Source organism: Leopardus geoffroyi, chromosome C2 (genome assembly GCF_018350155.1).
Source record: "Leopardus geoffroyi isolate Oge1 chromosome C2, O.geoffroyi_Oge1_pat1.0, whole genome shotgun sequence".
NCBI classification, from domain to species: Eukaryota; Metazoa; Chordata; class Mammalia; order Carnivora; family Felidae; genus Leopardus; species Leopardus geoffroyi.
In genome coordinates, this window is record NC_059333.1 from 146,767,410 (window position 1) to 147,055,767 (window position 288,358).

A 288,358-nucleotide genomic window follows, 5' to 3' on the forward strand; every position below is an offset into this window, starting at 1 on the left:
ACTTGTTCAAATAAACTTCAAAATTTTAATATGCTTCAGTTTATCGTTTAATACACATAAATATACCGCAATCTTTTCATTTACCTTGCTCAAATACCCTGGGTTTTGGGGTTTTTTTTTCCAGTTTTTTTCCAATTACAAAAGGCTGAGTAGACAGTATTGATCTATTTTTATTAGAAAAGAAATGATAACAAAATTAATTAAAAGAAGTAAAATAATTTAAAGTATGAAATTCATCAGAAAATATACAGACTGAGCATAACTAGTGAGAAATAGAATAAGGAGAAATTAGCGTAATTATGACCCCCTCCCCCAAGGTGAGAAAAGGTCTACCAGTTTAAATGCTAACAAAATACGTGCAGGAGCTGTATGCTACAAACTATAATAAATTGATAAAAGGAATATAAAAGACTGGTGAGGAGGAAAACATTTTACTCTGTCCTTCAACATTCCTCTAGCTGGTCTAAGAATCAAATGGACACAAAACAGACTAACGGGAAAATCAAACAAAAGTTTAACAACATTGATATCTCCTGTATTCACAGCAAAGACCCAGGAAAACTGAATAACCCCTCAAAATGACTGAGACAATCACCTTAAATACCATCTCCAACTAAAGACAAAAGATGACGATGTTGGGGGTGGGAAGTCAGTTATGAGAGGTCACCAAGAGAAGCACAGTAAACACAGGTAAGGATACTGTGCAGATTAAGTCCTTGCCTTTCCCACAGATCAGGGTTTCTAGATTTAGAGTCATCCCCCTCTTCCTGGCACCGAGGGAGACACCCTTACAAATGAAGATTTCCCTTATCCATGTAAATGTCTCTTATAAAAAAATGTAACTTCTGTTTGGTTTCTAGAGCTTCGCTTTTGTCTACAGTTGCTTAAAAATAACCAGCTAAAAATAATCAATATGCCAAAGAGGTATATCTTGAAATACCAACATTTGCTCCCTACAAGACAAAAATAATTGGAGCACTATGCTGGGATCATGAATTGGCAGACTCAGTATCATTAAGACATCAGTACTCCCCAATTTGATCTGTAGATTCCACACAATCCAATCAAAATCCTAGTGCCCCCCCTCCCCTTTTCAGTAAACATCAGCAAGAAGATTCTAGAATTTATATAGAAATGCAAAGGAACCAGGACAACCCAAACGCTTGTGAAAACAAACTAGGTTGAAGGGTAGACGATCTATTTTGAAGACATACTATAAAGCGATCGTCATCAGAATACACAGCCCAGAAATAGACTACACAAATATAGGCAACTGATTCTTGATAATTGGTGGGGAAATCTAATAATATAAATAAAATCTCTTGCCAGCCCATACAAACCTATCCACAAGGGAGAAGAGGGGGAAAAAAAAAAACAGTTTTATTATTGAATAAGCATTAACTCAGAGTGTAAGACACATCTAAAGAGATTATAAAGACAGAAATCACATCTCTTTATATAGCAAAGCAGATACAATTCGTTACATACATGTTAATTGTCTTTATCAAAAAGGAAAAATAAAACTTCTCATATCTCTGTGACAAACAGAAATTTACAACTTGAAGTCAAGCACTGAAGCTGAAACTCCCACAGAGGCAGGGAGACAAGGTCATCCTTCTTGATCTTTGCATTTCAAAGAGATAGCCCATGCTTCTCAAGAAAGAAATCTCTGGAACATAAAACTGGCAAGAGGCTCATTTAGCTTTTAAAAGGACGAAAATGCATTTCAAAGAAAACAGAGAGAGCATTTATAATTTCATATTTTCTCAAGGAAAGGCTAAAGAGAAAGGAGAGGAACAAGTTCTCTTCCCCTTTTGGTATGAGGGAGGATTTATTTATTTATATTCGTATTTGCCCTAACAAATGTACAAAGGCACTTCAATGGAGAAAAGATAGTCCTTTCAACAAATGGTATTAGAAAGACTGGATGTCGTTACGCAACATAAATAAACTTCAGTATATACCACACAGGTTATAGAAAAATTAACTCAAAATGGATCATAAATGTAAATGTAAAATTATAAAAGTTCTAAGAGAAAAAAATCTGTGTGACTTTAAGTTTGACACTGAATTCCTTTAGACGTGATACCAAAGGCATGACCCATAAAAGAAAAACGGACAAATTGCAGTTGGTCAGAATTTAAACTTTTGTTTTCTGAAAGTTATTGGTAAGGAAATGAAAAGATAAACTGAGAGTATGGAGAAAATATTTTTAAATCATATTTATGAGAGACAACTTGTATTCAGAACATATAAAGAATACTTAACACTCAACAATAAGAAAGCAAACAAAACAACAACAACTACAAAACACTCTAAAAACTGGGAAAAAAACTGAATCGGAAATTCACCAAATAGAATAGATGGATGATATATAAGCATATAAAAAAGCTCAACATTATCAGTCATTAGGGAAATGCAAATTAAAACCTCAAAGAGACATCACTATATAAGCATTGAAGTAGCTAACTCAAGGGGCACCTGGGTGGCGCAGTCGGTTAAGTGTCCGACTTCAGCTAGGTCACGATCTCGCGGTCCATGAGTTTGAGCCCCGCGTCAGGCTCTGGGCTGATGGCTCAGAGCCTGGAGCCTGTTTCCGATTCTGTGTCTCCCTCTCTCTCTGCCCCTCCCCCGTTCATGCTCTGTCTCTCTCTGTTCCAAAAATGAATAAACGTTGAAAAAAAAAAAAAAAAAAAAAAAGAAATAGCTAACTCAAGGGATCAAAATATGCCACCCCAAAATATGCCACTTTGGCATAAGGGTAATTTTGAGCTGAAGGCAATTAAGAAATAGCAAACATAGGGGGAATTCTCCGACCTTTTACTTTCTGCCAGAAGAAGGGCATAATTTTCCCTTCTGTAAAGGAAATATATCAACTGAAAAGCTTTGAGTCTGTGTAACAAAACTCACTGAATAATCCTTATTTACTGTACATTTTGTAGTCGCCTTCTAGCCATTTACCCTTCCCTCCCCAGGAAGTCCAAACTTCCATTTCCTTTGTCTAATCTCTTCTCCACACTTTATCACCCTTTGTTAAAATTGTCTATAGACCTCTGGGTCAAACTACTTCTTTTCTATGAAGCCTCCACATGCATGCAAAATAAACCTTTCTCCTGCTAATCTCTTTTCAATTTAATTCACAGGTTCCAGTACTGAACATAAGAGGGTAGGGGAAATATTTTTTCCCTCCTTTACACAAATACAAAACTGAAATCACTAAGTGGTAGTAAGACTATTGAGAACAGAAAGTTGTACACATTGCTGGTGGAATGTGAAATGGTATAGTCACTTTGGAAAATCATTTAGGAGTTTCTTGTAAAGCTAAACATATACTTAGCATATTACCCAGCAATCCCCTCCTAAGCATTTACTCAAGTAAATGGAAAATTTATGTTCACACAAAAACCTGGACACAATATTTATAGAAGCTTTATTCATAATTTCCCCAAACTGGAAATAACCCAGAGATCTTTCAACAGATAAACAGGTTAACAAATCATGGTATATGCATACCAAGGACTACTACTCAGCAATAAAAATGCATGAACTATTGGTTAACATAACAACATGAGTGAATCTTCAGTGCATTTTGCCAGATAAAAGTTGCTAGACTCTAAACGCAACATTCATATAATTCCATTTATACAACATTATGGTAAAGGGAAGAATATGAGATTACTGGTTGCTGAAATTTGAAGGTAGAGGAACTGATAAGAAAGGGACTACACAAATAAATTTTTAGGGTGGTGGAATTCTATTATAGTTTCAGATATTTGACTATATTTATTTTTTCAAAACCATAGAAAAGTAAACTACAAAGGGAGAAATTTACAATATGCAAATTTTAAACTCAAGTAGGATGTCAGGATAACATTAAAGAAAAAAATTATTCTGATCCTTGTTAAAATGGTAAGGAAGACTTTATTCAAGACTATGGCAATATGAATATTTCAAAAGGGGAAATATTAGGTTCAACTTTGAATTGAAAGGTAGCTATGGATTTATAGCCAATGAACAGAGTGAGGGGGGTCAGCGGACAGAAAATTACTAAGTGCAGACATCAAGGGTAGCATGATTCTTGCCTCCTGACCTAACAAAATTCTTGCTAACAGCAGATCAAGACTTAGATATCAAAGGTAGGGGATGAAGAACTTGGTCAGCTATCAAGTTGGGGAATTCTCTGTAAACCTAAGTCCAAAGTCAAAGCCTACTTGAGGGGCTCAGAGTGTCTATCGAAAGTTTGGGCAAAGAGAGATTTTTTTTTTGCAGCAACGAGAAGGGAATGTCGACTATGACAAATAAATCTAACAGTCTTGCAACTATGCAACATGACCTCACGGAAGGAAATGGAGAAAAAAAGGAGCTAACTTAAGTGACTTTGAAGAATAATTTTTTGGCTGGATACTATAAAGCTAAAGAAAAAAAGAAAACAGTCCACAAATACCATACTCGAGTTGGTACGTTTGTTTCTCTCAGGGGCACAATAATGCAGGTTAGCAATCTTGAGATTAATTTATGTGTAGAATACAGTTGAACAAATAAGTAAATATATTATAAATAAAGAGAGCCAGATGTCTTACTGTTAGAGAAATAGGTTATAAATAAGCACGTCAGGGAATGCTAGAAAGAACCCTGCAGTGTTGGATTAGAATTGGTGATAACAGTGTGAATTCATGTTCACACACACACACACACACACACACACACACACACACACGTATACATATGCATTATGCATGTGTGTATAGGTAATATATATAAATTGTGTGTGTGTGTGTGTGTGTGTGTGTGCGCACGTGTACTTGGGTTAGGGTGGGTACATGCATATATTTCCTAGCTCTGTCTTCTGAGATGGCCTAGATGCAATGACAGCCCAATTACAACCAGCACCCTTAGCGTCTACACATTGGCTTCTACCATTTTCCAAAGAAAGGAGGTAGGACTTCATGGAGAAACGGCTATCTCTAGATATGAGCAATGAAAGTTAAGCCTATGGCATCTGGTTGTGCTGAAGGGAATAAAGTGCTTAAGAAAAAGAGATGGGAACATGTCAAAAGGACATAGGAACCAACCTGTAAAAGCTCCCAATGGTCTAAACTGGATCAATCTGAGCACCAAAATAAATAGCAATGGTGCTAGATTCTGACTAAGAGAAAATGAGTATCTGTGAGTCCATGCTGACATAAGTAAGTGACTAAATAAATACGTAAGGAGGAAAAGAGACAAGACTTTCTTACAAAATAATCCCACTTAGTAAATATAGAAGGCATGAGGAAAATAGAAAATCACTGTTAGAACACCAAAGTAATAATTCCCATAAGGCAATATGCTCTAATGAATGATCAAACCTGTGGGTAAAACTTTAAGGAGAAAGATATTTAAGATATTTACATAGCCTTAACATATCTTCCCCCCACCCCCCAAATATTTAGTAATTACCGTGGGTGTTTTTAACATGTATCTACAAATTCTTTGACACGCCTTTTTCCAGAAATCAGAGTTAATTCTCTTCCATTTGAGAGTGGCTTGGATTAAGTAACTCACTTTTAAAGAATAGTATATGAAAAGGAAGAAAAGAGTAACTTCGTAGTGGAGAAGCCTGGTAGGTTAAAGGTTAAAAACGTTAAAAAGACTACAAAGAAAGCAGGAAACAATCCGGATGTCTGAATGTAGGACTAATCTTGTTCCATCATTGAGGCAAGGCCCTTCTGAGTATTTTACTCAGTGTCCTCTGAGTCGTAAGGTTTTCCAGTGTGGCTAATAGGAGGAGGCATTACTATTCCAGGCCCTGTCAAAGCACTGGTTACTGTTTCCTCCAGTCTCTTAAGAGGGTTCTGCTTCCAGCCACAGGTCATTTCTTCACAGACACATGCTGATCGGTACTCTGTTAAAATATTCAAGGGAGACAAAACCTTTGTGGATCTCCAGAATTTTCTATCTCTGCAGCTCTTGCCTATTCAATATGCTTGACCTTTGAACAACACAGGGATTAGACCTGCCAAACCCCGCAGTCAAAAATCCCCCTATAGGGGCGCCTGGGTGGCGCAGTCGGTTAAGCGTCCGACTTCAGCCAGGTCACGATCTCGCGGTCCATGAGTTCGAGCCCCGCGTCGGGCTCTGGGCTGATGGCTCGGAGCCTGGAGCCTGTTTCCGATTCTGTGTCTCCCTCTCTCTCTGCCCCTCCCCCGTTCATGCTCTGTCTCTCTCTGTCCCAAAAATAAATAAACGTTGAAAAAAAAAATTAAAAAAATCCCCCTATAACGTCTGAATCCCCTAAAACCTAGCTAATAAGAGCCTACTGCGGATCAGAAGCCTTACCCATAACAATTAATACACACTTTGTATATGCATTATAGACTGTATTACAAAAAAGTGAGGCGGAGAAAAGAAAATGTTAAGAAAATCATAAGGAAGGGGCACCTGGGTGGCTCAGTCGGGTAAGCATCCAACTTCGGCTCAGGTCATGATCTCATAGTTTTTGAGTTTGAGCCCCACATTGGGTTCTGTGCTGACTGCTCAGAGCTTGGAGTCTGCTTCGGATTCTGTGTTTCCCTCTCTTTCTACCCTTCCCCCATTCCCACTCTGTCTCTGTCTCTATCTCAAAAATACACACTAAAAATAAGTTTAAAAAAAAAGAAAATCATAAGGAAGAGAAAATACATTTACAGTACCATACTGTAAAAAAAAAAAAAAAAATCTCTGTATGGGCAGTGTGCCCAGTGGTCCCATGGATCTGCCTCTTGTTTCCATGGTGTTTGGACAGAACAGACCCAGGGACACCCCTGGGTGTCCTAGTCACAATCTCCGGGGACCATCTTCTGAGCCATCCTCTATCCTCCAGACCAGCCAACACCAGTTTTTGAGCTTAGCTCCTTATTGCCAATCAACCGTGAATTCCCAGATTGCTCAGAATTAATCCACTGAGGTGGAGACCATCCCTATCGACTGCTTGGTCAGCCTCCATCTGAAAGCTTTCTCCACCTACCTCTCTCTGGCCTTCTATTTCATCTGCCATGATGTGGATCAGGAGGGTATTAGCCTCTTCCTTGAGTTTGGAGAAAAGAAGCATGAGGGCATGGGGTCTTAGAGATGCAAAACCAGCACAGCTGCTGTACCCTCTCTTTCAGGACATGCAGAAGCTGTCCCAGAATAAGTGGCATAAAACTTTGGATGCCATGGAGGTCACCATGGTCCTGGAGAAGAATCTGGACCCTTTTGGACCTGCCTGCCCTGGGTTCTGCCCACAAAGACCTGCATCTCTGGGACTTCCTGGAGAACCACTTCTTAGATGAGGAGGTGAAACTCATCAAGAAGATGGCAACCATGTGATTAACCGCTGTAGGTTGGCTGGCCCCCAGGCTGGGCTGGACAAGTATCTCTTCAAAAAGCTCACTCTCCAGGCACCTAGGTGGCTCAGTCAGTTAAGCATCTGACTCTTGATCTCGGCTCAGGTCATGATCTCGTGGTTCATGAGCTCAAGCCCCACATCGGTCTCTGCACTAACAGTGCAGAGCCTGCTTGGATTCGGTCTCCCTCTCGCATGTTTTGTTCAGTTGTGTTTTGTTCAGTTGTTTGGTTGTTCCTTATGGACGAGTACATCTGGTTCCTTGGACCAGGTGAACCTGATGCTGCTCTTCAGCACTGAAACTCACCGGGGTCGACTTTTCACCAAGAAAGAAATTGATATGGAATCTAACTAAGTCTAGAATACACTTGACTCCTATCATTGAGAGTAACTGTTGCTGAGTATTTGTTTTATTTTCAGGATTTAATGGTTATTTTAGACAGAAAAGACAGACAAGAGATTTCAGGGATAATTACTCTTCAAATTAGGGAAAGTCATCAGCACTCAATCAAACTCACAATGGAGTCAAAAGTCATCCAAACACACAGCTCCTGTTCTCAATTCAGCAAAATCTTCGATGAATATTCATTGGATCTTTTCTTCTTTTGAAAATAAGAACCAAAGGCAATCCATTTAGATAGGATGAGGCCCAAGACGTGAAGCCATTCAATGATCACTACAGCAAGCAGCATTACACAACACTCAGCATGGAATTTGAGATCGGCCACAGCATCACAAATGCCAGTCCTTGGTCTCTAATTACCAGGCACTTTTTAGAAGGTGGGTTGACACAGGGGCTGATAACCCAGTTTTTCTTCAGTTTTCATAAGTAATGGCAATTTATGATGGTTAGCTTGTTTCCATTTTCTGAATTGTAATACATCCCCATTATTGCAAGCTACGTATCAAAAATCAGATTCACCCACTTGTCTGCCAAACTAGCCCCTCTTCAAATTTCCCTGGTAACGACAACTATTTAAGCATCTACTCAAAATCAAAGACTTGTGTTAATCTTCCACAAATGCCTTCATTCATAATAGTGCACCCTGACTTTGGCCCTTCAGGGTAGTGCGATCTGTACACACATCACATATGCGGAACCACTGACTTGGAAGGGTGCAATTCAAACATCAGCTAGTATTCAGTCGGGAACGTTGGTACCAATTTGATCTCATTTAGAAGTCAGGCTTTCACAGCTCTGTCAGGCTCTGTTAAGTCTACCTTACTCCCCGTCGTCGGTATCTGGATTTTGTTATTTAGGCTTGACCTCTCCAGGATTCAATCCATGCTTTCCCCAAGGTGTAGAGCATGGGGATTCTGCTAAATCACTGCATTCCAGTTAAAAATATCCTATTCCCTTTGTGGCTTTAGATAACCCAGACCTGCTGACAGCAGCTGACCAGCATCCTGGTCAAGCCAGTCTGAGCCCTATAACTAACCACATGCCTTCAACCTAAAACTGAGCCCTGGTCTATAACCACACACACACACACACACACACACACACACACACACACACACACACGGTCTTATGGGTAGTCTCCAGGATCATCTAGCTCTTCGTCCTTGATTGCTCCCATTAGGAGATGTGATGCAGAAATTCCCACCTAGACTTTATTTTTATTTTTTTTTTATCTATTTTTGAGGGAGGGAGGGAGAGAGAGAGAGAGAGAGAGAGAGAGAAAGCAAGCAGGCACGAACAGGGGAGGGGCAGACAGAGAGGGAGAGAAGGAATCCCAAGCAGGCTCTTGTGCAATCTGTGCAGAGCCTGATCTCATGATTCCTGACATCATGACCGGAGCCAAAATCAGAAGTCAGACACTTAACCCACTGAGCCCCCCAGGCGCCCCTACCTAGACTTTACTATGTGGCTACAACTATAATGGGCATCCAGACCTTACAGATACCGAAGAATTTTTACAATTTTCACACGAGAATAAGAGGAACCTGAGTGCTCTCGCCTGGTAGACCAGCAAGTGTCTATAACATGTGTGCACAACCTCCCTGGAAGCCATGCAGGTTGGGATGTGTCTTTCTTCCCTAAGGATATGAGAAATACCAGAATTGATCCACAGGTTCCAGGGCAACAGGCAGTAAACACTCAGTTGTGGCTGTAGGTCTCAGGATAAGAAGATTCCTCTCTAGTGGACCCAAGTCCGAGAGACCTTAGGGAAACATGTGTTTGGGTTTTTGAACACTTGACCTAATCATTCACCTAAAACCCCAACTCACATGTTGATTTAGGTATGATATGAAAGGTATATTTTTATAATTAGCATGGGTTCCCCACTGTGATAATAGGGTCCTATTCTAAAAGCAGGGAGAGGAGGAGGTAATAAAGTGTCCCCCAAAGCTCAACCCCCATCGCTCATCTTCTTCCTCACCCAGCCTACCCGCAGCAAGAGACACCCCCCTTGCAGAGAGAACAGCTGTGTTTCCAGAATGGCGTAACACCCTTCTGTCCCTTTGGTCTCCAGCAGAATACGATCTACCCCAAGAAACCTTAAAGCCTCCATCCAGATAACAGAATAAAAATTGTCCGGGACTCACCATTCACTTGAGGGACAGTTGGTAACTCTTTGTATCCTACATTGTTCTCGGCAATCAGGCAGAATTGCAGAATATTGCTAACGTGAGCTGGTATTAGGCAGCGTTAGGGAAATATTAACCAAACCATAACTTGTGATGCCTTAAGGTAGATGTGGCTTTAGTCCCTCACTCTCGTGAGAAAATGTCTAGAAATCAAAACTATTCTTATTCCAATAAGAAAGTTTTTCTGAGATAAGTCAAGTCTAAGTTTATTTTTCAGAGGAAACTTGGCTCCTTTTCTGCAGGAGCACATACGCTAACACATTTCGGTTACACACTGTGTGTGTCAGTAACACACTGACATTTCAATTCATAGCATGTGGGTTTTTTTTGTTTTTAAATCTTTTAAAACGTTTATTTATTTTTGAGAGAGAGAGTGTGTGCACGCAAGCGGGGGAGGAGGAAAAGAGAGAGGAGGACAGAGGATGTAAAGCAGGCTCTGTGCTGACAGCAGGGAGCCCGATGTGGGGCTCAAACTCACAAACCTCGAGATCATGACCTGAGCCAAAGCAGGACGTTCAACTGAGCCACCCAGGTGTCCCTCAAAGCAATGTGTTTTAAGATTAACGGGTGACTTAAGAGTTTTCTCTAAGGCATAGGTTAATTGTTTTACACTTAGGTATCCAAACATCCCCTAAATAAAAAAGTTATCTCTGAAAGCATATTATTGCACTTACCTGCCAACCTTCCTCACTGCCACAATTATTTATTGAGCAATTACTATGTCCCAATCCCCCTCTGTATATCATAGTCTAATTTTTAAAGTATACAGAAATACATGATTACAAATAGTGATACATTCAGTTTAAGAAAATTATAGAGAAGGGGAGCCTAGGTGGCTCAGTTGTTTGGGTATCTGACTTCAGCTCAGGTCATGATCTCTCAGTTCATGAGTTTGAGCCCTGCATCGGGCTCTGTGCTGACAGCTCAGAGCCTGGAGCCTGCTTTGGATTCTGTTTCTCTGTCTCTCTCTGCTCCTCCCCAACTCATGATCTATCTTTCTCTCTCTCTCTCTCTCTCTCTCTCTCTCTCTCTCTCTCTCTCTCTCTCAAATAAATAAACATTAAAAATTAAAAACAAGACAATTATTTATATTGATGCAGATCCCCTTTCGGGCAGGGAGAGATGTTATTCTAAGAAACCGAGAATCAAGCTGAGATCTGAACTGTGTGCAGAAATTCAGTTAGGAGAAGGGAGGAACAGCATTTTAGGAAGAGAATGTACTACATCCCAAAGTTTTGACACGAAGGATCTGGAAGAACACTGACTTTTCTGGCTCTCAGCAGGATGGAGGCAATGCAACACAAAGTTGAGACTGTATGGGAATTGGAAGGAGGAAGAGCCTTGGCAGCCACTGCCAGAACTTGATCTTTATCCTGAGAACTGAAATCACTTGCTTCCGTGTAGCTTAACCACCAGGACCGAGAACCAAGATGACTATCGTCAGCATGATTTAAATGTTCGTTTCAGGAGATTCTCGCTCAGAAAGTTAAGGTTGTAAATCAGAGAATAACTTCCCTGTTTGCTTTAGGAAACCCTGCCAACCAATTTATCCAGACAAACATTTGAGCCATCTCTCCCATCAGGACAAAAGAGTGCTCCCTGCAGAAACAGCTTGCTTATCACACAACAGACTTACATCAAGTATCTCACCTTGCTGTGCCCACCAAGCCTAAATGATCCCATGATTAACTGTATCCCAATCAGTTTGCCTTGGAAGAGCCATCGGAGCACAGACCTGAAGCTTGTAAATACCATCCTCCAACTTCTCCCTTCTGAGACACCACTAAGACTCTCGCAAGGCAGTGTTCCCTGTAGAGGAACACTGTACAGAGCCAATAAACTTAGCTTTGCTTGATCAACAGGTTTTCTAAAGGTCTTTGGCAGAGTTGGTAGTTGTCAATCCTAAGACCAAACAGAAAGTGAGAGATAGGACCAGTTCCCTGTTCTAATCTAGTTGCAGTTTGGTTAAGTAGATTAGACAGAGCCCGGAACCAATGCATGGATACACCAAGGAGGTTATTGCTATAGTCCGGAGGAGAGGTGAAAGAAAGATGTCTGGAATTTGGACATCTTGGATAAATGGATGGATCGGGGACATGTCTTGGAGGGAAACCCAAGAAGGCTTGCTAAGTCATTGGACAGTGGGGGGAGAGAGACCCACAAGGTATCAAGCCTGAATTATACATTTTGGTTTGCTACACTAGATAGGAAGTTGTGTCATTCACTGAAATGGAAACACAGACGAAAAAACAGGTTTGAAGACGAATGTAGGGTTGGGGTAGGAAATCATGAGTCAGTTTTGGGCTTGCTGAGTTTGAGTGAGACACCCTGGTGGAGTTTTCGAGTAAGCATTAGCACAGTGGTCCAGGAACTCAAAAAGGTCCGAGAAACAAAGCAATGACCAAATACTCAGAAAATATTTATTTTCACCTCCACTCTGGTCCCTATAAACATTTCTTATTTTTGAATTTTTTTTTAACATTTATTCATTTTTGAGAGACAAAGCGTGAGTGGGAGAGGGGCAGAGAGAGGGAGACACAGAATCTGAAGCAGGCTCCAGGCTCCGAGCTATCAGCACAGAGCCTGATGCGGGGCTCAAGCTCACGAACCACGAGATCACGACCTGAGCCAAAGTCGGACACTCGACCAACTGAGCCACTCAGAAGCCCCTAAACATTTCTTAATATTTCAAGTCAAAAGACCCTCTCTACGGCTGCCCTCCAACTTCCAAGGCAAAAAGGAGACAGGAAAATTCCTAATCTAAAAAAAAATTAAAATTCCTAATCTACTTTGAGAAAGGTGCCATGACAGTATGAGATAATTATTGCCTTCTGAGACCAAGCTGGTTCTCGGTGCTTTTGTTCGCCAAGTAACTGTGGGATGCCAGGCATAGTCAGATTGCTAGGGTTGGTCCACGATGACTCTTTCCTCTCCGTACAGCTACAGAAAGTGAAGACATTTTTTTCTAATTTTTAGCTACGGCGCTCCACCTACACCTGTCCCCACATGGGCCTTCATTTTCAGGGTCAGGGTGCTTCACGTAACCAGTCTCATGCCAGGAAAGAAGGGAGTGGAAAATAGAATAGAGACGGAGAGGTCCCATTTTTCCCCATGTGTGATTCCAATTGAACCTGGGGTTGTCCTTTGTGCTGTGAGATTATTTTTCTCTGAAGAGCCGGTCAGGTGTCCCTTACTGTAATGCTGCTATTTGAATGGGTTCCCTAAAGCCAGGGGCTTCCTGAAAAGGGGGCTTTTTTAATGCATCCCGTTGGATTAAGCAAGTGTAATCCAATTTTTCTTGAACTAAACCATGTAAAATAAATCTCAAACAAATCAAAACAAAATCAAACCATTTCTAATTTGCTGGAATGAATTCCCACAAGATCAAGCTAGCTCAAATGGAATGTGATCAAGGTAGAGAGACGTAAAATTGCTTCAAACTGGAATCAGGCCAGCTCCGATTATATTAGGTGAGTTCAGACCGGTTTAGATTAAGAGAAATAAAACTGGTCCTGAAGAGGTTAAATTGAATCTAAAAAAAATTTTTTTTTCCCAGTTCAAAATTGGCTCTAATTGAGTTAAGGGGATTAGGACATTTCAAGTTGTATCAACCCATTTCCGGTTGGATTAGGTAAATGTGAGCGGGGCAAGGCTGACTCTGCTTAGCTTGGACCAACCAGACCAGATTCCAGTTAAAATGGAATCAAACCTTATCAACCTAGGTTATTTCCGAGCTCTCTGGAAAAATAATGCTTTCAGAACTGGTGCCACTCAGTGAATGTGTCAGAGTGGCAAAAACCAAAAGTCGCCTGTCAGTACCCGTCCTCATATTTTTCTTCACTACTAACAGAACTACTTATATGGCTGTGGGCATCAACATATGTAGAGCTTTAAAACACCCACAAACACAAGCAGACGAAAAATACTGTATTTCCCATTCTTTCCCGAAGAGAAAGTGTGTCACATGAAGAGGGGCGGGGGGTGGGTAGCTCCTGGGAAAGTTTCTTTCTGCTTCATGCTGCTCCGACTTGAAAGTTGGAGAAGATGGCTGGAACCACAGTGCACAAATTACACCCATGAGTAAAACTTGATGAATGAATCCATCTCTAAGGATGGCAGAGTGAAAATATGGAAGGATCTGGGGTCCCTGACAATAGGGTGGAGGTACCATCCAGCCGTCAGCACCCCTCCCAAGTCTCCCCAACATTCACCAGTCTCGCTCAAGGCTTGGGTAGTAAGCACCTGTATTCTCTGCTTGAAAACCTCTTAGGGCCATGGAAGTATGATCAGGATGGTCAGGGAGCTAATACTCCTGGGATCAGCTCTCATTCAATTAATTCCCCAATGCATTAAATACCCCATCTTCTTTACCCCTCGGATGGAACACCTCTGAGGTACGTTCTACACTCTTTGCCAGAGGTCATGGACAGTCGTCACAGCATTCATTTGCTCACTAGCATTCACTATACTGGTTTCCTTCTTCACTCCACTGGCTCCCAAACAGTGCTTCCTGGGTTCACCAAGTGATCAGGCTTCTTGCTCTCAAATCCTTATCTGTGTCTTCTTACTGGGTAACCCAATGTAAGATACCAACTCCAGGTTATCTATGTTGGAACCTCCTTTGAATAGAGAAAAATAAACCCCTCCAATGAAACCACAATTAATTGGGGTTTCATGTGCATGCTACTAAATCTCATCCTCTTTGATCCAGTTAGCAACGAGAGACTTCTTGAAGTTCAAATCCCTTTATGTTACCAGATCTTTTTTTTTTAATAAAGAACTATTGTTAAATGTCAAAAGTCAAAACAGGAATTTTAAAGTGTCTATGCCAACCAGTTGAACAGTTTTCAACCAACTGAATCAAGTCTACTAACTGCTAAAGGAAATACTGAAAATTATATTTTAAATGCTTATTTTTAGAAAATAAAATTTCAGTGAGACATTTTAACAATGGCCGGTAATAATGAATAGATTGCCAATTCTAAAGGAAATCTGTTTTCACTTGACCCATCCCCAGCATTTGATATGGTTGGGCATTCCCTCCTCCCCACAAAATGTTTCTTTACTTGGCCTGTGGGTGACCACTCCCTTGGTTCTTCCTCTGCCTCACTGGCTGCTCCGCTGGTCCTCTCCATCTTGTGCTCAAGTCCCAGGGCTCAGTCCTTGCCCTGCCTCTCCTTTTATATCTCTGATCTAGACCTTTAGATGATCTCACCCAGTCCCATAATTTGAATTAACATCCCTATGCTGGTGGTTCTCAAACTTGTAGCTTTAGCCCCAACTTCCCCCCTGAAATTGAGACTCAAGAGTAATTCCTTACATCAGATCTGGTTGTCTGGCATAGACACCTCAAATTTTACATGACCCCAAACAGGTTAAACTACTCTCCTCAGAGTCCTTCTCTCAGCAGATGGCAATTCCTTTCTTATAGTTGCCCAGACTAAAAGTGTATGAAACTCTCCTGAATCCCCCATTTCTCCTGAAATACTCCACTCCATCAGCCAACCTTATCAATTCTACCTGCAAATGCCTCCAGGGTCAGACCCCTTTTCGTCACTTCCCTCATTGCGACTAGTATAAACTATCATCATTTCTTGTTTGAACTCTTGCGGTTGCCTCCTGTTTGGTCTCCCCGAATCCACGCCTGACCACAGACATCCTATTCTCCAAACGGTAATCAAAGTGATCCTTCTAGGGGCACCTAGGGTGGCTCAGTTGGTTGAATCTCTGACTCTTGATTTCAGCTCAGTTCATGTTCCCAGGGTCATGGGATCAAGCCCCGGATCAGGCTCCATGTTGACAGTGGAGCCTGCTTAAGATTCTCTCTGTCTCTCTCTCACTCTCCCTCTGCCCTTCCCTCCCCATCTCTCTCTCTCTCTCTCTCTCTCTCTCTCTCTCTCTCTCAAATTAAAAAAAAAGTGACCCTTCTAAAATAGAAGTTGAATCACATCAATACCCTGTTCAGATTGTCCAATGTTATTTCTGCCTGAATCTAAGTCCCCACCCACAGGGCCCAGTGTACCGACTCCCAGATACTTCTGTGATGTAATCATCTACCACTCACTCCATAATTCCCTCTGCTTCAGCCTCGCTTACCTCCACAGTGGTCCTTGAACATACTAAGAATATTGCTCCTCAGGCCTTTCACTGACCATATCCTCAATCTAGAATACCCTTCCCCCAGACATCCAGATGGTCCCCTCCCTCACTTCCTTAGTCTCCCCTCAAATGTCACCTTATTAGAGAGGCCCTACCCCAACCAATAGCACATGCTTCTCTCCTCTCCATACTCTTCACCTCTATTCTCCTTAATTTTTCTTCAAAATTCTTATTACCACCTGACTTGTTACATATTTACTTGGTGTCTGCCTCAACTAGACTGAAAGCCTCAGAGAAGCGGGCACTTTGTCTCATTCACTGCATATCCCTGGCACCTAGATAGTAAGTTGCCCAGGATGTACTAGGCACACCATCTATATGTTCAAGGAGTGAATGAATTACAATTAACCTTTTGTTGGAAAATTATTCTTGACCATTCAGTCAAATACATGATTGGGGGTGGTGTATCTGAATATGTGAAGGATCAAAGAATGGACTTTTTAAAGTATCTGGTAACAGTTATTCTTTTCATTGATCAAGGAACTATCATCTCTCAAGAAAAGGTCCAACGGGAGCTGAGCCATGGCTATCGGGTTCCCGATAGAAGACAAAACAAGAGGCAAATCCCCACTTTCTATAACTGCTTTTTCCATTTTACTCAAGGTGTTGGCTAAAAAACAGACAGCTTCCAACCGACTCATTCAATCATTTAGCTAAAATCCCAGCGGAACTCAATTCACTTCTAAAATGCACTGAGAAAACCCAGTAAAGAGGAGATGACAGGAATAGAAAAGTCGGTAACATTCAGTGGGCGCTAATGTTGCTTTTTATTTCATGAAACCTGAGTTATTGCAACTATCAATTTCAGGAACATTTTATGTAGACATTAAAACAAAGAAGCAACAAGATATGTAAAACACACATGCGCGCGCACACACACACACACACACACACACACACACACACACAAATAGTTATCACCAGAGAATAAAGTGATTCAGAGAAAGATTAAAATATTCTTTGACTGATGGAGATATTGAGAAAGCACACACCCTGAAGTGAAAACATGGGATAGAGCAATAGTACACATCTGCTTTTTACTCTTCAAAATGTAATCAACACAGTTGACGATATCGTATGGAAGCTTATTGAATATGCAAAGTCTAGTACTCTTCAATCTTTTTTGCCTCCCAAATCAGAGTTCTAATCAGATTCACAACCTTACCTGTGGAACTCTGCACCCACACCTCTGAATTCTGTTTATTTCTTAGTCAAATAGAATTCTCCTAGAAACCCAGGACCAGGATCAGAGACAGAATTACAATCACCTGCTCCCAAGAGGAACAGAGGAGGTGTCTGCACTGAAAAGGCCTCCAATTCCCAGATTCTCTGCCTAATATAAACCACTTAATAGTCTACACTGACATTTCAAAGCTTGATAAAGGGAATGTTGTATAACCCTGGACTTCATTCTGGTTATTTCCTACACGCAGAGAATAAGATAAGAAATGGGTCCTTCACGCCGAGAGAGATACATAGCTGGAGACATCTGTATCTAATGTCTACTCCAAGCTAATGGCACAAGCGCTTTGGGAAGTGAATTAGTACCATCGCTTTCATTAAAAAGGCCATGCTACAAAGTGTCTGTCCTTATCCTTATCTCTAATTTAAGTAATTTAGAATAGATAACGGTTAATTTTAACTTTTGAGAATAAACATTCAGCTGCATAAAAGATACATCTTTGTAAAGTAAACATCTTAAACAGTTCCTCTGTTCAAAAATATATATACTTCTGATGCCCCTAAACACTTGTGCTACAGATGCCATGGCCGTGTTTTCAAACTGACTCAGGGGTCGCTGAAATATTAGCTATCTCTTTGCTGGCAAAACATCGGAGTTATTATTCAGTCTTCACAAGGTTGTGCTAAACCACTGGTTTCAGATTTCGCCTTGCCTCAGAATCACCTGGAAAGCTACTTCAAATATAGAATGTTGAGTCGCACTTGAAATATAAAGGGTCTGATTCAGTAGGTCTGGGCGGGGCTGAGAACCTGTATTTCTAACAAGTTCCATGGCAATCTTGATGCTGCTAGTGGAGGGACCACCAATTCAAGAACCACTGCTTTCAACTATTAATTTATATGTTCTTGAAAAGGGCAATCGAAGCTTAGAACCCAGGCCCTGTGTGGTACTTACTAAATAAACTCTCTTCGAGGCTGTGTCCTAAAGACAATTTTTGAGCAAATCCATTTTTTCACTTCCTCCTTTCTAGCAACACTAGTGCCCAGGCAGCTAAAGAGTCCTTAACACTATTTGCTTAGCATTTCCGCTTTGACAGGCCAGACCAGGCCACCTTTCCTATTTCTCACCAGAAGGGCCACAGTCTCCGTGTCCCCAGATGCCCTGGATCTGAAAGCCTCCCCAGGACCCGTGCCTCTGGGGAACCAAAAGCCACAGCTACATGTCTCTCCCCAGTAGGTCTATCTCGTCCAGGAGGAAGTCCATGTCCTCCCGGCTCACTTGAGGGCTGATCACCACCTGGCGGAAGAAGTTGACCTTCCCCCGGTGGGGCTGGTAGCCCAGCATCAGGCTTCCCTTCTTCATCATCCGCTCCTTAATGGTTGGGGCCACCTGCACGGGCGAGAGGAGGGAGGCGGTGAAAGACAGAGCGCATTCCTGCTGCATTCCAACCAGGCATCTGATACTCAGTGGCATCCACTGTGGACCCCGTTCGCTTGCGCACAACAAGGTCAACGTTCATAATGATCTACTGAGAACCTGCAGCATATGAAGGCTGACCCAATGGCTTTAGATCAGTTAATTCATTTAACCTTCACAGTGACTGCATGAGGGAGATACAGATATCCCCATTTTTGGATGAGGAAATTGAGGTACAAGGTGATCAGACAGTCTGAGGTCCCATGTTCAGAAAAAGTCAGTGAAAGAGAAGGCAGCCTCACCTAAGCCCACACTCTGAACCCTAAATCATTAGGCACTGCTGTCTCTTTCAAAACAACCCAGTGTCCCCAGAGAGCACAGACTTAAAAGTATCAAATGTCACATTCCCAACTTTGAACTAAAAACTCTTCCAGTTCAGGCATGTTTTTATTTTTTTAAGTTTTATTTAAGTTTGAGAGAGAGAGAAAGAGAGTGAGGCGGGAGGAGGAGAGAGAAAGAATCCCAAGCAGGCTACAGACTGTCAGTGTGGAGCCTGATGAGGGGCTCAAACTCACAAACCCTGAGATCATGACCTGAGCCGAAATCAAGTTTGGGATGCTTAACCGACTGAGCCACCCAAATGCCCCTCCAGTTCAGGCATCTTAAATAAAGAAAATTAGCCTTGGGTGGGAAAACACACACACACACACACACACACACACACACACACACACACACACACACAATATAACAGTCTTGCATTGATTGTCTACAAAGGAAAACATGAATACAGATATTATGCACAGTTCTGCTTTGAAGACTAATATTTTATTAGTTTATTAATAGTATGCATGAAACATAAACACTCTTTTATTAAGAGGTGTAAAGGCAGGAATAAAACAGGAAGACCCTAGTTTAAAGATTTCCAGGTAACACAGGGAAAATGGGACCTGATAGTCCAACTGTACAAATTTTTCTAAAAGTTTAATGTTTGAAGAAATTAGTCCAATTTAAGAACCAAATGGAAAAATCAGCCCATTTTCATATCGGTAGTGTGACCACCCAAGCACTAGGTTATAAACTTTTAAAAGAGCAAAGCTGCTCTTTGAAATACCAAGTCAAACAATTTAAAAGAGCGCACTCTTCCTGGCTTGGAAAGGCAAGCAAAGGTTTTCCGTTTTCCTTTTAACTGTTTCAAAATTTGAGTGCGCCTACATGAACATATGATGAAAATATAATGAGTTTACGTTCTCATCTCCTCAGAAAGATGAGACTTACTTAACCCAGAAGGGAAGAAAGCATACATGAATAACACCAAGCATGATGTGCTTTGAAATTCCTTACGTTAGGGGCAAAATTCTCTGTTCCCGCAAGCCTATTTCAGGGTGTGACCATCCCACACCGTTCTAGTCTTTTTAAACATACCTATGTTTTGTCAGATATCCCCCTGAAAACAAGCCAAACTACTTTATCTGACATTCAACGTCATCTTGAGCTATTGCAAAGCTTATGGAAAAATTGGGGGTTTTAGACCTCTATTGGCAAGATGTGTTAGACTCACCCACAGAGCCTTCCAGGGGTGTGTAAGGATAATTTTAACTAAGTACTTTTTCCCCATATGTGCTAATTTTAGAACCTAAATCTTGCATAACCTGGACTACTCTTAAGCCTACGACAGCAAAAACAAACATCCATTAAGCACAACCACATTGCCATTCTAGCAAAGTATTGGTGTTCTCTCACCGTATAATGAGACATGAAAAGAAAATCTATGAGCATGAAAGAAAAAAAATATAGAAAAAGAAGATGAAGTCAGAGGTCAAGTTAGTGAAAAAATATGAACGATCAAGTTCTACAGATTGCTGGAAGTATGTCACAAATTTTATCTGAGCTCTTTAGAGATTAGGAAAGCAGGGTTAAATAAACATCGTCTCCAATCTCTGCAAAATTTAGTGACAAATGTTCAGTGGATGCTAAAAGGAAGCAAGTAGGGAAATTCTACGTACCTATGCTCTACGTATATCTGTTTGAAACTCTTAAATATGAATGCTCCAAGCATCCACTGAGTTTTCTTGCAAAGCTCTGTATTTAAGTATCATTTGTTATTGGAATTATAAAAATCTTGTGAAATGATATATAAGCAAATGAAAGGTGAATGCAAAAAAGAGAGTGCTTTCCATAAAAACTAATTTGAATCCTTTGGAAAGGCTGGATGAAGTCGGGGGCGGGGGGGCGGGTTGCTAAACATCCCCGCAAGTCAGGTGCAGGAACAGAACTGGAAAAGCCTTCAAGCAGAATCTAGAGTCTAGACTGATTCTGCACACAGATGGCCACACAGCTGCCACACACCCTCACTCTGCTTACAGAAACAGGGGCTGGACGGGACAGATGACTCCTGTAGTTTACGTAAGAACGGTAAAGGCCCTTTGACCATCGGATCCCGACTCAAGAAAAACCTCACTTACTTTTGGAAAGCTTTTAGAAAAAATCCTCATTTGACAGGGAAAAGAAAACAACAGCCCCCCACTGAAAGATGGGGGAAATAAATACACATAGATATATTTTAAGTTAAAATGTTTAAGTCACGTATGCATCACATTTTCTTCTAGGAGTATCTGCTGTAACTGACCAATCCTCACCACCTTGGGTAGGAGGGTTTCTTGTGTGACTATGGATGTGAATGTGTGCGTGTGCATGTAGGTATGTGTGTGTGTGCACATGTCTGTGCACAAGCACATGTACATTACACTTTTTAACCCACCGTTTGTCATTTAGTGCTCTCAAAAACCTTCCTGTTTTGTCACAAAGCAACGAGGAACCATGGTTTGACTCAGGTTCATGACAAAGGCACATTTAGTTTTATTTCAGACAAGTGGCCTCTTGATGTAAATGGAAGGTATGAGGGAAAAATACAATAGCACCATTGCTGATAACTATAGGAAGACGTGGGTCACATAACACACCTATCTGGCCAGGAGAGTCACAGACTATCAGTTTTAGAGCTTATGGATTGTGTTCTGCCGACTTTTTTTTTAAATAAAAATTCCTTTCATATTCATCTCTTTCTTCCTCTTGGTACCCAGGGACATATAACAGGCTCTGGACTATAGCCAATTTTAAATTTAAAACAGGCATGCTCTTGGCTCAAGTCTAGTCTTCATTGTCTATTCCTGTTTACTTTTCAATAACCCTATTTCCCCCTTCCCAGTAATATTTTATTCCTTCCCTTTGGAGAGCATTAGAATTTGGATCCCAGCTCATAAAGTGTCAGAGGCTCACACGAGGCAATTATCAAAATGAATCTGTCAGTTTTGCCTTTCTTGTGAGCAAACCAAAAATATTCTCGAATGTGTGCAAGAAAGATAAAAGAGGACCCGTCGGCTCTTTTAATATAAAGATATTTTGGGTCTTTACAATTCTTGCCATTGTAGAATGGGCCTCCGTGGCTAAATACACATATACATGGGAACCAAACTTCTAAGCCACCTTTTGCCACTGATGTTCAAAAAATTATAAATAAATGACTAAATATCTATGTGACTCAGAGAACAAACTAAGCAAGGGTTTAGCAGTACCACACTTATTCATGTGCCCATGCATATATGATTAATTCCTAGAGGTGATTAATCACTCCTAGGCAAGAAGGGAAGATCTCCTTTATCTATGAACGCTTTGTGGGGAAAAGCAAGCCATAAGCCACACCAGGGCTGATACTCACTAAATCTCTGTCACAAATTATAATTGTAGCAGTGGGACTGGTTTACCCTTGTTGCCAACAAATATTTTACCAACTCTTCACAATCTCCAATGTGCTTTCACATATCTGATTCCCACGAACTCACATTAAAGCTTATTTGAAAGGAACCTGTGTTTTGCAATTTAGAGACCAAGAATGGTCTCATTAACAGCCAGCTTATCATATTTGCACCTAAAAAAAAATCACCTATTTTCTATTTATAAAACTCCACGCACAACCCAATGCTGGATAACCTGGATATTCTCTTTTGCTGATCGAAGCACAGAAATAGTCCTAATCCGACAGGATGGGATATTCACAGGGGAAAGAAAATATGCACAAACTAAATGTAAGTATCTGAATATCGCCCCTAAATGGAGCATGCATGGAGGAAAGCAATTTGGTAGGAGTGAGATTGCTTTCCAGCTCTCAATTATTTTACTGCTGGTTTTCCTTCAAATTGTAAATCAAATTCTTTTCGCATGCCTCAGTGCCCTGGTCCCTGCATCTTAAGTGGAGGAAGATCCTGACATTTCTATTTGGTTGCACAGAAACTTAATCGACACGTTTCTGTAGGATTGCTGTCCCCCCACCCCCGCCACCTTAAATTATGTTCCAGCAATGATTTAGTCATTTAAACAGAATTCTGTTGTCACAGTCCTGCAGCATAAAATAGCACTTGATACTTAAAAGTTGCTTAAACCCAAGGGAAAAATAGAAAACGAAACTCTCTCATTCTGGCCAACTACAGTAATTTGATAACAAGTAACTGACCAGACACTAGCATCGCCTTTCAAGAAAATAAAATTTCATGTCCCTTAAGTGGTATTTCTTCTTAAAAATTTGTAACATATTTAAGGTTGACAGTAACACATTTTCGATACACAAAGTGTCTCTCAAACTCGGGGAGGAGGTTTATTTTTTCCAATGCATTGCAGAAATACTTTTGTGAAATGCAACAAATGCGAACTATTGATTGAAAATGAATTACTAAATAAAAATGTGGTAAAAGACAGAATAACTACAAGCCCCATTAAAAACATTTTTTTTTAATTCAACAGTAAAGTTAATCTGCTAACGTGTCGTCAAAGTTTCTAAGCAGGAGCTCTTGAGTTCCATATTTTTCTTATCGCAGACTGGGAATATTCAGTTCATGGATCTGCAAAGGGCTAGAGATGACCTTTTGAAGTCTCTGCTGCTCTGTTTGAACTCCCTTGGCTCCTTGTGGGTATAGGTTATGTTAGTTATGAATCTTGATGTTATTTTGCATGTTTATTTACGCCTCTTGCCATGGTCTCCGTGCCATTTTGAATGCTGTCTTGTATTCCATCACAACACTATGCCTTAGTTTACCTAAATCATTTCCCAGTTGTTAAATCTTGGGCCTGCTTCAGTCATAATGGCATTTCAGTGAAACCATGGACCCAATCATGACACCTCTACATCAGTGTTTCAAAAGCTCGTGCAAAGATTATAATAGTAAATGGCTCAAAACGGTCTAAACTTCAGGACCCACGTACGCCTATTCCCATTATCTGCTGTGCAGGTGCAATCAAGTCACATTTTTTTCACCTGTAGAATACGCAGCATCACAACACCTAGGGTGGCCGTGAAGACAAATCCATAATTAAAAGAGATGATGCTTTTGCAGCTAATATGAGGGACAAATACTATATAAGCTTCTACTCTGACTCTAGACAACAATACCACCCAGAGCTTCTAATAAATCCAGACAGACTTGTAGTTTTGCTAAATTCTCCCACAAACCATGAACAAATCAATGCTCCTCAAACTCCAGATTTTTAGAGCTATTGTCTCAATTTCAATTTAATTAACCTACATTCCATTTTCTCCAAGGAAGCAAAGATTCTTTGGAGGTAGGAGGCTTAACTCACAATAATTTGCAGATATTGTGGGTAGCACATACAGTGGGCAGGCAAGCTAATAAACTGAAGAGTAAATTATGAGACTAGTATTGTAATTAACATCTTGTTCTAAGATTACCTTGCCTGAAAGAAACTTATGTCAAATGCGGAAAATTACCTACAATATTTTTCTCTCTATAAAAAGTCACTTGAGGGGCGCCTGGGTAGCTCAGTCGGTTGGGCGTCCGACTCTGGCTCAGGTCATGATCTCACGGTTTGTGGGTTTGAGCTCCGCATCAGGCTCTGTGCTGACAGCTCAGAGCCTGGAGCCTGCTTTGGATTCTGTGTCTCCCTCCCTCCCAGCCCCTCCCTCGCTCATGCTGTGCTCCTCTCCCTCTCTCAGAAATAGACATTAAAAAAAAAAGAAAGAAAAAGTCACTTGAAAGAGTTTTAAATTTCCCTCTATCTACACTAGACTCCATACCTCCTTGGCCTCTTCTGTATTCCCCACTACAGTTTATGGACATACCGAGACCACACGTCTCCATACATGGTTAAGCAAAGAAACACGAAGAAAGGAATAAAAGGGAGGCTAATGTTCAGCTGCTATACTTGAATGTTAGTTATTTTAGATCTGAGAGACGAACTTTTTTCTTTAAAGGGTTAGCTAGTAACTATTTTAGGTTTTGTTAGCCATGCAACCTCTGTTGCAAATACTCAACTCCCCCATCACTAGCATGAAAGCAGCTCTAGACAATATGTAAACAAATGAGCAACGCTGTGTTCTGTTAAAACTTTATGTAGGGACAATGAAATTTAACATATGGTTTTCACATATCAGGAAATACTAAGCTGCTCGTGATGACCTTTCAACCAGTTCAAAATGTTAAAGCCATTCGTAGTTCCTGGGCTATAAATCAATAGGTGATGAGCTAGATTTGGTCGTGGACATATGAACCGACTCCCTGGTCAAAATGGAAAGATACGCGATGATATGTAAAATCTACCCTTTCAAAGGAAAAAGCACATAGAAACTTATATTCATTGGTTTTTTTCTTTGTGTTTTGTTTTGTTTTCAGAAATTCTACATTGAGTCAGGAAATGCCAACAGTCTTCTTGACTGTCCTTCTCCAGCAGAGGATGAAACCAGTACCACAGATGGGTGGACAGGCTTTGGTCGCTCTGACTTTCTTCCAGCAGTTATCCCTGACCAATCCCGAAAAGTAACTTGCTTTATACTTTCTTCTCAAATAATCTGGGTTCCAATACAAAGCCTTGCCAGTAACTAACGTTATACATTTGTCAAAACCCATAGAACTATATACTTTAAGAGGTGAGCTCTATCTGTATGTAAATTTTTAAATTAATAAATGAATTCCTTTAAAAATAAAAGAGGCTCGGGGCGCCTGGGTGGCTCAGTCGGTTGAGCGTCCAACTTAGGCTCAAGTCATGATCTCGCGGTTTGTGAGTTCGGGCCCCGCGTCAGGCTCTGTGCTGACAGCTCAGAGCCTGGAGCCTGCTTCGGATTCTGTGTCTCCCTCTCTCTCTGCCCCTCCCCAGCTCGCACTCTGTCTCTGTCAAAAATAAGTTAAAAAAAAAAAAACTAAAAAAAAATAAAAATAAGACAGGCTCTAAGGAGACACGGAGCTATAAGAGATTAGGCAAGGGGCGCCTGGGTGGCGCAGTCGGTTAAGCGTCCGACTTCAGCCAGGTCACGATCTCGCGGTCCGTGAGTTCAAGCCCCGCGTCGGGCTCTGGGCTGATGGCTCAGAGCCTGGAGCCTGTTTCCGATTCTGTGTCTCCCTCTCTCTCTGCCCTTCCCCCGTTCATGCTCTGTCTCTCTCTGTCCCAAAAATGAATAAACGTTGAAAAAAAAAAAATTAAAAAAAAAAAAAAAAAGAGATTAGGCAAATAACTTTAATTCCCAAAGCCCAGTTTCCTCATCTCTAGGCAGGAGGTGATAATAGGATAGTGCCCCTTCATTCAACTGATAAAATATGGAATATGATACTGTACTGCAGCATATAATGCGAACAGACGGTACATGATGAAGATTAATATTCTTATTCAAACAAAGTCTAGAGCACAAACTCTAGAAAGGAAACGGAGATCTAAATTGGGGTGTTTCTTTCCAGTTCTGTCACTCACCGCATGTCCTTAAGCAAATCACGTAATTTCCCCATAGCCCTGAAATGAGAAGGGTCATGGTAACCACTTTTGGGCGCACAAGATAAAACTATTTTGGACACAGGGGCACTTGAAGTTTTTCTTCATGGTGAGCAGTGCGGCCTAGTGGAAATTGACTGGCTCAAGGTTTTTATAGAGGCTCTACAGCACATTACATCAAACATTTAAATGTACCCACTGTGCTTATTAAATGTGATTCACACACGATAATGGAAGATTTCAGGTGAGTTGTGGGTGACTAAGCTAACATAATCTTTTGTTTGATGTCTGATTTTCCACTTTCTCTTTTGTATTTTGAGGCGATTTTTAAAAAACAGCAAATATTTTTATATATCCCTGTACAATTCCTCTGTCCCCGCCCTAATTTTTCCTGATGGCTAAATAAACTGGAGTTTACTGAGTGACCGATTTTCCTGTTTCCTCAGGACAGATCAATTTATACCTGTAATTATTAATACATGCCTTTCATTATTATAAGTGAGTCTAGATGCTGAGTTATAGGTTTAGAATAACCATACATAAACCAAGAGGCTAGTTTAGACTGACCTGGGACCTAATTCCTGAAATTCGATGTGGCTTTGGACCAACATTTAACTCCTCTGGGACTCACCTTCTTCTGTCAAGACCTGATAATCCCTTGTAGGATTGTCAGGTGGACTGAATGAAATAATACATTTGAACGCATCAAGAATAGAATCTGGCACCTTCTAGACACTAGTATTATTAGTTTCTTAAAATGAATTTGTTTTTAATCAATTTACATTCATACCTGGTCTTTTATCACGTTCTTTCATTATCATCTCTTGAGAGATGAGCATTTGAAAGTTATGTGAAAACACGATTTGTAATTTATTCTTTCTCCCCAAAGCATGTAAACTGTATTTAAATGATTCTGAGATGTTGTGAGTTAGGAGTTTTAGAAATTAAATCTCGCACCTCATGTATGCCACTTCTGCATTAATCTTCCATTTAAGTTCCAAGTTTTTCCCAACATTTAGCAAAGTAAACTTCTTTTTCTTTTAAAAAGTAAGACAGTAGTTGACCATCTTGGCAGTTTGGTGGTGGGGGTGGGCAGTGGGCAGGGAAAGAAGCTTTCCACTGAAATGTATTGTGGGCAGGGATGAGTTTCTATTGTACGTTAGAAATTTCCACGTGTCGTATAAGTATTTTGCAGGAAGCAGAAATACTTTCTAAGTAAAAATTTACTTCTTCTTTGGACACGTGGAAAAGTCGTAAACTGAAAAGGTCATCTGTCCCCATATCCATGAGCTTGTGCCCAAAATTGTACGGTCTCCTTGTGCTGTCCCACCACTTGTATTTTTATCAAAGGAAGACCAAAGAGAAGTATTAGGTGTTCCCCAAACGTGTCTGGAGATACAAATCAACTGGATCAGGGGGTCCCAGTCCAGAGCATCTGAATTTGAATCTCAGTGTGTTAGACCTGGTCGTCTTCATATTTACCAGGCACTTCAAATGCTTGTTATCATGACGCAAGTTTGAGAACACGGCGAATGACAGTCCTTTCCCTAGGACCCCGGGAGAGGTGATGATGGGATGAGAGGTGAGAGATGTTTGGGACCAGAAAAACAACTTTAAGAGAGGAGGGGAGAGGAGATTGGGAATCTCCCCCTCCTGAATTTCTTATGTCAATTTTATAATAAAATACGACTTAGCTGGCAGGAGATACCGTGATCCTGAAAAATAGAAAATAAAGAAATAATACGCCAGTCACCTTCAAAGAAATTGCTGGCCAACTTTTCTATTAATCGTAAAACCTGATAAAGTGTTCAAAACACTTAACCGTGGCCCAGGAAACAATAAAGCTCTTTGTCTTGATTGCTAGGAGAATCAATTTGCCTCTTTCCATATATTTTCTGCCATTCCTTACCTGTCCAATTCTCTTCTTACTCCTGCACACAACGCTCACTCAATCCCCTGGTATCTGCCCCCCTGTAATTTAGGTCTGAGTTACATCGGTATAAATCTCCCGAGCTTAAATTATGTAACATTGGTGGCCTATAGCCCATGAAATCAGATGCATCTAAAGGATCATTTCAGCTTGGCAGAACACGGAGAAATAGGCCACACTCAGAGTGGACATACCTCTTCTCAAATAGGGATTTTTATACATATTTTCCTCCAGGGTATATCTCAAAATCAGACTTGCACAAAATGAAAAAGTGTTTCGACTTCAAAGCACTGTCCTGTTCATGCCCTTTCCAATACAGAGGAGCTAAGCCACGAAAACAGAGTTTAGAATCCTGGAAAGGCCGAAGGACACAGTTAGCTTCACATTTGGTGTTTACAACGTGGAAATGACAATGACGGCAATTCCAATAAACCTAATGTCAGTCATATATTCGAGGCAGCTGAAATGAACAGTCATAAAAATAAACCAAACTGAACTGAAAGCGTTATATGAAGAATGGACACAATAAACGTTTTACACACTCTATAAAGCAAAAACTTAATCCTCAATTGTGTCACAGGAGCCATGTGAGCTAATAGCTGCTCGGTAACTGTTGTGGGCCAACCCCCAACTTTTCGCCCATTTTGGGAGATCCCTGTCTCGTTCCTTAATTTGACAAGTTATCCGGTAATTCTTTCCTTAAAATGACAGCCGCCCTGGGGTCCTAGCCCCTCGCAAGGGGCTTCTGTGTCTAAGTGTTTTGGGTGGCTTGCCAAGACTCTGCATTTCACGTCTGAAGGTCAAGGGTGCTCAACACCTCCCAGTGCTTCAACTAAACCTGCCCAAGGAAGAGTCACGGTGCCCAAAGTGCCAACGATGCCCCTGTTGAGAAACATGGGTCATGAGCCCCTTGTGCTCCAGGGATACCTCCCACACTCTCTCTTGACACCTCCGGGTCCTTTTGGTTTCTCTCAAGAGTTCTGACCCTTGCTTTGGTCCAGAACACAGGACTCAACTGATGACTCGGCAAAGGGAATGGGATCTTCAGGGGCCAACGGTACTTTCTGTTGGCTCCCTTAGGCCCTTTTTATTTTAATTTTTCCCTGCTTTACTGAGGTATAATCGACCACGAAAAACCGTGTGTAATTACAGTGTACAACGTGACTTTTTGCTGTACATATACATTGTGAAGGGATGGCTCAAAGATTCTTAACATACTCCAAGAGTATCACCCCACGCGAGAGGATAAGATGAGTATGGTCCAGGTTCCTCCCTAGGTCCTCTGGGCGGTGGTCCATATTTCTAAATGCTGCATCTGGCAGGGCAGGGACACAGCTTGGAAGCCTCCAGCTAGTTCCAGCACGACTGCCTTCTAGAGCCAGGGGCTCAGACTCACCAGCTTTTTGCGACAGGGAGGTACCTTCATATCCTTCCCACACACTCATGAGGTAAGGAGCGCCCAGTACGCCTTCTAAAGTGGATGAGAGTCTGATTCCTTTCCCAACAGGTTTTCCCAGGGTAACTTTCCCTGAGAAGTCTTTTCCCCTTGGACAACTGGCAAAGGGCAACCGGCAGCTGAAATTCTGTCTTCTGACGCAGCCATTACCAACAAGCCTCTAACTGCCAGTGAGGCTGTTTGAGGCATAAATGCCAAACCCCTACCCCGCGGCAGCGCAGGCACAGATGTGGGAGGCGGTCCTGTGTTGGCACAGCAATAATTTTAAGGTGCAGAACCTGCATTTAGGCTCAGGAGGCTAAGCTTCCTGAACTGCAGAATTATGGGCTTTTAGAGTAGATTCTGGGCCTGACAGGCAGGGAGTAAAACAGGAAGTGATCCCATGATGTTACGCTGCTCTGAACGGAGAGACATCTTACTCTGCCCAGCCTGCCGACACGTCCGAATTATGCCTCGGTGAGGTGCTCACTGGCCCGAACCCACCTACCTGCAGCCACTCCCCTGTATCCTCATCTCGCTTAGAGGTTGTTTTGTTTTGTTTGCACTGATATTTGCTTCTGGAGTAAACTGAAGTCCAAATTGTCTTTTTGACCTTTTCTGGTTTGGTAGAATACAGCTGTCCACTGACCACCCCCAAGTTAGTTACACACACAAGATACACTCTCACCTCTTCCTATGGCTTGTCTTTGCATGTCTATTTATAAGTGCTTTGCATATCATTTCACTGCACTTAATTTACCGAGCTCTAGTGTATCCTAAAATGCCTGGTGTTTCGACCTCAGAGGCAAAACCCGAACTTTTAAAGACAGATGTTTTACGTACCTCACTTTTCTTTCTTTCTTTCTTTACTAAATCAAAGAGAGCTACCATGAGGGTATTTAAAAATAATTATTGTTCCTGTATTACTCATAAAAATATTGAGAAAATAAGTGTTATGTTCCTTGCTGAAATCTTTATAAATGCTCATAAAGGATTTTTTTTTTTTTTTTTTTTTTACAATTAGTGCTGTAAGTAGCAAGCAACAGCTTTTAACAGCAACCCAGACCGCTTACTTAAGTAACAAAATGCTTTAGGTTTGCACATTTTGTGCCAATTAACAAAAGTGATTATGCATTCTTCCTTATGGAGCTCACTCAACACTCTTTAAGTGCTTAAAATTGGACGTTGCCTCTTCCTCAAAGTCATGAGGGTCCAGTTGGTTCCAGGGGGCTACAGGCTAGAGAGGGCTGCCGAAGGGGAGCAGGGATGCCAGAGGGGCAGGAAGAAGGCCCAGAGCAGACAGGGCCCTTCTTGGCCTAAAGCAAGCCCCACCTTAGCTGTCTTTAATATATTAGAGTTCTATGTGAGAGTTTGTGGGACAACAAGGACTCCGCCAGTTAAAAAAAAAAACAAAAAACAAAAAAAAAAAACAAAAAAACAAGTTTGAACTTGATTGGCAATGTATTTGTTATTATTATTCAAGACTGACCGTTTTGAGATATCCAAAAAATACCCCTCAAGATGTTAGCTAAAGGGATGCCTCGTTACATGCTGAATCTAAGGGGAGAGGGGGGCTCTTGGTTGACATTCTTGACCAAGTTGGGGAAACTGAGCAAAGTCACAGAGAAACAGGTTGCAGAGTTGAGGATATGTCACACACGGCCAAGCTGTGTCCAAAGGTAGCAACAATGAATAATTATTGGCCGTTTCACATAACTGAACCTCAAGTATATCCTAGTATAGCTGCACTACGGAGCTGTATCACCTCCCATCTAAGGGCCGGTTTGTTTCTCCCACGTGATCGTCATTCCATTCCTGTGTTTTTACTCTCTCATAATCACCCCAGAGTTTCAACTTATCCATTTGCCATTTGAATGGCTTCCATTTGTAAACCACTTGTTCATGTTCCTTGACCGTTTTGTGTGATGGTCTTTCACTGATTTAGAAGAACGCTTTATTACTAAGAACATCAACTATCTGATTGCTTCACATGGTGCAAGTTGTTTATCTGCTTTTAAATTTTGTTTTGGTTATTTCATGTACAGTTTTATTACGTATACAGTCAGACCTATCAACTACATCTGTATTTTTTTTTCCAACACTCATTTTACCCTAGGCCAGTTAAATAAATATGGTTTTCTGATTTGATTGTGATGCTTAAAACCTTTAATCCATTTGAACGTTCCATTTGCACCTTACATAAGTTAGAGATGCACTCCTTGTATTTAACCAGGAGTCACAACATCACTGAGGGAACAAGCCTGCCTTTCCCCAGCATGTATTGGGAATACATATGAATACTTAGGTCTGAGCTTTCTATTCTGTAAGATTGATATGTCTATTCTTAGAATAATCAAGCTGTTTTATTTATTGCAGTCCATAAAATATCAAACGCCCCTTTCAGCATTCACCCTTCTCAAAATGTTCTTACCTATAACTACCCACCTGCTCTCTTAGATGATATTGAAAAACACTGTGACAAGTTAAAAACAAAAACAAAAACCTTTCCATGATTATGATTAGAATTATATTCACGCTGCATATGAATTAGGGAAAAGTCAATCTTCTTATGTAGACTTTTGGTGTTTTTCAGTTTCTAAATGAGGTAGTTTTGTTTTTGTTTTTTTAAATATGGCTGCATGGTTTTTGGCATTCCTCTCAAAGAGATTTCCCAACCTGGAGAGGATTGGTGGCAGGCTAGGCACCAGTAATGTGGTAGATGTTGCACACCTCCAAGGTGAGGTTAGGAGAGGCACAGCAGTGTCCAGCTGATTCTCAGGGACCCTGGCGTCTTGAAGTCTAACTATCCCGAGCCCACCCCCTATGATGAACCCCAAGCCACCCGGAGAGGCGTCAGGTAGGGCTCTGGCTGACAGGCCCAAATGAGGTCCCAGCCAAGGGCCGGCATTAACCATCAAGTATGAGTGAATACGCTTCCAGAATATTCCAGCTCCAGCCACCGAATCACCCTCAGCTATTTTAGTTCTCCCACGTGAGGCTCCCGACATCCCACCCCCTCTGTGCTCTGTCTGAATTCTTAACCTCCGAAAGCCATGAGCACAATAAAATGGCTGTTTAAAGCTGCTTCATGTGGCATAATTTGTAAAACAGAAATTGTTACTGGGAACATTAAAGTTTTGGGGGGGGTGTCCTTAAAGTTTCGTACTTTTGCAATTTTCTTCTATAGGTACTATAATTATTTAACTCTTAGAGACTTAATGTATTTTTTGCTATTGTGGTTGAGAAAAATTATTCTAAAAGGCTCCCTTCTGATATAAATTTCAATTCTCCAGCTCCTAGGTTCTTACTCTTTGTGCAAGGAAAAGCTTTTTTAGATATTCAACTTCGTACGTCTATGGTAGCCAATTTCTCAAAGCTTTTTATTTGATGTCCTTGGGTGTTATAGATACAGAATCGCACAATCTAAAACGAACACATTTGAGTCTTCTCCTCTGAAATATTTTAAAGCCCATGTCTTTTTCTGGTTATCACAGTGGTTAGCACTCTCAGAACAACATCGACGCGCAGCAGCGAGGGGCAGATGTTCCTAATTTGTTAGTGAGCCTAACGAGAAGGCTTTTCACGTTCGGTAGATATTACTCGAAGACATCATACAAGCAAACAAAGGACACAACCGTGAGACTACCTGCAAGGCTTAACATTAATTTTGGTCATTCAGCCTATGTTTTTTGTGTTTTGGGGTTTTTTTTTTCTCTTGCTTCATTTTAAGTGGGAGAAATAATTTTGGAATACTTTCGTAATTGACTTGGCCAGAGACAGGGAGAAGATGATGAAATTGCTTTTTTAAAGCCCGCATTTGCTTAGCTTTTGAAACAACGGGCGTCCTGCTGAATGGAGCAGTAAAAACGGAATGTGCGCGGCAACACCGTGTGCGAGGCTGGCTAATCAATCAGACAGGTTCGCGGGCTCCAAAACCACGACATAAATTAAGTTCTTCAACCTGTGTGAGTGGATTCCTGTGCAGCTCCCTGAAATAATCCTCCCGTCTTTGAACGCTGTCCTGACCCAGTTTGGGGAAGTATCTTTAATATCTGGTTCTACTCCGCTGACCTCCAGGCAGAAGAGCCAGACCCGACCTGCATTTAACAGGCAACTTTCACCTGCAGGCCCACAAAAGGGTCAGCTTTCTTTAAACAGGAAATTGAAACTCCTATCACACGGCCAGCTTTTTAGGTGATTTTACTTTCTATTTTATCACCCCGACAAATGGGAGGAAGGCAAGGCTGTGGAATAACTTAAGTGCCTCAGAACGGCGCGGACCTACTGATGCAAGTAAATCAAAATCCGTTGACTGGACCTGCTTTTACTCACCGCTGATTATTTGTCAAGTCGCGGGCCCTCACCCCAGAAAGAAAAGCAGAAACACACGTGTAGGAGACGAGCCTGAGTCCGGGTTGCTAGAACAAAACACGGAACAATAAGCCACCCGGACGAGGAGTGGGCCTGTGAAGTCACAGGAAGCAGTAACCGGGAGATTTCACAGCACACTCTGGTTACCTAAGTGATGGGCAGGAGGACGGATGACTGGGAGACTGGGAGGGGGCGCTCACTCATTGCTATAGTACAACTAAGTGAAACCTAAGGAATACAGCTCAAACTAAGGTGCATTAGGTTAGATCCAGGATGAATCCCGCTTTAGAGGAACCCAGGTAATTCTTGCTTAGCTCTAGTTTTCCCTGCATTAGACAGGGCACTAAAGCCCTCACACCCCGAGGATACTACGCACTTAGATTTCCGTAGGCAAAGTCCAGGCAACTGCTGGATGATTCTAAGCGACTGTTCAATGAGTATCTACCATCATAAAAGTGGTTTGGTCAGATAGAAAGATGGCGTCAATCTCCAGCACAGGGGTTGGCAAATGTTTTCCGGAAAGGGCCAGACGGTAAATAGTTTAGGTTTTGGAGGCTATATAGTTTCTGTCACGACTACTCCGGTTGTAAGTGAAAGTAACCACGGATAACAGAAAACCCATGAGGGTGGCTGTGTTCCAATGAAACTTTATTTATAGAAATAGGCAATGGGCTGAATTTGGTCTGCAGGCCAACCCCAGCTATAGCATAAGAAAACTTAAAAAAAACACACATATAAAGAAATAAAAACATGTTAAAACAAACCTAATGTTTTACAATCAGGTTTATATTGTTTTAACACTAAAAGCTACCCAGTGGTCACTGAAGGACACTGATAATTTGTTGGCTTTCCCATATTTAAAGGACAGATGGTATAAACCACTTCACAAGGTTTTTGTAGGAATTAATTAAGATGACATATAAAGTACCAGTGACTAGGCACTCAATGAATTTCAGTTTCTTTCAGCTTTCATCTCTCTTTTTTCATCTTTGTCCACTCCGAGTGGATTCCCACTGAAGGGCTATTTAATGCATGCCAAGTTAATGAATGAGGTCCAACAGTAATGAGGTGAAACAGACATCTGCTGAGCTATTGGTTTGATAAGATAAACTTATGATAACCAAGAATAACTACTAATACATGCCGTGATTTACATGTCCATTAATTAGACTTCCAATTATATTGACCTGACATAGAAACGCTTTCTTCCCAATTCAGGTGTATATTTTGAGTGACAGGTAATAATTCTGTGTTTTATACCAAAGTCATACAATTCCTAACGTCTTGAATTAGAGCTCTGTCCTACAAGGGTAGAAGCCAAAATCTCAGTGCTATCTGCTCAAATAAAAATAAGTCCATTTTATCATTTATTGAACTCAGACTAGGAGGTCAAGTTTTCTTTTAAAAAGCAATGAATCTTAATATGGTTCTCTATGTTCTTTAAATGTCTTTAATCATAAATAATCAGAGTCAAATGTGCTCAGGAGCTGATGGCCAATATTTACCATCTTTGGCACGTGGGCTATAGTGACAATTGTTGAGATAATTGAACCACTTTTTCTCCCTATAAATTTAAATGCCACCAGAGAAAAGTACTACTTTTTTTTTAAGGACATTTTCTGCCTGATTTAACATTTTAAATTTATCTTCCAATTCTCCTCTTGGAGTTCATCCTGTTTCCAAATACTAAAATCACCTCTCCTCTGTTCTTTCTACTTCTTCTACTGCCAAAATAATGACCAATATCATTAACAACCACGGTGTCTGTTCTGTCCACGAGGTGGATAACCTGACACGTATCGTATCTATCACAATCGCTCCTAAGACACCAAGGCAGGTATAAACACCTTCCTCCTGAAGCAGTATAAAAAAGAAAGGTAGAAATATTCTTCTGTAAAATTGGGGTATATGCTTATGGAGACTCCTACCTTATTCACAGAGCAGGGGAGATTTTTTTTAATGTTTATTTATTTTTGAGGGGGGGCCAGAAACAGAGGGGGACAGAAGATCTGAAGCAGGCTCTGCACTGACAGCAGAGAGCCCAATGCGGGGCTTGAACTCACGGACCATGAGATTATGCCCTGAGCCATGCTCAACTGACTGAGCCACCCAGACGCCCTAGTAGGGGAAATTTTTAAGGTAAGTGAAACTGCTCTGAGCTGACAGCATAGTTGTATGCTTAAATAAACATGGGAAGGGAGCATAGTACAGGAAAATGACTTAATATCCATTTACTCCTGATGTTAATATAATTCAAGGATAGTGGTGGGTGGAGACAGTAGCCTTTGCACCAGGGCCTAAATCACCCTGCCTCGTGTGACTAGAACATGCAAAAATTGCCTCAGAATCATTTGGAGGTGCTTGTTAAAAGTACAGATTTTAGGGTCCCACTCTCTGTATGCCTAGTAAACCTCCATTCTTTAAGAAATTAAGCCTGGAGGGCACCTGGGTGGTTCAGTCAGTTGAGCAGCAGACTCCTGATTTTGGCTCAGGTGATGATCCCAGGGTCATGGGATCGAGCCCCAAGTTGGGCTCCATGCTGAGCACGGAACTTGCATAAGATTCTCTCTCTCTTTCTCCCCCTCCCCCTCTGCCCTTCGACCCGCTCACACTCTCTTGCATGCACGTTTTCTCTCTCTAAAACAAAACTAAATTCAATTTTTTGAAAGTTTAGGGGCGCCTGAGTGGCTCAATCGTTTGAGCATTCGACTTCGCCTCGGGTTGTGATCTTGCAGTTTGTGAGTTTTAGCCCCGCATGGGGCTCTGTACTGACAGCTCAGAGCCTGGAGCCAGCTTCGGATTCTGTGTGTGTGTGTGTGTGTGTGTGTGTGTGTGTGTGTGTGTGTCTGCCCCTCCCCCGCTCATGCTCTCTCTCACTCTCAAAAATAAACATTAATTTTTTTTTTAAATAAAAAAGTTTTTAAGTTTAAAAATAAGAAAAGCAATTGAGCCTGGAAAACTGATTTTTACCAAAATTTCCCTATGATTTTCATGTAAAGCCAAGTAAAGGAACAGAGAGATCATGAGAAATGCAAATAGTCACCACTCTCAGTATTTAAATCGAGGCACAGAAAATGACACCAGGGCCATAGCTCATTGGGCAATGAGCTGAAGGGTGGGCTATCACTCCCTCGGAGAAGCTTCTTTCTCTTCCTACTTTGTACTTTTCTCTCAGACGACAACAGCATCTAATCCTGTGTCATTGGTCATCTCACACTGAGGAACATCAACAAATAAAACTCAAGTATAATTTGGGGATACGAAACAAAAAAAACCTGTCATCCATATAATCGTCCATAAAAATCACCATCGGCGTATTTGAAAAAATGAGCCAGATCTATCACAGGTACAAAAATCCTTTTCCACAAAATCAGTGTGGTATTTTAGTGTTTCTGAGGGAAATCAATGCAGGGGAGCAAAACCGAAACAGTGTGTTTGAGTGTTTAAAGGGCAGAAGTAGGGCACCTGGGTGGCTCAGTCGGTTAAGTGTCCGACTCTTGATTTCAGCTCAGGTCATGATCTCGTGGTTCGTGGGTTTGGGCCCCATGTGGGGCTTTGTGCTGACAGTGTGGAGCCTGCTTGAGAGTCTCACTCTTCCTCTCTCCCTGCCCCTATCCTGCGCGCTCGCTCTCTCTCTCTCTCTCTCTAAAAGAATAAAATAAAATAAAATATAAAATAAAATAAAATAAAATAAAATAAAATAAAATAAAATAAAATATAAAATAAAATAAAATAAAATAAAATAAAAAATGTAAAGGGCAGAAGTATACTGAAAAATCCCTCTGTGAAAGAAAGCAATTCAGGTCAGGAATTTTCCATCCTTCATCCTCACAGGCCTTTTTGCACCGTGTAACGTTACAGCAACTATATACGGATGGCTCTAAAACATGGCGCCTTTCAGGTTCCGCCATTTTTCTCTTTGCCCCTCAGGTGATACTCATTACCGTAGGCCTGCGCCAAGCCTTCCACATAAAGCATATCATGAGACCAGTCAGACGCAGGCTCTGCTCTGTTTATGTTGACAACCAAATGATCACAAGTGGAACCCAGCCATTGTTCCCTCCCAGGGATTTCAGCATCCAACCTACTGGGCTGTCTAAAAGTTCTTTTTTTCTCACAGAGCTGGCTCAGACCTCAAAACGTATAATGAAAAAATTCAGTCTCCTTGACTACTGACAATAATGAATCAACTGCGTATATAGCTGTCAAAATGATGGCATGTTTTGCTATCTGAATAATCAAGCAAGGAGAAGAAGGCGAGGGAGAGAACTGTGGAACTAAGTAGAGTCTGAAACTAAACACAGTGATAAGATAGAAACAGAAAGGGAGGCAAACCATAGGAGATTCTTAAATACAGAAAACAAACTGAGGGTTGCTAGAGAGGAGGTGCGTGGGAGATGAGCTAAATGCGCGATGGGCATTAAGAAGGCCACTTGTTGGGCCTTCTTAATGAACCACTGGCTGTTCTATGTAAGTGATGAATCACTGGGTTCTACTCCTGAAACCAGTATTATACTGTGTGTTAACTAAGTTGAATTTAAATAACTAAATTAAAAAAATAATAAACACAATAATTCTGGAGAAGGATGGATTCATATCTATACATACAGCTTATTGGACAGTTTTTACAGAATCCTCAAATCCAGTTTCTTTTTGAAACATAGACCCCAATATCTTTTGTGAATCAAATGAATGTCTTATTTTTTTTTTAAAAAACAACAGTAATTTATCATTTCCTTTGAAAGGAAGACTCTAGTCATAGCCACATCTGAGCGAACATGGACCAAAGATTTACATAGGAGGGCATGAGGATTATACGTTTCCACTGGTCTACCATAGTCTGTATTTTCTCTTCATTACTCAACTGTCCACCCACTCATCAAATCTGGATTTCAGTTCCTGTCAGGATTGGGGCCTGTGGTTTGAACTGTCTTCAGGGAGTTAAAATGAGTTTGTTCCTCACTCACAGCACCAGCTAGATCTCCGGGGCCACAGAAAACGCTTCTAGTCAGAGTCACCCCCAACACATTGACAGGTCCGTACCTGCAGAAGTTCAACAGTACGCAGACCTAACCACTTATCAGATAGTGGGGAAAGGTCCAATCATGCTTGAAGGCAGAGGAAGGGAGTTAGGTCAGTCGCAGAGAGCTTTGTGTTTTTCCCCTTCTTCCAGGACCAAAGCAATGGTGTCTAGACTATGGGTTGATTTGGGACACCATCTAGTGAAGGATTTGAGGAAGTGCATGAACACAGAAAGAAAAATCCCAAGCCAAATTATGTTTCCATTGATTAAATACTTTCTGCCGGACTATTTTAAATGGTTCTGAAATGAACAATGGTGTGATTTTTTTTTTAAGTTAGGGCAAAAGCAAAACAGAATGACCAGTGACTGCGGCAAAGACCAGATTCGACTGATTATCCCACCTGCCTCTTGAGATACAATGGATAGTTTCCTCTCTTAGCACTTTCCCATTGACCAAGGTAAGAGCCTAAGAAATGCCTCATGGAGTCAGTTCAATCAATAGCCTACTTCTGCCAGAAAGTCAGCATCTGGGAATGGCCCCAAAGGGTTTGGAAAGAATGATGCCAGGGCACCAGATTTTCAAACATGCATCTATCACCTGCAGTGTTTTTCAGTTAAACAGTATATATGTAGAGGCTTTAGCTATCAAAAATATTGTCTTTTTTCTAGAACTCAACAGCTTTTATTGCCAGAAAATCAGTACTAACAGTACCTATTTCACAGTGCACTGCACACAAAAAGCACTCAATAAATGTAACATTGTTCAATAACTAAAATTGGCAGCTAGAATTTTTAACCGGGGAAGAGAGTTGAATATAATTCAGCTATTATATTTTGAATTCTTCTATATAAAGCCATGCTCTTGGCATTGAATAAATGTTATGTCACTGCTTCTAAGCTTCCCATGGGGGTGGGGGAGGAGAAATAAAGCAAAACAACAACAAACCTCCCGAGCTCAATATTGTGATACTTTTATTATAACTATCAAGAGTTACTAACGATTCTTCATTCATCTACTCTGTCTTAAAAAAAAAAACCCTCATTCCCCATTCATGACGGGAAGCTTGCTGTCTCATTTCTAGCAGTTGCTCTGAAGTTACATGGTCAGATCGCCAGGGGGACATCAGTTTCTAGGAGTAACTGATTCTAGCTACTCTCAATGGAAACAAATGTTGTATTCATGTTGCTTATGTTGTTGGCTTCTCCTTTTTAGGCGAAGAAATAAAGCCTCTGACAGGTCTCCAAGCCTCCATGAGAGGCCACTGGGAAGATATGGACCTTCCCTCAGAATCTTGGACTTCTCTCTCTAATCAGAAGAAAAGAAGACTGTCCAGAATGCTGGATGGCTCTCTCACTTTCCCTTTCCAGGTCTTCCACTGTTTGACAGATGGCTAAATAGCTATTATCTTAATCCAGCCATGCACCAACTAACCCGTGCTTATTTTGGGCAACAGGTGACTCTGGGAACATTTCTTCTAGAAGCCAACACTTTCAGCCAATTGGACTTACTTTGAACTTAGAGAACAGAGCAGTTTTTGAACATTTCAACTGCGCTTCCCTTATATTTATTTGTGGCCCCCGAAACTAATAGGAAGGGAAGGTTTTGAGCGGGCAACAAATTCTCAATCTGCATGACAATACCCAAAAAGCACCTGCAGGCAGGCAGAATGGGGAATGAGAGATGCCCCTACTCAGTGGTTTAGGACAATGGCACAGCCCACCCTTTGTCACTGGGTCTAGGTCAGCTCCTCACGCAGACAAGCCGCTGAGGGACTCTTATAGTGAATGGCTAGAAAAACATATTCCCTCTCAGGGAGGGGTCAGAAAACATGAAAATGACTATCACATGAAGCAAAATGGGCTACATACCATAACTGAAGGACAAACTGTGATGGAGAGTTAAGTCAGAGTGTTTTATCGCCAGCAATGAGGGATGATGGAGAAAAAGGCTTTGGGTAGGAGATTTCTTCGTCCTTTTGACAGGAGTCCAGATTGATTGCTGGCACTCAATCAGCTGTGTGGTATGTAGGCAACCTATTATTTATCAGGGTAAAGGACAGGAATCCTCCTCTTCCTCCTTGTCCTTCAAAGCAAGTTAAGAGCATTTCAGATTATCCGCATATAACATCCCTCTGACTCCTGCTCTGACATGCTTTCACGAACGGGAAAGAAGGAGTTAAAATTACAAGAAAAAAGAGCACATAACTAGGGACGCCAGTTTGCTCAGAGGAGTGCTGATTTTATGTATGTCTTTTTTTTTTTTTCTGGTATAATTATTAATAGCATCCACTTCACTTTCAAAAGTGTCCTGAGTTAGGCAATACGTTCTCTGGTCACCAGACACATACCGATAGTCTAGATCGTAAATGCTGTGTAAGCGGATGGAGGAGCACAAGCATTACCAGCACGCCCTGGCCTCCCTCTGCTCGGGCCTCCTGTCTCCCTCTGCTCGGGCCTCCAGAAGGCCAGGCCCACTGAGATACCCAAGCGACATTCCAAAGGTGATGCTGCGTGAGAGGTCACAGTGGCCACTGAGAAGCTCCCAATTTGCTTCCAAATGATGCAAAAGCCTAAGGATAAAAATTCCCACCTCTCCATCCCTTTCCCCCTGATGCCAATCACCGGCCACAACTGCTACAACTACTGCCAATAGTAACAATGCGCGCGCGCGCGCGCACACACACACACACACACACACACACACACACACAGTATGTACACATGCATATCTGCAATTTGTTCTGTGGTTTCTTATTGCTTGATTTAAGTTAGTGTCTTCTTCAAACTAATTTCTCTTCAGCGGACTCAAAATAAGTGCCAATTCATTTGCCTGACTTAGAAGCTCATTTTTTTCTTTTAATTTTCAGCACGCATCAGGACCTGCTAGGGTCTACAATAAACAGGACATTATATATTTTACATGTTTCTGGAAGACACAGGACATCATCTCCAATACAAGATACAGATGTAAAAGGACGTGTGTTTGGTAGACAAAGAAGTAAAAAGCTCTTTCTTTGGCAAACCGAATAAACCAAGCAGAACAGAGAGGAAAAAAAAAAAAAAAAAAAAAAAAAAAGCCCTCCAGATTTTGAATGGCGGTATTATAGGCTAATAGGAAAACTTAACAACAGATGATTTGAGGGATTATCTTCTGCCCCTCCCCAGTCTATTTTTACTCCCCTGGTGTCCCATAGACACAGACAGATGGACTGAGAAACTCAATTAGATTTCTGCTGCACTGGCGCCCCCCAATGGTCTTACCATTTCTCACAGCTCATACGTTTAGAGGAAAGCCCTATGTATGGAACCCTTTCACAGGCTTTTTTTTTTTTTTTTTTTTTTTGTCAAAGGCTGGAGTAGGATTAAGTGGCAAGGCTAAATCCAGCTTTCCACTCTATCCCCAACCAATTTTGTTCCCCTGTCTTTCCAACAAGTGAATGGCAAAGGGTAATGAGGCCAAGGATGAAAAGAGAAAAAAAGGGAGGCTTACGGATGGCCGTCAGAATAAGATAGGCCGAGATTCTGAAATTAAACCCAGCAGGCAGAAGGCTTTCCAAAGGCCGCCCAGCCCGGCTGCTGAAACCCATTTCATTAAAGCGCTGTTGTGGTTTCTCACTCGACACACAAAAAGGGACCTGACTGAGTACTTCACTGAGAAGCTTGAGCAAAGATGCCACCCCGATGTGGCGCTGCTCACCAGGCTTTCTCAGGTAATTTCGGGGTTATTACCAATGGCTTTTTTCCTGCTTTTAAAATTCAATGGAGGCAGATTCACAAACTGAGTACTAGCCCAGGCTGGCATGAGACAAAGCCTCAGTTTCTTTCATTTCAGACACTATAGGGCCTACCTCTGCCTGGCTGACAGTCACAAGCTGCAGTTTAAGCACAAAATCCATTTAAGTGGAGCGCTCTACACGGAGGTGTAGAAATTTGTGGTAAAAGATGACGGGAACAACAGTGAAATCTGTGTCCCAGCCAACCTCAGCTTTTACATAATGCCCTGCACCCAATGGTTACAATAGCTAACATAAATTTACCGTAGCCCTGGAGATGAGGAGGACATGGGACACTATTTGCTTCTTAAATCACCAGAACCACTCAGAAACCCAGCCTGGAGGAGTCCTAAGTGACTCCTTCCCTGTCCTCTCTCTCAACCTCTTCCCCTTAAACATCTGACAGCTGCAGGAAAGTGATCTGTGGAGCAAATGCCACAGCAAGACGACCGAAGTGAAAGGGCAGCATGGATTGTTCTAGAAGAAACTTCCCCCATCTCTCAATTCACCTGGGGCTTCTAGAGAGTGTTGGAATCCAAGGATTGGTTTGTTAGTGCTTAAAAGATGTCAATTATGAAGGGGGGATAGAATTTGCCACCCCAAAATATGACTCTTTTAGCATAGGAGTTAGTTCAGGCTGATTATTTTTTAAAAATCAAAACCAAAAAACAGCAGACATAGGAAAACCAGTAGGCTTTAGAAGTTACCTTTTGTTGGGGCGCCTGGGTGGCTCAGTTGGTTGTGTCCTACTTTGGCTCGGGTCATGATCTCACGGCTCGTGACTTTGAGCCCAGCGTCAGGGTCTCTGCTGACAGCTCAGAGCCTGGAGCCTGCTTTGGATTCTCTCTCTCTCTCTCTCTCTCTCTCTCTGCCCCTAAATGATGTTTTACAGCTTAAAGGGAAATCTCCATGTGTAAGGATGTCTCCCTCTCTTTAGCAGGAAAAGAAAGGTGATTCTAAATCTCTAGAACTCTTATCAATAGTAAAGCAAGGACTTAAATCTGTATAACAACGTTACCCTTGTTTACTGTGCTTTTCCTGATAACCTCCCAAAACTGGTCTCCCTGCCTCCCAAACACCTTTGATCTTTAGCTGAAGACAGTATTTAAAGTGATGGCTTGGGCCATTGCAGGGAGTTACTCAGTTTCCCTGGGTCTCTCTCATAGATACAGGAGGTATACATGTTACTAAACTTCTGCTTGTTTTAGTCCTGTTAATGCCTTTATTGTAAGGGTGTCTCAGCCAAGAACCTAGAAAGGTAGAAGGAAAATCATTTTTCCTCCTCTACAACGATATCTTAAAATGATCCAACTCTTTGGATACCAGTGTTTGTTCTATTTAACTTTTAATAGGGTAATTATTTCCTAATGTATCAAAAAAGTAACCGCTCACAAAAGTCGATGGAAGTCAAACCAGTGTAACTGGGTGATGACAAACTGGGAACTACTACTTTGAACTGAACTTGAACTCAGTTGAAAACTAAGAATCTGCATTCTCAACAACCTCAATCAGTTAAGAACACTCCATTATCAGTACATATTACTTAAGCATTAAATTTTAAGTATATTTAGATTCTAAAGTAAAGTATAATAGGCACCTTAAACCAACTTCCCTTTACAAACAACTGCCAACAACAAATTCACTAATTCACCTTACTGGTGAGACAGCGATTTGCTGCCTCTGTGATATCAATCTGCTAAGTTACCTTGTGGAATATTAACCGCATTCGAAAGACCCCGCCCGTGACTGCATGCAAGCAGAAGAAAATTGCCTTCACACTGTGTGAGTGGAGACAGCCCAATTTACATTACATGCTCTATACACAACAGCCTTTCTTTCCCTGGCATTTATTCCTTCAATTCAGAAGTCCTTCCTCAAAAGCAGCCTTCCTAGTTCCAAGTACATCTTTAAAAACACCAGTGACAGGTTTGCATACAGTATTTTGCATATTTATCTTGGTCATGGGGCGGGGGGTTGCTTAGTGTTTATTTTTAAATTTTCTTAATTTTAATTTTAAGGGAAAAGAAAATGTAATCCTCTCTCAGGTCGTCATTTTTGCAAAGAAACCAAACTGCTGCTTTCAAGAAAGGATGGTTTCTTACAGAAGGGTGACTAATGGGAGACCCTTTTGCCCACCCACCACCACTGAGCTTGTCCAACAGAACAACCAAAGACCAACAGACCTTAAAGGACAACATGTTAGTCCTTTTCCTGGACAATGCTTAAATGCACCCTCCTAACCCTATATTTACCTGGGGGATGAGGCTTACAAAAGGCCCCAGCTGACATTTGGGTAATGTTATGAGGAAACCAGTGTGAATCTAGTAGCCCAAATATAAACTCCCACTCATTTGCTTCTTAACAATTAAACCTGTAAAGGCTTTAGCTAATTCATCAAATGGAAGGTTCCTTATCCATTTTAATCCACTTATGAGGTTCCTCACTCAGCACCTAATTTTAGTGGGCCCTGTGAAAAACGTAACTAGAACCTTGACTAATTAGAGAAGAGGAAGCAATTATTTAAAATGATATTATTATTCCGTTTAGAGCACACTAAAAGTCATGGCCACCCACAGGATTTCTCCAGGGGGACTGAGGGACAGCTGCATCGCCAGTTTTGTTCTATACCTTCTATCTTCAAGTCATAAACTCAATTATCGACACAGAGGTTCCTGTGACGAGCCATCAGGTTGATATGCGGACGTCAGAGAAGTAAAGATCCTCTCAATAAAAAGAGAAAAGAAGGTATACGGGTTTGCCTTTAAAGTAGGACTCTGTCTATGTTTGCTTCCTCCCTGGGTGACAATTTCAGTATAGTGCCATGGGCACAAAGTCCACCATTTGTTTTTATCAAGATATGTAAAGAGGGCCCTACATGCTGGCCTTTTGGGGAACAAACGATAAGTTTGTCCAACTAATGAAATACAAGTTATCAAATCATATCATCTGACAGACCCCTTCAGGAAAGAAAACAGAGGGTGTTGTGACTGAACTTTGAGAGTAGATTCAGCCACAATGAGAAGCATAATAAAGCCTAAATCCTAGAGGGATATGGAAAAGGATAACTCCATAGGAATGCCAACGACAAACTTTTTGATTCTACAGGAGCCTGGGAATGTCAAGAACATGAAGTCCAGATTCTACAGCTAAGCTGACAGATGATAAAGAGTGTATTACCTCAATGGCTAAATATTTAAGCTTCATGGAGTGGAAGATATTTGACTGTAAATGAGCCAAGAATACAAAATTAGGGAGAAAAAAAAAAACCTGCCTGTGAAATTATACTGCAGACATAAAATCTCAACTGCCTGAGAGCTCTAGTTTTTTGAAAAGCCGTGGTTGACAGAGCAAATTAAGCAGTGAGATGTTTACTGTGTTTAACAGAGATAAACTGGCAAATGTAGAAGATGTAATTACCAGCATGTTTTTCTAAAAATGAATCTTAGCTCTGCTATGAAGGAGCAACACTGGGGGGGCACTGGGTTCTTTTTCTTTTCTTTCTATATTTTTTCCTAAAAAAAAAAAAAAAAGTCTCTCGCATGCTTGGAAAGAATTAAATTTTTTTTCCCGCAGCTAATAAGATGGTCAAATATCAAGAAACCAAGAGAAAGCAGACAAAATGGGAACCCCTTTAACATTACAGCATCTCTGAAAAGGATTCCCTGCAGGAAGAATACTGTTTGACCTAGCCGGATACCTTGAGGATTCATATTTATACCAAGGACTAGCCCTTACCTTACTGTAAATTATATCCCAACTAGATTTGTCCTGTATATAATAGGAGATAATAATTATTTACTGACTTGAAAGCAGTACACAGAGATGTTCCATGCTGAAACCACCAGCCTGGTTTGTTAAAGAATCTGGGTGTTTCTTCTCGTTATTGAATAGCAACAGTAAAAGAAGACAGTTCCAATCCAGCCCTTGGAAGAAGATCACCGCTATAAACAATTTACAATTTTTCACAGAGTACAACTTTTTTGTTTGTTTGTTTGTTTGTTTTTGAGAGACAGAGCATGAGAGGGGGAGGGGCAGAAAGAGAGGGAGACACAGCAGGCTCCAGGCTCCCAGCTGTCAGCACAGAGCCCGACTTGGGGCCTCAACTCTTGAACCGTGAGATCATGACCTGAGCCAAAGCTGGATGCTTTTCACCTCATCCTTTGACATAATCATCTTTCTGTAGCCCACGAAACAATATGGAGCTTGGTGATAATAAAAACTAAATTTAAGCAACCTCTACCTAGTTAGCTACCTAATTAGCTGATCAGAGCCTCCATTTTCTTAAAATGGGGATGGTCATAAGAATAAACGACTTTATAGGAAGGATTCATAGGCAAATCGGGTGAGACTATGGATGTGGAAACACTTGTCAAGCCTCAAAACACTCTGTGAAGTATGCTACATAGAAAAGTGTCTTTGTAGAATGCTTGCAAACATAACACTAATTCTCTGTACCTCTACCAGTCTTTAATGGACTTGGAAGTCCCTCCTGTCCTGAGTCTATTCATCTACGATGCCTCCTCTCTGATCTGGCTGGTCTTGCGATTTGCTCTGGTTTATAAGAAACAGCAGAAGGGATGGTGGGCTAGTTCCAAGGCAAGGCCTCAAGTAGTCTTTCAAATTGCTGTTTGCTGTCTTGGAACCCCTACCACTGCCAGGAGAGTGAGCCCAGAATAGCCTGGTGGAGGACTGAACACCATGCAGAACGTGGCTCAGTTATCCAACCCAGCCTATGGCAGCAAACACAACCATGAGCAGCAGAGCTGACTACCTGACCCAAAGCTCACTGTAGGTATAACCCTGAGCTCAGCCAGGACCAGCAGAACCATCTAGATCATCTGTAGGTTCATGAAGAGTGATAAAAAAATGAATATTTTCAACCACTGGGTTTGTAATGTAGCAATAGCTAACTGACACAGCGTTGTAGCCTCCAATTAAGAGTCCCTGGGGAAATGTCCAGAAAGAAAAGCTAACATAGGCAGGCTGTATGAGGTCTTGGAAATCAATGACAATTTTATCTTTCAGCTTTTCCCTTCAGCTTCCTTCAGCATCTCCAGGGTGGTGGGAGCCACAGTTCCTAGCTGACCTCAGAATGAAGGCTGAAAGCTTCTGCTCTCAGCAAAAAGACTGCCCTTCAATCACAGAACACAGTGTGAACGGCTGTGTTTCTGCTTCCAAGACATGATCCAAAAAGAAAGACAGAAATGGCTTCCCGGATCCTATCCAATCCCTCTTTAAGTATGCTGCCCCAATAAAGAGCCAAATATGCAGGCAGGTCTCTTTTTAAATATAGCTTCTGAAATCAACCTACCCAACCTGACATTTAAAAATCAGCTGATGCAGGAAAGCAGGAAGGGATTAGTTAGCAAAAGTGGAAAAGGGAATAGATCAGAGGCTAGATCACCAGAAGTCTATAAAAACCATAAATGCTCAGGAGAAATGGCACAGAGAGTAGAAAGATAATTGTAGAAGAAATGAAAGGGTAACCCATCAATGCCTTCTGTGACCATGTAGTCTCTGCTCACAGAGCGCCTGCCATGTACAACCAGGACGAATGTTATACCGTTACTGAATATTCTGAGGATAATTACAGGCTCATGCGTTAATGTTTCCCTTTATTTCCGCTTTGTTGTTTGCATTTTGTTTCTCTGTCAGGGCTTACCCCCTCCACGGAGTGTGCATAAGCACAGGATGATGTCCTAGAAATCCAATCATCCAAATATTTCTCATGACTAATAGATCAGAGTCACAACAGGAGAACTTGAAGGGATGCTACAACTTGTGGAAATATATTACCACCCTCGCTTCAAGGGTTCTCTGTTTACAGTATACCTTCTGGATGCCTAGACTTCCTTCTTTCCTCCTATTAACAGAATACACCAGCAGCAAATTTATCCAAACTATCAGCAGATCAGCAAAAACTAAGAAATAGCATCTGAGCTTAAGATGGGAAGGCCGAGTGCCCATCAACAATGCTGCAATATCATTTATTGAGCGTGTTTTCCCATACTGTGCATCCTAGTGTTTATTCACAGTCTCAGAGTTGTCTTCTCAACAATTCCATGAGTCAGGTGTTATTAAACCCATTCTACCCATGAGGCTGGGACACAGTAACTTGTCCCAACAGCCAGTTATAGCTACTTATTGGCAGAGCCGAGAGCAAGACGAGGTCTGGATGATACCCAAGAACCATCTGAACCCTAAAATTTGGCTCCCTCCCACATTCTTTGCTTTTGAAGCTACTGCTTGTACACCATGTCACAATCTGCCAAGTGTTGTCACACATACAGTTACATGGACCAAATGTCTCACCTTTCTTAGTTTCTTTCCTTGGCAGGGCTTGGTCCACCTCCCTGCACAGCCCCTCCTAGGCTGATGATGTTTCTCCTGGCCACTCTTTGAAGCCTTTCCCAGCTCTGCCTTTTGTCAGCTCTCCGTTACCTATGCTTTTCCTTTCATCCCGCCCCCTTCCTTCCCTTTACGGAGAACCACAATGCCTGGGCTTAAGAACTAAAGGCTAAAGATTCTAAAGGATCAGACCGGTTCTGCCACTAACTAACTGACTAGCTAATTAACATGAGATGTTGGGCAACTAACTGACCCTCTCTGAGGGGAATAATAGAATCTGCTTCATAGAACTAAATACAATTATGTACGTACTGGGCTTAGCACACTGTAAGGGAATACAGTAAATGCTCAAAACATGTTACGAAATAATAAATACAGCCCCTTCGCGTAACACACCGATTTGGCAGAGGGAGAGAGTTGAAACTACTCATAGACTCTCATTACTGAGAAAAAAAGATCTCCATGATGACCCCATTCAGGAGGGCTGCATTGCATGTCAACAAAGCAAGCCTTCTTTAGATTTGCTGCTTTCCAATTGTTTTTTAAGTTTTTATTTATTTTGATGCTTTGACGCTGTACAAATTGTAAAGCACTTTCATAAGTAGAACCCTAGGCCATCCTTGCCCTAAGGCAGCACTTTCAAAGAACCAGGACAGATGCTTGCCTCTTGATGGGAGTCTTCCCTAAGCTTCCTGTAGAAGACAGCAGGGGCTCAGCATCAAAACAACCCTTCCAAATAAAGTCCCTTCCTATACTGCAGAGGCCGATGCATTCCCAGGGCCCCCTTGCAGCTAAGGGGTCTGGTGTGACTGAGAGTTAGCCCATCAGGGGCACCTGTATGAGCCATGATTTCAGTGGGAGAAGCGGTCTAGTGACAGGGATCCGTTTTTGCCGGGCAGATCACAGTACAGGCAGCTGGTGCCAGTGTGGGGCATCTCTCGTGGCAGAGTCACAGTTCAGCAGGCTACTTCAGACAGGGGCAGGGGCAGCAGCACCCGAGGCAGCCTGGCTCTGGGGCACGGCTTTGAACGTCTTTTTAGCCCTCCAGTGATTATGTCTTTGATTCTCTAGAAATTCTTTTCTTGTTAAATTAGCCAGAGTATATTCTATGACATGCGCTTGACCCCTAAGCAATCACTTAGAAGAGGAATTCTTCCTGTCCTTCTTTCTGTACCCAAAGTACTTGGCTCTGCCCGTAATTCTTGTTACACTTGACTTTTCATTACAGCAATTTTTAGACAGGTTTCTCTCTTCTTCCAATTGAAAGCTGCCTGAAAGAAGATGTGATGTCATTTTCATCTTTGATTTTTCCCGTAGTGCTTTGCAAAATATGTGCTGAACTGAACTGAGGCAGGTTCCCACAATAACACCGTGGCAGGGCAAAAGACTGATTTCGAATGATCACTGCATTTTATTCTTCCATATTCTATCTCTTGTTAAATTATGTCTAAATTGCTAAATTCAAACTAACCATCCATGTTTGTGATAGATGAGGTAACTCTTCAGAAATATTTACTCATAATATCTTAAGACTTGACTCATCAGTGGAATTTAAGAAACACAACAGATGAACATAGGGGAAGGGAAGGAAAACTAAGATAAAAACAGAGAGGGAGGCAAACCATAAGAGACTCTTAAATACAGAGAACAAACTGAGGGTTGCTGGAGGGGCGTTGGATGGGGGATGGGCTAAATGGGTGATGGGCATTGAGGAGAGCACTAGTTGGGAGGAGTACTGGGTGCTATATGTAAGTGATGAATCACTAAAGTCTAGTCCTGAAACCATTATTACACTGAATGTTAACTGATTTGAATTTAAATAAAATTTGAAAGAAAGAAATATTTATTCTTACCTCCTCACTTCCATAGGAGTAACATATTTCCCTGACCCCTTGAGACTGATTTTGGCCATATGGTTTGATACGGATTTACACTGAGGTATAGTCTCCACCATTTTTAATATTGGGTTCAGTTATGTGACTTGGTCAACCCTACGCTAGCAGACATGATGTGACAGAGACTCCTGAAATTGTTCTTGTGAAGTTGGGCTTGTGCTCTTGGGCCTCTGTCATTGCTATAAGGACATGCCCCCAGATAATCCACTGATGCAAGGAAGAGAATAAGAGACTCCTGGAGTGGAGCCGGCCCCAGCTGAAGAGAGCCGAAATTAGCCACCTAACATCTCCCCCTGCCCCCGCTGATCTGTAGATGCGTGAAATGCCTACTGTTTTATATCAGTAAGGTCTGTGATTATTTGTTACACAGTATTTTCGTAGCGATAAGTCACGTTCCTGGGAAGGCAGAAAGGAAATTCTGCCTTTCAAAGACGATTGGATACACTAGAAAAAGAAAGTGCATCTTGCATGAAGTTTGATTCCTCCCTGGAACACATCCCCTTCCTCTAACACCCTTCTCAAGCCTCTCCTCCTTCATTTCCGGAACAATCTACATTATTAGGGCTCTAGCTACTTTCTCACTGTACCTTACCACCCTCACTCTCCTTGTGTGCTATCAACAGATACTACTCAAAATGTTGCTTCTCTTAACATTAAGTCCTCTTCTGTCTTTTCAGTATCATTTTCAGGGACCTGTATCACTCCCTGTGGAAAACTCGTCACACTCTATCCCCAGTCGTGAAGGTTTCCTTGGGTCATAGCCACGGAGTTCTAGCTGCCCGCCGGCTGTGTCCAGTGGGCATTCCCCAAATACCTCTCACGTGCTATTCCCCAAACCACGGGCAGCAACTTCTTCTAACTTACTCTGCTCTTTCCCCTCTCTTTTCTTGACCATCTGTCTCCTGGCCATCCATCCACAAAAAACCTCGGGCTTAAATAGTTATCTATCTCTCACCGAAGCACACTCCAAATACCTTGCCGGTAAGATATATGCGGCTTTGATACGCACTCAGAGGGAGTTATTTAGATCCATGGAGCCTCTCAGGTAAAGGTATAAGATTGGGAATAATTTTGTAAAGCAAAGAGTGACTTTGGTGACGTGACTTTGCCCTGAATGTGTTCTCTAATTTCAGAATTTTTATCATACGCATTTTTCTTGAATTAGGAGCAGAGCGGTGACAGACAGGTGGTGGAGCCTCATCTGTACAAAGACTGAGGGACTCGGTGAGGGTTCTGGTGGGGGAGAAAGCACATAGGAAAACTGCAGCCATTCCCACTCTGATTATCAAAATTAAAGGCGGTCCCATCCTGTGCTGTCCCATTAAAAAACCAATGACCAAGAAAAAAATCTAAGTAGTATCAACTCAGATTGGCCAAACAAGGATTAAAATTTACCAAGCAGAACAGAGCCCATAAAATTTTTGCAACTAGATTTCTTTTTCATTTCAAGAGAGTATCACACTACCAGTTTTTATCCAGGCATTTAACGAAGGACCTCTGAGGAGACCCTGGGTGTAAGTCTCACAGCATCTGCCATATTTACTCATTTAATAAAATTTCAGGTTTCCTTCATATCTGGCTGAATTTCCATCCCCTGGTACATTACTGAGAAATGCCGTATCATGGTTAGCCATGAGAATTCTAAGCACAGCCTCCAGGAAGAAGGTAGCTAGAAACTATCAGGGCCCCTTACCAAGTTGCTGGGGTAAAACGGACTCAGAAGATATTTATTTGGCAAATTCTAGGAATGAGTGACGACTTGTTTACGGAGCGTATGTGGAGTTTATTGACAAAGTAAGTGGCTACGGTTTCTTCCAGGCACTGAGTGTCATTCGCGCACACACATTTTCACATTCCATTAACTGCAGAGTCTGGGGTTTTATATGTTTATTTTTACTGCATGGTATATTTTAGCTCCTAAGCTATTCAAGTCTTTTGTGCAAATGGAAATTGGTTAAGCCCTCTTCCTGACTTTCTTCCTAACTAGTTGCCCCTAGTTCTTTACCCAAAAAAATCTTTGAGTCAAGACCAAACTTTATTTATTTCAAAATACCAATACTTAGCAGACCATAATGATGGGGATTGGAAGGAGATTTTCAGAAATATGTACGGGGTGTGGGAGAATGGGCAGAGGGAAAATGACTTTACTGCATGAGCATTAAGCTGAAAAACCATACAGGAACAGTTACTCTATACTATACCCATAAGATAGCACCCTCCCTCACACACCAATTGGGGTCAAAACTAAGGTTAATATTTTTAAGGCAGTATTTAAACTGGATAGCACACCAATTGTTGTATTTTATATTATATGTAATATAATATACAATTATATTATATTGTAATTAATGCAATTAATGTAATTGGAATGCAAAGTGGGGCAGCCACTGTGGAAGACAGGATGGAGGTTCCTCAAAATATTAAAAATAGAAATACATATGATCCAGGAATACCCAAAGAATACAAAAACACTAACTGGAAAAGATAAATGCACCCCTTTGTTAATTGCATTATTTACAATAGCCAAGTTACGGAAGCAACCTGAGCATCCATCAACAGATGCATGGATAAAGAAGACGTGGTATATGTGTAGGAGGGTATATTACTCAGCCGTGAAAAAAATGAGATCTCGCCATTTTCGACAACATGGATGGATGTGTGAGGGCTGAGCTTAGGAATCCCCCGGACTTATGCCAATGAGTTGACAAGGCATAAAGAGATACAAAGTCATAAAATGCTCACACCTGAGTTTGGGTAAACCAGATTGGCATTGCAAGAATAGGGGGGTGCAGGGCCCCCAGAATAGAGAGGGAGAGGCAAAGGCCTGAAACAGAAACAGTGCAAAGGTGCCCAATACATAGGTATGTGAAATTAACAAGATTAGATGTTCAGGATGGAAGCACCCCAATTAGTCCTATGGCAGAAAAGCTGCTTTCACAGGAGGATAGGGCCAGGTTAGGTAAATTGGTGAATTGGACTATGGACCCCTGCGCTGCAGGCAAAGCAGCCCAGAGCGGAGATGATTAACAAAAGAAAAGGTGCCTTGTCAATCCTGAGGTTATTTCCCCAGATGTATCCCTGAGGCTGAGACAAACAGAGGTGCTGCCTCTGTAAACAACCTTCCTCCCAACTCCCCTTCGCCCGGGGATTTTGTTTTGTATTAACCCACACCGCTATCCACAAATATCCTCAAGACCCCCTTTCCCTCACGTCCACAAGTTAATGCTCACAGATTCATTGTCCCTTTGTGCACATCCATCGCCATATTTGTAAGCCTTCTGATCCTAATAAAAACAGGGCAAGGACCCTTACTCGGGGCTCTTGTCTTTTCCCGGACATTAGCCATCTCTCGCTTTAATCCTGCGTCCGCTCTTTTGCTAGACGAGAGAGAACTTTAGACTTAAGAGTCTATGACATGGATGTAGGGGGCATTATAGTAAGTGAAATAAGTCAGACTGAGAAAAGACAAATACCACATGATTTGACTTCTATGTGGAATCTAAAAAACAAAACAAAAAACCAAAAGGCAGGAAGGGACCAAGGATTACAGGGAAGAAACTAGTGGTTGCCAGAGAGGAGGGGGTGGAGGTTGGTCAAAATGGGTGAGGGGGATCGGGAGGTACAGGGTTGAAAGTTACAGCATAGGGAATATAGTCAATAGTATTGTAAGAGTGTTGTGTGGTGACATATGGTAGTTATACTTGCAGTGTGCTATACAAAGATTGAGGGACTCGGTAAGGGTTTAGGTGGGGGAGAAATAGAAATGGCATAGCACTCTAACACAGAGTGGTGCAATCACTATGTCCTACACCTGAGACGAACGTAATGTGTGCCAACAATAGTTCAGTTAAATAAAAAAAAAAAAAGCTGGCTGATTGTTTAAAAAAAAAAAGGTGACTGGCTGATTGTTTAAATAGAGGGAAAAAATACAACGTACCAGTTCCAGCTGGGTTTTTTTTCCTGTGATTTAAATATATTTAAGATAAAAAAAAAATTGCTCCTTTTTCTACCCAGTACTTCAATACAAGGCTCCTTTGGAAAGCAATATCCAAAGTTTTCATGTGATTTTTCTGAATTGCCATTACATAAAAAAAAAAATACACGAAGCATACCGGAGTCCTTTCCATCCCCTGACTTACATTAAAAAAACATACACATATAGGGGCGTCTGGGTGGCTCAGTCGGTTAAGCGTCTTGCTTTGGCTCAGGTCATGATCACAAAGTTCGTGGGTTTGAGCTCCGTGTCGGGCTCTGGGCTGACAGCTCAGAGCCTGGAGCCTGCTTTGGATTCTGTGTCTCCCTCTCTCTCTGCCCCTACCCCACTCGCTCTCTGTCTCTCTCTCAAAAATAAATAAACATTAAAAAATTTTTTTAAGAACATACACAAATTAGATATGTGTGTGTATGTTTGTTTATATGTCTGTGTGTTTGTGTGGTATCTTATATATATGAATCATATATATATATATATATGTATATATATATATATATAATCTTTAATCAGCTTTTGACAAGAAAATTTTAAATTATGTGACAGAGTTAATATACCTATAAAATGAAGAAAAGTGCAGGTATCAGAAAATACCTTTTTTGAAATGATGTAGAATGTGGCTATCTGTATTTGGAAAATATAGCTTCATAAAAAAGTTCAATAATACAAAAGAAAGTATCTTTCCATTGATTTCTTTTGTTATAAAAAGAACCAAAATTTAATAGGGTATTCCTATTAAGTTAATTTTAAACCCCTGAATGAAGATACCAGGCAATAAAATATTTTATTCAATATTACTTTTATGATAACAGCATAGACAATTTTAATATAAGTATTTTACAAAGATGTAAATTTCTATTTAACGTATGCATGTATATTCATATTTAATATGTTCATATTTATCTTTAATAAAGTAATTAGTAAAGCCATTTTAAAGTTAAGCTTCATATCCAAAAATAAAAAATAAACTGCTTAAAGAAATTTTCAAAATTTAGTTCTCTTACATAATAACTAAGGATATGAAGGGGGAGGAAAAAAAATGTCTTAATAGAGTTATAGATGAGATTTTTAGATCCAAGGCATTTTCTCTGTTCAAACTGTAAGAAGATACACAGCAGAAGCTAGTTTCCAAGACATGGTCTGATAGATTCCGGTGTTTAGACTATAACAGAAATCATAACTCACTTTTGCAACATTTCTGTTAGATTACACTCACAATGTATGAGTGTAAGAAAAATAAAACCGCAGGACCACAGCATTAGGAACTAAAGTCCAAGCTGAGTTTGCTCTTGTACAAACTGAGGAGCATTTCTGTTTTAATCATTTTTTAATCTGTCCTGTTATCCTTCACGAAACCCTCAGTCTCTAATTATCATTTTCCTACACCCTTTGATCAGCATGTTAATTCCAGAAAGGACTGAACGAAAAAGAAGCGGGCAGTCTAAGCCCCCAGATGAGGGCTGGACTCCGAGTAGGTGCTCAATACCCATTTTTGAATGAATGAGCAGATTCAAATGAAAATTCTGACTCCCTGATTGTCATCTTACAGTCCCGCATGGCTAACATCCGCAGCAGACATGGTTAGGACCCAATTCTCCAGCTACAATATTCTGGCCCACCTTAGTACCACCTGGCAATCGGCTCCCCCAGGGGGCAGACGGAAAGACCATCTCCATTCAGAGTTAGGCAGGTGATGGTACAATTGATGAAAGCAAGATCTGCTCCTGTACCTCCGGCATTGGAACCATCCCAGCCCCCGAAAGAGTGCGGTGCTATCCTTTCTAAGACATCCTAGATAGGAAGACACTTCCATCAGAAGCAGAGCATGATGCCAAGATAGACAGTCGGAAAAGTCGGACCTGAAGTCAAGAGAGGCTTCGCCATCGGAAGTCAGACCTGTAAATGCAGACCTCAAAAATCTTTCTCTGCATTCTGAACGGATGACGACTTGGCCGGCAGGACACAACTAGACAGCAACTCTCAGCACCAACTCTGTCGACTTCCGCGGAGCCAGAGAAGCTGACTTCCAGACAAAATGAGAAGACCGACTAAAATGTTCATCTCCCCTAGAATGCTCCTCGCTCCCTGCAATGTCCTCCTTATCAAGACGCGATGCCTTTGTGCTGAGAAAACCCCACACGGATCATTCATAGATCTGAGGGCTCTCAGTCCCTCCTGCGCATCAGAAGCCAAGTAAGAAAGATGCTCCCAGGACATGACTCCAGACAAAGCCCAATCACAGTCTCTGGAAACGCAGTTGATGTTTTAAAATCCTCTAGGGGCTCACCGATGGGCAAAGAAGGTGAGAATAACTATGTCTCTAGCAAACCGCTGTAAGCATAGAAATAAGTCACTCCAAAGGGTGACACGTTAGTCCATGCCTTTATTCACTGATCCGTTCATTCAGCAAACATTTATTGTGCATCTCCCCCTGTGATAGTAGCCATGTGAGAAAAATGCAAAGCAATAAGAATATAAACAATCACCCCCGTTATTAACACTCAGTACAGTACCAGAGCTGGCTTGATGGGTGTGCAACCTACACAGCTGTACGGGGCCCTGTGCTTAGAAGAGCCTCATGCTTGGTTTCATATTGTGCTGTCACCACATTAGAATTCTTGATAATTTTGGAGTAAGAGGCTTATCGTTGTTATTTTGCACCGGGCTCTCTACTTGCCAGGCCTTAAGTAAACATTAAATTTGTTTTTAAAAATTAAAAACAAATGAGGAAATCTTAGTTGATAACAGAGGGTTTCTTTTTTTTTTTTATGTTTTATTTTTATTTTTGAGAGAGAGAGAGACACAGACCGACGGAGAGCGAGGGGGGGAGGGGCAAGAGAGAGAGAGGGAGACACAGAACCTGAAGCAGGCTCCAGGCTCCGAGCTGGGTTTGAAGCCACAAACCGTGAGATCATGACCTGAGCAGACGTCAGACGTTTAACCGCCTGAGCCGCCCAGGCGACGCCCCTGATGGAAGGTTTCGATGCCTCATCCCCATGTTAAAGTTCATCAGCCATTCCCCACTGCGGGTAACTTCTCATGGCCTGCTCCTCTCTTCCCAAGCTTACCACCACCACCTCCAACCGCCGAAAAGGTTTCTATCGGAGAGTAACTGCCGAGATGGTATAGCCAAGCATCGTCCGCGTGTTTGGGAAGGGTACTTACACTTGAGTGCCAGGAAACGGTTCCAGTGCCAGCTGGGGGGCCGACAGCCTGATCTTAAGAGGGAGTCACGCACAAAATTTCCCCGTGTATCAGGCTGAAGGCTACAAGTGGCCTAGACAAGACTAGATCATAGCCACAGTCTCTCAAAGGAGGAAACAAGGGGCCCCTGGGTGGCTCAGTCGGTTGAGCCTCCGACTTCGGCTCAGGTCATGATCTCACGGTCCGTGAGTTCGAGCCCCATGTTGGGCTCTGGGCTGATGATGGCTCAGAGCCTGGAGCCTGTTTCAGATTCTGTGTCTCCCTCTCTCTCTGACCCTCCCCTGTTCATGCTCTGTCTCTCCCTGTCTCAAAAATAAATAAATATTAAAAAAAATTTTTTTAAAAAGGAGGAAACAAGTGTGTATCTCGGGGGCTTCGGGGAGGAGACTGCACATAAGGTAAGCCACGGGGCGGGGGGTGGGGAGGCAGGAGGGCATAGGAGCAAGACACCAGGGACAGAGGGAGCAGCTTGAGAAAACACAAGGCGGTCAGAATGCTAACATTCCCTGCCGTCATCAAATACTGTGGACTGGGGCTGGCTTCAAAGCTCTGTGGCCTGTGCAGTCACCTGGTACCCCAAACTAGAGAAGGGCCTCATACTTAGTTTAATTCCCTAGTGTCATGGTCTTGAAATTCTTGACAATTTCTGGAAAAAAAAAAAGTCGGGGGGGGGGGCTCATATTTTCATTTTGCACTGGGCTCTGCAAATGAGGTAGCCGGTCCTACTCAGCACGGTGAAAATGGCTTGCATGCACTATCTCATTTAATCTACGCAAAGCCCTATCATCATCAGTGTGATTTTATAGATGAGGAAACTGAGGCATGGGGTGGCAATGTCCTCTACCAGAAGGTACACGCAAAGAATGATGAAGCCAGGTTTGAACCTGAGCTTTTGAGTGCTGAGCCCATGTGCTTAGCGACAGTGATATAGGCTGGCTTCCCAAGTGAACACAGGAGCAGGTGGTCCAGTTGGCTGGAGAGCAGGGTACATGAGGAGGATGAGCCGGGGACCGTGCAAGGAGGCTGAAACAGATTAGATCACTGAGGTCCCTGAATGATTATGGACCCTCTCCCTCTGGAACAAAGAAAGCACGAAGGAGCGACGTGACGATCAGAGTTGTATTTTAGAAAGTTTATTATGATAAGAGTGTAGACGGCAATTTGGAAAGGGGCACACAGAAAGGCACGAAGAAGACATTCGAGGCTCATACTTCAAACAGGGGGTAACAGGATTAATAATGAAAAGTAATGTTCAATAAGCACTTACTCTGTGCCAGACTGTACCCGAGTCATGCCATTCAATCCCTGTCAAAATCCTTTAAGGTGGATATTTTTATCATCCCCATGCCATCGATGGAAAATAAGAGGTAAAGAGACCTTAAGTAAGTTGTCCGTGGTTACACAGCCAATGAGCAACAAAGGCGTTATTTATTTAGCTCCAGATCTAGTGATATAAGCTCCAATAAAAAACCTAACAAGCTGTCTTTTTTTTTTTTTTTTTTTTACTAAAAAACAGTTCTGAAATACGTATGAAAACATTGAACCTACTGAGACTGAGCCACCCAGATGCCCCCCGCCTTTTTTATGTTTATTTATTTATTTATTTTGAGAGAGAGAGAGATGTGAAGGGCAGAAAGAAGGGGGAGGGAGGGAGGGAGGGAGGGAGGGAGAGGGAGAGAGAGAGAGAGACAGGCTCCCAAGCAGATTCTGCACTGACAGTGCAGAGCCTGATATGGGGCTCAAACCCACAACCAGTGAGATGGTCACCTGAGCCAAAACCAAGAGTCAGATGCTTAACCCATATGAAAACATTTAAAACACAGCATTCAAGAATGCTATGTTTTAAATGTTTATTTATTTTTAAGATAGAGAGAGTAGGGGAGAGGCAGAGAGAGAGAGAAGGAGACAAAGAATGTCAAGCAGGTGCAGAGCCCAACAGGGGGCTCAAACTCACGAACGGTGAGATCATGACTTGAACCTAAGCAAAGAGCCGGACGCTTCACCGACTGAGGCACCCAGGGGCCCCTGAAGAATGCTGTTTTAAACAAGAACCAGAAGGATGGAGTTTTAGCAGCTTTGGGGGCCCATTAGGAAGCAATGCCACCTAAAACCTTTGTCCCTGGCTCAAAAACGGAAACACAGATCAATACAACAGATTGGAAAATCCAGAAATAGAAGAAAGTGTTTTTAAAAATGTAACCCTTGATAACACAAGCTTCCGTAATGAAAAGTGGTAAGAAGAATTACTTAGTAAGTCAAACTGGAATAAGTAGATAACCATTTGGGGAACTTTCCAAGTTAGATTCATAGTTTACACAAGATACAAAAATAGCCTCCACCTGGATTAAGGAGTTAAATACAAAAAAAATTGAATGACAGAAAAACCGGCAGGAGATGGGATAGAATATTTATCAGATTTGTGAAAGACAGTAACTTCAGCTTTGAAGCAGTGGAATAAATCATGAAGGAGAAGACTGACAGATTTGAATACATAAAAAATTTAAAACTTCTGTACAATGAAAAAACAGCAAGACTAAAATAAAAAGGACATTATACTGAGGACAATATTTGCATTCTATCTGACAAAGAGGGCCTTAAACTCACACTATATATGTTCTTATTCAAATTCATAAGGAAAACATCAGACCTCAAAATATGGAAAATATGGGGGAAAAAAACAACAAACACACAGGGAAGCATAATCGGTGAAGAAAAAAAAAAACCAGAAAATGGTTCAGCCCACCAACAATTAATACAATAAAAGGTACAGCAAATGTGAGATATGATTTCTCATCCTTCTCTGAGTAGGATTCCCACCCCCCACCCCTCCCATCGGCAGCATCCAATGTTGCCGTAGTTGGATTGTGCCTGGGAACGCATTCCTTGCTGGTGGCATTGTAAGTGGTTACAACCTTCTTAAAAGTCAGTATCACAACACACAGCCAGAGTCTGGCTCAAAACCACATTGATTTTCATAATCAGCAATTACATACGGGGCACTTTATCTTCTGGACAGAATGAAAGCAAAAGCGGGCAGTATGAGCACAGACGTGTTCATCCGTTATCATTTACAACGGCAACGCGCTGGAGGCAAGCTGAATGCCCAAAATCACGGGGATGGTTTCATAAGCTATGACACAGGGTGTTCCACGGGCTAAGACACTTTAAGTTTTTCTTCTCAGCAGTTTAGTCCAAAGGGATGGAGAAAGAGACAGGAAGTAATTTGAAGGGAAGCAATTTGCTAAAAGCAAATCATACAATGATGTCCTCCAAGGCTGTCAGAGCCTGGACGTGTGTATTGATGGAGGGCAGCAATACAATAGAGAAAAAGAAAGGATGCGAATGTGAGAAGGACAGAGAATGAGAAGGGAGAGAAGGGGGTGGAACAGAAGGGACGCCGCGGGGAAGAGAGACTGTCTGGGATGACGCCCCAGAAGCAGGACCCAAAGGTAGACAGGGAGGAGTCTGCTGTGCAAATAGGCAAGTCCTTCCTCTGGAGTCGAGGTGAAGAGAGACCATCAGAAACACGTTTGACGTGAAGACAAGGATCAATTTGATCCTTCTAGAATTTCTTCTTCAGGTGAGCCTTTCCGGGAGGCTGAAATCCTGTACCATGGTGTTAAAAGCATTGCTTCGGTCAGGGGCTACTGTGGCACTTCCCAGCTAGTAAAGGAAAAAATGAGCAAAAATGCCACCAGGGGGCAGGTCTGGTCTGGCAAAGGGAGTTTAAGGATCTTCTGGGGGAAAAAAAATTTTTTTTTTTTTTCCTTTCAGCTCTGGGTCCATTCTTTGTTTTGCAACTATAAATACTGCATTGGGTCCGGAGCAATTTCTTTAATGGTTGTGTTGTGGGTATGAATTTTGCTCCAGAAACTCAGGTGTGTGTGAAATGTCACAGTACTTTACATCCTTTGAATAAAATTAAATCCAGCCTCAAGTGGAGATCCTACAAGCCTGATTAAAAGTCAGCCTCTGTCATGATTATGGCTCCCACAGCCCCCAGAGGTCCCCCGGAGGTTCAGTGTTAGTGCTTAGGTGACTGGTCCAGTACATGAAATGCTTACGACCCGAACCAACGTGATCCCCTGATACACTGTGGCAGGGCCATTTCCTTCCCTGTTAGAAATGAGCAGACATTCCAACATCTGGAACGAACACACACACACACACACACACACACGCACACACACGCACACACACACACCACCTTAGGGTGCTTACAGAGGGGAGCCAGGAGTCATCCCTATCTGGGGATGCCCCCACCACCCCTCCTTTTAGCCCCTTGCTCTCCTAGGCCTGCATCTCTGCCTCTAAACTTCTTGCCTTCCTCTAGGGGTTCACTGGCCAGCTGAGGCTTTCAGAAAACCTAGGAAGACAGATACCATCAGGGCTACGCAAGCCTCAAAGGAGGCATGGACCCCAGGGGTGCTACGCCTTTCTCAGGATCAGGAAAGGAGAAGAACACCAGAACAGAAGCCACCCATATACCCTAAATGTGCCGCCACATTTGCCTCAAGGTTACCATTTTTAAAAGCCCCGTGTTTACAAGTCTGACATCACGTGACCGTGCGTGTTCTTTTTCCGGTAGATGACACAGCACTCGGGCAGCCCTCGTAGCCGACGGTGGGTTGAGGATTCACCATCATGGTAGGTGCCATGGAGGAACCAACACAAAGAAGGGATACGTCCCCCTCCAAGGAGCTCCCAGTGTCTCATGCACAGAAACAGGTCATTAAGACATGGTGAACTTAGGGAAGAGTTGCAAACTAAAAGCCAGAAGGCCAGATCCCACTGACAAAGGTACGTTGGAAATTTTTAAGTCATTGGCCAACATTGAAAATATCAAGACCAAAGGATAGTTCACGTCAGCACCTGTATATGTAGCATCTCTTGAAAAATAAGACCCAGCACTGAGTGTTGTATGGAAACCAGTTTGTCAATAAATTATATTTAAAAAAAAAAAAGAAAAGAAAGAAAGAAAAATAAGGCCTGGGACACAGCCCTGCGTTCCTGCATGGCAGCCGCCATTATTTGTGGAGTAGGGGCTGCTCCCTTAGCTGAGGCCGCCCTTCTCTGCTTTATCACAGTCCCCACCACGCCCTAGAGTATTATGCCCAGTCCGCCTCCCTTATTTATGCTACCTGTCTAGCTTCTATAAGCATTTGAGCTTTAACCTCTGAGTAAACTAAATATAATCATACTCAGGATACAGGATTGTGCTCCAGACTGATTAAGACTAAGCGTCTGCCTTTCCTCACTGCTCACACTGATTTATCTGGAAATTCAGAATTATTTCAGATGGCCTTAAGATTTGAGCACAGACTAAAGACACTGGCATATTTCAGGTACCGACTTGGTTCCTATGCAATTGTGACAGATGAGGCCAGGGGTAGCCCTGGCATACAGCACAGTATACCCATGCTTGTGTGAGGAACAGCAAACCCAAAGTACAAAGAGATACTTGTGGAAATGCAGCTTTAGCTCCACTGTTGGGCCTCAGTTTCCATCACTGCTATTGAGAGTGCCCAGTGGAGGCGCTCCTGGGTGGCTCAGTCGGTTGAGCGTCCAACTTGGGCTCAGGTCATGATCTCGCGGTCTGTGAGTTCGAGCCCCGCATCTGGTTCTGTGCTGACAGCTCAGAGCCTGGGGTCTGCTTCGGATTCTGTGTCTCCCTCTCTCTGCCTCTCTGCCCCTTCTCAAAAATAAACATTAAAAAAAAAAAAGAGCGCCCAGTGGATCAGCCAGTCCCAGTGAGCAGGCATACACTGGTGTGAACAGGCTACAGGAGGCCACACACATGCATGTTCCCCACTCAGAACCCATCTTTGTCCTGACCTCAGCCCATGAGCTCAGCCTCAGCCTGCAGAGACGCCCAGCTTAATTTTGCTCAATTTTAATTTTCAACAGACAGTCCAAGCTCAGAGCTTTTTCCACGGTAAATGAGAAGAGTCCAACAGAAACAAGAGGGGAACCTGCTAAACTCCGGACAGAAAAATAAAAGGAAAGAAAAAATAATTTTCTAATGAGGTCTTCTGCACTCGTCTGGCTTTCCCGGGGAGCTCAGGTTACTATCCACGAAAAATCCTCTGGATGGGTCTGAAAATAATGTTTTAAGTCCACAAGATCTAAATGCAATATAAGTTAATATAAATTAATAACACAACAATTTAAAAAATGTGTTCTGTGTGTTCCGAAGGAGAACTCACTGTGAACTCCCCTGTTGCACAAGAATATCCAACAGGAATGTTGTTCGAGTCTTTTGCTGGAGGGCGCCTGGGTGGCTCAGTCGGTTAAGCGTCTGACTCTTGGTTTCGGCTCGGGTCATGATCTCACGGTTCGTGAGGTCAAGCCCCGCATCGGGTTCCATGCTAATAGCGTAGAGCCTGCTTTGGATTCTCTCTCTCTCTCTCTCTCTCTCTCTCTCTCAATCTGCCTCTCCCCTGCTCATGCTTTCTCTCTCAAAATAAATAAACTGAAAAAAAATTAAAAAACAATCTTTTGCTGGTTGCAATTTTATCAATACAGTGGAGTACAGCTATCTAGAAAGGCTGTGATTTAAACTAGGGAAACGCAACGAGCACAAACCCATAAAACATTCAGAGCATCCAACATCCTTTAGCAGAAGGGACACCCCACCCTCACCAGCCGATTTCTGAAGAAGGCCATGCTTACGCGGGACATATCTAAGTGGCTCCTTGTGGTGCCCTGACCCTTAACTCAGAATGACAAAGAACGATCTGACTTCAGCTAGTAGGGTATCTGACAAACAGTAGATAAAACAGCTCCACCTGAGAGAATACATAGGACAGGATTGTATCTCGGCTCTTAATAGTTTAGGGAAAGAGAACACATTACCTACAAGACATAGGAACTTCATGAGTTAAGCTTTTCCAAAATCCACATCCCAGCCACTATCAGAAAGAGAATCTCTCAAGTCACATTGAGAAATACTTCACTTAAAGGGCACATCTATATTAGATTCTCCTTAAATATAAATTGTAAACAAAGCGCAGCTTTAAGATGAGTTCTAACCACTAGGAAACAGGAGTTTTGAAGAATATATTGTAAATTCTGTATCCCATTGTTAAAATAGAAACTCATCCTGAACATTAAAAACAAAACACTGTTGCATCTTTAAAGAAACGGGTGTTTTTAGTTCATGATCTAAAAACGAGTGATTGGATATACCAATGTCACAGATGGTGATGGAAAGAAAATTAGGATCAGCATCCTCAAAAATATACAGAAGCTCTCAAAATGTATACAAACTCTTACATGCATACATACGTGAACACACACACACACACACACACACACACACACACACACACACACAGGAATTAAATGCAGCACACCCAGGGGGGTGCCTGAAGCCCTGCCTGCCTACCTAGGAAGTGGCCTTTGGGGTGTCTCACTGTGAGGCTTCCATAGAAACACATCACCCCACCCAGACTATGCAGTTCCTTCAAGTGTTGTTCATCAGAAACCTGCCAGGGAGAATACTCGATTCCCTCTAAAGATATCTGGAATATCATATCAAGTGGTATCACCAAATAAGCAATAAAACAACACACCCATCAAATAGGTTCTAAAAGATTTATTTCTCTTCTACTGTTGAGGAGAAAGGAGCCGGTAATAAATGACTAACATTAGTCACAAATCTGCAGGTCAGCAAACAAAAATAAAGGTTGAAATGACCATGCGTGAGTACAAAAAGACAACTTGTTAATTACTTTTAAGAATGTAAATTTGGCTGGCGCGATGCAGAATTATTTATGAAATGTTGACCAAAGAGGAAATCTGCATTAGAACATTGAGTAATGATGAGGCAAAGCAAACTGACAGGATTTTCAATTATATTCTCTGGGTCTCGGGCTTCTGCAGCCTTGCCCAACTCCCTTGCCCTCCACATCTGATCACTAGGGTGAAGCTTCCGAAGAAACAAACAGACATAAACTTATTTTAGGCGGTCACTTTAGAGAGCAGAGTATAACTCTACCACGATGCTGGAAGCTCCTGGGGAGCCCTGGAAAGCCTTTCGAAGAACTCAACTGAGACCACGGGCAATGCCCTTGAACTTAAAATCAGTGCAGATGGTGTGGGTGTTTTAGTAAGGACAGAGATAGAGATGGGAAGGGAAGACAAATGACATACTACATCTGGGAACAAGTCACGAGAGAAAATAGTTTGCAAACTAATTGACTGAATATTGTATAATCATGCTCTCCAAACAAGTCAATCCCCTGTGATGTAAGGAGAAGAGATTAGAACATCTCTACATAATTTAAAATTTAAAATTCATCCTTAAAAATGATGATGTGTATTTTTAAATGTGCATACTATATTTAAAAGTAATACATGTAGATGATTTTAAAAGAATAAAAACATATTGGGGTGAATGAATGCTCAGTTTATTTTCGATGTTTTTAACTGTTAGCAGATTGCGGTCAATTCCTAGATAGCCTTTGTGTAGGCAAGCAAGCAAGGAACCCGATGGCATCACTAGGTCAATTACTCTCTACTTAGGTTTATTATTATTGTCTTATTATGATTTTTAAAAAATTTTTTTCATGTTTATTTATTTTTGAGAGAGAGCGCAGAGGCGGGGGCAGAAAGAGAGGGAGAGAGAAAATCCCAAGCAGGCTCCGCACTGCCAGTGCAGAGCCTGATGTGGGGCTCAATCTCACTAGCCTAACGGTGAGATCATGACCTGAGCCAAAATCAAGAGTCGGATGCCTAACTGACTGAGCCACCCAGGGGCCCCGCTCTTATTATGATTTTCACAAAAATTATATGTTAATGGAGAAAAGACATTTCAGAGGAATACTAAAGAGAAAAAAACACCTACAAATATCTCTAAAATATTTTGGTGCCTGTTATCTTCCCCTTATCTAACCATATATACAACATTTTGTACGTATATAAGTATCTAGGCATATATACATAATAAACACATGGTTTTTCAAAATTGATATACTATAGTGGCTGTTTGTATAACTCATTTTTTTCAGTTAATAATAAATTATGAATATGTTATTTTGGAACAGAATTTTAAGTGTCTATACACTAGAAATTTGCATATAAATTAGGTACTAAAATTTAACCAATTCCCTATAGTTGAATACTTAGATTCTTTTACATTTCTTGTTTTAATACTTGAAGTTTGGACATGAAGGCCTTCGGATGCCAAGCAGAATGGGCTAGATTTTATCCTATGGACCAGTCACTCTCAAGGGAATGGCAGTATATTTCTAGGGAATATTTTGGAAATCTGGGCAGATGTTTTGGTTTTCTTTTTTTTTTTTTTAATTTTTTTAATGTTTATTTATTTTTGAGACAGAGAGAGACAGAGCATGAACGGGGGAGGGGCAGAGAGAGAGGCAGACACAGAATCGGAAGCAGGCTCCAGCCTCTGAGCCATCAGCACAGAGCCCGACGCGGGGCTCGAACTCACGGACTGAGAGATCGTGACCTGAGCTGAAGTCAAACGCTTAACCGACTGAGCCACCCAGGCGCCCCAGATGTTTTGGTTTTCAAGATGGGTGGAGACTTCTACTGGTGTTTAGTGAGGACCAGAGAGGCTGCTAGCTCTACAATGTATAGAGTGGTCCTGAGCAATAAGGAGCACTGTCCTGTGTCCTGCCCAACTTTCAAACGTCCTCCCGGAAATGTAGCAGGTGAGAAGCCCGGTTACAAGGCTCCAAGCCCATACCCTAACTCTGTTTTACATACAAATGCAAAAGATTCTGTGCCCATTTTTAAGAAACACTAAGTTTTTTTTTATTACTCGGGTAAATGAAGGGAAACAGGTTTTCTTCAAAGCTTTACTAAGAGTTGTGCACCGTTTTGGAAAATTATTTCACTAATACCACACCACACCTGCTATTTGCATCAGCAACGTCACCTACTGACAAAAGTCTGCATTTGTATATGGCTTACAATCACTGTGATTCTAAAAGTATGTGTGAGAATTGTACCACTCACTTCCTCCTGTCTTCTAGTGCAGTCACGCCCACGCATGTTGTAGTGAAATACGTATCTATATTATGAAGATTAGCTCTCCTTCATGTTACACGCAAGGTCTCGTGTTACCTTTTACCAAGTCAGGTGTAGGTATTGGTCTCATTTTAGGAGAGCAAAGGGGACATTGACAATATTTATTATAAGCAGGGGTCATTGGGTCTCTAGGGGTGAATATTGCTACTGCAAAGCACAGGAAGCCATTAGAGGCTTCCGGCAGGAGAGCAACATGATGACACAGAGCTGGAGGTATGGATCCGCAGAGAGCCAAGAAAACAAATGGGGAAAAGAGATGGCAAGAGACAAAGAGACCATAAAGGAGGCAAACGCAATCTGGGCAGGGAAATAACGCACACCTACAATATCACAATGCCTGCAAGCATCAGAAAGAAGAACATTTTACAGAAGGCATCTTAAAAAGGAAGTGACTAGAACTCAGTGATTGAATATGGTGTCAGAGTGACTACAGAGTGACGGAGTCCTCAAAAGTAGCCTCACACACACGCACACACATTTGCAAGCACACACACAGACACACGCTTACATGCTCTGAAACTCGCGATTCATCACCAAGTAATCCCTCTCCCGCTCCTGCTGCCAAAGGAAAGACTTATCACACCACTGATTCTGTGATCTGACAGCTCAACCTGACAATAGCCTGAACTGGAGGGGCAAAGCCTGATTCGGCTTATTTATTTGTTTGTGATTCTGCATCCAAGATAAACCCCCAAATAAATTTTAAGTGTGCTTCAAGTACACTCCAGGTTATAAATCATATACTTGCATTCTCATACTACAGTAAGCAGAAAACTACAAAGATCAAGTGCGTATATATATATATATATGTGTGTGTGTGTGTGTGTGTGTGTGTGTGTCCCTTCCTTGCCAAATCCATGCACACACACAAAGAGAGACAATAAAAGGAAACTAAGAACCTGTGAACCAATGATTATGTGTCAGCACTAGTCACATTTACTAATCAGAAGCAACCCTGCCAATTCAAATAGTATGCTATTAGACTGGGCAAGAAAACCATGGTACTAAATAGAAAAAAAAAAAAAACACTGCAAAATGAAGGAATAGAGAATCATAGATATTAACCATAAGAGAATCAGCACTACAAAATACTAGGTATAGAAAAGAATGTCCCAATTAATATTCAATTTCCAGTTAAGATTAAAAGTATATTACATGCTGATTATCTGACTTTAGCATGTATATCCATTCTTGATTTCAGCTGTTTTTGAGAATAGGTAATATGATTGTTTCTTTCAATAAAGGAAGAGCGAGTCAACAATATATAATAATGGGGCTATTTAGTTTTCCTGATCCATGAATTGAACTGTAATGAGTCAGCAAAACACAAATATCACATCCTTGGTTGCTTTTCTTAACAATGGAAAAGTGAGGAAAACGGTAACCACATCTTTCTCAACCCTGAGCAATTATTCCCCCACACCACCAAAAAGTGTCCGTTGTATTCCATCAAAGTAGACAATATCCCTAGAAACCTCACTATTAAATTCTCACATTGTCCAGTTCTCTTTTCCTTTTATGGGTTACTTAGCATCTGAAATTCTTTAGCACTCTTCTATTTGCCTTGTGTGACAAAAATGCAAGACAAAGCCCGAGGACCATGTGCACGGCCTGAAATGGGTAAGGGCGGGCTTTTCTAGGCAAAGGCACAGAGAACATCACCCCTCTCTCCCCATCTCTACTGCCTGATCTCAGGTTTGACAAGGGGTAGAATATGGATGTATCGGGTACATATTATGCTACAGTGTAGGAGGTTTAATGAGCCATGAAAAAAACCAGAGAATAACTTGCAGCTAAGAGGAGATGCTGTAGGTGAGGTTATCTGTGGTTATGGCTTAAAGGCCATGGCCCTCCCTCTTCTTCTTCATTAGCCCCAAGTTCCAAGCTCCTTGTCATGAAAGACAAGTACCCCAAGACTGCCCCTTTGCACCTCTGTCATCCTTGAATCACACCTTTTCTTCTTAAGTCCCTGGATCATCATGCTGTGGTTCTTCCTGGAACCTGCTTCTTTACAACCGTCCCCTAACTGGCTTCTACTGATTGTTCAAGACTTAGCTCTAGCGTCACCCACTGAGGAAGATATCCTCTCTCTCTCTGCTCTCAGTGCAAACAGGGTTTATCTCCATCCGGGTCCTCACTAGTTACCTTGCGATCATCTCTTTACTCATTTGTCTCCCCACTTACGAACTTCTCAAAGGCAGGAACCAAGTCTTTTTGATATTTGTATCTCCAGGGCACGGCACAGCAAGTGCTCCATAAAGGTTTGTTGCTTGCCTGCCTGGGAAGAAGCTTGCCTATAACAGCTATTAATAGTAACACCGATTTTCCCACTGAAGGTAGGAAGGGGTTTGCAAGTCGGCGGTTTTACTAACCAGGGTCATGGACGTAGCTGAGCTTGAGGGAGAAGATCCCAGGGGTAGACCATCACCCAAATTACCCAACTTCGATGTTTGCAACGTGTTGTGAACTCTGTTCTACCTGTCATGGCCTCGGGGCGACTCATTGGTTCACATCCCTATACATGATGTCTGTGCAGCCCGGGAGGGGGAGCAAGTAAGTAGTGTTGACTCAGGACTTCCCTGTTCTTCAAAATCTAATTTGGAGGCAGAAATTTAACCGGCAGGAGCATGCTAGGAGAGGGGCAGGTGAGACACAAGGAGTCTCTCTCTAGAGCCCGGGGGCTTCTTCTCACTCAGGACTGTCAGCCCTCACCAACTGTGTGGAGACACTTTCAAGCACATTTTGTTCTATGATCAGTTGAAACCCACTGCTGGCATCTCTTCGTTTTTTATCACACAAGCCCCTTGGGCATAAGATGCTTTTGTTGGTGGAAAGAACAGAAGGTTTCACACTCACAAAGGGTACCGGATTTAGACTTTTAACATTATCTCCAGGAGAGGTGACGCCAACACGGACATGTGCTGGCAGAGTTGGAGGAAAGAAGCCATTCATCATACGATTTTACCTTGTGTTCTGTTACCAGATCATACTTTCAGAAATACACTGTGAGAACTTTTCATAAATCTTAGAACGATCTCGCAAACAGCACTTTATTTCGAGTTTGTGTGTAGGTCAAGTATGTTAATTTGTTAAGTGTAAACAACGTTTATACTGTTTGGTATGTCATTAGCTTGTAATATACCAGGAACTACTTCTCTACACCTTCAGGAGGACTTACAAGCACAGAATTATTTATAGGATCAACAGACAATGGGCATCGAATCATTTCATCAAAAGGAGAAATGCAATTTTACGTATTACTTACCACATTAAGTTTTTCCCAGAACTCAGGTCCTTCTTCCATCTCTCGAAGGCTCGGCGGAATGTACCAAAAGCAAATATTGGCATATTCAGGCTGGGGGTTTAAAAAGTTTGAAAGTTATTTTAACTTAAAATTAATCTTATACTGTAATTAAGCTTAGTTACTTCTTCTAAGAGTTGTCATGTGTGTATTATGTTGATATCAAATCATTCTACCTCACTTCTGATAACAGCCTGTTGGGAGATTTTCTTCTCAGTTGGGTGCACCCAACTGAGAAGAAAAAGAGGGTGCTCATTCCTCCAGGTAAGGGATGAGCACAAAACTGGGAAAAAACATAATCAAGTTTGAAGCTGCTCCAACCAAGCTCTGATCATCAGTTAGCACCTGACACTCATGTGCCCAGAGATGCCCTGGTCCCTCCCTCTTCAACTCTGATCCTCAACTTATTTCTTATACCACCATAACCTTCTAATAATTCCTTCTCTATTTAAGGTAAAGCTGTCTTCCATTACCTGCTACACCTGACAGATGCAAAATCCTCAGTTACCTAAGAGTTGATGACATAGGACATACCTGGACCTCACTTAACCAGCCCTGCTGTGACCCTTGCCTATACCGCTTTGAGAAAAAGAGCACCATCTTGACTCGTGGCTCTCTAGTATCAGTGCCAGTCCCAGGTACTATAAGGATAGGAGTCGGCCTTTTTCAAAACAGAGATTCTCAGTCCCTGTGCTCAGAACGCCCAGCGTCTGATTTAGTCCAGCATAGAAAAGGCTGGAGAATTGGTATTTTACAAAGCATCTCAGGTGATTCTGAAGTAAGTCGTGCATGGTATATGTTTGAGAAACTCTGAACTAGAGAGGCCAGAGCCAAATCATCATCTCCAGTAATCAGTTTTGGTTAAACATGGGATAACCTGCCAGAACAGGCTTTAGTCTAGCTCTTGTCACATAGACGAGACCTTCTCCATTACACACTTCATCGTCACAGGACAAAAACGTAGTACATGTCAATGGCAATCACAAGACTTGTATTCAGTGACCAGGTGATGTGGGACGTTATGTTGGGGGTTTACAAATTAGATACACAGGGAAGATTAAATATTCAGGAAAGATTATAAGACATGACTACCTGCCCAGCAGACTCTTAGCAGTGACAGTATTTGAAATGATTTCCATTTCTCCACACAAACACGGTTTGTAGGCAATAGCCAAGGTTGTAACAGTTCTCAGTAACCATCAGAGTTATACTCTAGTGTCAGGATGAAGTTTGCAAGTATTTCAGAAAGATGGAATCGCTATCATCTTATATCTTAAGATCAAGACCAGTGTTAAAGAGAGTTTGTATTCTAGTGGATTTTAAATCAAAAGTGAATGCCCAGAAACATCCCCAGCTCAACAAGCTAAGCCCTTTCACCTTTGAAATTTGTAACATGCTTATTGGATTTGACCAAAAAAAAAAAAAAAAAAAAAAAAAAGCCACAAATCTTCAAAATATAGAGTAGTTCAAAATGGAGTACTATTTAATTCAACTCAGTTTCGGCAAACATTTATCATGAGATTTCAACAGTTTTTACAAATCCATACAATTTATACTTGGGTTTCTGATATAACTGATTTGGTATCTCTAGGAAATAAATGTCCTTCAAAATTCTTTACTCCCTTGAATGTGAATACATCTTTTCAAATAAAGTAACTATAGTTGATCAGAAAGTAAAAGAAAATATAGTTAACATCTGTCATCGGGTTCTAGGAATTCACGTCTTTTACATTAATGATGATTTTTTTTTCCAGAAATAATTTCCTGCTTCTCAGCTCAAATCCACACTTTGTCTGTCACCCTATGACAATGGAAGTGGACTCTATAAATATTTCTCCTTGCCATCTGGTCCAATCTGAGACTTTATCAGCAGAGGGTGCTGGAGGGACGCCGAGAAGGAAGAGGTATCTCTTCCGGTTCCGGTGTGCTAACCTCAGGGATCCGCCGCAGGACGTGTGGGTTTTTGAGCAGCGCTGGTGTCCAGCCACAAGTGGACCCCCTGCCAACTCCCCCCCGGCACCACCTCATCAGATGGTTTCACAGCAGACTGGTAGGGGCCCTAAATGGCTTTTTCTGGCACACTCCCCTCAGGTGGTCTCACAGGGGAGTGCTGCCAGCGAGGCACCCCTGTGAAGCCTGAGTGAGCTTCAAGGTGCTGCTCAGAGGCTTTCTCTAGCACTCTGTGCTTCCTCCAACTACCACTGGATCTCAGCCCTGGGAGGGACGGCCTCTTGCTTGGGTGCTGTATCCTGGGTTCTAAGAGTGGTGCATGTTTTCTACCTCTGCTATTTCTTTATTTTTTAGGGTTCTCTCTTTCCCTGATGAGGCAATCCCCTGTTAATGATAATAATAATAATAATAATAATAATAATAATAATAATAATTCTCCTCCTTCTCCTTCTCCTTCTGATAGGACATGCCTCACAAATTCGTGTGTCATCCTTGCACAGGGGCCATGCTCATCATCTCTGTCTCGTCCCCATTTCAGTATATGGGCTGCTGAAGCAAGCACAATAATTCTTTAGACTGCACTTTCCCACTTCAAATTACTGTGCAGTTTTTGTCTTCTTATTGGACCCTGACTAATACATCATTAAGTTATTGCTTTTCATTTGCACGGAGACATTATAAATCATTTTGTGGTAGTTTCTACTTGCTCCCGTATCTGCTCTATGTTGTATACGTTAGGACTTAGACCTTTTAAATCACCTTCTAAATTTGCTTCCTTTAGTAAGTTTCTGTTTCAATGTATTTTTAATTTTTTTTTAATTTATGTATTTATTTTGAGAGAGAGAGAGAGAGAGAGAGAGAGAGAGAGAACAAGCAGGGGAAGGACAGAAAGAGAGGGAGAATCCCAAGCAGGCTCTGCACCGTCAGCGCAGAGCCTGATGAGGTGCGGGGCTCGAACTCATTAACGATGAGATCGTGACCCGAGCTGAAATCAAGAGCCAGACACTTAGCCAACTGAGCTACCCAGGCACCCTTCTGTTTAAATATTTTAGAAGTGACATACCTGTGATTTTTGGCCAGTCTCTTTTATAATGGTGTTTTTTAGTGCTGTGACATTTGAAAACTTGTGAAGCCTTTTTGACAGTTCATTTGATTGGAAGATATTTGATCTCCATTTGGTGGAATACCTTTACTGTCATCATTTCCAAAACTATTAAGATTTGGAAAAAATATCCTTTTGAATATTCACGAGGAACACATTTGAGTTTTTCCTGTCTCTTTGCCTTTCTAGCTTGTATTTGATATGTGACTTTCTTCAAGAGGCTGCAAAGCAGTAATGAGTATTTTCAGAGTAGAACCATTCACATGGCACTTCATTGCCTATATATAGGAAAGCCTGACCTCTCGAGTGTCTTAGGAACACTTTAGTCTATGTACTCTAACACCATAAAATTGAGAAGACATAAAAAGGGAATCCAAGTGTCTAGACCAGACAAATGAGAGCGAAGGGTACAAAAACACATGTAGCAGTGAAAAACATTGTCACAACCTTTAAAAATTCATGGAGAAGTACAGAAATGTCACTAAAGGAAAGATGGATACATTCTACCCTGATTTTCAAAGAGAAAAAAATAGATATATTCTAAGAAATGAAGCAGGCACTTTATTATTGAGCAAATGACATGAGACCCCTTGGGGAAATAAGTCGAGGGTCACCAAGATGCAGTAGCTTGCATCCTCTAGAACTGAGTCATGTCAAAAGAAATTCATCTCCTTTGCTTACAGTGTCATTAGATCACAATAATAATAATAAAAAGCAAAGCTAGCACTAGGCATTTTAATAAGTAGAAATGCAGACTCTGGCAGATAGAATGAAATAATCGTGCAAGTATAGAATGGAGAAAGGGGCCATGGTGGATTTCAAGTGACTTCAAGCTTTTTTTATTTTAAATATCTGATTAGACTACTGAAAAATTTCAAAGGCAGCACTGAGTAGCACAAACAACCTTGGTTTTAGAGTCACATGGATATGGTTTGGATCTCAACTTCACCAGGTCTTTGTTTGGACAGGGGTTGAACTCTAATCTCAGATTCCTAATCTATGAAATGGAGATCATATGGTCCACTTCACAGAATTGGTTAGATAGCACAGAGATTATTTCCAACATTTACTACTATATATGGCCATACACCAGGCACTCTATTAGAAGAGTGGCTATTATATGGGGCTATATAGGTAGAACAAGATGTCCTCCTCAAGTGGATAAGTAGCCACATTAAAATCTGTACTAGGTGGGACACATCACTATTTTTGCATACAATATTTGAAGGGGAATGTTAAAGAATTATAGCCTGCCCTAAGAAGGGCAACTGAAATGTCTAATTCAATTAACAGAATTTTCTATGTTCTAGATACTGAACCAGACATTAAGATGAGAAAAATGACTACACTATATGCTTATCTCTAGGAACTCAGTGACGAGTAATGGAGCTAGATACAGGCAATTAAACTGCAATGGAATGAGCATTACAAAAGACGAAATTTCTCGTAATACAAGAAACATTTCTGGCAACAGGAATAGTGCACATGTAGAAGCCCGTGCACTCAGGGGGATGGCAAGAACTCGGAACGAACAGAGGACAGGGTATACTGAAGAGAGGTGAAAATGGGCATGGAAATGAGAGTCATTTCATGAAGGGCTTCCTCATCTGCCATGTTGGAGGGCTTTGGCTTGATTCTAGAAGAGATGTGGAATCATGGGAGACTTTTGATTTCAGGAGATTTCATTTTAGAAAGACCACAGTGTGGCTCCCATGTAGAGATGGACTGATCATAGTTCTAATGACTGAAAGAAGAATGTAGTATTTTGGTAAAGAAAATGGCTACACTACAGGTTTAGAAATGTTGGATTTGAGGTGCCTGTGGGAGTCTAACTGAAAATTTCACAACATACCTAATGTACAAATGACTAGAGTTTAGGAGGCAAGTCAAGGATGGATACATTATTGAAGCTGTCTACAACAAAGTTCTAGAAATGGATTAAACATTTCAGGGAGAGTAAGTGGACACAATGAAGAACTTAAGATGGAAGAACAGAAAAGAATATTTCATGGGGTACCCAGATGAAGAGACCTTTGCCACATAGAGACTGAGAAGAAAAAGTTACAGGTAATGGAGAAAAACTGGGAGAGAAATTCAAAGAAACCAAGAAGGAAGAGAATTTCAAGAGAGAGGGAGTAGATAATGGTGTAAAACGCTACCTAAGTCCAATGAGATGAAGACTAAACAATGTGCATCAGATTTTTGCGATTAGAAGGGTGCTGTCATCTAAATAAAAATATATAAGAAGATAACTATAAATTGCATGTACTTGATACATATTAATAGCAGGGGTCAATAAATAATAGAATATGAATAATTAGAGCTCTGGGGAAGAGAACTGAGCTGTGAATTATCCGACACAGGAAGTGTTCAGGAAGAGGTTGACATCCTGTTATGGCTACTGGTTACCATCAAGAGAGGTGTCCTGCCTCCAGCAGGAAGTTGACTGGATGTCCTTGAAGATCCTTTACACCCTGGAAAGTCTATGGAGCCAAAATAACTCTTCCTAATGTAGAATTCAGGAAGAGAAAAACAAAAAGTTGAATAATTAGGACTCTCCCAAGAGATCAAAATATGTGAATGATAGTATATGAATGACTATACCGCTAGGAAAACATTTATTAGATCTCAGATCCAACACAGAAAAACAGAAAGATTATTTTCAGGGGCCTATGAATAATGCAGAATTCATTTGAAATGATAACTTTAAATCATCTTCAAGAAAATATGCATTATTTTTGTTCCTTTCAGGAAAAGGTATTCAAATACTGGATATTCTGTTTTGTTGTGTTCATTTACTGTTTTCAATATTGCACTTAACATTCTCACTGCTATCTGCTAAAAAGTGAATATATATGTGTGTAAGTAAAATTTATATATATATATATATATATATATATATATATATATATATATATATAGACTTGCATTTTTCCTAAAGTGATAGACTTTCAGTTTCACAGACTATACTCCAATCACATCTCTCTTAAGTCTACGGTACGGTTATATCTAATCAATCCAACTAAGCATTTGTTAACAAAAAGGATAACTGCCTTGACACTTATATATGAGATTCAAGGTCTAATTTTACATTCTTTCTCCAAATGGAACACAGAGAAAAGAGGCAAATGCATATCACATACAAAACCCCTTGTAAGTGGGAAGGCTGGAGTGCTTTAAAAAAAATTTTTTTTTCAACGTTTATTTATTTTGGGGACAGAGAGAGACAGAGCATGAACGGGGGAGGGGCAGAGAGAGAGGGAGACACAGAATCGGAAACAGGCTCCAGGCTCTGAGCCATCAGCCCAGAGCCTGACGCGGGGCTCAAACTCACGGACCGCGAGATCATGACCTGGCTGAAGTCGGACGCTTAACCGACTGCGCCACCCAGGCGCCCCTGGAGTGCTTTTAGAAAGCCACCTTCACTGCTCTGGGGCCATCTGGCTCCCATAGCTAAGATATTCAGGGCAGAAGGCTGCCTAATGATTAAAACCCACCTTCACTTGCATTACAAGTTGAATGTTTGCAATTCCCTAAAATGATGGTGAGAGTTTCCTCCCTTAACTTTTAAGCCTTTAGGAGGAATATATACATAACGTTTAAGACAATCTGTCTTTTTTTCACTTTTTCTTTTAGCTCTATCAAAAGACTTCAATTCCAAGGTGCACAGGACTTTCCATAGGCACCAGAGCTCCCACAACCAGAGAAATAGAGAAGGCAGTTCAAAATTGTAAAAATAAAGAGTAAAACTCAACCTCAAGGAAGTAAAGAAGGCAAGTTAAACTCAAGAATATTTTTTTTAAAAATAAGTGACTCAGACTCAACCCCCAACCAATCCTATAGCTGTCGTTTTGCGCCTATGTGCTTATATATGCATCTCTTAAAAATATAGATGTTTTCTCATGTAATCATGCCATTATCACACCTAGCAAAATTATTGATAATTCTTTGGTGTTATCCAATAGCCAGTTCACATTAGAAGCTTCCCAACTGTTTGAAACTTTACTTTTTACAAGTGTTCAAACTAGGCAACAGCTCCCTCTGCTGCATGTGGTTATCAGGCCTCTTCTGTCTCTTTGAACCTGAGGTGATCATCGCTACCTTCGCCTTTATTTCCCTTCACCCCACTAACCTCTTGAGGAAACCAGGACAGCTGCCCTGTAGAATATCCCACATTCCAAATTTGCCTTTTTGCTTCTTTCAAGTATCCCCAGAAAGCCATTTAAATACGGATTCTCTTGCTGTCTTTGCAAGTTCTTTCATATCCCCATTTTTCAGGAACTTTGAACTCTTGCGGATAGTGGCAGAAGCCACAGTCAGGAGTCACTGGAGCAGTGTTTCTGCAGCTTATGGGGAGGGCCATCATCATACCTCACCTCTGCTACTGCAACAGCGTCCCAACTTGTCTCGTTCATCCTTTCCTTGGCTTTCCTTCACCCCCTCCCACCCCATGCCTCTCTTCCCAGGACATCCAGCACCATCTTTCAAAATGGAATTCAGACTCCTGTCTGCTTAAAACTTCTCTGATGATTACACTTGGAATAAAAGCCAAAAGTCTTACCAGGCCCTACCTGACTCTACCTGATCTGGTCTCTGCCCACCTCTCCAACTGTATCACCTCCTACACCCCTCTTTCTTAATGTGCCTTCTTCTGGTTCCTTACACACTTCGAACTCCTTGTAGCATTAAGCCTTTGAAGTTGTTTATTGATTCTACCTAGAATGCCTTTCGCTCAGACAGCTAGCTGCATGGCATGCTGTTTACCATCAATCAGGTCTCAGGTAGAAGATGACCTCAGAGGGCCCTACCTGCATGACCCAAACCAAACAAGCCACCCCCCACCGACATCCTCATTCCAGCATTCCACCATCCTTAAAAAAAAAAACAAAACAAGTTACTTAACATACAGCATAGTCTTGGCTTCAGGAGTAGGACCCAGTGATTCATCTCTTACATATGACACCCAGGGCTCATCCCAACAAGTGCCCTCCTTAATGCCCATCATCCACTTAACCCATCCTTCCACCCACCTCCCCTCCAGCAGCCCTCAGTTTGTTCTCTGTAGTTACGAGTCTCTTATGGTTTGCCTCCCTCTCTGTTTTTCTCTTTTTTTTCCTTCCCTTCCCCTGTGTTCATCTGTTGAGTTTCTCAAATTCCACACATGAGTGAAATCATGCGATATCTATCTTTCTCTGACTTATTTTCCTTAACATAATACCCTCTGTACATTGTTGCAAATGGCAAGATTTCATTCTTTTTCATTACTGGGTAGTATTCCATTATACAAACACATACACACACACATATGTGTGTGTGTGTGCGTGTGTATACATATATACCAAATCTTCTTTATCCATTCATCAGTCAATGAACACTTGGGCTTCTTCCATAATTTGGCTATTGTTGGTAACACTGCTATAAACACTGGGGAGCATGTGCCCTTTGAATCAGTATTTTTGTATCCTTTGGATAAATTCCTAGTAGTGCAATTGCTGGGTCATAGACAGTTCTATTTTTAATGTTTTGAGGAACCTCCATACTGTTTTTCAGAGTGGCTGAACCAGTTTGCATTCCCACCAACAGTGTAAAAGGGTTTCCCTTTCTCAGCAATCCTCACCAACATCTGTTTCTATTACAGAACTTGCTACATCTGTAACTATTTATTTGTATACTGGATTATCTTTCATGAACCTGCTTTATTGTTTTCTTAAGAGGTCTCACTACCTGATGCTTGTTAGGTATTAATTTGCTTGTTTATCGCCTGTCATTTACCATCTTGAGTATAAATACTCCCAGAGAGAGGGATTTCCCTGTTTTATCCTCCCATGCCTAGAACTATGCCTAGCACATAGTAATTGCTCAAGAAATCTTGCTGAATAAATGAATACCAATGGCAGCCAGATTGCTTACATATAATATAGGTTCCTAGGCTGTAATCTCTAGGGGATTTTTACATTAGGTTAAAATTGCTATATAATACGTGCTATTAGAAGATCTGAGAGAACTTTATACTTCATATTTCTTAAAAATCAGAATTAAATAACACTCTTCATATTTTCTAACCATATGTTTTAGGAAGAAAACAATATTCTCTACTTTTGCAACCACTTTACTTCTTATATATAGCAAGCAGTCCAACACAAAATGACTTATTTTCCCATTGCTCCAAAGCTAATATGCTTTCCTTATTTTATAAAAAGACAAAACTAAATGCATTATTGTACATTCACTTAATTGATTTTTCACATGCAGGCACCACTTCAGCACAGTTGAATATTCACAGTACAATCATCATGCAATTTATATATTTATTCAGTATTATCCTTGGTAATTATTATTGAGCACTTTAATTTTCAATACTTAAAGGCAAGTGTGCTCTTTGTGAATCTAACAAAGGAAAAATACTCACTAATAGAGTAAATTAACATAATGGACTCCATGAATTAAGCTAATGACTTGTTTCTAAGTCTGCAACACAAAAACCAGTGAAATATAACAGATTAGAAAATTACCACCTTCATCACTGTTGACTGACAAAATCACAAGCACAATTCCGTAATCACTTACTTCCAGCAGTAGCTTGAATCCTTCTCTTTTCTTGATTTCTTCTACAAGGTATCTAAAAATGAAAGTCACAATAATATTTATAATTTGGAATCTAAAAACTCCATGAACACAACTGACACACACACACAAACTGCTATTTCTGATGCAGAGACAAGGCTTAGAAATAAGGAAAGGCATAGGGATAGGAATAGACACGGATTTAAACACATATTCCTGAACCTACTGCAGGCCTCTGGGGCCCGAGCCAAAAAATACATCTTTTTAATAAGGTGATGTCTATCTCACATGTCAGCATCAGACTTTTACCCCACTATGAAAACCACCTACAGTATATCGGAGATACATCTCTGACCACGTGAGTTACACATTTATATTCTAGATGGGGATTTAGTATAGGTACTTAAATTACCCAGCTGGCTTTTGGTGCGTAATCCCACCTATAAGCTCATTTAAAATTAAGGAAGCTCAACATTACCTTTTCCAAGGCCAGAACCGAGGAAAGGAGAAGTGATCATTAGTATCATGTTAAAAGTTAGTGGGCTGCAGCCACTGATAGAATATCTATGAAGTCATCTCAAATGTTAGGGAAAAGAGAACTATCAGACCATAAGCAAAGGGCACAGATACATGAGATATGGAGTATGACCGAGAAAAGACAAAAACGACTTTGAGTAAATCCACACAGACACCTCTCCCCCTGGGCTTGGCTACTGTCAATAAAAAGGGGAACATTTTGAAATAATTGGCCTTAAAAATTAGTGATTTGATTACAGGTCTGGAAAAGTTTATAACCCTTGTCCCAGTATTTCAAATTTGGGGGTAAAGTGTAAGGAATGACAAAAATGTACTTGCCAGAATATTTATTGTGAATTATATGTAATAGCGAAAGAAAGGAGGAAAGAAAGAAGCAAACAAACAAACAAGAACACGACACCCAGCAATGAGGACTCGCTTTGAAACTTACGGTCCACGCATCATAGGGAATTATACGGTACAATTGTATGGAATATGAGCATGTCGCTAAACTAAACTACACATATTCAACTAATACTTGAGGACAACAAAAATGTTTTTCTTGGGTCTAAATCTCAAAAAAACTGAAATAACACAATTTACTTTTCAAATCTCAAAGGCTGTTGTAAAAAAGTTAAAATCATACACATGTTAATTTTGTCTAAATCTACATGTACGTGTGTGTGTGTATTTAATACAAAATAACCAGAAACAAGAGTAATATCCAGAAATTGGGGAACGGTCAAATAAAATGTATTATAGCAATGCAATAGAACATGATGCAGCCATTAAAAACAATAGATTATATCTACTTTAATTAAACCACAGGGATGTTTATGATGTATTAGCAAGAGATAAAAGGTACTGAGAAATACGGATAACACAATTTTGCTTTTTAAGAAATAATAAAAAGAATGCAAAAGTAATTCCTATCCACATGCATGCATGCGTGCACACGCGCGCACACACACACACACACACACACGTTTTTAACAGAGTAAAGAAAGAAAGGGTACACCATATATTGTTAGTATTTACCCAAGGAAGGAACAAACAGGACGCAATGGGGAAGAGAGAGATTAGTAGCTCTCTTTTTATATTTCTTTGCAAAGTTTCTTGGATGTGGTTACTTGTAAAATTCTTAAAAGGGAACTTAACAAAAATGTAAAGTACAAAACGTATAGACAGACACATGCAATCTCTATCTACATAAGGAAAGCTTCTGAACCATACTTTTCGCAGCTCCTCAGACACAAATGTTTGTAAGCAATATGTGAACTCTGAAGCAATGCCACACTTCACCCTGAGGAAGCCCACACTAATTCTGGACACCTCAAAGCTAGGGAAAAACTTTGCATCTCTAGAAATCCCGGGACGGGCTCTACAAGATTCTAGTTGTGCAGATCATCAATTTTGTGACTTTTGGCAAATCCCTTAGCCTCCCCAAACCTGCCTCAGTGTCCTCCTGTATATAATGGAGGTGTGGAACTAGAGGGACAAAATCCTTCCCTAACACATGATGACTATAAGAAACTTACACAAAAGTCTCCATTTAAGCTATGTCTGTCAAACAGGCTACAGCGGCTCTCAAGAGAAAGGCATCCTAAAACAGACCGGGATCATTTCAGTTACAACTCTGCTTTTTGCTAACCGTGGGGACCCAGACTTTGTGTCAGGGTTAGCATCCCCACTGCAGCTGCTCTCAGAGCCCGGAAAGCCCAGGGTAACATTCTAACTGAGTTGAGAGTGCAGGTGATTCGGGTGAAGAGTTGCTATTATAAACATCAACAAAGGCTTACGCTGGATTCCCCCAACTATGCTCCATGCCAAACCGTGTAAATACGTCTCCCACATAAAAGAGTTCAATTGCCAAATAAACGTGAGCAATGCTGGGCATGCCAGTTAGATTACTTTTGTCTACAATTAGAAGGGGACTTGGCTTAATTCATAAAGACATTTATCGGGCTGGTTGGATGGTTCAATACTGGCATCAAAAACCAGGCGTTTTGTATCGTTTCTATCATTCAGCCCACCACGCTCAGAGTGCTGATTGTCTCATGTCCACAAGATGTGTGCCACACTCCACACGTCACATCCTTGTACAACGGTGTCCAAGAGGGAAGAGAGGGGACTGGAGCAAAAGCATTTTCTCTTCATTTCTCTCTATTTAGCTAACACTATTTCCCCCAGGAGCCTTCAAAGAATTCTTCCTATATCTTCTTGACTGAGGCGGAGTCCTATATTTACCCCAAAACTAACTACAGGAAGTGGAGATTGGGTTAGACCGATGTTCCCGGCAAGACTATTGCTACCGAAATAAAATCAAGGTTCTGTTAGCAAGAAAGAAAAAGGGAGACTGGCTGTTGGGTGAACAATAAACAGTGTCTGCATGTTAAAAATGTTAAAAGTCAAGCTAAAAAATGTTTCTATATTACAGGTCCCCTCAGAGTCTTTAATGCACTAATGAACACTGAATCTCCAAGAGAGGAGTTAGCATTTCCCAAACATATTTGACCATGAAAACGTTTTTTGGAAGAACATTTATTAAAATCTTCTAGAAGTCTATTATTCCACCGAGTACAGTTTCAGAAATGCTAGTTTAGAAGTGCCTCATCTATAGGGCACTCTATCCTCTTCTTAAATAAATACTTAAATTAAATGGGTTTTTGGGAGGGAATCCAAATAAGGTTTGAGTCACTTCTGCCTACATTCATAGGGATGATTTGTTCCTCACAATTTCTCTTTTCAATACATGGAAACAGACTAAAGATAAAATACATTTCAAAAAAAAAAAAAAAACCTAATCTTATCTGATGCAAACCAGAAAAAAGCTGTACATTGAGTTTGGGGACATAATGCGGGAACCATAAACCCCTTCCACCAAAAGGAATCCGGGTAAATGGATTCAAAAAACAACAATAGCTTATAAAAACTCATCACTGTGCTTCCTACTAATCTTAACAAAAAAAAAAAAAAAAAAGAGAGAAGGGAGGGGAAAAAAACACACACACACACACCAGCAAGAATTTTCACCAATCCTACTGGGTAAAAAAAAAAACTCATTGTATTAATATTCTGGCTTGATTTTGAAGCATCCATTAATGATGTTCTTGTTCCCAAACACTTCCCTTACAAATATGCTTATAAACATGCTTCTGACATTTGAAGGCCCTCAATTCTCTGATTTGCTCAATAAGTCTGTCTGATATTTTTGCATTGAACTTGTCCTTTCGCAGGACATTCTTTCCAGAAACAGCCTTTCCAGTCTCTTTCTCAGCTACTCAGTCTCCCTGGAACACTCTGGACCAACTTTCTCTCCCAGTCTCACCTCCTCATTTGAAATTTTTTTTTTTCCGATGCACCGAGTCTCCCAGAACTCCCGAGAGGTTCCCCATCTGCTCTCTATATGCTCTGCATATATTAGAACATATTGCATGGCTTGTGTGATTCATCACAGACACCTACATACATGCTACGTTCTACTGCAATTGTGATTTTTAAAAAAATTACCAATATAAAGAAAAAGATGAAAACACTGGCCCTTCTATAGCCTTGTAGACTGTCACCCTCTCATCACCTAGAGAAATACACCAGCACAGAGGTGCCATTGTGTAACTGCTCACCTTTTCCATACTGAAAACAATAAATCCCTCAGTATTCATGCAAGTCAGTGAAATGAATGCCATCTGAGAGATTACAGAGATTGTGTGTCAAGGGAATAGATAAATGATACACTGGAGATCTAACAAAGGAGCCGAATGGGAATTCTTGGGCTGTTTGTTGTTGTTGAAAAGATTTACGCACATGACTTTTCTAGACTCGCTTTAAAAATTACCTCTTACTGAATATCCATTTAAACTGAGGGCCTTAACAAAGGCCTGGAAGGTGCCCTCAGCAACGGGTAGCCCTGGGTATTGTGAAACATTTTCAGCTCTTCTAGGCAAATATCAGGGATGCACAGTCACCTGCCTTGTGCCTGAGGTGGTGATTTTAAACCTCAGCCCTCTGGGTCTCAGTGAGGCCTAATAATCTCACATTACTGTAGGTTCCCAATGTCACTGCTTTTCAAACAATCCAAGGAGAAAGCAGGTTTTTAGTCATTAATATTTCTTGAGATAAGAGTTCTCTTGTCAACTGGAATGACAAGGGTCAAATGGAAATTAGGAAAGGCCTTAGAAATCTTCCAGGCGCTAATTTTTCCCTTTTTCCCACATTCTGACAACTCATGTGCTACTGGTAAGAGGTATGCACACCAAATAGTAACACAATCCTCATCTGCAGCTTTACTTTGCTAATTCTTATCTGCTGAAGGAAATTGTACTTCTTGGAAACAAAACAATGTTGTTCTGAAATTATAGAAATTATGCCAGGCTATGGCCTTCTGGACACGGGTAAGAATGGTTTTAAACTCTAAAGCAAGTGGCCTAGGGTCAGTGAGCTTGACCATAAATGATGTTTTAACTCTCAGGAGTCGGTGCTTTGAACTGATTATACTGGCTTACTTAATCGATGGTGTTCTAGGGCTAGGATGGACTGGCTGTTAAGAGCCAATTGTTAAATATTCACGAATTGTTGACAGCTCGCAATTTGACACCATGGGAATATTTACACCACGGGAACTGCCGGCATTTTAGACTTGGCCTTGTGTTTGCTCCTGCTGAGAGCCAGGTTCCCGGTATACCGCTGTATGTGGGCTCAAACAGAACGGACCCCAGAACGGAGATAAAGTCCCTTCTTTCCTCAAGAGCAGAACCACAAACCAATTAGCCAATCTGAAAACAAATAAAATCATAGAAATAAAGACTTACATTGCCAACTTAATATAATTCTTCATCCTAAAGAAACTCTCCATCATTTCCTATTCACTACAAGTGACACGTCTAAAACAACTCAGTGAAAAATTCATTAAAAATAGAAGGACTCAGTGTTTGCTCAGCATTGGGGGTAGAACAGGATGATTTTTGCCCACCCCGGGAATAGAGGGTTGGATTTATGAAGAATGTGGAATGTTAAGGCAAAAAAAGAAAAAAAAAAACTATGATGAATAGCAGCATGATAGAGGAGGGATTATTTCTCAAATATTTAGATACAGGTCACAGCGTCTGCAGTGATGCTCACTGAAATGTTAATTCAATTCAATTCAACTTGACAAGCATTTACAAACAATAAGTGTTTGTTGAATTGAATTGAAGTGTTAACATTTATCCTCCTGTGATATTTCTCTGCAAAAATTAGAAAGTATCCTTAGACTATAAATTAAATTCTACCCTGAGCTGAATGTTAACTTTATAACAAATATGATCATCAAATATTTATATCTAGCCTTCTTTCAAGACACCTGTCAAAGAATTCCTTAGCAGCTCAGATGGAATAATGCAGAGATTCTACCACAATTTAGTTGAGAAAATACAAAAACAAAAAAGGAAATAGAGCTTTCTGAACTTTTAAGTGAACAGAAACTATGAATATTTATGGTAGACGTTTTCATTTTTTTTCACCATTGGGTAGTTATCTCACTAATTCTGATAGAGCTACATTAACCCTACTTTTTTTTTTTAATATTTATTTTGAGAGAGAGAGAGCATGAGCAGAGGAGGGCACAGAGAGAGGGAAAGAGAGAATCCCAAGCAGGCTCCACACTGCCAGTGCAGAGCCTGATGTAGGGCTCAAACGCATGGCCATGAGATCATGACCTGAGCTGAAATCAAGAGTCAGACACTTAATCGACTGAGCCACCCAGGTGCCCCTAACCCTACTTCTAATAAAGGCATATTCTTCACCTAGTTTCAGCACATATTTTATAGAAGGAATTGACGTCTCTCCAGTGCCAAGGGAGGGCATGACCAGTGATAGTATCACATTTCCCTGGCGACAGCAACGGATTAGGGATGGACATTTGCCTCATTCAGATATAGAGAAAACTTCCTTTGGGATTGTTAAGAGAGGAGCACACTCTCTTTTTGACCTTGAACTTGAACCGGGGAGGACACAGATCTTACACTCCTGGCAGCCACCTTCCAACATAGGAATAAACCAACATAAAAGAGAGCAAATCTGAAAGATGGAGAATGATTAAGGTGACATTGTTTAAGCTCCTAGATAAAGTCATTCCAGAAGTCATCATTACACTACCTCATAAGGTACATGAGATAATAAATTACCTTTGTTTATAATATCTTGAATTATGGTTTCTGTTGCTTACCACCACCAGAGTCCTAAATGATACAATATTTATAGATTTTCAAACTACTTCTTAAACCGTAATCACTAGATTTGCTGATTTCTAACAATCTTCTGAAAGTGCCAAAGCCATCACTTTATCTGTCCTTATAACCAAGACATTATGAAAGAGTATAAAGGAAATCTCATTTGAAATGGAGTCAGGAAGTCCTGCAGATGGGGCTCTCATGCCCTACAAACTAGACATCAATTGAAGACTTCAACAGGAAAAGGCTACCTTGCGTTTTCCAACAGGAAGAAGCCCATTTTACTACCACAGCAAATAGGAGGAAGATTTTTTCCTTGTCTAGCAACAGCCCCAGCCAATGAGAAGCCATACTACTCAGCCAATGAGAAACCATCACTTCCTGTCTCCTCCAATGGACCCATGTCCAAAGCAACCCCTCTCAACTTCCCCCTTTCCTCTATATACGCAAACTTCTCCCCTTTGTTCTCCAAACTTGCCTATGTTTTGCCATGGTTTGCATGTCCTGAATTGCAATTCCTCTGTCATTCCCAAATAGGCTATTTTTCTGGTAAAAAACTGGCTGTTTTATTTTCAAGGTCAACACCATGTAACTTTGCAGTTCTTCCTGCTAAAAGGCAGATTGTATTCCCGGACTCTCAACATCGAGTTTGGCCACGTGATTTACTTTGGCCATTGGAATGCCAGTAGAGAGGATATAAATGGAACTTTGAAGTCAGCTTGCATAATGGGGCCTTCTTGGCCTTCGATCATCTCCATCAGATGACACTCTGAACACACTCTGGCTCACCTGTTAATCCAATGAGGCTGCAAAGCATGTAGGGAGAAGACTGAGACCCTCCACCAACCCCCACAGCCACCATAGTATGAGATAAAGCCACTCCAGCCAACCTGCAGATGTATGAGAATAAATAATCGCTGTTTGGGGGCATCTGGATCAGTCGGTTAAGCCTCCAAATCCTGATTTTGGCTCAGGCCATGATTTCATGGTTTGTGTTCAAGCCCTGCATGGGGCTCTGTGCTGATAGGGCGGAGCCTGCATGGGATTCTGTCTCCCTCTCTCTCTGTCCCTCCCCCTGTTGTTCTTTATCTCTCTCTCAAAATAAATAAAAATAAACTTGAAAAAATAATGGCTGTTTTAAGACACTGATTTTTCAGACAGTTATTGCACAGAGCACCCATACAATCCCAGTATAGAAAGAGGAAACTGTTTGATGCCTGGGGGCCTCAGTCAATTAAGCATCCGACTTTGGCTCAGGTCATGATCTCACCCTTTGGGGGTTCAAGCCTCACATAGGGTCTGTGCTGACAGCTCGGAGCCTGGAGCCTGCTTCGGATTCTGTGTCTCCCTCTCTTTCTGCCCCTCCCTGTCTCATGCTCTGTCTCTGTTTCTCAAAAATAAATAAATGCTAAAAATTAAAAAAAAAAAAAGAAAGAGGGAACTGTTTTAAATCTCTAAGTGAGACTTTTGGATTTTGCATGTGAAATGTGAGCAAGAAATATGAAGGAGAGATCATTGAAACCAGAGATCACAAACTCCAGTGCCTATAGTGGTCAAGCAGGTATAAATAACCAAAACTCATACAGCCTGTAGCTTATGCCAGTCACATTCTAAGGGTTTAACATATGTCAATTCATTTAATCATCACAACAACTATTTGAACTACATACGACTATTATCTCCAGGCACAGAGAGGTTAAGAAACCTGCCCACATCACCTAGCTTGTAAATGGTAGACCTAGGTTTTGAGTCCAGGTTGTTGGCAAAAACACAGAAGGAAGTAGGGGGAATGTGGGTCTCTAGACAGGCATCAACATGTTCAGTGGTTTGTCACCATGTGGGACTGAGAGCATTCAGATCTTTCGAGAGAAGCCAAAAACCCAGATTTTTGACAAATCTCCCTATTTTTAAATATTTTAAGTCTTTAAATGTTTGAATTTTTTTTTTAACACCAAGAAGATTAAGTCTATGCAGTTGGGGCTCAACCAATCACATTTAAAACTAAATTTGGCTGTGGCCTGCCCATTTGCACCCACTGATCCAAGCTTAGCAGAAGAGTCTTGAGTGGCAAATGTCCACCACCTGTCTCTCAAGAGCTTGTCTAATGCCTTTGGAAGTGTCTTCAACAGCTTTGTCTCTGACGTTACGACGAGACAGGTAACCACAGCACTTCAAGATTACCTTTACCTTCTTGCCTCTACTCCAGCCCCACGTTTTCACAGACCTGCTGTTCACATCTTTCAAGTCACCATGATTTGGGCTTGGTCCTCCCTCTGCCCGCACCATTCTCCGTCCCTTTCTTCACCGGGTCTTAGTTAAATGTCACTTCCTCCAGGAAGCCTCTGCCAAAGCCCCTCAAGAACACTAGGGAAGCCACCTGAATGCTCTTGGAGCATCGCATACCTCTCCTTACCGAAAAGTAGGTTCACCTTTATTTGATCAGGTTTGTCACTTAAATGTATCTGTTACTAGCCTGGGACCCCAGAGGGCAGGGGTAGGACGGTTTTGTTCACAATTTCTAACACACAGTAGGTACTGAAAAAATGGCCATTATATGAAAGAAGAAATGCACAGAAGAAAGACCATGTGTAGATCTCACAAATGTCATTTCCATAGAGTCTTTGTTACAGACATGCGTGGGCGCGCACGCACACACACACACACACACACACACACACACACGGGCAAGTACCTAGATAAAGCAAGTGCACGATTAACTCTTTCCTCAAGGCCTAATGTTCCCAGGGCCTTCCAAGTCATCCAGAACTTGAATGCATCTGGTCTCCTGCTGCATTGGATAGACTTGTCTCCTGTGTCATAGCTGACATCATAGAATTTATCCTGCTGGAAGAGGTAAGATGCCTTGGCAGAGTAGCATTTCTTGAGAAGGTCCTTTTGAAAAAAAAAAAAAAAGAAGAAAGAAAAAGAAAGAAAGGAAGAAAGAAAGAAAGAAGAAAGAAAAGACTGTAAGACTGTCAATTTTTAGAATACACTTTATTTCAAAAACACACACCCACAAACAAAACCTGTGTGACATTCTACTCCCTTGTGCCAAAGGCATTTGTTCTCGCTCTGTGACCGCCCTGCGTGGGAAGCAGTCTATGTGTGTATTAACTTTGAGACACAGGTTACCTATTTTGTTTGGGAAAAAAAAAACCCTCAGAGCTGAGAATTGCTCAGTCCATCTTCACAATCTCACTGATGATTACGGGGAAGCTTGGCAATGACCACGTAATCATCGTACAATATCAAAGTGGGTCAAGTTCTCAAGATGAAAAATATCAGTTGGTAACTCACTGAAAGCTCCATACTGGGGAAAAATACCTAACATATTGTATATACTTTGTATAATATCATAGGCAAAACAAATAGGCATTTATAGCCTCTTCCTTTAAAGTCATATTCATATTGACAAGGCCAAAAGTGACAACAACCCAGGGATAAAAAACCTGATGAAGGAGCTATGGGAGAGTTCAACGGCAGCCAGCAAGTTATAACTATCACCAATATCAGCTGCAATTGCAAAGGGTTTTGGGGGGTTGGTCCTGCATGGGTTTTATTTTGCAACCAAATTCGATCTGCATTTACTGACTGGTTACTTCTCTTTAAGCAGTGGGTGACAATTTACCCTATTTACTACCATTCTAAATTCTTTGCCCTGACCTCAAATTTTTTAGAGTTTAATCCTGGTTACCTTCCAAGTCATCTGGTGTCCACAGAATCCCAGATTTCCTAACCCATCCCTTCACCATGCCCTATGCATCTCTGAGCATCTTCATTCCTACAGAATACTTAGTAAAACCCTCTGCTTCCCCAACATAGCCAAACTACTCAATGTCCTTTGACCACTAGATCATGCCTCATCTGTGTCTTTGCTCACATCACTTGCTTGACCCTATCTCTATTTTAACATAGTATTTGACACATTCAAAAATACATTCAGCGTATTTACAAGTTCTGAAGTTTACTAACACCGAACATAGTCTTTCCTCTTTATCTAGGTCTGCCCTTCCTTTGGGTCCCATCTCAAGTTATGCTTTCCCTTCAGCTTCTTTTCTGCCCATCCCATTGGACTCACTTCTTCCTTTTATGTTTGGCTCTGGTTGCTGGCTTTGCTCCTGTGGTGCCCCTACTCAATATGCAGTCTGCATGTATTCTCTCCTTGTGTGGCCAAGCACGTTCTAGAGGGCAGGAATCATTTCCTATTCATGCCCACATCCACAGAGTTTAACACTGTATTGGGCATAGAAGACCCTCCCTAAGCCATTAGGGTGATGATGCCCCTCCCCATATTCCATATTTCCCTCACATTCCCCTGACACGTAGTATAAACAGAATAAACCCAGATACATGAACTTCTCACTTGGCAGGCACATCTTCTAAATCTTAATAATACAAAAGGATCAATACTGTACAGGAAGCTACAGAGAAACACCCCACTGGTCCTAGAAATGATCTCTTCTGAACAGAGAGTGTATTTGTTTGACTAATCAACTTGGTACATTCCAAACAAAACCATGCATTTGCATGTTACAATGGTAACGTTGTATTGTGTGGCCACTGATCTGGATATAGGTGTGTTCCATTACCAGAAACCATGATTTTATGTTATGTAAAAAATTCTAGACCAACTATAATCAAGAACTCCAAAATTCCCACTCAACCAAAAATGTTATTATCCAAAATAAACAACATAAAATAATAACTAAAAGAATACTAGGACGTCTTCAGTCTCGCTCTGGTGGATAGTGTTGGGAGACACAGAAGAAGAACAGATTGCTCTGATCTGAACATTAAGGTATAAAGGGCCCCTTGCTTTTTATTCTTTACTTTAATTCTCTCAGCAATCCTCAGCTTTGATCACAGCCCTTACCACTGTATCTCCCTACCCTCAAAGGTCAGAAAATTTGATTGCTGTTTCCATAGCAACTGCAGCCTGACCATATATTCTAACATTAAAAGGCCACTGCATACATTTTAAGGACAAAGCATGCACACACACTCTTGTACTTGCATCATGGCTATAAATTTGCTTTCATCAACCATTAAAGACTCCAAGAAATCCCCCAAGCAGATCAACTTTGGACATGTCTTGGGCAAGTTTCAGTGCCTAACACTGGTGACTGGAAGGGAGAGGAAGCCCATCCATTATCAGGAGACGAATTGCATCATCATAGGCAAATGGAGAAGAGAAGAGCCAAAAACATCACACACCAGAATGAGTGATTGTCCTACAGTCATGACACCATTAATTTCATTGCACTGAAAAATCCTCCTGCCCTGGGAAGGTTTCATAAAGCACAACTGGAGGCTTGGGATTTCCTTTATCAAAAATAAATGAAAACTTTCACCACGAAGTTCCTGCTTTGCATTTTAGTTTATATCCTTGTGTTACAATGGATGCGATGCGTTTAGTTTTAAGATACACATCTACTAAGGCAAGATGTTTCAGATCTCCAGAGAAAAGAACGTTTTGGAACAAGTAGAGTAAAAGTTAGTGTTTTTGAAAACACTTAATTAGTCATTATTGTGCTATCAAAGAGAAGCACCCTGTTTATCTTGCTCATCTTTATAATCTTAACACTAGCAGGACAATAAATACTAGTTCTATGATTTCCAGAGACACAGAGGCAATGAGAATACCCATTGCTTTATATTGTGATATCATCTCAAACAGTTCTCAGGAATTAGTAGATATTGTACTAGCACTCACACAGTGGTAGGTACAAGAAATGCAACCAAAGTAGCTTAAGCAAAAAGGAGAATTTTTTATAGGCTCATATATTTAAAACTCCAGGCACAGATAATCTTCAGGCACAGGTGGGTCGAGGATCAAATCTGGAATCTTTCTCTTCTTATTCTCTTTTGTACTGGTCTCATTCCCTGGCAGAAAGCTGGGAGGAAGCCTGGGAATGGGGGCTTCCAGTAGGACCTGTGAGTGCCCAGGGAGGCTCTGTTGGGAGAGAATGGAGAAGAGACAGCCTCTGCTGGTGATGCCCCTAAAGCAGAGAGGGACTGCTGCCCTCCCCCTCAATCTCAATCTCTTGTCTGAACGTCCCGTTGCCCAAACTTAACAGGAAGCCAATTGGCAAGGGAGCCTGGGAAATGTGATTTGTAAGAGGCACGCCCCTTTCAGAGCAAAGCAGAAGAAGGCTGAAGAATGAATTATAAAGAGAAACAAGCAAATGACAAGCACGCTGCGTGAGTACAGAAACCACATCTTGCCTTTTCACTGTACAGAACCTAGTACGTAATAGTACTGACCAGAGCCAGCATGAATGGAGTTCTTACTATGGGTCAGCCACTGGATATGCATGAACTCATTGATGTCTCAGAACAGTCCAATGCTGTAAGTTCTATTATTTTTGTCAATGCCATTGTACATGTGACAAAACTCTAACGTGGCGTGGTTCAGTTAATTACCTAAGATCATATAGCTGCCAGGTAGTGAGGCTGGATGTCAAACCAAGGCTGCTGGGATTAAGGGCCTGAACGCTGCATCCATTACACTCTAGTCTTTCTACAGTGGGCCCTTAAATACATGTGCAAGAGAGTGGCCCATAAATGTTCATTGAAAGTCCTGAAAGAGGGCACCCGAGTGACCCAGTCAGTTAAGCATCCGACTCTTGATATTGGCTCAAATCCTGATCTCATGGTGTGGGGTAGAGCCCCGCCCTGGGCTCCATGCTGAGTGTGGAGGCTGCTAGGGATTCTCTCTCTCCCTTTGCCCCTCCCCGGTTTGTGCTCTCTCTCGCTCTCTCAAAATAAACAAATAAACTAAAAAAAAAAAAAGTCCTGAAGAGGCTGGTGAAAAGGAAAATGGCCCATCGAGAACACACGGAAATGGAGAGCAAAACAACTATAATCCCATTGCAGACCCTTGCTTTTTTCCCGTAAATATGACTTCTGTCTTACTAATGGTGGTGTTTGTCTATAAAACATTCTGGTGTTCATCTAAATACTTGTGACGCTGGTGATGTTTAAGGGCATCACTACAAATACGTAATGAATCGACACATTTTTCTTGTCGAGCTGAGTCAAACCATTTTTTATTTCCACAGGCTAGATCAAATGCTGTTGTCTCTTTCCCAGAAGTCAATGACCACATGGGCCTACTTATGTCCTCACTCCTTGCAATCATGTTTTTCAGCTCAGCCAACGAAAACTATCCCAAATTCTTCCCGTATGGCTCTTTCCATATTCTGTCCCATATCATTATTATTTACATGCAAGACATCGACTAAATGCCTTAGGAAATCGGCATATTAATAATTTTTGTACTAACTAATTCATTACGAAATTATGTACTGAGTACTTGTTGCCTAACAAGCACTATGAGAAGCCTGGGCATACAACCCCATGGAGGTACTAAGCATCTTGGCTAACATTTGTTGACTGGATGTGCAAAACTAAATTTAGGTTATGAATAGCAGAAAGGTTTGGTTGTAAACTAAAACGTAATGGTGAATTTTAAAAATGATCATATCTTCTCATCTTAGCTTTATGGCTTGAGTGAACAAACATTTGAGAGGCTTAGTATATGCCAAAAGCTATGCTAGGCACTGGGGATGTAACGGTAAATAAGAAAACCACTATCCCTAGTCTACGGCCATACCACCCTGAACGCGCCCCATCTCGTCTGATCTCAGAAGCTAAGCAGGGTCAGGCCTGGTTAGCACTTGGATGGGAGAAAACCACTATCCCTAAGAAGTTGAAGATGGAGATAGGAATAGAAAAACAGGCAGTTACAGAATGGGGCCGGAAGAAGGGTAAGAACAAAGTCTACAGAGCATGAAGGATGGTCAACTTTCACTAACTCAGAGATGTTAGATAGGGCTCTTCGCGAGAAGAAATAGGTCACTGAGAGCTGAAAGATGGGGAGGAGCTGCGTAGAAGATGGAACGAATTCAGTCTGACTGGGGCTAATTAATGGGGTAGGGCAGAGTTAGTAAGGCTGGAAAGGTACAGAGGAGCCAAGTCACCACGGATCCTAAGTGCCACAGTAAGAATGACTGGTCACAGAATTTTCACGGGCTTATACGGATACTTCAACCTAAACCTCATTATTGATCTGGCAGAATAAAGTGAGAATCAGCAGATGTGGAGTCTGCTTTTGATTCAGTCACTTGGGTGTCAGCGCTCAAAGCAAGTCACTTAACATTTTGGGCTTCATTTTTCCCATCAATGTAATGGAGATAATGATACTTGCTCTGCCCACCTTACAGGAATATTATGAAAATCTAATGAAATAATGTTAACTGGGGACACCTCTCAATCTTTTGGCCAAAATCCTGCTCATCACTCCCTTCTTCCTACATATTCCCATACCCCCAACCCTTCCCGACTGTCCTTTGATTTACTTCTCGCCCCAAGCAAGTTGAAGAACGACATGCCAGCTCTAGACAGTATCGCTGCTTATGAAATGAGCATATTATACCTCTCACCCACCTCCCGTGTTTAATGGTAGGTCTCGGCCAGCAGATATAGAAAACCAAGTGACAGACTATGTTAAGGCTATTAAAAGAAATGTTAGAGTAATAGGAAGAATTACCTCCAAGTGGAGGTAAGCCTGACCTTGCTTAAGCTAGGACTCTTGATGGCTCTCATAGATGCTGTGGATCTTTACAAGTGAAAAAGAGACATAAGGGAGTGGAGGGGGGAGGAAGGAAGGGAGGTAGGAAGCAAGGAAGGAAGGGAAAAGAATAATATAAGGATATTATTTCGAAATGAGTTTTCGCGTCTTAAAGTATAGTATAGTCTTTATGTTTGTTATGTTTATACAGGTGTGTTTAAAACCCATGGAAACCAGAAGACCATTAAGTTTCTCCTCTAATGCACCAAGGTTCTTGTACTGGCACAGCACTTTCAGGAATCTTTGACATTTTTGTCTAGTTTTTGACGTACCATGTAGGAAAGTGAGACCATAACCCTTTATCTTCACATCTTCCAATGCAATGTCCATCCACTACTTTTGACTTTCTCTGTTTGTTCTTCAATCCCACAAATATTCCCTTTCTGACTTTCACGGGTATAGAGCATTTTGCCAGTCTTTATGGTAGGAATGAGACCTGGCCATCAAAATCACTGGCAACGTGAAAATCGTGCATTTACCGTCACTGGAGTCCTGACTCTGTCCCTCTGCGCACCGTCCATCAGATTCCCCTAGTCTCGGGCAGTTACTGACTGACAGGCAGTGTGTTTCACATGCTCAGCTCTGCTGTAAGATCTGTGCATTATTGGAAATTGGCCTTGAACTTTAATCCGCTAGGCCTCCACTTTCTGGGCTTCTACATACAGTATTTCTGCATTTTGCCCCATTCACGTTCATCTATAATCCAAAGCAGGTACCCTTTTCTTCGCAGATTCTTTGGATAGACATCTTTCATTTTTCTCATGGTATGCCTTGGGTCCCTCTTTTTGGGGATTTATTTATTTACTTCATTGTCTTTCTGTTACCTGTAGCTTTTTCACTGGCTGTCAGAGCAGAAAATTGTTAAAATCATCTGGTGCTGCATCTTGCTTGAGAGAAAACTTACTCTACTTAATGAACAGCCAGCACAAAATTCCATTTCGAATTTTTCTAAATTCCCCACCAGATCAGAGTTCTTATTTGCATTTTCTTTTGCCATTTAGTGGCTAGTTTCAGACACATCGTGCTTCACTGGCCACCTCAGTCGTTGCAGAAGGTTCAAACCCCAACTTAGGGGCTTCTCTTGGCAGCTCTGAATCATTTTTTGATCGGTTGACTCAGCCCTCTTTCTTATCCATTCCCAAACGTTAGTATCACCCCCACAACAACCTCTGCTTAGGTCTTCAGTTAATTCTCCAATTCTTACTCCCCTCTGTCACGTGTGTTTTCTGGAAGATGTTAGGTATGGAAGTTCACTCATATTTCAGATGCTTGTGCTTGAATTCCCAAAGATCTGGTGAACAACCTGCCCCCCTTCTGCCACGCGGTGACACATTTGAGCCTGCTGTCCTGCCAACAACAAGGGTGCCCATTTACGCACGGGCAGGGCCGGTGAGGCCAGAAACTCCCTACTTTTCTTGACAGACTCCTACATTATTATCATGTGAACTCTGTAAGACCAGCGGGGCCAAATCACTTTGATATCATATGCGAAAACCACTGATTACCCTGGAATGTTTGGGCACTAAGTGTTAATACCAAAGGCCACTTCTCCTTCCAGAAAGCCTCCCGGAAGATTCCGGAAAGTTTTGTTAAGTGCTAGGCCTGCAGGCCTGATGGGCATTTTTCAGAGAACTGATAAGAGTACTTCAGTGGCAGATTGAAGATTCTATATTTGCTAATGAGCTGTAACTCTTTTGTAAATATCCCTAACTAAGGGTCGGAATGAGCTGGTTTAAAAATGAGGAGAGACTGAGCTAAAACATTTTTTTTTTTTTAAAGAAATGCAACTTAACAATTTTAAGCAGCGAGGGTGACTACAGGAGAGCAGAAAGTTGGGCTCAGTGTCTTAGAGAATGTGTAAGTGCTTCTATAAATAGGTAAGAAACATTTGATAGTCCAGAGATAACTTGGCAATACCTCTGCATGTCCTACAAGCATTTAAAAATAGTGCAATCGGGCTTCTCTCTTAGGACAGATGAAGATTTTCTGATCTTCCCCAGGCAGCTATCAACATACTTTTCTGTTAAATATAATCTAAAGCAGTGGTTTTCAAACTCTGATTATAGCCCACAGTCAAGCAACTGTGTTTAGGTGGTGACAGTCTCCACCCTGACTGATATCCATGAAACTGAAACATGAATTTGATGGAATAGTACCGATCACTACCACCTGAACAACATACTCCTATTTGCTACTCTATTCTATCCTGACTATTCATTAAAAAGGAAAATAAAAAGCTGAGGTGACTTACAATTGACTATATAACTCAAAACCAATTAGTCCGGTGGTCCTTAACCGTAGCTAATATTAGAATTATCTGAAGAGATTTTTTTTTTTTTTTTTTTTTTTTTTTTTTTTTTTTTTTAATACCAATGCAAGATCCTTACTCCAGACCAAAAAGTCAGAACTTCTGGTGTGGGGTAAGGGTGATGGCATTTTTTTTTAAAGCTTCTCAGATGATCCTAATGTGCAGCCAGGATTGAAAACCATGGTTCTGATGGGTCTGGACCTTATGTTGAAAACTCTTGATCTGGAATATTCAGTCAGCATTACATTGATATAGAGTCCAGAGAACTCTGAGGTGTTGAGTTTTTATAAGGCTGTATAAACCCAGATGATTATCTGACTACTTTTCATGCTAATCGTGTCCATTATCACGGTTGTACTTCTGTGTGAATACAAATGAGGAATGGCTTTATTCTAGGCCCCTAAGTAAAGAAAACATAGGTGGATATGAATAATACTGGACTCTTAACCAAAGCGGGGGAGGGGGACCAAGGCAGCTTATGAAAACACAATGTGGTAGGATGAGCAGAGAGGGAAGAAGAGGAGAAAAAGAGGGATGAGGGAGTGGGGAAGGAAAGGAGGAAGAGAGAAGTCAAGGCCAGGGGAAACGCCGTGGGGAAGCACAGTGCAACTGCCGTGGTATCTGTACAGAGAAGTCATGCTGGACGGAGGGTGAAGGGCTGAGACTCCCCGCCGGTTTCTCAGCCCGCCCGGTCATGTGCACACCGCAAGAGTGCCCAGTGGCCAAATGCTGCGTCTGAGCGCCGAGGATTTACTCTAACTGGCAAGTACTTCACTTTGCTCCATCAGATCACATTTTCATTCACCTATAAATTGAGGATAATGATATTGCAAGGCAGCCCTCCTCCTGGGGATAAGTATTGGTGCCATAATGGGTAAGTGAAGGTCTGGAAAAACACTTATTAACACAAGACCTGTTTCTTCAGTCTGGACGGCTGGCTTGGCATCTCTCCCAGATAGGTGGTCGGGTACGTAGAGAAATGGTGTCTTTCATTTCGGCCAAAATGGATCTAAAGCAAGTGTGCTCCTGGGGGCCGAGGCTAGAAAAGTACTCCACACCAGGAGCGCGGTATTTAGCAAAAAATAAAACTAAATAAATAAAAATCGATCTGTGTCTCCAGCTGATCGTGATGCTGTTAACGAGGGCCCAGTTCTTCCTCAGGTGGAATTTTACACATTCAGCGGCAAGGCCGCCGGCCTACATTTCTTGGAGTTGGAACATCCTCGAGAAGTCTGGCCTCTGAGGCCTGGAGTGTAGGTAAGAAATTGATGTTATACAGGGGAGAAGTGTGGTGCAGCAAGGCAATTTCTGAAACACAAGTTTCCTGCTCTTCATTGCATAAATCCCATCAAACTGTTGTTGGAAATCATTGGTAATTACCATGACCATGGGCAATCCTACTCAAAACTGGCCTTAAATCATAGTTTAAAATGAATCAGGAAGTGCTTGGCAAAACCTTCTAATAGGACGCAAGATCTAGCGGACAAAAGCATGTTTTTCCCCCAAAGACATGATAAAAGAGAGAAATGTGCTAAGATAACAAAGAATTGGGGCGCCTGGGTGGCTCAGTGAGTTAAGCATCTGACTTCAGCTCAGGTCATGATCTCACAGATCGCGGGTTTAAGCCCCACATCGGGTTCTGTGCTGACATTTGGAGGCTGGAGCCTGCTTCGAATTCTGTGTGTCCCCCTGTCGTCCCTCTCTGCCCCTCCCCTGCTCATGCCATCTCCCTCTCTCGATTACGGATAATAAAACATTTAAAAAATTAAAAGAAAATAAGAATGTTTTCACTACACGAATGGACATTTGTCCAGACAGAAGAATCAGTGTGTTCCATGTAGCTCACTCCTCAATTTGGATGTATTTAGGGAAAAAAACTGTATTCGCTGACTGTCCACTGTATGGCCGGCAACACACTACACCCTGCCGGAACATTACCCCCTTTAACGGTAGAGTTGTTCTTCATAAGAGAAAAAGTGTCTCCATTTTATAGATAACATAATTGAAGTTCAGAAAAGCTAAGCAACTTGTCAAAGGCATGCAGGGCAGTCCCAAACAAAGGCAGAATTTGAACACAGATCTTACTGAGTTTCAAGGTCTATAAATGGATTTTCCCACGGAGAAATCGTATTCAATCCCAGAACTCCCCAGTTCAGACTGTGGTCTCGGACACTAAGGAAGGCAGAGCCCTCTCTTTTGGGTATTCTAAAACAGGGGTCAGCAAACAATTTCTGTAAAGGGCCAGAGAGTAAATATTCTCAGCTTTGTAAGACACCCAATCTCTGCCACAACTACTCAACTTCAGCAAGTTGTAGCACAAAAGAAGCCATATAGGATACTAAAATATGGGTATGGTTGTGTTCCAAGAAAACTTTATTTATTTATTTATTTATTTTTTTTTTTTTTTTTTTTTTTTTTTTTCCTCAACGTTTATTTATTTTTGGGACAGAGAGAGACAGAGCATGAACGGGGGAGGGGCAGAGAGAGAGGGAGACACAGAATCGGAAACAGGCTCCAGGCTCTGAGCCATCAGCCCAGAGCCCGACGCGGGGCTCGAACTCACGGACCGCGAGATCGTGACCTGGCCGAAGTCGGACGCTTAACCGACTGCGCCACCCAGGCACCCCAGAAAACTTTATTTATAAAAACAGGCGTCAAGCTGGATTTAGCCCAAGGGCCATAATCGGCAGACCCTTGTTTTAAGACATAACCAATGAGGAGATACACTCAATAAGGCGACCATTTCCAATGTGTAAACGTAAAAAGAGCTAAACATTTCTATGAAAGCTCCAATCCATTGTCTTTCATTTTCATTGAGGCAAGTTTTTAATCTGTTTTATAACAAACAGAGAATACATAACTTCTAAAAAAAGAATATTTAATTTAAAATAAATCAAAACTGTCATGGTTTATTTTCCCTTTTGCTTTGGAGAAACCTTTCATGCAATTTCCATAAGGAATGGCATTTGATGATCCAGACTCATATTGGCTTACAACTGACCATTTCTTTTGTTTCCCCCACACCTCAAGAAGAAAAAATATATATATTCTGTGATAAAACTGGTTACATCTGGGTTCATTTTCTATTTTAAGGTTGTATTTTGTCATTTATAATAGGTCTTTCCTGAAATAATGCAGCAGGAAGATCTATAAATCTCAAACTGGCACCTCATATGCAAACAGCAAGTAGAAACTACAATTGGTCAAAGAACAGGAAAGGAGAGAGGGATGGAAGGCAGAGAGAAGGGCTCTCTGCTGGGTCAGAAGTAGGGAGATGAGATGACTTCTAGGATTCTCTGCCTCAATGGGTCTCTAGGTAGGAGAATTATATTTTCCAAACCCAATCCTTGTTTGATAAACTGCAAGTGTCTCGAAGGGGTTTGGACTGGGGTATTTAGAACAGCGGTGACTGCAAATCCTAGGGGAGAGTGACTATCTACAGAGCCCTACACTGAAACAGAAGAAGTAAATGAGAAAAACCTACAGGCCAGGTCTGGGCACCAAATAGAGTTAGGAAGTGATTTACAGGTCAGCTTAACCAGCCTGCCTGGTCATGTGAACAGAGTTAGAATAAGCAAAATCATTAGCAATAGTATTTCACTTTGTATTGGTTCTAAGAGGATTAAACAGGCAAATCTTATCTTCCCAAATCAATATTTTCTATCTCTGAACATCATTGTGGCTTTAAAAAAATCACAGTTTCAGGTAGGATATGAGGTTGATCCATCACCTGTCATCTCGACTGAGGAACATAGAGGCCGTGTGATTAAAACCATGGATTGTGGGATGAGCCTGACTGGTTCTGAATCCTGGTGTCATCCCTTATCAGCTTGGTAGCCTTGGGCATGATATTTATGCTTTCCGTACTCAGTTTCCTAATCTGTCCAGTGGTCAGAATGACAGTCCCTACCTCGTGGGATTGCTATGGGGATTAAATTTATCTACTCATCTATCTCTCCATCACACTTGCCCAGGCCTATATGGGGTATGAGAACAGTTAAGGAGCCTCCAGTTCAGTGTGGGTGACAAGCTCATGGTTAGATCACAGAGGACCTCGCAATACACGCTGAACAAATGCTGGGATAGAGAAGAGACCTTTAAGCAGACAGTAAAGCCAGAAGCCCCCCTGGGAAAGTTGATGCTTGAGCAGAATGTTGTGAGAGAAAACACAGGACTCAGGGCAGCAGAGAAGAGAGTGGTTTCCACACAGTGGGAAAATGAATGTATTCTTAACGTGATGTCCAAAGCCATCCAAACTTGATATTGTTCCCGAGCCCCCATCTCTCAACACGTCCCTCCTCAGTCTCAGACACCTGTCACTGCCAGGACATTGCCTCGCTCGACTCCAGACCATGCGTTTGCACTTTCTGACTATTTAGAACTTGTCAGAAATCAGAGAGTAACTGTGAATGAACAGCATCATGAGGGAAGGCTTCACCCATCCTCCTGCCCCATATCCTATCACACCCCTCAAACCTAACACTGCTCAGGGTACCCTCTAGAAGGGCCCTGTGGGCTGACAGGGACAGTGCCCCAGTTGCACAATGACCTAAAATAAACCACAGCTATGCTCCTCCTCTCCTGCTTCTCAAAAGCCATAAAACTGGCACAGCGATAAGAAACAATACGTCTTCCCTATGATCTCATCTAGCTGGCACTGATGAATATCGTTTTTTATTCTAAATAATTATGATAAATGCCTTGAATATAAGTGATGGCCTTTCCCAAGAATGCTTGCAGCAATAGAGGCATTGCGGGGGGAATCCCGTGCAGGGAAAGATAAACCCCATGGGTTCACATTAATTGTTAAACTGGAAACCCAATACCAGGCTTGAGAGTACACTTAAGACTCATGGCTCCATGAAATTAACCTCACCACCAATCATGAGTGAGTCGTTTCCCCAATCACAATCTTGTTAAATTAAGGAGACAGATAGATAACTGCACGCCCCTGGTGATTTTCCTCTTGGATTTCAACTGAAACCTTTAAGTGAAGGGGGCCCTATAATTGTCATAACTGGGAAATAAAACCTCTTAGAGAGACCAACCTTCTAACACTTGCTGATGCTACCTCACAAGTAGAAAACAATCTTTTCCTTATTATATATAAATTCCTGGTTCTCACTAGCTCCAAAAAAAGCTATGTATTTCATTGCATTTCACTACATCTCTGGCAAGGTGGATATTGAAATGGCAGAAAGATTCTGACAGTCCTCTAAATGAATGCATCGGTATTTCTGTAACTGGATGTCGAGGGTTTAATCTGCACTATGGTGCTGTCTAAAACTGGTAATAAAACAGAGGAATAATATGTCAAGATAAGATCCAAAGGACATATAATAGTGACATGTGCTACTCCGTGACAAGGGCATAATGAAATGTACTGAGAAGAGAGTAGCCTTATAAAAAAGAAGCCAGGAACCTTTTTCTGACAACGGCTGCAGAGCCAGAAATGGGGAAGATACAATCCATCTTCCTTGTTTCTTTTCAGTTTCAGGACCAGTTTAGAGGTCAACAATCCATTAGTAAGTTGTCACAGTTAGAGATGGGAGACATTTATCATAGACACAATGTAGGTTCTTTGTTCAGTCCATAATGACCCCTTACTTCCCTTCTCACCCATAGAGATGGTCACACCACACCATTCCCGCCCTGGTCCTAGCTGATTGGACCAGAGATGGAGAAGACTAGGTATATGGAATTAACGCTGAGAAAGATCCTAATTTAGCTCATGCTGGTCTCTTGGACTGAGATAGAAGCATGCTACTGTGAAGTACCATATTTCACCTGTCATTGGAACTCAAAAACGACATTGTTATGAATTTCAAAATTGCATCACTTTAGATGTGCAAAAACGGTAATTTATTTTTCTTTAACTGAAAATGTTTTTGATTTGGACCTATATTTATTTCTAATGCAGAACATTTAATATGGTCACTTCCAGAAAACCTCAAAACTCCGAGTGATTTCTCAGACCATTCTGACATAAAATATGAGCAATCAAGACTTCTCCCTCTGAGAGTTTTCTTCCTCTTGCTGTTTATTCAACATTGTTGGGATATTCACAAATGCCACTGAGGATGGTTGCCAGATAAAATACAAAACATCCTACTAAATTGGAATTAGGTAAAAATCTCACGTAAATTCCTAACAATCAAAATTTTCAGTAGAAGTATATCCCATGCAATATTTGGGATAACTTATACTAAAATATTATTTGTTGTTTACCTGAGATTCCAACTTAACTGAGCATCCTGAATTTTCATTTGCTAAATCTGGCAACCCTATCCTGAAGCTGGGGAGTGAACCTGATTCCCCAGTGTGGTCACTGCTGTCCTTGTGCGGACCACTTGCCCCATCTCTAACTTATCCCCAGATGATCTTTCCATCTTCCTGCTTCCATCCAAAGACCAGCCATGGCCTCCAGCTGTCAGATCGCAGTCATGCTCCTTGTTCTTGCCCTTATTTCCAGACTTCCTTGCACCTTCTTCTTCATTTTTAGTCATTTTTGGATGAGCTCCTTGCCAGCTACTCCGAAACTTATAGGGGGCTATCTTAGGGACTCTTATACCTTAATATGTACCCCCATCATGTCTACTTAATTTCTGCTTTCCAGACTGACATGAGGAACAGAGGAGAGAAAAGGCTTCCCAACTCTCTATCTCTCACCAAGAACTTGAGCCAAGAGAGGAAAGGCCCTTATATATCCTGTATTTATAGAGAAGTTCTATTCTTCCTTGGTCCTCTTGGGCTTGCATATTCATATTTAATACTTGGTTCCTCTTCAAACACTTTTCTCCCCACCCCAAGCCCTGAGGACTGTCTGTCTACTTGAGAAAGAAAGTACAAACTAAAAATGGATTCTGGGTGATAAGACATCCTTGCAAGAGTAATTATTGACGGGTGCTTGGGTGGCCCAGTTGGTTAGGTGTCCAACTCTTGGTTTCAGCTCAGGTCATGATCCTACGGTTGTGGGAGGAAGCCCCACATCAGGCTCCGCACTAAGATTGAGATTCTCTCTCTCCCCCTTCTTCTCTCCCCTGCTCACGATCTCTTTCTCTCTCTCACTTGCACTTGCTCTCAAATTCAAAGTCAAAAGAAAAAAAGAGTAACTTTCGAAGTTGAAAAGGTAAAAATTTGTCACTCTTGATCTCTGCTTTCATTTTGGTCATTGTCTGACTATAGTAAAACAAATCAGAATTTCATAACATATCTTAAGCACTTGGGAGGTTAAAATCTCTTTCACAAACCATTCTGGGCTAGAAGAGTGAATCCACAGTTATTATGGATTAATTAGAAAATAATTTAAATGAGAACACTCCAAAACAAAAGGAACAGAAGCGAAACTGCCCTCAAATGTAAAATAACATTCTTATAGAACAAAAGTGTAAAGAAGCAGGAGAAAATGTGTAACAATTAAGTAAATAATTGAATAAATTTAATAAATATGTGAATCAAATAAATGCAATTGGTCATTCCTTATGGAGAGAAGATAAACTAAATCAAGAAAAAAATTTTTTTGAATTAAGATTTCAGACAAGAATATAAGGCAAAATTTAAATGAAAATGATAAATGTAGGGGCGCCTGGGTGGCGCAGTCGGTTAAGTGTCCGACTTCAGCCAGGTCACGATCTCGCGGTCCGTGAGTTCGAGCCCCGCGTCGGGCTCTGGGCTGATGGCTCAGAGCCTGGAGCCTGTTTCCGATTCTGTGTCTCCCTCTCTCTCTGCCCCTCCCCCGTTCATGCTGTCTCTCTCTGTCCCAAAAATAAATAAACGTTGAAAAAAAAAAAATTAAAAAAAAAAAAAAAAGAAAATGATAAATGTAAACGGATGGCATATATTCTGCTAACATATTTGAAAAGCTCAATAAAATGTAGTAAATATTTTTTTTTAAATGTAAGTTCTTGAAATTGATCGGGAGAGCAGGAAATTCTTAGTAGTTCAATAAAAATGGGAAAAATTAACATCAGATCAAAGAATTATCTCCCTCAAAATTTCTGAAAAGTTTTATGATTGACTTTTCTGAACACTTCTAAAAAACTGATGTCCGTGTTATCGTAATTATTCTAAAATGAAGACAGTTTAAAATCCACTCAAAAAAACAATCTAACCAAGATCTCACACACACGCACACGTAGAGTAGATCAGTCATATGTAGACAGAACCAAAAATCTAAATATACAAATCCATCAATACATTAAAGCAAATGACCACAGTAGAATGAGTTAAATTAGTAATGTAGAAAATCTATTAAGGCACATTTAATTTTGTTTAAGGAGTAACATGATAGAACTACCTTATTAGATAATAAAAGAGAAAATGGTAAAATTCAATACTCATTTTTACATTATTTCTCAAGAGGATTTACAAAGAATGTATATTTTAAGACATCTTTAACAAAATCACAAAGAAGACAAAAATGCCTTCTATTTACTGATATTACTGAATATATTTTCAGAAATTCTATCAGTACATTATAATTGCTGATAACTGATATGAAGCTTACATATTAGAAAAAAAGCAAAATTACAGTTATATACTGATAGAATAATATATTTAGAGAATACATGAGAATAGCTTTAACTCCTTCAGAAGTAATAAGAAATACGGTAAAGTAGTAATAAATACTTAAAAGTCTGCCTTCATAGCAGCATTTGCAGTTAGAAGATTTTTTTTAAATTTTATATATATTAATATAAAAATTTATAAACAACATTAATAGGAAAACATGTCCAAGTCCTCTACGAGAAAATCCATCAAAATTCTATGATATAATACCTGTAGTTGTTTTTTTCCCCCCAACTATATAGAAAAGAGTAGGAAGTGTTGAGTATGAAACTGAGCCATGAATTGATCCTTATTAAAGTCATGCAATCAGTACATATGGGTTCATCTCTGCTCTTGTATATGTTTGAAATTTTCCATAGTAAAAATTCAAAAAAGAATCTGGGTGTGAAATAAAAGAAATCTGGTTAAATGGAAAGATGTACCATGTTCCTAGATGGAAAGGCTAAAATTTTGCAAAGATGTTAAATCTCAAATTAATCCATAGGTTTAATATAATCCTAAATAAAGTCCCAGTGGAAGGTTTTCACATTAAAAAAGTGTTTCCAAAATCCATTTGGAAGAATAAACAGATGAGAATAGATCATTTTCTTACAGAGTGAATGAAGACCTGCCCCACTAGACGAAACATATTTTTAAGTTATAATAATTATAGCAATACGGACTTGGCAAACAAGCAATAACAGTTCGATACAATAAATGGGTTCCTCCAGAAATGGGATCAAGTTAAATCCTTGCTTCATCCTATCTTTCAGACCCTTAATTAACATTTTCTGCCTTTCCTCTCCAGTTTATGCACTGGTATAATTCTGCAATTCCTTATGTTTTAAAGACTTTGTTTTCAGCTGGGACAACTTCCCAGTTCCCCTACTTGATAAGTAGGCTTTGTCCAGCATTGGGTTTCATCTGGTGCCTCCAATGGGGTGACCTGCTCTCATGAAAATCTGGTTTCTCTGACAACTTTTTTCTGTCAACGAACAGATGCTGAGTGTCACAAAAAGTTGTCAACAGAGTATCAAAATAGGTGGCTGAAGTAGATTTCCAAATACCAACATCACCTGGTGGAAGAAGATGGTAACACCAGCAAGTTTAGCTTCCCTGTCTTCCCAACAAAGTCACTGATAACATAAGCAGTTGTGATTACAAGAGGTGTGTGGATGGGATGGGGGGAAGAGATACTATATATTCTGCAATGGAAGAGAATCTTCTTAAAACATATACAGAAGTTCATAAATGCACACTTCTGAGCTGGACTTAAGATGCCAAATTAGCTGCTTCCACAATCATGGTCACCATCCTTTAAGAAGCAAATTTTCTTAAGACTCAATAAGCCTAACCGCCTCTGTTTCTTCTATCAAAGAAAGGGGTAGGGATGGGCAAAGAAAGGAAGATGCTGGTTACAGAAGCAAAATAAATTCATCTCCATCAGCATCGACATAGATATGAATACATAATATTCATCTATCAAAAAAAATTTAATGATTTAACTTTGGCTAGTGGGTTCTAAGTCATTTTTATGTTCCTCATTATGCCTGACTGTGCTAGCATGATCTAGATTGCTTTAAAAATGGAAAGAAAATACCAATAACTGTTAAGTCACGTCTGCTGCAACTAACTTTTCTACACCAGCCTTTTCAGCAAGGGTTGTTCTCTTACCTGATCTGCATTCCCTAAACATCTGCTTTTTACTCCATTACATCACTCTATTAGATACATTATGTATTATATTTCAGTTATTTGCTTAAAATCTGTTTCCCGTACTAGCCTTTGAGTTCACATAGGGTAGGGATGATGTCTTACTCATCTAACACATAGGAGGCAGTACATTTTTGCGGGTTGAATGAAAGGATGAATAAACTAACAAATGCTTATTCCCGCCAGTGGTGCTGAATAGCAGCTGATTATTAAAAAGCCAAATTCCAATAATAAAGGACTAGATCAATTGGAAATACTCCTACTGTAGAAAACAAAATATGCTGAAACAAAGCATAAAAACTGCATCTAAAGAAAAGCATCACAGACCTACCAAGACAGAAATAAACTTCTGGAAGGTCCAAGGAGAGGAAGGGAGCTCAAGAAGTTCAACCAGAAATGTCTCTACCCCAGGGACATTTTCAGACTGAGGGAGGATAGCTAATACAGGAGCCAGAAGGGTAAAGTGAGGGAACAGAGATAGTGGCCACCATGTGTGGAAACAGGCACTCCAAATACTTCAGGAAACAGATTTCAAAGGTGTTCAGCGTCACTAAGGTCAGTAAAGCAATTCTTCCTCTTGTTTAGGATTCAAAGATCTCCACCCTGAAATGGCAGTAGGGTATATACTCTAGAGATCGAGAAAAACTTCAAGCTTTTGTCCTGGGCTGCTAATTCCCCCGGATGCCCAGAAGAATGAAAATAAAATCTTCTCTCCCAAGGTAGGTAACTCCACTCCATATTTTAAATTATTCCTAAAGGTAATCTTTCAAACAAAATATTCCTTAAACCATTAAACATTATAAGGTGTCTCTCTAGATAGAGAGCCAGGAATCACAGATACAAGAATCAATGGGAATAGCGCTCAAGGGAATTTAGATACCAGAGTTAACAGAGGTAGACTAGGTGTAAATCTAGGCGTGCAATGGTCATGGAGATAGAGGCTGATCTTACAAACGTCAGCAAGAACCTAGAGGCATCATATATGTGAAAAAGACTCAATTACAAGAAAACTGGATTAGATATAGCTGAAGACAGAATTCATGAATTTCAACAAAGATTATCAAAATTATCCACAACAAAGCGTGGAAAGAAAAAATTATGAAACATACAAAACAGAGTAAGAAACAGTGAGAAGATATCAAATACATTTAATTGGACTGTCCATCAGAAAGAGAAAGAAAAGGAGGGAGTTAATAATTAAGTGAATAGTCTTCAAAATTTGGAAAAATATCATTCCACAGATTTAATAAGCCCAATAAAGCCAAAGCAAGATAAACCACACAGAATCCATATTTACAACACCATAGATAAACGGAAAATTAAAGAATACTTGAAAATCTTAAAGGAAGCCATAATAAAAAGTAATTTTGTCATCAAAAAAATGAGTTAGTTAACTTTCTAACACACAAAAGGGGGAAAGAAAAGGAAAAAAATCATTAAAGTACCAAAAGCAAATTACTGTCAGAATTCTACTTCCAGAAAAAGAAATAAAGCCATTTTCAAAGAAGCAAAGCCTAACAGAATATGCTGCCTTTGGATCCACTAAGAAATTCCTAAATTAGGTCTTCAAGAAAAAGGAAAATTAGGCCAGATGGAATCTTGGAGATATAGCAAGCAATGAAGATATGTGCACAAAAATGTTCACAGCCAATTTTTGTAAAAGCCCAAAGTTGTAATAACCCAAGTGTCCATCACTGGAGCAAAGATAAACAAATTGTGCTATGATCATATGGAAAACTATACAGCAGTGAAAATGAATAATCATCAGATTGCGTCAAAACACAGATGAATCTTACAGACATAAGGTAAATCTGAGCAACGACAAAGCCGAGCCAAAAATATATATATGATTCCTTCAGAAAGGTAAAAGTAAACTATATTATTTGAGGATCCATACTACAGAGAAGAACTAAAAACAAAGCAAAAGCCAATAACAAGAAAGAATACATGGGGGACTTCTGTGCTTCGAGTTATGTTCTTTGAATGTATCTTTAAAAAAAAAAAAGAACTTTAAAAAAGAAAAAACGACCACCGTCTTCCAACCCCCCCCCCAACAAAAGCCCTCAGAATGAACTATCAGAGAGGTTACGGAGTTACTTTTGCAATGAACAAAACTCCCTAAAGTATAATTGTTCGTCAATATCATAATGACTTAAGGGCAGGTATATTTGCTGTGTGAATGTGTATGCCTAAGTGCTTGCATACATAAGTTATATACACCTTGAATTTAAAGATATGGTGACTATTTTACAGAGTTTGCCTTTTTCTATTCAGGGAAATTAATTCATTCTACAATTGATTTATTATTGCTGTTAACAATTTTCCTACAAATTAGGGTTTACATACAATTCCTAAAAGCCTATGAAAAAATAAATCTACATTTGCCACCCCTGAGTTTCTACAAAATCAGAATAATTCTGTTCACATGTACTCGTATTCACATTTGGAATTGCCATGGAAGAAGAACCCAGAAGAAAACTGACTCCCTGAAATTTTCTGTCCTTGAAACAACAAAGCTGGAAAGCCTAACTAGGAATGTCAGGTATGTTTTCAAATATCTTCCTTGGAAAACAACACATATGACAATTAGAATTGTGCAAAGGAAAACAAACGGAACAATTTTTTCTAAGAAGTCAAAAGGGCCTCCCGTGTCATACCAGGGAGCAGAAATAAAGGAGAAAGCCTGTTGCGGTGAGTTCATAAAAAATAAAAGGCAAAAAAATGGCAGATGCTTGGAATCCTTTAAAAATGTGAAAACCAAATTCTATCCACCTGAGGCAGATCTAGCATGCTAATTACGGCAAGAATTTTTCCATTAGCTTCATTCCACGTTTCCTTTAGTGCCCTTTTACTCTAGGTATCTCATTTTTCTTAGATTTTAGCTTACAGAACCCTCCCATATAATGAGACCCTCATCAGTTTTGTTGTAAGGTAGGATACAAAAAAAAAAAAAACAATCTGTAAATAGAATCCTCCTTCCGGGATATTTTCAACTGCTGGGACACAAGGGTAGAATTTCTCCCCCACTCCTGCCCCCACTTTTTATCATTTTAGCAAATCTGAAAGTCTTCTATGATGACTGGCAGGGAAGCAAAGGTTGGGGTCCCCTACTGAAACGGGATGGCTGTTATGAAGAATGAAGTCTTTACCTGGAAGGATATCAGAGAGATTCCCACACTCTGAGGCTTCTCCAGAAATAGACAGGCAGAAGGTATTAAGTCCAATAGTGGCCAACACCCCAACTCATCTAAGTCAAACGGACGAAATTAATGTAGCTTAATCAGTAGGACCAGGTGGCAGTCACCCAAAGGTCTGAAGGAACTCAAGGATGAAATTGGGAAGCTGTTGGCCAAGATACTGGATCCCACACTGCAAACAGGCAGATTGTGAATGTCATTCTGTTCATTAGAAGGGGTCAAGAGAGGACCCAGGGAGCCTTAGAAAAGCAAGTATCTCTTCCGCTTGTCCAGTCGCCAATAAAGAACAGCATCATTAGACACTAAAACGAAAATAACTTCCTAGGGGAAAGACAATATGGTTTCTGAAAAAGGAAAGCATGAGTCACTGATTTATTATTGGTCTCTGAGGCATGTAGATAAAAGGCCAAATGTTGGCACAGTTGAGAGTAAAGACTTTTTTTCAAGTGCCAACATGAAAGGGGATGCGAGGAGGTAATGGATATATCAAGCCATATGGATAAGGCAAACAGTTTCTACACCCCGTCAAAATTGCAACATATTGGCAGGAAGGGGCACTTTTTAAGACTTGAAAGAGATCAGGTGGTGATGATAAAGGACACACTACTTCACACTGCAGGTAACAGATTTAAAACACATCACCATTTGACGGTATTGGAAAAAGACACAAAGTAAGTTCACTTCAGGAAACATTTCACTGAGCACTGAATGTCAAGCTTCTTACCAAGCAGTGGGACCATAGCAATGAATAAGATCCCTTCTGCCCTCCGGTGGTTCAGCCTGCTGTATACTGATTCCAAACACCACGAAAAGCGTTCTGCGTTGGGACTAGGGCCCATTTATGACAAGTTGGTAACTACTGACGGAAATCAGGTAGGATAACCACAATGATTCAATAACTTATCCCTTGGAGCCGCAGTTCACAAAGGCATTAATATATTAGGCTAAAAGGAGCACAGATCCAAAACAAAGTGCAAATCCTTTGTCAAAACTAATGACAAATGCAGTACCAACCATAAACCCTAAAACCCAATTACTGGTTTATTCAGTGGAAAAAGACATAATGGATTTTGAGTATGTGCAACTTGAACATTAATCACTATCTCCCTTTACCTCAGGGAAAAGGAAAGCAGACATGATACAGGGGCTTGTCACAACTGACTGAAAGCATGTGAGCCTTTTTTTTATTTTTGACGTGATGCACACATATATACGTGCACATGCACAAATTTCCAAAAGCCTCATGAAAAAAAATCAATTTTTGTTTATTACAATTAAAAAAAAAAAGCCAAGAACTTAAAAAGGAAAGGGCGATTTAGCAACCATGAATTTGATGAGTTCTGCCAGTTTTAGGCAATCTCAACCTTGCTAAAAACTCTAAAAATTTTCTCTGTTCGTGCAGGAACATCTAAGACATGGAGAGTAATTTTGGCAGCACGAAGCACAGGAGACTGATGTCTCTCCTACAAGCAAAATGCTTCTTTTTTCTCATCAGTTTGAAACACCTACCTTCCTCTTTTTCTGCCACATTACTCAGGAGGCTGTCATTCCAAGGAAACTTACAATGTGCCTGTGTAGGGGGAAGTGTGAGTGTTCCCTGGCGTGAAAATAAGAATTTCTTTGATCATCAGATTGTTTAGTATTTTCAAACCATCTAATGGCACTTCCATAGGAACTTCATGAAGAAAAACAAGGGCTAACAAAGAAATCCTCACAAATCTGACACCGTGTGTTCCAGTTTCTCTAATAAATCTACTTTCCCTTCCCTCTTTCTTTTCTTGCACAATTTTGTGTAAAAAATGGCATATAGTAATTGTCATTTGCAATATCAGTTACCACCCAGAATAAAAATCTAAATGGGGCTAAAAGGTAACACATTTCTGGGGCACCTCGGTGGCTCAGTCAGTTGAGCGTCCGACTTCAGCTCAGGTCATGATCTCACGGTTTGTGAGTTTGAGCCCCGCGTCGGGCTCTGTGCTGAACTCTCGGAGCCTGGAACCTGCTTTGGATTCTGTGTCTCCCTCTCTCTCTGCCCCTCCCTCACTCGTACTCTGTCTCTCTGTCTCTCAAAAATGAATAAACATTTTTAAAAACTGTAAAAAAAAGAAAAGAAAAGAAAAGAAAAGGTAACACATTTCTCAGGTATAGTATTCCAGTGAAAATCTCTGCCTTCTTCTGGGGGACCATATTGGGAGATGATATTGGGCTCCTTTTTCTTGTTTTCTCTTTGCATCGTAGGACTGGGCCCGTAATGGACCTTTGGTGAGTGTGTATTGAATGAATTTCCTATACTCTTCTTCTTGCTACTCCTTCTCCTAATGAATAACCAGGACTCCTAAAGACTGTAAAGAGAATAACTATTCTCCTAAAGAATAGAGGAGGATTCTGATCTTCCTCTAGAATGAAGAACTGCAACCTTATCGGCCTCACATTTGAAACCTAGGTATAGCCCACAGTTGCATGTCAATGCCTCTGTCTAAAAAAGATCCCTCAGAAAGAGCTATGTCAATAAATGACACTAGAAGGAAAACGTGTCTGTAAGTGTGGGTATACACATGGCTTACCTGCTAAATTGACAAAGCTAAAAACCCCTGTGATGTCAAAGGTTAACACATACACACACACACACACACACACACACTCATACTCCACTAGTGAGAAGGTAAGCAATATTTTAGAAGGAAAATTAGGACCTAAGTATAAAAAAACATCATGAAAGATCATCATGGCTCTTCTACTTCTAGGAATTTTTTATAAGGAAAGAATATAGGATTTACACAAAGATTTAGCCCTCAAAGATGGCAGCCAAATCTCTAACAGCCAAACATTAAAACAACCTAATTGAGTGCTTGCATCAGCAGCACGTATACGAAAACAACCTAACTCGTCAGCAATAACGAGATGGTCAAGTTAATTATAATATATCAAAATGATAGAATACTATGCAGCTGTTAAAAATGTATAGAATGAATATTGGTTAACTAAAAAGCAATTGGTTAAACGAAAATAGTATGCTAAAAGAAAAATATGTTATAATTTATTTATTTTGATTTATTTTTATTTTTTTGAGAGAGAGTGAGAGAATGTGTGCACATGAGCAGAGGAGGAGTAGAGGGAGAGGGAGAGAGAATCTTATGCAGCCTGATGCAGGTCTTTATCTCACAACCATGAGATCATGGAGATCATGACCTGAGCCAAAATCAAGAGTCAGATGCTTAACCAACTTAGGCCACCTAGGCATCCCTGTTATAATCTTTTTAGATTAGGTATGTGCACCTGTGTGTGTGTGTGTGTGTGTGTGTGTGTGTGTGTACACACACATTTACTTATTTAAATGCATATATGCAGAAGAAAATACATAAGTGGGCATGCAGCTATCTGAATTGTCTCTTTTTCTTCATTTTTCTCCATATATGAATTTTCTGATTTGTCTATGATGCATATTGTTTCTGAAATAAACATATAAAAACAGACATAATAAAAAAATCCACAAGACCAACATAGTCTTTCTAAAGACAATTAAATAAAAAAAAAGTGCCCCTTAAATTGTTTGATGAAACAGGAAATCCCTGTGAGTTAATATCGGTTGATAACGGTAGGTAGAAATGGAGAGAAAACATTCATACTCAAAAATTCATCTGATTGGTATTTTCTCATCTCATATATCTGTTAGGGTTCCCCCCCTCCTTTAAACTAAACAGTCCTTCTAATAAGCACTAAAAATTAAAAAGCCAATATTGAGATTTTTCTCCATCTATGCAACTGATTCTTAGAATATATCGCCTTTTCTTTTAGATCAAAGCATCAAAATTGCCTTTGATCCAAAGCAGCCATGTAGTGCCAGCATTTACATCTGAAGTCAACCTATTTATAATCACAGGGTTCTTTTTTTTTTTTTTTTAACATCTGATTTTCTTTTTATCCCTATGATGCAAAGGCGACTAGTGATAGTACAATTCAGAGAACAGCAGCTCTGCTTTGTTTTGGAAGCCATCTTCTCTACTAATACAGGACATTAAAAATGCAAACACCACAGCTAGTCAATCAGGAAAACAGCGTTGTGAATGTCAGGGCTCGGAGGGTACAAATTAGGGAATTCGTTTTTCCCTTAACAGAAGTATATTCACTAAGTAATTTGCTTTCTTTTAACTAGAGTTATCCCCTTCCATTAACTGGAGGAGTGAGTCCAAATTAAAATCGCTATTCATCAATTACTGCTGGAGGCACACTCCAGCCTCGTGTTAGGACCTAGGCAATAAAACTCATCAACTGCCATTTTCATCATTGTTATCTCAGAGCGTTCGAAAGGAACGATTTAGGGTAGGGGAGAAATTGGAAACTCCTCGTTATTGCTGACATGATAGCAAGTATTTTTGAGGATTTTTAATATATTTAAGCAGTCAATTTTTCAGTGAATTCTAATTTCATCCTTGTTTAGCGTATACTTGCTAGGCACTGGGAATACAGTGGCAAATACGATGACATAGTCTATATCCTCACACAGCTTATGTTCTAGAGGGAGGGAAAGTGAATACATGAGAAATCTTAATTACCCATCACGATGAGTACTTACGGGAAGGGGACGGGGTCTGAGAAATAATAGGAAGGTGCCGGTCCACCTGGTGAGTCTGGGATCTCTTCTTTAAGGAAGTTACATTTAAGCTTCAACACAAAGGATGGGAGGTCATGAACATTCCCCATAATACGCTTCTCTCAAAGAGTATTTTATTAGCATCCCGCTTTCCTGATGTTCCTCCTATCTCCCCAGCCATTCCAACTTCAGCTTTCACGGACTCTGAAGTTCCTCAGGGCTAAATTCTACATCTTCTTCTCTTCTCACTTCCAAGTTCCTCCCAAGACAATCCATTCCACTCCTGTGACCTTGGAGAACATCTACATAGCAGCAATCCAATATACTTTTCCAGCCCAGACCCCTCATCCTAGCTCTGCATCTACACGTCAACTGCCTACGTGACATCTTCACTCGAAAACTTCATAGGAATCCCAAATTTAATGTAGCCAATGCTAAAAATCAAGATACTTCACTCTCAAATCTTCTCATCCTCTAGCAATCTCCATCTGTGCCTACACATGAACCTTCACTCAGTTGCTGCATCACCAGTCAAGAGAGTCAACCATGACACCTGTTCTTCATCTCCCTCATATAACTGGTGATTCAACCCTATCTGGTTGGTGGACAGATAAAGTATATCTTAAATTTCATCACATTTTTCCATCTCCCCTGCCATCAACCCTTCCTTGGACACTGCAAGCTTCATATTCTTGCCTCCACTCTTGCCTACCTCCCATTCATGGTCTTAAATGAAAATTTATTCAGATTACTCTCTGGTTTTAAAATTCTATCTCTGTTTTGGGGACACCTGGGTGGCTCAGTCGGTTGAGCATATGACTCTTGATTTTGGCTCAGGTCATGATCTCACAGTTTGTGAAATCGATCCCTGTGTCGGGCTCTGTGCTGACAGCATGGAGCCTGCTTGGGTTCCTTTCTTACAATTCCTTCCTTTCTTAAAAAAAAAAAAAAAATGTGTATGTTCTGTTTCTTCCAGTCGAAACATCTCAGGTCTCCCTGCTACACATTCTCTGAGTGCCATACTCTTTTCTGTATCAGATAGGAGTGCATTTGGCTACAAGGGACAGATCACCTAGTGGAAGGGATTTCAGCAATAAGGACAATAAATGACCTCACATCACAAAACGGTTGCAAAGTAATCACTTCCAGCATCAGCACAACATTTCAAAATCATTATTCAAGATGGAGACTTTTCCCCTTTCTGCTCTGCCATTCTGTGCATGTCCACTTTTTGACTGAGGGTCATCGTCGTATGGCTGCAAGGCGGCTATCAGAACTCCACACATCATGCCTTGACCCAACTTCATTCAAGGTAGAAAAGGGGAAAGGATGCTTTCCTCTTGCGTGTATCACCCCCAGCTGCAGGTAAAACACTTCTCAACAGTCCTCACACTTCCTCTATCCTGTACCGACCACAGCTGTGTCATATTGTAGCTCTTACTGCAAGGGAGACTGCTTAGATAGTTCGGGAAGGAGAAAGGAAGGCGGTTGGAATGACTAGAGTATATATGATCAACAGTGTCTGACACATTCTTCGGAGCGCTTACTAAAATAATAATAAAAGAATTAAATATGAACATTTTGTTCATCGTCTCCTCGGTAAGATTATAAGCTCTTTGACTACAGGGAATGTGCCCGTTTTATAAGCCCCAAATTAGCACAGCACCTGGCCTACCCAGGAAGTCAGTTAGCATTGGCTGAATAATGAATGAATAAATACAAAAGAGAACAGAGGCAGAAAATAGGTGCAAAAGGGACAGAAAACTGCCAACGCAAAACTTGCTTACGCTGACTGTCCTCTCTCAGCTCTCATGGTTCCGCTCTCCATTTCAGTTAATTTAAAAACGATCCTTTATGTAAAGGGACGCCAGTGTGGCTCAGTCAGTTGAGTGTCTGACTCTTGATTTTGGCTCAGGTTGTGATCTCAGGGTTGTGGAATTGAGCCCTGTGTTGGGGTCTCCACTGAGCATGGACCCTGCTTAAAAGTCTCTCTCCCTCTCCCTTTGCCCCTCCCCAACTGGTGTTCTCTCTCTCTCTCTCTCAAAAACAAAAAGTAATAGTAATAATAATAATAAAATCATAAAAACAATCTTTTATTTTTAAGGGAAGCTTAAAACTTTTGGGGCACCTGGGTGGCTCAGTCGGTTGTGTCTGACTTTGGCCCAGGTCATGATCTTGAGGTTCTTGAGTTCAAGCCCTGCCATCAGGCTCTGTGCTGACAGCTCAGAACCTGGAGCCAACTTCAGATTCTGTGTCTTCCTCTCTCTCTCTTCCCCTCCCCTGCTTGTTCGTTCTCTCTCTTTCTCTCCCTCTCCCTCTCCCAAGTAAATAAATAAACTTTAAAAAATCAGTGAAAAAAGGCAACTTTTAATAACGTTCAATTCTTTGCACAACAAATACAATTTCCGCAACTTTTTAATTCCTGCCATGGAAGTCGACATGGGTATTGTTTTTTATTGAGATCCAGGAATGAATTCTTTACAAAAATAAAATAAAATTGTCACCCCTTTAATAGAGTTAGACGATGCAGAAAATTTTGAATTGCATCAAGTACATAAATGCAAATCAATTCTTGGCTAAAATATCATTTGACAAGAAAAATGTATAAAAGCCAGAAAGTTATTTAAAAGAGCAGTCATCAAATTTTTGGTCTAACTTTTCCACTCCTGAAAGTGTCACGCCAACAGATAAGGATGTCATTCAGATTGGCGGACTGGGGAGAAGGCAGATGTAGAATGCCAGGCACAGAAAGGATGCTTAATATGTTTTTGTTCTTATGTCTAGAGCAAAGGAAAACCTGGGCTTATTCCTAACTCTGTCATGTCCTAAATACGTACCACAGGCAAGCCAAGGATGTTCCTTAGTTCATGAATGATAATATTAAACTACCTTTCAGTTATAAAACGAAATAACAACTTGAGAAGTTACATGCAAAAAAAAAAATGGTGTGAAATACAACCGACAGTAGGCAACCTAATAAAATAGGCAATAAATTCATAGTTCTGAGAGTATCTCTATTTCCACATGCAGAATCGGTTTTTGTAGCTTCTGATGGATACTGAAAGGGAGGAAGAAATTGTACTTAGTCCTAGGTTCTTCTAACTGGACTCTAAATTAAATTTCCCATTTAGGGGCGCCTGAGTGGCTCAGTCGGTTAAGGGTCCGACTTTGGCTCAGGTCATATCATCACAGTTCGTGAGGTTAAGCCCCACGTCAGGCTCTGTGCCGACAGCTCAGAGCCTGGAGCCTGCTACAGATTCTGTCTCCTTGTCTCTCTGCCCCTCCCCTGCTGTGCACTGTTTCTCTCTCACACTCTCAAAAATAAATAAACGTTAAAATTTTTTTTTTAAAAAGAGTTAAATTTCCATGAAGACAGATTAACAAGAGAGAAAAACCAAAGTTTTATTATGGGCCCATGGAGGCCGAAGAATGAGATCGAGACCCAAACAAATGACGAAGGCGGTTTTTACACATTTTAGACAATGAGACAATACATTTGTGAAGCCTTGACACGATAAAGAGAACGTGTTTGGAAATTTTAACTGGTTAGGAATTCTAAGTGGAATTTGAGTTGGAGTAGTAGATTAGTAAAAAGAAAAGTAACAATTTGTTTGTACAGTGTTCTCAGCTTTACAATTCCTGTCTCTGGTGGTCAGGATGTCTTGTTACTTCTTTCTACAGGGAGGGCACCTTTCAGGTGGGAGATTTGTCTTCTGTTTTCAGGAGGCCAGAGGGGACCTGAGTGTCCTTGCCCTGACTGATTCCCAAGTGCCTTCAATTCAAAATAATCCATATGCCACTGGGGCACATTTTAGGTGGGCCTGCCCTTGGCCCCTACTACAGTATTCTGTTCGGTCATCTCCAAACACAAAGAGTGCGGACATACAAACGTCACAATTCATCTTGAAAGAGAGTTGTAGCTGTCTGCACAAGCAAGACTGGGTTTCAACTTTAAATATGGTTTTCCTTTGAAATAAAATTCCTTAAAAAGAGAAAATGACTTTAGCATTGGCAAAGGGAGTCCCCCTAAGGAAAAAAAAATGTAAACAGATGGCTGAGAAAGATCACCCACATGCTGCACACATATCTTGAGGAGGCATTTCTAAGAATGAAGCGGCATTTCCCAGCCTGGGCCACTTCCCACAAGAATCCTTATTTTACCCGCGGAAAAACACAGGGTTTATACGTGCGGCCAGGGGGGAACCTCCGCAGCGCCGTTGCGACCTGACCCGCTGAGATCCAGACTAGCGTCTAACTAACACGCCCCGCCCCCCACCACACACACACACACACACACACACACACACACACACACACACGCAAAATGTTCCGAAAGAACATAATAAATCAGTGTTCGGTGATCAGCCCGGAACTAACATCTTCCCGTATGCATGCGCTGTTAAACCCTAGCTAAGCATATTAAACATTCAATTTAATGTATGACACACATCTGTTCCGCTTTCTCAGCGAGCAGAAGTTTCAAGATCACTTCAATCCCAGGCTTAGTCAAGGAGAACAAAATCTTGGCCATGTTTAAAACTGAGGTTTAAAATATAATCCAAATGAGGGCAAGAGAGACCATTTTGCTGGGACTAATGAGATTATAGGACACCTAAAGCTAAGCCCCAAAATCACCTGAGCAGAAACACTCGATTTTTTTGTGTGTTTTTTTTTTTTTTTTTTTAAATCTGAGCCTCTGTAGTTTTCCTTTTACCACGCCGCCACCATTCACCAAAGACCATCCACTGTACCCGGTTCAAAGCACCGACACGTAAGCAAAAGCGAGGCCTCCGAAAACACGGCGGTTTCACCTTCCGTAATGCCCCAAGACCCTGAGAGGGAAAAGGAAAACTCACGGATTTGTCTTTTACGAGGAGAGCGCAGCACTGAATTCCAGCCATCAGCATCTTGTGGGGGTTCCAGGCCACAGAGTCGGCTCTGTTGCGGAAAACCAGACGGACGGGGAAGGAGGGAATAAGTAGCTTCTGGCGGCAATTACGATCATCAGTAGCAGGTGATACTCACACCCAGGTGTTCAACAGGCTGCCTTGTTGGAGCAGTTGGGGGAGTTTGGGGTTTGGGTCGGTTTCCTTTCCAGTAAAGCGGTGACTTTGTCTCTGTTTTCCTAGTCCCTTGAGTGTGCAAGATCCAGGCAGATGCCCTTGCCTGAACCCGAGGTGCCCCGGGCCTGGAAAAACCACACTTACCTGTGGATGCCTCTCAGGAGCTTGCGGTGCTTCCTTGACATCAAAGCTGAACCGCCCCAGGAAGCCTGTGGAGATATTTATAGAACCACAACAAAGTTATTTCAATGCCATTCGTCTGTCAGTCCGCTGTCACAGAAAACCCTGAGTGACAACCTGTATGGTTTCCATACAACATCCAGTGCTCATCCCAACAAGTGCCCTCCTCAACGCCCATCGCCCATTTTCCCCTCGCCCCCACCACACATCTCCAAAGGCAAGGGAATTAAAAGCAAAAAGCTCTCTCTCTCTCTCTCTCTCTCTCTCTCAATAATAAATAAACATTTAAAAATTAAAAAAAAGATAAAAAGCTTCTACACAGCAAAAGAAACAATCAACAAAACTGAAAGGCAATCAACGAAATGGGAAAATAATTGCAAATAACATACACTTGCAAATGACATATCAGATAAAGGGTTAGTATCCAAAATCTTTGAAGAACTTACCAAACTCAACACCCAAAAAACAAATAATCCAGTGAAGAAATGTTTTTATTCTTTAGTGTCATTATTGAAGCATAGTTGCCACGCGATGTTACATTCGTTTCAGGGGTACAACACAGTGATTCGACAATTCTATGTATTTCTCAGTGATCACCACGACAACTATAGTTACCATCTGTCACCATACATCGTTATTACAGTATTATTGACTATATTCCTGATGCTGTACTTTTCATCTCTGTGATTTATTTATTTTATAACTGGAATTTTGTGCCTCTTAATTCCCTTCACCCATTTCACCCCCACCCACCCCTCCCCACCTCCCGTCTGGCAACCACAGGTTTGTCCTCTGTATTTAAGAGGAAAAGAGACAATATCCTTTGCAATGCTGGCATTCTCCCACACACAACATGCCAGGGTTGATAATGAGGTACGGGCTGAGGGCTGGCATTCTGAATAATAAAGAGCACAGTTGACAGGGTGGGTAGAGGGGTACACAGGAACTCAAAGCCAACTAGGAAGGGCTAGGTGGATCCCATTCATTAGATCTTTTCAGCCAAACAGTTTTCAGAAGTATTTGCAAATCAAAAATGTTTGAAGAGTGGGAGAAAGGAAGCCTGGGACTTAGGGAAGATGTCCACAGGAGACGTAAACATGATGAGCAAAGGAGAAGACAGCTGAGACTAGGAAATGGAAGGAAACCCCACAGACAGGAAGTCTGGAGCCAGGAGTAAGGGGGTTGCTGAGGGGCGGTGGGGGTGGGGAGAGGAAGAATCCACATGAGAAATAAGGAAGTCAGTCTGGTCCTTGAAATTGAGCAGACTTCTAAGTTTTAATTTGCAGAGTATGGAAGGGTAATGGTTGTGAGGGAGTATGAGGGCACCAACTTGGGCCATGTTGAATGCCCTCCATGGTTATCTAGACCACACAACACTGCATTGAGAATGGAGCCATTATTACCTCAAAATTTTTAATGGAAAAACTAAGGTTCAGAGGTGGTAGGTGAGATCTGGGAGCCAAAGCCCATTCCTGCTTCAGGATAACATCCTAGCTTAGGGCCAAATGGTAGAAGACAGTGTGCAGAGCTGAGAGTGATGGAAGGAGGTGAGTTCAGGAGCCTCACACACCACATTCGAACACCTTCCCGTCTCCTGCACCACCCTCTGCCTCCTTTCCCTCCCCCAAAATTAAACAAATTCTCACAATCCTAGTGAGGGGCGAGGCAGTTTTAAAATCACGTGAACTTCAAGCACCTGAGTGGCTCAGTCAGCTAAGCATCGGACTTCAGCTCAGGTCATGATCTCACAGTTGGTGAGTTTGAGCCCCATGATGGGCTCTGTGCTGACGGTGTGGAGACTGCTCTCTCTCTCTCCCTCCCTCCCTCTCTGTCCCTCCCCCACTTGTGCTCTCTCTCTCTGCTTTCCTCAAAATAAATAAAAATAAAATCACATGAACTCTTTCAAGGCGTTAGCTCCATGGTTCAGAGTGGCTTGGCAGGGCCGGGAACAGCTCCTCCTCAGGCTTAGTCCTCAAAAGAGCTGACGGGAGAAGAAAAACACCCCTCCGGGCACTGTCCTGCTTCTATTTGCTTCACTTTCTGAACTCCCAACCCCAAACTTGCAAAAACATCAAACCAACTGCCTAAATGATGACGGTTTTGCATCTAAGTGAGGACCGTCATTTACTGAGCTATTACTACACGTTAGGCTCCACAGTTACCATCTTACTTAATATTTTTCTCTTTTTTATACACAATTTATTGTCAAATTAGCTAACATACAGTGAACATACAGTGTGCTCTCGGTTTCGCGGGTAGATTCCTGGGGTCCATCACTTACATAAAACACCCAGTGCTCATCCCAGCAAGTGCCCTCCTCAATGCCCATCACCCAGTTTCCCCTCTCCCCTCCCCCCCTCCCCCCAGTCTGTCCTCTGTATTTAAGAGTCTCTTATGGCTGGCCTCCCTGTCTCTTTGAAACTATTTTTACCCCTTCCTTTCCCCCATGGTCTTCTGTTAAGTTTCTCAAGTTCCACATATGAGTGAAAACATATGATATCTGTCTTTCTCTGACTTATTTCACTTAGCATAATACCCTCCAGTTCCATCCACGTGGCTGCAAATGGCAGGATTTTACCCTTTCTCATCGCCAAGTAGTATCCCATTGTATATATAAACCCCATCTTCTTTATCCATTTATCAGTGGATGGACATTCAGGCTCTTTCCATAGTTTGGCTATTGTTGAAAGCACTGCTATAAACATTGTGGTATATGTGCCCCTAGGCATCAGCATTCGTGTATGTTATTCTCTTTGATTAATTAGTTAAGAAATTAATAGCAAGACCAATCTGGACAGGGAGGTGGAGGCCAGGGCAGAATTGAGATCCGGCAGCTTCTAAAGCCCCTGATGTTAAATATGTGCGGTGTTTACTACCTCCCCTGGGATTGAGAATGAAGAGTGGGTAAGACACCCCAGCACGCTTGGCTGGGATGGGAAATCATGCAGTATCCAGGGCCTCTGCTTCAGAGAAGGGCCAGACCAGACGGTTCTTCTAGTCTGAGGCAGAGGGTACAGCAGCATTTGCCGTCCTGGAGGAAGGATATAGTGCCAGAGATACAAACTGCCAAAACACGGAAGTTTTCCTTAAGCAGGTGTGTAAAAATACACTATAATTAACCAAATGTAAGGCACTCCCAAAGGTAAGAGTCACCATCTTTTGTGTGCCACCAGGAAAGAAAAAGAAAATGACATCAACATACCAACTTGCGACGCATTAAAACGGAAACAAAGTAAGTGGATCTTGGAATTAACAACATATGTCATCTATGCAGGGCAAGGAGGTTGTATAGAACACCCTGAAGGGCAATAATTACATTTGTAAAAAAGAAAGAGAGTGGATGACTGTTTTTAGTATTTTCTACGGTTTACAAAAATATTTTACAGAAAATTTCAGACAGGCCAAAGTAATTACTGCAATTTTTATCTAAAAAATTACTGCTAATTTTTATCTTTAAAGTTAATAAACTATCCATGGTATATGAAGTTTCTTCGAGATCAGCTACATGCTCCTTTATTTTAAAAAAAAAACTGTTTTAGGGGCACCTGGGTGGCTCAGTCGGTTGGGCATCTGACCTCCGCTCAGGTCACGATCTCACCATTTGTGAGTTCAAGCCCCGTGTCAGGCTCTGGGCTGACAGCTCGGAACCTGGAGCCTGCTTCGGATTCTGTCCCCCTCTCTCTCTCTGCCCCTCCCCCCACTCTCAAAAATAAACAAACATTTAAAAAATGCAAAAATTCTTTACAGTTCTTTTTAAGTTTTTTTAAAACCTTATTTATTTTGAAAGAGAGAGAGAGAGAGAGGGAGAGGGGCAGAAAGAGAGAGAATCCCAAGCAGGCACCGTGCTGTCACTACAGAGCTCGATGCGGGGCTCAATCCTACAAACCATGAGATCACGACCTTAGTTGAAATCAAGAGTCAGATGCTTAACAGACTGAGCTAACCAGGCACCCCCCCCCTTGATAAAATTTTATCAACAGATTCAATATGATTATTATAATGATATAATGTAGTATTCCATTACATCCAGCCTGCGATATTTTTAAAGTTTATTTATTTATTTTGAGAGAGAGAGAGAAAAACAGTGATAGTGGGGAAAGGGCAGAGAGAGAGGGAAAGAGAGAATCCCAAGCAGGCTCTGCACTGTCAGCACAGAGCCCGATGCAGGACTCAAACTCATGACCCGCAAGATCCCAGCCTGAGCTGAAACCAAGGGTGGGACGCTTAACCCACTGACCACCCGGGGTACTCCCAGCCTGGGATATCAAAGCATGAGTGAACACTGGGTCAGTGTGGGAGCTAATCTCGTTAACAGGTCAGATAAACCACAGTCCAACTTGTCTAATACTACTAGATGTCTACTGGGTGCAAATCAAATAATTTGTGTGGCTTAAAGACTCTTATAAGAGTGTTTCCTTAAAAAATGTCAACCTTCTTTTTTTTCTTTTTTTTTTTTTTGAAAATCTAGGGAGGTTTTCATTCATACTTACAAATCACAATTCTCTCTGAGCCTCTCTTAAGTCTTTAATCTCACTCCCAATTTAGAAACTGCTGTACTTTGCTTTCCCTAAACTACATAATCCGTATTTGATGTTTCTTTTATGAGAACGGAATTTTTAAGCACAACTGCTGATATACTTGATTTTTTCCCCGTATTTCCACAGTCACAAAGTACTCACTTCATATTATCTTCTAGGACGGAATGTATTATTATGCTCCTAAGTCTATAAAAATCAATAAGATAAAAGCTGAAATGTGAACAAGGACAAATGCGACAATCCCATTTAAAGTCACAAATAATCTACCTGAAGCGTTGCCATCGGCATACGAATAGAGCCGGTGACTCTAGCGAGATTTACATTACTGCTGCTTTTACCAAATATTAGCGTATGCTTAATGAAAGCCTTGAGCTGCTGAAAAATTCTCTCTGTAACATAGGTACTGTACTTTGAAAGCATCAAATCATACAAACTATAAAACTGTGTGTAGGTATATCCCCCAAATGCTTAGTTACCTTCCGTTCAGAAAGTCAAAAATAGCGTTCTTTATTTTTCTGCTAAGGAGGGTATGAATCACTCACTTGCCAGAAGAAAGTTCCCTATGGTGTCATCGGTATGTTCAACCATCACTTCTATTAGGTTGAATCAAACTAATTAACTCCTCGTTTTATAAAAAGAAAAGGAAAACCAAAAGCTCGACAAGCATTCAGAACCGGCTGAATTCAAATGATTAACCCTGGATTAGTAGAATTTGAAGAGTTACCTTTAATTAAGGGAAAATGTATTATGAAGAGCCCCAGGACTTACAAAATTAATTAGGGAAAAAAAAGTCCATTCTTTAAGTTAGAAAATTACGAAGAATGCAAGTTATCTCAGTCCCTCTCAAATAATTATCTACGAGGGATCCAGACAAAACCCGCTGTAATTATAGCAGGCAATTATGTAATGCAGCTTTTTGCATTTTCCGGCTGATCGGAATCATGTCATTTTAGAGCTAGAAGATACCTCACAGACCACATCAGCTATCTCCCTCTTTATAAATGAAACCAAAGCCCAAACGGGTGAGGTCACAATGAAGAAGCGACCAGTTAGAACCCAAAGTCAAAGTCTCTTGATTCTGTAGTTCAATGTGCCCCTCATACCACACCTGCATCATGACAGTACTAGATTGAAGGGACCAGAGGAAGTGGTTCATGGGAGAAGAGGAAATAAAATAGAATCTGGAAAGCAAAACCAAAATTTACACCGAGTCTTGGCATCTTCTCCTTTATTGCCTTATGGAAAATGACATATATATTTCTCCTACTTAGAAATATACACTTGGGGCGCCTGGGGGGCACAGTCGGTTAAGCGTCCGACTTCGGCTCAGGTCAGGATTTCGCGGTTCATGCGTTCGAGCCCCGCGTCGGGCTCTGGGCTGACAGCTCAGAGCCTGGAGCCTGCTTCGGATTCTGTGTCTCCCTCTCTCTCTCTCTGCTCCCCCCGCTCCCCCGCTCACACTCTGTCTCTCTCTCTCTCTCAAAAATAAATAAACATTAAAAAAAACTTTTTTAAAGAAAGAAATGCACAAATGAAAGTAGCTGGGACCTCACGTCTAGTTTCTGAAAACATGAAAGACATCCCACCGCAGCAGTAAAAAGATGAGGAAGTTGAACCAATGGGTACAGACAAATGCACTTACATCCACGTGAAGCCAGAGGCCGTGCCTCTCACAGATGTCCGCTATTTCATCCAGAGGATCAAAGGCTCCCAGCACGGTGGTCCCAGAGGTGGCACAGACGAGAAACGGAGCTGCTCCCTGTGAGGAGGACCCACAGACAAGAGCTGTCACCATCACCACTACGTTTGTCCTGTAGCAGGTTGGTAAACAGAATGGTTATACATCCAGAGATCTACGGGGTTCCGTCCCGTCGGAGGTGACCACTCCTGCAGAGTGCTTTTCAACTTCTCCGCAACCTCATCTCAGAGAGGTCAGGGAAACTGGGACAATGCTGTGACAGCAAGAGTCCTTGGTCCCAACTTGATACTCATCGTAACCCTTTTTATTCTCATTTTCTTTCCGTAGTATTTTACGCTCTCAGATTTCCCACATGGAAAGTGAGGATGCTCTGCCCAGTGGCAGGCTGGCGTTCTGTGCGATCGCTAACTCCTTTTGGGGGCATGTCACTGGGGCCTGGGTGCCCGCGTTGTTGCGCCTCCACAAAATAACCAGGAGGACGACTGGAAAACTAGCAGCTCCAGGGGCTCACCGTGGAGGCCTGTCTGCCTGTCACTTTGTAAAGTAAGCAGAGCTACAAAACAAAGAGTGTGTGCTCAGGTACAAAGTGGTATCCGAGGGGATAAAGCAACCTCACTGGGCGACACTTGCCAAGATGGGTGCCCCACAGAGAAATCCATTAGAAAGTGCTAGAAAAGAGAACCTGCATCACTCCTACCGTGATTATGCCTCTTCATACAGCCCGTGGCTACATCTTGTAGAGCGAACAGGTGCCCGAGGGAAATGGGGTGGGGGAGGGAGACTGTGGGAACACACGCAGAGATGAATGGCGATTGTAGCCAAGCAAGCCAGATGCCCTGGCCCCATAAGGAACTTCAGAGCAGCCAGACAGAGGGAAGCACATGAGGTTGTTTACCTCATAGATTCATCCCCGTATGTCAGCCAAGAGGCTCTGCTCACTGTGGAGGTGACTTGGGGGGGAAAATTTGCAGACAGAGGTAGGGGCGGAGGAAGCAGGGAGAATCCGAAGATTCTAGAGCTCCTGAGGAACAAGTGACAAGAACGTTTCCTGCCTATAAAAGTAATTTTACCTCCATTTAGGATGGAGTCATAGTTTTCTCTGTTTTATCTTGAAGTTCAGTTGTTCTTACGTCCCGTTTAATGTCAGGTGGTGTTCCAGCTGAACCTGACTCATTCCCATTTAGCTGACCTTCGACAGAAGGACGTTACTTCTCAGTGGAAAGAGAAGCCGAGCAAAGACACTTGGTCCACCTCTTTAAATTGAGATGCAGGGGAAACAAAGTGATGGTACACAATGACTCCATTTGCCATCTGGGGAGACACCGGTGACACACGGAATCCAGTCCATCCAAACCTGTTAGAGCAGGGCCAGTAGGGGATAGAGACCCTGGGGAACCATAGGCTTTAGGAATTCTTCCCTGTGATCAACTACCAACAGATTACGTCTTTATCATGTCGGTGACCTAAATAAAATGAGACCAGATTTACATCAATCATTAAGAGAAAAAGTAATTTCCTAAAAGCACTTAAGGTGCCTTTCATGTTTGGACTGTTCCTTATAAACCCTATGACACCCTGAACAGTTGTGAAAAAATACCTTTGCAGGCTATTATAGCCTATTAATGAGTTTTCCTCACCTTTTTAACAATCTAGCTATAAATATCAGGCCCAGAAATTAAACTTTTGCAATCTGGATTTAACCTTCCATTTTTTTCCCCCTCTCTCCTATCTCAAGCTATCAGTGAGAAAATTCAGTGGGAACAGGGTTGATTGCGTGCTGCTGATGAGGTGTATTCCCTACGAAAGTTTGTCACTGAAAACACTCGTACACAAAAGCACTTTCGAATATCCAGTGGTTATACGAGTTTGATCTTTTCATAAGAACTTCTGACGCTCCTGTGGTTTTCAGCATCTTTGTAATGGCGTCAAATAAAGGTCACTGCTCAACAGATTTTTAATGGATTGTGGTGGGCCGGGGAACTGAATCCCAGCAGAAAGAAAACTGACGCGCTGGCCCCACATCTGTAGCAACACGACTTAAAAGCTTGAAACAGAAGAGCAACGTCTGAAGCTACTGGAAAACGAAGCCAATCGCCAGGTATTGTCTCACAACAGACACAAGGTTTGTCCTCAGTGAATCCAGACTCAAGTTTTAACTAACTTGAAAGAAAACTGAGGAAACATACCCACTCTCACCCCATCGCCCTACTTTTAAATGTCCCTAAAGCGATTTTCACTTTTTCAAAACTCGTCTTCTCAAGTTCTCAACTTCAGGATATGTCAATTTTCATGTACTTTCATTGTCAAAACAAACAAAAATTTGAACAATGAAAGTACTAATGACTGAAGCAGAATAAAACCCATCAAATATGCTAGAGCATGCATCCTTCATGATATTAAAGAAGAAAAGTCGCTTCGGCTATCTTTGGGGGATGCTAGGCAACTAACTCATTAATATGAAAACCGGTAAATAAGGAGAAAGAATAAAACATTTATCCTGCCCTCACTGTGCCAACGGTTCCTCTTGGGAAACCAAACAGGAGTGAGGGAAGGTTTTCTTTATGGTAGTAAGCCTGCCATTAAATGAAGGAGGAACAAGGGAATGAATTAGAACATCACCTAAGGAAATAATGGGTGTGGACAGAGATCATCCATGGCAGCAAAATTCATGGGGTGAGAAGCCGAAGCAGACGTCTGTAACTGATGGACCAATAATACCAGAACCCACGGATCAATGGCAGCACAAAAAGAGACAGGAGATGGGTCCCGACTGAAGGACAAAACGCCACCTGTGAAGAAGCCTTCCTGGTAAAAATTCCAACCTAAGTCTCACTGACTCTCAAAATCTCACTGTCAAGTTACAGGGAATATAGGGAACAGATGGATCGTATAGGGAAGGGAACACTTAGATTCTCAAATTCTTGATGTGATCGACAAAAACCACAATGTGGAAAACTCTACAGGATAAAAAACTTGGTTTCTTCAACAGATCAATTGCAGGGAGAGAAAAAAGGAGGAGGGGTAAGCTACAGATTAGAAAAGATTTGTGTGATGAATCAACCAAATGCAACATATGGACTTTGAATCCTTATTCAAACATGCCAACTATTTAAAAAATGCAATAGGAGAAATTTTAATATAGAGTGAAAATTTGATAATATTAAGAAATTATTTCTTGTAATGGCGTGTGTGTTCTTTTTTAATAAAGAGAGAATATATACCTTTTACAGATATACTGAACTATTTATAGATCAAATGATACGATGTGTGAGACTGGCTTCAAACTAATCTAGTGGTAGTGGAAGGGGGTGGGGTGTAGACAGAACAGAGCAGAAGCTAACAATTTCAAAGTTGCATGATGGGTACAAAGAGGCTCATTATATTAGGTTTTATATATTTGAAATTTTCCATAATAAAAAGTTTAAAATTCAAGAAAGAAAGAAAGAGTGAAAAGAGAGTGGGGAAGGAGGAAGGAAAGAATTCTATGAACCATACGGAAAGCACAATCGATTTTCCGCGCCCCTCCCCCTGCCCCCAGACAAGCATTAACGACATAAACAAAGTTCTCTTTGATAGGAACGTATGTAGAAAAAGATAAAACTAGGGGGAAAAGGATAAAATTAGAACACAGTATCTGTGGCTCACAGCAGAACAAGCAGGTTGTCATATAGAATTTTACCTGAGAGTGAATGAAATCTGATAATCTGTCTCACCAGACAGCTATCAAGCCCACTTGTCATCAAAATGTTAAAAAAAAAAAAAGATAAATATAGATCTAAGGACACACAACTAAAGCCAGTACACCTGTAGTAAAGACAGGATTTTTAAGTACAGAATTTCAACCCAAATGCAATGAGCAAGCATGCTCTGGTGATAAGGTGGTTTTTAGGAAAAATTAAAAATGTGAAGAGTAAAATAACAGAAAAGGATTAAAAGAAAAAATACAAATAAAGAGCCTATCCTTCTTAGAGTGTGAACTCGTATGAGGAGATCCTTCTATCCCAGCTCAAGGCTGGGCTTTCTGGTTTTCAGCAGCTACAGCAGTTGCAAACCTGATGCCGTCGCTACATTCTGGAAACACAGGGGAATAGTCTGAAGCTCCAAGAGCAGCGAGAGCTGTGGTGGGATGGGAGGGAAGCAATGAAGCAGATGCACCTAACCCAGCAGGCTTTGGGTCCAAGAAGCAAGATGGCGGCCACCAAGACAACCACGCCCCCAAAAAGCAGGTGTCAGGGCCAGCCTTGGCTGGAATATGGCAGGTGAGGGGGCCAGGCCTTGCCTTCCCAGCAATGGGTATATCAGCTTTAATATATTCTGGCAGCTAAGGAAGGGAGGGCATTCTGCCAGAGCTGTAATACTAGGCCCATACCCCAAATAAGGTGATGGGTATGCCATGGGCTTTGCGTGGAAGCCACCTGGGAGGGCAGATTGCTCAAGAAATCAAAATCATTGACTGCAACCCAGAGACAACTGGTCTGGCCTATAGAATTCTCAGGCAGTAGTTAGGTAGGAGAGTGGCTACAGGGGTCCTGCTGGAGAGGCTGGGCTCTTCTTTGAAGGCTAATTCGAGGCAAGAATCCAGAATATGGTGATGTCAGTGTTTTAATAGGCTCCAGCCACCTGGGAATGAGAACATCTGAGAAAGTGCACACAGAACATGGACAGCCAAGCACCTGGAAATAGAACATCTGTAAATGAGTTTCCCTATTTTAGTGCTATCCAGAACCAGCTCTCTTCTCTCTCCCACACACAGAAACGGGTCCGGCTGCTGCAATTCTCTCCTTTGTATCCAGACACATGCCTGCGTTCTCCTTCCCTCTTTTTCTCCCCTCTCACCTCTTTTCTGGCTTGCCAGATTTGCTTCTCCAGTTCCTCAGGTATCATTTTACCTCTAAGAGACACAGATTTGAGATGTTCAGTTATGTTTAGTAGTGAACAGACATTGGTACTGCTTTTTTAAAAAGTATGAATTCCCCCTCCGCCCACCAGGCTTCCGGATCCTGTCCCCATTACCTTCCATCTGTTTCCACAAAGCAAACATTCTCTGTACCAATCCCAAGAAAGGAGGCTGCTTTCTTCATAGAGTAATGACACTAAATTAAAAGGGACAAGGGAGAAAAAGGAAAACATGAATACACAGCATGAAAAAACTATTGCCTATTATCTCAAGTCATATGGCTGAGCCCAATCCTTGGAACATGATTCCATAAAAGAAAAAAGAAAGTAGTCACTTAATATAGTGGTTGAAAACATCGACTTTGGTTGGGATCAGAGAAACTAGGATTTAATTCCAATTACAGCTATGGAATCTTGAGAAAATAACGTACACTCTCCAAGCCTCAGTTTGCTAATTTAAAGTGGGTGTGTCAATGCGAATTCGTTTGTTTTTCATAGAAATAAATTCATGTAAAGGGCTTAACACAGAACCTGACATATGGCACAGACTTGGTCACTGGAGGCTGTTGTTTTTCCGTAACATCGAGAGAAGTTTCTCTTGACGCTATAATAAGACTCAACATTAATGGAAACAGAATCTAGTCCACTGCTGACTCAAAACCCTCCAAGGAGGGAGCAAGACTCTGCTTCAATAACGACAATCACAAACCACAGCAGAATTTAATTGTTCTCAAAAGCAAACAATGGCTTACAAACTGCAGATCAGACACTTGACGAATCTGGCTCAGTATCAAACGTAAGATCAAAATTAGGCATTCAGGAATGCGGCTAAAACCACAATAACAAAAGAAATAGTAATTTATGGACACACTACTTTCTGCAGCTCTGGTGTGAATGAGGCTCAAATGTGGCTCTAAAATCAGGTCTGACCTATTTCCTACTGGAAATGGTAGTATTTGCTTTAGATTGTTGGGACTTTTTTTCCTACTACGTAAAGCCTATAAAATAATTAGCATTCAAACATTGGAGATGTCACTCTTTATACATTAGTGTGGACAGGTGGTCAATTAATTCTGTCTCATGCCAGAAAAAATGAAGGCGCGAAAGGACATTATTGTACCAAAAACCCTTAGTCATTTAATTTGTAGGTATGACTACATTAAAAGAGTAGTCATGCCTTCACACTTAACTTGATATATTCCCTCAAATGTGGTAATTTTTTTCTTCCTTTGTCAAGAGAGTTTTATTGGAAGCTCTTTTTTTTTTAACTCTGTAAAAATAAATGCAGAAGTAACACCACCAGGAAAAATGAAACCAGCCTAAATAATTAATTTCCAAGTATCAAATAGGACACGGCCAAGTGCCTGTAGGATGCATTCATTTCAAATTGTTACAAGAACATATGCATATTGAGGAGTAATAATGTATATGAAAATGTAATTAATTCTCTACTTGCTACATCAGCCCACCACAGCTAAGGTGACACAGCCAAGGTGAATTATTTCTCACCAGAGACTTGGGCTCCGGCAACCAAACAATTATTGATCTTGTAATAATAAAGTGTAGCCTATCCCACGGACATCTGCCAATAAGGAAAATCCCATTGCTTTGGCCTAAGAAATAGCAAAATGTCCCAAAGTATTGGATCTGCTGAGTAAAAAACGGTAATCAAAGCAAGAATAGCTTCAGTGGAGCTGTCTTTAGGTACTTCGGGGCAAAGTATAGTCCAATGTCAATCTCAGGTGGATAGGGACAGATTGAAAAAAAAATGTCTGCGAAACTGAAGTCTAAACATCTAAAAGCATCAGAGGAAGCAAAGAGCCCTGGGAGGGGGGTAAAAAAAGGAAGGCAATGCTTTAGACGTGCTTAGTAGTTTCAAGGAAAGGAAAAACCTAGAAGGTTGGAGTTCAGAAGTAAGGGCTGCATTTAGAAACAAATGGCGGCTGCTCCTATCTCCGGCAAAAGAAGGCAGTCAGCCATTCTAAGACCCAATCTGCCCTCAGGTTTCATTCGTCCTACAGAAGACACAGAAATCTCAGTGGGCTTTTATTTCTATCAAGATAAAACAGCAAGTGTCTACATGAAAGACAGGATTGCACTGACGTTTTCCTTTCTGATTCCAGAAAGGATTTTTTCTGTGACCTTGGGCTTCTCGGTGAAGCACCGCTTTCCCCTCCCATAGATGGTGTTCCAGACAATTGGACTCCCTCCTGGTGCTGACTAATCCGATGCTCAAATGAGCTCCAGGCGGTGGGGTCTGTGCAGGTCATGTGTTGGGGAATGAGGGAGAGGGATGTCGTACAAGGACTTCTCCAAGAGCACACAGCTGGCTCAATTCCTAAAGCAGAGTCGGAACCCAGCCTGACATCGTAGGAAGCACCTGCTCGCCTGTGGAGAACACCTGAAATAATATTCAAACTCAGGTCACACTTGCCTAGAGAGAAGGACCACGGAGAGGGCAGTGAATGAGGTGGTGAGGAGGCACGACCCTGAGAAGCGCACCTGGCCTCTCTCACCCCATCCCAGTCTCCATCCTGCCAGAGAGGAGCTAGGCCAATGGCTGGCTGGGCTGGGAGGGGAGAGTTTCTTTCCTCCCCTCACTTTTTAGTAGCAGACAATGATCGCTGCTTTATGCTGATTCCCACGATGACTTGAATTCCGAACCTATGATTTCTATAACTTCAGGGGAATTCATATCTAACTGCTAATCAAGCCATAGCTTTATGACCTTTGTTACTTTTCTCCAAATGTCCCCTCTCTTTGGTTCCTGTTCAGCCTGCAGAGGCTGCTGTGGATACACCGACAGTGCAGGTGGCTCTGTTATGATGTTCCAGGTCCGCACCAACAATTGGATTGCAGTCAAAACCTCCGGTATGCAAAAGCACCTTCAGTGGAGTGTGCCTATAATCTACATCCGATGGTGCAAGAGAGAGATGGCGTGGTTACCCTGAAGGCCTCGTAAAAACTGGAAAAAGAAGACCACCTCATATTGTTTATACTCACAAATAATCAAATAATCAAAATAATCACAGGGCCAAGGGCCAACACCTAAAAGGAAGCAAGAGAGGTATAGCAAAAAGACTAACACAGGGTTTAAGACCATTGAGGAAACAGCCTTCTTTAATTCTTGTGTTTTTTTTTTTTTTTTTAACTAATGGATTGCTTTGAAGGTGATCACCAAAACATGAATTAAAATAATGCAATACTATGACTTCAGGCTCTCCGGCAGAAACAGGGAAAGGAATGAGCAACAAGGTAGGGTCTGGATGGATGGAATGAAAATACACATTTGGAGCTACGGTGTGTTCAAAGCTACGGAGTTTTCCTGTAGAATTCACGTGGCTGTGAGCTGAGTGTTTGCGTCCCCTCAAAATTCATGTGTTTAATCCCTAACCCCCGCTGCGATGGGATTAGGTTTGGATGACATCACAAGCGTGAGACTCTCATAGGAAGAGAAGACAGAGACATCTCCCTCTGTCCACAAGCATAAGCTGAAGAAAGGCCACATGAGCACACGATGGTCCCCAGACCAGGAAGCGGGCTCTCACCAGACACTAAATCTACCATCGCTTTGATCTCGGACTTCCCAGCCTCCAGAACTGTGAGCAATAAACGTCTGTTGTTGAAGCCACCTGGTCTATGATACTTTGTTACAGCAGCCGGAGTAAACTAAGACGTGGCTCCAGTTCTTGGGTTTCTGCTTCCATCTTCTGCTGGCATGTTAGCCAGGGCATATGTTTTACCTCTTTTTGCATATAGAGCTCCACCAGGGATTTTTAAAAAAACATACTAGTTCTGGTGTCCCAGCTGCAGAACAGCTGCAGAAGAGCTTCCCCTTTTCCAGAACAATTATTCCAGGAAAGACCTCTAGTAAAAGCAAAGAATGAAGAAGGCAAGAGTAAAAGCCCTGAGCTGACAGCAGGGGCGCTACTGAATCCGCTTTCACAGGCGTGGAAGTGGCCATTCAAACGCAGAATGGACTTTGCATTTCCGATATGCTGGCTTCCTTCAACGGAAATACCGAAGTTTGGAACCCAGAGAGGGGAACTCTACTCCATAATAATCCCAAAGAACCAAGTATTTCCCCCAGATGACTATATTCCCAAGCATTCTTCACTGGCTTCACCGCAAGAAGGTTTTGGGAAGAAGGGCCTCAGGTGGCTGAGTTAAGAATCTCAGATTAGATGATTCCTTCCAGACGCTTCCCACACTCGCTGCCCACTTTGCACTGAACCAATCAGAACAAAGGTTAGACAGAGACAGAGGAAAACATGGGGGTTCTCCTACCCTAATAACTCATGCTCTCAAAAGAAAATAACAGATATGGGAAAGCCCAGCCGGAAATAACAGAGAACTCATAGATTTTGCCCGCCTCGTGTGGTTGACAAGAGACCTTGGATTATCACAGAAGGAACAGAAGCTAAACTCTTCCGGCCAGGGATGTGGGGAAGAGGCAGTGGTGGGATGGACAGAGGCACCCACTGAAATCGCACAAAAAGAGAAAAGGAAAATAAGAATCCCTTTCAGATAAGGTGGTACTTCAGCTTTGCCATCTGTTCTACCCACATTACTGTAGCTAGGTAATTGTCCTCCTACTAATAAATCTAGCACCTCTGTGTATCTGTGATGTGCCAGATCCTACTTCACATGCATTAACTCATTCGATCCCTGGAACACCCCACTCATCTGTGACTGCTGAGTTCCTGTGCCTGCTGGCTTGCTATGATGGCCCCAAATTGTTCACCTCTCCCCGCATTCATGCCCTTTGCCAGATGACTTTGCATCGAGGCCCCTTAAGAGACAGAGTCTGGTTTTCCACTTCTTGGATCTGGGTTCCTTCCCGTCACATAGTTATACCAACGAAAATGTGCCAGTTCTGAGCCTAGACTCAAGAGGCCTGTGGGTTTCCAGGCTGTTTTCACCTGCACCCCGGTCGTGACAACACACCTGGACTAGCCTGCTGGAGGATGAGACCCGTGGAGCAGAGAGAACTCACTGGAGTTGCCCCTGTCAAGCCCACTCCTGGATCGGCCATTGGGCAGCCAGCCCGCAGACAGATAAGAGAGCTCAGCCAAGAGCTGCAGAACTGGCCTGGCTATCTCAAGGCTCATAAGCACTGACAGATAGCTATAGTTCTACACCACTGGACTTTGGGATAATTCGGTGCATACAACAGCTAACTGATACTTATTTTAACAAATTAGGAGACTGAGGCATGGAGGAGTTAATCAACTTACCACGGTCACTCGGATAGTTAGTAGGGGAGACGGGAATTGAATCCAGGCAGCTTAGCTCAAAGCCAAAGCACTTACTTAAAATCGGACCTCCTACTTCGGCGGAGAGTAAAAGGAGATAGGGGATTGTGGCAACACGAAAGCGTGTGTGTGTGTGTGTGTGTGTGTGTGTGTGCGTGTGTGTGCGTGTGTGTGTGCGTGTGATGGTCACTGTTTCTGAATACCTCCCTATCCTCTTGAAAAGCCTTTGTGTTAGCCATTCAAAGCCATCAGTTTTACAAGGAGACGTGAGTCTTCTGACATAGCTGATAAGTTCTAATAAATAAGACACTCGAAGGAGAGATTCACAGAAAGAGATAGCACTTTCAAATTGAATGTTCCCTTTTCTCAAAGAAAAATGTGATAGACTATAAATTTTAAATCAAGGTGACGTACAAAACTGAGTGGCCAGGGGTTACAATATCAAACCCATCAGAATTTCCTTTGGAAGAAAATATGATGTTAGACTTAGGCATATTAGTCACACATGGATAGGATAAAAGCATATCAGACGCCCCAAACACACCAAACCCTCTTAAATAATGCATTCTCAGAAAATCTGTATCTGATATCAAAAATAATTTTTTTACCTCTGCCGACGTGAAAAGGATTAATCTTGGCAACCCAGATAGCCCCTTCTCCTTAATATCGGGACAGTATTTGTATCTAGCTAAATTCATTGCATACATATTGGACACTGAACCACCTGCAAAAACAAAATTGAAATGGCATATTTATAGCATGAAAGTATAGCTCCCTAAGTGCCAACCACCGTGCAAGACATGAATGGCCGTAGCTGTTCTAGTCTAATGACAAATCTCCGGAAGAGTCTTCTGAGTGCCGCGTCCCACACATCACTCCTACACACTTCCTAACCTCCAGTTCCAGCAATTTCCAACCTCAGCAAAGACTGGCGTTTGGCTCTATTCTCTCATGCCAGAGTTTTTCCCAAACTAAGAGTTTCAATCTAAGGACGAGGGCCAGTACCCAAGTCTTCATAGTTAATAATATTCTGTCTGTCACCTGATTAATAAAATGATAATACATGCTCATCTACGGTCCCAATAAAGGACCGTAGGATAAACAAAATGTGATTCGGAAATCTTCTCAAGTAAAATTGACTGAAAAACTTCTAGCCCTTCCAAATTCCCAGGAGCAGATAAATTCATTTGTTAGATATAAATCCTAAATGGTAGATATCTTATTTGTTTAAAATTTATGTCAGTTATTTAGCATTTATGCAAAATGTTGTCACTCCGGGAAGAGGAACACGCTAGGTTCTCAACAAATAGCATTATTAATATCCAACCTTTTGGAATATGTAAATCTTCAAGGAGTTGTTCCTCACGTAATACATAAATAAATGTTTACATGTTTGCAATGGAAAGGAGATGGCAATAACTAGCTGTACTTACCTGGGTTAAATATTCCATCCCCTTCTTTCCAGCCAATAAATTCAATCATTTTCTTCAGAACCGCTTCTTCCACTAACAGAAACACTGGGGACACCTCATACGTATAACTAGATAGATATAAAAAACACTTCACTTCTATGACTAGAGTCAAACCATCCCTTTGGTGTCCCGAGAAATGCACACAGAGTTTTATTAAACCAAGTGGCTATGGACCTTTGGGTGGAGCCTCTGTAGAGTCTTGGACCATTTATCCAATTGGAAATAGAGACATGTGCAGTCAGTGATAGCGCTGGTCATGATTTGATAAATGCCAATAGCTGGTGGCCTTGGGGATGTGCAAGCTACTTCAGAAGTCTTAATTTACGGGAAGGGAGAGATAAAGGCAGTGCATCTAGAGTTTTTACATTAGCCGTGAGCAGTGGCCACTTTATACTCTGGATGCTGCTTTGGATGCTGGTTAAAGAAAAACCATTGTCATGGTAACCAGGTGTTACTAGATTACAACCATGAGTACCCTAACAGTCAGCTCTAGATATTCTACATGGAAACTACGAATCCTCAACTAGGGTTTCCTCTATTACATTCCTGTGTTTGTGCACATGGGAAGTGCTCTGCGGGGCATCTCTTACTAGGTGATGATTTTATTGCAAAGCACTACCCAAATCCCCTGTCACCGAAGGGTTTGTTGCTCTGGGCTGAGCTGCTATTGCCAGAGAAACGAAGTTAGCCCCTTGGGAACTGCGTCAGCTTCAGGGAGCCACCTTTCCCAAGGTCACAACCTTTCCTCTTATGACTGGGCTAGCTGGAGGTGTAACGGTCACGTGGACCCAACTCCAGACCACTCTAAAGGGCCATTGTAGCTCCAGAGATCTCCGTGGAGTCGGCCAAGATTGTCACTGAGCCTGCATGACAGCTGGACTCCTGTCTCCCTCCACTCCTGCTGCCTTCCCCTCCCCTCACCCATGTTGATCCCAAAGGCGTTCCTTAATACACATCCTGCTCGCTCAATTCCATCTAGAGCAGTTTCCCAGAGAACCAACCTGGGAAGGTGACCATGTCTTGTTTTGTGATGTTTGAGTCATTTCTTTCTCCAGATAACCTGATGGAGACTAACTGTCTATATTCTCCTTCTCTGACAATCGGGCCAGATACATTAAAGTGTATCTGAATAAATGGGTACTCTAAATATGTACGATAAACAGACACACTTCGACTTACAGTCACAGGATTTAATGCAAATATTTTAACATCTGGAAGGGAAAACGTTGGAGACAGGGCAAAACAAAAACACGAAATGAAATGAAACAACAAAATAGAACACCACGATGTATCACCTCCCTATGTGCCAAGCACTCTCCAGACATCATGTCATCTTGCAAACAATCCAAGTTCTATTTTCAACCATGCTAGGCAACCAGTTTACACATAGCAAAAGTGTGGGAAAAAGTATATACGTTTATGTGTACCTGAAAAACGGTGAGATAATCATCCACTTTTTTTAAAAAAAATTAATTTTAAGGCTGCCTTTGAAAGCCAGCCAAACTTTGAACCTGAGAACAGGCATGGAAGAGGAGAAGAGGACATCATGGGATGCTCTCAGGACCTCACATTTCAAGGGGATTGTTCAGCTTAGCAGCAATTGAACGTTTTGTAAACCTCTCAGTGTTTCCACTAAAAGAACCCAGGAAAGAAGGTAGAAAACCCAAGATCCACAAGGAAAGGTTCACAGAGTTGGGTAATTTAACTCTCTCCTCTGGCCTATCTACCACTTACTTAACTGTTCTACTCACTGTGAGCTGGTATCATCTCGCATTACGCCCAAAACCTTCTCTAACTGAAGTCACCAATGACATCCATGCTGCCAGTTCTGGGGACAATTTTGAACCTCTGTCTTCAGTCAATACTCAACAGCATATGATTCTAGACACACTCTCCTCCATGGCTTCCATGCCTTCCTGTTTGATTTTCTCCTTCCCCCCCCCCCTCTCTCTCTCCATGGTAGGCTAGCCTTCCTCCTCCCGATGGTAAAATATTAGATGTCCTCAAGGCTCAGGCCTATGCCTCTATCCTCACTCTATACTCTGTCCTGCAGACACTGCTTCTCCATCTCCTGATTTGTTTTTATTCAAAGTGTTTTCATCCTGCTCATCAAAATCATTTGTTTGGCTTTGAAAATATACCGGTGCTTGGGACATAGCCACAGAAATTCAGATTTAATTGGTCTGGGTTGGGACCTGGGCCTCAACACATTTTTTGGAAATGTCCCAGGTTGATTCTAATGAACAGAAAGAGTTGAGCTTTACTGACGTCAGGAATCCCATCCACGCCTACCATTTCAGTTATCATCATTCACCACAACTTCTAAACTGATACTTTTCATAGAGATATCAGCTTGGTTGATACATACTCTTGGATATCTCAAAGTCACTGTAAACTCAATTGCTCACAACTGAAAATTAAATTCTTGCTCTTGCCTTTTTTGGTACCATATCTTTGAAAACCAGTCCCCTCTTCTAATGCTTCTTGTGTCAATGAATAAAATGACAGTCAACCCAGCTACAAAAGCCAGAAACCCAGGCAACATTTTATAAACCTCCTTCTTGTCCTCATTCCCAAGTTCCGATATATTACCCAGGCCTTTCTGTTTTATCTTCTAAACACATGTTTTTCTCTCTATTCTTATCACTTCTGTCTAAGTCCAAGCTACTGTCCTCTCTCGCCTAAGATAATGCCCTCCTGATTGGTCCCCTCAATCCATTCTCCATATTTCCAGTGATCTTTTCAATAAGCAAATGGTGCCTCATGATTTAGAAACCTTTACAGCCTTTCCTTTGTACTTAGGATGTCTCATAAACATGGCCCACTGAGTCCTGCATATCTGGTTTCTATCCATTTCTCCAATCACATCCTCCATCACACTCCCCATAGCTTTCTCAGCTACACCTGCACTGATCTTCCGGTTTATAAGGTACATCACACTGTCTCTTGCCACAGGGCCTTTGTACATGCTGCTCCTCTGTTTGAAATTCATCCTTCCTCTTTTCACCTAGTTAACTTATACTCATTCTTCAACTCTTCATCGTCAATTCCTCAGAGAAGACTTTCCCGAGCTCCCAACTAAGAAAATTGTCCACTTATATTTATAGCATCATGCATGTCTTCTTCATATGTGAATTAAAGGTTTAGATCAATTTGTGTGGATAATTTTGATCAATTTGCATGGAGCATTTCTATCTCACTAGACTTTTTGCTTCGTGAAGGCAAAGTCAAGGTTTGTTTTTATTCAGCGTATCCCTCCAGCACTTGGCAGAGACATGACTTTTCATGCAGGAATGAATGACAAGTTGCTTTATCAATTTTCTCCTTTGGTAGGTGGAGATAACCATGCCTGCGTTAACCATCTCACAGTCCCACTATCAAATCAAACGGCTCTTTAAAATACTGCTAAGTATCATTCCGTTATTTATCATGACACTGTACAAATGAAACCATTAAATAGAAATTCACAAAATAAAACTTCACCTACTTAAAAAACATCTCTAATGCCTGCTCTGTGTAAGAGTTCAGTAAAATGGCACTTACACACTTGGGTTTAAGGCTTCTGTCATAAATCGGGCCACCAAGGAGTAGTAATCAAGTCCAGCATACAACTGGTTGAAAAATCTGGGATGGTCTGTAAATTTAAACAGAGTATTCATCTACACAGCGATAAAAAAGACCAATACTATCTATATAGCAGTAACATAAATGAATCTTTCAGACAGGAAAAGCAGCCAGATACAAAAGAATATATACTGCATGATTCCACTTAGATGTCATTCAATATCAGACAAAGCGGACCTACGGAGACTGAGGTTAGAATTCTGGGTACCTTTGCGAAGGTTATATTGTCTAGGAAGGGGCTTGAGGGAGCCCCTGGAGTGCCAGAAATGGTCTCTATCTTGCTCTGGGTGATGGTTACTCATGCACAGATAGGTACAAACACATGAAGCTAAGCACTTCAGATTTGTCTACTTTACTGAATGTAAATTATGCAACAGCTTTAAAAAGAATTCAAATGCTAATTGTGTACAAGGGAAACACATGTTGAAGACCCACCTCATAACCATTTCTACCGAACAATAATATGTTTCTAAGCAAAACTTGGGCACTACCTTGAGACCTCTGGTTTATCTGCTCCCTTTTGTCTAACAACCCAGATCCAAACCAGAACCCTGGAGCACTGGATTATTTGAACTCTTTCTCCAGGTATCAAAGCCTGCTGCCTTTGTCTTCTGAAAATATTGATATTAACTTCCCTAGCTTTAAACGCATTTCACTCGCCAACAGGGTTCACGCTGGGCTACCGGTGGGGAGTGACTTTTCATTTTTCAGATTAGACCGTTTTTCGTAGTGCAACTGGCTTATGTAGATGGAGTAAGATGTGACTCATCATGTGGCTTACATAAACTTTCGAATTCAACTTACTTCAAAGGCAGTAGCCTTTAAGACTCAACTCCAGTTCCAACTTTCTATTTTTTTCCCCCTCCTATAAAAGGTCTCATAAAGGTTCTTGGCTTTACACTGTGTGAATATTCACACCAAACACCAGGCTAACTGACTTGACATTCTCAATCATAGGAAGCCCAGCATGACAAAGAACAAAGAGGCAGGAGGTCTATTTCTAAATTTGAGTATTTGGGAACCTTTTTAGTTAGTGGCTTCTCATTACGATGCTCGGCGTTTGGTTTTAGGTTTTCTTTTTTTTTTCCTCTTTAAACTGGGGGTTCGATAAAAAACAAAAGTCCAAGAAAATGGTTTTTTAAAAATAATACGTGGAAAACTTCCTCTAATCTGGCAGAGGAAACCAGACATTGCTACAAGTAATTTTAATAAGATTTTTTTTTAGTTCCGTGTTAATTTATGATTGATTTCCATGGTAACATTATGGAAAATATCCAGTAAACTGAAAAATCTACTGCATTAAATGTCATTCTCCACTTCTGACATGCACTATAATAATAAGATATGTATCTCTTCTTTTGAAATGCTAACTGGGTTTTTGATACATACACCAGACTTTCCCAAGGGAATAGAAAGCAATTATTTTTAGCCAGGATTTTATTATGTTCTTTCCACTAAATTTAGTTCAGTGTCAGAATTCACCAAGCCTAATGCCTGTATGGTCTTAAGCACTAGATTACCTTTACAGCACACGGAGAAATGCATATTTGGGAAAGTTACTTTCTTACCTTTGGAACTTGCTCGCTGGGTGTATGGGATATTAACAGTTAGAATCGCACTTCTGCACAAGACTAATACCATGCTACTGCATTTACAAAAGATTATAGTTGTTAAGTCTTTTTGTGAAGCTATCACAGCAGAAACTTACTAAGTGTTCGGTCTTTTTTTTTTTTACACCATCCTAAGGGTTTTCATGTTTTGATCCTGCTAGATTTGATGAAATAATTGGGCAAGTACCAATTGCCAAGGGTTCATCAGTATCTCCCACGTCTATTCCTGTTTATAGCAAGGACACCCTCCTTCGCATTTTTTTTCCTTTTTGCATATTCGGGGCCTTTCGGATTTAAAACCCCTTCACAAATTCTAATATCAAACTGACCTTTGGCAGTTTGGACCAACATAAGCAATGATTATAAACGGGGGATGGGATGGCCAAGGAACAGATGGTATTTCTATATGATCACTAACACCAACGGTTTTTCCATCGATTTATCTTTGGCCTTGACAAAAAAAAAAATCTGTCTTAGGGATTAAATGGCCCATCGCAAACATATCAGAACCACTCTTTTTTGATCTAGCTTTCTTATCTCATAAACATTGTCATCCTCAGCTTTACTGTGAGGTAAATACGTGCTTAAGAAACTATAAGAACTTATCAGGGGTACGGACGAAGGAAGCAAATGAAAGGTCTTACTAGTTTTGACGCTGTAGCGGATGACATCCCGGCAGAGCTCCAACAGCCTGTGGTGTGGCTCTCCTGTGCTTCTCATGTCCAAATCAAGAAGCTGTTTCAGCTGTTCAGGAGGCCGCCACTCGCAAACCTAGACATTCAGCAATGGCAGTTAACTGAGCACCCACCAGAGCCAGGTACGAACAGGACGTTACCATCATGGACCCTACCCTCCTGCAGCTCCCAGACAGGTGGGGGAGACCGAGATTTAAATGTGCCACCACAGTTCAGCGTGAAAAGGCTGTGAGAGTGGCCCAGATGTCATTGGAACAAATGAGGGGCCCCATCGTGGGTTTGGAAGGTCAAAGACTTCCTAGAGGAACCGATATATAACCAAGCAAAGATTAGGCAGCGGGGTGAGGCAAGGGGCACTCTAGGCGGAAGTAATGGAAGTCATAAAGGCTAAAAGATAAGGGGCACATCTCAAGAGTGAAGTTAGTTTGGTGTGGCTAGAGCATGGGGTTTGAGGAAGGAGAGGCCAAGAAGGGAAGCTGGCATGCCACGATAACTTCCTAGATAGTCTCTCTGCTTGTACCCCTATCCTTGTCCCATACAGTCCATCAGCCTAGCAGCCAGAATCCAGAATGATCCTCTTGAATCGAAGCTATGGTCGTTCCTCTGCTGACAAATCTCAGGGGTTCACTTCCTTCAAGGTAAAGCCAAAGTCCTCACAATGACTTAAAATGATCCTGTATGATCTGCTTCCCTCCTGGTTGGCTCTGCCCTGCTAACGTGCTCTTCCTTAAATAAGACCAAGAACACCCCCACCTTGGAGTCTTCCCACTGGCTGTGCCCTCTGCCTGGATGCTCATGTCCCAAATGTCCTCACGGCTAACCTCCTCTGTTCTTTCAGAGCTTTGCTCAAAGTCACTTTCTCAATGATAGCAATCCCAATTCCCTTATTTAACATCACGAGCTGCACCCTGTCCCATCTCTGTCAGCCCCCCCCCCCAACTTTTTCTGCTCTTCCTTTTTCCATAGCACTTGCCACCTTTCAACCTACCAGGTAATTCATTTATTATGTCCCACATAATGTCCACAAGAGCAGAGATGTCCATCTGTGCTCACTGCTCCCAAGTAGCTAACACAGTGCCCACCACGTAAGAAGTGCTCCATAAAGACGTGATGAACAAAAGGATTAATGAATGACTGAATGGGATAAACAAGACTCTGATCATGACAGATTTTCTCTGGCATGTCACAGAGTTCGAACTTGGCTCGAAGGCAGATGCTGAAATGTTTGGGACAGGGGAATGCTATGAACATATTTGTGTTTTGGACAATAGCTTTAGTTGCTATGTGACGACTCCAAGTGAAATTGGAAATGAGGGGTTACTGTATTAAACCAGGCAAGAGAAGGTGGTATTCTGGATGAGGTGGATACCAGTGGAATGAAGTATTTCCACAGATATTTAAAATGCAGAATCAATAGAACCCAGAAGTCAATTACACAGTAAGGATGAGGGAGAAGAATGGGCCAAGGACAACCCTCAGGTCTGTAGCTTGCGTGAATGGGTTGAAGGTGGTGACGGTGGGGTGGGGGAGGCGGGTGGAGAATCTGGTGGGATGTGGGGTGGGGATGATGAGGTTTGAGCGTATTTAGTCTGAGGCCTCTCAGGACCTCCAAAGGGAGTGCAGCAGTTGATCTGAAGCTCTTGTGAAAGACAAGGAATGCAGTTCTAGGCATATACTATGAAAATACAATATGGATAACATGGCTCCGAGAGAACCTACCGCTAAGAAGAAAGGCACGGGATCTCACCCGGGCACCAACAACACTTAAGATACAGGCAAAGGGAGAGAAGCTCACTTGTGAGGTGGAAGGCAAACCAGAGAAGCAGGGACAATCCGAGAAGAGTTTAGTGCTGCTAAAACAGAGAAAAAAAGAATGTTTTGAGGAGAAGATGGTCATCACTATCGAATCCTACTGCGAGGCCGAATTTGATAAAGATTGAGAAGTGCTCATGGGAATTATCAACAAGGAGGTGTTCTTGGCAATACCAGTTTGGCTTAGAGAGGTGGGAGTGAAGGCCAGATTGCCATGGAGTGAGGGTGTGGGAGGTGAGGAAAGAGAGGGAGGGAGGGAGTGTAGACACTCTTTAAAAAGTTAGGCTGTGGAGAGGAGGAGAGAGACAAGGGAGTAGCCAGGAAGTCAGGAGACTGGGAGGTGGGAGGTTGGGGAAAGAAGGAGGAAATGCTAAGTTGTACCAGAGGTATGAAATTAAAGTCTGATGTGAGAACCATAATAGGCAGAGTTCAATCAAAAGTGAGACCATCGAAAGGAATGACTATTGATACAAGCGTATCTCAGAGACACTGCAGGTTTGGCTCCAGACCACCTCAATAAAGTGACTATCAGAATAAAGTGAGTCCAACACACTTCTGGTTTCCCAGTGCCTATAAAAGGGATGTTTACACTGTCCTATATATAGTGTGCGATAGCATCATGTCTCAAAAAAATGTCCATACCGTAATTAAAAAACACTTGTTGGGGGAGGTCATTGAGAAGAGGTGACCACCCAGGTGACCCACAAGCTGGACCCGGGCACTTGGAGGCTACTCACCCCCTCCCCGTCCTTGGAATGTGGGTTCAAGTCGCATTTCCGGCTCTGAGGACACAGTCTTGAGATGACGTGGTGTTGAGAACAGTCGCACAGTGTATTTGGCTGAACCCAGTTGAGGCCTCTATCTATCTCTATGTATATAAACCTTCTAGATGAGGCAGGCAGGCTCAGGGATCCACCCATCTTGCTGCCGCCCAAGACAAGTCTCCTATGTAAGTTCCCTTTGCTCATTAAAACTGCCACCACCAACCTGGAGAGGCCTGTTCGTTTCTTTGGTCTCTCCCTGCCCTCTGCCAGGAGCCAGTTTCAGATTTCACCCAGGAAGCCCCTGAGGAGATTATGGAGCAACACTACTTTATTGCTAAAAATGCAAACCATCATGGGGCACAGGGCCTTGCCTCAGCGTTGATGGCTGCTGTCTGATCGAAACAGTGGCTGCTCAAGGCTGGGGCGGCTGTGTGGCAATTTCTTAAAGTAAGACAACAATAAAGGTTGCTGCATCAACCAGCTCTTCCTTTCATGAACGGTTTCTGGGTAGCATGTGATGCTCTCAGCATCTTGCCCATGGTAGGACCTTTTTCAGAATCAAGGTCAATCCTCACAAACCCTTGCCACGTCTTTGTCAACGAAGCTAATGTCTTATTCTAAATCCTTTGTTGCCATTTTAACAGCCTTCACAGCATCTTCCCCAGCAGTAGATTCATCTCAAGAAACCACTTTCTCTGCCCATTCATAAGAAGCAACTCCTCATCCGTGCAAGTTGTATCATGAGATTGCAGCCATGCAGTCCCCTCTTCAGGCTCCGCTTCTAATTCTGGTTCTCTTGCTGTTTCCACATCTGCAGTTACTAACCCCACCAAAGACTTAAACCGTCCAAGCCATCCATGACGGTTGGAATCAACTTCTTTCAAACTCCTCTTAAGGTTGACATTTTGACTTCTTCCCATGTTTCACCAATGTTATTTATGGCATCTGGAATGGCAAATCCTTTCCAGAATGCTTTTTTTTTTTTTAAATTATTTTGCCCATATCTATCAGAAGAATCACTATCTGTGGTAGCTATGACCTTACAAAATGTATTTCTTAAATAATAAGACCTGAAAGTTGAAATCACTCCTTGATTCACGGACTGCAGAATGGGTGTTATGTTAGCAGGCTTGGGACCATTCATCTTGCACGTCTCTATCAGAGCTCTTGGGTGACACTATGTGCATTATGAATGAGCAGTGATATCTTGAAAGGAATCTCTCTTCTGAGCAGTAGGTCTCAACTTTGGGCTGAAAATATCGAGTAAACTATGTTATAAACAGAGGTGCTGTCATCCAGGCTTTGTTGTTCCATTTACGGAGCACAGGCACGGGAGATTTAGCAACGTCCTTAAGGGCCCTGGGAGTTTCAGAATGGTCAGTGAGCACTGGCTTCAAGTCACCAGCTGTATTAGCCCCGAACAAGACAGTCAGCCTGCCCTTTGAAGCTCTGAAGCCGGGCCTGGCCTCTCCTCTCCAGCTTAAAAGTCCTAGGTGGCATCTTCCAATAGAAGGCTGTTTCATCTGCATTGAAAATCTGTGTTTAGTGTAGGTCTTTTGGATAACCTGCTGTAGTTTCTGTGTCAGCACTGGCTGCTTCACCCTGAACTTTTTTGTTACAGAATCAGCTTCTTCCCTTGCACCTCACGAACCATTCTCTGCTAGCTTCAAACTTTTCTTCTGCAGCTCCCTCACCTCTCTCAGCCTTCCTAGAACGGAGGAGAGTTAGGGCCTTGCTCTGGATCAGCCTTTGGCTTAAGAGATAACGTTGTGGCTGGTTTGGTCTTCTACCCAGACCACTAATGCTTTCTCCATATCAGCAGTAAGGTTGTTTTACTTTCTCATCATTCATGTGTTCACTGGAGTAGCACTTTTTAATTTTCTTCGAGAACTTTTCCTTTTGTAGCCACGATGTGGCTAACGGATGCAAAGCGCCTAGCTTTTGGCCTATCTTGGCTTTCAAAATGCCTTCCTCACTAAGCTGAATCATTCCTAGCTTTTGATTTAAAAAAAATTTTTTAACATTTTTATTCATTTTGGAGAGACACAGAGAGACAGAGCACAAGCGGGAGAGGGGCAGAGAGCAAGAGGGAGACACAGAATCTGAAGCAGGCTCCGGGCTCTGGGCTGTCAGCACAGAGCCTGACGTGGGGCTCAAACCCACGAACCGTGAGATCATGACCGGAGCTGAAGTCGGACGCTTAACCGACTGAGCCACCCAGGCACCCCCTAGCTTTTGATTTAAAGTGAGAGACATGCACCTGTTCCTTTCATGTGAACACCCAGAGGCCATTTCAGGGTTATTCAGTGGTCTTATTTCAATACTGTTGTGTCTCCAAATAGGGAGGCCCAAGGACAGGGTGGAGAAACCAGGGAACTAACTGCCAATGGGTAGAACAGTCAGAATACACAGAGTTAAATTCACTGTCATATGGGTGTGGTTTGTGGTGCCTCAACACAATTACAACAGCAACATCAGAGATCCCTGATCGTAAGAAATATAAAAAATATTCCAATATTTTAGAATTTGTTATAATATATAACAGATGTAATAATGAAAAAGTTTGAAATAATGTGAAAATTACCAAAATGCAACACAGAGACACGAAGTGAGCAAATGCTGTTGGAAAATGGCACCAATAGACCTAGTAGATGGAGGGTTGCCACAGACCCCCCAACTTGTAGAAAACATAATATTTGCAAAGGACACTAAAGTGAAATGAGGCATCCCTGTATACACAACAACATGAATAAATCTCAGATGCATTTTGCTGAGGGAAAATTGCAAGCCTCAAAAAGCCTCTTGTGACAGAATCCCACCTAACTGACATTCTGGAAAAGACAAAAAAAAAAAAAAAAAAAAAAATACGGGCACAGAAAACAGGTCAGCAGCTGTCAGGGGTTAAGGCGAGGGGCAGGGTTGACTATAGATGGTCCCAGGGTTGATTGCAGAGGGGGTGATGGAACTGTTCTGTATCTTGATTGCGGTGTAGTTACATGACTTATCAAATTCATATAACCACACACCGAAAGGAGCAAATGTTACTAAAAGTAAATTATAAGTTAATTTTTTAAGTTTTTTTTTTAACTTTTATTTATTTTGAGACAGAGATAGAGAGCAAGCAGGGGAGGGGCAGAGAGAGAGGGAGACAGAATCCCAAGCAGGCTCCACACTGTCCGCACAGAGCCCAGTGTAGGGCTCGAACCCATAAACTGTGAGATCATGATCCAAGCTGAAGTCAAGAGCCAGGTGCTTAGCTGACTACCCAGGCGTCCCTATAACTCATTTTTTTTTTTTTAATGTCTGTAAGAGAAGGCACTAGAAGTAATCAACTCACAAAGTGTGGGGATGTATCTGAAGGTCACCTTTCAAAGGTGCCTTGTTGGATCTCTGAGAAAGTGGACTAGATTCACGACATAAAAATTCCACCTCCTTCTCCCAAATTCAACATAGCTTTCAACCCAACTTCACATGGAGAGACACGGTGACCGTACTGCAATCAACTTGTGGTTCCTTAACTGATAACTTAGGATCTTAAGTCTCCCCTTCTTGTCTTATCTCCCATTAGTCCCCTACATGAGCCCTTCTTTCTGGGCAAAATGTCCCTTTTGCAATGCTCTTTCCATTCTTTGCCTTCCCGCTTTCTTCAGCACACATGGGTCGGCTTCTCTCTGCCCTTCAAAATCTTACCTGACCTTCACAACCCACATCAAAGCTCAGACTGCCCACTCCTCTGTGAAATCCCCGAAGTCAGCCCCAATCACACACATTTATCACATTCTTACTGGGACCCCCTGTTCTCTTGTCCAGTGAAAACGTATCCTTCCAATTAGACTATAAATTCTGTTCAAAGCTGAGCTTTTATCTTATTTGTCTTTATATCCCCCAGGGCCAAAAATAATGGCTTACCCGTAGCTAATACTCAGTTAATATTTAATGACTGAATAGAGGCCAATTAAAAAGGAAAAAAGCTTACCAGCAAAGCAGTGTGCTCCAAAGTGAAGCCGGTCCAAAATATTTCACAAGTACAGATAAGACCAGAAAATATGCAATTATAAATACATAAGCAAGAAATACCATCAGTGATTTTGCCTGGAATGTAGATATTCTAAGTTCACGAGACACTTTTGTCTTTATTCCTATTAGTTTTCCCAAATGCGTGTGATCAAAAATTCAGAATAAATACCGTTCCACTTTCAAAATCTTTTTTAAACGATATTTATTTTTGACTAATAGAATTGGAATAAGAATCCCTCCTATACATCTATTTGTTGATACTTCAACTCCAATATGAAAGATAATCAATGTGATAAAGGATAATTGAGCAATTATAAGAGACATACAGAGGAGAAGTTCAAAGCACAGACCAAAGCCAGGCTGCGTGGATTTTCGTGCCAGCTCTAATACCTACTAACACGTGATCTTGGGCAGAGGACTTGACCTCCTCTGCCTCACTTTTTTTCCTCATCCTTAAAAGAGAGTTAACATATAGCCCCTGCTTCTTAGTGTTTTTGTAAGGATTAAATGCACAAATTCATATGGAATAGTCCTGAGAACATCACCCGACACACAGAAAATACTCCTAAGAGTAGATGTTATTAGTAATAATTGAAGTATCAATTTGAATCTGAATTGGAGCCTGAATTTGAAACCCAGGACCAGTAACTGGTGCCAGTCAGAAGTCAGACTTAACCAAGATTTCCAGTTGAGCTCAGACAAGCTCCTGAGAAGGACCTTTAGATAAATTTTTAAACTTTTCATACCCTTTTCCCCATTCCGCTTGTGTTTTTCCAGTAACAAAAAGAATGTGCCCATGACAATGGAGAGCAGAGTATTTTTTAGGGTGTGTATAAATCAGATCATCAGGTTATTTATAATCAATACGGTTACAGCTCAGAAGCTTCATTCCTGTGTTTCATGCCCTCATGGTCAAGGTCTGAGGTCTCAGCCAGTCTCCCAAGAAAAGAAGGCTGCCAAAGTTAGGCGCCAACCCTCCTAGGAAAGTAGATGCTGGGGGGAAGGGGGTGGGGCTCACACTTTGTTTCCCGGGATCCCCTTGAAGCAAAGGTACGAAGGAAATAATAGCATGAGCTTCCCATTCTCCCTTACATCGAACCACCAGATTGGGAAAGAACCTATCTTTCCCATGCCTCAGATTTCTGACAGGTGTCTTTTATTTTTACCTTCTCACTGACATCCGTAGCCTTCAAAACCACCTCTTCCATGATTAGCCTACAGGCCTCTTCCACAAATTTTTCTCCTGCTTTTGCGTCTGTTGTGGGGCCGTTCAGTACAACCCCGTCCACGAGAACGGCACTCTTCTTACTTGGAACCATCTCTTGTTGATGGGGGTCTCCTGCAAGCACACAAACAGATCATGTCTGAGATGGAATCTAATCAGATCACAACAAAACACAAGGGGAAAAATGGGCCACTACCCCAGCTTCGAATGGTGTATCTCTTTTTTTCAATGTTTTTATTTATTTTTGAGAACGACAGAATGTGAGTGGGGGAGGGGCAGAGAGAGAGAGGGAGACACAGAATCGGAAGCAGGCTCCAGGCTCTGAGCTGTCAGCACAGAGCCCGAAGCGGGGCTCGAACCCATGAACCGCGAGAACACGACCTGAGCCAAAGTTGGATGCTCAACCGACTGAGCCACCCAGGCGCCCCATATCTCTCTTAATACATGTGGGGCATTGAAGCTGACAGTTTTTTTATAGTTCCCAATGGCATAATAGAGTTAAGGAAAGAAAGTTCTATTTTCCATTCCTGCAGCATCTTGTTTAGCATCAGGGAGTGCGGAGGAGCTCAAGAAATGTAAATTCAACCTACTTTACTCACTCTTGCAAACACCTTTCAAACACATGTACAAAAAGATGATTGTAGACACAAGCCCATGCCTCTTTTGGGCACATACACTCTTCTGCAATTTGTTAAGGACTGCCATATATTCCTTTTGTAGGAATAAGTCATTCCTGAAGAAAAAATGATCTCTAGGTCACCTCTCTTAACTTTACATTTGAAGCTCATGCTTAAATGACCCTCTATATTAAAGACACTGCTTTTGTCCCGGAGGGCCCCTCCTTACATGTACTCAGCCACTTTTTTATGGAAGAAGAAGAAAAGGAAAGTGAGATGCATGATGGTTGGTGTAAACCCACATGTGATACCCTTAAATTTTTCAAACTTTCAGTTTGGGCACAGGCAGAAGGATGGAACAGAACATTTTCAGGAAGGTACAACTGCCAGTCAGTGACTAAAGGTTAAAAGTCAACGTGGAAATCTATATCTGAGAATAAAGGTTACCGCCTACCCAAAATAGCCCTCCACAAAAATAATTCTGGCAACTTCATCCAAATATTCCACCAATATCTGCCACAAGCTTTGATTCAATTTTATTCTTTCTCTAATCAGTGTCTCTCTTTCCTCCTGTAATGTACATTGTGGAAATTTCCAGAAACATATGCCAGTGGCCCATAAGCGTTTCAAATATTTTTATGCTTCCTAAAGCATAAAAAGCATAACGGTATTAACATGCATTATGCCTTAAAGTCCGTCTTTTCCTCAAAGTAGTTTATTTTGGTAAAATTCTGTGGCTTTACTTCTGTCACTGGCAAACCCAATTGGTGTCCATGGAGGCAGATAAAAATGGCGCAGGCAGGTTCCCCAATTTGGGAAAGCCGGGTTCTGCAGCAAAGGATCAATCTTTTAACCTCACGCTGAAGGGTAAACCATCCAGAGCTTCAAGGATGGATTTCAGTTCCACCCTTCACTTTGACTTATCTTTCACTTGAAAGGGTGCGTTCAACATGGCTCAGGGCCAAATGCGGAAGCCCAGGGTTTGAGCTTTCAGATGGGAAGCCTGTAACACCTAAGGGCACTTTCCTCCCTCCCAATTTTAGGTTCTAAAAATAAACTGGAAAAGAGGGCGATTATTCAGGGAACCCTGGTTATGTCAGTAGGCAGGGCTATTATTAGGCAGAGAGAAAAAGTTAGTTTTTTTAACCTCATTAGTAGGATTTCAGGTTTTTATCGTTCAGGGAATAGCAGTCACTCTGTAGCTCTCTCAGAATCAATCAATCTCTCTCTCTCTCTCTCTCTCTCTCTCTCTCTCCCCCCCTCTCTCTCTGTCTCTCTCTCTCTCACACACACACACACACACAAAATGTCAAACACCCACTTGCAACCAGAAAAGCAGTGAAATTGAAACTAAAGTCATCTTTGTCTCCACAGCAAAGAAATCCCCATATTTCATGCAATTATCTGTGAGAAAATCTATAAAAACTATAAAGAACTGGAGACAGATTATGCTTCTTTTCTTGATATATACATTCTAATTCTATTGCCAGATGTGACAATGTGCCTCTTCTTCCCCATGCTTTTTCCCAGGTTGGAAAAGACCCTCTGAAGGTTGTGTAAGTAGGTCAAACTGTGATCTTCTGGGATATGTACCTAGGATTTCCAATCTAACTGCTAGTGTGTATAGGGGTTAATAAGGAAGTCTTTCAATGGGAAGAATCTTCCATGAAGAATAAATCCAAAATATGACTGTTTTTCATCACCCCTTCCCCTACCACCTTAGTCCAAACCACCATCAAAAGCTTGGATTAGTGCAGTAGCCTCCCAGCTAACCCTTGGCTCTCACCCTTGTCCTGCATGTCGTACAGACTATGCTCAACATAGCTCTTATGTTCCCTTGAATCGATATGTCAGATCAAGGCTGACTTAAACCATCCAATGGCTCTGTATCTCATCAACCAAAAAGTCAAAGTCCTTATAATGAGCTCTAAGGCCCTAAATGATCTCCTGTCCCCATCATCTCCTGGACTTCAAACCTCATCTATTACTACTGTCCTCCAAGCTCACCAAGTTCCATCCACCTTGGCCTCTTCACTATTCTTCACTCTTTTCTTAAACATGAGCTTCTCAAAGAGGCCTTCTTGACGACCTGATTTCAAACTGTAGCCACTTCTCACCTCCACCTTCTTTCTTTGCTTTATTTGACTCAAAATTAGTGACCATGATGTGACATATAATATAAACTTATTTGCTTATTTGTCTAAGTATCTGTCTCTCCAATCGAGGTTTGGCCGTATAAGCTTCTCTCTGTTGGTTTCGCTTGTGTTTCTGTAACACCTAGAAAGTACCTGGCAATTTATAGGAGTCTGACAAGCCTTTGTTGGCTATTAAATAGAAGAAGCTCTCCTTGGCCCTTCAACCAACCAATGATAATGTCCCCTTCTCTGCGATGCCATTGTAAGTTACCTGACTGAGCGGGAGACAACTTTGGCTGGGGATGGGGTAGATATAGAATACAATTCATACAATCCATGGCCTACAGAAGACACGGAGGAACAGGAAGAACAGGGAACAGGTTCAACAGGAAAACTGAGCTGTAGCTTCTGGACTGTGAAAGGAAACTGCACACGGAGGTTCTCACTTTCCTCTCCTCTCCATACTTTTTGCTGCAGCCCCTCTCTTTCTATGCTCTCTCGTTCCTTTTCTTGTAGGAATTTGACTTCTGAAAGTCAGTCCATCCAGCCTCACCCTAGGAACCACACTTCCAAATGTGAAAGGCAGTTGACCCCTTAAACTCTGACTTGTGAATGTCCACCGGCTCTCCAATCCCATGCCTCCCAAAGCTCTGTATGAGATCAATGTTTGCTTTGTTCAAAGAGATGCGCAGATTTCCCTGGTGAGCAAACAATACATTCAACTTCAAATATTGTTTCAGTTATTGAGCAGTGGCCTCTTCCTTTGACGCAGGATTAAGTAAATTAACACAGACGAAGACTTAAAACAGCGCCTGCTACGTAGTGGGCACGCAAAAAAAAAAAAAAAGTCATTAATATTAGCTGGCTCAATAAATTTTAGCTAACAGTAACAGGCAACCAATAATACTTGTTAAATACATAAGTGCACGGAGGAGAAGTGAAACTCCATGTGACAGTAAGCTACGGTAGTAGAAAGGGAAAATCTCCTCAGCGTGGTCAAATGACAAGGTAATGAACTCTAGACCAAGGGGCCACAGTGGAAGAGTAGAAAGAGGGGCCACAGAGTGGGAAGTTGCCCCGTAAACACAGCAGTACTTCCTGCCAGAATGTTCAGGACACAAGATGGCGGTCATGCAGTTCAGCCCCCACTGAGCGGGCAGCTCTCCACACCTCCTGCCTTGTCACTCTCCAGCTCGCACTGTGGTTTCTGTGCAGCGGTTTGGTTTCTTGCACCAGACTGTAAAATCCTACAGGAAAAGGATGCGTGTCTCATTTTCCTGGTCACGTCAGAAACCCGTTCAGCAGCTAGCACGGGTAGGCACTCAGTAACTCTGAGGACCGCCTGGCTAACGGCAGAGACGTCTGGGAAGTCATCTTACGCAATCCCTTCATACAATCCAAAGATCCCCTGCACAACCCAGTGGCCATGATGTCAAGTTAGCTGAGTTCTAGTCTCGACCTCTCTCCCAAGCTCCCCGATCCTGGGAGAGTACAACCTCTTTATGTCTCAGTTTCCTTATCCACAAAATAGGACACAAAGGAAAGTGCTGGGCTGGCTACCAGAAAAGCTGAGTAAGATTCAGATGCCTAAGTCACTACTCAAACGATTTTGTTCTAGGCTGTGTTCAAAATGTGGAATTCGGCAAGCGCTCTAACTTATACTAACGCTGCTGAAAAACACACTAATGTCCAGCTGGACTTACGATTCACTGTTCTGGTGACCGCGAAGGTCCTCCCAAAATCTAACAGCTTTAGTTGTCTAGGCTCTCTCTAAACTTTAATACTTAGGCATTCATTTCAACAAGCATGTAGCCATCACCTGCCACACAGGCCACCAACCAGTTTAGGGGCCAAACACGCGAAGTGGATCATTTCCTCAAGGACCTCCAAGTCTCACGGGGAGATTAGGTCCTCAAAATGTACAGCCACACGAGACATGTCTACAGGCTACGTGTCCAGCTCTGTTCTCAAAGTTTTACAGATTTAACAAATTTAACGGTCGCAAAAACTCCAGTTATGTATTCCGTGTTACGGCTGAGGAAACTGAGACACAGACAGTTTAACTGGCTTGCCCAGCATCACAGAGCTAGTAAATGGTGAAACCGGGGTAAATAACATACTGAAGCTCTGGGGAGGACCAACAAGATTCTGTTCCGCAGGCATCTACAGTTTGTAAGGTCATGTCAGGGAGGTAGTAATGACAGCAAGATAAAGTAGACTCAATTCCTGTCCTCAGTTAACCGAGAGCCTCAGAGTACTGAATAACCAACCAGAAGACAGTAGGTGTCCGATGGCACGAGAAGGACCCCCATAAGATGTTTTGAATATAAACTATGCCGACATTCGTGGTTAAGGCTCAGGGTTGTAAGAGAAGTCGAGGTATCGGGGGAAACTTCTGAATTAGAGGACGTGTCTTCTCCTTGAGTACCGGTATAATGAATAATCATAATTTTAAAACTGCATCACGTAAAGTAGCACCCCACTGACAGCTGGAATGGTCACAAAAATTCCTCTCAGCGTAACTTCACGTACGCATTTGTGTCATTTCCACAGGCTTTGGCAGTAAGTGGGTACATGTCTAATTTCTCTTCCACAGGGCTCTGAGCCAAATACGGGGAGACTTCTTTCAGCTATCATATAAATCTCTCTCTCTCTCTCTCTTCTAGTTAGAACTACTCCAGTTTCTTCGATGGTTTCTGAAGATGGTCACGATGGTGACGATGGTCACGATGGTGACGATGGTCACGAGTCTGGGTCAGTTTATTTCTATCTTATAAAAGGAGGCATAGCACAAAAATCCAGGTGTGGTATCCCCAGCTCTAGAATACAGTGAATTCAGGGGCGCCTGGGTGGCTGGGTTGGTTAAGCATCCGACTTTGGTTCAGGTCATGATCTCGCAGTTCGTGAGATCGAGCCCCACGCTGGGCTCTGTGCGACAGCTCAGAGCCTGGAGCCTGCTTCAGATTCTGTATCTCCCTCTCTCTCTGCCCCTCCCCCACTCATGCTCTGTCTCTATCTCTCTCTCAAAAATAAATAAACATTATTTTTTTTTTTAATTTAAATAGAGTGAATTCATATTTCCTGTGCTCTGGTCACCATGATCCCATTAATAAGGCTCCCATGAGCACCCTAGCTGATACCAAAGCTTAAGCTTTGAAATCAGGCAGATCCTGGTCCAAATTCTAATTGTGCTCCTGTGACTTCATCCATGTTATTTACATTCCATGTGATTCAGATTTTTTATCTGGTGAAGGGAGGAAATAGCCATGTCTATTTTAAGGAGTCACTGGAAGGGTTAAATGTGGCAAAGCATGTAAGGTGCTCAGCAAAGTGCCAGGAACAGTCTAAAGAGAACAAGAAATAGTAACTATTAATGTGACTGAGTCTATATGAACTCTTTTTTGGCACCCACATTCCACTGTTGGCTCAGGTAAAAGTTAGAATTAATAGCCTTTGGGCTTTATCAGAAAGTCTGCCAGTTAGAGCCAAGAGTCCCATCCAAGACTCTTTAATCGTTAAGAGAAAATTAGCAATAGGAAAATAATGCTTGCTTCCAAAGGATAGGAAGGAGGAACAATAGATCAAAAGAGGAATCCAGGCATCTGGGTGGGAGCCAAGGAACGCTTCCAAAAACTTGTGCAAAAGACAATGGGGACCAAGGGAGGTCTGAGAGTCGGGACCTGGAAAGCCCAAGAGGCCAGTCCAAGATGGGCATGAAAATCAACGCCTGCAAAAGAGGATAGCATTAATTAATAAATTAATAAGGGACAATTACCAAGCACCCAACTTGGTGCCTAGGGATACAGAGATAAGAAACACAGAGTTTCTGTCCTCAAGTTGCTAAACATCTGAAAAGAGAATATTTAGGGAGACAGAGTGAAGGAAAATACAGCTGAAAGAGCAAGTTGAAGAAACACCCTTCTGTTCTGGAGTTTTCTACTTCTGGTGTCTCTTCTAATCTTAAAAGAGCGGATGCCTAATTTACTTGATGTACCTGGGTGGTACTGCTGGGCTCGTAAATTGTTTGCATCCCTTTCAAATTTCATGCCCGTTTTTTAAGCCATTTTGTTGTCTTAAAACAACATATCAATGAGAGGGTAACTATGGGCAACCTACAATTAAAAAGACTATAGAAAATAAACAAAGATTAGTAAATAACAATAATACAAGGCATGGGCCACAAAACCTCTGGAGATTTGGGTAATAGTAACGAATGTAGGGATTTAGCTTCTGAATCTACCTCTGCGATGCTGCAGAATCACAGAGCCTTTTTAGGAACTGAATGATTTCCACAGTGCAACCCACAAATATGACGACATTGGAGTAAAAGGCAAAACTATGCTTACAATATTATTCAGCTAAAGAGGGGTGGCTACCCATAGGCAGAGAGAAAGAAAGAAATTAAGAAATTAGCTGAAATCCACAGTGAATCAATATTGCTTATATTTACACTTTGTGAAATATTTACTGAATATTGTGTGCAAGACATTGTGATAGGCACGGTGGGGGAGCTCAGAGATGAATCAGACACACAGATGGTAACCTCAAAATCTCGTAAGGAAAATTAGACATGCTTACAAATACCTAGAATCCCATCCAGAGGGTGTAAAGTATGAAGCTTGAGGTCAGACAAAACACACTGAAATTCCAGAGAAGAGCTTCTGAATGTGTGAAGCAGAAAGGCCGCCTGGATTAGACGGTAGTTAGGATGACCGTTCATTCAACCATTCAGCAAATACTTACTTAGTGCCCGTCATGTTCAAGATGAACAAGAAGACACAAATTTACATTTGCTTGGGTAGACAGGAGATGTAGTCAATAAAAAGGCAAACAGATAGCCAATTAAAATAATTTCAGGCTCTAATAAATGCTCTAAAGGAAATCACTTGAATGACTCAATAGAATAAGGAGAAGAAGCTATTTTAGATCTGGTCCTGGGAAACTATTTCTAAGGCAGAGACATGTGTATTGACATGTTTTAGGGAACCAGATGTAAAAAAGATGTGGAAAGAGAACAGCCTAGCAGGAAGGAACAGAAAATGCAAATAATCTCTAAATTGGCCCCTGAAAGAAACAGAAAAGGACTGTGCAGCCTAAGTGGGAGGAAAAGGGAAAAGAAGGAACCAAGTGAGCTTTGGAAAGACCGACAGGGAGCAGATCAGGTAAGGCATTTTATTCTAAAAGCGACACGAAGCCACTTAAGGGTTTTAAACAGAGGAGTAACATGATGGGATTTACATTTATAGAAGATTAGTCTGATTCCACGCAGAGGCGCACGTGGACGTCGATTACTGAGGAAATCCTGGGGAAGGTCCAGGCAACAGAGAACTGAAGCTTTGATGTGAAGGTAGCAGTGGAGATGCAGAGAAGTGCTGCGCTACGGGAGACATTTTGGTGGGAAAGCCAAGAGGACTTGCTGGTGAATTGAACGGAGGGGGTAAATAAAACAATAGGATCTAAGGTGACTCTTGGGTTTGGCACCTGTGCCACCAGGTAAACGGTGGAGCCCCGCGCTGATATGGAGACCACTGGAAAATGGCAAGTTAGTCAAGAATGTGGCGGGGCAGGCTTAGGGAATCAAGATTTATTTCTCATTAGTACGAATTGGTTGTGATGGGGGTAGAAACCAACGTCATGGCAAAAACATTCACGATAAAAAGGCAACGCGAACCAGGTAAAAAACAAAAAACAAAAAACAATGAATGTGTATGTTGGTGTCCAGGAAATCCCAACAATTTGTTTGTCCAAGAGGCAAGATCTATAAATGGGAGAAGTGAGTGTTGGGACTGATGGGGCATGGGGACTGATCTTGCGATAACTTGAATAGAAAGAATTTAGGTGTTACTTGGTGGGCAGTAAGAAGCCTTATCTACGACGGGATAAGAAGAGGGCTTTAGAAAGATTTAACAGGTGTAGAGGTCAGATGGCACATCAAGAATTGGAGGTGGGGAGATAGGATGGTGATAATCCAGGCCGGGGAGAGGGAGAACATGAACTAGGCAGTGGACAGAATGGTAGGTTTGTATTTATTTTAACCTCTCCCCATAATAGTGCTGCTGTAAACTTGAAGCCAGGAATCCTGTGTCTTTCTAATGAGTCCTAAAGCTGTCCAAAGACAGGATAGTTTCCTATTCTCCAGGAAATCTATGTTCTAATGATCTTTGGATGATAAGGTGACAGAATAAGGCGAGAAAAAATCATTTTGTGCATCCATGCATCAGTTCCTCTCTTGCAAAGCACTGGCGAACATATAACATTTTTTGGAGGTGACATGTTCCCATCACCTAGGGTTTTGTTTTATGAGATCCTGTTGTGTTAGCATCTCGGATGCTAGTCAAATGATTCAGATTCTGTTGAAACACAAAGGCATCCCCTTCAACAAAAGAGGTGGGTGCTTAAACACCATCCATTTTCTGAGAGGACAAGTTCCTCACAAGGGAGTCTAAAGCACCCCCAAAAAAATAGCTGTCAGAGCCCCACCAATAGCCAATAAATGCATGGTGTCCCATAAACCCTATTTATTTATTTATTTATTTATTTATTTATTTATTCACTTATAATTTTATTTTTCTTCTAGACAGTGGTATAAATGGTGCCCCATAGAGTGTGCAGGGTACAACCTGCACAACTGTAAACAGCAGCCCAGGCTGTTCGGCTACTCAGACAGGCCTTAGTTGTTGTTATTTATTTGTTTTGGTTTGTTTTCTTTTTGCGTTTTGACCCCCTTCGTCCATTTCTCCTACCCTGACTCCCCATCTCTGGCAACCACCCATCTGTTCTCTGCGTCTATGAGTCTGAGTCTTTATGGGTGGTTTTTTGTTTTGTTTCGTCTTAAGATTCTACATCTAAGAGAACTCATACAGTATTTGCCTTTCTCTGTCTGACTTATTTCACTTAGCATAATGCTCTTGAGGTCCATCCATGTCACTTCAAATGGCAAGCTTTCATTCTTTTTTAGGGCTGAAGGATGCTCCACTCTATATGTATACACACATAACCACAATTTCTTTATTCAGTCATCCATCGACGAACATTTGGGTTGCTTCCATATCTTGACTACTATAAATAATGCTGCAATAAACATAGGGATGCGAATCTTTTTCATTTTCTTCAGATAAATACCCAAAAGTGGAACAGCTGGATCATATGATAATTCTATTTTTAATGTTTTGAGGTATCTTCATACTGTTTTCCCCGGTGGCTGCGACAATTTACATTCCCACCAACAGTGCACAAACATTTCCTTTTCTCCACATCTTTGCCAACATTTGTTATTTCTAGTCTTTTTGATATTAGCCATTCTAACACGTATGAGGGGGTATCTCGCTGTGATTGTCATTTGCATTTCTCTGATGATTAATGATGTTGAGCTCCTTTTCATGTACTTGTACAAGTACTTTTCATGTACATCTACAAGTCTTCTTTGGGAAAATGTCTACTCAGATCTTCTGCCCATTTTTTAATCAGATTGTTTGAGTTCTTGTGTATGAGCTATGAGTTCTTTATGTATTTTGGATATTAGTTCCTTATCAGACATATGACCGGCAAATATTTTCTCCTATTCAGTGGGTTATTCTTTCATTTTGTTGATGGTTTCCTTTGCTATGCAGAAGCTTGTATGATGTAGTCCCAGTTATTTATATTTACTTTGGTTGCTCTTGCTTTTTGGTTTCAGATGACTAAAAAAAATCATCTCTGAGACTTATATCAAGGAGCTTACTGCCTTTGTTTTCCTCTAGGAGCTCTCTGGTTTCAGGTCTTGTGTTCAGGTTTTTAATCCAATTTGAGTTAATTTTTGTGTATGGTGTAAGATAGTCCAGTTTCATTCTTTTGCATGTGATTATTCAGTTTTCCCAACACCATTCATTAAATAGACTGTCCTTTCCCCAATGTATATTCTTCATGCCTTTGTCATAAATTAATAGACCACATGTGTGTTTATTTACGGGCTTTATTCTGTTACATTGATCTATGTGTCTGTTTTAATGCCAATGGTATACTATTTTGATTACTATAGCTTTGAAATATAGTTTGAAATCATGGAGTGTGATGCCTCCAACTTCTTCTTTCTCAAAGTTGCTTTGGCATTATGGGGTGGGGGGGGGTTCCATATAGATTTTAGGATTATTTGTTCTATTTCTTTGGAAATATGCCACTGGATTTTGATAGTGATTGCATTGAATTTGTACATTGTCTTGGGTAGCACGGACATTTTAACAATATTAATTCTTCCAATCCAGGAACATGGAATACCTTTCCATTTTTCTATGTCTTCTTCAATTTCTTGCCTTCATGTCTTGTAGTTTTCAATGTATATGTCGTTCACCTGCTTGATTGAATTTATCCCTGGTTTTTTATTCTTTTTGATGAAATTACAAATAGAATTGTTTTGGGGGTGCCTGGGTGGCTCGGTCGGTTAAACATCTGACTTCAGCTCAGGTCATGATCTCATGGCTTGTGAGTTCGAGCCCGGCAATTGGCTCTGTGCTGACAGCTCAGAGCCTGGAGCCTCTTCAGATTCTGTGTCTTTCTCTCTCTCTCTGCCCCTCCCCCACTCACACTCTGTCTCTGTCTCTCAAAAATAAACATTAAAAAATTTTTAAACAAAATAAAAACAAATAGAATTATTTTGTTTCTCTTCCTGAGAGGACATTATTAATGTATAGAAATGCAGCAGATTTTTATGTATTGATTTTGTATCCTACAACTTTACTAAATTTGTTGATTTGTTCTAACAACTCAATTTTTTGATGGAGCCCTTAGGGTTTTCTATTTATAGTATCATGTCATTTGTAAATAGTGACAGTTTGACTTCTTTTTCAATTTGCATGCCTTTAATTTCTTTTTCTTGCCTAATTGGTCTGGCTAGGATTTCCAATACTATGTTGACTAAGAGCAGTGAGAGTGGGCATCCTTGTCTTGTTCCTGATCTTAGGAGAAAGACTTTCAGCTTTTTACCATTGAGGATGATATCAGCTGTGGGCTTGTCATTTATGGCTTGTATGATGTTGAGGTATATGATCTCTATACCCATTTTTTTGATAATGGATATTGATAATTTAATTTCAAAAATGCCTTCCTTTTTCACTGGACATGAGGCCAGGAATTAGGTAACCTTCTGAGATTTCCAAGAGAGTAGGTTTTCCAGAGTCATTTATTTCTATCGTTTGAGTAAACATTACTTGACAAGCTATATGTGCTGCTACTGTATATCTTAGCTTGTCATATTGATAAGCAGCTCTTAAAACCACCCACACCCACTCACCATCCCACCTCTAAGCCTTATGAACTTTTCTGATGGGTACAATTTCAGCTTGCAAGGATTTGAAGGTAGTCAGGCTCTATGAGAAAATTGAATCTATTATATCCACATAGTACATTTCAGCCTCATCCTCCAGCCCCAGACTGGAGAACTTGGCTATGGAAGAGACGCTTTCATTTGGCTCAGTGGGAACTCTGGGACCAAGGTGCAATATGTACACTAGGAACACTACTCACTGTGTGTCCCTCTCCTTCATTAACCACTGCCACCCTCGTAGTCATTTTTCACCCTGTGCCATTTTGGCTCTTTGTCCTCCTTGACTCTCCATGTTGCTTCTTGTCTACACATATTTGTGAAACCTGAGATTTAACTCACTGCTGTGTCTGTAAATTAGCCTTGTTGACATAAGGCTAAGTAGCGAGAATGCCCATTTTTAGTTTCCTTGTTTGCTTAGGGCATTTGGGGCTTAACCAGCATCCCAACTGGAACGACCCTCCCACCCACCCCCAGACACAGTCTTGGCATGATTGTCAATTAAGGTTACGCTCTTTGGTGGGTATCTCCAGGTACCAAGTATTTCCAATCTCCAGAGTTGTCTGGGCTCCTATCTTTTCAAAGGTCTAATTATTTACCTCTCTCTCCAAATCAGTGAATTCCAAGATCCTTCCACTGAATTCCCCCTAAAAGTGATCTAGACTCATCCTGTTTTCTGTGACACCAGAGAACCATAACTAATACTCTGAATAATTTGGTTTCGGTAGCCATTTCCAAGTAAGGAAAGTTAAATCCAATTAGACACACCTTAGTATACTCTACGGACCCTCAGAATTCCTCATCTCTTTTTATCTTTTTCTCCAAAATTTAGGGATCACCCAGATACTGTCAGAAAGCAAATATGGTGGGTTTTTTTTTCTCTTTTTAAAAATATTCCTCTCAAGAACAAGTCTGGATGATTGAGGTCAACAAGGAGAGTACTGTCTTTGCAAAGAGTTCAGAACGATACTGCCAAAAAGAAATATAACGCAAGCCACAGATGATGCCACCTGTGTGATTTATCTTTTCTAGTAGTAGATGCCATACAGGAAATAAAAATATAATGGCCCTTATTAAAAAAAAAAAAACAGAAGTTAAGATTCACCAGATATTTATAACGGATCAGGTACTGAGCCAGGCACCTTGTACCGATCACTTCATGTCATCCTCCCAATAAGCCTATGATGAAAATATCTTTATTAACTCCATTTCACAGATAGAGTAACTGAGGCCAGAGGGAATTAAGAGGACTGCCCAAATCAGACAGCTAATAAGTGGTAGAGGCAGAATTCAAAGCCAGATACCCTGAGTTCAGTCCGACATAACGTTGATAATTACCACACTCTACCTTCCTTTTTATTTTATTTTATTTTTTTTTCAACGTTTATTTATTTTTTGGGACAGAGAGAGACAGAGCATGAACGGGGGAGGGGCAGAGAGAGAGGGAGACACAGAATCGGAAACAGGCTCCAGGCTCTGAGCCATCAGCCCAGAGCCCGACGCGGGGCTCGAGCTCACGGACCGCGAGATCGTGACCTGGCTGAAGTCGGACGCTTAAACGACTGCGCCACCCGGGCGCCCCACTACCTTCCTTTTTTTAAGAAAAGGCAAACGAGAAGATACTGCTTCTTGTGTCTCATCAGCCACACTAAACAATTTGGACATATATTTTGTACTCCTAAAGCAATAAGCAATTATCTTGGAACTATGCATTAAATTGCAATGTGCGGCAATTTAATATATAGTTTTAAAACCAATTTGCTCAAGTGTTGACTTCAGAATTTTAAATGTATTCCATTTAACCAGCAATTTAAATGAAAATTTAAATAAATGCTATAAATGGGTGCCTCATTTGCATGATCTGTTGATTAACTCCGATGTGAAGCTCATCTGTGCCCAGGGTTCTGCCTTCTAGCCTAGGCCTTTGGCAGATCATCTTCTAGATGAGCAGAGACAGTAACTCTCAGCTCCTTAGCACCTCAACACACATGCTGTGACATTCACATGAGGCCAACCTCAAATGGAGAAAACTGTACTTAGCAAAACTCCTTTATGGAGGCCATTATAAGTGATGGGAAGGAACATACCACGAAGCTGTTGGAATGGCAGTAAGACCTTTCCAAGAAGCATCTTTAAGGAAAATCAGATGATCTAAACTGCCTCCTAAGGAGAGAGGACTCTGGCCCTTGCAGGGCGAACACATTGCCGAGCAAAGTATGCAAACGTAGGGACAGAGATGAACTGCTCAGTGAAGTAGAAAAGAAGGTGAGGCTGCCCCAGCACCTTCCTTCTCATCCTTTATGCTACACAGAATCAGCCTTACCCTATATAAAATCAGAGAAAATATTCTAAAAAAATTAACCTTCTTGGGAGCCACCACAGTCACATAAACTACATTGTAGATGGTGCCCCTGAAGTGGCAAACATGGCTGCCCAGGGGGATGCCCACACATCTCATCGCTGCTCTGATGTTGACAAATGAAGTGCCCGTAGGACACTGCATAACAGATCATAAAGACATTGGCATGGGTGCGTCCACAGCTGAGACCCAGTGAGGCTTGAATTTGGGTCCATCTAGAATATGTGCCAAAGTGGGTTTGGGGCCAATCTTGCATAGGAACGTGGGATCTTAGAGTCTGACCATCACTTATAGATCATTTAGCAAATATCCTCATTTTGACTTTGAGAAAATTGAGATTTAGGGGCACACATATTGTTTGATGGTCATGTACCTCCTTCTATAGGTCTACCAGAGCCTGTAAGGCTGTCCATACTTCACCTCTCATAAACATCTGGAACTTATTTCATAGAATAGTAGCTACCATTTATCTAGCACTTCCTCTGTGCTAGGTTTGGGTTAAGTCCTTTACAAATAATAGCATATTTATCCCACACAGCAACCCTGTGAAGATACAAACAACTAAAACTCACTCTGGTTAAGTGAAACACAAAAATGATTTATTGGGAGGAGGCATCAGTTATCTACAGTTGTGTAACAAATGACCCCAAGCCTTAGAAGTTTAAAACAACAATGATGTATTGTTTCTCACGATGCTGTGGCTTGTCTGGGTGATTCTGCTGGTCTTGCCTGGGCTTACTCACACAACTGGATCAGCTTGTGCATTGGCTGGGAGTTGAGCCCATCTGGAAAGCCTAGGATAGCTGGACCTCTCTCTCGACATAGGCTTTCATTTTCAAAGAGATTAGACTGATATTCCTCACAAGGTGACAGTAGGTTTGAAGATGGTGAAAGCAAAAGCTACAAAGCCTCTTGAGGCCTTGGACTGTATGTCACACAACATCACCTCTGCCACACTGTGTTGATCAAAGCAAGTCACCAGAAGAAGCGTATTCAAAGATACAGAAAAAAAGCTCACCTCTTGACGACAGAAGGCAATGTCACATTGCAAAGTGATACGAATGCTAGGAAGGAATAAAGGAATGTGAAGCCATTTTTTTTCAATCTGCTAGAGTCTACCCTCTTACCAAAAATTATTCATACTCCTTCCACCCACAAAATACACTTATCCCCATCCCCAAACCTGCCCAAATCTTGTCCTATTATAGAAACAGGCTTGTAGTCCAGGATCGCTTCTGATTTGTGTCAAGTCTACAAACATAAAAGGCTATTCAGTTGCAGCTGCTCTTGGTTCAGGGACCCATAAACTAAACACACAGAGTCTCAGACACCACACTCAACATAAAATAGCAAGAATACGATTACCACCATAGACACTCCCAGGAAAGAATGGAAGGCACAGAGCCACCCACTGGTCCACAGCAGTTCTGAAATCTAGCCAAGGACATATTGCGCCTGTTGCACGGGGTTCTGATTCTGCCCGCTGGGGTGCTCTCCTAATCCATTATTCTCTGCGGCTCTTGGATCTGCGCTCAGACAGAAGAGAAGCAGTGGCCCGGCCTCTCGGACAGTCTTTGATGTCAGATACTGTGGTGAGTGGTTGCCGACATCCCAGCACATATTGGCTTGTCCTTGTCTCTTCTCTTCTCATCTGAAAGCTTGCTTCTTGATCCTCAGGGATGGAAGCTACACAGAGAAACAGCTTTCTTTCTCCAGCTCCATGCACGGTCACACTTTGGCAACTGTACCCGCCGTTCCCAGGCTCCTCTATAAGCTCTAACTTGCCCTCTCTTGCCAGTGCTTCAGGGGGGCTGGTTAGTGACTTGACTTTTATCTGATTTCCAGAGAAACCCTCTTGCCTCTTCACGGAATTTTTCTTCCTCAGCCTCTCCCATAATTGGGTAAGGTTTAATTTCGATAATAAGCACGTTATGCCAGAGTACTCCTTTCGTACAATATGTTATTGTGCCTCATCTTCACCCTACCCATACAAGTTACACACATGCTGTTTTATAGGCAAGGACGCTGAGGATCACAGAAGTTGGGTAACTTGCCCATAGCTACGCAGCCAAAAGGTTTCAGAGCTCAGACTTGAACTCAGGTCTGACTCCTGAGCCTCTGCACGTAACTCCTATTCTCCATCCACTGGGAGAAGAGGGACGGGGACAGTGGTGCTTCAGTAAACTGGTTTCTGAAGAAAAAGACCCTCACTGACAGCACTTGTCTAGTTTCCTGGTGTAAAGACTCCCGTCAGGCTAATCTCAAGATACTAACAATCTGATAATTCGCTTACAACATTTCTGAATATTTAACACTCTCATGAGCTGGTAGGAAGTGGTTTCAGCATACCAACAATAGGGAACTAGGAAAACAAAATTCTTCACTAAGGAAATGGAGTGATAGTTAACAAAAATGGAGTAGAGTGGTTCTTCAGGGGCGGACCTGTGCTCAAGCAATCCCTTCCAAGTCAACCGTCTTTATCCCTTTGCCTGCAGCCTTTCTATCTTGGCAAAACCTTCTCTGCCCACTTATGTGGCAAGCCTGAAGTTCTGAAAAACGAATACCCATACCTTAGCATCTCCCACCAATCACCAATAGAAATTAATGTCTAAATATCCAGCTCGTTTGTCTTTCATAGGGGATGACTCTGAGGTGTGTATTCTTCACTAACACCCCAAGTTCCCCAGTAGAATTAAGCTTCAATTACTCACAGGGCTACTTTGCTTTATCATGTATTCTCTGTTGGCTAGCTCTGAAACCACCTTCCAAAGTAACTACTTACTCTTTTACCCTTGACTTAGGTCTGCTTCTGAAAAACTCAAATCAAGACGAATGATTACCATGTTTTGAACGCCCATGGACCAGACAGACACCGCACTGGACATTAACACGTGTTTACGCAACTCTTTATGACATCTTGTGTGGCAAGTATCATTCCCAACTGTACAAATATGAAAATGAGGATCAGAGAAGTTCATTAACTTTGGGGAGGTCACATAGCTGGTATAGTAAATAGCAGAACTGATATTCAAACTATGATTGATTGCAATGTCTCTTCTCTTTTCACTAAACCACGCTGCCTCTCTCACCAGGGAGACTGGACGCATACACGTGAAACAATAAAAGAACAATTAACTGCTAAACTGACATATTGTATTGAACACTTCTGGACAAAACTGTCATCATACGTATGTTCCACAATTACTTTCTGAAATTCTCTTTTGTTGTGCCATCAACTTGAAAAATAAGGCCACCAATAAGTATCAGGAAATTCAATTTTTTATGGATTTTCTTTCTTCTCCATCATTGCTTCATACAAATTAGGTACTGAAACAAAACTGAGCTGATGGCATAACAGAATATACCATGATGAAAGTGCATATGAAGAAAATATGTTCCCTGGATATATTTTTTGGCCCACATAGCATTTGAAAGAACAGATAAGATATGTCATAAAATACCAACTAAGTCTCTATTGATTTTGAAAGTCAATGCAAAGCACTAGGAGATCAAACAACACAATATCCAGAGTGCTGAATTGGGAATAGTCTTATCAGCAAGAAACTCAAACAAAAGGACTTAGCAATATATTTAATAGGCAAAATTGGAGTGTGGAAATTTAAAATTTGCCAAAGCTGCAGCTTAATCATCAAAACAGATTTGAATATTTAGATAGCTGCTCTATAATATTTCCCATTAAGAAGCTCCTGAATGCTGAAATTCTTAGCACTGTACTTCAGATGCTGGTGGAAACTAACATAAAATTTAACGGTGATTTAATCTGTATTTTACAGGGTTGATTTCTTACTTTTAATTATCTGCTCTGACAATATGCATGGACAGAACATAATAGAACTTGGGATGGGAGAGCCCAGCCCCGACTCTAGCCCTACATAGTTCTTTGACTGCAAATAGTACTTTACTCTCTGGTTAAATGATGCCGTCAGTTAAATGACCCTCTACAAGATGCCTGGCCACTCTAACTGTCCGTGATTCTATGGCGAAAGCCCATTTTTCAGTTAAAATCCCATTCACATAATGAGCACAAATCACATTCCAGAATTGCTAAGAGTCTTCATCAATGGTCTGCACTACTGTGAATTCCTAAAACGTGTCAGGACCCCATGATGGCGGCTCACTGGAGGAAATGATGAAGAATGTGGTCTTTAGGGCCACGGGGACCACTTGAGGCTCAGCAAAGCTGTTTCCTGGCAAAAGTCTCTCTATATTATTTTGCTTTTACGAGTTGTAGGCATGAATGAATGAAGTGACACTTCAGCTTTGAATTACAATGTGACTTGACTGACATTCGATACCCATTGTTTTTCCCTCTTAAAAAAAATGGAGGACTTTCCCGCTAAGCCTCACTTACCACGGGAGCTCCATCAGCAGACCTGAGGCCCAGCTTTGTGCATGTTCACCCTTGGCAACTGCGCTCCGCAAAGACGGGGCTGGTGTCAATGGCAGTGGCTGAAGCAGCCAATTTCATTTGTTTCAAGGTTGTTTGTGGCCCCAAGGTTGTTTATGACACACAGGTATACGGAGAAAATATAAATATATTTTGGTCTCTAATTAATTTTGTCTTCCCCCTGAGTCGCCATTGCCAAAAAGAGGTAACAAATTGTACCTTATTTAGCCCAATCTGGTTAAAATTTGGTCATATGTAATAAGTTAAACAGTCTCTTTAGACAGTGCTCAGTTTTACTGTGTAAAAATGCTCCATCTCTTAGATCTCCATTTCCCCTTCTCCTAATACTCTTCATGATGGCTTGTAGGCACATAAGCAGAAAAGCAAGTTATCCAACTTCAAGATGGAGGAAGACCGGTAGGGGCCTTGGATCAGTATAGTCTCCCCTAGCACCCTTGTCTCTGGGAAATCTTAGTTTCTACACCCTTTCTCACCTGGCAGTCATGGCTGAGGCATATTCATGGTCTCTCTCTCTCTCTCTCTCTCTCTCTCTCTCTCTCCGTTGGTTAGATAGGGGAGGTGCTCCACGACTAAGGTCACCTCGCCTTGTCTGTCAATGATGGTATAGACCCTCTGGATTTATGCCACATCCTCCATAACCTCCCCAACAGAGATCGTCCTATGATTTCATCTTCATCAGAGAGGGACCCTTGGGAGGATCAAGGGTACTTGATTCAACTACCTTCCTCTGAGGACAAGAGGGTCTTTCTGAGTTACCTCCACCCCTTCAAAGGCTAAATCAAGCCTCTCCCTCCTTGTCCAATTTCAGTGAGCCATCCCTTTTGCGTTGAAGAGATTGCAAGGCAGCCTTCCCCAAGCGAAGTTGGTAAAGATTTCTGTTGTTGGCCGTGTTTCCATAAACCTACCATGTAAATGATCTACACCCCTCCCTGCTCCTTGGCTTTGATCCCAGGTAATAAGGAATAGATGCTATGTCTTTCAACATTTGCCTCCCTTGCTTCAATCTCTTTTTTCCTCCCCATTATCACCTCGTATCAGAAGTGGAAATTCTACACTGACTTTTCTTACTTTAAATATTCCCTTTTTGATCTTAGCTTTAAAGGTACACAAAGGTATCTTCTCTGTACGATACCTCCACGATTTTGTCTTCTAGGCCTAGTAGGTCATGTAAAAGGGGAAATAAAGGAATTTAGGGAGCCCTATATCAAGGCAATAGCCTGAGTTGTAAAACTATTGTTTTCCTTTGAAACTCTTATTTTGGCCACTGGAATCTAAATAGTAATTATCTTTCTCTTTGCATTCTACCTGTAAGGATCATACTCCCTCTTAAGCAGACAGCTATTTGCAGAGAAGAGCAGGTACTCAGAAACAGCAGGAAAAAGAAGCATGGTAATGTTTTTTTGAAATATCATATGCATGGGGATGCTCTAAAATTGGACTGTGCTGAGCGTTGCACAACTCTGTAAATTTGCTAAAAATTGAATTGCACATTCAAACAGGTGAATTTTATGATATGTAAACCATACCTCGATAAAGCTTTTAAAAAATCATGGGCAGCATAAAAGAGTGCACCCTTCTGTAGGCTCTGCTATGGACTTCTTAGTAGCACTGCCTATGTGAGCGATAGAAACAGAGCAAGCTAGGAGAGCATATGCAGGCATTGTCCCCTCCAGAAGGGTGAGGGATCTATCATACTCCCAGTACAGTTCAGTGAGTAGAAAGCTATAATTTTCCTTTAAGCCGGGACTTACTTGCCAAATCTGTTTACATGTCTATCTCTTGAGCAATAAAACGTTATTGGTTTCTCCAAATCATGAGCATGAACTATAATTATGCATGCATACATGTACATAAAAATACGTTTTCACCTACATACACTCTATTAGGAAGCGTCTTATCTGGCAACATCAAATATCCAGAACGCACACAAAAATACAAAGGAGTGCAAAATAAATAAGTAGAAAAATGTTAGTGTAGTAGATACTTAGACCTCCTCTTATATAAACCTATGCACGTTTCATCCGGAGGCAATCAACCTTATGTCAGGTGTGATACCAACCTTTCGAGGGCTAGAAAACCAGGAATATGGGACAATAGCCAAAGTTGTCGAAAGCAAGAAATTGGAGGAAATGTGGCAAGTGGCGGCTAAAGATGCTACTAGGATTTATGAGAAGAAAGAAATTACTCTTTCTCTGACACTCATGGGAGATCATGATGAAGGAGACAAACAGTATAAAAGTTACAAGAATTCAAAAACAGCAATCTGCCCATCATTCAATGAAGGGACAAACATGGCGGATACATCTCAACTCTTAGAAATGCTATATTATTCTGGCCTCCCAATGGCAATGCCAATATGCACAAAAGACGGTTAAATCTGTTGAGGGAGGCAAGTAAGTTTTAAAATTATTTCACAAATTTTCTATTCTTAAAAGCCTGCTTCCTTTGCTTTTAAATTAGGTGTTCTTTTTTTTTATTGTGGTAAAAAGCACATAAGATAAAATTTACCATTTTAACTATTTTTAAGTGTGCAACTCACTCTGTTGAAGTATACTGTATTCATATTGTTGAGAAACAGATCGCCAGAACTTTTTCATCTTGCAAAACTGAAACTCTATGAGTAAAGACTTTTCCTTCTTCCTGGATTCCCCCACACCTTGGTAACCACCATTCTACTTTATGTTTTATGAATTTGATTACTTTCATTACCTCATTTAAGTGGGATCATACAGTATTTGTCTGATCATAAAATTTTATGTCTGGCTTATTTCATTTAACACCATGTCCTCAAGGTGCATCCATGTGGTAACCAGTGACGGTATTTCTATCCTTTTTACGTCTGAATAATATTGTATGTATAAACTACATTTTGTCTGTCTACTCATCCATTGATGGACATTTGGGTTGCTTGCACCTCTTGGCTATTGTGAACAGTGCTGCTGTGAATGCAGGTGCACAAGTATCTTTTTAAGACCATGTTTTCAGTTCTTTTGGATATTGATCCAGAAATAGGAATTCTGGATAACATAATAGTTCTATTTTTACTTTGTTGAGGAACCTCTCTACTGTTTTTCATACCAGTTGCCCAATTCCACAATTCTGCCAACAGCCTACAAGAGTTCCAATTTCTCCACATCCTTCCAACACTTGTTATTTTCTATTTTATTATTATTTTCTAAAAGTAGTCATCCCAGTGAGTGTGGGTGATCGCTCATTGTGGTTTTGGTTTGCATTTCTCTGATGATTCATGATGCCGAGCATCTTTCCATAGACTTTTTGGTCATTTGTGTGTCATCTTTGAAGAAATATTTGTTCAAGTCTTTGGCCTAAGTTTTAACTGACTTATTTGATTTTTTGTAATTGAGTTGTAGGAGTTCTTTATATAGTCTGTATATTAACTCCTTATCAGATACAGGATCTGCAAATATTTTCTCCCATTTCACAGGACGTTTTTCCATTCTGTTGTTTGTGTCCTCAGATGCACAAAGGTATTTTAGATTAATGGAGTCTCACTTGTCTAGTTTTGCTTTTGTTGCCTCTGCTTTTTGTGTCATATCCAGGAAACCATTGCCAAATCAAACATTGTAAGGATTTCTATGTTTTCTCCTAGGAATTTTGTAGTTTTGGGTCTTCGGTTCAGGCTTTCAATCCATTTTTCAGTCAATTTTGTGTAGTGTATAAAGTAAGGATCCAACCTTATTCTTTTGCATGTGGATATACAGTTTTCACAACACCATTTGTTGAAGACATTGTCCTTTCCCCATTGAGAGGTCTTGTCACCCTTGTTGCAAATCATTTGACCACATACATAGGGGCTTATCTCGTGGCTCTGTATTCTAATCCATTGGTCTATCTATCCTTCTTTATGTAAGTACCACACTGTTTCAATTAGTATGACTTTGCAATATGTTTTGAAATCAGGAAGTGTGAGTCCTCCCAGTTTGCTACTTTTCAAAATTGTGTTGGCTATTTAGGGTCCCTTGAGATTCTATATGAATTTTAAGATTTTGTTTGTTTGTTTCTGCAGAAAATATTCTTGGACTTTTTTTTTTTTTCAACGTTTATTTATTATTTTTGGGACAGAGAGAGACAGAGCATGAATGGGGGAGGGGCAGAGAGAGAGGGAGACACAGAATCGGAAACAGGCTCCAGGCTCTGAGCCATCAGCCCAGAGCCCGACGCGGGGCTCGAACTCACAGACCGCGAGATCGTGACCTGGCTGAAGTCGGACGCTTAACCGACTGCGCCACCCAGGCGCCCCTCTTGGACTTTTGATGAGCACTGTTTTGAATCTGTAGTTCACTTTGGATAGTATAGACATCTTAACCATATCAAGGAACACGGTATGTCTTTTCATTTATTTGTGCCATCTTTAATTTCTTTCAGTAATGTTTGCAGTTTTCAGTGTAGAAGCTTTTTACCTCCCTGGTTAGGTTTATCTTTATGTATTCTTTTTGATGCTATTGTAAATCTTAAAAGTTTCTTTTAATACAAATTTCAAGTGTATGCCTTTTAAAGAGATTATCAGTGAGACAGCCACCTGTAAAATAGACAGCTGATATCCCATTGATCTAAATCCTTCAACTCTAAATATCCTATTTGCTCACCCAAATCCACATGTTTTCAAGTCTTAGTCTACAAAATTTAACCATTCCACCAACAATAAGAAACAAAAAGAGAACAGCAAAGATGCATTCCATGGTGCCCTCTTGAGTTGGGACCAACACTTGTTGGGATTTATCCCCAGCTCAAAGGGCCCCAACCACAGAGGCCATAGACAAGACAACTTTAAGTATATAAACCATATGTAGGACTTAAAATGAAGCTCAGCTAAGGCAGGGAAAAAACCTGCTCTGTATCACTCCATTGCATGAGAATTTTGTGATGTATTGTTCATAAAAGGAGTATCAGGTCAAAACCCACATTGGAGGTCTCTGATTCATTTCATGTTCAAATATGCAACTTCTGTTGAAGGGATGGCCCTTACAGCCGTGATGGCAATGGAAGCAAACCGACCTTAGTTCCCTAAATCCACCAAAGGCTCTGTCCTTGCACAGACCCAGGAAAATGTTGAGCTCAATGATCATAATGTAATCAGTGGCAAAAGCAAAAAACAAAAATCTGTCTCTCACGTTATATTTTTCTATTGTATTCTCTATCTCTGCTGTTTCAGTTCTGAGTAGGAAGACTATTTAAAAAATCACTGTCCCAGGAGCTTGGATGGCTCAGTTGGTTGAGCTGACTTTGGCTCAGGTCATATCAGAGTTTGTGAGTTCGAGTCTCAAATCAGGCTCTACACTGTCACAGCAGAGCCTCCTGCTTTAGATCTCTCTCTCTCTCTGTCCCTCCCCCACTTGCATGCACACACACTCTGTCAAAAATAAACCTTTAAAAAATTATATATATATATATATATAATTATAATTATTATAATATAATAAATTATATATATATATATATATACATATATATATATATATATATACCACTGTCCCTTTTTCAATTACTCTATTAAGAATGATAAAGATCAAGGTCTTCTTTCTTTATACTACAGTGCATTTGTTATTTGCTTTGAAGGTTCTATCTAAGCTATATCTTATTTTAAAACATACTCCCCATAGAATTCCATGCATATTTATCCATACACTTCAATATGGTAAACGTTTATTGAGGGAGGAAGACAGGACATACTAATCTTAAACATGCCAGGTACTTTACGTACATTCTCACAAAACCCCATGAGGTTAGTAATGTTATTTGTTAACATCTCCATTGTACTGGGGAATCTATAAATTAAGTTGCCCTGAAAGGGGCCTCACTGTTATTAGAGTCAGAAACTAAGTTTTGGTCTATAAAAAGCAAAGCTCAAACCCTGTCCTTCCCCATCACTGCCATAACCAAGTGCAAATTAGTCAGGATGATGATTTGTAAAAAAAAAAAAAAATAATTATTTCTGACCATTGGATTTTCAAGAATTGCTAATCCTGATGCATTTCTATGCAAATTTTCAACTCTATATTATGCCTTAAAACATTGTTAATCCTTTGGTAGATTTGTAGAGTTCCCTTTCTTTTTTCTTTTGCTTCTATATTTTTACTTAATTTTCGACCAATTATTTCTCTTCTATCATATTTGTGATAAAAAAAAAGTTGAAACAACTTGAATATTCAGTAACTTGGGATTAATAAGAACACATTTAGATTCCAATATAAGGATTTGTTTGAACAATAGAAATGACAATCATGCTTGTGAAAGAAAATAAAAAGCAAACCAGACAAATACAACTGGAAAGCCTGGCCTAAAATGAATGAGAAAAACATGTAAGCAAAACAAAAACCCCATTCCCAGCCCACTTCCCTATCAAATTATTTTTTTTCTTTTTGTCTGTCAGAAGCAATGAAGATGCTCTTCAGAAAATACAGACAAGCAGAAGAACCTAAGGAAAAATTCATTACCTGCCCAATAGTATACAACTATTGTTGTTATTTTATTTTATTTTATTTTATTTTATTTTATTTTATTTTATATTTTAGAGAGAGGGAGAGAGAAAGTAGGGTAGGGGGCTAGAGGGAGAGAAAGAGAGAATCTAAAGCAGGCTCCACACTCAGCATGGAGCCCCACATGGTGCTTGATCTCATGACTCTAGGATCATGACCTGAGCAGAAATCAAGAGTCAGTGGCTCAACCGACTGAGCCACCCAGGTGCCCCCTGTATACAACTACTTTTAATCCCCAAGTGTAAGTTCTTTCAGCTCCGGTTTCATATGTATAAATGAATTATTATTTTTCAACAAAATGTGTTCTTGCTGTACAAACTATCCTGCAATCTACTACGATTTAAGCAACCCAACATAAACATTTTTTCAAACTAAACCCTATTGCCAAACGTGGAAAACACTCCATCATGTTACTCTTACTAATGGTAGGAAGAAGAAATAATTGCCTGAATATTACTTATGAAACCAAAAATAACATAGAAGAAATGTGAAAAATTCTGAAAACAGATCATAAAAGGGCTTAAAATATAAAAGTCTGTGGGGCGTCTGGTGGCTCAGCCGGTTAAGCGTCTGACTTCGGCTCAGGTCATGATCTCAAGGCTCATGAGTTCGAGCCCCGCGTCGGGCTCTGTGCTGACAGCTCAGAGCCTGGAGCCTGCTTCGGATTCTGTGTCTTCCTCTCTCTCTGCCCCTCCTTCTCTCACGCTCTGTCTCTCTCTCTCTCTCTCTCAAAAATAAATAAACATTAAAATATATATATAATATACACATACATATATATACATATATGTTTGTGAGACTGCCCATAATGCTCCCAAATTACTAGTACTTGAAATAATTAGTTAATGAGAGCATCAATTTTCAATCAACTTACTGAAATTAATTATGAAATTAATGTAAGAAATGAGGGCTGCATAATAGAAGCTCAATAAAATCTTTTATTGCCTACTAATAAAAAGCCTAATAGATAAAATGACATCATGGCTCTTTCTAGAAGTCAAAGATTAAACTAAGAAATGCAATTTAACCCAGAAGATGTAGAAGGAGGAAGGGCTGGGTGGTATAAAATAGTGCTCAAAATAAAGTGATCTTCAAGGAAAACACGAAACCACCAGTACAGAAGCAGCAAAATCCAGACTGTGGAAAAGTCTATAGGCCAATAACCCAGGCTTTTTAACAGATAAACTATAAGAATGGAAAAGGACAGGAGGGTGAATCTATAAATTAAAAGACGTATCACAGGTTTTCTTAATGGGTAAGACTAAATTGTTATGTCGAGGAATGCATAATTAGATGGTTACACTATAAAAAGTGCAAGAAAGTAATTACTACCCAAGTCAGGGTAGTAGTTACTTATAGGGGAGGGGAGGGGCTATGGTTAAAAGGGAGCACATAGAACATGTGATCCCAGGAGGATGGCAAAATTTTATGTCTTCACCTATGTGGTGATCGCAAGGGGACAAAATAATAGATGTTTTACATACTCAGTCCCTCATAATCCAAAAAGAAGTTTAATGGGCACAGAACCAAACACCATGGAGATCCCGTCTCTCCATGATCATGAGCAGCTCAAGGTGAAAGGAAAGTGGGGAGAGGAGAAAAAGGGACTGTGCCAGAATCCATGCGTGTTGTGCATAAATTTAATGTGGGTTCCACTTTTGAGATATTATTTTCTTTGAGGCATTTTCCCATTTCTATTTCCATCCTACCACCCTCTGCACTATGGAACAGGTGTACCAAAAGACACTGATTTAGACTGGAATCAAGAGATTTAGACTTGTAGAGGAGAAGTATGTCAGGGCTGGAAAGCAGGGAGGGGATGGGGTCACAGGGATACTCAGCAAGGTTACCAGAACGCCTGCAAGGGAAAATCTCAAAAGTAAGGTCAAGATTCCCTTCAAGACCAAAGAGGAGTTTGCCCACTTGGAAGAGAAACGTGGTGCTCCTGGAAAAAACGAGGCCCAGGATCCCACTTCTCAGAAAACTGAAGCAGCAGTGAGACATGAAAAACAAAACAATATCATCCTGTTCCCCGGGATAGTGTGGAAGCAACATTATAGTTTTTGCAAAGTATATAAATATATCAGGTTAAAGGTTACTCATTCATTCTTCCTTTCCCAAAGAGCGGTGACTTTTTAAATGGCGGGGAGAGGCGGAGTGGGGGAAGGGGGCGGCTATCCCGCTTTACAAAGGTTCTACAAAGGTTCTTGTTCCCGGACCTAACTCTGAAAAGAAAAAGATAAACAAAAGACACTCAATTTTCACGCACTTGAAAGCACCTCAAATGCTTATGCAAAACAATTAGGGGACACTTACAAATTAGGTATTCATAAACTGTCATAACATCTTTATATAACAAAGCAGGGGAAGCCAAGGGCAGAGGGGAGATCAAAAGTTAGCTTAACTATGATTTGCAACAAAGCAGTGTAATTCAACATGACAACACGGCGGGAAATCAGTATCTTTTGTCATTATCTTTGAGATATAAAGAGGGCACCAGACAAATTACAGAAAAATTTTGTTCCTGGATATCACGGTTTCAATCTTATTACAACATACCAGACTTACAACAGTATTTAAAGGTCAGCTTTTCAAAAGAAAAAAATATCTACCCCTCCCCATTAAAACTTGAAATTCGCTTCCATTTTAAAAGTGTTTCAACAAGAATCAAAGCTGCATAAAATAAAAAGAATGAGTTTGCAGGACGATTTATGTGGAACGTTTGTGTTATTATTTCAAACCACGGGTTGGGGGAGGAATATTATGTGAGTCCAAAGAATTCTTAATTGTTCATGGAATTAAAATTTCAATATCATATAATTAATTGGATGTGCTACGGCAAGATCATAAACCGTATTTAAGCATGAGGAATTCTTTATCTGTAACAGGATTCCCTGTGATGTTCTTCCATAATGTATAGGGCTGTAGCAGATAGTCAACAAGAGGGTTTAACACAAGGCGTATCATTTAACATACTCATCAAATGTCACCTTACACGATCTTGTCACACATACTTAGAAATTTACTAAGTTTGACATATATATCCTGTGCTTTTTTAAGGATGTCATAGGCAACTTTTGGCACAATTGGTTGCTATTAGACATGCTGTCGCCTTATCACCTGTTCCAAGATGACCCGACGCACAGCCTGGGCCTTCCGGCATTCTCCGGAATTCAAACGTCAGGTTAAACTTCACACTTCACTATTCAAACGTGGCTAATTATTGACGTCATCACAAGACATGCCCAATTACAAGGACACATCTTTAATTTAGGAAGAATAGATACTTTTTTTTCTTTTTAAGTTCCTATCAGACTTCTAACGGGCGTATGGCTTTGAAAGAATTACGATTAAAAACAGAAAACCAAACAAACAAAACAGTGCAGGGCTAAGGTTGTCCCATACAATTATCCGGCTTATCCTTGCCTCACATGAAGAAGCCTGCCATATAACTGGGAATTTTTTTTTTTCTGATCAACAATCTATAGTTTTCAATCAGTTCTCCAATAGCTAGATGTCTTAAATTACAGAGTGTGCTGACCCTAGAAACACAAAAATAGTAATTTTACAAAAAGCTCCAGAAGTTGATAGCATAGTTTTTTCATACCATATAATGAAACACAATAACAATGCAACTTAAAAAAAAAAATGTTTTTTGTTTGAATAGGATCAAGACAGTTATGCTGGGAACTTTTTAGGGACAATAAAAGGAATGAACGAAGGAGATTTCTTGTAGTACAATGGCTCTTGTCTTGCCAAATACTGTGCAAAATTCCCCACCCTGAAAATGATCCCCAGGGAACCCAAGCCAGGGTACCTGACACCTGTTGTGCCCAAGCCCCCAGAGAGCTTCAACTTAACACAGCTTCATTAAGCCGCGTTCAGTACAACCCGAAAGGATACTGATGCAAAGGGGAATTATTCCTGGAGGAGCGCTCCTCCTAAAAGGTCAACAACTAACTAGTTAGTGAAAATGCCTGAATAACAATAGGAATGACCTTTCAAAGCAGGGAATCTTCATGGGGGGGGGGGGGGGTTCACGGAAGTAGGTAAGGAGTCTACCCTGAAATCTTTAGCAAACATCCAAATGTGTACAGATGGGTGAAAAACCCCATGGGAGACGGGTTCGGAATATTTCATCACACGTTCAAAGCAGTCTAAGACCCTTCCCTCGCAAAAGCCAGTAACCATTATTTTACAGTAGAACTAAATGGCATCCGCGTTATAAAATCAGTTTGGGGAATTCTGCGGCCCAACACCTTCCCTAAACAACTAACGTCCAGTCCCCCACCCGCAGGCTCCCATCCCAAGTGCATCAGGGCATCACTCTCTCTGTAAGATCAAGGCAGCCTCTTTTCAGGCCAGTTGCTAAGAGTAGCAGGGTGGAGGTGGGAGAGTGGAGGTGGGAGGGCGGGGGTGATGCTGTGCACGTCCCAAGTAGAAGCAAAATCGTCTTTCTTCAGGAAAGGGACTTTCACGGGGTCTAAGGATCCCCGCAGCAGCGCGCCAAGCAGTGAAACCCCGACATGCATTTCATTTCACAAACCTGCACGGTGCCCATTATGTTGCGAGCGCAGTCCTCTGCGCTGTATAAAAGTTAACTTGTTTAAATTCTAAAATTAACCCTGAAAGGTACAGAAAAGGATGCAAAAAAAAATCCATGAAGATGGGGACTTCCTACCCAGCCCAGCCGCCTTACAGAGAAATAACCCCTCCTCCTCAATCCCCAGGTCACCCAGCATCCCGGAGATAAAAGCCCGCGAGGGAAGCGGTTAGGGGCTAAAATCGCAGCCACGCAGAGGCCAGTCGTTACCGTCCAGCGGGCACTCGCGGTCCGAGTCGCTGCTCATCGCTGCTCCCCGACTCCGGGCTGTCCCCCGCGCGGCTCCCGCAGTCTAGGCAGCGGCTGCAGTTGCTGAGGCAGCGCCCCCCTTGGGGCCCCGCAGGTGCACCCGGCGGCAGCTGGGCGCGCGCCAGGGCGGAGGGAGAGATGAGGACACACTCCTGGCGCTCCTTTCACTTTGCAACCCGAGGCCCCAGTGCCAGGCTCCTGCAGCCCAAGGCTCTCTATTAATACTTGGTGGGCGGCTGGCTGCATGCCAACGACTTGACCCTTGCCCGGGGTCCCTCTGCCCTCGCTGGGAAGGGGTGGGGAACAGCGTGCAGGAATGTGGGTGATTTGCCTGGGTAGAAATAGGCAGAGAGCAGCTCTCCTAGGCAAGGCAGGTGAGTGAGCCTTGGCTTGTGACTTTTCCAGAGGCCGGCGTTTGGGAGTAACCACCTCTCAGCGTCCGATCTGGCCCCAGAAGCCCTCAGCTAAATATGTGGCCTGCTCCAGGCCACCAGCTCGGGGAACCTATTTTAGGGCCGCTGCCGTGAGCTCCGTCTGCTACCCATTCATTCAGTACTGCCTTGACATTTCAGAGTTCTACAAGCGAATCCCTTTTCCCCTATCGGATTTCAGCCTCTCTTGCTCTGCAAAATTCCAGTTTGGAGAAGGGAAAGGCCAAGGGCTAGTGAGCCAAAGGAGGTGGTGAATTAGAAAGGCCTGATATTTGTTTGGTCTTGAGGCTACAATTTTCTCAACACTCCAGTTCTTTCAGCCAGCCCATGAAGTTGGGTTGCGGCCATGTTCCTATTGTAAATTTAAATTTAATCAGTGGATGCGGCTTTTTTGTCATCCTTCTAACAAGCTTTATGGTTAGAGTTACATTCCCTCAGGAGCTTTTAACTTAGGCTGTTGATAGGATAGGAGCAAAATCAGTTCATGCCATTTCAAAGCATATTTATGACAACCACATTAGGGAATTGCATTTGTTATCTAGATATTTCAACGGGCTTAAAAAAAAAAAAAGTCCTGGGGCGCCTGGGTGGCGCAGTCGGTTAAGCGTCCGACTTCAGCCAGGTCACGATCTCACGGTCCGTGAGTTCGAGCCCCGCTTCGGGCTCTGGGCTGATGGCTCAGAGCCTGGAGCCTGTTTCCGATTCTGTGTCTCCCTCTCTCTCTGCCCCTCCCCCGTTCGTGCTCTGTCTCTCTCTGTCCCAAAAAAAATAAATAAACGTTGAAAAAAAAAAAAAAAAAAGTCCTGGTTTATTTTTGCACAGAGCCTCGTATCCACCCTTAGCAGGTAAATTCTTTCCAGGCTAGCAAGAGTTTAAGTCCCTATCAGTGAAGACAGGGCAGATCTTTGCTCTCAAGTAAGAAGTGGTTATTCCTAATATACCTACAACTAGACTCATTAGAAACAGTAAAGACACTCCAGACAAATTGTATCAAGTGCCTGAGACCCTCTCCTCCGTCTGCTCTCTTGTATCCAGTTTCAGCAGAAAAAGGACTGAGATCTAGTGATGGAAACATAAAGAAGAACTTCAGGAATTAACCTTTGGTAGCTTGATTCAAAAACCAGTGAAGGACATTGGGCACCCGGGTGGCTCAGCCGGTTGAGCATTGGACTGTTGACTTCGGCTCAGGTCATGATCTCACAGTTTGTGAGTTTGATCCCACATCGGGCTCTGCACTGACTGCACAACCTGCTTGGGATTCTCTCTCTTCCTCTCTATCTCTCTCTCATAATACAAATAAACTTAAAAAATACCGAAGGACGTATATTTACGCTCTGGTGAATTTTGTTTTTAGCATTGTAATAAGCGAACCTTGTGTGCTCCAGCTCGGATCAGTGACCAGTGTCAGCCACTGCTAAATTATACGTCTCTCTGTACGAGACAAACCGGGACCAGCTGGGCCGCAGTGGATTGCAGAAACGTCAATTTACACACCTGGGCAAGAAGCCCTCCCTCACCCTCCTCTCCCTCTCCCCCACCAGCAAATATACCATTCAGAATGCTTAGACTGAAAACCAGAAACTGCTCTTTGAGCTTACCTCTTACTGGCTTATCTCAGTGCTCTCATTTATTTACTTATTCATTCATTCATTCATTCATTCATTCATTCACTCATTCATTTGACTGACACAACAGAGATTTATTTTCTCAGTCTATAGTCTGGGAAACCCAAGATCAAGGTGCCAGTGGATTAATTTCTGGTGAGAGCTCTCTTCCTGGCTTGTAGATGGTCCTATTGAATCTTAAACGAAGGCATTGTGTCATATTCTTTTGTGCTTTTATTCTTCAAGTACTGGGTACTTCTCCCTGTACCAGTTACTAGTAACTTAAGGAAAAATCTTGCCCTCCGAATACTTTAGTGCAGGTAAGACAGGCTTAGAACCAGCTAACCTTTCTTAAATATTTTATGTTCTATGAAAGATATAGGGCGTCAAGAAGCCACCTCCGAGAAGATAGCTACTTCTCCTTGAAGGATTAAAAGTTTCCAGCCAAGGGTTCCCGGGTGGCTCAGTTGGTTAAGCCTCTGACTTTGGTTCAGGTCATGATCTCACAGTTCTTGAGTTCGAGCCCCGTGTTGGGCCTGTGCTGACAGCTCAGAGCCTGGAGCCTGCTTTGGATTCTGTGTCTCCCTCTCTCTCTGCCCCTCCCCCACCGGTGCTCTGTCTCTCTTGCTCTCTCCAAAATAAATGTTTCCAACCAGAAGTGACCCTTTTCACTAATATTGGTTGCTATCATCTTTAAACATGTACTATGAACTAGGCAGTCTGCTAAATGCTTTTCATACATTCCCTCCTATAATCCTTATAAGAACAGAAATTATCATTGTCCCCTTTTTACAGATGGGCAAGTAAAGGCTCAGCTTCAGTAACTTGCCTGCAAACACAGAAGTGAAGAGTTTCAGAATCATGATTGGAATGTAGTTTCTATGATTACAGAGCCTGTGCCCAATTTCTACACTGGATTCCCCTGGTTAGCAAAAACACTTGCCATGATCTGTAATAAGAGCTTTCCACCAAAACCTTTCAGAAAAAAATTGGCCCTTAGAGGGTAAAAAGATAGGGCAGTTGGTGTTGTAGGAAAAAGGCTGCACTTAGCCAGTCATAATTCCTTCACAAAGAAGCTTCTACTTTCCATAACAAGGCAGGACATAAAAATGGCTCTTAAGAAAGACCTTGGCAATCAATGTCCCAGGCACACTGGCTGTGAGAAAAGCATTCATCAATTCACAGATCCATTCAGCTTTCATTGAGCAACTACTATATTACAAACACTTTACTGGAAACTGATTTCATCTCAACAACAGATTCCCCCAAGAATCCTCCAAGGAATTAGAAATTTACATTCAGAGAAGAGAAAAAGAAATATCTGTTCCATGCAGAGCTGGCCATTGGACCAATTTAACTGAAGGTGAGAGGCATGCCTTTTGCTGGATAGGACATGGAAGAGAAGAAAGAACATTCTGAGGATCTATTCCAATAAGAAAATTTCCAGCAGTCAACTGGGTCAATCTTCTCTCTTTGGCTTCCCCAGGTGCCCCCACTGTTACCATACTCAACAAAGGGACCCCCACACACATAAGAAGGAGGGATAGATGCAGGAGAGCCAAAAAAAAAAAAAAAAGGATAAATACCAACTCCAGTGTCCCATTGAAGCAAGCTGTGCTGAGTACTTGGCATGTAATCTGGAGAAGCAATTATTACTACTCCCATTTTATAAATTTAAAATTAGGTACTTGTCTAAGGCTACACAGTTAGTAAGCAACAGAGCTGGGATTCAAATCTGTGGATTCCAAAAGCTCTTCCCTTCTGCAATACGTAGGAAAACTTCGATGTTTGATTTCATCTGGATTTGGCATTGTAAGGAAACATCCGCCTCACTGGGTCTTGGGAGGGTCTTTGAGGATGACCTTGAGATATTAAAAGCCATTTGACATTGCACATGATTCTTGCAGCCAGAAGACAATGAAGACACTTGATACTGACTTGACTACTAATCGGTCACTACTAATCGGTTACCTCTTTTCAAAGGTTTTTTGGTGTTTTGTTTTTAATTTTTTAAAGTCTAGAAGGTTAAGAACACCATCCTATTTCTCCCCATGTACACATGACTTAAACAAGAAAGGTGCAGATACACCTGACACAATTGAGATTCTTGCTCAGCTATGCCTCTGTCCCGAGACAGGAGGACATGTCATCTGAAAAGTACCATAATGGAAGTTGATGGGTTAATCTCAGATATATTTTTAACCATCTGCTATGAGAACCCCTAGATAGTACACTAAGTTTTCTGGAAATCCCACCATCGGCTTATATCTGGGGTTTGGTCAGAAAGGGGTTGGCGAAACCTCTGGAATGGTACTTCTCGGAGTGCGGTCTATAGACCAGTGCCAGTCAGGGAAGGGCTCATAACTGGTCCACAAAAAGGCAAAGACAGAAAATGAGGGAGTCATTTAGAAACTGTCATACACACAACCTTGGCACTGTTGACTTCTTGGGCCTGGTGACTGCTGTGGGGTTGTCGTGGGCGTTTTGGCATGTTCTGCGGCATCCCTGGCATCTACCCATTGAATGCTAGTAACTCCCTCTACCCAGTTTCAACAGCCAAAAATGTCCCCAGACGGTGACAAATGTCCCCATCAGACAAAACGCTCCCAATGGAGTGAGAACCACTGCTTCATAGCAAGGTGGCAAGCTGATTTTATGTCTGTTGTGTCTAATAATATAAAAATAAAGTTGGGGCCTTGCATTGTGTATGTCTTTTTATGTCATGGTTTTTTTCTAGTAATTTATTATCATATTTTACTATTAATTCATGCCAGAGGAAAAAAAAAAATGGTCCTTCCCCACAGATAGCTTCAAACACACTGATCCAGGGGCACGTGGGTGGCACAGTGAAGCATCCGACTCTTGATTTCAGCTTAGGTCATGATCGCACCAGTTTTAAGACTGGGCCTGAGCTGATAGCACAGAACCTGCTTGGGATTCTCTTTCTCCCCACCCCCCCCCCCCCTGCCCTCTCTGCCCCTCTCCTGCTTGCACTCACTCACGCTCTCTCTCTAAAAATAAATAAATATACTTTAGGGGCGCCTGGGTGGCGCAGTCAGTTAAGCGTCCGACTTCAGCCAGGTCACGATCTCGCGGTCCGTGAGTTTGAGCCCCGCGTCAGGCTCTGGGCTGATGGCTCAGAGCCTGGAGCCTGTTTCCGATTCTGTGTCTCCCTCTCTCTCTGCCCCTTCCCCGTTCATGCTCTGTCTCTCTCTGTCCCAAAAATAAATAAACGTTGAAAAAAAAAATAAATAAAAATAAATAAAAATAAATAAATATACTTTAAAAAACAACACACTGGTACCGAAGGTCACTGTTAAAATACAGAAGTGGTCTTTAGAAGAAAGGGTATAACTTTGGACTGTCCTTCGTCTCTCTGCCATAACAGTCGAACATCAAAAGGCAACTTATTAAGAAACTAACTAGCCTTTATGTTTTATGTCCTTGCTCCTAGAGCCTACCACGGAAAAGTCCACAGCATCTCCACCCCTGCCACGGAGAGCAGCAGCCAGCACTAGGTTCTAAACTTCCAGGGAGGGCAAGCAGTCCTCTTGTGTTTCCCAGGTCAGAAAATTTGCTAGGAGGGGAGGGCTACCATACAGACAAATCATAAAATTCTTACGGCAGAAAGGCCTGGGTTACAGGTCACGAGCTGCCCAGCCACCGGCTGAATCTGGCCTGTAAGCAAGTTTTATTTGGTTCCCACCGTGATGGTTTTAAAAATCAATTACCAGGGGTGCCTGGGTGGCTCAGTCAGTCAAGTGTCTGACTCTTGATCACGATCTCACAGTTCGTGGGCTTGAGCCCCGATTTGGACTCTGCATTCAGTGTGGAGCCTGCTTGGGATTCTCTCTCTCTCTCCCCCTCTCCCTCTCCCCCCCTCTCCCTCTCTCCCCCTCTCCCTCTCTCCCCCTCTCCCTCTCTCCTCTCTCTTTCCTTCTCCCTCTCTCAAAATAAATAAACTTAAAAAACATAACTTAAAAAAAAATAAAAATTACTAAATTTTTTTCTCACAAAAATTCCATTCCTAACATCTCTTGAAAAACTAGGAAGAACCTTTGGCCACGATGGGCTGCCCTCCCTCAATCAGCTGCAACTGAAAAGCAGCCACCATCCTTAGCGGCCTTCTGCTGTCCCCTAACACAGCCACCTCCTGGTGCATGTGGGCACATAAGTTGTCAGTGACCGGGCTAGGCCTACCAAGCAACGAATCTGGGTATTTGGAGCGACAAAGAGGACAGAGAACTTGACCTTCGAGGGTGGAAAGAGATGAGGCCAAGGACTCCCCAAGCCTGGGCAAAGGCACGTCAGGGGTTCAAATGCTTCCAGTAACTAGGTCATGGCCTGGGTCCTGAGCCTTGGAGATAGGCAGGCGTCAGAGGGGGCCGTCAGCGTAGGCACCTCTGTAGATGCGAACTGATTGCGTGGGCCTCACCTTCCCGACTATTCCATTGCAAGCGCAGCTACGATTCCCATCTGCCTGGGCAATGATGATCCTGACCAGCCAGTGTGCAGGACCCTCGCCCATCATCAATTACTGGGTCTTGTAAGACTCAAAATTCCCCTGCACAAGATTTCCACTGGCGAGTGAGTGTTCGAGCCAAACCTAATGGAGCTTAGGAAGATAAGTAACTGTGACATTGATTGCGCTCTGAGTGCCAGGGAGCAATTGCCATCTGTTGGAATAACACTCGGTGAGGATCCACTGTGTGTAGGCTCTGAGGCTAGAGGGACAGATCCGACACATCAGTGGTCTTTCCCTGCGATGCTCTGTGCTGAGGGATGAGGACAGATGGGTAAGAAGGTAATTCAGATGCATTAGGTGAATCCAATCCTGGAGCAGCCAGAGCATAAGTCACTTGGTCTCTGCTTGGGGGCCCCGGGGCTTCCCAGACGAGATGGCATTCAACTGGGTTGAGAAAATATGGCAGAGCTCAACGAAATGAAGAAAAGAAGAAAAGGCATTCGTCAGAGGAGTCCGCTTGTGCAAATCGAGAGCCTGGAGGCTCGCTGAAGTGAACAGCAGTGGAGGGTGGCCGGAGCAGAGTGGGGGTGCCAGGAGTGGTAAGGGTCTGGCATGAAATCGTATCTTCAAGTCAAGGGGTTCAGACCCCAGCTCGTAAGTTGAATGTGGATACAACAGAGATGTACTATCAACTTTGTTTCTCTGGGAGTCCAGTCTGGCGACACATTAAAGACAGACGAGGAAGGAAGAACCACAGACAGATCAGTTCTGAGATCATTTTCCAACCTGAACTGAAGCAGCAGGGAGGCACTTTCTAGAAAGTTCAAGACTTGCATGAAATGTGGGGGTAGGGAGTTGAGGACGAATCAACCTTCTGACTTGGGAAATTGGGTAGGTGATGAAACTATTCACAGAAATAAAAAAAAAAAAAAAGAGCTAAAAGCATGTTTGGGGAAGATACACAAATAACGAGTTGTTTGGGATAAGTTTGGAACAACTGTGGGGACTTCAAATAGGTTTATCCAAAAGATGCTTAAAAGTAAAGTACAAGACTTCCAAAGAACAAGAGATTGAGAAAGAAATACTGAGACAGGGATTTCATCAAAGATTGATGAAGCCATGGGAAAGGCTGACATTGGCAGAGGAGGGAGAAAAGAAAGTCCCGGACAGAAATTCAGGAAGCCCCTGAATTTAAAGAGAAGAGAGGATCCAGGAAGAGCAGAAAGACCCTTGGAGAACCGGGCAATAACAGCTCAGAGGGAGGGGGTGTCAGGAAGGGGCGAGCCCTGATGCAGTGTCCAGAGGAGGTGCTGGAACTTGTGAGAGGCCACCTGAGACCTTCATTAGAGCCCCATCACAGGTGTGATGCTGGAAGCCAGAGCTGGTAGGCTGGGCAGGGGACGGAGGGTGGGCCCGGCAAGGTGGACTGTTAATTCTAAAGGTTTGATGTGAAAACCAAGGAGGGCAGTTAGAGGGGTCAGGTAACCTGTGATTGGGTTGTGGCTTTGCCACGCGTCTCAGACTGGGGATGTCTCGAGCATATTTGCAGGGAGAGGGAAGCACCAAGTAAGAAGACACAGGCTGACAGTACAAGAGGGAGGGGCTCTGGGTCACGCTCCAAGAGGGGCCCTTGTCTGGGAGGGGAGACTGCCTTGTGACAAATCTGCTATGGGAAGGTGTGGCTGCAGGGGGCGGGGGGGGGGGCGCTCCCCAGGATACTTGCTAAGCCCCAGCAGGCTGATGTGCCTTACCCAGGACCCACCAAGTCAGCATCTCTGGAACAGGGGCCCCAGAACCTCCATTTTAAACCAGCAGCCCCGGGGACCACCATGGGAGAAGGGCTCCAAAGTAATCATGAAGAGTGGCCTCTGAAGCCAAATTGTTGGAGTTCAGCTCTCATCTCTGCAGCTAACCAGGTGTATATATTGATGATGTTTTGGGGTGATGGGGGACTGGTTCATGGGGTCCACAGCCAACAGCCAAGAAAGAATTCATGAAGACATCTTTGGTGCAAAAAGGTGATTTTATGAAAGCACGGGGGGACAGGACCCATGGTGTGGGGGGTGACCATTTTATGGTGTCCGGGGAGATAAAGTCCAGAGGGAGTTTCCAAACAGACTTCCATATGCTAAAGACTTACTGGAGGCCTGGCTGTTGTCAAGCTAAGGATATTTTTGCCTCTAGCAAAGCATTAACATTAAGAGAGTAGAGGTTCCTGGACTTTAGGCTCTGATGGGATTGCCTTTTTCTGGTAAACTGGTGGAGGCTCTTACGCGTTTAACCACTTGTTTTTTGTCCTTTCCCATTTTGGGGGATCCGGGATATTCCGAGGAATATCATACATGTCCCACCTGGGGGCGAGGGGTGCTCTTAGCCTGCACTTTTCCCTCAGCTTGCCCCACAATCCCTCATTACATACGATCTTGGGAAATTTATTAAATCTCTCTGTGCCTCAGTTTCCTCTTCTGAAATATGAGAATGATAGTATCTACTTCAAAGGGGTCATTTCTTGGTTCCCAACCCCCTCAGGAACTTCCCAGGTGGAATCGGAAACTGGTCCCCGCACTTGGAGGGTAGGGAGGGGTGATAAAAAGAGGCGGGCCTCTCCAGGTTGGTAGGTGGCAGGTTCAATAAGGCGAAGGGAACTTACACCCGAGGTTTGTCTTAGGCGGCAGCTCAACACCACATCCCCGCACCTGCCCACCAGATCTTAAAAGTTTACTTAGAGGCCTTAACTGGGTTCAGTCACATAGACTTTGCCCTGGTTCTCAACAGCACATCACCATCTCAAGGTTGCATCCTGTGTCCTAGCTGGAAAAGCAAGCCACAGCCACGTTCCGAGGACGGGGGGTGGGGGTGAGGAGTTCAAAGGGCCTGGGGTCAACTGGTGGGCCTGTCTTCTCAGTGACCTTCCCCAGCAGTATTGGTGAGGCAGGAATGGGCTGGAAATGTACACGAAATGTGAGCATCCATTGTTTTTACCTGACGCCTCGGTCATAATAGCTCCCAGTTTATAGTTTGCCCACCAATCCCCAAGGAAGCTTGCTAAAATGCCAATTTCCCCTGCTAAAAGTGCAGAGATTCTGATAGAGCTGGTCTGGGGCGGGGGAGCCCAAACGCTGCATTTTAGACTACACCTCCTCTTCCCAGGTAATTCTGGTGCAAGTGGGTACAAGGACAACATTTCCAGAATCATTGTTGCGTAGGATGAAGCCCAGCATGGGGCTGTGCCTTGTTCCCACCTCTGCCCACACGTGGGAGGTCAAGATGGCCAAGAGGTCTCTTGAAACCCTCACGAGAGTGCACAAGGAGAAGAAAAAGGGCTGCCAATTAATTAGAGCTGATTGTGAAGATTTTTAAAATAACTTTTGCATCCAAAAAACCCTTGACTCTCAACTGCGTTCCCCCAAATGAGTCATTTGCCGACTTTAATTGCTGCTGGTGTTTTCTTTGGGGGGAAAGCTCTTTGAAAAGAGATACAAGTGTATACACAGGAACTAATTTTCAGAGATCTGTAGCTACTTTTCGGTGTGTTTATAGCACGGCCGTGAGTGTGTGTGTTGTCTTCAAACCTGACTTTATGAAAAACAAGAGCTGGAAGAAATCTCAATGGGTTCAGCAAACCAAACCTTTTCTTCCAATTGGGTAGTGGTTCTACAATTTCGACTTGAGTACTCAGCACAAGGGATGGCTATTTATTTTCCTAAATAAAAGTAATGGAAAAAATGATTGGAGGTGAAATTAGATTCCTCCAGGCAAGTCTATGTAAAGAAGGGTAATTGAAAAGGAGAAGCCAGGTGTCTGGCCTCCTGCGGGCAATGCAAATGAAACTCACTTGCTTATTTTTATTTTTATTTTTTTTTTTTTTTCTGGGCAACTGTAGTTAATTAAGGATGAGCACCGCCTTTCAAGTCTTTCCTGGATGGCCAGGGCGGGGGAGTGGGAGGCAGGTGTCCTGGAGCCTCCTGCTGAGGAAAAGCAGTGACCTAGAGGGTCAACTGCTGTTATTCCCATGGATTCATGCGAATTTATCAGGGTTTTCTGTATTTTTTGATTTAAAACCTTTGAGCTTTGCTGCTTACAAGGCTTCTAGAATCACTGACCTGAGGTTGCAAATGGGTTGTCTAAAGCCATAACTGACCCACAGAGTTACTTTCTGTGGCCTGCACGGTATTTTTGAAAAATGTCTAAATAGCTGCCATTTTTTGTCTTAATTAAGAGAGTTCACGTTAAATTCAGATTTCAAGCTCTTAAAAAAAAAATTCAGGGTCATGACCCATATTGCCACCTGATTACAAGAGGAGCCAAGGGCCCACTGCTCCCTTTATATAGGAAATGTATTCCATGTCTCAATTTCCTCATCCCCAAAACAGAGACAATGATTACGCCTATCTCTTTGAATTGTAATGAGCGAAGAAGATGATAAATATAAAACACTTAGTGCCTGGCATATAGTAAGTGTCAGAGTCTCCACTCAACCCAATTTATTTAAATTCCTATCAGCCCTTATATGCCTTTGCATTTGTGACCCTTCCTATAAGCCATGCATAAGATAATAGACCTAGAACTTTCTAGAAAGCAAAAGAAGTTGGAAAGAGCTAGCACCTTCCTGCCAGAAATTTCTGGCCCTAGGGAATTTAAGGTCTAAGGAGGACCAAAACTAATCCACTGAGGAAAAGAAATAAAGAGGCCAAATCTGTCATGCATTATAGACTTCAGAGCACTTTCCTTGCTAAATTTTGTAGTGTATGTTGAAGCTTTGTGATTTTCCCTTCTGTTTATGCTCTATCTCCTTTGTAACTGGGAATATGAACACTCCTTAGAAAACCTCCAAAATGTTAGATGTGTTTAAGAGAAAGTAAGTAAAAGGTTCAAGACAAGATTGTGCCCCTGAAAAGTCTCCAGTAAGACCTAGTAATGATGGGATCTTGGGATGATGGTGGGACTCAGAGCCGAAGGCCAGGAAAACTCCCAGAGATGTCACTGGTGCAAAAAAAGGTGACTCCATCAAAGCACAAGAACAGGACTCATGGACAGGAAGAGCTGCACTGGGGTTGTGACCAGTAACTGATTATATACCCTTAGGTTGGGAGGGGGTTAGGGTGTAAGTCTCTAAGGAATTTTGGAAGCAAGGGAAGCACCATTTCTTACCGGTTGTTAAGACCTCAGTCATGAGACCCTTCAGATGTATATCAGGGGCCATAAGCTTGGAGTATGAGTCCCAGCACATATCTTGGGGGACTTGAGATAAAGGAAGTTTCCAAAGGAATTTTTACATATTCAAGTGGACTTACAGGATCCTGGGGAGTGGGGGGGGGGGGAGGGGTCTGGATAATGTTAAGCCCAGATTCCCTTTTGCCCCTAGCAAAGTGTCATCTTCAGGGCAGCCGAACTCCTAGAGGGAGGTCACTCTGACTGTTTCAAGGACTTGTCAATGGGCTGTAGGGAGTAAGGGAATTTTTCATATGCCTTAGTTTCCCACATCACCATGGCAAGCATTTAAACCCCTTTCCTTTGTTCTTGGGTAACCAGGAGTGTCCGAGAAATATCACACATGCTCCGTCTGGGGATGTGCTAGCTTGTACTTTGCTGTCAGCTTGGGTTATGCTCCCTCATCAGTAACACCATTAATCATGTGAAAGGAGCGTGGGCCTGAGCAACCTGTCAGGGGAGAAAGGCCAGTGGAAGAGGTGTGCACGGTCACCAAGGACTGACCCGTCTTACTGTGCTGGGTATTTTCCCAGATCCCCTCTCCACCTTGCTCTGTGACCTGGGAGACTGACCTATATGGACTGTCTCATTGGGCTTTCTTGCCTTCCAGTGCTGAGCTGGATTCAACCAATGAGAGGCTTTGGCAGGAGGTCAGAGAGAGGGGAAACGTGAGGTCCTACGGTCCCTCTCGGTTGGTTCCTACAAGCCACTTGTGTCTCCCCACCCATGGTGGCTCCTGACACATGGCCCTCACCAAACAGCTATTCTCTTTGAGTTCCAAGAACTGCTCTCTTCCCTTTGCCTCTTCAGACAGGTCAAGAGCTCCCATGTTGCCAGCCCAAGGATATTATATCATTCTTCATTGGTTTCCCTTATACCTGCTGGCACCGTTGACATAAGCGCTTTGTTAAACTCTTAATTGTTCCAGCGTGAACGTGGCATTTGTTTCTCGCCAGGACTCTGATAAACCTGTCTACTTTATACTACCCATTACCACTGATATCTTGCTTGTGTTTAAGAGCAGTCCTTTCACATTTTTCTCAACCATGTCCTTATGGGTAAGTTACTGGGTTTGACTGCATTGCTGTCTGATAAGCAACGCTTGGTCAGTTGTAAGGGATAACACCTAATGTTTACGTAAAGGCAGTTCTGATATTCTTTATACACTCTCAGCAAGTAATTTTATGCCCTGAAACCAAGCCGTGGAATAAGCCACTGAAAGTAGCAGATTTTAAATTTCATTCATTCATTTATTCATTCTTTCATCCATCGATTCCTTCCTTCATTCATTCATCAGTCATCAGTCATTAAACATTTATCATGGCCCTATTATGTGCCTGGCACTGTGCTAGGAATCGAGTAAAATATGTTCCCTGCCCTAAAGAGGATTATGGGTGGGTGGTAGGAGGAGAGGCAAGGGGCCAGGCAAGTAAACCAGCGAAATAATGCGTTTTTCATGCTGCTACGACTGACGTGTGACATGCAGTGGGAAGTGTGGTATGTCCTCTTTGAAGAAGGGTGATCTGACACTCTGGGTATTGAATAAGGAGCTGACCTTTGCCAAGAAAAATGGGTGGCAAAAGCAAAAGGTAGCAATATTGAACATCTTGGCGTTTTGGTGAAATACAAACTGTTCTTGATAACCAGAGCAGGGTTTATGTTATTTGACCCTATGCTGGATTCCTGTGGGATTGGGAGCATTATAAAATACAGATACCTCAGCTCTATCCCAAATATTTTGATTTAATTGGTCTGAGGTATGGCTGGGCCATCAGGAATTTTTAAATTTTCCAAGGGGATTCTAAAGTGAAGCCAGGTTTAAGAATCACTGACGAAAAGCACAGTGAAGCATAAAATAGGAATAAGGTGGGGGAAGGGGTGTTAGGCAGGGGTCATCACAGAGAATTATACGTGCCCTCCTAAGGAAGATGCATGGAAAAAAAATTTTTTTTTCTGGTCACGATTTCCAACATCTTCCTTTTTCACTCTTCCTTTTTTCCATCTGTGTCCAGGTTCTCTTGGCTTTGCATACAGTGCAGACAAAAGCATTAGAAATGTTTAGGATTTAGGGGCGCCTGGGTGGCGCAGTCGGTTGGGCGTCCGACTTCAGCCAGGTCACGATCTCGCGGTCCGGGAGTTCGAGCCCCGCGTCGGGCGCTGGGCTGATGGCTCAGAGCCTGGAGCCTGTTTCCGATTCTGTGTCTCCCTCTCTCTCTGCCCCTCCCCCGTTCATGCTCTGTCTCTCTCTGTCCCAAAAAATAAATAAACGTTGAAAAAAAAAATTAAAAAAAAAATGTTTAGAATTTAACACATCATCTAGATGGCTAGAAATCAGAACATTTATGCCGTGGACTGTAGGTAGGGCCCACCCCTGACTAGCCCCATGACCCTCAACAAGTTATTTTCTATACTGTTGCGCCATCTGCAAAACTGAGACAAATATCTGGTAACTCAGAGGATACTGGGAGAGATAAAACCTGTAGGGCAGTCAGTGCCTGGCACATTGCAAGCCCTTGGGAATAGTCACTTTGTTATTATTATCTGAACCTGCTACTTAAAGGGAACCTGGGGAATTGTTGGAAACAAACAAAAAAATACACTTCCACAGAAAAATAGTAGCACTCAAATAGCTACTAGTCTCCAAAGAGGACCCATTTTGACTCTAGAATGTGGCAGACAGGACTCCCGAGGCTAGGTCAAAAGAAGTCTTAGAGCTTCCTCTTGGGGCTCTGGGAATATCAGTCCAGGCTTGGCTCCCCTGAAATGTCCATGCTGTGAAGATGCCCACACTAGCCACCAGAAAGGCAGCGTGGGGAAACAGAGATGCCTGGCCAGCCTTCCTTCCAGCCGTCATAGTGAGGTGCCCGGACATGTGCTTGAGGAAGCCATCTCGTGCGGCTGGTGCTGTTGAGCCTTCAGATGACTCCAGCCTTAACTTCCAAATTTGACTGTGATCCCATGAGGGTCCCCAGGCAAAAACTGGCCAGCTGAGACTGGCCAACAAACTGACCCATCAAAAACCATCGTTTTCCATCACTAAGTGTAGCGTTTGGTGCAGAGGTCATCTTACTCTGAAGTATATCTCCAAGGAGCACTTGAGACAGGTCTGAGGAGAGTTGAACTTCTTAGATGGTGGCTGGCTGCCCTCAGAATCAACATTTCAAGAAGCTGCAAAGCTTTGGACCTTCTGCTACATTCTATAGTCAAAAGTGAAATCACAGGGCTGGCCCAGGTTCACTGGGAGGGGATCGCTTCAGGGCATGCATACAGAGGCCATGCATAAGGAGGCCATCTTTGGAGACTAGAGCAGATAAAAAGAGGGCCACCCCTTCGGTGTAAGGCTAGCTTTTTAACTGGCTGTCAAATCGTTACACCTTGCAGTCCAATTATTTTATCCATTCTGTTCATTGAATTCTATTCACAGAAAGACACCGAGAGCTGCCAACCCAGAGGACCAAAGAGTGAACTGAATAATCTGTTGGCAGCTTTCCAGGGCTGAAGGACCCTGCACCACTGATATCCCTCAGTTTGTCTGCACTGTAGCCAATTATGATCCTGCCTTAGATTCTAATATTAAGGGAAACTACATATTCATCAGTATGGCAAATGATTATTTCTTCTGTCATTATTTTTTAAAGCATAATTAAGGTCTCAAAGGAGAAAAGAAATATCTGCCTCTGTTTTTATGTTTTGCCTTGTGTAACTCGGAGACGGTGTGTTTTGGAATTGCATTAATTAAGCTATACAAATGTAATGAAATCCATGCTTATCAAAACAGTCCTGCAGAGACACTCATGTTCTGGTTAACTTTGCCTATTTGCCTGGGTTAAGATTATTCCCACCACACCCACCACACTCTGACCAGTAGGGAGCATTTAAGATTGGTGTAATAACTGTACGTCCTTTATTCTAACACATACTTCTTTTTTTAAAGAAAAAAAAAATTGACTCTATGTTTTAGAGTAGTTTTATGTTTACAGAAAGTACTTTGAGCAGAGGAAGATCCCCTCCCCCCCCCCCCACATATCCTTTCTCCACCACCTCCTCTCTCTCTCTCTCTCTCTCTCTGACACACACACACACACACACACACACACACACACACACACACACACGCACATACAGTTTTCCCTGTTATTAACATCTTGTGATGGTGTGGTCCATTTGTTACAATTTGATGAGCCAATATCGGTACCCTATTACTAACTAAAGTCCATAGTTTACATTACATTCTCTCTTCCTGTTGTACATTCTTTGGATTTTGACAACTATATCATTATTTGATTATTTGACAACTACATCATTAAGTATCCACCATTACAGTATCGTACAGAAGAGTTTCGCTGCTCTTGGAAACTATGCTTGGTCTGATGTATTTCTTTTTGACATTTAATGTCTCAAGATGGGGATATCCAAGTACCACTGATGGCTATAATTCATGCAATATGTGTCTTTCTTCTTTCCTTCCTTTCTTCCTTCCTTCCTTCCTTCCTTCCTTCCTTCCTTCCTTCCTTCCTTCCTCTTTCCTTCTCCCTTCTTGCACTTGACAGACTGCTGTTAAAATGACAGCACCTTTTACAATTGATGGAATCTTAGTATTGAGGAAATATGGTAGTAAAAAAGACCTTGGTTGGAGCCTCCCTTCTCCTCTGTTGCATGTTGCCTAGAGTGACCAACAGTATCCATTCCATTCTTCCAGCTGGAGAAGTGGGTGAAGTTTCCTGATGTAGCAGAAACTTTGTCTCCCGGCAGCCCCCTCATGCACACATCACGTTCCTCCCCGAAAACACAGCCCTGTTTTGTGCTCTGAGGCATGGTGGGTTTCCTATTTTCTTCTGCACATCCACCTTCCTCCATCTGTCTTCCCCCTGTTCTCTGCCCCTAGAGACTGACCTGTTTGGATTGCAACAGCAATATCCTCTTGCTCCCTTTTGGCTTACCTGTGTTGTAACCGTGAGGAGTCCAGCAGAAGAATGGAAGAAGGGAGGAGGGTGTGGTCTTGTATGGATCTTGATTGGAATAAAGCAATTTTTTCAAAGGAACATTTGACACAATTTGGGAAAATTGAATAGCGACTTGGTATTAGATGATATTAATAAAACATTATCAATTTTTTGTATGATAACAACCACTGGGTACTATTAAAAAATAGTTCCTATCTTCTAGCAACACATATATATTTGCAGGTAAAATTATATGACTGTGGGATTTACTTTAAAATAGTCCAGGAAAAAAATGGGCAGTAGATAGATGAAACCCATACAGCAAAAAAAAAATTGCAATGCTGAAGCTTGGTGATGGGTATGAGGGAGAGACAAAGTTCCTGCTCTGGAAGCTGATTGTTACCTATCCCTCTGATTAAGTTTGGTAGATAGGCTTCAGATTGTCAAAACAGAAGGTCTTGCTTTCTCCTTAGCCAGCAAGGAAACACTAACTAGGGGTGGAATGCATCCAGAAGAGTGGTTTGTATTTAGAAGGCCCTCAGGTTAATAGACCACTGGGGTCTCCCAGCAGCTCAGCCAACTTTCTACTTAGCCTGTCCTGTAGACCTGTAGAAGCCAATGGTTAATGGTTTGTAGTTCTAATGTATGTGTGTGTGTGTGTGTGTGTGTGTGTGTGTGTGTGTGTGTGTTGTGTCCGCGTATGTTGAGGGAAGGAAAGGATTAGACTTGAGACGGACACCAACTTCTCACAGTCTTTCTAGAAAGTTTCCTAAGTCAGCCATTATCTACTTGGTGGCCCCCCAGACTACTCATTTCTTCAGTCCACCCATGCAGGATCGCCTCTTTTCATATCAAGGTCTGCTGTTCAACTGGAAAAAAATTGTGAAGCAGCCTCTCATGTTCAGTATTCTCATCATAGGGTAGTCCCTATGGCAAGTTGCAAGCTTTCCGAGACTACCTTTTAGAAGGGCATAAACTCAACCCAGATGACCAATTGTCAAGGAGCTTATCCATCTGACTGAATCTCTCATCTAACCCTAATAGTTCCTGATCTGTGATGCCAAGCTTTTTTGAAAATCTCTAGGTAAAAGAAATAAGTTCTCACCTTTGTTTTCAAATTATGAGACATCTAATTTTATAAATAGATGGCTCTGTTTCAGAAGAGTCAGCTGAAGCTTGCACCTGTAAACTCATTAATCAAAGAGGGACAAGAAGAGTCACAGTATTAAATAAAGAGGCAGAAATGTGGGGGAGTCAAGTGCAAATGACATGCTAAGGTAAGAATAGGTCAAGGGTAGAGGAACCTAATGGGAGGGTGGAGAATCCTGAAAATTATGGCTGATTATTACAAATTTGGTCATTAAAACGGCAGTTAGTCAACCTACCTAATTATTGTGACATATAGGAGGTGCCTCATACTCAGAGTTTTTCAAAAAGCAAATTGTACACTTTGTAAATTCCTCTTAAAATTAATAGGTAGGATCAGACAGCTGAACGCTCATCTAATCCAGTGAAGGGAAAACTGACGAAGTGAACAAATTCACAACATAGAGTCAGGACACAAATTAGGATCTAGATCTTTGAACTCTTGATCATTTTTTTTTCCCCTCAAACAAATTAAGACAGAAAAACAGCCAGGAGGACACAACCTACAGAATCTCAAAGTTCTACAAAGCAAGGTAAAGTTCATCCCTTAGCTAGAGTTTGGAGGTCTATTTTTACTTTTTACTGTTATCTTTAAATACCTGATAAATACAAATGAGATTAGTAGCATCATATTCTCTATCAGGTAGGAGTTTGTCCCCAGAGTCAGCAGCGCTCAGAGCCAAGTTCCCCATGGAAAGACACTGGTGGCCGTGGAGGCATATGAGAAAGGTAGCAAGCTGAATTCTCAGCTGGTAGGTCAGACAGGCCCAACAGTCTAGTATCAAAGCGATGACTGTCTGAGGCTCAGTTCCACTGAGACAAACTCAGGCACCAGGAGGAATTCTCTCGTGTTCCCTAACCTATGAAATATCTTTGCCCCATAGTCAGGCACCCAAAGACTCCCTTCTGTACTTTCCCCTTGGCTTTTCTCCGTGCTTCTCCATGATTGCTGAGTTTGCAATTAAACAAAAGCACAAAACTATGCAGATCAATGCATCTCTCGCACATCACGGTGCTGGTATATTTTTACAATCTGGGATGTGATCCTTTGATTCAGGACTATGTCCCTGCCAGCTTCTAAGCTTCTCATGGGCCACAACAACCATGTCAGCCTTGGCTCATCACGGCTCGCAGGACCCAGAAGAATATGGGCACAGGGTAGGCTCTGACTAAGCACTTACCAAAAAGAGGAGAGACCTTACCTTGTGAGAGAAAAAATAGATGTATTTTTCTCATAAATCTTACTATTGACTATTCCTAATCCCACCTGCATCTTTAAACTTTTCCCAACCTATTGGCTCCTTCCCATTAGAATATGAAGACACTCAAGGCCTTATCACTTTTAAAAGACACGCTTTCCTTACTACCACACTTCCCCACTCACCGTTCTGCTAGTAAACTTGTCAGGACTTGGCCATACTCATTGTTTCCTCTTCTTTTCCACTCACCACTCACTCTTGAGGCTGCCAGCATGTCACCGGACGTGGTTTTTGCCAAGCTTACCAATGACCTCCCCGTTGCCGCACCCGGTGGGTACTTTTAGGTACTTCTGTTCCTTTATCTCCACCATATTTGGCAGTATTGACTATTCTCATTAAAACTTGTTTCCTTTACCTTACAGGACATCACACCCTTCTGCGTCTGCCTCACCCCATCTCTTACTTACTTCTCAGTCTCTTGTGTAGGTTACTTCATTTAATAGTCATTTAACTGTTGTTAAATAGTCAACAAATACTTAATAAAAATGTTGTTAAACATTGTCGACTATTTAACAAGATGACATGAGAAAGTCAAGGCAGAGTCGGCCAAGAGCTTCTCCCTAGGTTTAACTTGGGCTTACGCCGAAGTTATGACCTTGCTCCTTTCTTCCTTGTGCCTTCCTACTTCTCCGCTTGGGAAAAATGATTAGGAAAAAGATGCCGAGGATGAGATGGGGGTGGCAGCTAGCATTGTGCGTTTTCACTGGTTAGAATAGTGGGTAACGGTAAGTGCCAGGCAAGGGAACACCAGTGACTATGGCCACGCTTGAGCCATCATGACAAAACTCCCTTCAAGATGGCGGAGTCGCCGGGCATGGGCAACTCTATAGCGGAGTTGAGAGAAAAATGGAGATGAAGGTTTACTGCCAGAGGCTGAAGTTGAGAATGGGTATGCACAAGGAGAGGCTGAGTTGAGTTAGATCTTCAGCATCAGAAAACTTCCCTGGGGAGATTGTCCCTCCCCTGAGAGGACCCCATAAAAAACTTACATTCTGGGCATGTAAGAATGACTCCATCTCCTCAAATACACCCCCCACCTAGAAGATTCGAATAGGTGGGGATAAAGCAATTCTTAACCCAGAACAGGACATCCCTCAGAGCCGGGCCAGGACTGGTCACAGACCACACCCCTCAATTATTCCTAGGGTCACAAGCTTAGCCATCAGCCGGAGAGCTGAAGCCACCCAGGTGTAGTCTCCTTGTGCCCGGAAGTCATCCAGCACGTTTAAGAAAGATGTGATCACAATACGTGCCACACCAGGCATTTGCCTTGTGCCCTTACATTCGCTCTCCCTCATTCCCTTCATTTGCTTTGAATTATAGAGGACTGACTCTAGGAAACCACATGTCCTGGGTGCTCTCGCCTCTCGGCTTTCACTTGGCTTCATCAGTGGGAGGCCCTGACAGGAGATGGAAATGTGGTTGGAAGAAGATACCAAGAGATTTTGCATCCCTTCTTTATTTGCTTTGGGCTGTGTGTCTAGCAGCAGCTGTGTGGTTCCAGTTCCTGTCACAGAGACCCTAAAATGGATACGGCACCCACCAGGTGGCCACAGCTCCTGGAATCTGGTAACAATGCCTCCTTCCTTTGGCCCACTGCCCCAAAAGATAGAAGCGGCTTCCTGCAGTTACTATTCTTTGAGTTTCCTTACCTTCTTCCTCTGTTTCTTGAGTTCTTCTGATACTTTAGTTACTAGGTCATTATAGTAATTTCCTTCCACCGAACTGCCCAGAACAGGCTCTGTTTTCTAGCTGGCCCGTGTCTGGTACGCAGTCCTGGGCAAGTTCCCAAAACGTAAAGAAATTGATCTGCCTCATGACCAATCTCAACACACAAAAGAAACAGATCCAATTACAAAGCAAAACCTGACTAAAGTCTTGAAGAAGCTACAAAGAGATGAGAACACCTTGCCCAGCATGCAACAATCTCTCTCTCAAATCTCCTTACTTGTAACATTCACCCCTGCCGCTTCTCTCACCAAATCTGTGTTGATCTCCTGCCATCTTAAAAACACACTAAAATGAGCAAAAAAATGTTTTCAAAACACGAAGACAAAACAAACAAAAATCTATTATTTTTACTGAGATTCATTGATGTTAGATATCAAGTGTGTACTTGTAATTGAAAAATAATGATAATTTGCAGTTAATAACCAAAAACCTCCAACTTAAAACAATTAGCCCCCAAGTAAGTAATGATATCATAAAATAATTTAAAATTTGTATTAATGTAAAAAAAGCAAGAAAGAAGAGACAACATTGGGTCAAAATAAATAATCATTGCAGATAGTATATTTAAATCCCATTATATCAGTAATTATGTTAAACATAAAAAGACTAAATACTCTAAATAATGATTTGGATTGTTCAACTGAATAAACAAACACTAACTGTATACTACTTATAAGAAGAACACAAGCACCAGAATAAAATAAATCTACTACAAGATGTGCATAGGTGTGTACCTTTACACTAAAATCTACAAAACTTCACTGAGATCAATGACTAAATACCTACATTAACAGATGGACAAACCATATTCAAGGATTGCAAATAGTCATTATTCTATAGACACTAACGCTCCCTAACCTGGAGAATACTTCAGGGTTCTAATGCTGCCAGCTAACAAATAAACTCACTCTCAGGTCACTTTCTCACCTGGTACAACACAGAAACCTAGCTCTGGAAGAATCTAGAGGTACAGTCTTAGAATGTACAGCACTAGAAGCGGCAGTCTTCATAAAGCAGTCTTTCTAGGCAAAAGGTAGGCAACTTGGAATAGGAAAGTGTCCTAGAAGGAAGAATGAAACAAGGGTTAGAAATTAAGATACTTAGGGAACAAATGAGCACCACAGAATCAAAATACAGATCAGCCCTCCTCCTCTTCAAAAGATACCACATACTGAAGAGCATGAACTTACTTCACTGCCCTGGCAGAAGAAGGCACTCTTAAAGGAAGAAACCTACTGAATCACCAAAACTTTTGATAGCTACATTTTTTATTGATCATCCAGTTAAATCCAAGACATTGAAAAACAGAACACAGACAACATCCATATAAATCGATTATACGATGATGAAAATGGGAATCAAAGAGAACACTCTAAGAAAAGAAAAGCAGGGTCACGCTACATACATTTCAACATGAGTTACATGCCATTAACAGGTATTTGCAGATATGAAGGAACATCTCAAACAAGAAAAATAGAAGAAACTAGGCAGAAAATAGGAATATGTGAAGCAGACGCCCACACTTAGGAAATAACTGTAATAGGAAAGAACCCTATTTCAGAAATGGAGAATAAATTACAAAGCCCCAAGGGAAAATCAAGTTGATTGAAAATGAATTAAGAAACATTGAGGAGATGAATGAAAACAGTTTAGATAAAGAAAGTGAAACAAAGGATCAGAGACAAAGTGTTAAGGATTCTCAGAATAACCATAAGTGGAATCTGTGATGGAGAAAAGCAAAACCATGGGATACAACTAATATTTAAAAGCGTAATCTAAGAAAACTTTCCAGAAGAAAAGAAATTCTGGAATCTACATATTGAAAAGGTCCACCATATGCCCAGGATGGTCAACGCCAAGCCATAACCTAGAAAAAGTTTTAGACTTTAAGAGATACAGAAAAAAATAACATGAGCTTTTCATTACAATGGCCAAGTCACTTACAAAGAATAGAAAATTAGATCTAAGACTTCTCAACATCAACATGCAAAGCAAAAAACAAAACAAAACAAAACAAAACAAAACAAAATCCTGGAACAACATTTTCTTAAAACTCAAAGAAATAAAGTATGAATCAAGGACTTTTTATTAACCCAGAAAAAGTTCTAGAATCAGTTTAAATGCTGGTACGATACAGCATAAAACAAGTTTAAATGCATAGGAACTTATGGAATATTGTATTCATAAGTCATTTTTTTTTTAATTTCGTAATGTTTATTTATTATTGAGAGACAGAGAGAGACAGAGCATGAGCATGGGAGGGGCAGAGAGAGGAGGAGACACAGAATCCAAAGCAGGCTCCAGGCTCTGAGCTGTCAGCACAGAGCCCGACGTGGGGCTCGAACTCACAAACCGTGAGATCATGACCTGAGTTGAAGTCAAACGCTTAACCAGCTGAGCCACCCAGGCGCCCCTGTATTCATAAGTTCTTGAAAAATCTACTAGAAGATGATGAAGAGATAATTAGGAAAATGTCAAAATTTTGGATATGTTATGTGCAGATGTGTTTTAATATGTTATTATGATATGTTATTTTATACGTATGTATGTTCTAATATGTATCTATTGTATGTTATGTATATCTATACACACAATGCACACACACACACACACACACACATATTACATAAATACTTGTAGATCTGAGACAAAAACAAACCTAGTAGTAAGGGTAGGAAAATAGCTTGTAAATGTTAAATGTTTTGATAGAGTTATAACAGCACAACTAAAAAAATGGGAGAGAAAGGGAGGGAGACAGGGCAAAACAGAATGAGCTCATTTAGCCACATAGATAATAGGTGAGATACTAAGAGCATCACTGAAAGATGACAAGTCAAATAGCAGAAGCCTAAGTAAGGAAAAGATAAAATTACAAACATATAAAAGGTATTTACAGGTAAATACTAGAACAAAAATATAAACCCTTTCTAAATGTCAAAAAAGGAATTTTTTTAGAGTAAAACCAGACTACCTACAAGGGAAAAAAAAAAACCTCACAAAAGCATATAATGAAATGTACAGAGTCAAGTGGACAAACATAAGTAAGAGTGACCTTAAAACACACAACAGTAATGTAGATCCTATGAATACTTACTAGGCTTTGCATCCTAGTCATTAAAAAGACATCTGCTCAGGCATATGTGGAAAAACTGCTATGTTAGTTTACACGTAAGCCACAATAAATTCTATAAAGTAAAAGAGTATGAACAGCATTCTCTGATCCCATTATAATAAAACTACAAGTACATAATATCAATAAAAAGTAAAACAAAACAGATACTTCAATCTAAAAATGAAAACTCTCTATAAACAACTCCTGTCATACCAATCAAAATTAGGAATTTCTAAATAAAACAGTGATAATGAAAATATTAGCTGCATATTGTGGGGTGAAATTGATAATAATAGTAATAATAACAATGATAGTAGTTGGTATTTACCGAGAACTTGATAATTCATATGGGAAGCAGGCATTTTTCCATATATTTTAGTTATAGCCACACCTACACATAAAAATAACTACATGGAAATGTTTAGGCGTGATAATGTATTGGTTGGGTAGGGCTTCTGTAACAAAGTTCCACAGACTGGGTGGCTGAAACAACAGAAATTTATTTCCTCACGGTTCTGGAGGCTGGAGTCCAAAAGGTGTTAGCAGGGCTGACCTCTCCCGATGCCTCTCTCCTTAGCTTATAAAGATGGCTGCCTCCTTCCACGGCCTGCACCTAACCTTCCTTCTGTGTGTGTCTGTGCCCTCGGTTCCTCTACACATAGGACACCAGTCATATTGGATTGGGGCCCGTCTCAATTACCTCACTTAACTTCATTTACCTCTTGAAAGGCCTCACCTCCAAATACAGTCACATTCTTAGGTATTGCGGGTTAGGGCTTCAACATATGAATTTTGGGGGACATACATTCAGCCCACAACAGATCATAGACACTGTTTGGTGGGGTCTTTTCTTTCCCCTTTTTTCTTAATTCCCTACTCTGTTTTTCATTCTCACATCTTCACATAACTCTCCCCTCCCCCAAGGTAATCCATGCATGCATATTTCCATCTCCGTATCTTTCCAAAACCATATCGATTATAAATACACATACACATTAATTTACACTCATGCTTACACACATATATAAGGGCTTTTTAAATGTACCTAAATCACATATATGATTTACTTCTTCCTGCATTTAATTTTTCTTCTTCAAGCAAACCTTATGAAAATATCTCCGTGAAAAGTCACTCATTTATCCTCAGGGCCGTACAATGTTCCAGGGTGTAGATGTTCCAACTCATTCATCTGTACAAACACCCGAGTACACACGGCCTTGTGCACTGGAGCTTTTATTTCTAGGGACAGATTCCAGAAATGAGGTTTCTGGTTTGAAGGATGTGCATATTTTTAATTTCAATAGATGCGGCCAGACTGGTTTCCAAAATGGCTGTAACACTTCACGTCCCCATGAGGCTGGACTATCATCTCCCTTTTAAAGCTCAAGAAGCAAGGGGTGCCTGAGTGGCTCAGTCAGGTGAGCATCCAACTTCCGCTTAGATCATGGTTTAGGTCGTGATCTCATGGTTTGCAGGTTCGAGCCCTGTGTCAGGCTCTGTGCTGACAACTCAGAGCCTGGAGTCGACTTCGGATTCTGTCTTCATCTCTCTCTTCCCCTCCCCCACTCGTGCTCGTTTTCTCTGTCTCTCAAAAATAAATAAACATTAAGAAAATTGTTTAAAGCTCAAGAAGCAAAACTGCAGAGGTCAGAAACATGCTGAAGCTCATCGGTGGCAGAGCCGGGATGCAGACCATACCCGCCTGCCTTCCAGACCAGGGCCTTTTCGACCCCAAATACTCAACCTCCCGAGGTCACTGGCACCTGTCCCGCAGCAACCAGGTAATGTGCACTTCAGGAAAGAGCTGGTTTTCTCTTGAGCGTCTGTCCGCTCAGCGGGCAGTGCCCTGTGCAGCCTGCTGGGTCATAGCTGCTCGGCTTGTGCTATTTACAAGGTATAATAGCCCTCCCATAAAAGCATAATGATGTACAATTTGTAAGAATAATGATACTCCAGGAGCAGAAGTGGCTACTAGAGTTTGATGCCACTAAATTTTATCTAAGGGGTCACAAGAGATTGCTAAGTACAATGAGAAATCTAGGGACTCTCCCACCCGACTAAATGCACAGTCCAGATAAACATACTGTGAAAAGGGAAGGGGAGAGAGGCAGGTCCTGGGGTCAGTTTTGGTACCAGATCTCTACTCCTGTAGTTATTATTTTTTTGGAAATATTAACAAATCTGCCCTTCACTAAGTCCAGCTTACTTAGTGGATTTTTGAGACAGAGAGAGAGAGAGAGAGAGCGAATGAAAGCAGCATTAATTTTAAGAATAAACAAGTCGAAGCATCCCTCTGCAGCTGTTGTCAATGGAGTTCATTTTGGGAATCCAATTATGCCTCTGGACATGTACACTGGAAAAGGTTAGCTATAATAATTCAAACAGCACTGCTGTAACAACATCCTTTCCAAATAAATTTGAGAGAAAACAAACAAGTTTCTGTTTTGACCACAGGGGGAAAAATCAGCATGGCGTTGGAACGCTTTCACAGTGCAGGGCGGAGAAGTTCCGCCTGTTGGTGAGTTCCGGCAGGAGAGGCGTGAATAATAACATTTCGCTTTCTCCTTGGAAAAATAGAATAGAGAGTGGTCAGGTTGACAGGGGAATGGTCAAACAGGGCCAAACCATAAAATGCAACAGGTCTAATTTACACTTGGCTGTGAGCAACGGGATAGGATTCTGGGTCTCTGCCGCAGCCTGGAAGCTTGTAGGAAACGAAGGAGCAGGAAATATCAGAGTTCTGCGTGATGGGGCAATATTGTTTAAGATTATATAATCCCTCTAACTGCCAACTTTCTTTTAAACAGTTCTTTAAATAACTGGTTTTGAATTAAAAAAAATTTTTTTTTGAGAGAGAGAGCGAGTACATGTTAGGGGGAAGGGCAGAGGGAGAGAAAGAGAGAATCTGAAGCAGGCTCCATGCCGAGCACGGAGCCCAGCTCCGAGGCGCCATGTAATGACCCTGGGATCACGACCTGAGCTGAAATCAAGAGTCAGACGCTTAACCTAATGAGCCACCCAGGCACCCCTAAATAACCAAGCTTTTGGTTTTTGTTTTTTCTTTAGTACAGAGATAGTTATTGGATGAATGCTTTCGCTTGAATTTAAAAATACCTAAAAAGTGCAGATGAGGAAAAACAAAACACAGAACCTATCCTTGTTCTTTGAATCTATAGATTGTCTTCTTCAATGAGTCCCATATTTACTCCATTTTTTGCCACCGCTTTTAGCTTTCGACACACTAATGACATCGATGACAAATATTTGTATAGCGTCTTTGACTTTCCTCTAAGAGCAGTCTCTTTACAACTTCCCAGTGGGTAGGCAAAGTAGGTGTAACTACCCCTGATTTGCAAGTATACAGGGCAACGAAGTCACCTATGCAAGTCACTTAGCTAGGAGTAGACATGAGAAGGACCTAAGCCTTCAGATGCCAGTCCAGCCGGTTTCCATTATAATGTACTTTGTACAAGCAGCAGGTCATAGTCCAAATCAGCGCATGTCACTTTCCATACAAAATCCCCCAAGTTGTGGGATAACTACACGGCAATGAGCATTGCTGTTTGAAAAGGATCATGAAGCCATGGTGCCGCATCAGACTGGTTGTGAGAAGAATCATGAGGCCATCAGTGCCATGATGGATTGGTCATGTCTGCCACGGGTGAGGAGAGAGATGTGTTCATATACATGCTGTGCCTTCCCCAACCGGCAAGTCCCAGGGTCCTTACCATTTTGACCGTCTCTTTCCTTGCACCCAACCCCATCAATCCAGTAACAGGGTCACTCTTCCTGGACCATATTTCTCAGGATTAAACCCTATTTAACATCATCAGCCTTTTTTTTTTTTTTTTAATCTTTGTCTACAACCTCCTCTGCTTCCATCTTCCTCGGTTTTTGCTCCCCCACCCTTGTTCATTCATGTCACAAACACCCCCAACACCTTGACCGCTTTCTTACCAGTCTGCCTGACTCCAGGATCCATTAATTCAATCAGTCTTCAAAGACACTAAACTCTCTTGCTCCTGTCTTTTTACGAACTCTGTTTGAAAATCTCCTACTGTGAATCAATCCAACCAGCCTACTTATAAGTGTGAGCCCCACTGAAGTAAACGCCACCACACGTAAACCTTAGTGCCATTAAAATTTTTTGATGTTCAGTTTCGGCTGGACTAGCTGTGTTGCTTTTCAAACCATTCCCGCAATGAGCAGCGGACTATCATGCCGCGCACGTCATGATGGGAACGGTGCCCTTGGGGTTGTACGATGCAGCAGGACCGGTGGTCAGCTTCTCTTCTCATTCTCCTGACTGGTTATTTTAAACCTTCAGAACTTGCCTCAAGTTACCTACTAAATACTCAGTTCCCTCACTCATTAAAAAGGTGACTGCATGGTACGTTAATAATTTGAAATCATGACATAGGGTAGACCTCCGTGTCCCAACCCTCAGCCTAAAGAAGTATCTACACCCACCTCCAACCTTCTTTCTCCCCCTCCCACCTCTAAACATGGACCATCTATTCTACAGCTGTTCCCTTCTCATCGAGGCTCAAGATGTCACCTCCCTTTGACGCCCTGAATCAGTTTGTCTCTCTCCTGAATCTCCTACCTCTTGCTCAGGACCCATAAACATGTCCAAGTTTCTTATGCCCCCAAACGAAACAGAACACACCCTTGTGTAACAGAGTGGGAGTGTGCCATCCCTACATCCTTCACTTCTCCCATTTTCGGACACACCAGCAGTAATTTTAAACTGCTGATATCTATATCTTTTGTTTTTTTGTCTGGGGGCCTCTTCGGCCCTTTCATTCAGAAAGCTCAGTTCCGTGGAATTAACGAACTGCCCCCCTACTTTCAGAGCGGACTTTTATCGGTGATTAATAGTAATTGGTGTATACATGGCTCAGCTTCCTAACCCATGAGGTAGGAAGGACTCTAAAGCACGTGTTCCATATTGTTCCTGAGACTTCTCTGATAGGATAAAACTCCAGTTGCCCCTGATACTAACTTGCTTGAAAATACATTCTTTTTCAGTGCTTCCTTTTTTCTGTATCTCACTTGAGTACTTCCCCAGAAATAGTTTCCAGGATTCCCTCCCAAGCAAATGACTTCAAAGTCAGCTTCTGGGCAAATCCAAACCAAGGCTTCCCCTTTGACCTTCTGCCTACCTCTAGTAACAACACACCACTTTTTTCTTTCCGTGCGAAGGTTCTTGCAAAATAATACCGTGAAGAAATTGTGTTGTGTTACTAGTACAGAGAACCCAAGATGGCTTAAACAAATTAAGGGTTTTCTGTTTCTCACGGAACGATAAATTTGGAGCAGTGAGTTGCTGGACTGATATAGCAACTCCACAATGTCACTGGGAACCCAGGCACCGCATGGTCCCCAAGTAGCTGAATCCCCTTCAGTATCACCTCCTGGTTTGAGGAAGGAAGACAGAGATGGATAAGCAAGAGGCAAAAGTTTCATGTTATCTGAGTCGCCCCTTGGATCGAGGAGCTTTCCTCAAAACACTCTCCGACAGCTGCTTACATCTTATTGACCAGAACTTAGATCACCCTTAAATTCAAGGGAGAGTGACAGAGTTTTGTTTTGTTTTGTTTTGTTTCATTTCTTGTTTTCAAATCAGGACTTTTTGTTTCCTTTAACAATACTGAGGTTCTCTTGTAAAGAGGAAGAATGGATATTGGGGAAGTGAACAGTTATCTCCGTTGTAGGAGTCCATATAACCAGTTGTAATTTCCCAACTACTATCCGCTGCTTTCTACGACTCTACGGAAATCTCTAAGTTACCAATTACTGCCTACCTCCTCTACATAATACACAGTGTTCAGTCCGTTTCTTATTGACTTACCTGATTTCTCATTGACTCTCCCTATTGCATTTACCACATTTGTACACATTTCCCTGTGTCGAATTGAATCTAAAAGTCCTTATCACACCCACCGGCTCTCCAAGGTCGCTAGTTTTATGCTAAAGCTAGTCAGGAAGGAATGGAGACCAAAGATACAGTGGTGTGGGGGGGGGAGGGGGGCAGGGGAGGCGAATCTCACACTCTGCCCAAATTCCCTCAAATCTGGAGATATGAAGGTTTACTTATTGTAGCATGTGTGTGCCTGTGCCCGTGCCCACCCCCTCCCTGGGACACTCGTGTGCTTTCACCTCCAGTCCTTTTATTTCTGAGCACTCACCTCAACCTACTGGAACCCACTTTGCTGCATGAACGGGGAATGAGAAGTGCTCCTACGGGTGGAGGAGAATAAATGCCCCGGCTCCCCTGCCTCAGAAAGTGACAACTCTGAAGTGTGACGTAACCCAGAGCTCTCTGTGGGACCAGGCCAAAATTAGGCTCTGAGGGGCTACGTTCTGTGGGACTTTGCCTGGGATCACACCTCTGCTTGTCTTCCTTCCCTTCTCTGTCCTGTGAGCCCACTCTCTCACTCATCTTCACTGAGAGCACTTCCTTAATAAATCACTTGCACGTTTCTGGGGAATCAATGTTAAGACAATTGGGCAATAAATATTGGTCAGTCAGGAGGAACTGAACAAAACCAAAGAAGGCTTTCCAGATGTGTTACTGCATTAAGATAGCATTTGAGGTTTTTATACTACCGTTTTAAAAATTAAAATGTTGTTTCTGGGAAGTAAATTTTTGCTACAGTTCATTAAGTCTAAAAATTCCAATTGCAATCATTTGCGTAAACGCATAGTTTTTCTGACACTTATCCATAAACCCTAGATAAAACCGTGTAAATAATTTTAATACAAAAATTGTGCTCTGTACTAGCTCTGTTAATTTTATCATCTCATAAGAACTATTCATTCAAGTTATAGAAATTTTATAAGCAGCTTCTGATAATTCTCTTTGGAGACACAGGAAGATGTAAATATATCATGTGGCACAAACCCATCCTTTCTTTTCTGGAGAAGACAAAGCACATGGGGCTGAACTCTCAAGGATCTCTTTTGCCTCCCACGTGGCTATGCCAGTCATCAATACACTGCCTCTTACCTCCAAAGTCACCCATTTTGCCTGCCCTGTCATAAGGGAAGTGGACCTCAGGAAAATTTTCCTGTGATGGCCAGGATGATGTTAAGGCTCGTCAGTAGAGGGCACTGAAATAATGCTAGAGAAGGAAGAGGTTCTGGTGTCTCCCTTTGGTTGGCCTCGTCGTGTTCCTCCCAAGTGGGTGGTTTTTTTGTGGCAGTGTCCCCATAGCCCGTAACAAGAGTCACCTGCTCACAGAGAGTTTAGCAGCCCTCCTAAGGATGGTGAAGGAGTTCCCCAGGCACCCAGCTCATTTTCTGGTAATTCCCTGATGACAGCTTCTTCCCAACGTGGCAACGGTATCCCCACCGCAATTTTAGGTAGCGTCTCAGAACCCTTCTAGCAAATGCATCGGGTGTCCCAGCTGCCTTTTTAGAAAGTCAATGGCACCCACCCCCATGACTCTTGGAAGCTGCCTGGTGAGCTTGCTTTGCAGCCCAGCAGATGGCTCTCTACCCGCCAGCCTCAGCCTCATCCACTGACTTTGACATCACAGAACAGCCAACTTCTCTACCACCCAGTGGGTTTCAACCACAGTCTTGCCAACGAGGTCTGAATCCCAGCCTTGAGGAGAATGCTCCCCTCCCAAGTTTGTTCCGTCCTCAGGTACCCCTCCTCAGCCCCAAGGTATCCTTAGGAGTTCTTTTTTCTCTCCTCTGAGTCAATTTCCTATTACTCCATTCCCCTGTTGATAACTTTGCCTGTTAGACTTCTCTTGTTCTGTCGTCTGATAGGACCCTAACTAATAGACTGTCTAAGGAATGCAAAATACCTAAATCTTAAAAGTTGAGAGTTCCCTAAATGTGTGAGCTCTTTGAAGAAGGTTTTTTTGTTTTTTTTTTTTTTTTTTTTTTTTTAAGATACTTAAATAGGTTATGCCCTTTAAATCTCTTTTTCTAAGGTTGATCTTGAACTCTTTAAATGGTTTTCAATTTAAGGCAAAAGAAGTTGCCGGCCCGAAGACTGACAACTCAGATTTTTTTTTTTTTTCCTATTAACCATATGGCTCTATGGCTAATATAAAAAGCCCAAGCTGTCACTCTAGGAGTACACCTTACAAACAAATCTCATGTTTAATGCTCAGAAAAGCCCTGGAAGGTCAGGATCATCATTCCTGTCTTAGAGATAAGGAAACTGAGGCTCCGAGATGTCAAATAATTTGCCTGCTATCACATGGCTGGTATGCATTCCACTTGAGATTTAAGCTCCTATGTATGGATCCAAAGCCTTTTCCCTTCCTCCCATGGCATCTCAAGTAGGCACAAAATAAATCTTTGCAGATCATTAGGGTTTTTCTTTTTTCTTCTTTTTTTTCATTCTTCCCTTAGCATTAGATGAATACCTGCTGTTCCCGGTTCTATACTTCATGCTAGGTAAATAAAAAATTGAAAACACCCAGAACTTTTGCCCTCAAGTGCTTTCATTTTAAAAGCACTTTTTCCATCCACCTGGTTGTGAGCCTTTTAACCTTTAAAGAATCTCAAATTCCCAACCAAGCCAGGAGCAGGGGTGGCACTTTTCCAAAGTTGCTGTGGGCCACCTCCTGGTTGCAGACTCAGTAACACTCTGTATTTGATTTGCCTGCTTTTTCTCCTGCCTTTCAGGTCCCTGTGCCTCAGAACTCAGCCTCAGGCTACTCTCTTGGAAGCTGGTGCATTTGGGGGCTGCTTCTCCCTCCTCTGACCTTCACCTCTTTCCCTTTCCTTCTCCATCTGAGCTGCTAGGACCATCGGGCTCATCTCTGATGGTCCACATTCCATGACCCATTACCACGACTTCTGAACCTGCCTCCCTAGTCAGTCAAGAGTATGAGCTTTTTCTGGGTGAGGAATGTCTGTGTCACCAGGACTCAGATTTGGGGGCAGCTCTGATCTACCTGGGGTAAAGCAGGCCAGCACCTTTGTAGACGTAGCCCCCTGGCATCCTCTGGCCTCAAACAGGGCATGTTGTATGTCTTTCCTAAATGCCCTTCGTTTCCTGTCTTGAGTCTTCTTCTATTCCCCATAAGGCCACCCTTCACTCCAGTTACCTGGATAGGTTCTACTCACCTTCCATCTTTAGTTTTAGCATTAACTCTTCCCCACACCCTGTGTCAAGCTCAAGGACCTGGGCTTTCACTGTGCTCCCCTGCAGCACTGGACGGTAATGGTTGATTCCTTGAATCTCCCCACAGGGATTGGGAGCAGCGACCGCGTTACATTTGTACGCATCCCGGTGCCCAGTGCTGTGTTGCAGGGTAGGCACTTAATAAATACTGCAGGGGGTGGGACAGAATGAGAGGGAAGAAGAGAGAAAAGAAGACAGGGAGGGAGGAAGAAGGAAGGATGAAGAGAGGAAAGAAAGGGAAAGGAAGGAAATATATTCTCTCTCTTTTAGCCACTTGCATGGCATTTTATCATCTAGATTAGATTGAGTTGATCAACTGATCATCCAGAAACATGGTTTTAGGTGCCCCTGGCTGAGCCTCTGTTCTAACCAGTGACCTCACTGAAACACAGAAGGGAAGAACTCCACCACCGTCACCACTACCACAACAGAAAAGACATCAAGCCATAGTTAATTAACATTTGGTGAGCTCCCGTTACATACCAGGGCCCATGCTCAGCATCTCCTGTGCATCATCTCATAAATCACTGCAACCATCCAATGAGTAGACACCATCCCTGTTTCCATATAAGGACACTGAAGCTTAGCGATGCGAAGGGACTCGCCAAGGTGGCACCGCCCATAAATAGCAGTGCTGGGATACGAAATCAAGCATCTGGGCACCCAAGCCAAGCTCCGAAGAATCACACCACGTCCTGTCTCTAAGGAAGTCCTGTACCTTTTCACACCCAGAAGGCACATAACGTAGTAACATGAAGCCAAAAGACAGATGCTTGTCAACTTTGATCAATAAAAGGTATTTTAAAAATCCAGAAAACCTTCCGATTCTGTGTCTCCCTCTCTCTCTGCCCCTCCCCCGTTCATGCTCTGTCTCTCTCTGTCCCAAAAATAAATAAACGTTGAAAAAAAAAATTAAAAAAAAAAAAAAAAGGGGCGCCTGGGTGGCGCAGTCGGTTAAGCGTCCGACTTCAGCCAGGTCACGATCTTGCGGTCCGTGAGTTCGAGCCCCGCGTCAGGCCCTGAGCTGATGGCTCAGAGCCTGGAGCCTGTTTCCGATTCTGTGTCTCCCTCTCTCTCTGCCCCTCCCCCGTTCATGCTCTGTCTCTCTCTGTCCCAAAAATAAATAAACGTTGAAAAAAAAAATTAAAAAAAAAAATCCAGAAAACCAAAAGTGAGTCAATATGTAATGACATTTCCTTTTACAGGTAAAGGAAAAGTTACCCCCAGGATGAAATCCACCTGCTTCCTGGGTGGGGGTAGGAGGCGGAATAGGAAAAAAAGAAGTGAACAGCATCATTTGCACACGTTTCCACTAAACTGGAGTAAAAAATAACAAAATGGCCATTGTACTCAACTGGGAGGCGTCAAATAGACAGTCACAAAGAAAATATTGCAATAGGGAGGCTCTTGGGCAGAATCAATTCCCCAAAAGCCTGGTGGGGTTTTTGTCTCAGGGCATAATGCATTCCTCCAGTGAACAAGTCCCCCCTACGCTAAATGGGGCCAAAAAACATTCCAGGGAGAAGGTACCTTCATAAGGAGGGCAATTGAATTTTGAACAGCAATGAAACAAGCTTCACAAGAGTTGATTTCAGAATGAAATGGCTTGTATGATGTTCACGGTGACTCTCGGTGCATCAAAATATAAAATGCTGCTTTGCATGCCTTTCAACAGCCCATTTGTCTGTAATACTGCGATGCTTTGACAAGCATGTGATGTGAGGAGGAAATAACCCACAAAGGGAGGTGGGCTGCCTGGGGACCTCTCACAGGGGAGTCCCTGTGACTTGCTTAAAATTATTCAAAGAGCACGGCATAACGATGTGTCTTGTGTCTCTCCCCTAACCGTTGTCCGGGATCTCCTGGAGAGGGCAGGATGAGGATTTTCAGCTTTGAACCCTCAGCTTCAGAAACTCTCCCACCTTGGTTCTGCACATATGAAATTTCAGAATGGTTCATTCTCAAGTGATTTCATCATTCTCAGAGTGATTGGTCCCGTGTGGGCTGACAGGTCATTTACTTAGATGCAGACAGAAGGCAGTAGAACACCACGAGAAGTATTTACTCCCAGCCCCCTGTTCTCAAATAGGACTACACATAAACCACTCATGGCACCTTGTTCGCCAGAACGGCCACCACCCTTTCCCCCTCCCTATATGCATGCCCTTTGCATTGTGGCTTTCCTCCCATCGAGAAATAAAGTTGATTTCACCTCTCTTTTGAGCGTTGTGCCCGGCTTTGACAAATAAGATGTGGCAGAGGTGACACTCTGGTGTTTCTGAGCCCGGGCCTCAGGAACCCTGCCTTCTCCCTCTTCCCCACACTTCCTTGGCATCTGACTCCATCATGAGACTAAGCCCAAGCTGACCTGCTGGAGGAAGAAAGGCATGTGGACCAGGGCTGAGTGAGCCCAGTTGTTGAAATTAAAGCCTGAAAGATATGAGAAAACCCAGCCAACGGCAGCAAACCTGTCCACCTGGCCTGCAGCTAGCACGCACACAAAGGAGTCCTGACAAGACCAGATTACCCGGCTAAGCCTCAGCTAAATGGTTGACCCATAGAGTCATAAGCTAAAGACATGACTGCTGTTCTAAATCTCTGAGTGTGGTGGCTTTTTATTTTCCTTTTTATGAATAATAGGTAACTCACATACTATCTCAGAATTAGTTCTGTTATTGCTGGGAAGGTCTGATAACTATCTCTCCCCCAGCGCGGTGAGCCGGGAGAGTCTGAAGTATCATGGGCTCAGATTCTGTGGCTCGGGAACTAAAATTGGAACCTCTACAAGATGGAGCTTGGGAGACTCTGTGAACAAGATCACATCCAGGGGCAGAATATAAGTCATCAGCATGGTATCTGAACACCAGACGGCAGTGACTATTTCAGAGAGTGGGTAGGGATCACGAGTGAAAGAGGTGAAAACGGGGAGGCAAGGAAAGGTGGACCCCTCAGCAGCTGCTTCCTCTGCTGGCTGTGTGCTCCATGAGAAGAAACAATGCTTGGCTTTCTCCCCAGGATCTAGCACCCAGCAAGAGCTCAAGAAATGTGTGTAGAGCTGCCCCGTGGCCTGACAATCCTTAGTTGTGACTTGCCTCTCTGCCTCTGCTGCTGAGGAGACAGGAAGGGTGACGCTTTCTTTCCAGAGGGACTATGAGCAAATGATCATGGGACCCGCTACTTTTTTAAAAATTAAGAAATGTTTATATGGCACTTTCTATGGGTTGGTATTACTCTAACCACCTAACAAATAATTATTTAATTGTGTTAATGGGCATAGGAGGTAGGAACAAACCTTATCCCTATTTTCCCCATGAAGAGCCGAGGCATTGAGCATTATCTAGTTTGCCCAAGGACGTGAAGCTGGTAAGTGGCAGAACCAGCAGTCGGGCTCTCGAGTTTATGTGCTGGCGTCTCCTTATGCGGCCTCTCTTGAAATCAGCACAATTAACAGAGAGGCCGTAGAGAGTGCGTAGGTCTTCCCCTTCTTTCTCTACGTGAGGATGTGTGGGCCCAAAAACCTTACGTGACTTTCTCAAAGTCACTCAATTAATGGCAGCTTCCTTGCACACAGTTTGGTGTCTCCCCTTCTATACCACGCTGATAATGTGAACAGCTCTTTCGTGGGCATCTTTATTTCCAGAGAGGTTCGGAACGTTTAGACTCATGAATGCTGATGTTTGAAACCAAGAAAAGAGTGTCAGCTAATAGGGAGAACTGTGGGGAGGAGAGAGGAACAATGAGTGAGACAAACGATAGACGTTATGTCACAATGGAAAGTGAGTCCCACTCCTAGACTGAAATCTACCAGCGATGCCTAAAGCCTCGAGGACTTAGGTGTTTTGCTTAGCATGTATGCGGGAGGGTCCAGTGTGTTAGTACACAACTTCTAACTGGGGATCTCATCAAACTGCAGATTGTGATTCAGCAGCTCTGGGTAGGGCTGGAGATTCTGCAGGTCTAACAAACTCCTACATGATACCAACACTGCTGGCCTGTGGACCTTTGAGTAGCAAGGATCGAGAGCACTTAGCTGGGCTCTCCCCATAAGATCAAAAATCCTGATACAGACAATTGCACTCAAGGACCTGAGAACAACCTGAAAGTAAAACCCTGAAGTGTGGTCAGAGGTCATTCAGAGATCTAGGTGTGTGAGATTTACAAATATAATTGTAAATGCGAATATATAACATAGTGCAGGTTTTCAGAAGGGAGAAAATCTCCTTGAAGATTCTGACACGATAGGGTTGCCTGGGGGGCTCAGTGGGTTAAGCATCCGACTTTGGCTCAGTTCATGATCTCCTGGTTCATGAGTTTGAGCCCCGCTCTGTGCCGAGCCTGGAGCCTGCTTCAGATTCTGTGTCTCCATCTCTCTCTCTCTCTCTCTCTCTCTCTCTCTCTCTCTCTCTCTGACCTTCCCCCACTCATATTCTCTCTCTCTCAAATAAACATTTAGAAAAGATTATAATATGATATAAAGCAAGACAACTAGGAATTCAGTGTGTGGTGATGGGAAGTACCTAGGACCATCTATGGAATATTCTTGCTAAAGATCGTGCTTGAATCAGGGCAGACCTCTAAATCTAACTACCAATTTAAAGGAAATATGGGGGACCAGAGGAACATGTTAAACACTGATGGGGTGCAAAAAATTCAGAATGTGAGAACTTCTACAGGACAAGTGACCTGATTTCTTCAACAAAGTTATGCAAAGAGAAAATAAGAGGGAAGACTTAAAAGTCTCTTAAGAGACTTCTAAGACCCATGGACCAGATGAGGACATTGTTAGGATCCTGATTCAAACAAACTGTAAAAAGAAAAAAAAGATTAATGTTTATGGGACAGCCTAGAAAATTTTACTACTAACTGGATATTTGATGATATTAAGGAATTTTTTAATTTAAAATGGTATCATGATTATGTTTTCTTAAAGCAAACAACCCTGCTTTGGGAATATATGTACTGAAATATTTACAGTGAAATGATCGGATACCATTCAAAGTAATCCAGCAATGGCTAGGTGAGGAGTGGATGGGGCACAGAAAATAATAGCTTGGCCACAGGAAGAAGGCTTGAAGCTGCTGATGGGAATGTGTGTGTGTGTGTGGGGGGGGGGTATTATACTAGTTTCCCTGCTTTTCTGTATGTTTAAAATTTTCCAAATTCAAGGTTGTAAATAAATACATAAGCAAGGAAAGAGAGAGGAGAGAAGGAAGAAGCGAAAGAAAGAAAGAAAGAAAGAAAGCAAGAAAGAAAGAAAGAAAGAAAGAAAGAGAAAGGGAGCGAGCGAGAGAGAGATGAAGGAAGGAAGGGAAGAAAAGGAAGGAATCAAGGAAGGAAGGAATGAGGGAAGGAAAGAAGAAGGAAAGAAGAGGCTCCTGTGTGGCTCAGTCGGTTAAGTGTCCAAATCTTGCTTTCAGCTCAGGTCATGATCTCATGGTTTGTGGGTCTGAGTCCTGTGTCATGCTCCGTGATGACAGTGTGGAGCCTGCTTGGGATTCTCTCTCTCTCTCTCTCTCTCTCTCTCTCTCTCTCTTTCTCTCTCTCTCTCTCTGTCTCTGCCCCTCCCCTGCTCTGTCTCTCACACTCTCTCTCAAAAATAAATAAACTTAAAAAACAAGAAGAAGGAGGAAAGAAGAAAAGAGGAAGGAAGGGAGGGAGGGAGGGAGGGAGGGAGGGAGACAAATGTTCAGAGAGGGCAGTAGCTCCTTTAAGCTCTCTTCAAAATGAGTAGATTTGGTGAACTGCTGATTCCAATTTCAATACCAGGTATGATTCTAGGACATATTACTGAAATGGCCAAAGTTAAACTAAAAACTAAAAAAGAAGAAGAAGACAAAGAACAAGAACAAGAAAGCTGAGATCACCACGCTCCGCTAAGGGTGGGTCGTTCAAGACCCTTTTCCTTTTTATTATGGCTTCTTGACAGGCCTGTCAGAGGGATCCTGTAGATATAAGGCCCCAGGATTCAGCAGGACATTTGTCAAAGTCTCTCGTGATCTTTAGAAAAAGGGGGAAATTGTGGATCAGGCGATAGCACGGCAAGATGGATTTATGACTGGTTGAACGTGCTTCCCTTGGAGAGTTGGATTAGGAGTCTACGTCAGGCTGCAGGCATCTCTTTAGTGGAAGGTTGAAGGACTCCTGTTCAACATGCTGCTGTTTTTCATCGATGACACACGAAGATATACAAGATGTGTCCGTCATATTGAAGAAGATATAAAGTCCGAAGGACTATCTTTGAATACTTTTGATGACAGAATTATTGCCTAAAGATCTCTCAACACGGTATCACAAAGCCAGTGTTAGCAGGCTGAAAGTTAACAGTGTTTATTATTAGTCAACCAGGAAAGCCAAGATGAGGGAAAGGCTAAAGCTTGTGGCTGATTTAAAAAAAAAAAAAAAAAAAGTATGTAAGGAAAAGACATGTCTGTGGACCAAGGACACTTGCACGCTTGTAGGATATAGATGGCTGGGACCCTTGCCTCTGGATTCTGTCATCATCCTGTCTAGGTTTGAGAAGCACTGCCTTAAAGATTTTCCTTTACTGTAAATTCCATATGAATCAATAATGTAAGTGGCTGCCAGAGCTAATTCGATCTGCTAATTTGATTTTAGGGTACATTAAAACAATTACTTTTTCAGAAGAGAAGAAGGGACTGAAAACAATAACTGCATCTACCATGTAGTAAGCATTTGCTATCGTGAGGCATCATGCCAGGTATGTGACATACATTAGCTCATTTAATCACCACATTATCCTTTCCATGTGAATGCTAATAACCTCATTTCCTGCATGGGGCCACTGGGGTCCAGAGTGGTTCAGCGACTTGGCTGAGGTCATGCAGCTGGTGACATCAGAGCTGGGATGCCCGTGGAACGCCCACTGTGTTGGTGTAGCTTAGGAACAAATAGGCTTGTTCTCAGAATATCTGGGCTGGCCCAGCAGAATGCTAAATGTAGGGTTTACTTCCTGTTGCCATGCTTTGGAAGAATATCACCAAAAAATGTAGCCTGTGTCCAGAACTTTAGCCAATGTCATTGATCAGGACAGTGAGAGAACCACATCAAGCACGTCAATGAAGCCCAGGTAAGAACAGGCAACTTAGGGCACCTGGCTGGCTCAGTTGGTGGAGCACGCAACTCTTGATCTCAGGGTTGTGAGTTCGAGCCCTATGTTGTGGGTAGAGTTCACTTAAAAAAAAAAAAAAAAAAAAAAGAGGGGCATCTGGATGACTCAATCAGTTGAGCTTTTGACTTTGGCTCAGGTCATGATCTAATGGCTCCTGGGTTCAAGCCCCACATCGGGCTCTGTGCTGACAGCTCAGAGCCTGGAGCCTGCTTCGGATTCTGTGTCTTCCTCTTTCTCTGCCCCTACCCTACTCATGCTCTGTCTCAGTCTCCGTCTCTGTCTCTCTCTCAAAAATAAACACTGAAAAAAAATGTTTTCTAAGAAAGAAAAAAAAAAAAAAACAGGCAATTCAGCCTGTCACACTAGGTGCTTAATAAATGTTTGCTGAAAGACTGACTTCAGCTTGAAAAGAGTTTCATGGTATCCGCTGTTTTGGTTATCTCTCGCTGCATAACAAACCACTCCAAAACACTGGCTTAACACAGTAATAGTCATTTAATACTATTCTCTCTCGTGGTCCTGGGAGCCAAGTGGGATTCTCTAAGTGATCTTCAAGGTTTCTCAAGTGGTTGCAGTCGGACGGTGGTGGGAGCTGGAATCATCTCAAAAGCTTCTTTGCTCATGTCTGGTGTCTGAGTTGGGAAGACACCAACAGCTGGGGCTCCTCAAGCATCTGTCTCTCTTCTAGATGGTTTCTTCACGTGGTCTCTCCGGCATGGTGGCTTCTGGGCAACCGGACTCCTTAGATGGTGGTACAGGGCTTCAAAGGTAAAGATCCAAATGACAGACAGAGTCTTGTGGTGGCTGTATTGCTTTCCCTCACTCAGCCAACAAGCTACAGTGCGACTTCCCCTGCATTCAGATTGTCAAGTCAGTCACAAAGACCTGCCTGTTTCCAAGGGGCAGATACAGAGACTCTACCTCTTGAAGAGGGCGGGGGTGGGGGGGGATTCTGGGAGAGCTGACGGGACCAGAAAAGTTGTGCGGTCATTATTACAAAATACAATCTGCCACATCTGCCCAAGAATATTTGGGGTGGGGGTAAGGGTCTAGAATTGTTCTATGTGGACAGAGGGTTGGAGCTAGGTCAGGTTATGAAAAAGAGTAAAATGGTGACAGATGTTGGTCCAGTGAAGGGAGATATCGTAAAGGTGTTGTATTGTCTTAGGGTGGAATAAATTTTCTACCACTGAAATATTAAGCAGGGACTGTGAGAGCATTTTTAGGAGGTTGATATAGTAAGGCATCGGATCCCTCTGACTGAGTACATCCAGAAATCGGCTAAGAGTGCCAATTAGGGACCGGTGGCTGGAGCAGGAAGTCTCCATGAGAACCAGAAAGGCCAGAGGACTGGGCAAAGCTAAAAGTTGAAAGTAGAAAACAGTTTAAAGAGCATGAAACCCAGGCGGCCAGAAGTGGGGTCAGTAGGTTTACCGAATCTGGCAGAGGCTAGAAAAGGACATTCGCACTGGGAGCTGGAAACAAGCGTTTGAGACCAGAGGGGAGCAAACAAATATAAGAGGAGTTGATCTGCATGCAAAGGTTTGAAGGAGCGGGTAAAGGATGGTAGAAATGACGGAGTAGTGGAAATACACCCGGTACAACTCAAGCATGTTTCAGACAGCAGCCGGGGTGCGGGGGCGGGGGGGCACTGGGGGTTGGGGTTGGGCACTGCCGGAAAGAGGTCAGCTTGGCCTACAATGTGACAGAGACAGAAAGACTTCAGTATCACATGGAGGACTTGGAATCAGATGAATAAGGAGGTGCATTCTGAAGCTAAGACTAGTTGATGCTCATGGTACAGAGAGTCACGTGGTAAATGATCACCAGTGTCTAGACATTTATAAATCAAAAGTGCTACCCAGGCTCCTTGAGCGCTATCGGAGTCTTAACAGAGTTAAGTATTTTCGGCCATCTGATAACTTCTAATGAACAGAGTCCCTGCATGCCAGTTCCGGCTGGAACAAAGCCCATGGCCTTACGCATACGCTCACTGCATGGTTTGGAGGGGGCTCACTTCACAGTCAAAATCCATGTCTGATGAACAACCCTGCACTAAGGAGACAGTACGTTTCCTGCAGTCTTGTTCAAGGTCTTTTCTCAAAGTAGGGTTGGTATACAAAAGAGAAATGGCAATTGTATTACATTTATCTATCTACCTACCTACCTATCTATCTATCTATCTATCTATCTATCCATCCATCCATCTATGCAGGCTTCTGGGAAAGTTAGATACCTTTAGATAAAATAACACAGGTATAAGAAGTTGAGATAAAAGAGGTGATGGACCAATGCAGATCTGAATCAATAAAGGACATTTCATTCTGGACCACCAAAAAGACAAGGGCCCTGGCTGGCTTTGTCACAGGCCAACGAGTCAAGCAATCGGTCTCCTGTGGGGATGAAAAAATAGATGGAACAGATGGAACTAGGTGATCCTTCAGAGACCCAGAATGACACACAGTTTGGCTAATAAGACAGAATCTCCATACTGTACTCAAAGAAACAGGCCACACTAAATGCTCGGGCCTGGGACACCTACCATAAGCAGTTAATTAGGCTCTGGTCCTTCCCCATTGTTTATGGAGTGGGCCGTCGTACACGACCTCTCCGTTACAGAGTACATCAATCTAGACACAGATCCATGAATTTAAATCCGTATTTAGATACAGTTCAGCAGGTGGGGAGCATGATTCATGGCCTTAGCTTGAAACCTCTCTGGAGCAACAAAGCAGCTAGACTACGGAATCCATTCTCCTTTACTCTTAGATGTTCACTCTCCTGGAGAGAGCATGGTGCTTTTATGCTGTGGGTGGACAAACCGAACGAAGTCCCAAGTTGAACAGCGGCCCAAAGGATCAAAGAGGAGATGTAGACAGAAACCATAATTCCCACCCCTGCTTTGAATTACAGAATTCCGTAGTCAAAAGTGGCTGTATAAATGATCTCAACCACCTTCTCATCTTACAGTTGGGAGAACTGATGCCATAGACGAAAATGTACTTAACTCTTGGCTGTTTCCTTCTATGAGAGACGATTCCTCCAACGTACCCAGTGAGAAATAATGGGAAAAACAGAATTTGGGCTTGCAGTTTCATCCTCCAAACCCCGCCATCTAGAATGATGTTGCCATATCATTTTGCCGCCCTTACGGCACGAGCTGGGAGGAAGGAAGAAACGCTGGCTCAAGAACTCTGTGATCTGGTCCCAGTTGCATCTTAACCAGCCCCGGAACCTTCTTTCTGATCCCTTTCTGCTTTTCTCTCTCTATCGCAGAATCTAGCAGAGTGCAGAGCACGTGGTTGATGCTAAAGATATAGTTGATGAATGAATAAATGCACTTAAGCTCTCAAATTCTGCGCTTCTCTGCATAGTAATAAAAAAAGAAGGAAGTTGCTTCATCTATCAGAAAAATGGATATATTCAAATTCCTGGATTTGCGTGAAGATGAATGCACAGTAATTTTGCTTAAAATGCTATCAAAAAAGCAATTAACTTCAGGGCACCCTGATGCCCCAGAGATGTTCCCTCGTATCATTCATTTTAGGAAGATGAGCACTTCATTTTATTCACTAGAGAGTCAAGACCCCTGGGGATAGCTTTAAAAATTGATCTCCCTTGACGCTTCTTAGACTCTTGCTTCTCGGAGTGGGGTCCCTGGACCATCAACATCAGCATCAGTATTACCTGAGAGCTTGTTAAAATTGTAGAAGCACAGGCCAGACCAGGGTTGGAACCTGCATTTTAACGAGGGCCCCAGGGGATTTGTGCATCTGTGGAAATTCGAGAAATGCTACTCTAGACCAGTCCACCGGGCTGAGATCGTCAGCCAGAAGCACCATTCCACTCTGCACTTTAGAGTTCCTTCTACTGGTCTCAAAGCATCTTTCAGGTGTGCCACCTACTAACCACTCAAGGACAAATGCCCAGTACAACAAACTTCAAGAAGCCTTCAGAATATTTCCTTAAATTAGATTGAACCATATGATATCACTGCAGATGGAGTTTTTGATCTACAGAAACTGCCATTTCATTTTTTTGACATCATATAATATCTACCGTTTAGTGAGTGCTTATGATGTACCAGACTTTGTGTCGAGCACTTTGGCAATGTTTCTTCCAGTTGACAAAATATTCAATGAGGTGGATATTTAGTCCATTTTATGTTGAAGAAATGAAGGACTAGAAAGGTTATGTTCCCAAGATTACACAGCTAGGGATAAAAAAGCTCCAGATCCACACCCAGTGCTAATCCCAAGGGCCGGTGGTTGACAGGATGTGAACCTCAGACCACCACATGGGAAGTTTAAGATGTCCGTTTCAAGGTACCACACCAGACATATTGAATCTGAATCTCTAGTGTTAGGACTTAGGAACCTGTATTTTAGTAGCTTCCCTGGGAATTCGACATGCCTTATTTGAAAACAAATTGAACTCTACTATTTTCAGACACTGCTTCCTTTCCAAGTAGATGATGGAAGGCTACTGGTATAAAAATCTGACTCAACCCAAGGCGGAGTGACCATATATCCAATTTCCCCAGGATAGTCCTGGGTAATGATGAACATTGTCATGGTAGAATTACTAAGAGCTCCTCCTCTGATTCCCAAAGTGTGTGGGAATAGGTTCTATGGTTTGGATAATAGATTCTATGATTGCCCTGTGTTGGCAAGAAAACTGGATTGGGTTTCCCTGTGAGAGCATCAGAAGCTGTATCTCCCCATAGGCAGTTCTCTAGAGGTTCTCAGTGAGCTGAGCAAGTCGGGGTCTACCCCTGGAATGACCAGTGCCCTGAGTCCCACACTCTCCCTTCTCTACCCTGGGCTCACTGGGCCAGCAGAGGCATGCAGGATGCCAGGTGCACCCAAGGAATTCACCCAAATGTGCCCAAGCTGGCATTCCCTGGAAATCCTAGTTAGAAATCTTTGAGCAGTTGTGATCTGTCCTCTACTGAAAGCCTTGACTCTTTTCCGTTTCTCATCTTCTGGGCCACTGGGGCAGCCTTGCCTGAAACCCCTTCTCCCTGACCGTATTGGGTGTGCCCCTATTGGGCCACTAAAGTTGGCAAGGTCTGATTCTTCCCTAGACCCCAACAAGTGATAGAACCAGGCACTGGGTGAAATTCCAACAGATGCCTGTTGAGGGTCTCAATGAACAAATTAATGTAGTCATCAGATTACTGCCCCTGGAGCAAGTTTTGACAGATGGGGAAGAAAGAACAACAACAACAAAAAAAAACTATCAGGCAGAGAATGTAATGACAGGAGGCTGTGAGGGAGCTCAGGAAAGAAGCAGCATATTAGGTGTCTGTAGAGTCAGGACACAAAAAATAAACTTATCTTTAAAGAAAACATTAGCTTCATCTTCGAATAATATGTTCAACATATTCTCCTTCAACCTCTAGATATCTTTTCAAAGAAAGTGCTCCTAAATTTAAAACAATATGTCCAATTATAAATGTACTACGGAATATCCCCAAAGCCTGGAAACATAGAGAAAACAATCTATTCATTATACCTTTTTCAGATAACTATTTTGGCCCATTGCTTTAAATTTACATGCATTTTATCCGTACCTACGTCTGGAGATTGAAGACAATGTAATGTACAAACTGTTTATCCTGTGTGCGATGGTTAATTTTATGTGTTAACTTGACTGACACGTGTGGTACCCGGACCTTTGGTCAAATATTCTTCTGGGTGTGTCTGTGAGGGTGTTTCTAAATAAGATTAACATTCAAATGAGTAGACTAAGTAAAGCAGACTCTCTAGCGTGAGTGGGCCACATCTAATCAGTGAAAGACCTAAATAGAACAAAAATGTTGCACAAGAAGGAACCCGGCCTGCCTGTCTGAGCTGTGACATCAATCTCCTCTTGGTTTTGAACTAGAACTTACACCGCTGACTCTCCTTGTTTTCAAGCCCTTATATTCCTAGTAGACCTGCACCACTGGCTGTCCTATGTCTTCAGCTTGGGATTTCTCAGCCTGCATAATCATGTGAGCCAATTTGTTAAAATAAATTTCTACTCCTACATATAGGAATATATATGTGCATATATATATATATATATACATATATATATATGTGTGTGTGTGTTATGTATGTGTGTGTATATATATATATATATTACATAATATATGATTACTATGGGGTGAGTTAAACTTTTATACCAGTGGCCTTCCATCACCTATTTGGAAAAGAGGCAGAATATTGCTGTATATGTATGAATATGTACATATATTCCTGCACATCTGCTAGGATGTGCAAGGTAGAATTCAGGTCCTTCAGGTCCAAGGTAGAATTCAGAGTTATTATGCTTCAGCCTCGTCCAGTGTATGTTCGGCCAATCACCGTATTACCTACCGACCCCCAAAATGTTTTAGTGATCAAATAAATGAGGGAGATGCTAGATAAAGGCAAAAAAATAAGTTTGGAATCAGAACCTTCAGATGATTGCATGCATTACATGCCTCAAAGAGAGTAGTTTTTCTCTTTGTTGATCATGTATTCCCCATTCTTCCACCCACCACCACATTTTTATTCTTGAAAGACTGGTATTCTAAGAAACACACCGGGGAAAGGCTGCACTCAATCTATTCAAAGTGGCCAGTTGTGATCATAAAGAAGCCAGTGGCAGGTAGGGCTCCAAAAGAGCTTTCCATGGATGGTAGCCTAGGACCTTCCTGACTCTTTGTATTCAAATCCCAAAGATCTTACACCTGTCTGTTGGCTCCACTTCTGTCATCATAAAAGAAAGCTTTGTCTTGTCCTATAAAATCTGCTTCATTTGGGACTGAAGATCAGTATAAGCATAATCGCTGTGATTCCTGGCTCTGATGCTTACTAGCTACATGACTTTAAGCAAGTTGCTAACCTCTCTGTGCCTCACTTCCCCATCTACAAAATTGGACATGGCAATAGTTATTGTAAGGATTAAAGGAGTTAACACACATAAAGCCTTAATAGAGAGTTGTGTTGTGTTGTCTAATAGGGTAACCACTAGCCACATGGGGCTATTTCTACTGAAATTAATTGAAATTAAGTAAAATTAAAATTCAATCCCTTGGTTGCACTGGTTGCATTTCAGGTGCTTGAGCGCTATGGGTGATTGGTGGCTACCATATTGGACAGTACAGAAGCACTATTTCCCTTGCCGCACAAAGTTCTAGAGCCTGAGCACTTAGCAAGCGATGAATGGGAGCTAGAGTTTATTTTCCAAGGCCAAGTTCAGGTGCACTGACCAGATCCTTAACCCCTCAGGCACATTTCCTCTAGGAGACAAATACAAATTGTAGTTTTCTCTTTGCCTTCTCTTCATCCTCCCTCCCTCCCTCCCTTCCTTCTTCTCTACCTCCCTTCCTCCCTCCCTCCCTTTCTTTTCCTCCCCCTGTTTCTTTTCCCTTTCTCCCTGCTTGTCTTTCCCTCAAATAGAAGGATCACCAGAGAATTTCCTGCCCCTTATATTTGATAACCTGAACCTTTGCTGCTGTGTTTTCCTAGTAAAACACCCTGGTTCTCCAAGTTCACCCTTCCAGAGTCACTGTTACATTTGAGCCTGAGGGTTAAGTTACCCTCCTCCCACCCTCTGGAGAGGCCCCAATTTTGTGAGTCAGAGAGCTGAGCCTGTCTTTCCACCAACTTCATCCTTCCTCTCTATCAAAGTGAAAGATCTTGACATAGATAAATGTGCACCTGCTAAATTATTTGTAGTAGCAAATGTCGCTGTAATGAGATCAACCAAGGTATTGCCATGGGCGGCCACTAGGCCTTGGAGAAACAGGCTAGAGGGAACTTTCTGTGGCTAACACTCATGGTAACAAGATGCGACCACTATTCCTTTCTAAAAGGATCATAATGGATATTGATTTTTAGTTTTGGAGTTTGGCTCATTAAAATACCACACAGAATTCTATGGGGGAATGGAGCTATATTGATTGGTTCATTTTGTTTTATGGGTTTGTTTCCTATGTAACATGTAATTGTATTTTATAGTTGCTATAATATGCAAGAATTAAAGACCTAATTTGGCTAAACAAGAATTGGCTTATAAATTATGAAACACACTCTCTCTCATCAAACTCCTAGATAATTAAACAAAATTTTAGCACATGCTATCTTGGTAGATTGTTTTGTACTGGCAAAGGAGACGGGAGAGTGCGGAAAAAATTCTTTTCTCTTCTGTCACTTTTTAACTTTCTTTTTTTTTTTTTATCATCAGCCACCAGTAATTAGGTTAGGGATTTCAGGCGAGGCTGTTAAATTTTTTTGCTAAGGCCTATTAGACTGTCTTTTCTTTCACATTGTTTCACTTCTACAATCTCAAAATGAGTTGCCATCGGCGATGTGGTGGAAAGAGCCCAGGTTATGGAAGTATTCAGACTGAAATGCAAGGCCCTGCCTCTTACCTTCTGTTTGAACCAGGGCAAGCTGTTAAATGGGATGTTTTGAGATTTTTAGAAAGCTGTTTTTCCCCACATAGGTACGTTAAAAACCACTCATTTTGCCCTCCCTCCCCATTTCATCCACTAGATGGTACTTTCAGGCACTTAGATTTTGCACATGACCATGTAACGTGCTTTGGTGGATGGGAAATTGGCAGATATGGTACCAGCAACGGCTTGAAAAATACTTGAAATATTTCATCACAAAGCACTCAACTGGCGAGTTGAGTGCTACCCTTGATACGCGCAACAATATAGATCAATCTCAAAAACATGATGCTGAGCGAAAGAAGCCAGACACAAGAGTATATACCGTATTGATTCATTTTGCCCCTGTTTTTTAAACTGTACCTAGATGATTCATATACTCTTATAGTATGATGTATTTCCCAATTTGAACAATTCTGGAGGTTCACTCTTGCAGTATTTCTGGAAGATAATAACTTCCACCTAAAAAATTCTCCTATCTATAGAGATCATTAACATTTGCTGAAAACCCACGATGCCACACCTACTTTATATATATCATCGTCTTAATACTAAAAGTCACACCGAATTGGTTACCATTGTTCTAAATTAAAGATTAGAAACTTGAGACTCCAAGAGGTGACAGAACTTTGCCCAAGACCTAGACATGCACCCAGATCTATTTGATTCCAGGGTCCCTGTTGTTTTGACGTCATCAGATTGTGGCTAATTCTGTTCTTTTCTTTTAAGAGGCATTTCTAAAAGGAAACGAGATTATTTGACATTGTGTGCAGAGTATTTTCAGGAAAAGCAATTAAAGCTCTTATCTCTCAGGAGTCTCGAGGTTGCCGAATGGTTGTTGCCTCCCCAGAGGGCACCTTAGAATCTACCTTACCATCACTCTGCCTTCCTTTGTCTTTCTTTCTTCTGGAGAATTAGACGACCTGATGTTTTGAGAAGTCCCATCCTAGCAATAAAGTTCATCAATGATACAGAAAGGCTTGTCTTTCCTGGTGGGACACTGAGAAAACAACTGATCACTGAGGAAGAGGAGATAGAAATTTACAAAACTTGCAAGTGAAGGTTCCATCTGCTGGATGCATTAGATGAATTATAGGATATTCCTAATGAGTTACATTAGAATTTGACTCTTGCCAAAGAAACTAAGTAGAACCTTGGTGATTTATTTAAGACACTGTTTAAATTCACTTGATCAATGGTTGAGGCTCCAGAGGTGATATGACCTAGCCGGAATCGCTCCTCTTGCTGGAGTGAGAAATGAACAAAAGGAAAGAGAGGGAACTAAAGTTCCATTCTGATCCCAAAAGAATATCTCACTCTGATTCTTTTAGAAATCTCCTTAGGTTGGATAAATGGCAGAATACAGAAGCTGCCTTCATCCCAGCCAGTTTTCTTATAAAAAGCATCAAAATGAAGCCTTTAGAAGGGAGATAAGTACTGAAGCAGAACAGCTGCAAACAATTACTCCTTAAAAACAAAACTGAAAAGGGCTAATTAATTTACAAAGTGCAGAGTGTGCCAAGAGTGCAATAAAAATCCATCCCACTTAGCGTCCACTCGTGTTTCGGCAAAACAGAGCATTTGCAAAGTGCTGGAAATTGAATTATAAGGCAAAACTGTGCTGCATAATCCTCAGACACTCAAACACATATGTAGGGACAATTGAACTGAAATCATTCTTAACGTAACAAATTCCTCAATATCTGATGGGTAAACTCCCACATAGCCCCTAATACTAGGCTGATGTCTGGAAAATTCTTAGTAGTTGGGCTGTAGCTAGCAGTCGGTGTCTCAGACCAGGGCGGTTGTGGTAGATACCGTGAGAAAGTCAGATTCTAGATCTATTTTGAAGATAGAATCCTCCAAATCTTCTGATAAATTCATGTAGTTTACTGGAAAGAGAGAGGCATATCGGATGACTCTGAAGATTTTTGACTTTGAAGAAATGGGAGATGGAATCACCATAAAGTGAGATGAACAAACCAATGGAGGGGGGGGGCACCTGGGGAGCTCAGTGGGTTGAGCATCTGACTCTTGATTTTGACTCAGGTCATGATCTCATGGACGTGAGATCAAGCCCTGCATCAGGCTCTGTGCTAATAGCACGGAGCCTGCTTGGGATTCTCTCCCCACCCCCCAACCCCTGCCTGCCCCTCCCCCGCTCACACTCACCCACGCTCCCTGTTTCAAAATAAATAAATAAAACTTAAAAAAAAAAAAAAAGAAAGAACGAAAGAAAGAAACCTATGGGTGGAGCAAATCTGCAAGGGAGAGGGAAGCTCAGTTTGGACACACTGAGTTCGAAATACTCACTAGACCTTTAGGTATAGAATAGACAGTAAGAAGAAACGAGGGAAAGACTGAAAATTTCTTATGTGCCTATTTGAAGGACTTTTTTGCATTACCCCATTTAATTCTATGGAGGCCTGTGTTAGATATCTTACCTCTGTTTTCTTTTATATCGTTCAATTGATAAATATTGAATATCAAAGGATGTGAATAACTTTGTCAAGGTCACGCGGCTGCTAGAGGGAGAGGCTGAAATTCAAATCCAGGCTGTCTGAGGCCACACCGAAGTTGGTGCCTTTTTTGCTAAGCCATGCTGCCCCAGGCAAATGCTCTCTGCATCTTTTCCCAATTTGGAGCAGTGAATATTTTACTTACGTTCATTAATTAGAATACAAGGCGCGTGTTCTAAAGACTCCAACTAACAGTAGTTTCAACAAAACCATTGAAGCTCTGTCTCTTTTTGTGAAGCAGATTGGAGGTAGGCAGCGTAGGGCTATTGCAGCAGCCCGGCTATAGAGCACCACTGTGGGACCTCGGTTCCTTCCATCTTGCTCTGCCATTCCCACGTTTCCCTTTTCCGAATGGATCAAAATAGCTGACTTCCAAGGCCATAATCCGAGCAACAGGATGGAGGAAGAGAGAAAGATAAGCCTAATGTGCAAATCGTATACATTATTTCTATTCTCGTCCCATTAGCCAAAACTTAGTCATGTGGCCATTTCTAGCTGCAAGGAGGACTGGGAAACATTATCCTTATTTTAGGCAACCAAACGCCAAGCTAAGAAACCAGAGCTTCTAGTACTTAGAGAGAAAGAGAGAGAATAGAGATCAAGGGATACCAAGCATTGTCTGCTCCACAGATTGGGCTAAACCTCTTCTTAATGCTTATGAAACGAGTTCATTTTATATGGATTTGAATTTAAAAAATATTATGAAAATCTTAATGCACTTGGAATTTTTAAAAGGGCTAATTTCTTCATATAAAACGCAAGGAAATGTGATGTTTCAAAGGATGGTGTGAGATAATAGAAAATATATACATTGATCTCTGGCCCTGGTTCCTGGCACAGAGCTCCTAATACCATTGTAAATTTCCTAAGCGGTAAGAGCATTAGTAGCCTCTTTTGTACTAATATTTACTCTTTGACCCCAATTCCTGACATAGAGTTCCTAAATCCGTTGTAAGTTCCTAGGTGAAAGCAGGGTCTGTTGTTCTAAGGAGGTTAACTCTCGGCAGACTCCCGGATGGAGTCTGGTCACCAGAAAGAATAGGCCATGAGGAGCCTTGGCTGGCGCAACTCCACAGGGACAAGAACTCCTGTGTTCAGGATCCTTCTAGACCTGATCACCCCATGTATCTCTCCATGTGGTTGTTCCTTTGTACCCTTTATCATTTTCTTCATTATATAACAAACCAGCAAATGTAAGTATGGGTTTCCCTGGATTTTGTGACCTGTTCGAGCAAACGATAGAACCTGAGGAGAGAGTTGCAGGAACGTCCAGTATGCAGCCAGTGGGTCAGAAGCAGAGGTGACAAAGTGGGACATACAACTGACAGTTAGGGTGGGGGAGGACGGTCTTGTGGGGCTGAGCCCTTAACCCGTGGGGCCTGCACTAACTCTAGCGAGTGTCATAATGGAATTGACTTGTGGGACACCGGCTGGTGTCGCTTGTTGTGGGGGAAACCCACCCAGCTGGGGTCAGAAGTGCTCAGAGTGCAGCGGTGGTGTGCAAGGAGAGCTTCTTCTGCACAGATGGGGACAGGAGTTATAATTTACACTATTGGCACACAGAGCCACCACTGTAGCTCGTAAACCAAAATACTTGTCACTCTTGGCCAGGATGACTTGAATGACATAAATTTTGAATTATCAGATGCTTTCGGTGATGCATCCGTAAAGTGTGGCCATGCAATAATTCTCATTTGCCTTTCCATGATCTAATATCAAGACAGGTCTTTTACAGAAAAGCGACTCTTGTCAAAATAGCTGTTACTTCTCACATCAAACTGCCAATTTTAGGAAGCTGGGGTCAAAGCAAACAAGACTCCTCCTCTACTTCTCTCCACTTCTGTTATTAAGTAGAATAACAGTGAGAGTAGTGACCGTGAGCAATGAGAGAAAAGATATGAAAATGTAAACCCCAACTTTACATTTCTCGCTTCGATTTCCAGCCCAAACTGAGCTCCAAATTCATACAAGGCCTCCACTTGGAAGCCTAATAGATACTGCAAGCTCAAGATGTCCAAAACTGAATCCTTAAAATATTTGCATCATGCACACCCCCTCTCTGTTGACAGCGACTCCATTCTCCCAACTACCCAATCCTTCCACAGGACAATTGGGAACTTTTCTCATTTTCTCATGCCCACAGCCAACCGGCCAGAAAACCCTTTGGGTTCCACCTTTAAGATATAGTCATAATCTGACGACTTCTCACTGTGTCCACCATTACTGTCGCAGCATGAACCGCCATCTTATTTCTCCTGGGCTGTTACAATATCCACTCCCTCCACCTGTGGCCCCTGTAGTCTATGTCCAGCAAAACAGCCAGGTGACACTTTTAAAAACATTACTCAAATCATCTTCCTCTGCCCAAAAGCCTCCAGCGGCTTCCCATTTGTCTGACAGTAAAGGCCAAAATCTTCACGATGGCTTCCAAGGCTTTGAGGACCTCACCTCCTACCGTGCTCTCCCTTGTCACTTGCCTGAGCCACGCAGGGTCTGCCTGCTGTTCCTGGAACAGACAAGGCTTTTCTGCCTGAGGGGCTCTGTGCCACTCGGTCCCCTGCCTAAAATGCCCTTTCCTCCTTATCCCCTTGGCATACCCCTTCACCTGCTTTAAGGTTTTGTTCAAATCTCACCTCCTCAATGAGGCTGACCTTCCCCTATTTCATACCGCAACCACTCCCTGACCTTGACACTCTAGATTCTCTTTTCTTCCATTCTACCATTTTTTTTTTTTCTTTCTTTCTTTCTTTCTTTCTTTCTTTCTTTCTTTCTTTCTTTCTCCTTTGCACAGTGTTCACAGTTGCACATAGTTGTACAGTGAGTACCTTTACTCATCTGCCTTGTTTATTCTTTCTCCCTACCTAGAACACCAGCTCCGTGTGGACAAAAGGATCTGTATCTGCCTTGTTCGTGGCTGTATGCCAAGCCTAGAACAGTGAGAGACGCACAGAAGACCCTCAACACATATTTGTTGGCCAAAGAATTTTAAGTAATGGTAGCTCATCAAACCAACCAGAAACATTTCGCCCTGAAGACCCTCTTGGTTTTCAGAGCAGGAGCATGAAACATAGTGCCAAGAATTTCTGCTGAGTTCCAACCACGGACTTGACCTTATATCCTTAGTTCTGCTGACTCTCCCACCTACTAAGCTCTCCTTCTCCTTAAGTTCCAAGCAGCATAATTCCTTTGATATTTTGTGGGATTTCAGTTTAAATTTCTGTTGGTGGCACATTCTTCCTTGAACCAGAGGTACCTTTATACTTGTCACCTGCCCCTATTTCAGAGTTTTCAAATTCTGGGTCGCACGCCATTAGTGGGTCATGAAATCGTTACTGTTTCATCATCATAATTATTAAAATGTGGAAGAGAAATAGATTAGAAATAGAATAAAATAGAAATAAAATAGAAATAGAATAAGATAGAAAATGCCAAATTAATTCTATAAAAGAGGCAAATATTTATTTTGTGCTACTTTTGTTTCATATGTATATCCACGTATTGGCTTGTGATATAAATAGTATTTCTAACACTGGATTTCTGTCAAAAAGTTGGGAAAACACTCTCTTATTTGACTCTAAGGCCCATGAGGGCAAAGAACAGTCTCCTTCATTTTTCTCTTCATCATAGGGCCATCATAGTGCCTTATAAAGAGGCTAAGAATATGATTTGAATTGAATTGATCCTCTGGACTTCAGAAATTTTGTTTTTGTTAAAAAATGTTTACGTACTAATATGTGGCCGACATAAACACCCATTTAAATGAAGCTACCACCCCGAAAGTGATGATGTGGAAGCAATTCCAGATACCAGCCTTTTATTGGAAGTCCTTGAGTCCTCACCACCATTGTTGTTCCTTGCGTGGTGGTGAACCAATCATGGTGTGCAAGCATTTTTGTAACTAATCTACAAAGAGATCATTGAGAGGAAACATTTAGACATCTTCATACAATTAGATACAGTAATTACGTGTCTGCCAAATCTAAAAATAAACAATGGAGATTTTATTTTTAAATTTTCGTTTCATTTTTCTGGGAATTCATTTTTATTGTGTTTACAAAAATATGGGTTCATGGCGGTTGGGAAAGTAACAACAACAACAACAACAACAACAAAAACCTGACGCTTCACAAAGAGAATGAGAAGTACCGTTCGAAAATATAAGTGGAAGATGTTTATTTTCAAATTATCAAAAGCACGTATTTCTTGCCAACGTTCTGTGATGTTACTGACAGTAAGTGTCTCATGTAGCCTGGCCCTTGTTGAAGTCACAATATGTATTTGCTATCACTTGGTAGGTTATAGTCATGTATTTTTTCTGGAATGTCCATGTCTCTTGTCTGTTCACCCACAAATCTGTGTGATCACGGCCTCTGTACTAGTAAAAACTTTTGAGAATCTGTTTCCATATATGTATTTATTGAGATAAACCACATACATATTTACTGGGCTTAAAACATGCTACCGGTTAAACATTTTTCTCCTATCCCCTTAGGGTGCATATTCAGAGATCCCTACTCTATACCTGTGGCAGCAAACCTTTTCTGGAACGGTCCAGACAGTAAATATTTTCCACATTCAGTCCGTGTTGCAACTACTCAGCTCTGCCTTTGTACTATGAAAGCAGGCATAGACAATATGGTACCAGATGGGTATGGCTGTGTTTCAAAAATCTTTAAAAAAAAAAAGGTAGCAACTCAGACTTGAGTCGAGGGCCATAGTTTGCTGATCTTTGTTCTGGACTCTGGAGAAAACTGCAAATCCAGATCCACTCTCCCAGGAAGTACAGGTTGCTCTATACTGAGCAGCAGGAGAAATAGAATCCCAGTTTTTGTTTTAATTTGCTTTAGACCCAAACAAAATCATTTTATACATAAGGAAGCTAAGGCCCCGAGAGATGACATTCCCTATGACCCCCATAAGGAAATTTCGCTCTGTACCACTGAAGGTTTTGCCCGCTAGCCATGTCACCTTGCACTTGCCATAGAACTACGACATTTAATGGTAACCATATTAAATTGTTTTATTGATAAAGAACGTCCTGTCTCAGCAAATTGTGGCTTCCTAACGGTGGTATTTTCCTCAGATTTTGCCTCATTTCATTAGAAAATATTACATTCATGGCTCAGAAAGCCTAGCTGAATTACTTCTAACTAGTTGTATGGTTGAAAGAACTCAAAAAGAGAGGTAAAAAGAACACCAGCCATTTGCTCTCAGGAACGGCTCAGAAACTGGCAAGAATTCAGGCTACAAAGAGAAGAAATTCTCAGGAGCTTCATTTCAGTAACTGTACCTGGTATTAATGATCCGCCTAGGTGTTGTTTAAACATGCACGGTCAATACATTATGCAAACAACACCCTGGCCAACGACAGAGGGCTTTCACGCACGCTGCATTTAAGATGCAAAGTCACGGTTAATTCATGGCCAAGGATAGAACTAATGTGAGCGGTAAATAAAGTCAGGCCCTAAGGGTCAGCAGATCAAGGATGATGTCGCTACACTGGCAGCAAGGACATAAGCTTGCACCTCTTTATGCATTCGGCTTCTGAACCCAGGCCAAGACTTAGCACAGTGTGGACAACGTTTGTGGCATGAATGAATGAATGCCAGGGCCACTAAAAAGGATTACAGAGAGTTCTTAAAGTTGTCCTCATTGTTTTCACTTTTACATTTCTTCTTCTATTTCATTAAGGTGATTAAAGAGGAGGGTGAGAAGGAATCTCACGGGAGCAATCTAAATAATAATCTGTGTCATGGAAAAGGAATTGAAGTCCAGAGACACAAAACTACTTGGCCAAGACTACATCACTTTGTAAAGACTTCACAGATAAATAAAATTTAGAGAGGCTTTCTCACAGTTTTGTAGTATCTTTTCAAAAGCCACACTCATTATCCTAAGCATATATCCAGACTATGGAAGATTTCTGAATTTACTCTATCTTTAAAACCAAGACTAGGAAGCTTTGCTTTGTAACTCTATATATCAAACTCCAAGGATATGGGAAATACAATTCATGTGTGACCCATCTCCAAAGAGCTCATAGACTTTCCTGCTGGGGTACCCCATTCTCACCCTTCTCTGACCCTAAAAAATTCCCCAATGAGAACTGATTTCGAGTGGGTGGGAAGAGGAAAGACTCACTTGCTCCAATTTTCAATCTGTCTAATGAAGGATAGTTTCTTGAAATTCCTTTTAACCAAAGACCACAACTTTTATTCCATAAAAATACTTAAAATGCAAACAACTCTGGAAGAGAAAAAACCAAAACTGTTGACGTAGAGTCACTCTAAGGGGTAAATAGCTTATCAGATCTTTTCCAAAGAGTAGGTTCTCACAGCTACAGACTCCATGGAGAGAAAAGGGCATGGGGTGGGGGGGGAAGCAAAACAAATGTTGACTAATTTACATTTTTTTTTTTTTTTGCTGGAGGCTGCCCTGTCTCTGAATTTAGTGGAGTCTCTACCAGCTCAATTTCCAGGGATTTGTTCTGAACACTTGCAACTCCAGCACCAGTGCCATTTCTGGGACTCACTACCTGAGTTTTCCTCTCTCCTCTACCAGCTTGCTTCATGCTCCCAGAAGTCACTCCCGCAAATGCAATTCTGGCTCTTTCACCATCTGTCTCAATGAAGGGGTATCCTTTCTGGATGGGATAAGAATATTTAACAAAAATCTTTTCAGGTAACTGTAACCCAACTGACTACGAAAGGAGTCAGGCTTTCACTGAAACTGGTGGTTTTAATGGTCACCGGTGGGTTGCACTGGCAGTTGGCTCTAAAATGGGTACCTTCAGCAGGAGGCTTATCAGAGAGTATTCTCAGAACCATCAGCCCCGAGAGGTCAAGGGGAGCAGGGTTGGGCGGAGAAAGAAGCTGAGCTATGATGGAGTTATAGCAAAGGTCTCAGTCGATCTGAATCAATCTCCAGAACGAAGCCGGACCTTCAGAATTGCCCTGAATTCAGGCAGGAGATCCACTTCACTCATAACCCAGCCTTGACCAGTCATTGAATGAAGCCTGTGCCTGAGAAGGATGTACTGTGTTGGGGAGATCTTGGGCAAGGCAGTGCTCTTCAGTTGAGGGAAAGTCCCAAAGAGACATATCAACTGAGGGCCATCAGCAATCGGCATTCCCAGCAGCTGAGGAAGTAAGTGCTTCCGTTCTGGAGGGGGATCTTTGTGCGGAGCCATGGCATCCGCTACAATAAGTCGCCGTCCCTTTAAGTACATGCTTTGAACCAAGGCTCAGCAAAATGGAAAACCGTCGTTTTTTTTTTAGAAATTTTACCAAGATTCATTCTTTTCGGCAAGTTATGTCACTCACAGTAGTGTCGTCCATGGTGTTTGAGTTACCAGTTCAACGCACCGGGCTCAATCTGCATTTGGAATTGTCGTGTTGATAACAACTCAACGCAAGCATCTGCCTGCTTCACTGTAAGTGTGATCAGACCCACAAATTAAAATGTTTGAAATGCAGATTATCATAAATTACTTTTCTGTTCTTCCTCCTTTATATTTCAGTTAAAAATATGTGCATGAGTAATAATATTCATATAAATTTTGTTTCAGGACAGCAAAGGAAGCATTATATTTGATATGAAAGGAGAGAATTAGATTTGAAAAAGCAATTTAGGATGAGAACTTGCCCTAGAGTAATTTTCAGCCCTGGCTACCCATTAAAATCATCTATGAAGCTGCAAAACATCCTGATGTCCAGGCCATACCCCAGAGCAATTAAATCAGAACCTCTAGAGGCAAAACCCAGGCGTATCATTATTTTTGAAACTCCCCAAAGAATTGCAATGTACAGATAAGGTTAAAAACTCTGTGCCCTAGCACAGTGGTTCTCAAGCTTGAGGTGTTTCACAATCACCTAGAGAGCTCGTTAAACTACAAATTGCTGGACTCCACCTCCAGAGTTTCTGATCCAATAGCTCTGGGATGGGGTTGATAATTTGCATTTCTAATCAGTCCCTGGGTGATGCGAAAGCTGCTAGTTCCAGGACCACACTTTGAGAAACAGGGTTCTGCAGGCTTGGTCTGTCTGACCAGAGTTCCCACCACATTTCGGAACTCCCCTCCACTTCCTCCCTGGTCCCCCGCCCTTCCCCCCTCCACTAAACATGTTACAAAATCTTTAAAAATTTCCCTTTATCAGCATTTGGGAAGACGCTTTCTCACCCTCTACACAGTTATTTCCTAATCCTACATATCTCCATTTCCATGAGCAGCATCCACTAGCCGTAAGGTAGGATGACCTCCAACTTTTTCCATTAGTTTTTCATCTCCTTTTGTCTTGGATTTCTCTATGATTATAGGTGTGATTCTCCAGATTACCAGACTAGGACTAGAAACATTCCTTTGAAACAGCAAGCTAATTGCTTCTATTGCACACTTCAGTCGCAACATCTACACTGTTGGAAAGCCCATGCACTCACCTGTGTCTTTTCACATTTGCTATTTTTTATCCCGAGTTGGGCCAGTTGCAGCGGTCCTTCTCTACTGCACAGCATTTTGCTTCCAGGACCTAGAAATGCATCACATTTGTCATGACTCACATCAAGCAACGTCAGTAAATGACACAAAGGCGGGCAGCAGGGATTTGGGTATAATCTTTTCTAAGTGCCCCTTAAAATCAGAATATTTCACAGATGGATTTAAAATAAGATTTATTTAATTCCTGCCACCTTGCAATTCTTTCAATAGGAGAGTTTCTAAAACTTGCATTAAGACTTGTGAAAGAAACAAAGAAAGAAAGAGAGAAAGAAAGAAAGAAAGAAAGAAAGAAAGAAAGAAAGAACCCAAAATGGAGTTGTGCTAAGACCCAAGTCAGCAAACCAAGACTTAATACCTAACCTAACTGTAGTTTCAGCCTCTCCCAGGAATGTTACCTTCCACCAGTGTATCTGGAATTACCTGGTCAGCATTAGTGAGGTAATCTGCCTGAGAGACCCCCAGCCCCAGCTTCCTCCAAAGGAAGGTGAGCTTGCCACAAAGGACCCATTCTTTGTCTCAGCCCTTTCTGCCTATAAAAGTCTTCCATTTTGTATGCATTTTTGGAGCCCCTTTCTATCTGCTAGGTGGGATGCTGCCCAATTCATGAATTGTTGAATAAAACTAAGAAGATCTTTACATTTTATTCAGTTCAATTTTATTTTTTAACCAATTCATACCCTCCACTCCAAACACTAAATCTGAAAAAGCAGTTTGGAGGTTCAGATAACAACTAACTTTCTTCCTTAAGAAAGCCTGAAGAAAAAGGAAACCAAAAAAGCCCTCATTTTCTCTAGTAAAAGAAAAATATTCACACAATTTTTCAGTTTGGCTAAGATTAATAACTCATAATCTGAAGATATTGGCTTCTGTTGAAGTGAATATCAAGATTTATTGACCTGCGGAGTAAATATTAACAGAGGTGAAACTGAGGTTAATAACAAACCTCAAGGGATAATACATCTTTATATTTGCTGAAGTAAAAAGTCAGCCCATATATTGCTCATACATACATTCAAAAACCTCTTTAACCAAAAAGCTCTGGAAATCTCTTTGCTGTGACAGGTTGCTTAAATATATGACCAAATTTCCATTTGTATTAACATTCTCTGGGTGTGGAGGCAGCCAGAAAAGCAAAACATTAATCACTTCCTCTGAGGATCATCAGTAACCAATCAAAGGGCAGCCACTTATTTACATATTAGATCTGATTGGAAGAAACTGATCCTAACTAGCATCTCATTCTCTTCAATCTTGCTAATGCAGGCAGTATGTGGATCTAACCGGCACTAATATTTGGTCACCTGATAAGCCCATCTTTCCCCTTGCATACAAAATAAAAATAATCCAAACTCCTCCTTTCATACAAACCCAAATAAGTATGCTTATTGTCAACAACAAATTTTGTTGACAAAATAAACTGTTTGTTAAAGAGGCATTTTTTAACTTTATTTATTTTGAGAGAGAGAGAGAAAAAATGCATGTGCAGGGAAGGAGCAGAGAGAGAGGCAGAGAAAGAGGGAAGAGAGAGAATCCCAAGCAGGTTCTGCACCACTGGGGCTTGAACCCACAAACCGGGAGATCATTACCTGAGCTGAAATCAAGAGTCTGACGCTTAACCAACTGAGCCACCCAAGCACCCCTGGTAAAAAGGTGTTTTTTTAATATAGGAAATATAATCTTACCTGCATAAAGAGATATTTCTGGGCTATGGTGTTAGAGGGCCAGTGTTGAATTCTGGCTTTATGACTTATTTGCTCTGTGACATTAGGCAAGTGACTCAATGAAATGAAATGAAATGAAATGAAATGAAATGAAATGAAATGAAATGAAATGAAATGAAATGAAAGATAAAAATAAATGAGGTAAGGACTTCCAGGGAACATGGTGCTATAGAAGGACCCTTGGCTCACTCCTCCCATGGATTCAAATAGATAACATTCTCATCAGTGTAAATAACCCAGAAAATGACCCAGAGACTCGCAGAATAAACCCCACAACTAAGTGTAGAGAAGTGGCCGCACTGAAGACAGCAGGAGGGGCAGAGATACTGTCAGGAACTAAAGGGAATCAGAGGACTGCCCACAGAAGGGAGGGTGCTGCAGGCATGGGGAGGGGAAAGAAACAGACTTCCACACTGGGGAGCCTGCACAGGGAAGATGAATCTCTATAACATTTGGCTTTGAAAACCAGAGGGGCTGAACTTCATGAGTCCTTACAACCAGCAGGGCTTAAAATCTGGAATTTAAAAAATTCAGCAGGCTCAGTTCTGGGAGAGCTGGGAGGGGGAGAAAAAAACCCAAGTCTCTGCCCTTAAAGAGACAGCACAACAAATAGCCCATGAAGATACAGCACAGAAGCAGCAGTTTGAAAGGTGCCTGGGGCACATGAGAGGCAGTGTTACTTACTAATCTCAGTGTCCTAGAAGGACAGAAATCATGGGGAACTCCTCCAGGAACAAAGGAACTGGAAGGCACCATTTCCCTCCCCACCCCCCAGCATAAACACCCTGCCACCTGCAGGACTCACTAAGTTGTTAGCACTGCTGTGCCCACCCCTCACCTCCACCGTGCTTCTGCCAATCCACCCCTTTGGACATCCGTCCAGGTGATGCAGGGCCCTTCTTGCAGAGGAATGAATGCACCCAAAGCTTGCTAGGCCCCCCCCCCCCCCCACTGCATAACACCCTCTGCTGTGCTTCCCCAGACCCATCCAAATGGTGCCTCAGTCCAGGCACTGCAGGAGCCCTCCGGCAAAGGAACCAGGAATGGCAGTTCAAAACACAGCATCCCCCTGCCACTGTGCTTCTTGGGATCTGCCCCCTCCAATAGGCTCTTGGCCAGAGTTTATACAGGGTGGTGATGCAGGCCCGGCAGTGTGCAAACAGCCCCCACAGTGGACAGTACCACTCCAAAGTGACTCCTTCCCTGGAGAGAGGAAAAGTTCACCACCACCACACACACCAGTCAGAAGGAAGAACCAGCAGTGGCCTGGGTGCAGAAAACTGGTCTGATTGTAGGCCCTGCCCACCAAGGAAAGCTACTCAGGAGACAACACAGGGAAAGTACCCGCAGTTCCATGCTACCACATTTCAGTCAAACGCCTGGTCTGAATCAACTCAAGCCAAAAGTGTCCATTAACGGGCCCACTGACAACACAAGAAGCAAACGCTGCTCACCACAGGCAAAGAGAGCCAATGCAGATAACAGGACTGAAGGGAAAAGCAGCCCAGGGGCAACAACAGGGTGCACATGTCATGCAAAGGAAACACTCCTGAGGTACTGGGTTCTGCTGAACAGGGAACACAGCACTGCAGGGCACTATAGGACCTCTTCCTCAAAGACCATTATTTTCAAGTGCAGGAGATGGTGGCTATCTTGCCTAAAACACAGAAATAGACCCAGAGAGTTAGACAAAATTAGGACACAGAGGAATATGTCCCAAATGAAAGAACAGACAAAACCACAGCAAGAGACCTGAGTGGAATGGAGATAAGTAATATGCCTCATAGAAAACTTAAAGTAATGATCATAAAGATACTCACTAAACTTGAGGAAAAAGGGGAGGACAGCAGTTAGACCCTCAACAAAGAGATAAGAAAGAACCAATCAGAGATGAAGAACACAATAAATGAAATCAAAAATACACTTGATGGAATAAATAAGAGTAGATGAAGCAGAAGAATCAATCAGTGACCTGAAGGACAAAGTAATGGAAAGCTGAGCAGGTGAGAGAAAAAAAAATATGCAAAATGAGAATAGACTCAGGGAAATTAGCAACATCATCAGGTGTAATAAATTTTTTAAAAAAACATTTATTCATTTTTGAGAGACAGGAGAGAGACAGTGCAAGCAGGGAGGGGAAGAGAGAGGGAGACACAGAATCTGAAGCAGGCTCCAGACTGAGCTGTCAGCACAGAGCCCAACACAGGGCTCAAATCCATGAACCATGAAATTATGACTGGAGTCAAAGTCAGACACTTAACCAACTGAGCCACCCAAGCGCCCCACTCGCAAGTATAATAACATTCACATCATAGGGATCCCAAAAGAAGAAGAGAAAGACAAGGGGCACAAAATTTATTTCAAGAAATAATAGCTGAAAACTTTCAGAATCTGGGGAAGGAAACAGAAATCCAGATCAAGAAGGCACAGAGATCTCCCAACAAAATCAACCCAAAAGGTCCACACCAAGATACATACTAATTAAGATGCCAAAATGTAGTGATAAAGAGAGAATTTTTAAAGCAGCAAGAGAAAAGGAGGCAGTTACATACAAAGGAAACTCCATAAGGCCGTAAACTGATTTTTTAGCAGAAACTTTGCAGGCCAGAAGGGAATGGCATAAAATATTTAAAATGCTGAAAGGAAAAAATCTGCAACCAAGAATACTCTATCCAGAAAGTCTACCACTCAGAATAGAAAGAAACATAAAGAACTTCCCAGACACACAAAATTTAAAGGAATTCATGACCACTAGACCAGCCTTACAAGAAATGTTAAAGGGGACTCTGACTGGAAAGGAAAGACCATAAGCAGGAGTAAGGAAAGTAGGAAGCACTAAAGCAGTAAAAATAAGTATATTTGTAGAAACCAATCAAGAGGCTCTCAAAATATAAGGATATAAAGTATGACACTATATACCTAAATTGTGGGCAGAAGAGGAGTAAAAGATGGGTTCAAATTTAAATGGCCATCAACTAAATATAGACTGCTATATACAGAAAATGTTATATACAAACCAAATGGTAAACAAAAATCAAAAACCAGTGATAGATGTGCAAAAAATAAAGAGAAAATATCCAACTGTATCACTAAAGAAAGCCAACTAATCATGAGAAAAGAGAGCAAGAGAAGAAAAGAACAGAAAAAAACTACAAAACAAGCATAAAACAAGTAACAAAATGGAAATAAATACAGGCCTATCAATAATTACTTTGAATGTCAATGAATTAAATACTCCAATCAAAAGACATAGGGTGAAAGAATGGATAAAAAAATCAATACCCATCTATATGCTGTCTACAAGAGATTCATTTCAGTCCTGAAGACACACGCAGATTGAAAGAGAAGGGATGGAAGAGCATTTATCACACAAGTGAAAAGAAAGCCAGGTAGCAATACTTATACCGGACAAAATAGACTTTAAAACAAAGACCATAGCAAGAGACAAAGGGCACTACATAATCATTAAGGGGACAATCCAACAAGAAGACATAATAATTGTAAATATTTATACACTCAACATGGAAGGACTTAAAACAATTAATAACAAACATAAAAAAAGTAATTGATGGTAATACAATAATAGTAGAGAACCTTAACATGGCACTTACATCAATGGATAGATCATCCAAACACAAAATAAACAAGGAAACTGTGGCTTTGAATGACACATCGGACCAGGTGGATTTAACAGATATATTCAGAACATTCCATCCTAAAACAGCAGGATATAGGTGCCTAGGTAGCTCAGTTGGTTAAGCAGCTGACTTTGACTCAGGTCATGATCTCACAGTTCATGAGTTCAAGCCCTACATCGGGCTCTGTGCTGACAGCTCCGAGCCTGGGCCCTGCTTCAGATTCTGTGTCTCCCTTTCTCTTCCCCTCCTCTGCTCACACTCTGTCTCTCTCTCTCAAAAATAAACAAAGTTTAAAAAAATTTTTCTTAAACAGCAGGATACACATTCTTTCAAGAACATATGGAACATTCTCCAGAATAAATCACATATCAGGCCATAAAACATACCACAACAATCTTCAAAAAGATAGAAGTCATTCCATGCATCTTTTCTGACCATAATATTATGAAACTAGAAATCAATCACAAGAAAAAATCTGGAAAGAGCACTGGTACATGGAGGTCAAATAACATGCTACTAAACAATGAATGGGTCAACCAGGAAATAAAAGAGGAAGTAAAAAAATACATGGAGACAAATAAAAATGAAAACATAACAGTATAAAATCTTTGGGATGCAGCAAAAGCCGTTCTAAGAGGGAAGTTTATAGCAATACAGTTCTACCTCAAGAAGCAAGAAAAATGTCAAATAAACAACCTAACCTTACACTCAAAGGAGCTAGAAAAAGAAGAACAACCAAAGCAAAAACCACTAGAAGAAAGGAAATAACAAAGATTAGAGAAAAAACAAATGAAATAAAAACTAAAAAATCAATAGAACTGATCAATGAAACCAGGATCTGGTACTTTGAAAGATCAACAAAATTGGTAAACCTTCAGCAAGAACCATCAAAAAAGAAGAGAGAGATGATTCAGATCAACAAAATCAGAAATGAAAGAAGAGAAATAACCAACACTGAAGAAATACAAAGAATGCAAGAAAATATTATGAAAAATTACATGCCAACAAATTGGACAACCTAGAAGAAATGGATAAATTCCTAGAAACATATAACCTCCCAAAATTGAGCCAGGAAGAAATAGAAAATTTGAATAGACTGATTACTAGTGATGAAATTGAATCAGTAATCAAAAAATTCTAACAAACAAAAGTCCACAACCAAATGCCTTTACAGGTGAATTCTACCAAACATTTATTTTAGTTTTTTATTTTTTTAAATTCTACCACACATTTAAAAAAAAGTTAATACTATTCTTCCCAAGCTATTTCAAAAAACAGAAGAGGAAGAAAACCTTCCAAATTTATTCTATGAGGTCTGCATTACTCTGATGCCAAAACCAGATAAAGACACTACAAAAAAAGAGAACTACATACAGGCCAATATCTCTGATGAACACAGATGCAAAAGTCCTCAATGAAGTATAGCAAACCAAATTCAACAATACATTAAAAAAAAATCATTCACCATGATCAAGTGGGATTCGTTCCCAGGATGCAAGAGTTGTTGAATACTTGTAAATCAATCAATGTGATACATCACATGAACAAGAGAAAGGATAAAAACCATATGACCATTTCAATAGATGCAGAAAAAGCATTTGATGCAGTACAACATCCATTCATGGTAAAACCCTCAACAAAGTGAGTTTGGAAGGAAGATGTCTCAACATAATAAAGGCCATATATGAAAAATCCACAGTGAACATCATACTCAATTGTGAAAAACTGAGAGTTTTCCCCCGGAGATCAGGAATAAGACAAGGATGTCCACTGTCACCACTTTTACTCAACATAGTACTGGAAGTCTTAGCCACAGAAATCAGGCAAGAAAAAGAAATAAAAGACATGCAAATCAGTAAAGAAGTAAAACTTACATTATTTGCAGGTGAATTGATACTATATATAGAAAACCCTAAAGACTCTACTACAAAACTACTAGAGCTGACAAATGATTTTGGTAAGGTAGAAGACTACACAATCAATGTACAGAAACCCATTTCATTTCTATACACTAATAAAGAAGCAAAAGAAAGAAAAAGAGAAAGAAAGAAAGAAAGAAAGAAAGAAAGAAAGAAAGAAAGAAAGAAGGAAAGAAAGAAAGAAATTTAAAAAGCAATCCCATTTACAACTCCACCACAAACAAGAAAATACCTAGGAATAAACCTAACCAAGGAGGTGAAAGACCTGTACTCTGAAAACTATAAAACATTGATGAAAGAAATTGAAGACAATACAAATGGAAAGATATTCCATGCCAATGGATTGAAAGAACAAATATTGTTAAAATACCCATACTACCCAAAGCAAACTACAGATTTAGTATAATCCCTATCCAAATACCAAGAGCATTTTTCACAGAACTAGAATAATTCTAACATTTGTATGGAACCACAAAAGACCCTGATTAGCCAAAACAATCTTTTCTTTTTTTTTTTCAGTTTATTAATTTTAAGAGAGAGAGAGCATGAGTGGGAAAGGGGCAGAGAGAGAGGGAGAGAAAATCCCCAGCAGGCTCCACACTGTCAGCATGGAGCCCAACACAGGGCTCAAACTCATGAACTGTGAGATGATAACCTGAGTCAAAATCAAGAGTCAGACGCTTAACTGAGTGAGCCGCCCAGGTGCCCCCAAAACAATCTTGAAAAAGAAAAACAAGGCTGGAGGTTTCAAGTTATACCATGAAACTGAAGTGTTCAAAACAATATGGACGTATAGACACACAGATCAATAGGACAGAAAATTCAGAAACAAACCTATGAGTATATGGCCAATTAATCTTCAACAAAAGAGGCAAGAATATGCAATGGGAAAAACAAATCTTCAACAAATCATATTGGGAAGACTGGATAGCTATACACAAAAGAATGAAACTGGACTGCTTTCTTACACCATACACAAAAATAAACTCAAAATGAATTAAAGACCTAAATGTGAGACCTGTAACCATAAAAATGCTAGAAGAGAGCACAAGCAAAAATTTCTCCAACATATGGGACACCTGGTGGCTCAGTCGGTTAAGTGTCCGACTTCGGCTTAGGTCATGATCTCATGTTCTGTGAGTTTGAGCCCCACATCAGGCTTTGTGCTGATGGCTTAGAGCCTGCTTTGGATTCCGTGTCTGCCCCTCCCCTGCTCACGCTCTGTCTCTCTTGCTCTTAAAAATAAATAAACATTGAAAAAACTTAAAAAAATTAAAAAATTTCTCCGACATAGACCATGGCAACGTTTTTCTAGATGTGTCTCCTGAGGCAAGGAAAATAAAAGCAAAACTAAACTATTGGGACTGCATCAAAATAAAAATCTTCTGCACAGCAAAGGAAACAATCAACAAAACTAAAAGACAACCTACTGAATAGGAGAAGATATTTGCAAATGACATATCGGATAAAGAGTTGACATCCATGGGGCGCCTGGGTGACCCATTTGGTTAAGCTTCTGGCTCTTGATTTCAGCTCAGGTCATGATCTCATGGTCATGACGTGGAGCCCACATCAGGCTCCACACTCAGGGTGGAAGCCTGCTTAAGATTCTCTCTCTCCCTTTCACTCTGCCATCACATGCTCTCTCTTTTCTCTCTCTCTCTCTCTAAAAATAATAGTCTGTTTATAAAGAAAAGAGTTAGTATCCAAAATATTTAAAGAACTCATACAACTCAATACCCAAAACACAAATAATCCATTTAAAAATGGGCAGAAGACATGAACAGGCATCTTTCCAAAGAAGACATACACAAGACCAACAGACACATGAAAAGATGCTGAACAGCACTCATTATCAGGGAAACACAAATAAAAACTACAATGAGATAACACCTCACGCCTGTCAGAATGACTGAAATCAAAAACACAAGAAACAACAAGTGTTGGCGAGGATATGGAGGAAAAGGAACCCTCATGCACAGTTGGTGGGATTGCATACTGGTGCAGCCTGTGGAAAACAGTATGGAGTTACTTCAAAATATTAAGAATAGAACTACCCTACAATCCAGTAATTATGCTAGTAAGTAGTTACGCAAAGAATACAAAACACTAATTGAAAGGGATATATGCACCCTTGCATTTATTGCAGCCTTATTTAGCCAAATTATGGAAGCAGCCTGAGTCCATCAATAGATGAGTGGACAAAGAAGATGAGGTATATATATATATATACATACACAATGGAATATTGCTGAACCATAAAAGAGAATGAAATCTGGGGCACCTGTGTGGCTCAGTTGGTTGTGTCCAACTCTTGATTTTGGCTCAGGTCATGATCTTGTGGTTCGTGGGATGTAGCCCCACATGAGGCTCTGTGCTGACAGTGCAGAGCCTCCTTGGCATTCTATCTTCTCCCTCTCTCTCTGCCCTTCCCTCCTTCTCTTTCTCTAAAATAAATAAATAAACTTAAAAAAAAGAATGAAATCTTGCCATTCACAACAACATGGATGGAGCTAGAGAGGATTACGCTAAGCAAAATAAGGCGGTCAGAGAAAGACAAATACCATATGATTTCACTCATATGTCGAATTCAAGAAACAAAATAAATGAGCAAAGGAAAAAAAGAGAGAGAGAGAGAGAGAGAGAGAGAGACAGATCAAGAAACAGACTCTTAACTATAGAGACCAAATCGATAGTTACCAGAGGGAAGGTGGGTGGGGGGTGAGTGAAATACGTGAAGGGGATTAAGAGTACACTTATGATGAGCGCTGAGCTACGTATAGAATTGTCGAATTACTATATTGTATATCTGAAACTAATATAACACTGTATGTTAACTACAATGGAATTAAATTTTCAAAACTCAATTAAAAATAAATGAAAAAAGAGAATTGATATGAAATCATAATAGTAAATGAAGTAAAACAAAGATAATAATAGCACCTACTTCTTAAAGTTGTTGGCAAGATTAAATGAGTCAGGACACGTATATAGTGCCTTAAAATATACGCTTAGAATGTATCAAGGGGTATATAAATGTGTGTTGTGACAAAGAAAGTTCCAGGGGAAAAAGAACTTCAGGGTCATTTGGCCCAAAGTCTTAAACCTTTTAGTGCATGTGATCTAGCTTGTTTGTTTGTTTGTTTTTTGGGTTAGCCTGATCCATTGAGAATACTCAGTGTTGCTACCATTGATATTTGTTTCAATTCAGTTGCCAACATATAAAATTCAGGAAAATTCCATGCATAATAATCAGAATTTACAGCTTTGACAAAACCTCGGGAGACATGCCTGTACTGGACTCATTCTCAGAGGCCAACAATCAACTGTGCTGAGGGGCAGGTGCCTGCCGTGGAAAGGGCAGGGGCCCCTGCCCGCTTCACAAAGTGCAAGCTGTTGTCCATTTGCCACAGTCCCCACCACTCTCTATTACTCCCCATCCTGAGGCTAAGTGTCAACTCGCAGGTATTATCCCATTAACACCACTGGCTACGCCTGTAGTAGGATAAAACCGAAAGAAAATTGTATCCTCACACCAGACACTTTTTCCAAAATGGAAAACCAAACCAAAGAGCCACGTGTTTTAAGAAAAATGTCATCCAGACATATTTTCTCGAACATTAAGAGGATTTCTGGGTTTACTATGCCAACAAAGCGTGGCTGTAGCAAAAGAATACAACTTAATCTGCCATTAGGAAAACCAACCATGAGAAGAAGCGTGGCTAGCGTGTGGAAAGGATGCTGAGGGAAGGCTTAATGATCTGTAAAAAGCGCCTGAAATTTCAACAGTTGTTTCTGGGAGCGTGAGGAAAATAAGTGGTGATGCTCTGATAGGCAGTCATGTGCACTTTTTGCATTCACTACCTGTCCTGTCCAGGTGTCTGTCCTTTGACCCAAGCCAGATGCGCCATCGTGCAAATGGAGGAACGGATGCCGGGGAAGTGTAGAGATGTGACTAATTGTAGCATGCTAATGAGAGGCGGAAATAAGACTGCAACCTGGTCCCTTGGCTCCACTCCACATCTTTTCTATGATTCAAGTCCAAATGTAAATGGCTTCCAGTGTGACTTCATAATGACATCAGTGTGAACACACACCTTCCTGTGACTCGAATTTCCACTTTCTCCTCCTCTCAGGAGACTATGGGGAAAGGGATTTAAGTAAATGCGAGGGTTAGCTCTCCAGTGAGAAAACACTAACTGCGGTCCTAGAATTGTAATTGTCCAGAGGGTTTAAGAGATGGAATAAAACATTTGATCCGCTGGTTGCTGGATGAACAAACTATATAAATGAGGTTAATATTCCTCTAAGCCCTAATTACCAAAATGAAAATCTTAAGAGCAAAAATATAAAACAAACAAGCAGTAAAGATACATTTGGCGACACGACATCTCATCAGTTGCCAGAAAGTTCTCCATTTTCATACCTTAATGCAATAGAAACAGTCTTTTTTTCTTTTGAAGAAAATGTAGCATCGTTTTACTTAACTTTTGCCAAGTCTCTGATTGACCCTAATTTGTTATATTGTTTCATTTTCTACAATCCCATGAGCCCACTGGTCAGATACCTTCGGAAAGACTGCAAGATACATGCCTGAAACTATAAAAATAAAAGCTGGGACCAAAACACAAACAAACAAACAAAAAAAAACTAGCCCTCCCATACAGACAGTCATGCAATTTATTAACTTCAAAGGCTCCACTATCAATAGCTACAATTATTTACTCCAAATGCTTTTTGTTTTCTATGCCTTTGCTGTCCCTCCTTCAGCCAATGGCTTTCCCCAAATAGGACAAGAAAATTCTTATCCCATTGCTTATTTTATTTTTGGTAAGGTGAGTTTTTTTTTTTTCCTTTTGTTTTAAGATTTTACCTGATCTTTTTCTTCAGTATTGCTCTCTTCCCAGCCCCCTGCTCCCATTCAAGGTAATGAGGCTTTGAGAATTGCCTCAAGGGAGAAATCTAACGCCTCAAGGTAGAAATCCCTTAGATGGTGAAAACCAGTTTTTCAGACTTTGGTTTCCAAAATTCTAAACTTTGTTAGTCAAACACTAAGAGAGTTTAAGGAAAAGTACTGAAGAGAGGGAGACTGTCTTGAGAGAATTAAGTAAGGGACAAGATGTGACGTGAGGACTTTAAGATCCCCCAGAAAAAGACGTTCTGCATCTTCTGGGAGAGATCAAGACAAAACCCCAGGGAGGAGGTATGAGGAAAGTCGGGGCAGGTGAGATTCCAGGCTTTCCTCAGAATTCCATGTTATTCATCTGAGACCTCCAGACAGAGAGGACTGTGAGTTCAAGAGAAAAGGACACCTCGGCTCTCCCGAGTGTAGACTAATGCCCGAGATGCATCTTCATAGGTAGACCATCCCCACTCACTCCCAGTGCCTTGGCCCTAAGCAGTCTGCATGGGATTACAACCCCTTGCACAGGTTAGAACTTTGGAGAAGCCAATGGGAGCTTCCAAATGGACTGAAGAGAAGGGAGGGATAGTCAAAATGCAAATAAAATTGTAAGGCTTTTATATTGTTTTTTTTTTTTCTTGCATATGTAGTTTGTGAACTCATTCAGGACAACCCTCAAGCACCAGAATTATTCTGACTTAAAAGTAAAGTGAACAGCCCTATTGGTCTCCAGCTATGAGCTTAACTCCCTTTCAACATCTCTGAAATCCCCTTACTAAAACCTGTCTTACCACCAGTGACTCAGGCATCCAAACCAGAAACAAGGGTTTCCCTTTGCTTCTTTGGTTTCCTTTACTCTCCAACCCACCTATCGCTACCCTCTCCTTTTCCTTCATCTGTGTGGCTGCCAAGTCCTTCAGATTTTGGCCCTTAAGTTTTGCTCTGGCTTATCCTCTTGTGATGCTAATTTTATATGTCAACTTGACTGGGCTAAGGGATGCCCACATAGGCAGTAAGACATTTCTGGGTGTGTCCGTAAGGGGGTTGCTGGAAGACATTAGCGTTTGAGCCAGTAGGCTAAGAATGTCCTCCCTCACCTAGGTGGGTAGGCATCATGCAATCCCTAAGAGCCCAGATAAACAAAGGGCAGAGAAAGGGTGAATTCTCTCCCTCTTTTCTTCAGCTTAAGTGGCAAATTTCACCGACCCTCTGATATACAGCTCCTGCCTTCCTCTTTCTCCAGCTTGCCGACATTAGGCTGATCACTGGACTTCTTGGCCTCTGTGACCACATGAACCAGCCAATTCCTCTCTTTTGTCTCCCTCTGTCTCTGTCTCTCCCTCTCCCTCTCCCTCTCCCTCTGTTGCTTGGAGGGATTAAGGGATTGCTCCTGGAAGATATACCTTATTGACGAGCTAACGCCCCAGTTGAATTGATACCCATGCCTGCCCAGAAAAGAACTCAGATTTAAAGGGATGGATGTAGGAAGAGCAAAAGGAAATTGGAAAGTGACATAAGGTTATTGGCAGTAGCCAAAAAAAAAAAAAAAAAAAAAAAAAAAAAAAAAATACAAACAACATAGAGTCATGGATTGTGTAGGTGATGACAGAAAGGGAGAGAAATTGGCATTTATTGACCTTTTTGACCACCCAGCCAGGTAAGTGCTGTATCCCTTAAGTATATTGACTTCTTTTTAATATCTCTAAAGTTCTGCTGAAGTATATGTTATTGTCCCCTCTAAATGAGGACACTGAAGCTGAGCGAACATAAGATACCCTGGTTTGAAGAGCTGAGGAGAGAAGGAACTTGAACCTAGGTCTGTGTGACTTTAACGCTGATGTCCTCGTTGATTCTAAAGATAGAGAAGAGAAATTCCTGCTTTTTCCTCAGTTCTTCCTGGGAACAGAGAAAGGGAATGGAGGTTTAGTCACCATCTCCTGACTACTATAATGATAATAGTATCAAATACAGCCTTTAAAGTGTATTCTGCATTGTTGTAAATGCTCTAGATACACTCATTTTATCCACATCACCTTCCTGCGAGGGAAATCTTGTCACGTTCCTCCCCATTTTACAGATAAGCAAACAAGGCACAGAGAGTTTACAGACATGCCCAACACCATGCAGCTAGTAAGGAGCAGATCTGGGATTCAAAAACCACACACGGCTACTGGATGGATACCTTTAGTTATTCTGCCTCAGTTCCCCCCCCCCCCCCACCATGGGACACAGAAAAACCAACAGGGCTTGGAAGAAAAGAAATCCAGATTTCTCCTAGCCACTCCAAGGGTTTTCTCTGCAACTGTATGAAGACAAGGTTTGTATCAGGACCCCATTACGTGGGTGACCTTCAACGACCTTCAACTCAAGGCTAAATTTTACCCTGGAAGAAAGCTACAAGTCATGCCATTTTAAGTTAAACTCTTATTTCCTACAGATAAAATGGGATACATTAGGTCCTATTTCTGGAAAACCATTTGATTCCACAAAAATACACAAATCACAACAAATCCACGAAAGGAACAAAAATGTAAGCTTTTATAAACACTTCTTACGTTAAAAAACACTTAATGCAAGTTTGGTTGCTGCATGTACTAGCCTCCTTGAAGTTTGTTAAAATACAAATCAATGAAGTTTGGATTGAAGATAAATTATTTTTCCTAGCAGATTTCCCCCTAGCAAGCACAGGCATATGTCACTGCTCTAGGCATCTCAGACTTGAATTCAAAATTAGAGTGATTTGTCTCAAAAATTTTATTCCAAGCCAGTGTGAATGAATGGAAAATTTTTGCATAGTAAAAGCTGGAAGAGAGACCGTTTCCATGATGTCATTTTCTTCAATGATCTCTTGTTCTTCTATGGCAGTAGGTCTGTTGACAATGACCTCTGCCTGATCTGTCAGTATTGCTAATCGTTACAGTCATTATTGATTACCCTCTTGGTTTTGCTATTTTGGTGTTCGTATATGTGTTACTAAAAATTCAGGCATTTTCACTGATGTAACAACCATTGTTTTGGAATTTAAATAAATCTGGAAATTATTTGCATATTGATGGCATATTTAAAGAGCTCTCTGCTGCATTCAAATTTGATATCGAACAAAGCTTTCTTGTTGAGAAAGCATTTTTCTAAAGCTCCAGAATCCTCAAGAAGAGGAGGAAAATGACAATTGATAAAGTAAAACTTCATTCACAAGAATAATTCTTATCTAGTTCAAAGGCTTTCTGAACAAGAGGGATATAAATCTGACAGTTTTGAAACTGGAACAGGTAACTTGGCTTTGGAGTATCACAAGTACAAGATAAAACCAAAGAAGACATAGATAAACCTGAAATGCTTTCTTTGAGACAAAAAAATACTGCACTTTCCCTCTCTCTCCTATGTTCCTCTCTCTCTTTCTCTATCTCTCCACCTTCCCTCTCTCTCTGCCCCTCCCCTGCTCACACTCTCGCTCTCTCAAAATAAAATAAACTTTAAAAGTCACTTTATGAATCCTGCGCACGATTTTAAAAGATAGTAAGAATGCCAGTATTATGCAAATTAATTGCCAAAATTAATCAACCAGCAAAAATCAGAAAAACTTTATCAGTACAAATTGTTGAGTTTTTAAGATAAGCGATCATGGTGATGTTATGCTTACAAATAAAGCTGCTGTCATTTGTATGTCACTTAGAATTAGACTCACACTATCTCTTTAGAACCATTTCCCAATTTAAAATGCACCAGAATCACCTGAGGATCTTGACCTTCAAGTTCTGCTTCAATAGGTCTGGGTTGGAGCTCTGGAATTTGCACTTTATAACAAACTCCCAGGTGATGCTGGTACCGGTCCAGGGATCACACGTTGAGTAGCAAGGTTCTTTTGGTCTACACCACATCCTACCATGTGTGTTCGGTCATTCCCAAACGAATGCCTGTGATCACTACCAAGTAGGATCGTTTTAATGCCTGTGATTTGAATGAATGGAAGGTGCGTGCTGGGAGCTAGTCGGTAGGAGAGGTGGGATGATGATGGCCTTGGAGATTGTCAGAGGGTTAGATTTATGTGGAAGAAAACTGGAAGTCACACGTTCCCATGAAGAAGGATCCAGGAAGCATCCTGGTCGTATGTGTACAATGCGTTGAAGTAGAGGAAACTGGTCCAGACTGTTTCCAGTCCTCTTTCAATCAATGGCGTCAAAAAACCATGAAGGTAGAGCCAGCGGTATCTTCCTGGGATGAATTGCCTGCCCCTCTAGTCCCGGAACCTGTGCTCACTGCCTGCTTCGCCATCTCTTCCTCTAGGGAGCTCCTTCTGAGTGTGCCCGGCCGGATCAGGCGACGGTTCTGCGTGCCTGTGTGGCCTCTGTGCCGCCCCTTTCAAGGCACTGACCCACTGCATCCAACCGTCTGGTCACCTTCCATCTCTCTTTTGAACCCAGTGCCCTCTGAGGGCAGGGACTACTCATGCCCGTCTGTTGTGTATCTGGCACATCGCAGACTGACTGTCCAGCCTCCGGGGGACACTGATCGCTAACTATTTGTTCAGTAAATGAGACTTGAGCAAGTCTCTCCTCTGAATGTTTTTTTCCCACTGTTCAATTAGGGGATGATCTGGAGCAGAGTGAACCAGCCACTGTGCTCCTGCAGCTGCCCAGCTGGTTTTCCTTTTTGCTTTGACCTCTATGTCAAAACAGGGGGTTTTAAGGCTTTCCCTCCACCCAAGACTCTACTTAATCTGCCCTGGCTCGCCCTGGGCTCTCTAATTCAGTGCAGGTCTTGTTCCTGGATTAGGGGGCAGATTCTATGCAAGTGATGACAGCAGATAATCTCCTACCTTTTCATTGTCTTCATTACGCATTTTGCTCAGGTGGTGCTCAGGTTGCCGAAGGGAATGTGGCTTGGTGTAAGGCAGCAAGGGGAGGTGAGGAAGTCAGGAACCTTCCTGGGCAGTGGCAGGCACTCTGGTCCCTGAGTTTCCCAGTAGAGACAGTCTGCAGCAACATGGCGATGCTCATAATCCCTCAGATGCGCCGTTAACTCCAGAGTCCCAACTCACTTGCTGCACCCTCCCAAGCAGAGCCCAGGGCTCCTTGCAGCTTTCGCTGTGTTCAGTCAGTGGCAAGGGCAGGAGGTCCACCTAGCATAAGGAGTAGCCCCTATACACAGAACCACCTGATAGTCATGGTCAACATTACTAAATTAAATCATTAGTGTTGTAATGAGATATGGGGCACAAAACCCACTCAGTGGCCTTTCAGATTGCCAGTGGCTCACCCTCCAACCTGTGGGCCTTCCTCATGCCCATCCTCTTGCCCCAACCAGCCGGAGTCAAAATGGTGCTTTCTTGGGTATTCCAAATGTCCTCTCATGGGCAAATGCACCCTGCACAGGTTCCCATCTCGTGGGACAGAGCTACGGCCTCCATCAAAGAATGTGCAGACACATTCTCTGGGGCCTCTCAGTGCTCTACGAGAGTATTTTAAATGAACGCTAATTATTATACTTTCATTTTGGGGTGCCTGCGTGGTTCAGTCAGTTAAGTATCCAACTGTCGATTTTGGCTCAGGTCGTGATCTCAGGGCCATGAAATCGAGCCCTGCGTACAGCTCTGTGCTGACATTGAGGAGCCTGCCTGGGATTCTGTCTCTCTCCCTCTCTCTCTATGCCCCTCCCCCACTCACTCTTTTCTGTGTGTGTGTGTGTGTGTGTGTGTGTGCGCGCGCGCGCGCGCGCGCTCGCGTGCACATGCACATGGGCACTCTCACTCTCAAAAAAATTTAATTAAACAATATTACACTTTCATTTCAATGAAACTGTGTATGTTACAAATGATTTGCTTCCTGAGGATGGCTACAGCATTTAAGTGCCTGTGTTTGTATTTTGGTTTATCATCACAGCGGTGCCAAGATGAATGCCTTTCATTATTGCGAGCTAAGAACAAGAGCAGAGACCAATTATATGTAAACGCTAAATAATTCCTTCCTGCCCAGTGAAGGTTAGAGAACCTCATGACCTCTACAAATTAGGGTTTGCAGAAGTTCTATTACAGAGGAGTGGTGGGAAGTTGGTCGTTCAACACAGCATCTTGTAACATAGGCTGTGTGGAGCAGGGCAGACAATCTGGGAATGCACAGTCTCTATTTATCTTGAAATGGGAACTTAGTTTCGGCAAAACACCATCACCCATCACACTGAATTTATGTTGCTTTGATTCTTAATGGTCTTAGGCTTTTTAAATTTTAATTTGTAATTTGTTATGATTTCATGCCTTTTTAATAAATGGGAGCATAAGAAGTTTATTGAAACTTTTAGGTTTATGTATATTTAAGTAAAGTTATTAAAAACAATTTAAGCCAGTGTTGGAAACTAAGAAAACTTTCCCCTCTTAGGAGAGCGTCCGTATGTTAGTTGAACTTGAGAAACAATGAACATCCTATTTAGAGAACCTCCTCTTTAAACTCTCTGTTCCAAATAAATTTAGTCAAAGCAGCATGAAGAGGAACATAGCTGACTTCAAATGAAGGCATTATCTGTAAGAGATACCATTGGTCCCTTTTTTATTATACCAGTGCACCTGCCCCAGCTGGAGTGAATAATAGCTGCTAATGGCTCATAGCTACCCCCTCCTCTGGAGAATTGCCCTCAGACAAAAGAGAGCCCACATGAAAGATTTTGCCTTTCTCTCCCAACTGGGGACACCCCACAAACATTAACTGGCTGACTTATAGGTACAAAAGTCCAGTCCTCTTGCCTCAAGATGGGCTTAACTCTGTGAGACACTTCACACTCCAGAGCTCTCTGTGGGATCAAAGAGATCAGACTCCAGATGAGACCACATCCTGCTTATCATCTTTTATTCTTTCTCTTGCTTCTTTTACTCTTTGTCCACTGAGGGCACAACCTCAACACACAGCCAAGCTCCTGTCTCAGTCTCTGTTTCTAGAAACCCACACCTAAGATACCCTTCCAATCCATAAGAAATGCACTTGGCACAAATATAAGGTCTGCTGTTTGAGCACACATGAACTTCCTGTGAATATTCTTTTTTCTTCTCTCCTTATTACCATGAATAGGAGACATATATCTTATTCTTGAAAACATGAGATTGAATAACCAAAGAACTCTGGCAGATTTAATTTGGAGATTTTTGACTCATAGTTTGTGTGAAAATACCCAAACCAAAATGATTCCTTTTACATATTTCTAAATTTCAATTTTCAGGATCCAATTATATGAAACTTTTTTTTCTGATCTGAGAACTCAGCATCTCCCCAGGCACTCACTGCTATAGCTGACTGAACCACCTCTGGACCCTGGAACAAATATACCTGCAACCAGTTAACCATCTTTATCCACAGTGATAACTTCTCTCTATTTGGTAGAAGCAACTTAAGTCTCCAAGTATGGAAAATGGAGTCTTTGATTATCAACCTCTCCTATATGTGTCATTTTATGAAGCTTATAAAATTAGACATTTTTATGCTTCCTGTCATTCTATAGCATCCCCACTCACCCCCCTGCCCTGGCCTAGAAGAAAAAAGAAACTCATGCCAATTAATCAGCAATACTGATCAGCCACTGAACATTTACTAAGTATCAACTACTACATAAACAACTTTACGATTATTACCTTATTTAACTCTCACAAGTGCCCTGTGAGGTGAATATTATCTCCATTCTACAGGTAAATAATCTGAGACCTGGAGGGATTAAGTAAGGTGGCTAAGCTCACATGACTAGTAATGACCTCCGGTCTTTTCAGTCTATGCCTTACTTTCTCCTTGCTGGGACAAATCCTGTGAAAATGTTTGTTTTTTAGCCAAGATTTCACATGGCCCAGCATTACCTAGAGTCAATAATCTGTGAATCAAACGCTCACTTCTGATGATGGTCTCTTGTTACCGTAGCAAATTATTTACAAATTTTCTTTCTGTCTCTCCAGTTGTACATAAGAGAGGGTATTACCCCATTTATAATATGTATCCTTCAATAGAATGTTAATTTGCTTAACACAGAAACAAACCCACAATAATAATAAAACACTAATCACTGAAGTTTGGTTATGGGCATATCAGGGTTTATTCCACTATTCTGTGTATTTATGTGTGTGTTTGAAAATGTCTATAATTTAATAAAACACTACCAAAAAAAATACTTAGAATGTCTTCTCAACCAATGTAGTTTATTTACTACAGAAAAGGAATTAATGTGTTTGCCATATAAGCATACTTACATTATGGCTCTATGTCTCTTTTTAAGATTTAATTTTAGTAATCTCTGCACCCAACGTGGGGCTCGAACTCATGACCCTGAGATCTAGAGTCGCGTGCTCTACTGACTGAGCCAGCCAGGCGCCCCAATGGCTCCATCTTAATAGAAGCTAACATTAAAAAAAAAAAAAAAAAAAAAAAAAAAAAACACACATATCAGCAAAATTTGTACTTGGGTCTGAGGTACAGAAATCCTATTAGATTGACCTAAACAAGTTAGGGTTATTTTTTTCCGTCTTATAAGAAGTCTGGTGGTGAGCAGACCGGGCCTGTGCAGCAGGCCCATGAAGTCATCACTATCCCAGTTCCCTCCATAATGCTCGCGCAATGGCTGGCGCATCGTCAGATGCATGTAGTCCAAGCAGGAGGAGGGGGACAGAGCCATTGTTCTCCCTAGTGTCAATTTAGCAAGGAAGGTAAGTCCTCCTCAGGGATTCCTGCCACCAAATCATAGATCACAACTCTGAAGCCTGACCACCATAGCTGCAAGTGAGGCTAGGTGCTTGCGTACCTCACTTTCCATTTTTATCGCAGCATTTCTAACTAAAATTTTGTATCAAATATTGGCATGAATCTTATTTTGCCTGGGGTAGTCCTGGTTTACACAGGCAGTACCAGCATAATCATTACTAGGGTCCCCTTTTAGCCTCCAATGTCCCTGTTTGGATGACAAATCATATGATTCACCTTTCTCTAATAGAGAATGGCCAAAGAAGTGCTGAGCAAACCAACCCTTAGAATCTGTCGTCCTCCAGCAACCAAAATACCTGAAAATCCATGTAAATCTTAATTTACAGTCATTCATGAAAACACCAAAGGAGTGTATATTTATGACAGAGCTAAACTTCTTTCAGATTTTCCTTCCCATTTCTCTTGCTGTCAATATCTTACACATGCGTGGCTGATGCCCAAAAGTGCCCTTCCTCTTCCGTTCTAAGTCCAGGAAATTCTCTTTCTAACTCAGTCTGTGCTGCCTCCCTTCTCTCCCTTCCCATCCCTTCTCTGGCCCAGGACTTTATTGGGCCAGTCCTCTTAGCCTCTCCACCACCTGGTATTTCTTTTTGCCTCCCCTCTACTATAAGTAGAACTTTTCATCTCACCTTCACCCTTCACCAAAGAAGCAATTGCCACTGTCACTATTGATAACCACCTTGTAACAGTGAGAGTCGGTCTGCAACAGGGCAGAGAAGATCCAAGAGGGATGGTGCTGGAGCCCTGAGTGTCCTACCCTGGAGCCCAGCCTACCCACAGAGCTCCAGAAATGAGAGATAACAAATCTTGTTCAAGCCCATGTGAATCAGGTATCTCCTCCTTGTAAACAAAGACATCCTAACAAATACATGGGATTCCGTACAACTGAGGAAGTCCCACCACAGCATCTTCATGGATGGTAGAGGAAGGGAGAAGAAAGATTCACAAATTTGTAAGCCAATATTTTGTATTCCCATGACGTAGCTCAATATATATTTTTTTGTTCTTTTTTTAAAAAAAAAAAATTTTAACGTTTATTTATTTTTGAGACAGAGAGAGACAGAGCATGACTGGGGGAGGGTCAGAGAGAGAGGGAGACCACAGACTCTGAAACGGACTCCAGGCTCCAAACTGTCAGCACAGAGCCCGACGCGGGGCTCGAACTCACAGACCGCGAGATCATGACCTGAGCCGAAGTCGGACATTTAACCGACTGAGCCACCCAGGGGCCCCTCTTTTGTTCTTTTTAAAAATGTGTGATAGGAAACCCCAACGTAACTGCTTTTTGTTTTGTTTTAATGCTTGGGAGCAGTGCCCCTTTAAGAAATTTGAGGAAGGAAGCAAATGTGTTTGCTGTTCTTTAAAATGGATGGACATTAGCCCTTCTATACTAGACCATTTTAACAACAAAGCCAGTGCCTCAGTATGTTGATGCTGATGGGGGGGAACAGTCTCCCTCCTGGGGAAAAATACAAAGTTGTGTATGTGCATGCTAAAAATGTGATACGGGAATATACATACATGTGGACATGCGGACCCGTGTACACATGTACACGGGACAAGCAGAGCAGAGTGGCAGAATTTGGTCTCAGAAATATGAAACTTTGGCAAGAGGCCCCTGTGAAGGCCAAACACCTTTGTAGGCAGTGAGTAGGGACTGCAGCTCAAGGAGGGATTGAATGTCATCCCTCTGATAAAGCAAAATAATGGAGGGAAGGGGATCTGGTGCCCAGAGGTCACAAGAAAACAGCAGACACATGAGGAATAGAGCCCAAATGACAAATCCTCATAACCGAACTGGTCTTCTGACTGTGGACAATCCTTCAGAAGCCATGATGGCACAGGGATGGAGTGTGAACCTTGCAAAGAGCACTGGAGAAAGATTATGGCAAACTTCGAAAACACAATCAAAGGTAGGTTGGGAAGGGATAAATCCCAGCGGGTTTTTGGAAAGACCATGTCAGCCTGTATCCAGGGCTGTGTTTCTTTAAATCTCTTTGTGTATTGTAATGATCATTTTTTTTTTTTTTTGCTATAAACATATGTACTAGTATATGTTTAGGTTCTTATGCTAAACTTCCTTTTTCTATAACAAGCAACACCGATAGGACCTTCTTCCTTACCTGACCTATATATGATTTATACATTCCAATGGGTAGTGTAGCTATGAAAGCTGACAACCAGAAACCAATGCCTAGTTCCCTGGTAGTCCTCAGCTGAGGTGCTGGCATGGGACCTGCCCAGTAAATCAAACCCTATTAAAGGAGGCGGCTGGGGTGCCTGGGTGGCTCAGTCAGGAGTCTGACTTCGGCAGAATGGCTAACATTAACAACTCAGGCAACAACAGATGTTGGTGAGGATTTGGAGAAAGAGGATCTCTTTTGCATTGTTGGTGGGAATGCAAGCTGGTGCAGCTACTCTGGAAAACAATATGGAGGTTCCTCAAAAAATTAAAAATAGAACTACCCAACAACCCAGCAATTGCACTACTAGGCATTTATCCAAGGGATACAGGTGTGCTCTTTCGAAGGGACGTATGCACCCCCATGTTTCTAGCAGCACTATCAACAATAGCCAAAGTATGGAAACAGCCCAAATGTCTATCGACAGATGAATGGATAAAGAAGATGTGGTATATATATATATATATACAATGGAGTACTACTCGGCAATCAAAAAGAATGAAATCTTGCTATTTGCAACTACGTGGATGGAACTGGAGGGTATTATGCTAAGTGAAATTAGTCAGAGAAAGACAAAAATCATATGACTTCACTCATATGAGGACTTTAAGAGACAAAACAGATGAACATAAGGGAAGGGGAATAAAAATAATATAAAAACAGGGAGGGAGACAAAACAGAAGAGACTCTTAAACATGGAGAACAAACAGAGGGTTACTGGAGGGGTTGTGGGAGGGGGGATGGGCTAAATGGGTAAGGGGCAGTAAGGAATCTACTCCTGAAATCATTGTTGCACTATATGCTAACTAATTTGGATGTAAATTTTAAAAACTAAAAAAAAAAAAAATGAAAAAAATGAAAAAAAAAATGAAAAAAAAAAAAGAGTCTGACTCCGGCTCAGGTCATGTTCTCACAGTTCTTGAGTTCAAGCCCCGCATCAGTCTCTGTGCTGACAGCTCAGAGCCCGGAGCCTGCCTCAGATTCTGTGTCTTCCTCTCTCTGCCCATCCCTCACGCACACTCTGTCTGTCTCTCTCAAAAGTAAATAAACATTTAAAAACATAATAAAGGAGGTGGCTGTTCCAAAAAGAAAACGACAAAGGAAGATAGGAGGAAAGTGAGTAGAGAAAAAGTAGGAAAGTTAGTTGTGGGAAGTGGGGGGCTAGAGGACAGTCAGGAATGAGGAGAAAAGGTCAATGGAGAAAAACAGAGGGAACTACTCCAGAAAGCAGGATTATTGTGTCAACCCAGGGATGCTGAGATTAATGAAATGCACGTAGCTTGCTTTGAACGGACAGCTCAGGAAAACTGACACCATATAAGCACAACATTCTATTTATTGTGTTTCTCGCAGGGCACGTGAAAAGCGTACTTAGTCATTTCATCGTTGAACAATGCTCTATTATCCAAATGAAACTAGCTTTAAACTATTAAATAACTGCATTTACCCAAAGCATTTCTAAATATGGCAAAGCTATTTAAGCCAATGGGTATAATTTTGAATGGGATTATTATGGTAATTATTTCACTTTTTTATTGTGAATGGCAGTCGGATGGTGAAAGCAGGAAAGCCAGTGACTACTTGAGTTCTAGGTCACAGACCAATGCTCCAAAATGGAATGTTATTTTTCATTTATTGAACCCTGGCAAGGTGGTAAGCATTGAACGCAAATTTAGATAACATTCATGACTGACCACTTTATAGTTTAAATAGGCAGAAACAACCTTCCCAGGAGAGAAGGGCCGGTGCCAACCAGCAGCAGGCAGAAAGGTATTATTTTCTCCCCCACGTCATTATGTACACAAAGCCCACTTTGGTGTGGGTCTGCTAAGAGGACTTGAGAGGTCAGCTGTCTTCAGGCAACCAGCCTTCATCTATCGGTCTGAATTATGACTCCCAACTAAACTGGAAAAGAATAAGGCTTTTATTTTAATACCTAGAGAGAACCCTTGCTGAATTTGTATGCAGGTACTAGAAATATTGCCCCCCTCACGATGTGCAAGTATCCACTGGGGACAATCAAGGCTCCTGCTCGATGTCAAGGAGATTCCCGTAACATCTGCTTCCTGTTTCATTCTCCTCTGTCCTTCTAGCAGTCTTGGAAGAGAGGGCCCTAACGGAGAGGCATTCCAGGTGAACTAAGAGTCACTTCCAATTGGGTGGTGTTTTCACTTGGTATTATCTGTGTGGTACATGTTTACCATCAGTCGGTCTGTGTGTATTTTATCCACGGGAGGTTAGCACAATCCCCTATCTGGCAGGCTCAGAGTTCCTCAATCAACAAACAAGAGTCAAAAGGCCAAGGAAGTCCTGGATATTTGGACTGGGAATTTTAGTTCAATAATTCTGAGTACCTGTTATGTGCTATAGAAGTAAAAGAATCAGATGGGGTTCCCACCCAGAAGAATCTGTCTTGAGAGGATGCCAACACATCAACTTATGTCATGGGTGAGGAAGAAAGGGTAACTGAGATACGGTGAATATATGAGATGTGTCAGACCATGTTCTTTTCCGTTCGGCTGTACCATAATAGCATGAGGTATACACTCGTTGCCCCATGATACAGATGATAAAACCTGAAGCTCAAGGGGAAAAGTCCTTTGTCCCAGGCACTCTGCCAACAACTTGTGGGAAGCCAATCATACTCAGTTTGAAAAGGTTCCTCAAGACATAAGGAATGAGGAGAGAGAGAGGGGGTTGGGGGGAGGTAATGTCAGAAGAAGGGATGAACCAGACAAGGAATCCTGTGTCTTAATCCCCCTTCCACCACCTGGATCCCTGTCATGTCCCTGCCGGCTGAAATCTGGAAAGGGAGTGAGGGGATGGTAGAAAGGAAAAGGAAAAGGAAAAGGAAAAGGAAAAGGAAAAGGAAAAGGAAAAGGAAGGGAAAAGGAAAAAGAAAAGGAAAAGGAAAAGGAAGGGAAAAGGAAAAGGAAAAGGAAGGGAAAAGGAAAAAGAACAGGAAAAGGAAGGGAAAAGGAAAAGGAAAGGAAAAAGAAAAGAAAAGAAAAAGAAAAGAAAAAAGAAAAGAAAACAAAATAAAACCAAACCTGGAGATGTTTGAAGAGCCAACAGCCCTGGGAAGAGCCTAACAAGATGACAAGATCCCACCATGAAAAGAAGCGAAAAGAAATGTCTGACAATATGCCTCAGAGATGGTATCTGCCAAACATTTTTACCGTGATTCATAGTAAGAAACGTGTATTAGGCAACAATTCAGTATGTGTATGTATGTATGTGTATATACATGTATATGTACACATACATACATACACATAATTATACACACACACAGTATATATACATATATATATATACACACAATGAAAATATACCATATATATATATACACTGAACATATATATATATATATACACTGAATATATATATATATATATATGTATATATAAAATTAAAAGCACAAATTCATGAAAGAACAGCTACTGTATTAGTCAAGGTGCTCCAGAGAAATGGAACTAATAGAGTGTGTGTGTGTGTTTGTGCGTGTGTGTGTGTGTGTGTGTGTATCAACTCTGCAGGGTAGGCCCAGTTGACATTGCAGTTTGAATCCAAAAACTGTCTGCTGGCAGGATTCCCTCTTCTTCAGAGGAAGTCAGTCTTCTTCTGAAGGGCTTCAACTGATTGGATAAGACCCACCGGTTAGGGGGGGTAATCTGCTTTGCTCAAAGTCTAATTATTTGAGTGATAATCTCATCTAAAACTACCTTCACAGCAACATCCATTACTGACCAGGTGTCTTGGCACCATGGTCTAGCTAAGGTGACATACAAAACTAACCATCATAGCTCCCTTAACTACTCTGATAGATTCCTTTCAATTCTATTCTGCCCTTTTAAAATTCGTTTTAATGCTGGTTGCAAGCTACCGGATTGATTTAAGGACTCATCCAGGGGATGCAACCCGAAAATCTGAAAAATACTGGCTTTGGAGCCCATCTGGAAGAGTCACGCAGACACTCTTGTGCCACACCGCATGGCAGGAACAGCAAAAATGACCTTCTGCACTCAAGAGGCACGGTGCTATGGAGTTTCCAGAAGCCCTAAGTGGAGTGGTTAAACGTGTCCCCTGAGCCTGAGTGTAGCACAGATATGGTTTCAAAAATTAATAGACTAGAGAGCTCTTATGTTCAGGAAGAAGGAAAGAACAAAGTGACCAGTGCAGACTAGACAGGAACAAGGAACCCCAGTGGACACGGACTATGTAGATGGCGACCTCAAGGGCAGCATGACCAGATAACCCCCTGACAGCATGACAACGTAATGCCTCCCAACTCAGACAATTCCATGGAAAGAATAGCATGGGTGAAATGGCTGAGCCCTATTCCTATCACCCAGTGGGACGGGAACTTGGTAGCCGTTGTTCAGTCATACATTCTGCCTAAAAAGCCACCCCAAACTAGTGGCTTGAAGCAACACCAATGATCTCGCTTTTACCCCATACCCACCTGGGAGTTTGCTGGCCTCGGCAAGGTGGTTGGCATTTGTATCTGTCATGTAGTTGCAGGCAGATAATGGCTCGAGCTGGAGTCATCAGAAGGCTGGCTCACTCGTGCGACTGGTACCCAGGCTGCAGGACTCCAACAGCTGGCAGCTGGCAGGGCTGGGGCTCCTGGGACCTCTCTGTCTCCACGTGGTCTCTGCAGCACAGAAACTGGAGTGAGAGAGCCAGGCAGAAGCTGTTCCGCTTTGAGGACTGGGGCTCAGAAGTCACTCAGAAAGTTGAGACAGTCACAAAAGTCTGCCTCGTGCTGCCAGGAAGAGACAGAGACTCCACCTCTTGATGGAGGAAGAGTAAGTCCTGGTACTGTATATGGAACCAGAAACATCGTTGTAGTCATGTTTAGCAAATAAATTCTGTCCAAAAAAGTTCACTTGGAGGAACAAAACAATGTCTTGCAAATCCACACGGAAGTACTGAAATGTGCGTCTACCATACTAATAAAAACTTGGGGCTTATTCTCCATACAGAGGCTGAGGACCATTGATGTGGCCCAACGCTCTCATTTACAGCTGTGCTGTGAGTGCATTGATGCTAAGGCATCAATGGGGTCAGGGGCTTGCACAGGATCCGACAGTCAGATACTATCAGAGCAAGGCGAGATCCTAGACCTCTGTGCCTCAGCTTAGTTCTCTTTCCCCAGTCTCTTCGCCACCATGTTTCCCAGTGACCTTCACATGTTCATTTCCTGAGCAGAGCTAAGTAGGCAAGGGCATATGGAGTTCTCGCTCCTACATAACCGGCGAGAGTGGCAGGAGAGGTCTCTGCCAACAAGGGCCACGCTGCATCCAGACATGATAAAGAAGGAAACACCACGAGGTTTTCCAAGTACGAAGACGGCCAAGTTCCCAAGCGATGATGTTCTAAATATGGCGGGAGAACCCACCCATCAGAACAGATACCACATAAATAACTGTTAACAGTACTGGGGCGTGCCAGGTGGAAATTACCTTTGCCTACTTTCTGAGCCAAGTTAAGAAGACCTTTTGCTCTGTTTAAACCCAAGACCAAAGCCCAAGCATTCATAGCTTTGGGCTAGAAACTTAAGTTTAAAATCCATTTGTTCTAGGGTAAAAAAAAAAAATAAATGTGATTTTCTATTTGCTGGCAAAAAAGAATGTCGAAGTTACTTCTTAAATACTTTTGGGAACTTAAATCACTTCTGCTGAGGAAAAATGATGAGTCAATAGAAACTAAATCATGATCAGATGGATTAAACTGTTCTCAAGAAAATAATTTTTTAAAGGAAGGGCAAAGTGTTCAGAAGAATGGGTTTCCAGTAGATTTTGTATTAACAATAATTACTTTTCTGTATCTAAGGCTTATCCAGTCTGTTGTTATGGAAATACGGGACATGGTCCCAAATGCAACAGGATAATTTCATTGTGAGATTAACCAGGAGGGCAGTGAAAACGTTAAAGTATAACCCTTTGGTGTTCTGTTAAATACAAGAAAGTATACAGTATACAGAAAGGAATTTACATGAACATCTTATATGTCTAAAGTTTTGGTTCCAGTTGGGAAACTGTTTGGCTGCCTCTCCCTTCTAGATGGGCATTTGACTGAACAATGGGGGCATCAGAGAATCATGGCATGTTCGAACTGGGAAAGGTCTTAGAAGAGATTGTGTCCAAATGTCTCATTTTATAGATCCTCCCCTTCTGAGGATCTGAGAAGAGAAGGAACTCACTCAGTTACAGCTGGTGCGGGAGGACAAGAGAACCCAGGACTCCCAATTCCAAAGCCAATACGCCGTCCACATTATCCCCCGTTTAAACCTCACAGAAACATTTTAGCAAAAGCACAGACCATAGTTAGAAACCAGAGACTGTCAGAGGAAAAAGGGATTTTCAGAGACATGTGCTCTCTGCCCCTCTAGCATCCATCCCACCTGCCAGCAACAGCCTACTTTTTTTGGAGGATCGCATCTCCCTCACATCAGCCCATGAGGTTATGTAGGGCAGTCCTACTAGCCTGCTGGCATGTGCCCAGGTTAAGCCAATCACACATTACAATCACTTCCACTCTGATTGGTTCGCGGATGGGCACGTCAAGCAATCAGAACCAACGGGAAAGAATCAGATTCTTCTTCTTCTTCTTCTTCTTCTTCTTCTTCTTCTTCTTCTTCTTCTTCTTCTTCTTCTTCTTCTTCTCAACTTGGAAAAATGTTTTATTCTCTTCCTCTTTCAACTTAAAAGGGAGAAAACATTCAGCTTGAAGCCACTGCAGCCATCTTCCTACAACTTGGATATTGAGAAGAAAGCCAGTATATCAGAAGGCAGAGAGCAAAGATGAGAGAAACCATATACAATAGACATTGTTTGAACCCTGAATCCAGTCATGTCTGAAACCAGTTCTAACCATGTGCCTTTTAGTTACCTGAGCCAGTAAAGTTCACTTGATCATTCCAGAAAGTAGTTAATTTGGAAGGTGATCTCAGGAAACATCAAGAGAGGAGTGGAGAGAGGAAGTAGGGAAAGAAGAAAACCAATAAAAAAAAAGTATGCTATCTTATAAGTTACCCCTGTGGACGAGGCAGCTTAACCCTATGGTAAACAGCATAGGGCTCTTCCCCTTCTCTCCCCAGAGTTATCCCACCTAAGGATCAAGGGAGCTGGGGTATTTATATACTAATCCTCGTAAGTCATTGTTTGAGGAATACGAATTAGTTTGGGGACACTTCTGGTACTTTGACACATGTGGGCAGAGCAAGCTCAGGGGGGGCCAGAGAGAGCCTCTGGAAAGAGGTTCAGGTGGTGGTTGTGGCAACTCGAAGTTGAATTGGCAGACAAGGAAATAGAAGGGTCCAAAAGGACATGGGTAGGGCCCTAAGGACACAGCCATATACCCTACAGACAAAACCACAGGACTGGATCCCAATATGACCACTTGGAAGGCTGCTTGCTGTCCAGGAACACCCAACTGGACTTTCCATTAGCAAGACAAACAATTGTGCCAAGCCACCCAAATCCGGGGATTGTGTGCTATGGCAGTTAGCCTACCCTAATACAGGGAAAGCAGATATTTTTACAGCCAGCCATATTCATGGCTTAAATCCTGGGATCAGTAGGTGACAGATGATGCAGCTAGATCACTACCTTGTTCATAAAAATCAGTGAGATGCCAGGTGAAAAGCTCTTGAAGCTACAAAGACATGACAGGCAGGCAGACAGAAGAAAGAGCCTCTGGCTTATACACAACAGAAGCCCTGACTCAGAAATGTGGAGGGTTCCTGGGCTTTGGCCTTCGTCTGAAACAGGAGCTTTCTCTCCAAGAGGAGAACAGATCTGATTAAGTCTTTCAGGCACACTGGCCTTTAGGTGTCACAGACCCATCTAAGATTGCAGAATGAAACTCCCCATGCAGTAGAAACCAGTACGGAATTTGTACCTAAGTTCTGAGCAGTCACATGGGAAGGGCACACTGTCTTCAATGGCTCCTGCTCAAAAGGGAAGTCAGCCTTGTGGTTACCACCCCAGGGGGGCCAATGAGGACAAGGGTGTCGGGAACTCCAAGAAGAGAAGAATCAAATGGCATTGATTATGGTCAAGGGTTACCTGATACCATGAGAAGTCACCAGCCTTCACAAGAAAGGACATTAACATTTGTTGACTGCTCATCGCTTACCAAACATGGTACGGAAGTCCCATCCGGTCCCCTGACGGCCACAAAGTATCATCACCCGCACTGTTCAGATAGGAAGATTGAAGTTTGAGGAGGAGAAGTGCCAAGGTCAAGAGCCAGGGCATAACCGACAAACAAACAACAGACACCACAAACAACTTTACCCTGCCACATCATGCTTCCTCCTCTGAACTGTCCTCTGCGTGGTGCACAAATGCAAGAAACAGAATGTCTTAGGAACTTGTGAAGTCGGCAAACTTAAAGTAAAATCCCGTATTTATCTTAATTTTCTAAGTATCCGTCTAAACACTTTATTTCTATAGTTAATCAAATTAATTTTATGTCAACAGGTATCTAAATATTCCGTTCTAGTAACTCGTGGGCTATGCACAGAGCAGGCATCTAAAAACATTTTGTTGAAGGAATAAATGAAGGCCTTACATGTACTTTGGCAAAGATGTTTTGTTTTTTTTTTTTTTCCATTCTCATATACAATTGGCAAGATTTTACTGTCTTAATAGCTTTGCTTTTTCATCCCTGGTGCATCAGTCCAGCCTCACTATCCCGCCCTGTCCCAACAGTAACGACTGCAACCAAATAGCACATCTCAAAAATCTTTCCCAGCAGCTGCAGTCTTCAGGAACTGATCTACCCCTCCTCCACCGTGCAATCCCCTTCCTATGTGGCAGCCTTGTCCCTGAGGGACACCAACCCTGCTGATCATCCCTGATAAAAATGACCAACATTTTGTCAAATTTTACACTTCACAGAGCAATCTCCCCCAAGGTTAAGTCATTTGATTCCCACAGTGACCAGAGAGGAAGGCAAGACAGGTATCATTAAGTCCTGTTTCAAATGAGCAAACCGAGGCTCAGGTTTGCCCAGGATCATGCAACCAGCAGATAGACGAACGAAGACTCACAGCACAGTCCTCTCTCTCAAAACCTCACGCTTCTTATGGCCGACGGTGCTGGACTTCCAGTCCTCAGGACCCCCAAGAAATGGCCAAGGGACCATATACCAGCTGGGCCACCTGCAGCTACCAACCTCCACAGCAGTAACAGCTGGGCTCACAAGGGGGAGCCACCTCAACACCCTCTTCTAGGCAACAAGACTGTCATAGAGGCAGAGAAGCCCTGAGGGGGAGCTGGTGGCCAGAATAGAGCCTGTGGGGACAGAGGTTGCACATACAAGTACTGTCGGAACTTCCTCCGCTCCTTACGATTACCTCTCGAGTCAGAGAAAAGCTCCAGGCTCTTAAAAACACTGGAATCAGGCACGAGAGTGTTCGAACCCCGCTCTGCTGCTTCTGTTACCTTGGGTAAAATTTTAATCTCTCTGAACCCCCCACATGGGGAAGAGAGTATTAACATAGCAGAGTTTCAGCATCAGCTGAGGTGGGTAAAGTGTTTAGGATAAGACCTTAATAATAGAAATAATAGAAGCTATCATCAATGTTTATAACTAAGGTAACTGTTCATGGTCATAATAATATACATATAATATACGATCATAAATACAAGTCAACTGAGTACCGTAAACAAGACATGAATGGGACAAGGAAACGAAAAAGCTACCTAAGGAAGCTTGGCAAATGGCTCCTATTTTCTGTGTCACCACACAAGCATCTGGCATTGGTCCTGCTTCATCCTGCCTAAAATTTTTTCGAAATGAGATGGGAGGAGTCTTCACTCAGCGTCTTGCATGTGTGGAAGGAGCTGAGCGAAACGGACATATGCCACAATGCACTGGCCAGCGCCCTTCAGTCTAATTGCGACTGCAAACTGTGTTTAGGGACATCTCAGATTTGTTCTCTAGTGAAGCAGCTCCAGCAAATCTTCAGGGTGTGCTGGTTGCTAGGGTGCCATTCAGAGAGAAGGGGAAGAGTCGTGGCTTCCGAGGTAAGGAGCTATATGATCCTGGGGAAAGTCAAGTCTGGGTTTCAATACAGCAGAGCATCTAGACCCGCATCGCCCCTGGGAAGCCTAGGTTCTATTAAAATTTTAACCCTTCAAAGGATGCTGATATGAGGCGCCTGGGTGGCTCAGTTGGTTAAGCATCCAACTCTTGATTTCGGCGTGGGTCATGATCTCACGGTTTGTGGGATCGAGCCCCACGTCGGGCTCTGTGCTCACAGCACAGAGCTTGTTTGGGATTCTCTTTCTCCCTCTCTCTACCCCTCCCCCCACTCACACTCTCTGATTCTCAAAATAAATAAATAAACTTAAAAACAAAACAAAACAAAAACAAAGGATGCTGCCAGTTTTCATCTGGCAGGCAGAGTCCTCAAGGTGGAGATGTTTCAGCATGAGGAACCAAAGTACTTAGAAGGACTATGTGAAAAAAAAAAATCAATTTTGTGTCCATGTCAAGTTTCTATGCAACTTTTAGAAATTTGACTTTGATAACTAAAAAAACAAAAAAAAGCCTACTGGATACTTAGAAAATTTGTTATTTTGAGAAACTAAATAACCCTTGCAGAAGTATTCATTATCTTAATTAAAATAATAATTTCTGTTTATAGAATTCAGGATTCTCTGAACCTGGAGGAGAAAAAAATGGAGAACTCATTGATTAATTCCACATATATACTGAGTGACTTCTCTCTTCCAGATGTTGTGCTGAGTTCTAAGAATAACTAATAAGACCTAATTCATGCCTTCAACAAGCTTATGGTCTAGAGAGGGAGGTGGGCTTGCATTCAAGTTTGGCAAGTACTAGAGGAAACCATGGCAGTCTTTATTTTCCAAAACTGATTGTAATGACTTCTCCTGTGTCACGTGCTCTTCTAGAACTTTTTATTCTCCCATCAAGAGGCAGAGCCTAATTCCCCCGTTGTGAAATCTGATCAGGCTGGTGATTCCCTTCTAACGAAGACAATGCAAGAAAAGTGACAGTGCAATTCCTGAAGCTAAGTCCCAAAAGGCAATGCAACCGCTGCCTTGCCTTCTGGAATACTCACTCTGGGGGTCTTCAGATGCCATGCAAGCAGTCGGACTGCCCTGAGGATGGCATGCTGAGAGGAAGCCCAAACTAGCCCATGCAGAGAGACCATACGGAGAGGCTCTGAGCCCACATTAAAGGACACAGATGCTTGGCAAACTGACGTGTCCCCACACTCTGCCCTCCTCTGTTGTTCCAGCCGCAGTCACCATTTAACCGCAACTCCACGAGGACCCCAAGCTAAAAGTACCCAGCTGGAGCCTTTCCTGAATTCCTGACCACAGAAGCCACATGAGATAAGATGGTTGGTCGCTCCACACTGCTAAGTTTGGGGGAGATTTGTCATGCCGAAATAGCACCTGGAATGGGGACCCCTTGAGGCAGAACCCTATTTGCTCTGTTCGCCAGTATTCACTCTGGGGATCACAACACCTGGCTCACAGCTAGTATTTCTAAAAGATTTGTTGAAATTTTGTTAAGTAGCAGGAAGTGGTAGGCACATCAGTAGATAAAGGGAAAAGTGACTAATGGCATTGATGAAATAGGAAATGTTTCCCAGAGGAGGCGGCAAGTCAAGTGAACCTCAAGGGATGCATCAGTCCAATAAGGGACAGGAAGAGAATGTCAGGTAGAAGGGAGAGCAAAGGCTACGACACAAAGGCATAGAGTAGCTGAGGAGATTTAGGGAAGCGTAAGTAACTTACTGGGGCTGAAATGAAGGCAAATGATGGGGAATGTGGCAGGGGAGGTAGTCAGGAACAGAGCAGGAGATGCCTTGCGTACTCAGCCAGTCTTAGACCATGAGTGAGCACCACCACACTCTCCCCCATTCCCAGACAGAGGGGCCAGTGAGGCCTCTCCTCCACGCGCCTGTGTTAGGTACATGGGTCCCTTCTCTTGACCTCCTGTCAGTGAATGGGAGACAACTCCAAGAAGCGATGCAGCTGTAGACACATTTCAAAGACCTCATCTGCTCCTCATTGAGTATGTGCGGAGTTTTTCTGGACGGGGACCCGAATCCCACCAGCTCTTACATTTCCAAAAGCATCTACGGGTTTGCGAGAGAAACCGTCCACCTCGGAGAGACACGGGTGGGGAACGCGGACCCAGGGGGTCTGAGCTCTTTGCTCCCTCCCCGGTTTTCCATATGGCTTTTCTCTAGGTCCAGAGGAGGTCTTGTATCTCCAGCTGGTATCTCAAATGCATTGGCTGCATTCCTGGGCTTTAGGCTTTGGAATAGAAAGCCATGATTAACTCCTTTGTTATCTGTGCTCTGCAGGGACGTCCTGGAGACAGGAGATCAGTCAGAACAGGCCATGTAGCGCTGTAGAAACAAGTATCCCAACACTCAGGGGCATAACACCACAAACCTCTCCCTGTCTCACGCCACACATGTGACCCGGAAGGCGCTCTGCTCGTCCGGTCACTCAGGACCCAAGGCAGACATAAGCCGCTTCTCCACACAGGCTTCCACAGTTGCCCTGGCAGGGTGAAGAGGAAACGGTGAACTGTGCACTAGCCTTCAGAGCTTCCGCCCAGAAGAGAACACATGTCACAACCGGGGCCGAAGGGCAAAGCTGCCATAGAGGTTACCGGACAAACACCAAGGGAAAAATCCTTAGCGATTGTCTTTGTCTACTCAGGCTGCCGTAACAAAATACCACAGACTAGGCGGCCTCAACAACAGAATTTTATTTCCTTACAGCTCTGGAGGCGAGAAGTCCAAGATCAAGGTGACACCGTGGTTGGCTTCTGATGAGGACTCTCTTCCTGGAAGCCAGCTGCTCCTTGTGTCCTTACACGACCTCTTCTTTGTGCAGGTAAGGGGATGGGGGTGGGGGTGCCGTGTCGAAAGCAGTCCAGACTTTGAGGTTATATATTGTATATATGATACCTATGTTTGTGCGTGTGGGTGCGCATGGTCTCAAGCACCTCTCCCTGAATTCCTGGTGGCCCATAGCATAAGCTCTTCTCCTCCCCCAGAAGTATTTCTCTCTGGACTCCTCCTCACAAGAGGAGAGGTGCCATGTCCGGTTATTGAGACGAGGAGAGTATCATTGCAGCTGCATGAGATCTTCTGGGTCTCTCGCTGCCTCCTCACCTGCCCTTCTCTCCATGCCCCGTAGGGAGGACCCACTCCTGCCAGGAAAGGTCTGAAGATGTGCAGGGGTTTGACCTACGACCAGATGTGTAAGTTCAATTCAAAGGAGAAAGTATGGGAAACCCATTTGGCCCCTTGTCTGTATCTTACACTCAAATCTAGCCCTACAACAATTCTGATATTCTTGACTTTTGCTTGAAAAATATCAGTAGCTGACTCTTATATAATGCTCAAGATGTGCGAGACTCTGTTCCAAATGGCTTACGTACATTAATTCATTTAAGCATCATAAAACCCTGTGAGGTAGATGGTAGGCCTCACAAAGATGTCCACACCCTAAGCCCTGAAACTAGGGAATATGGCGGTGGTTACACAACAACGGAAAATTAAGGAATTAAAGTTGTGAACCAGATTATCCCAGATTATCCAGGTGGGCCGGGTATACTCATAAGGGTCCTTTAAAAAGGAAGAAGGAAGCATAAGAGTTAGTTGAGACAACATGAGAAAGGCTTGGCTTTGAAAACGGAGGAAGGGACCATGCATGAGCCAAGGAGTACAGGTGACCTCCAGAAGCTGGAAAAGGCAAGACAGTCGATTCTCCCCTAGAGCCTCCAGAAAGGAACAGAGCTCCCACCAACACCTTGAGTTCAGCTCAGGGAGGCCCATTTCAGACTTCTGACTCACGGAACTATAGGGTAATCAGTGTGTGTTGTTTTTAACCACCGAGTCTGTGGTAATTTGTTACAGCAACAGTAGGAAACTAACACAAGGTGGGTCCTATTATTAATCCCACTAAGCCACTGATGACACGGAGACAGGGAAACGTTAGGTAACTAGTCCCAGGTCACAGCCGGGCCCCTTGCTCCTAGAGTCTGCCTTCTGGATCACTGTGCCTTCTTGATCTCCAGTGCTCTCCTGAGTTGAATCAGAAATGGGTGAGAAGAGGGATGCAATTAATTATTACCTTTACAAATCTCAATGGGGCGAGAAGACGGTAACCAACATTCTGTAAGTGTTTACAGCTCTGGGCCTTTGGCAAGCATTCTCTCATCTGATCCTAACAACAACCACGTAATGGACACAACCATTATTCCCATTCAGCCGGTGAGAAAACCGACTTCTGCAGAGGTGAAGCAGCTTGTCCAATGTCATGACGGGACCAGCAGGCTACCTGGGACTTGTCTTTTTCCGCAACAATAGTGGATGGACAAGGGGAACTAGGATGCCTCTTCAGGATGAGGCTTGGAACTTGCATGTTGCAACTGCCACCCTCTTGAGCTGTATCAGGTCATGTGGCCCAACCCAACACCCCTGGGACAGTGAAGCGTGTTCTTCCCACGGAAGTAACAGGAGAGGTTGAGGATGGTTGCCCCCCAATCATCAAATCTGTCGCAATTGTTGCAAATCCAAGCCAGGGAAGAGACACAGGTACCCTTAAAATGAGATCTGCAAACCTCCTTGCCTTGCAAACACACAGGCTCTTGTTTCGGTTCCACACGAACTAGCGATCTGTGCTGTCGGAGAAATGCAAGATGGCAGCCTATACCTCAACTTCCAGTACGTCTGAAGGTCAGTACGTCTTCCAGTACGTCTGAAGGTCAGAGGTCTGCTGAGCCTCTAGTGCATCTGCATCCCAATGACACAATGTCCCTGAATGGGACCTAAGCTCCCAGCTGGCGTGGAGTCCACTCACAGCAATAGGAAACCCTCGTACGGAAATGGTGCTGCTCTAATACGCCTCTGAGCCCGTCCTGCTGGGCGTCCTCCAGCTACCTTGGCTGACGCGTGCAGCCCGCTTGAGCGTCGCAAACTCGTTCCCCGGGAAGGAACTCTCGAGGTGTGCTGAGCTCAAAGGGAAAGAAGGGAAATGTGTTTTCGACTATCCCCCCTCTCAACCTAAGACTGAACAAAACAGCCAAGGAAAGCTGCAGCTGTCAACTATATCGTTCTCAGAATAAGTTAGAAAAATGTAACTTAACAAAAGTTGACAAAGGTAGAGAGTCTGATCTTTGAGAGAGGAAAACAAAAATCAAATGACGACTTTGCAAAGCATGGACATGTTCGTCACCTACGGTTAGAAAATACATTATCGGAAGTAAAATGTTGGGTTTTCTAGTTTGTTGGAAGCTATGGAAGGCTTCACTCTCCTGACTCCCAGGAACATCATCTGAGGAAAGAACCTGAATGTCTAGAGCAAGTGAAAAGCATGGCTTTTGCAGCTTTGTATTGCTCTCATTTCTTGTCCTCATGTACTGTCTTTTACCTTCATAATTAAAAACAAATGAAAGTAACAGTAGCCTTCGCCCTGGGACTTTCTTCGAATGAAGAAGGATGCCTCTAATTCTCTACTAATTAGTTCTACTAGTGCCTATGTTCTGCACCCATCCAATTTCTGCTCAGGAGGGTACAACAGAAAAAAGAACATGCTTTGGAATCAGACAAACCCTTAGCCTCAGTTTCCTTTTCTGTAGAATTCAGATGTTTATTCCTCGTTCAATTCAAGGAGTTATTATTTTTTTAACGTTTATTTTTGAGAGAGAGAGAGAGAGAGAGAGAGAGAGAGTGAGTACATGAGCGGGGGAGGGGCAGAGAGAGGAGACAGAGAACCCAAAGCAGACTCCACACGGTCATCACGGAGCCGGGTGTGGGGCTCGAACTCACAAACCGTGAGATCATAACCTGATCGGAAACCAAGAGTCGGATGCTTAATGGACTGAGCCCCTCGGGTCCCCCCCAGAAGTTATTTTGAATATTAACAACGAAATTCCGAAAAGGAATGATAACACTGGGAAAATTTTCTTCTCTCTCTATGCCTATTCTGCAGGGTAGACCCTGACTTAGAGAGAACACACACTTCACCCATTTCCTGCACGTGTCAAATAACAGGATCATGGCGAATCTGTAAATCCTTTGTGTTACAATCCTTAACCAGGCCCCCGGCAGCCACCCTCCATGCGGAGATTCAACAACGCCATCCGCAGTCACAGACGAAGGGGAGGAGAGCTGGGGCTGGGCACAGGAGGGGACGCACACTGGCCGTACGTGCTTCCCCGGGGAAGTGACACGCATCACTTGTACTCATAGACCATTGGTCAGAACGAGTCACATGACCCAGACACCCTGCAAGGGAAGTGAGGACTGTGAAGGAGCAGAAGCCTATTAACTAACCTAGCAGCAAATATCTCTGCCACACATGGGTTCAAGAGAACCAAATCCAAGTCTTACATCCTCCTGACCACACATGACTCTGGGGAAACCGAGAAGACAGACACATCCTAATGCCTCCGTCCGATGTGTCACCATATCAGAAGCTCAACAACAAGACTGATACTAGAGTTCAGGGGCAACTTTCGAGCATTAAGGATACACACAAAAGATAAAGCACGGTGCCGTGGGCTGAGGTTAAGGGAGGAACCCTGAAAATCTGGTGCCTGGAAATCCAGTCAAGAGGATGCCAAGAAGAAAAGAAATATTGAACGGCGTGGCGGTTTTAAGAAAAATCTAGAGCACAGCCATGACCTGGTAGTTTCCAAGGCACAGCCATCTCACAGATGTGTTTTGTTTCACTTACACAAGGTCTAAAAAAACGTTTTAATTAACCGGCAACCTTTCAAAATGGCACGTTGTACACAAAAATCGAGATTTCCTGCCTCTGTTGAAAATTTGGAAGCTGTGAGCCAGCACCAGTTTTTCCGCAAAGGCTGGCAAGAATTAGCTGGAGGTGAGGGCCAACTGCATCCTGTGGAATCTGTGTCACTCACCAATCCCTACGAGCCCTTTTCACTCATTGGTGGCTCCTGAGGACCCCAGAGGTGTCTGGGTTCCCAGCTCCTGGTCTCAGTGAGCTCATGCAAGTTCTTCCCAGCTCTGTGCACGATCATCCCACGTAAGTTACAGAGAAAATACACAGAGCTCGTCTCAAACAAGAATCCCAGGCAGCCGTCTCCAAGCACCATGATGGGCCAGCACAACTCGTGTGGAAAGCAGTTTCACAAGGCGTCAGGACTTTCCAAATGTCCACACTCCTTGATCCTGGAATTTCACCCCAGAGACCCTCCCTTAAAGAAACTTTCCCTTCAGTGCTTTACGTAAAAGTTCACCATGACTTTATACTGGAAAGCCACTGGAGAGTTTATGCTGAAATCTTTAGGTAAACTATACTCAGCGCACCCAGTGGGCTCTCAGGCATAGATACAACTATCAACCGAGGGTCATGCTATTAAACCACAAGCCCCTACTCTGCAAAACGTTCATTCATACGAATCAAAAGTCAACTGAGGAGCTGTTGTGGAAGGGCGTTGAGGGGACATGACTGCCGGTTGACCTGTGAGCCATGTGTGGGCACCAGGAGCTCCTTGCTTCTGCCCCTGTCCTTGGAACATGGGTTCCACTCACCTTTCCTGCTCCCAGAGACTGTTTCAAGGACATCACCTTGAGATGGTGATGTGCTGTTGAGAACATCTGCACGGTATACATGACTGAAACTAGTTAAGGATTCTTTACACACTTTTAAGGTTTGGTGGGCTGGTGTGGGGCTCCACTTGTCTTTCAGATGCCCAAGGCACACCTTGTGTATAAGGTCCCTTGTTCATTCATTCTGCCACCTACCAACCGGGACTGGCCTGCATTATCTCCCCTCATATCTCTGCTCTCTGAGTACTGCCTGGTTCCAATTACACCCAGTATGCTTCTGAGGAGCCCTTTAAGATGAAAGGAAACTCAGGAGATATGTCTGCTATGTTTAATATGTTACCCTGGATGGAATCTAGTTTGGAAACAATATTGCTCTATAAGACATTGTTTGGAGCAAAATTGGCATAATTTGAATAAGATAATTCAAATTAGATAATTCTATCGGATCAATATTAAATGCCCTAAATTTGATCATTTTGTTGTGATTATAAAAGCGTGTCTTTGTTCTTAGGAGATACTCTTGAAATACTGAGGAGTAAAGGATCATAAAATCTTTGACTTGATCTCAAATGATTCAGAAGAAAATAGTAATATTATTAATATTGAATATGTAAGACAGGGGAGATAATACAAATGTGGCAAAATATTAACAACTGATAAAGCTGGGTGGATGATAAATGGGTGTTCATCGTAGTATTTCTTGAATTTCAATTGTCTTGAAAGTTGACTGTGGTTTAAAATTTTTTCAGTTAGAAGTTAAAGGGTGCTCATCTGGAAAATGCTATGGCATCATGTCAAATAAAAAAAATCAAGCTAGATAATCATGTATCCAGTGTGATCTTAATTAAGTTAGAAAAATCCCTCCACATAGAAGACCAGACTGGCAGGAAAATATTGAAACATTAATATCTACATTTGGTGGGTAAACTGGACTGGGAATGCTTTTATGCTTCCATTTTTCTATATTTTCTTCACATTTTTAATAACCATCTATCACTTTTATAATGAAAAAAAAAAAACTTAAAAAAAAAAAAAAAAACTAACTACCAAGCACCATGGGCGAAAACAAAGTCATTTTTTCTACCTCCTCAACTTTGAGCCGGAAGCCAAAATCCAGAACAATGACAGAAGAAAGGGGTTCAAGCTCTCAGCTATTACTGTGTCAAAGACTGTGTTTCAGGGGTTGCCGAGTGACCTTTAATGAACACCTGTCTGAGACAGAAAAATCATAGTATTCCAGGCTTAGGACTCAATGTATAATTTAGCTTTAGTATCACAGCGGGACCGCTGGGTATATCCCCAGATTTAAGATTTGTGACCAAGCCGAGGAATATTTTTTAATTTGGCTGATTCTCCATGGACTTCACTTCAGATCGGGGGCCCAGTGGGTCAGATGGAACTGATTCATTAGCCCACAAGCCTTTTTCATTGCTGGCAAGGTCAGCATCCTCTCAGTTCCCGGCCGGGGTGGGGGGCGGGATACTGGCCTAAGACACCCCAGCGACTCCTCTCCCCCACCTCCTTCCAGCTACCTTCTTCTACCTGGGCTTCTGTTCTGTGCCTGTTCTCTGGCTCCTGTTCTCAAAAGCCCACTTCCTCCTCTAGACTTCTAGGAAGGGAAGCTGTCTCTTGTCTGTCCAAACTATCTCTGCACTCTTAACAGCCCTCTTCCTTCCTCTGGCCTTGTAAGCATGCAGTAAAGGTCTCCTTGCCCTCTGTTCCAAGGTCTCCAGGAATTCTCTCCAAGCTCCATGCACGCCTGCCTCTCCCCAACCCTGTCATTCAGTCTTGCTGGAACCACATGTGTCTTTGGAATCACAGCCAGCAACTTGCACCCACATAGGCTGACATTTCTCATGGTCCTCTCACTGTCACCTTTACTGGCTGCAACAAGGGCTTCCATTCCGACCCTGAGACCTTGCCTCGGCAGAGTCTAGGTTCGAGTTGCCTAGATCAGAGGAGCAGCTATCAACATCGCCTAGTCCCCTCCAGGAGATCCGAGACCTTCTGATCCCCCCTGGTGGTTATGATGATCCTTAGTATTCCTCCGGTAGAACTGACTACTCTTAACACTGCCGCTAAGCCCTCGCCTTGCTGAGCTGGCAGAAATATCAACCTCAGTCGTGCTAGAAAGCTCCCCACTCCCCAGAGGTTTTGCAGAGGTCCTACATGATGCCAAGGCATTACGTTGAAAGCCTGGAGTAAGACTCCCTGAGATCAAATCCTGCCTCTGCTACTTATGAGCTGTGAGCACTCATGGGAGCTACTCACCCTCTCTCTGCCTCAGTTTCCTCATCTGTATAGTGGGAATAATAGTCTCTGCCTTGTAGGGATGTTGAGAAGATGGCATGACTCAAAATGTGTAAAATGCGAAAAACAGTGCCTGGCGTATAACAAGCTCTAAGAGTTTGTTTTTGCTACTGTTCGTGCATCTGTATTGATTATGGCCATTGTCCCGGACACATCACCTTGGAATCCAATTGTCCCATCACTTCCCTGATACATTCGGGGTTTAGGAATTCTTGGAGAAGCGGGGGGCTCCTGTGCCTGTGGCCCAGTCCCCTGGGAGGCATCTTCAACCTTCCCTGCTGGAGTCCTGCCACCTCCTCGAGGGCCTCCAGGGAGCAGGGCACAACCCTGGGTGCTCCAGGAGCCTCAGAACACCAAGGTACAGAGCAGAAACTCAAAGCTTTGCTGAGTAAATGAATAAATGAATCTCTAATGACCGAGAATTCACACTGCAAAGGGATATGAGGGGATACGGGAAAGAGAAAATGTCAAAAGACAAGTTGGTTTGACAGAATGGCAGTCCTATTCCATTCCTTCTGCTCAGTGTGAATTTGTGGGAGTTGGGCCTCAGGGTTTAGGGGAGAAAACATAGAGGGATGCTTCCCTAAGAAAGGCTTTGTATCGGGGCGCCTGGGTGGCTCAGGTGGTTAAGCGTCCGACTTCGGCTCAGGTCGTGATCTGACAGTTGTGAGTTCGAGCCCCGGTTCAGGCTAACTGCTGTCAGCACAGAGCCTGCTTCAGATCCTCTGTCTCCCTCTCTCCGCCCTTCCCTCACTCTCTCTGTCTCTCAAATAAATAATAATTTAAAAAGAAAAAAGAAAGAAAGGCTTTGTCTTCAGCCAGACCCTGGCCAGCCTTTGCTTCTTAGATGGCTGCTTATAGATTCTTGCTGAGACCAGGGCGACTGGCCAGGCTCACCCGTGGGCACCTGCCGTGGGTACCTGGTGTACATGGAGGGCGTGGGACATCAAAAGTGGCACCCTGTTCCATTCACATGTGAGAAAGTTGTCACTTGCTTCTAATTAACCCCTTCTGCTGGCACATCTCATCCTTCATGCTTGAATCCAAGGAAGATCCCCATAATGGAGGGGTTTTAGTACTGGAATCATAAACGGAATAGGAGATGCACTTCTGGTTTGGAGGCAGGGCATCTCATAATCCTCCCCAACTAACAACTACCATGGAATATCTGTAAGTTAGTGAGATTCCTAAGAACATGTATACAATTTATTACTTACAATAGATTTTTAAAAATGTTTATGATGATTGCATTCCACATACATGACAGCCACATGCTATGTGACTTCAGGAAGGTTACTCAGCCTTCTTGTGACTCTGTGTGTGTGTGTGTGTGTGTGTGTGTGTTCATAAGATGCGGCTAGTGGAGCACCTGGGTGGCTCAGGCAGTTAAGCATCCAACTCTTGATTTCGGCTCAGGTCATGATCTTGCAGTTCATGAGATCGAGCCCTGGGCTGACAGTGGGGAGCTTGCTTGGGTTTTCTTTCTTCCTCTCTCTCTCTCTATTCTACCCGTGCTTGTTCTCTCCTCTCTCTCTCTCTCTCTCAAAAATAAATAAATAAACCTTACAAAACAAAATGGGGCTT

The 288,358-nt window shown here is 42.1% G+C and overlaps 1 protein-coding gene and 1 non-coding gene across 2 annotated transcripts; both read right to left on the reverse strand.

The window, feature by feature from the left end:
• Window positions 1-16,844: 16,844 nt before the first annotated feature.
• On the reverse strand, window positions 16,845-184,314 carry GADL1 (glutamate decarboxylase like 1). The gene is made up of 15 exons (XM_045436416.1): window positions 184,111-184,314; window positions 153,907-154,079; window positions 146,097-146,223; window positions 143,762-143,852; window positions 140,180-140,286; window positions 139,355-139,470; window positions 133,609-133,688; window positions 133,432-133,486; window positions 128,539-128,655; window positions 122,323-122,387; window positions 121,972-122,053; window positions 90,820-91,019; window positions 81,409-81,460; window positions 71,754-71,843; window positions 16,845-18,668 (listed from the first exon to the last, which is right to left on the reverse strand). Exons 1-15 carry the CDS (start codon window positions 184,145-184,147, stop codon window positions 18,495-18,497), a joined length of 1,566 nt encoding a protein of 521 aa, XP_045292372.1. The 5' UTR covers window positions 184,148-184,314; the 3' UTR covers window positions 16,845-18,494.
• Window positions 74,195-74,301, reverse strand: LOC123576239. Its single transcript, XR_006701259.1, has one exon. It is a non-coding gene; the product is annotated as a U6 spliceosomal RNA (small nuclear RNA).
• Window positions 184,315-288,358: the final 104,044 nt, after the last annotated feature.

Bases quoted from the DNA above. Each gene is read 5' to 3' on its own strand.
- GADL1 (XM_045436416.1), bottom strand. From the start codon at position 184,147: ATGAGCAGCGACTCGGACCGCGAGTGCCCGCTGGACG. The intron at 154,080-184,110 runs GTAACGACTGGC...GTGTGCTTGCAG, and splicing joins CCGCGAGTGCCCGCTGGACG to GAGACCCCCATCAACAAGAG. The intron at 140,287-143,761 runs GTAAGTGCCATT...ATATCTATCTAG, and splicing joins GAAGCCTTAAACCCAAGTGT to TTATACGTATGAGGTGTCCC.